This window comes from Harpia harpyja, chromosome 16 (assembly GCF_026419915.1).
Source record: "Harpia harpyja isolate bHarHar1 chromosome 16, bHarHar1 primary haplotype, whole genome shotgun sequence".
In the NCBI taxonomy this organism is placed as follows: Eukaryota; Metazoa; Chordata; class Aves; order Accipitriformes; family Accipitridae; genus Harpia; species Harpia harpyja.
The window spans coordinates 33784092-34048992 of record NC_068955.1 but is presented as its reverse complement, the minus strand read 5'-3'; the positions used below and the strand labels follow the sequence as shown (position 1 = coordinate 34048992).

The following is a 264901-nucleotide window of genomic DNA, read 5'->3' as shown; positions in this document are numbered from 1 at the left end:
CCAGGGACAAGGGACATTAGCTGGTCCCCTTCCCATGGCCATCAGGGGGGTGGTTGGGGGGGCACAAATCCCCCGTGCCAACCTCTCCCCCACAGGTGACTGTCCCCGACATCCCAGAAACCCTCAGGGCCATATGTGCCCCACCACCTTGGGAATCCCTCCACACCCCCACCACCCCGGCAACCTCCATGCCTGCTTGTTGCCCCCTGACCCCTGAATACCCCCTTTACCTGTCCAAGCCACCACCCTGGGGACCTCCCCACCTGCCTGTGCCTTCCCTGAGCATGCCCCCACCTGCCTGTGCCCTGACCCGGGGCAACCCTATGGGCTGCTGTGACCCAGGGCAGGATTTGGCCCCCAAGCACTGTACAGCACAGGGCCTTTGGGGTTGATGGTGACTCAGAGGTAGCACAGAGGGAGCTGGGCATGGTGAGGCAGGGCCCTGGGAAGGGTCTGCAGGGGACAGGCTCCGCACAACGAAGGGACTGCAGGCCAGGGGATGAAAATGCCATAGCATGCAACAGGGCCCAGGGAGGTGCAGCAGGGAGGAGGCCAGGCAGCACAACCCCATAAGGGACCAGGAACGTGTGAGCAGGGCCAGCCAGCATGGGACACGGCAAGCACCTGGGGACCAAGTAGGATGGCATAACGCAAGCTGGCAGCAGGCAACCCGCGGAAGCGTGGGCTTGGGCAGCAGCGGGCAGGGCTGGGCAGCAGCACGGGACCATGCACCAAGGAGCAGAGCTGTGCAATTCCAGGGCAGGCAGAGCAGGGCGGTGCAAGGCAAATCTAGATGCAGTATGGGACCAGGCAACGCAATCCAGGATCAGGCAGTATAACGCAGCACAGCGCCCAGCAGCACAGCACAGTACAGTACAGCCAGCAACGTGATGGCAGGGTGGGTGACAGGACGTAACGCGGGGCGAGGCAGCACAATGCAATATGGGCCTGGGGAAGGCAGCACGGTACAACCCAGCTCCAGATCAGGCAGTGCAATGCAGCATGGGACCCGGCAGCACAGCATTGTGCAACACCGTGCAATGCAATTCCAGGTCAGGCAGCGCTGTGCAATACCGGACCTGGCAGCAAAGCGCTGCACGGTGCAACTCTACACCAACCGGTGCAACGCAATAAGAGACCTGGAAACACAGCAAATCCAGATCAGTCGCGTCAGGCAGAAAAGCACCCGACCGGGCAGGGCAGCACGGGGCCCGGCAGCAAACCCCCTGCAGCGCGGTGCAGCGAGGGACCGGGACCGGGACCGTGCAGCGCCCCACGGCAGCGCGCAAGTGGTGCGAGACCAGGCAGGGCTGAGCGGCGCTGGAAGGCGCAGCGCGGTGCGAGGCGACCCGGAGCAGAGGGCACTGTGCGGTGCCAGGCCGGGGAGCCTCGGGCAGCGGGGGAGCGGGCAGCGCTCCGCGGCGCCGGGCGACGCAATCGCAGCCCGGGAAGCCCGGCGCAGAGGCCGGCCGGGCCGGGCCGGGCCGGGCCGGGCCGGGCCGGGCAGGACACCGCCGGGTCGGGGGGGGGGGGGGTCGGCCGCCCGGCGGCTACCCCCCGGGCTGACTCACCGGTGTCCTGGCGGAACTGGTGCATGGACTGCAGGTCGATGATGTAGGGCGCCAGGCGGCTGTCGGCCTGGCCCAGCACCACGCTGCCGCCCGCCCGCGGCCCGGCGCGGGCCACCGCCTCGATGTGGTGGCTGACGGCCGGGCTGTAGGGCCGCCACCGCCCGTGCTCGTTCAGCCATTCCCACACCACCACGGCCGAGGCCAGCAGCATGGCTGCTCCGCCGCCGCGGCCGGCCCCGGCCCGCCGCCTCCCCCGGCTCCGGCTGGCCGCCGCAGACGCCCCGCGGCCGCTGCAGCCCGCCCCGCCGGCACTCGCATGCTCGGCGCGGCGCAGGGCTCTGCCCGCCCCCGCCCCGGGGCTGGCCGCCGAGCGGGCGCGGAGGCGAGGCCGCCCCTCAGCGCCGCGGCGGACCGCAGCGCCGCTCCCCGGGCGGCGGCGGGAGGCGGCTCCGCCCCGCCCCGCCCGCCCCGCGAGCGCGGAGGGGCGGGGTCGCCCCGCCCCTGACGTCACCGCGCCCGGCCCCGGCCCCGGCCCGGCGGCACCGAGCCTCCCGCCGGGGGGCCGGGGGGGGGGGAGCGCGGCCGGGAGAAACCATTGCCGGCGGGGGGGGGGAGGCGCGGCTCGGTCCTGCGCACCCCGCGGACCCCGTACCCCACCCCAGGACCCCCCGGTGCCCCCCGCACCCCCACCCCGCACCCCTGACACCCCACTGTCCCTGTACCCCCACCCTACACCTTTGAGACCCCTTCCAGTGCCCCCTGCACCCCAGGACCCCCCCCAGTGCCCCCCGCCCCCGGACCCTGGACCCCTGAGACACCAGTGTCCCTGTACCCCCACCCTGCACCCAAGGACCCCCAGTGCTCCCCACGCCCCTAACCGAGACTGCAGCCCAGGCACTGCAGGGACATCCTGGTGTGCGCCCATCCCTGTGCGCCACCCTGGCCCCAAGCCCACCAGCAATGGGAATCAGGGTGCTGGGGGGGTCGCATGCCCGACCCAAGGCAGGGCGTCAGGGCCAGACCCCGCTCCAGGCGCCGTGACAGAGAAACATGGTCCGAGAGCTTCGACCATCCCCTTCCCCGGGCTGCAGTGCCTGCGGGGAGTGGCCTGGTGAGCTGCCCCTGGCCATGGCCTGTGACACACAAAAATGGGTTCAGAGCCCAAAATCGCCACGTGCCTTGAGGGCACCTGGGCTATAACCCCAGCTCCTGTACCCCAGCTCTCCCAGCTGCCTGTCACAGTTTAGTTCCCCTGGGAAGTGCTTTCTGGGGAGATTTCATGCAGCTTCAGCCTGGCATGAGGCTGCAAATCCTTCAGGATGCTCCTCCGACTTATGCATGCCTTGGTGGCCCAGTAGCTTTGCTGTGCAAACTGAAACCAGTGCAACCAAAACCCATGTGCTCCTGCTGGCGGTGCGACAGGGGCCCCTCTGCTTTATGGTGACTCCCTGGGACCGGAGCAGCTGGTGCTGGCCCTTCCTTGCAGCCCAAAAAAAAGTTCATCCTGAGCTTGTTCTTCCGCTGAGCCTCACGTGCGGCATCCCAGGACAGCCCTGAACTACAGGATGCTGGTGACAGACACAGTACGTTGATTTTCTTTGATATTAAACAAAATACCCATCATTGCCTGGTTTGGGGAGAACTATACAAATCACATTCGTGTCCCACACGCACGGGTTTCCCAGCACCAGCAAATCCCCTGGTCCATGGTCCATGCCAGCTCTGAAGGCGACTCATCCCCAGGACATGGGGACCCCCAGTGCTGCTGCAGGATGTTGCCAAGCTCCCGGCAGCCATTGCAGCTCCTCTCCTGACAAATCTGTTTCCCAGGCACTGCCCAGCCTGCTGAGCGTCCGCGGTGAGAAACCGTTAGGCAAGATCTGAATAGAGGAAAAAAAGAAGAGAGGGAAAAAAAAGGGGGGGGTGGGGAGAAACAGGTGGGGATGAGCTGCAGTGATGCCAGCTGGCGAGTGCCATGGTGAGAGGAGGACGTGAACTGCAGAAGTTCAAGCAAATCTCCCCTTCTTCCAGCTTGCCCTTGGAGACACACAGGGCCATGCTCGAAGTGCGTTTTCCTGCAAGAAGGGAGGGCTCCTGGCCCTTCCCAGGAAGGCAGCGTGGCAGCAGAGAGCTGCTCCTCTGGGTTTTCACCTGCTCCTTTGGGGCAGACGAGTGCAGCCAAGGCCATCACAGGGAAGCCCAGGGAAATCTTTTCCGCTGACTCAGGCGGGAGGAAAAGGTTTTCCTGCTATTAAAAAGGAAAGCATTGGTGAACATTCCCCCCCAACCCTGGCTCAGGATCAAAAAGTCAGGAGCCAGCGCTGCAATGCTGGCACGGGATGGTGCAAGGGGACAGGTGAGCCGGTGGGACTGGTACAGATGATCCCCACCTGCCTCTGGTGCACGGTGGGCAAGGGGTGAATTTATTCTCTCCCAGCACCCAGCGCTGATGCCAGCGCCCACATACAGGCATGCCTGAGGTCAGGGAGCAGCCTTGGTCAGCTTAAAACCTTTCCAACCCCACAAAGTGTGCCCAACCCAACCATGCGTTAAGCCCAAACATTTATTTTTTGAAATTAAACACATCCATGGGTTGGTTTTGGTGGCTCCTTCCCCGCTAAAACTTGGGAGCGCAGCTCACCTCCCCCTTCCCCATTCCCACCAGCACTGCAAATCCTTTTTCTCTCCCCAAAGCACAGCCTCGGACAGCTTTTGGTGGGTTTTTAGTTTGCAAGAGGCCATTCAGGGTCCTCAGCGGCATTAGCCATGTGGGCACGACTGTCCTCCTGATGCCGTGAAAAGCCAAAATCAGGACTCAGTAGTCAGAAGACTATTAAGCAGGTATCCTTTATTGCAGCGCTGGGCACACAGGGGATTTCTCCTCCTATTGTGTGCACCTGATCAGGTTAATTGCATAGTTTATATACAGGTTCTATATACATATTAATTTGATTTCTGATAAAAGTTTTGCATATTAATTAACTCATTATCATATGCAAATGTCCATTGCACAGATGTATTCCAGGTCTCTGGTGGTCTTCCGTAGTCTTCCTCACTTGTCCACTGTCTGACCCTTCTCGGCTGATTCTGCGTGGTGTGATCTTCTACATGTTTTGATACATCTTATCCTAAAGAATGCTCATTAGTGCCTCTATTATCTATGTCTACATTAATGACGCAGTTCTCCAGACACTGGAAGGCCATCTGAAAGCAGTTTTTTCTTTGGTGTCTTATACATTGTGCAGTGTACAGAACTCTTATCTACTATCGGCCAGCAAATAATTGGGTAAAAAAATAGCAAGACCATTGTGTTCAGAAAAACATCTTGTATCACTCCACTCAAGCTCTTCATTTCTGTCTCCAGAATCAACAGCTTCAGTCACCCCCATGAACTTAACTTCAGCCTATGGCAATGCAAGTCCAAAGGGCCTCCTAGCAGCAAAAGAGCTTGGCTGTTGGATGCCCCTGTCCTTGCCAAATCAGTTTACTAGTGATTCCCTTCGGGGTTGCAGCTGAAAAATAGCATTAAAACCCAGCAGGCTCAGACGTCACCACCTCTCTACTGCATGGTGGGGGCTTGCTGGCAGGGAAAGCTGGAGACCTGGAGCCTCTTGCTTAGCCAGACCACAGAGGTTTGGATTACCGTTTGCTTTTTTACGTTGTTTCTGGTTACAGTGGCCATTTCAAAGCATCGCGGGTGCTTTGCAAACACAGATGCACCCAGCGCTGCTGGCAAGGTAGCAAGGAAGGAAGAAGGAAGGTTGCAAAAGTGGCGATTCACGCTGCTGGGCACAGCCCAAGGAAGCCCCTGGAGCAACATCATTATCCACCTTCAATCCCCATTGCTGCTTCAACTCCCAAGTGCAATTGCAGCAGGCGAAGCTCAACTCGCAGCACCACCAACAGCTAATCTGGAAGGATCGAGCTGCACAGACCCATGCCAGGGCTGTGGCCGCCTTCCCGGGGATGTGAAGGTCACCTCACATCCAGGCTACTGTGGTGGGAGAAAAGGGGTCTGTTCCCGCCTGCTTGTGTCGTGAGATTCAGAGGCGGACGTGCGGTGTTTGAGATGTACGTACCCGCCTTCGGGAAGGTGAGTGGCAGCGGATGGGTGAAGATGCGAGCACCTGGCCACTGCTGAGCATGAGGGTGCAAGGGGAGAAAACCAAGATGGCTTCAAGTGCACAAAGCAGACAAGACTGGGAGAGAAAAGTACTTGCTGAGAAAGTGACTCACTTTGACTAATCCTGAAAAACATAAAGGCCAGAAATTGTTATTCTGAAGCGGAGGGAAGCAGAAACATTGCAAATAATCCGGTCTGAGCTGCAAAGCTGAGGTCAGGCAGTAAATGGTGATGAAAAAGGTGCACATTCTTCCTCCTGGGCGTCACCCACAAAAAAAAAAAAAAAAATGGGCACCACCAAGCCACCCTCACCCCGTCCCTGTGGGGCAGGGGCCCTGCCTCTGTGCAGCCCTTTGTCCTCCCGCAGCACCCAGACCCCCACATGCCTGTGCAGATGCTGCTGGTGGTGGGGCAGGCGCTGTGCCCGGTGCCACCTCCACCCACGGGGACAAAGCCGCTTTGTGCGGGGCCAGCCGGGCACGTCCCCAGCCTCCTCCCCACCCCGTGCCCCCAAGTGTTGCCTTCCCTCTCGCAGGTCAGGGAGGAAGGCAGGGCCACACCAGGACAGGGCACAACCTCAGCGACGGCCCCCCACCTCCTCCTCATCCTCCCGCCACCTCCATCTCCTCCAACCCCAGTTCCTTCATCTTCCCCATGGCCTCCCAGTGGGTCCCATCCCCCCCAAACCTCCCACCCCACTGGGACTGACCCTTCCCTGGGGTAAGAACGGGGTAGCCCAGGCTCTCCAGTGAGGTTGACTCCCACTGTCCCACCTCCCCCAAGAAGTCACGTCATCCCGGTAGATCTCTCAGCCCTTTTATTCGCTCGGCAGCCATCAGCCATCACATCCACTCAGCAAGAAAACCACGGCCCGGGGAGCTGTGAAACGTCGTGGCATTCCCCTTCACACGGTGAGCGATGTGGTTGGGGCTGTTTAATCCTCCGTGCCATTTCCAGTCCCGAAATAACCCCTGGAGGCAAAAACCTCCTTATGGAGGGTCTTCTGAATCACAGCCTTCAGTTAAAAGATCCTCTCCGTTACCTTGTCCAAGTGGTTAAGAAATCCCATCCTGATCACAACCCCACATCCCCCCTCCTGAAAAAGCCCCCAAGCAGTTAGAGCACAAATTCAATGTGCAGAAAATGCGAGCCGGGTGGGAGAAAAGCATCCACGTGAAGGCAGCAAAGCCTTGCATCTTGCAGCTGGGGGGCAGGTCCCAAGACTCCTTTTACCAGGCCATAGTTTTCTGTCCCTTTGCTCCTGCCTTGCCTCCGCGATAGTCCTGAGACAGCTACTGTCCGCCAGAGGTGGCACCTGGCCATGGCAAGCCGGGCAGCGACCTAATTTCAAAGAAAAGCCCAGCACCACTGCAGCTTGCTAAGGGTCACGGCCTCTGGGCCCCAGGGTGAGCGGCAAAGCTGCTTCCTGGGGGATAATTCCAACCCCCCAGCAGGCAGAGCCTGAGCCACCCCTGAGGCTCGCCCTGCCTGGGGATCCCCACTCCCTCCGGGGCGGAGTGCGGCCCGTGCCTCATTTTCCCCACAGGGAAAGGGGCCCACAGGGAGTGGTGGCACCAAAAGCATGGGGGACCCATGGGTTAATGATGTGGTCCCTCCTGTCCGCCCCCCTCCACGAACAACCCCCTTTGCTGTCAGCAGCCCTCCACAGGGGTGGGCAAGGGGCCCCTGCTATGCCCCAGCAGGGGCCAAGCCCCCCACCCCGTGCCTGCCTTCAAGGGTTCTCAGCTGGGCTGGGGGCCAAGCTGCTGCCCGGGCTGGGCTTAGTGAGCTGCCGCAGGTCCCGTGCAGACCTGACAGCCCACTGGGCCAGCTCCCGCAGCACCCCCAGGCCCCACAGCTTCCTCTCAAAGAGGCCGAGGTGGGAGGGGGGGGGGGGGCCCAGCTCCCTCCTCGCTGGGGGGCCCGCGGCTCTCCAGCCGCAGCAGCTCCTCAAGGTGGTAGGCGAAGGCTGAGACCTGGAGCAGCACGGCTGCCAGCGCCCGGCCCAGGACAGCGTCAGCCTCACCCAGCTGCTCCCGCTGCTCCTCCAGCATCTGGGCCAGCAGGGCCCGGAAGGTCCGGTATGCCGCCAGGTTCTCCAGCAGCCGCTGGGTCCCCGTCTGCTCATCCCAGCGCTCCACTGCTGCCACCGGCACCCCCTCCACCACCGCCACGCTGGCTGAGGCATCCAAGCCCTGCCGCTCCACCTGCAATAGTGACAGCAGCTGGGGATCAGCAGTGGCAGGAGAAACAGGGGGACCCCCACCAGCACGGGCTCCAGGGGGCCCCGATTCAGCTTCGGCACTGGCCAGGAGGCATTCGGGGCAGTGCAAGGCCAGGTGCTTGAGGTTTCCCCAAGCATTAGCCAGCAGCACACCAAGGCCCAGATACCGGCAGCATTTCATCTCCCATCTCTACCGTGGGCCAGATCCCTCGTGCCCCAGCACAGCTGCCAGGAGCCCCCCGGACCCCAGTAGTGGTGGCCACCCCACCGGTGCTCCCAGCCCCACAGGCAGCCGTAAGGAGCAGGGCAAACTTACATAGGTGTCCAGGAGGTCGACAACATCCGAGCGCATCTTCCCAGCCAGGCGGATGCCTCGGCTGCACAGGTCGTGGCGCCGGAGGGCGGCTGAGGAGCTGTCTGCTGCCGCCATGGCCTGGGCAGCTGTGACAGGCACCAGGCTCACGGCACAGCGCCTGCCTGGCCCAGCAAGGACAATCCCTTGCTGAGCTGGTGCATTCCAGCCGGCAGCTCTACTCACACGTCCGCTGGCCTGGCTCTCCCCCTCTTCCACGCCTGGGGCCTGGCACGACGCTGCAAATTCCCGCCTCTGGGATCAACAGCGACAGATTATTTCTCTAATTCCCCCGTGCATCGCTACTCCAAGCGCCTTGCCCAGAATGGTCTTGCCTGGCAGCAACAGGCGCCCAGCCCCAGCTCTGACCCATTCCTCCCTCCCAGCCACACAGTGAGATTAGCAGCATGCTAATCCCCCTGGCTCATGCCGGAGTGCGGGAAACCACTGCCGGGAAGAGGCGAGCAAAGCCCAGACATTGCTCAACACCTCAGCCCGGGCAGCACGCTGGGGCCTGAGCGGGGCAGAGCGCTGCAAGTTTGCCAGCAAGGGATTGAGGGTAGCCCCCAGGCTGGAGATCCAGCACTGGCTGCAGGCTGGGCTGCAACCCAAATGCCGACAGAAGGCTGCAGGGGCCTGTCCTGGCTGCCTCCAGCCCTCTTATTCCCCCCATGACTGCATGGGACTGGGTGCCCCAGGCCTAACTCCCCTTTCCCAGGAGTCCTGCCCCAAAGGGGGGCTGCAGACAGGGGAGGAGGTCCCAGCCACCCCAGGACAACACTGGCCACCCACCACAGGTGAGCTGCATGCACCAAGACAAAAACAGCCCTTTTGGTTGGTTTGGTTTTTCCTCAGTACGTTTATTTTGGTTATGTATTACCCAGATTAAGAGAAAAAACAGGAGTTGAAAAGCAGTTTCCCTTCAGTATCACAGTACACTGAGCCTTGCCCCAGCTTAGCTGGGGGACTGCCCCAGCCCCCCAGCCCGACCTCCCAGGGCCAGCGGCCAACCCAACAGTGTCGTTGCCACCTGGTGGCTACTGCAGAAAGCACTGCTGAGCTCCGGGAGCCCCCCAGCTCCAGCTGGCACAGCCCCCGGCCCAAACCCTGTGCACCCCAGGGCCCCTGCCTCCATGCCACTGCCCACACCAGGCACAGCACCCGCAAGCTCTCCGGGGCGTTGAGAGCAGGCAAAGGGCCCTGTGTCCCCTCTGTTCCCTCCCCAGGAGGACAAAAAAAAAAAAAAAAATAAATACAGGGAAAAAAATACAAAAAAGTTTATTGCAAACTACTACAATAATTTATTGAAGCAAACTGCATGCGAGTGAAGGAGAGACATTGAGGTGAGGAGGAGCTGCAGAAGGGCTGTGTCAGTTTTAGGGTTTCAAAGGGGAGTGGGAAAGGAGATGCTACACCAGTCTCTCCTGCATCAGGGGTTAGCAGGCTGTGGTTAGAGAACAGACAGGCAACTGGCCGAGACCAGAAAAAGAAAAAGGAGAGCTACAAGAGGTGTGCATGGAAGGACAAGGCAGGGAGTGGCAGGGATCAGAGGTGTCCAGGTCAGGAAGCAAATGAGCTGCTCGATTCTGTGTCCCAGAAATGAGGCCGATGGCTAACTCTTTGCCCCACTTGGGGCAGTTGGGGGAGACGCAGGACCAGGCAGCCTCCCTCGCCTCCCAGCCAGGTGCCAAGCATTGCGTCACCAGAGGTGAGCAAGCCCTTGGCCCAAAAGCATTTTAGTGCCATCCCTCAGAAAACAAAACCCCGAGCTCTCCGTTTAGTGTTCTGTGCAAGGCTCTGCCTGCTCTGCACCTCCCACGGGGCACAGGGCAGGGCACAAAAAGCAGCACCAGCAGCATGGTCTGCAGCAAGCGTGGGGATGACATGGCTGACCTGCACTACATGACGCATCAGCTACCCGTGGCCAGGATCCAGGCCAGGAGACATGCCACCAAACAACATGGCTCGGCCAGCCCCAAGTCTCCCCAGACAGAAGACTCACAGTGCTGGGGGTGAAACCATCAGAGTTGGGTTTGAACACATCTCATTGTGCTGCTTCTCTTTAGTTTGCAAGGGGAGGGGACCGGCTGGCCACCCAAAAGCTTCCTGCTGGAAATCACAATAGTTTGATCCAAGCAAGAAATTGGATCATCCCAACTGAAGAAACTGGCTTAGTTTAATGCCGTACCACCATGGACCTGACATGCACTGTCCCGCAAGACCCGCATTCAGGTATGCTGGGCTCTCATCCTTATCTCCAGGAAAGGCTCGTGGCCTGACGCATCTCCTGCAGGCATGGGAGCCATGCTGCTGCAAGAACATGGGGTGCCCACACCCAGGGCATAAGATACCAGGGTTGCAAACTGTTCAGCCACAAACCGTCCCAACACCAGAAGTGTTTCAACTTGCTCTGACAAAGATATCAGTGTAAGGGGTGGAAGGGAGGGGGCAAATCAGGACAAGTGGCCCAATAAAAGCTGTCAGGCTTTGGCCACAGCTGGATTTCCAGGCTGCACGGGGGACACAGTGGGTGTTCAGAGTCAGTTTCCTGTAAAAAGTTTCCAATTAAATTCCATGTTTTATTGCCATTCTCCAGAACCCAAGTAGCCCGATTTTGCCTAGCTGCTGTGTGCTACAGACCCTGATATTGTGCTCGGACAAGATACTTTAGCTCTGCTCCCAACAACATAAACCCAACCAAAAAAACAAGCAAACAAACAAAAAGTCCAGGTTATTCTTCACCTCTTCCAAAACCACTATGAATTCAAGGCCACTGAACCTCCACACAAAGTTTCAGATAAGAGCAAAAAGATCCAAGTCTCTGTAGCAGACACATCATATCCTGTGTAAACTTTTCCAAGGGCTCAGAGCTGTGCTAACTACACCGACAGGCAACACTTGAACCGCCACGTTTCATGGAAAGCAGGGGTGTTTGCGCAGAAGAGAGAAGCTTTGAAAACACAGCTGCACAACACCCTCCCCCCAAAATGGGGGCAGGGAGAAAAGCTGACACCCCCTTAGTCCCACATCAGTCTATTGCCTTGAATAAACAAGCCCGAGACAACCATATCCAGTCCCTGCTTCTGCATTTTTGTCTAGACCTGGAAAGGAGAGGCAGAATTGGATGAGGAGCACAACATCCCCCAGCAGCAAGCAGCTCACAACTGTCCTACGTCACGAGAACAATTTCTGGCTAATGATGTTCTTCCCTGAAAGGCTAGGGAGCAAGGGGGAGGCAAAAAGAGTATTTAATGCAAGGAGCTCACCCCAACCTGGGAGGGAGGGAGCCAACAGCCAGCTGCTCCATCACTCACCTCATCCTCCTGCTAAAACGCTGCTGCAGACACTCCCACTGCAAACAGGCTCTTCTCCAGGGGCTCTCCCTCTACTCTGGAAAAGCTGCAAAAGACATCTGACTCCAGAACGCTGCCTTCACCTCAGCTCTCCCATCTGCTGTTACAATAGCACGACGTGCTCCCTTGCAGCTCGTTAGTGTGAAGAGGCCTACTGGGAAATAGCCTGAACCCCTTCCATCCCCACCCCCTAAGAACATAACTAAAAAATACCGACCCTTTTTTAATCAATAAATAAGGAATCTTGTTACCACAACACAAAAACGAAGCATGTTCAAAGTGCAAATTACTGTCGTCAAACTGGGATGCTCCTCCTTGCCTCTCCCACGCAGGGCTCCCGTAGCCCCCGGGCCTCTCCAAGCAAACATGATCTATGAGCCAGGGCGTTCCCTCGACTTCCTGCCAGAGCTGGAGCAGAGGAGCACGGTGGGGAGAGGGACGTGCGCTGTTTCACAGCTCACCCTGCTGAGGGGGCCTAAAGTGCCAAGCCAAACTCCCAGCCCCAGGAGGAAGAATGAGACTGCAAGGACCAGAGTGCAGCGATGCATAGAAGTTGGGACCAGGGGCGAGAGGGAGTCCTAAGAAACTTGTCCAGAGCACATCAAATGCTTTCTAGTTTTGCAAGCGGAGCCACATCAAGGAACCAGAAAGGCATCTGCTTTGGGGTAGAGCGAAGGGTTTCAGCAGTCCCCCCTCCCTTGGGGAAATCCATCGCTCAATCCAACTTGCTCTGGTAATGGCACCATGTGCCCCTTTCTACAAAGGAGCAGTGGGAGAGAGAGAAGTGGTTGGGAGAAAGAGGATGTGCTGTGATCCACGCTGGAGGGGAGCAGACCCTTCGGTTATTTACTAGTATTGTAAGTTTTGTTTAACTTCTCTCTTTCAGTAAGCGTCTCTTTTTTTTTTTTTTTTTTCTCCTCCTTTTAAATACAGAGCCCAAACTGTCCCAGCACCCAAGTGCTCCCCACCCACTAGGGTCCAGCGGAGTCTGAATCTTCGATGAGCACCTCCGTAGTGGCTCCCAGGATCTCTGTGTTCATGACCAGCCCCTCCGGGTTTGTACTGCTGCCACTCCCCACAAAGAGCTTGCCATCAGCCACCAGGCTCACGCGCTCTGCCCCACCACAGTAGGTCTTCGGCATTCCGTCAGGGTTCAGCAGCAGGCAATCTGCTGGGGCAGTGCTTCCCAGCGGGTCAGGAAGAAGGGGGAGGCCCTGGCCATCGGTGGGCGGCGCAATGGCCTCGGGATTAGTGCCCAGGATGTCGGTGCTGGTGATGAGGGCACCCGCGTTGGCAGCCAGTGCTTCAGCAATAAGCACTTCGGGGTGACTCTTGGCTTTGTGGGCCACGACGCTGTCCTTCTTCTCAAATTTCTTGCCACAAATGTTGCAGGAGAACTGGTAGAAGGAGTCCGCATCATGCTTCTTCATGTGCCAGTTGAGGGAAGCCTTCTGCCGGCAGGTGAATCCACAGATCTCACACCTGGGAGGGGAGAAGGAGGTCGTCACAACAAAGGGACATCCCCACACACTTGTGGGGACAGCAGTACCAAAGAGGCAGCCCAGGAAAACAGCAGGGGCTCACTAAAATGGGATGTCACCATAGCTCCAGCTCTTCCAGTTTTATTTGCAGAGGGCTTATGTTCCTCAGATCTCTACTGAGACGCTGCCTCAAAGCAGTGAGACAGGCAAGACAAGTGGCAGCTCAAACACTCCTACAGGTGTGCGTTTAAAGAGAGCTGGGACACCAGGAACAGGTTCCAGCCCTGACTTCAGAGCTGTCCCTGCTCTTGGTGCAGTCCAAGAATGGGTGTATCCAAGGGTCCCTCAAAGCAGGAGAACAAGACAGGCAGAGGTACTCACTGCAAGGGCTTCTCGCCCGTATGGATCATTCGGTGCACAGCCAAGTTATGAGAACTCTTAAACGCCCGGGCACAGTACTCACAGATGTAATCCCTTTGATCTAAAAAGCAACACCAGTTGGAGCATTACTCTCTGGCAGACCTGCTCCCTTTCCCAGCTCTCACATGTTGCAGGTAAAGCTGCCCGAGAAGCAGCAGAACTAGAAGTGCTGGGAGGCCAGCAGGCATAGCAAAGGAGGAGGTGTCCCACAATACACCATAGCAGCTGATCTGGAGAGTTAAGGCATGATTAAGACTCTCCTAAGAGCTAATTATCCATTCTGACCAATACTGAAGGACTGGCAAATTAGGATAAAACTTTGCTTGGTTTATCCTCTACAGAACCCTTGAGTGACACTTGCCAGGGGGTGAATTAAAAACTCCATAGCCTATTTCTTTCATTTCCTTAAAAGATGGTAATCCAGAAGGAAATAATACCCTGCTGCTGCTGCAAATCTATGCCACCTGCCTTGGCTTCACTCTCCCCAGAAGTCCTAGAGGCTTTTCCATTTTTTTTTTCCCCTCTCTGTTCACTGACCTGAGGAGGAGTTTGTATCTATTTCCCACCTCCCTGTCTGTACCTGTGTGGTGTTTGGCATGCCGCAGGAGCTGCTTCTGAAGTCGGAAGAGCCGACCACAGGAGGGATGAGGACACACATATTTTTTCTTCAGCAAGTGCTGGTACTTTATGTGATGCTATAAAGGAAGAGTGAAAGGTTGTAGACTCTCTCTTTACATGGCTAAGAGAATAGCTGAGACACATCAATCTCAGATGGCCCCTCAGCAGGCCACCAGACTCCAATCTGTGACAAGACACCACGAACACAAAGACTTTGATCTCCATTGAGAGAAGCAAGCCAAACAAATGTGGACATCTAGGAACAGGACAGATACAGAGACCCACATGGCCACAATCGATTAAGTCTACCAAAAAGACAGCATTAGAAAGGAGTGCTTCTGTGCCAGTGGAGGACTAGCTGCCTGTTCTAAATGGCTTTTCCCTGCCCTCACACATGCCATTCAGGAAGTGAAAAATCTCAACCAACCTGCAGGTAACGCGGGTGAGCCAAGACTGTGCCACAGCCTTCCATCTCGCAGCGGACATACTGTATTGGAGGCTTCTTCCTAAGAAGTCAGTAAGTAAATGGCAGAATGGTTAGCTGATGCATCTGAAGCCAGGGCAGCAGCGAGATGAATGAGTGCGAGTGCAGCTCAGTGATGTGAGAGCAAAGGATTACTGCTCCAATATTCCTGTTTGGGCTATGCTGATAGAGACTCTGTCCAAGAGTTCCCTCCACTCCTAGCACTACTTAAGGGCTCTCCCCAGAGCTGAGAAAACCCCAGGAGACACAGAGTTCCCAGAACCTTATCACTGGGCAATGCCAGGCTAGGGATCAACTCAGAAGTGGGGAGGGGGCTGGTTCAGTTGGAAGAAATCAAACCCATATCTACAGGAAGAAAGGGGAAGGAAAGGAGGGAAGACAAGGCATGCTGCTATTTTCATTCCCCCCCCCCCTTTAACGCAGATTTCTATACTGTGCAAGAGAGACAACTTTGAGACAATCAACATCTCTGTGTAGGACACAAGGGAAGCAAGTCTTCAGAACGGAACTGAGTAGAGGGGATCACTTACCTTCTCTTGGGCAGCCTTGGGCTCTTGTCATCCTTTCTCCTCCTTCCCCTCCTGTGACAGGGTTACAGAAACAGAATTGAAAGAAGCTTCTTTACATTGGTAGTGGGCAGAGTTTTTGAATTGTATGCTACAAAGCAGGAGCATGCTGTAAGAAATACTACAGAACTCTTCCACGCTTTTAAGCTGAAAAGTAACACTGCACCCAGTAAGTCAGCTGCTCTGGCAAGTCAGCCACCTGCTCTGCGTCAAAACACCTGAAGAGTCTCTAAGGAAACACTCTTGTAATAGATGGGCAGGTTCCCTAAAGAAGTTAAGTAGCCAGGCCTCCATGCAAATTGTCCCTGCATTTTGCAGAACTGCCACATCACACAGAAGACTGCTCCCTGTGGAGCTGTGGTCCCCATGTTTCTGATACCTGGCTGACACTTTTTTCTGCATGACATTTGGTGGCATGTGGTAGGCCTCAAATCACCCTGCCTCTGCCAACATAGTCAGGCTGCAGCTGCATGACTACCTGCTAGGTCTAGCATACAACACATTTTTAAGCATGGTTGCCTGGCTCAAATGTGTCTCAGCTCACCATTCACGGCTATGCAGACATCAGTAAACAGGTATCAGATAGCCACAGCCCAACAGGCTGCGGTTAGAAATTACCGACTCTTCTGCCACAATGGAGTGAGGAAGGGCTATTTCAGAAAACCCTCAACCAGGCAATCACATGCTTCACATTTTTTCTTTTAAACCTGTAACTGTCCAAACAACTTGCGACCTTATAATTAAATTCATCCCTTTCCAGGCTGCATGTCAGCACACAAGATTCTGCTCTTGGAAGTTTCTGCTGGAGACAGTTAGCAAGCTATTGCGTCATTAACTGTAAGCTCTAGAAAAATCAATCGAGTACAAGTTGGAAGCAGATTGAGAGGGAGGCAACATTCTTGAGAAATAAATGTTTCATGTGGTTTGCTCTCACAACCCCTCCCATTTCCTAATGCATTTTTTATAAACATGTAATTTTGCCAACACAGTCCAGAATTGATGGTGCACCCTATTTCCTCTACTCTGTTGGGTAATGTTTCATACCACGTGAAAAACATCAATCTGCACGACTAGGAAGAACAGGATTAATGATCTAGCAGCTATTTTACAGTCCCCTGAATTAACTGTAGCAGTTTATACACTTGTCAAGACAAAAATCTATGCTCCATCGGAGCAGACCTATGCTTACATGTAAAATGCACCCTTCCAAGCAAGAGCTCTGCCCAGAACATCGTGCCTGCTTGATCATATTGCTGCAGAGATACTCACAGTAGATTGATGGAAGTCTTTTCCAGACTGTACTGAGACACCTTTATTGTTAGCAAGACCACACCAGTAACATGCTTAACAGGCACTCGGCATTCAAGCCAAGCCTTCAGAAAAGGCACAGGTTTTATTATGCACAAAAGTAGGGTCTGATCTAAATAACACAACCACAAGCCTCAGAAAGTTACCTCTAACAGAAAAAAAAAAAGTTCTCAAAACATCAGCATCCTTACTCCTCTCCAGTATAAGTGAGCTCTGCAGCAGCTTAGAAACAGCAAGAGAAATTAAAACAAAGGTGTGCAGAGCCCCATGCTGCAGACCAGCAGAGGGAGCCCCATTTGTTCCGACTGCTCAAAGAGGAGCTAAAGTGCAAAACCTGCTTTTTTACCTCACACTATCCCAAAGAATGGCTTTGACACAGGCACATAAATCCAATCTACCTCAGTTGCCAGAAGGAAAGCTTCAGTGTTGAGTTCCAGTGACAGCATACACAAAGGTTTTGAGTCTCCACTCAAAGCGCTAGTGCCTGACTAGGTAGCAAAAGTTTGGTTTTTTATTTCTCCAAAACGAGGGAGAACACAGCTGTTTTTCCTGAGCTCTCCTATGTTAGTCCCAAATGTACAAAGAGGTCACTTACCACACAACACATACAAAGTATTACCATGTCTGCCGCTAGGCACAAAACAGAAGAAATGTTGCCTTCTCACACTATCTTTCCAATACAGTCTAATCTACTTCAGACATCACAACAGAAACCAATTTCAAGAATACTCTGAAGTATTTCATGCTGTATGGCCATATCCAGGTAGGCTGACTAAACCACAGCATGGAGAAAAACCCCTCAACTTAAACTAAATGAAAACACCAACTCTTTTATTTCTGCTTGCTGAACGTGCACAAGATACTAGGAAGCAGAACTTCTATGAGAACAAAAGGTTCTGCCCTATTATCTTTCAGGCCCAGAGGAGGAGGGGGGAAGCCAACAATAACAAAACACTGTTGTACACTAGCAAGAATGCAAAATATACAATACACACTGCTACATATAACTGCAGAGTTTTACTTACTTCCTTGGTGGTTCTTCATCTTCCTGAAATTCACTCTCTTCTTTCACTTCTACTTTAATCTCTTTCTGTTTCTCTTTTTCCTCCTTCCCCTTGCTAGCTTTTCTCCTTTGCTTTGGCGCTTCCCTACAAAGATAAAAATACAACATATTACTCCAATATTCTTCCCGTTGTCTGCTTTTTACAAAGGTTTAAGCAGAAACTGGATTGAAGTTCAGGTCTATTTATCAAGTTCCACTTCTAAGCAGAAGTATGAACAAGGATCAAGGAAGAACCTGGCAGCCAGGAGGGCTCTAAAGGCTTTAGTCTGTCAGAGAAGAACAGTCCCAATAGCTGTAGGCAATATTTAGAAAACACTGTGTCCAATGGGAGTCATTCCACCTTAGCAACTAGCACAGGTTCTTTGGGTTGTATTAAGCTCATTCAACTAAGATGTCACAATTTTGGGGGGGTCTAAAACCACAGTAAGTACATAATCCAGTATACTTCTCTAGATGGGGCTTGTAGGTTTCATCTCTTGGATCATCTTTGAAGGGAACTTCTTCCTCGCTGATGAGCATCTCCTCATCATCACTGCTGGGAGAAAAGGAGAACAGAGGACTTTAGCAGCAACAGTTCAAGGACTACTGCAAGAATATTCATGCGTCATCCCCTAGGATGGGAAAGACACTATTACACAGCACTTTCTCATCCAGCATGACTGGGGAAAGCTAACAGCTTGCACTGACTAAGGAGCATGATGACAGCCAAAACAGACAGGCTAGGCAGAGCAGTTTCCTCTTGTGAACCCGCCTAACCACAGCATCTGCTCCTGAAGGAATAAAGCTACCAGGTGAAATGCCCAGATCAAATCTTACTGTCCATTTCTCCACAATATCTCCTGACACCTGCAGTCCATCTGCAATCCAGACTGAAAACACAAAGGTCCAGGACTGCATGAAAACAGAGCTACTATCCGTCCCATAGATCCTTTCACAGAAGCATTTCTTTTGAAAAAACCCAGGCCCTTATTTTCCCTTCTTGAGACACTATATAGGAAGAAACACCACAAAATAAAGAGTTTCCTACCTGATTCCAGCTGGAGACTGATGCTCTTCTGTGACCTCTGAAAGGAAAAGTCACCATTAGCTTTCAATCTGTGTTCGCTGCAGTGAGCTCATCTGTCTCAAGATACTTCCGTCGACATTCAGTGCCAGGAGTGCTGGTGGCAGAAGGTACTCATGACCAAGAAGCACCACGCCTGTACCAGCCAGTCTGCATACAGCTCACAAAGTTACGCCCACATCCAGCTCCCTTCAGAGGTTCCCAAGACCTGACTATCTCCAGGCACTTTCATGCCAGGGCTTCCCACGTACCATATTCAAGCTGGTCTGTGTTTGGCTCTGACTTGCAGACGAGCTGCAGGGAACCAGTCTTGGATCTGGAGGCACGCGAATTCTCAGTGTCACGCTGGCGGGCCGCAGTGGCTGACCTGCTGCTGCGCCAGCTTCTGCTAGGCCTGGCTGTGCTGACAGGAGAGCCACGGCTGAGGACACTGGACACTTCCTCCTCTTCCTTCTCTTCTTTGGGATCTGAAACACCCATTGCAATCTCTTTAATAACAATAAAAAGCATAAATCCCATCGCTAAATTCACATTCCTCTGTTGCACGATGTTGAATAGCATAACTGCCCCTGTCTACTCTGACAGAGAAACCACTACCTCTCACAGATTTGGAGTGTAGCTCTGCCAAGCCAGACAGGACACACCCCAGGGCCTTACCTCAGCAAGCCTTCATTTAAAACTCTCACCACATTTCCCACTGCCTCTAAGTAAAGACACAAATATTTAAAAACAGCTTACATTTCCCTCTGATACAGGCTTGTGATTATTTGCTGGCTCTGGTCTCCCCTAAGCACTGCAAGATAGACACTCGTAAACCTCAGCAACTGCTTTATGAAAGACTAGCTTCAAAATTGGACCATATTAAAAGTTGTGTTTGGAGAATCCCCCAAACACATATTTAATCAGAATTGTACACCTGGTAATAACCCTGAGGAATCTGAGCTGGATGGTTCTGGTCTTACGCTAGAGCAAAAAGCATCACAAGCACTGTTAGCCTGAGGTCTTTGCACTCATTTATAGCTTCTACAGGTGGTTTCTTTTTGGCTGATGGCTGATCTCCAGGTATGTTTTGGCAAGATAACAGAACTGGCTGAAATGTCTATGTGAGCAAGTTCATCCCTTAAAAACTAAAATTCCCAACTGCAGTTCACTTGATCTCACTTTTTGGTGCTTGCTGTGACACTGGGCCTTAATGAACTCAAATGCCTTTTAAAATTTCACAGATGATGTGCTGAAGAAATTAATTCCAAGTAGCTGGCTATGCTCAGTACTCCAGGTTTGCCACTGCTTTAGTACACAAAGCCACCTGCAGCGCTTCACAGGGCCTGTGTTCTAGGCTAAGCTCTGACCCACTCCTTTTCACCCAAATACATTTACACTGCTGTCTAGTTTCAGGTGGGTTTCTGCTGCCTAAGCACCAGCCAGCAGTACCACTGAGATGCCTGGGAGTTTATCAAGCATCTGCTGGCAAAGTCAGTGGACAGTCCTCTCAGGACTGGCGGGGGAGCAGCTCTGCTACGCCAGGAGCCCCAGCGAAGAGCAAACTGCACATCAAGAGCCAGGAGTGTGCCCTGGCAGCGAGGGAGGTCCACAGCATCCTGGGTGCCATTCACAGGGGCACAGTCAGGAAACAGAGGGACACTGTTAATCCCCTTTACTCAGCACTCGCTAGACCACATTTGGATTCCCCCTCCAGTTTTGGACTCCCACCACAAAAAGGCTGTCAACATGGTGATCCCCTCTGGACTTGCTCAAACAAGATGGTTGGGGGCTGAAACACACAACCTGTAAGAAGCAGCTGAGAGAAATGTGCTTGTTCAGCCTGGAGAACAGAAAACCCTGCAGGGACACAACAGCAGCCTTACAATGTACAGGCAGGTTATCAAGCAGCCCAAACCTCCCTGCTAAGATGCACAGCAGGGAGATGAGGGGCAGTGGTCATCAGCTGAAACAGAGAGATCTGACTGGATACAGGAAAAGCATTTCCCCCCCCCAAGAGGACAGTCAAGCACTGGAAGAGGGGCCCAGCAAGGCTGCACAGCCTCCACAGAAACATAGAACAGTCTGGGTTGGAAGGGACTTTTAAAGGTCATCTAGTCCAATCCCCTTGCAACGAGCAGGGACATCTTCAACTAGATCAGGTTGCTCAGAGCCCCGTCCAACCTGACCTTGAACGTTTCCAGGTACGGGGCATCTATAATCTCTCTGGGCAACCCATTCCAGAGTTTCACCACCCTCATTGTAATAAATTTCTTCCTTATATCTAGTTTGAATCTACTCTCTTTTAGTTTAAAACCATTACCCCTTGTCCTATCGCTACAGGCCCTACTAAAAAGTCTGTCCCCATCTTCCTTCTGAGCCCCCTTTAAGTACTGAAAGGCTGCAATAAGGTCTTCCTGGAGCCTTCTCTTCTCCAGGCTGAACAACCCCAACTCTCTCAGCCTTTCCTCACAGGAGAGGTGTTCCAGCCCTCTGACCATTTTTGTGTCCCCACTGTGGACCTGCTCCAGCAGGTCCATGTGCTGAGGACCCCAGAGCTGGACACAGTACTGCAGGTGGGGTCTCACCAGAGCAGAGCAGAGGGGCAGAATTACTTCCCTCAACCTGCTGGCCACGCTTCTTTTGGTGCAGCCCAGGATACAGCCCAGTCTCTGGGCTGCAAGCACACGTTGGCAGCTCACATCCAGCTTTTCATCCACCAGTACCCCCAAGTCCTTCTCGGCAGGGCTGCTCTCAATCCCTTCATGTCCCCCAGCCTATACTGATACCAGGAGCTGTCCTGACCCAGGTGCAGGACCTTGCACTTGGCCTTGTTGAACCTCATGAACCCACTTCCTGAGCTTGTCCAGACCTGACTGGAAAAAGGCCCTGATCAACATGACGTGAACGCTGTATTGTACCTGTGTTAAGCAGCAGGTGAGACCAGAGATATCCTGAGGTCCCTCCCAACCTGAAATCTCTAATTTTGCATCAAGCCTTTCGAACCAAATGATCCTTTTACTTCTAGCACGTAGTTTGCTTTGCGTGACTCATTCCCCAATCCTTGATTAACAGGGTGGGAATAATCAACATTTGACTGAAAAAATCTGACTGGAATACAGGATGTGAGGCATCACAGTTTTGTTGTAAAACAGCAACCAAGTCTGACATCTTGCATGTATAAAGCCCACTTCATCAACAGAACATGAACTACACCTTCTTTTTGGCTTCCTGGTTTAGCCGATCTCAGGTTGAACTATGACTGCTTTACATTCTTAATCCTAACTGTGAACATCTTCAGTTTTTTTGAATGCTAAATTGAATCCAAAGACACTTGAAACCATTCTCTAGGAATTTTCCCCTCAAACACTACCATGCTACCAGCGTTAGCACACAGCTGCTCTTGAAAGAGGTTTATTCCTTTGGAAGATGAGGCATTCAGCTGATTTCTTACCACAAGCTAGTATTTTAAAGATTAGACTTATGGATTTGAAACAGACCTCCCTCAGAATACATTTCTACAAAGTACACCACTCACCTAGCAATTTTGCTTCATTTCTCTGAAGTGAAGGTGTTTAATAAATCTTTCCCCACGATTTCTCCTTTTTACTGCTTCCTCTTATTTCAGCAAGCTTGTCTAACATATTCACTGCATTTTTACATGCTGTGAATACCTATGTACCTCCAAAAAACCCCATAGGTAGGAGAAATAAAGTATTTACTTTGCAGTAGAACTCGTAAAGCAATATAGAGCTATGTCATGGTTTAACCCTAGCCAGCAACTAAGCACCACACAGCTGGTCACTCACTTCCCCCCCACCCAGTGGGATGGGGGAGAGAATCGGAAAAAAAAGTAAAACTCGTGAGTTGAGGTAAGAACGGTTTAATAGAACAGAAAAGAAGAAACTAATAATGATAATGATAACACTAATAAAATGACAATAGTAATAATAAAAGGATTGGAATACACAAGTGACGCACAATGCGATTGCTCACCACTCACTGACAGATGCCCAGTTAGTTCCCGAGCAGCAATCCTCCCCAGGCCAGCTCACCCCAGTTTATATACTGGGCATGGCATCACATGGTATGGAATATCCCTTTGGCCAGTTTGGGTCAGCTGCCCTGGCTGTGTCCCCTCCCAACTTCTTGTGCCCCTCCAGCCTTCCTGCTGGCTGGGCATGAGAAGCTGAAAAATCCTTGACTTTAGACTAAACATTACTTAGCAACAACTGAAAACATCAGTGTGTTATCAACATTCTTCTCAGACAGAACCCAAAACATAGCACTATACCAGCTACTAGAAAGAAAATTAACTCTATCCCAGCTGAAACCAGAACAAGCTATTAGTTGAAAATCCTTGTAATTCTAGACCCTCCCAACAGGGGACACAGGTCCCTACATAAGGGTCAGAGCTGCACCAGGAAACTTGTATCTGCAGAGTATTCAGCTGCACTAGCAGCTGGAATCAGCACTCACCAAGGCTTTGCCTGAAATCTAAAATTGCAAAAGTACTAGATTTCTAATAAATTTTATGTCTCTTTCCCAGACCTAAATTTCCTTTCTCCTTCACAAAAACAGCTTTCTGATTAATCCAGCCTGCCTCCCAAAAAGCAAAACAAGAACAAAAGAAAAAAAACAACCACCACCAAAAAAACCCCAAACAAACCAAACCAGAACAAACACTAGATACAGAGACAGCAACTGGCTTAGAGAGGAAAAAAAAAGCACTTCCTACCCCTAATGCTTTCTTGTCTCACACACCTGACCTGGCATTAGAGGTAATCACAAGCCTGTCACTGGAGATATTGCAATTTTAATTGTGTTTGAGGATTCCTCCCCAAACTTCTGATGTTAGGCATGAAGTAATAGGACTCAAATCTGCATTTAGGTTAGGAACATGGCTGTCCTTGTCTCTCATCACCAGCAGAAGGAGTTAGGAGATGCCTACCTCTCTTAATTGACTACAAAGGGACCTTATGGTTATTTTCAGCCCTGTCTTGGGTACCACGCTTAGCCTGGTTAAATCCAGGCCCTGTGGAAGAACACAGCATTACCACTCTCCTCTCACAAATGTCTCTATACAGAAAGCCACACTCCTCAGTTAGCGGGATTTGGCTAATAGCACAAAGAAGCAAGAGAAACAAGATAGAGGGAATAAACATTGCTATTGCAGATAATCAGGCTCTGCTTGAATCTCTTGAGACTGAAATACAGGAAAAATTTAAATTAAAAGGCTGTAGTCAATTCTGCATTTAAAACTGTATAAACTTGTCAACACTACTAGCTCTGGCTAGCTGCAATTTCTCTGAAAGGTTCCTGTCCTCCCATAAGATGCACAGAAAATGGATTATAGGCCAGCATCCTGTTACTTAGTTGCAAGCGTCAACAGTGGTGACGGACACCAAGTCATAAGAACTCAGACTCCCAGAGGACAAAAGAATACATGAGACACAATAGGTATTGAGGCACCCCCAGTACAAAGCGAAAAGAAGCACCGAGCATTTGCTTTTCAGATCAGCTCCTGCAGAACGAATTACGTGCCTTCCTTTTGGCAGAGTCTGCCGGCCAGTTGGCACATGCGACCTCAGGTTAAGACCCAGCGCTGCTGTCTTTTGCCTGAATCACATTTCATGGAGAGGAGGCAACAGAAGCTACAACTTGGCAAAATGAGTCTGCCAAGAAATGCCCCCATGCTCGCACTCCCCTGCAGCTCTCCAGTACTTACATTAGTTATTACCCACCTCATCCTGTAGCCTCTGCAGAAGTCAGTTTCAGGAACTGTGTGGATGCCTGCATCTTTCAGGAAGTCATTCAAGAGAGATGGGGAAAATCCACGTTCTGAAGTCCTACCAATCCTTTTGATCTTTTGGCTCCTGGGGTTCTTCCTACCTTGAACTCCCCCTTTAAGTCAGTCACTTAATGATAAACCGCTTTCATTCTGAGGTACTCTCACCATTCTGCTGATTCTTCCCAACAGCCTTTAAACTTAACAGTGTCCAGGGCAGAAAACATGTACAGATTTGAGTGATGGTACACACAAGACGCATCAAACGTCCTTTAATCTTAAAATTTTGTGAAGAAAACACCAGTCACTGGGAGAACGGACAAGAAAAGGAAACCTGGGAGGAAACTAGCTACAAAGTTGTTGTACAAAGACAACCAAAAGACAAGACTCTGGGCACTGCTCTGCTTCTTAACAGAACTTACCCGAGTAATGCTCCATCTTTACTCAGCATGGTAGTCAGCACAGATTCCCATTTCAGATGTGCAGCAGAAATGTATTCTCATTCATACTCTAATTCTGCCCCTGGAGTGCTGCACACAGGGTTACCAAACCAAAGAAAGCATCTCTATCTCAGAACCGATACCATATTTTTCTACATATACCAGCGTTGCCACAAACTGAAACAAAAGGGATAAATACCAAAGTTTGTCCACTGCCTCCCAGACCAGGAGATAAACTCACCCTTATGAGTCTCAATTCCTCTCTCTATCATAAATCCACTTTGTAGGCAGGATACTCACAGGAAGCCACGGAGACTGGCACTCATGCTTTCTCATGCTTTCTTTCTTGTTTCATCTACAGCAGCACTGCTCCCCAGCCCCGCAGCATTTTCTTTATAGGAAACTGTTCCAAGAACAGGGTGCTTACTGCTTCTTTTTTACATCACTGGGTGCAGCAAGTGTTAAGAGCATGTCTGGGTAACTGACAGCAAGCCTACAAGGGCCAGAGCAGTAAATACATATATCCCACAGCCGACACCTCCACGACCTTCTTTCCAAGCACTGAAGGAAAACAAAGTTCCAGGCACATATCAATTACTCATTGCAAAGAGCAGAAAGGGAAAGTCCAAACCAACTGCATTTACTTCCTGAAGACGACGTAGTAGTTCCTTCATCACAGGACTTGCATGATCATGCTGTGCCTGTCCACCGCTCTCCTTCTACCCCTGTTCCCCTAATAGCTTGTGGATGCAGTGGCTATGTTGCTCTGTATTTTGGGAAAGGTAAGTAGGTAACCAGGGAATGGAGACCCGAATTACTGCTGCATGCAGGAAGGGTGCACAGAAGTTAACACTAGTACAGGTGCCACTTTGCAAAGTTGGCGGCACTGCTGGGAGATACTGTTGTCCTCAGACTTCACTGGGGATGAAGAATGGAAGCCCTCTGGAGCAGAGGTTCTTGCTTCTGCTGCTTACAGCACAACTTGTAGACTTGGCATAAACCAGCCTTTTACAGCTGGTGCATTGCTATGCACCAGTCCTGCTATACTGGCAGCTCGAAAATCCACTCAATTACTCTCAGAACTGGGGGTTGTTTGGTACTCCACATCTACTTTTACCAGCCACACTTGTTCAGATGTTCAAGCTTTTATTTACCAACCCCCTCTCAGCCTGCAGCTCAGAGGTAAGCTTGTTGCAAAATAATAGGTTCCTCTCTCTCTCTTTTTTTTTTTTGAGATCTCAACAGTAACAAATATCCATGCCACTCTATCAATCCTTGATGTATAGAAAAATGAAACTTTCGACTGTTACAAATTAACATTTTGTTGATTACTAACAAGAAATTTTCTAAACGTTGATTTATAAAGCATTTGAAAGAATCTTCCTAACCCTGTGAAGTAGGCAGTTTCAGAAAACTCCCACATACAATTAAGTGAAAGGAAAATAAACTATGAATTACTAAGTTACAGAACAACTATTACAAAAATAAATGCACCACAAAATATATACCTCTCAGACTGCGACTTAGATTTAACATAGTAACCAACCATACAACAGATAAAGCACTGAACATATAATTTTATAATGGCACAGACAAATACGAAACTCGGGGAAAAAATCTTAGTGTAAACCTCTATCCAAATGGCTCCCCGCCCCGCCGAAGAGCTGTGAAATTGTACGTATGGGACACAAGAAAATCCTTGTAGGAGCCAAAGTAGGTTTGGGCAATCTGAGTTATTTAAATTCAGCACATTTTTATAAGGTTTGATTTTAAGCAATGACAATTCTCCCTCAAAACACTGGCAAAGTCTTAAGGGAAAGCAGTCATTAACAAAGCAGCATGAAGCTTTAAGAATACAAATAATGCGGTATAATGCAAATTATCTATGCTACAAAACCATTTGGTACAACTAGACTCTTAAAGTTTTCCATCTTTTTTTAATCTGTGGAACCTTACAGTTTTTCTAGCAGTTAAAAGTGGACTGCTACAGAGTAAGCTTGTATTTCCCACTCATTTCCTTTCACAGACCTTGAAGAAATGGCTCGCTGACCTCCCCTCTCCCCAAGCCTTCAAATCACAGCTTGAAAGCCACTGTGGTGGGAGAACGGCTGCTATACCAGTCACCCACAAAGTACATTACAGTAGCCTCATATGGAAAGCCTCAGCGGGGAGGGAAATGTATCACGGAACAAATCACCAAGATAGTTCTCCACATCTGTGAATATCTAACAAAAAGAATTCCACACACGACTCCTTTTCTAACACACAGTTTCTATAACCATGTGCTGAAGCAGCCTGTAAATACTGCTGGTGTCATTCTTTAGCCCATGCTGTGCAAAAAAACTTTGATTTGAGAACGGACGTCCAAGGAGGTGACTCTCCCTGCACATGGCAATATATCTCTTTTGAGCACAGCTTTAAGTAAATAAAGGCTTCATGTGGCCCTGTTTTACCTCTCCGACAAACTCTTCTTTCCACCTTTTAATAGCAATACCACACAGCTGTGTACCTACATTCACTTAAAAGAAATACACTGGATCTTGTTCTTATCACTGCAAAAAAGCACCAATACCAATGTAAAGTTGCAAGATGAACACAGGCAAGAAAAATAACTTGCATAAACAAGGGTCCACATCAAGTACGTTTCAGCTGTGTGACACAAACAGAGCAACATTAGACATGGAGATTCAGTAATCTGAGTGTTCATTCATGGTATATTACATTTGTACAAATGCTTCCAACCCCACCCTCTTTCTTCTTGCTGCAGGAGAAGTAATCTTCTTGCAACCTGCAGCTCTAAAACCTCGAAGACAAAGCACATATGTTTTGGGAACACAGTAAGGCAGGGGGGCTCTACCACTAAGTACAAACCTCGCATCTTTATATTCAGCCACTACTATGACACTCCCTCCAGAATAGCTACACAGCCTGTTTTTTTCAACTGTAACTGATTGAAAGATTTCATTCAAACTCCTAAAAGTGGTTACTAAACAGCAGAGGCAAAATCTTACAAAAAGGTGGGTAGAGTCAGAAACTGGTTTGGGTGTAAAATTAAATTGGAGAAGCAGGTTTTGTTTGACTGCTAACATGACTTTAAGAATCACAGTAAGCACTGAATTTTCAATCCAGCAATGGAAGGACATGAAGTGTATTCATTAAATCTATATTCCAATAATTAAAATTATTCAGGCCTAACTAAAATGAAAATTATTTCCACAAGACTATACAGCATCACAGGAAGTCAAATGTGAATTACACTACACAGTCTGACTAGCTACATGAATTCATTTATAAGCTGAGACTAAATATTCTACTTACATAACTAATATTTCTACAGAAACACATTAGGATAATATTGCAATTGCATGACCAAGCAGACAAGACGGGAAATACAATTGGTATGGCTGACTTTGCAACTGCCTTCATGCAGACTAGTATGGTAACAATCACGTACTAATTCTGACACAATACGCACCTTCGACTTTAACCTTCCTGTAATCTTCCCATCAGACCTGCACAGTCAGACCTTTGAGCCTGTGCTCCCAAGTCGACAAGCAGAAAAGCCCTCTGATCCCATGGCACTACACAGAAGAATGTAAAACTTGGCGAGACACTTCCACTGTTATAGCATCTTGGTTATAATTGATAGCACAAATTTAGCTGTGATCACACCCATCACCTCTAAGCTTTCTTTACCAACAGCAACACTGGTGGTTTTACTTCAAAATATAATCCCAAACATAAGGCAACAAAACTTACTAAACAAACTTCGGTGCAGCAAGTTTTTCATTTGTCCAATAGATACACAGGATGTGTCACCAGGTATACCTCACTTCCATAGGCCATTTGCCCTGTATACAGAGGCTAACAGTTATGGCTGAGCTCACGCAAATTTAATATTCTAAACTGGATTTAATATTTTATAGTAAAAGGTAACAGCATAACGCAAATCACCATGCAGAATTAAATTCCATGCCAGAACTCACACCAGTAAATGCTAGCACTACATTCAAAGCCTTCACCAGAACCACTCCGCAGTTTTACTGGATTTCTTCCTCAACCCAGCTCCATCCAGGGGTGGAACAACAAATGGTATTTTACCTTCCAGAATTACAGAGGACTCCTAGCTACCAAAAACCGTGCCGTGCAGGGAAAGCTACAGTTTGCTTACACCTGACTAGGCCTCTTGAAACATTTTATGCTAAAGGCCAAAAAGGGGGGAGCGGGAGAGAAGTTTCTCTCCTGCATACTGCATGATCTGTCTGTCTGAGGAAGACACTTTATTCAGTCTGTTTCCATGTCTTCCCCAATAAGCACAAGCATGCAGCAAGGACTTCATCCAGTGTGCAGCTGGGACACAGAAGTGCAGCTTTCTCACTTCTGCATTTTTAAAGACTAAAAAACAAATGACAAACAAAAAAATCACCAAGGCAGATTTCCTTTGGACTAGAAGTAGTCATCATTTCTCAATGCCAATTTCCATGCAAACATTCACACCACCTATTTTGGCTGCAAGTGTAATCATAAAAAAAGAGTCCAAGAAATTTAATAAATACTCTTTCCACTCTCACATTCAAGGACAGCTGGACCTCTCAGAGCCTAAAGTTAAATGGCTAGAGTGCAAGAGCCACCAAACTTGGGAAATTTCAGACTGGCATTTGCCATTTCCAAGCATGTCCCAAGAAACTGGGGTAAAAATGGGACCATACATAAACATTTCTGCTTAAGGGTACCCAAAATACTGCGAATCACTATTAAAATGTGATGTTAACACTATATGCATATTAAGTGACAATGCCACGTCTTTTTACACATTTCAGCAACTTTGCCTTGACCTAAAAGGCTGAAGCTCTTACAATACCCTACCCACCCTTTACGCAGTAAGGGGTAAATGGACACAAGCGGGGTCTGTGCTAAACACACATCGGTTAATTCTGCTTTGGTCTGAAAAAACACACCTTGCCAGCTAGGACTGTGATGGATTTCAACACCCAAATGGAATAAAGCTATAGACTTGTAGGAATAAAGTTAAAGAGCTATATAATTACAAGACTAAAGGCAGCCTTCAAGACACAAATGCCTGCAAACAAGAACTGAACTTTCTGCTCCAGCAGAAAGGTGAATTCATTTGCACAGGTGTATGACCTTCTTTCCTCACTATTTCATTCTGTGACAATTCTCTAGCGCCAGATCAAAACCAACACTACGCAAAGCCTTTTACTTGGAACTGTTTCAGAAGTCATCACTGGGTAAGGAGCAAAGCCCTCTAACAATTTTTTTTTGGTATAAGAAGCTGTTAAATAGATGCACAGAGCTCACATAGTTCGCACTGGAAGAACAAAAGTTCTGCTCCTGGCTGCAGCTCCCCACATTTGGGGCTTTCTTGATTAGACCCATTAAGCTACTCTCGCCCCTTCAAAACTTTTCTCTTTCATCCCTGAAGACGTAAGCATAAAAAATTCACCATCCACTAAAGCTAGAAAAGTACAAGTGTAAATATTTGACTTCTCTTATTTCCACAGATCTTTCACAGACAGAGCTACCTGTATTTATGACAGTTTTTAAAGACTAAAAACCAAACAAGAAACAAACAAAAAAAATCACCAAGGCACATTTCCTTTGGATTAGAAGCAGACATCACTTCTCAGCGCCAATTTCCATGCAAAGGTTCATGCCATCCATTGGCATGATGCGAGCCCAGGTTTTGCCAGCTACTCGGGACCACCGTGTAACAAGAGCTGTCAAACTGCAGTGCAGCGTGCTCTCAACTTCTGATAGTGAAGTAATACCCTAGTGGTTATTTGGAAGAATAAGTTTTTGTACATTGGGCACGTGCGAACATCAGCAGCAGCTTATCACAGTTCCACAATCGTGAGAGAGACCATGGAAAGAAACTGCATGTCATCAAGCAACAAAACGATCTTTAAAAGGAAGATCCAACAGATGTTTGGCTACCTTCGTGGGAAAGCCCTAACTTTCTGGATGGAATACAACAGTAGGAGTAAGTAATTTAGCTCTTACCTTTACCAGCTGCTTTATCCGTGCACCTGAAAAAATACAAAAGGCGAGCATAAGAGACAGCTTCTGTGGTGTGGCAGCAGAACAAGAAACTGAATGATGTGGAGAATGAGCCCCAATTCCCAACTGTGGACAGACCCATTGGCTTGTTCTCAAATTGCTGGTTTCAACCCCTTATACCAACACAGATTATTTTATCCGGAGAAAGCTTAGGTGAACCATAATAATACATCAGCAAAAGCCCAGTCTTGCCCATAATTGTGACGTCTAAATCAGAGGGACTCTGTCCTTGGAACAAGGCAGATAAGCTACATTACCAAATGCTCCAAGCGCACATGTGCACGTGGCTAGTTTCCTACTCCAGAAATAAAGCAGCAGTGAGATATAATCGCCTCCTCACGAGAAAATAAATCCCGCCACCTCCTTCACGGAGACTTTTGGCACAGGGCACCAACAGAAGCTGGGGACCGAGGATCACCGAGGAAGGCGGCAGCTATCCCCGAGGACGCTGCGCAGCAGGCGGCTCACACAGGAGGCACGTACGGTTTTGCTTACAACCGAAGGCACGCCTGCTGCAATAGGCAGGGCGGCCGAGGGCAGGCAGCACTCGGGACACAGCCTTTCCTGGGAAGGGACCGGTGGGGCCGGCCCCGGCTCGGCCCGGAACAAAGAGGCGGAGGCGCGGGGCGCCCCGCGGCTGGAGGCGGGCCCCGGGGCCTAGGCGCCACTCGAGCGGGACGGGGGAGAGAGGCCCCCCTCCCCGGGCGGGGCCGCCAACCCCCCTCCCACCCCATTCCCGGCCCCCGACCCCGCGGCCGGCGGGGGCCAAGCGCGGCGCCGCAGGGCACTCACCCGGCCCGGGGGGCCTTCTTGGCCGCGGCCGGCGTCTCGGCGGCGGGCTGCTCGGCGGCGGGCCGGGACCCGGGGCTGCTCCGCCGGCGCCGGGGATACTCGGCCTTGCGGCGGCGAGAGGCAGCGGCGGCAGCGGCTCCCCCGGCGGCCGAGGCGGCCGCGGCCCGGCCCCGCTCGCGGCCGCCCCTCAGCACCCGGCTGCCGCCGGACTCCTCCCCCTGCTCGGCGGCGGGCAGCGGCGGACGGCGGCGGCCCGAGGACGGCGGCCTCTCTGCCGCCGCCGCCGGCGGGCCCTGAGCGGGCGGCTGCTCCTCGGCGCCCCCCGGCTGCTCGGTGCCCGCCGGCATCGGGGCGGCGAGCGGCAGGGCCGCGGCGGCGGCTGCTGCGCGCTCCTCCCGCCCGCCAAACCTTCCCCCGCCCGCCTCAGCCGCACCCAATCAGCACCCGCCGCCCACCTTCACGCGGGGCCGCGGGGCGACCCACCTCCTCCCCGCGCCCGCCAATCCGCGGGCGGGAGACGAGGGATGGCCCCGCCCCCAGCCCCGCCTCCCGCCTCCCGCTGCCCTCCCGCCTTTCTCCGCCGCTCGCGCGCCGCCCGGCCAATGGCCGGCCCGGCTGCGGCGGGGCCCGTCCCCCCGCTGCCGCGCGGCCAACCAGCGGACCCGCTCCCCGCGCGCCCCGGGCGTGCGCCACGCCGCGCAGGCGCCGCTGGGGCCGCCGCGCTCGCTCTCCCGCTCCCCCCCCCGCCCCGGCCGGCCCCGCCGCGGCGCCCACCCGAGCGCGGCCCCTTCGGCTGCCGCTCCGCAGGCTCACCGCCCGGCTCGCCCAGCCGCCGCGCGGCCGCCGCCCGGCCCTCGGCACTGCCGGGCTCCCTACCGCCGCCGCTGCCTGCGCCCCTCCGGCTGCCCCCGGGTCCCCTCGCCCTGCGGGCGAGGCCTGGCAGGGGAAGCCGCTCGCCCCCCGCCCCGCGCGGCTCGCTCCCTGCCGCGGGGCTGCGGCGCCGCTCGCGGTTCCGGCGAGGCCTGGCGGCGGGGCCTGCTTTTGGCTGTCGCTTCTCCTTTAAGAAAAAAAAAAAAAAAAAAAAGCCCCGTCGGGCGGCGGGTGAAAGTCGGTGACAAAATGGCGGCCGGCGCAAAGGGGGCGTGGTCTGCGGCGGCAGCCCCGCCCGCTTCCGTCCGGCTTCCGCGCATGCGCGCTTCCTGCCGGGAGATGTAGTTCCCGCAGGCGGCGGGACGGGCGCGGCCTGGCCGGAAGTGGCCGCGGGGCACGCTGGGAGCTGCGGGATCCGGCGGGGCGATGGCGGGGGGCCGGCCTGCCCAAGGGCCCAACCGCTGCCCCCCCGCGGCCGCAGGATCTTGGTGCCAGACGAGCTCGACCGTTGCGCCCTCTGCCTGGGAGCGGGGCCACGACCCGCAGGGCCGAGGGGCCTGTGCCGGCATGGCCCCCTGCGCTGCCCGCAGGTCCGGGCACTGCTGTGGGCCCGGCCCAGCGGTGGCACCGACCTACACCCTGAGCGGGTGAGCTGCGGGGCAGCAAAGGGGAGGTCCACTCAGCGCTGGCATGAGCTCGCCTTCTCTGCCAGTGGCCAGTGCTCCCTCCCAGCACTACAGCTGGTGACCCCGCTGTGCCTTCCAGCAGAGCATGGGAGAGTGGCTCTGCTGAAGGACATGCTGTTGTCATCTCCAAAAACTGAGTTACTTCCCCAAAGCAGAACTTTCACGGTACCCGACAACACATGCTCCCTGCAGAAGCAGCACTGTCATGTGAGAACCAAACGGAACCCAAAAGCTTCAGGTTCATGGACACCGAAGCCACCACCTTCCAGCAGTTTCATGTCCCAGTCTCCACTCCATCCTTTCTACCCGGTGTTGGGACTGGAACTGCAATCTGGGGAATCTTAGTGGCTGGGTATGCAATCAGACCTGAGCAGATCCATCCTCCTAATCGCTGAGGTTGCCTCAAGACCCAGAGAGCCACCTCCAGATGCTTTGGTGAGGTCCAGTGCAGCCGGAATGCTTTTGGAACCGAGGATATCCTCCACATCTCAAGAGCTGTATCTTTCACTGGATGAAGCAGTTACTGCAAGTCGAATGCCCCCTCTGCCAACAGTCTCAGAACAGCTGCTGTCATGCCCCTGTGAAAGACTGTCCCCTCCTCAACCCATGATGCCAACAGTGGATTGTGACTCAGCCAGCTGGAAGCCAGGTGTTGCTTTCAGGGACGAAGGTTGTTGCTGTGATTCTTCTGGAGAGGATGATTTGGCTGATCTTACCTACCATTTTAGAACAGAAGAACAAGAGGGTAATATTTCCACATTCAGAAAATCCATCTTTCCCCCAGTTCTTGAAAAGATTGGCCCAACTGGTTGGATTTAATTTAATTCCATTGCAGGAGTCAACAGGGTGTCTCATTGATAGGTATCTGGATCAAAAGCCCTCCTGCAATAGAGTTGCCATGCCCTTGCAGCCTATGGGACAAGCTGCTAAAGAAAGTATGGCAGACGCCCCACACTGCTCCTCCTGTGTCAAAGGAAATTGAGAGAAAATACATGCTCCCTGAGGATGCAGTCGGTTTTGTCTCTCAACCTGCACAGCAGAGCATGGTAGTTAAGGCAGCAATGATAAGGGAGAAGGCAGACTGGGAGTATGGTACTGCATCCCAAAACCTAGAACTGTGACACCTAGATTCATCTGGGCAGAGGATTTACCAGTCAGCAGCTGCAGCACTTCGTATCATGGACTATCAAGTCTACATGGCCAGAGGGCAAGCTGAGCTCTGGAAGAAAGTTTCTGCACTAGCAAAACATTTTCCACAGGACTAGCATCAGGCCTTCCAGGCCATCGTTCCTGAGAGCACAGACCCAGCCAGGCATCAGGTGCAAGCAGCCTTTAATGCAGGGGATACAGTGGCGAGAGCTGCTGTCTCGGGGGGGGTGGATGGATGGTGGTCTGCTTGGCTGCAAGCCTCCGGCTTCCACGAGGAGGTCCAAACAAAACTCAAGAACTTACCCTACACAGGGGAGAATTTATTGGGGAACAGGTGGAAGCTACTTTACAAAGAGCCAGAGAAAGGCAGGCTATGCTGTGCTTCCTGAGGTCGGTGTACTGCCCCTCAGCCTCCCCCAGCAGTGGGGTTGGGAAGAAGAAAGCTCCTCTACATAAGCTGGCTTTCATGTCCACTGTTTGTTTCAAGGGTGCTCAGTGCCCTTCTGGTAAGGGTGCCCCACTACAGTAGCAGAACGAGTGCTCTTCATCCCCTCTCTACAAATAGCAAAAATAAAAGGGAACTCAAAGAGCCGGAGGCATTTCACTGGTAAACTGATACCCATCAGTGAGATGACTCAGTTTCCCTTTTTCTTCCTCCCGCTTTTGAGTTTCAAGTCCTAAGCTTTATTATGTATGACTAGAAAACAAGAGTGTGTCCAAATCTCCATTCCTCAATTCCTAAGAGTGCTCTAATAAACCGTCTTATTGTGGAGGACCGCATATGGTCTGATTCCTCTTGGTGAAGACACCAGGCTGTGGGGAGGAGGAGTACATCCTAACGTGAAATTTAAAGAACCGGAAAAGTTTGACATACTTGCACAGGATTCCTTCTGTCCCTTCCAGACCAAGGCAAGGGGCTGCCAATTCAGCCTCCTGCAGAAGCTGTGACAGCATGCTTTTTCAGCAGTGGTGTTTTTTAAAGGCAATGTACAAACCACTTCTGGAGTTCGTTACCTGAGTAGTTTGAGGCTCATTTTCAGCACAGAGACAGTTTGGCTGGCTCTTGCTTTTTGTCAGTCCAATGTCAATCTGTTAGTTTTCTTCCAATTGAAAATTTTCTCTCTCTTCTCAAGAAGGAAATCTCAGCAAGAATTTAAGTAATGTCTGCTACTGCTGTTTGTATTGTAAAAGTGGCTGAAAATATTCTTTCTCTCCCCAAAGACTTGTCTAGCTGGAAAACTGATTGACATCACTTTCCAAACTAACTGTTCTGCTGCAGTTAACCCATACTCTCTGCAGTGAAATGACTTTGCATTTGTTCTTAAATAAAATCAATTTTATTTCAAACTAGAGCATCTCGATGTGGGAAGTTATTCTCAAGTCACTGTCATGATTGATTCCTCCTTTGTAGGCAAGGCATGGTGTCACTTAGTTGTGGTTAAAATAGGTTGGCTAAATCATTGCATGGAAATACAGCTCAGATCAGGACACAGCTCAGCCATTTGCATCTGTTGGGCATGTGTTTTGTAATGGCAAATTTTATAATATGACGTTACAGCTCCAGATAGTTGTTTACACTAGGGCTCACATTATCACTGGTGGGGGAGAGTAAATCACTGAGAAGTCTAAAAATAACCCGAAACCGTCCACAGACAGGAAGGTTCTGTTATTTGCAGAAGGGGAAGTGTCTGACGCAACGATCCTGCCTCAGAGTAGCCATAAGGGAGTGATACGAGCAGTACCTCTTCTTGTCTTTTGTTGGGTAGCTCTCAGTATTGCTTGTCCTGAAACGTATCGTGGACTCACAGTTCAGCGTCCCACGTGGCTTTTCCTGAGATGGTGCCCTGCTGGATGTCCCTACTGTGAGCAGATAACAAAAGAGGTCCCCTGCTATGTCATCCCAGATGTCTACACCTCAGATCTGGGGCATGTTTTGATTGTGGGCATCATTGCACTGCCATCTCCTGCCATTTCCCTGTCCACTGGTGCAATGAATATGCCAGTTCTTTACCTCTCTGCTGCAGCAGCCTCCACTTCATCCCCCCACTCCAGATTACTAACCAGTCCCTTGGAGCTGTTCCAACATCCACTGGCTGCTCTCAGCAGTGCCAAAAGATTTCTCTGCTAAAAAGGCAAGCCATAAACATCACTAGATCACCCTCATAAGAGTTGGGCATTGGTGGAGGCACCAGGGATAATGGCAGTACCTGTGGCGCTGTCTTCCCAAATGGTCCCAAACAGTGAGGGACCTGTGCCTGCATCTGGGGGGCAGGCAGACAGCCACCTCAACCTGTATGTCTGCCAGAAACACCTGCATTGCTCCTGCCTCAAGACACACATTCAGGTGCTCGTGGGCTTATCGCCTGAAATGGCTGCATGGGGTGCCCAGAGACTGAAGCTGTCTGGCTTGGGAGAAGCAGAAAAGTCCCAATGATGGGTAAATCGCTCAAATTACCGGCACAGATCACTGCTCAGGTCTGCTGCTGGGTGTTGTGCCTGGCTGGTGGTGACGTGCTCATGCCTGACAGGGCTGAGCTGTGCCCAGCAGCCACACACATGGCACCTCTGGGAAACTTTTAAGTGGCCCAAATCATTAACACAGGGAGAGTGTGGCACAGCCACCACCATCTGCATTGCTGCAGTGAGCCAAGTCCTTACGCTCACGCTGGCTCTAAGTGGCACAAAGGGATTTGCCATTACCTGGAAATCCGAGATGAGGCTCCAAAAGCATCCCCCCAAAAGGCAAGGCTGTGTTGGAGCATGCCGGCACTACAGGTCCTGTGCCTGCTTCCGTCAGAGTGTCACAAATGCATTTCCACCCAGTGCAGGAATGCCGTCCCTCATCACATGCGGCCGGTGGCTTCTGGAAAGGGCCTGGGTCTGCAGGACACATGCACTCTGGCTTTCAGCTGAGAAGCCCAAGGAGCTTGTATGTTTTTCTGAGTCAGGAGCTCCCTGGACAAGCCGCTGGCCAGTTTCTTCCCTCTCCAGCCCCAACCTCTGCCACCACTTTCTGCCTGCTACCCATCTCACGTGGTGGATAGTGCACAACCCACAAAGGAAAAACTCTGAGCAACAAACCCCAGCCCTGGGGCGGGTGGAGGCAAGGCTGGAGAGCGGAACTGAAAGCCTGCGCAGCCCAGCCTGCAAGCTCACTACCCTGAAGGCGCTGCACCAGCCCCAGCTCCCCAGCTGCCGGGACCCCATGCTGAGGCAGGATGGAGGATTTAGGTAAGCTGGGCCCCTCCAGAGCCAGTCCTGCGCCCAGGCATGGTGTGGGGTCGTTCCTTCAGCGGCTCGGGGGAGACTTGTCCTTCCTCTACCTCAGGGTCAGGTGGGGATGCTTCAGAGGGGGCAGCAATGGAGCTGCACTCCCTGCTGTGCCTCCCCCCATCTCAGGGGACGAATGGAGCCCAGGTAGCCAAGCGAGCACCTTGTTGAAAATAGAGAGCGTTTGAAGACAGGAAATGGGCTGCAGCAGCAATGCAATCCCGGCTGCACGCAATGGGGCTGAGCAGCCCGGTGTCCAAGGCTGCTGGGAATCATCCCTGGCCCTGGGTGGGGGACACGGGATCAGGGAAGCAACCGTGCTGTGCAGGACATCCCTTCCTGTTTCCCAACGTGAGGGCAGTGAGATTTCAAGGGATGGCCAACGTGGTGAAGTAAAAGTGGAAAGAGAAAGCGCTTTGCCCTCCCTGTAGGAAGCGCTGCTCTGGGCACGCAGAAAGCACAAAAGTTTAGCTCTCCCGTGCCAGGGCTTGTGCTGGCATGAATTTAAGAGCTGATGGATGTTTCTTTGTAAGCCAGAGATGGTGTGGGGGAGAGTTGCCAGCAGTCCTCCATGCTTCAGGAAGGCTGTGCAGTGGGGCCGGCACATCCTCTGTTGGGGATGGTGATCTATCTGGGTGAGGGTGCTCAGGGCCACCACAGCCCCTCAGTGCCCGGGCACCTGGCTGGCAGAAGCTACCGTGATGCTACTTTTGCTCCTGAGATTTCAGGAGTGGCACAAGACTGCTTGGGGGGGTGCACAGGCAGGGATGACAGCCAGTGGCTAGAGTGCCCAACCCAGGTCTCTCCGTGCAGATGCCTTGCTGGCAGAACTGGAGCAGAGCTCTCGCCCAGCCTCCAAGGACTGCGTGCTGCAGACGCCAAGTTCCTGCAAGCAGGATCCAGCCACAGCGGGGCCCCCAGCCCCACGTGGCCGTGAGCCACTTGCCTCGGTGGCCCTGAAGGTAACGCCCCAACATGGTGGGGCTGGCGGCCGAGATCCTGTTCAGCTTGTGACAGGGGTGGTGGTGTTGCCAGGCTGGCAGTGAAGGGTGCCAGGGGAGCATCCTGCAGGCTCAGGTGTGAGGGTTTGTCCTTCTAGGTGCAGCTGCCGCCTTGGGCTCAGCCTCCAGGAGAGGCTTTGGAGACAGTGTACAGGTAAAACATGACCATGGGAGGGCAAAGCCATCTGGGGCTATCCTTTCCATCAATGGGACACGTCCTCTGGGGTCACCTGGCCTCCTGCATATCTCCCTGAAAAATAGTCCCTCTGCAAGCTGGGGTGGGGGAGTTGTATCCTGCATCCTTGCAGCACTGCTGGGGTGAGGGCTGGGCTTCCAGCAGCCCCCTCCATGCTGCATGCAGCCACCCCCTGCCAGCATGTCCCTGGGCAGGCCCCCTATCCCCTGCTGTGGCCTGTGGGGAAAGGGCAACATCTCGTGGGGGGGAAGGTTCTCAATCCTGGGCACCCTCCAGCCTTGGGGCGGAAGCCACAGCATCCCTCACTCTCTGCCGTGCCCAGCAGTCCCATACCAGTCCCACAGCCACTGATCCCCTCGCCCCCACCCACGGCAGCCGCCCGGCAGCTGGACGAGCTTTTGGCCGACCTGGGCCACATGCAGAGTAAGGTGAGCCTTGGCCCTGGGGGAAAGGAGGTTGGGGGCCTGGCCCTCACCCAGCCCTCATCTGGCCCGCACCACCCTCCTTCCTGGCAGCTAGTGGCTGTGGGGCAGGGAGCCGGAGTGCCAGTGGAGCCCAAGCCCTCGCTGGACAACATGCTGGGCAGCCTCACCCGGGACCTGCAGGAGCTGGGCATCACAGCCACCCCCGCCAGCGTCTGCGCCACCTGCCACAAGCCCATCGCTGGCAAGGTGAGCCCCCCCGCCTCCATCCTGGTGCCCCTCTCCCCTTGGCTCACGGCATCCCCTGGGGCTGCTCTCACTGCCCCTGCCTCCTCACAGGTGTTCACAGCCCTGGGCAAAACCTGGCACCCTGAGCACTTCACCTGCGCCCGCTGTGGGCAGGAATTGGGCAGCCGGCCCTTCTTTGAGCGGGGCGGGCAGGCGTACTGCGAGGAGGACTATCACCAGGCCTTCTCGCCCCGCTGCGCCTACTGTGCTGGCCCCATCCGCGAGGTAAGCCCCCCCAGCCTCCCATGCCACCCCCCACCGCCACCAGCTGCCTCACCGTGCTGCTTCCTGCAGAAAGTCCTCACGGCCCTGGACCAGACCTGGCACCCCGAGCACTTCTTCTGTGCCCACTGTGGGAAGGTGTTCGGAGATGACGGTATGTCCCAGGGGATGGGTGTGGGGGTCCTGCCCCCATTGCCCCCACTCCAGGTATCCCACCCATAGCCCAGCCCTTGCACTCATCGCCCCATCCAGTAGCCCCCCCCAGTCTTTCTATTGCCTGCCTTACCTCCTATCCTGGGCATCCCCCATGGCCATGCCCCACTGCAAGCCTCCCCCCAGGTGGGTGCCCATCCCAACGCCCTCCCCGCAGGTTTCCATGAGCAGAGCGGGAAGCCGTACTGCCACCAGGACTTCCTGGCCATGTTTGCCCCGAAATGCCAGGGCTGCGACCGCCCCGTAACGGACAATTACCTGTCAGCTCTGCAGGGCGTCTGGCACCCCGAGTGCTTCGTGTGCACGGTAAGTGGGTGGTGGGCCAGCGGGGACTCCGGGCTGAGTGTGTCCCCGAGGTGGTGCCAGACTTCCCTGCCACCTTCCCTCCAGGAGTGCCTGAGCAGCTTCACCCGTGGCTCCTTCTTCGAGCTGCAGGGACGTCCCTACTGCGAGCTGCACTTCCACCAGCGGCAGGGCAACATCTGCCACGGCTGCGGCCATCCTGTGACCGGCCGCTGCATCACAGCTGCAGGGCGCAAGTACCACCCCGAGCACTTCATCTGCGCCTACTGCCTGGGCCAGCTGCAGAAAGGCACCTTCCGTGAGCACGGCGACAAGATGTACTGCCGGGCCTGCCATGACAAGCTCTTCCTCTGACCCCCAGCCCCCCAGCATACAGCCACCCTTCTTACCTGGCTGGATGTCCCTGGTATCATCGCCAACATCCCTGGCATATTCCCTGCCAGGCCAGGCATCCCTGGCATCATCCCTGCTGAGCCAAACATGCCTCGTATTCTCCCACCCATCAACAGCCCTTGCATTGGTCCTGCTGAGCCAAATGTCCCCAGCCTTGTCTCTGCCAAGCCAGACATCCCAGGCAATCATTCCTTGTTCCCCTACCCCCAAGACATTCCTGGCATTGCCCCTGCCAAGCCACACATCCTGGGCATTGTCCCCTCAACCTGAAGCAATAAAACACTTGGCCCTACCTTTGCTCTGCTCACTGGTGGCTTTGGGGACAAAGGTGCAAGGCAAGGCAAGAGGGTTGGAGCCCCCCATAGCCAGCTGCATCCCTCAGTGCTCCCCACTGCCCACAGGCGCATTGGGTCCCCATCTCCCAGGGTGCTGCAAGCCAGGGTTGACAGTGCCCCAGGTGGCTTTCCCCCATAACCAGCCCTGGCCTCCTTGGGGCAGCCGTTTAAGTTCAAGCTCCAGCTCCAGCCATGCTGCACCATGCAGGAAATCAGCACCACCCCAGCCCTGCATCACCACAGACCCACATCCCACTACCACAGGGCAAAACAGAAAAAGCTGGTTTGAAGCAGAAACCAGAAAACTGCTTCCAAAAAGGTATTCCTACAAATTTACAGAACTTCTTTCTGTATTTATTTTCGCATGCACACACAGGTGAAAGCAAAGTGAGTTAACACAGCATTTCAGCCTGGCTTTGGTATTCCCCAGGAAGGTACGAGCATGTTTGCAGCCTAGCCATGCTCTGCAGGGACAGCCCTTGCTCCAGAAGGCTGCCCCAGCCAAGGTTTTTAAGGATGCACTCAGCACTGGAGAAATTATAGTATTTCTTCACTTGCACAAAGTCTACCAGCTACCAGAGAGGAAAAATTAATGGAAAGGCTTCCCAGTAGGAAGCCCCAATGCTCTAGGGAGAGCTCTCAGCTACCTCCTGAGCAGCCCCAAGCACTCTGCAGAAATCATTGGGAGCTCAGTACAAAGTTTTGGTACTTTTTATTTTTCCTCCATTCTTTTGCTAGAAAGAGGAGGAAATGTCACTCCAGCCCAAGAAAAGGTTTGTCAAAGTGGCATCTTTCAGAGCCGCACACAGCCAAGCAAGCAACGCTCAAGAGCACAGCCCTGCCCCTGAAAAAGACACTTGGTCCCAACAGCAAAGCTAAAAACGCCAAGGTGGCAGCCTTAGGTGAAAGGCACACAGACACACTTTAAAAACTTTATTTATATAAAAAAATCATTTTGTTTTAAAAGCGTTACAAGAGTGTGCACAGGAATCAGACAAGGAACGGCTGGCTGCTCCCTGCTCCCCTCCTCCCTAGCCCCACTCCCTGCCAGGGCCAGGGGTGGCCCAGGAGAGCCAGGGCAGGGGAAAAGAGAAGAGGGAAGCTTTTTTTTTGGTTCATCTGGAATTAAAAATTAAAAAAGGAATTAGTGTTTTACATATTTAAAAGGAAAGAGAAGAGTTAGACCCCAGAACAAAACCAAACCGAGCTGAGGTGGGGCTGGAGCCAGGAAGGGCTCAGCCAGAGCTGGGAGGTGCTTCTGGGCAGAGGAGGCAGGAGCAAGGCACCAGTTCTGCCTGCTGCAGCCTCCCTGCTCCCCATGTGAGCCCACGCTTTGTGGGGAGCCCCAGGCTGGGGAAGGCTCCTGCTCCAGTTTGCAGCCTGCTACAGAGGCTTCCAGTTGCACAGAGAGCCCAAGGGCTCCCCAAAAGATCACAGCACTTAGATGTGCCCCCCACCACCACAGCAGAGAGGAGGAGCAGGATTTGTATTGTCCCAGCTCCTGTGGCAGCCCAATCTCCCCAGGACAGGATGCAGATGAGAGCCCTGCACCCCATCAGTGAGAGCAGGGGGGCTGGGATCCCCCCCAAAAAACAGGCTTCCAGCCCCACTGCAGACAGTTAAGGCTCCTGGAGGGGAAGGGAAGAGCTCAGCCCTGCTGGCAGCCCAGGAAACACCCCTTCCCCAGCTAAGAAGCCAGACAGTACAATTCAAAGAGCTATTTCACAGTGGCAAAAGAAAGGCACATGTCAAGAGAAAGTCAGAGGGGCACCGCTGCAGGCAGCTGGTGCACAGGGGTGAGGGGGGGGATCCTGGCTCTACCTACATACAGCCCTGCCAGTGCCTGCTCCTCACACCTGGCACACAGTGTGCCTCAAGAAGCCTGCCTCTCCCCAAAAGCCTTGCTGCATCTCCTCCTTCCACAGGGACCCATCGCCTCCCCCGAAGGGAGACCCAGTCCAAGCCCCCCGCACTGACCATCTTCCCCCACGTAAGGATCCCTCCTCACACAGTCACTGAGTGGGGGCCAGCAGCCCCATCCAGACCCCTCTGCAGGATCGAGAGCCAGATCCCCCTTCCCATGCCCCTGAAAGCCTCATCTAGAGCAAAGCAAGAGAAGTTATTGCTGTTTTTCCTTCCCCTCATCCCCCCCCATGACTCCAACCCCCCCTCACACTGGTCCCACCACCACCACGGAGGGATGCTCCCATTGTCCCCATGGCCCTGGTTGAGAGTGATCCCACACAAAAATATATCCTATAGGCAACAAAACAAAAAACCCAAAACAAAACAAAAAAGGCGGTGAGGTCCCAGTCTCTGTCCCTGCAGATGTCTCCAAGCAGAGGGAAGGTGTGGGAGAGAAGGCAGTTCCTGGTCAAGGCAGAGATCCAGAGTCCTTTTGCAGCATCCATGCCAGTCGATCTGGCAGACTCAGGCAGGAGGGTTTTACTCTCTGGAGGAAGGAGGTGGTGGAAGACAGGGAGGAAGAGTTATCGGTCGAGATGTCCCAGAATGGGGAGGTGCAGCGGTCTAGAGGAGGCAGAGTGGTCTGGGCTGCCCCTGGGGGACCAGGCCCAGTCATTTGGCTGGCTAGTTGGCACAAACAGTCCAGCAAAAAATCCAAAAATAAGACAAGGTAAAAGTCAGTCCATTCCACCACAAAGAGTTATATATATATATTTATATATATAATATATTATCAACCCAAACTGAGTGGAGGCAGGGACATCAAGCTAGATCTTCTGCTGTGGAGAGAGAGGGAGATATGTTAGCACGCCCAGAGAGCAAGCGAGCAGTGGAGGTGTGATCATGGCCCCAGTGGATCAGGCACCAATTGCAGGCAGCAGCAATCAGAGCAGAATTTGGATGGTTAAAGCACCCCTAACAGTGTAGCAGGATTTGTCACCGCTGTTCAGATTGGGCAGGACACTGCGGGACATACCGACATGGGGGAAAACACGGCAGCATCCTCCTCCGCTTCCTCTACCTCAGGCTGCGATTCCTGCCCCTCCTCCTGCTGCAGACACACGTGGGTTAGTAGGGGCGATGGAGTGGGGGGGTGTTAGTTGTGGGAGCCCTGTTCTCCCCTCCTCCTGCCAGCCAGGACAGTGATGTGTCATCTCCTGCACCCCAGTCCCACTCACTCTTCCCTCATTAGGAAGAGCTGCTCACCATCAATGGCGCTACCTTCACCGGCTCCATATCTCCAAGGTCACCAGATCGGTCCAGTGTCCTGCTGTGGTCCCTCTCATTGAGTGTGGAATAGTTGTCTGGAGCAGGAGAGGGGACAGTCAGTCATGTCACCTCCACAGGAGGCAGCAACATCCCCAAAGGAGATATGAGCTCTGCCCCCCTCTCAGCATACCAAGGAGGCAAGATGTCCCCACTCTAGTCCCTCTCCTACCTGGTGCCATGTTGCTCATCTGGATCTCCTCCCGGGAGGATTTCTTGTCTAGAAGCATGGGAGAACAGATGAGACACAGCCCCTGCAGCCATGAGCAGCAGCGGAACGACTGCCTACCCCAGCTAGAGGAACCCAGACCCAGCTGCAGCACTGTTGGCCCAAGGATGCTACAGGACCCAAGTTAACTGCATGCATCATTTCTAGCCCTGAGAAGCCATCTAGAGCCCAAATTGATGGCCTCATGTGAGCAGCTGTGGCTGCCAAGAAAGCTAGGGCTGAAGAGCAGGGAGGGGACAAAGGCCAACTGTTCCGGGTACCCACAAGGTGGAAGGATGACAGTGGGGATAGGTGCTAAAGGGAAGGCACCTACCTGTTTTCTGGTTCCTGTCGATGAGAGGCAAGGTGCTGTCATCAAATGAGTTGCCTCCCTGGGTCCGAGAGGCATTGCTCAGGTTCACCTGGAGCATCAGACAGTGACCACTCACACCTTGGCCCAGACATTCCTTCACCATCAGCACATCCCACCCCTCCAGCCCCTAAGACCAGGAGCCCTCCCCCACAGCCCTTGAGCAAGGGGCCTGAAGCAACCAGAGGGTGCTCCAGAGCCCATGGCTGCACCCACATTAGAGAGTAGAGGTGGCCAGCCTGAACTGGATCAGGGCAGCACCCAGCCTTTAAGAAGCAAGGACAGTTCCAGCTTTTGGGAAAGAAACCGAACCCTGGAGAACCTCGTTCTTCAGCACTGCCACAGCAGCTTTTAGTGCTGCAAACTTTCCTGCCTGCAGATCTGCACGCTTATGTGTGGGACACAGGGCTTAACACTTTACAGAGTGTTTCTTCCTTAGCAGAGACTTCCTGCTGGCTATCCACTAAGAAATGGCAGAGGGGACACCTTCAAGGGCCTCCAATCCCACCAGCAAGGTTAGAGCTGAAATTCAGTACTGCTGAGCTCCAGGAACACTTTTCTCCCTGCTGGAGGACCCTACCTAATACCCCAGCCATGACAGGACATCTCCATTCCCCCAACCCCATACCTGGAAATCTGACTTCTTCCAGCCTTCCTTCTCAAGGGGCTTCCGCAGCTCTTTATACCCCCAGACCGTCTGCAAGACAAGGGCAGCTGCTCGGACTTCTCTCTCTGAGCGGTTCCTAGAAAGAGGTGAAGGAAGAGATGTTTGGAAATACCCACGGCCTCAAGGAAGCTCCTGGAGAAGCCCCTCTCTGCCCCTTGCATTATCCTTCAAGCAGAGCCTACCCAGATTTGTTGATCAGCACCAACTTCTCAATCCCCTGCGTTTCCCGCAGCTTCTTGGCAGCCTCAAGGTTGTCTACAATTACTTCATTGATGGTGTTGAGGACTGACACCACTGTGTCCTCAGAGAGATTTTTGGCTGGGGTCTGCTGGCCTCCAGGCAGGTTCTTCACTAGGTTGGGGATGGCGTGTTTACCTGGGAAGGGGAAAGAGCTGGGCATGAGCAATTGAGGAAAAGGACTGCAAGGCAAAAATCACTGTAGAAGGATCAGGGACAGGTGACCAATTTTGATGTCCCTCTCAGCAGGGCTGAGCACATGCCACTCTGGGAGAGGAGTAGTAGACAGGCACGGGGCTGATGCCATGCCCACACACTTCCTCAGCTGCCAAGATCAGGAAGAAGTTCCTGGCTAACCCGGATGGCTATGGAGAGTATGACATCCTCTCCTCCACAGCCCTCACCTATCAGCTCTTTGTTACGCAAGTCGACAGCCAGGTTGCGCAGGGCTCCAGACGCTGCTTTCACCACTCGCTCGCTGTCGTGGGTCAGGAGGTCAGCAATGGCAGAGAGTCCCTTCTCCTGGCGCAGTGCTGAGCGGATGTACCGGCCATACTGCAGAGGAGAGGCAGAGCACCACAGTCTCTCCCTGCTCCTGGCGACACCACTGGGAGCCTTGCCACCCACCCTCATCTTGGGAATGGAAGGTCCTGGCTTCACCCACAGTGAGACAGACTGCAAAGGTCCCGTTCCTGTCCTGAAGCCCCCCCTGCAGGCCAGGCAAGCAAGATTTCCCTGACAGTCTTTCCATAAACACCAAGAGAATGCAGGTAAAGGGGCTGTAGAGCAGCCCCAAACCTTCATCCCCTGCCTCCAGCATACAGAAGGGAAGGACTGGCAGGGAGCCAGCTGCAGGCAGGGACACAGACAGGCAGCCCTTGGGAAGACACAGCTGGCAGGCAGCACAGAGCCCTTCAAGAGCACAGGAGATACCTGTTCCACACCTGAACTGGGCTGCTGAACGGTATCTTCTTGGGTAGTGAGCCATGCACAAAGTGAACAGTCTGAAACAGTAGAGCCTGGGCCATCTACAGCTCTGCTGGTACCCCAAAGGTGACGCTCCCTGTTCCCCAAGGCCCCCTTCCCTGCAACACAGATGAATGTGGACACGGCCAGCTCCACAAGGCACTCACCGTCCAACTGCCAGCGCACAGGTTCTGAATGGCTCCTGCCGAAGCCTCTAGGATGGCTGGAGTCTTGCTTTCCTTTAGAAGTGAGATGTATATCCGGACCACTTCTGGCTGGAAGAGGAGCTCGTAGCCTGCCAGAAGAACACAGGTAGGAAGGACTTAAGGGCTCTGCTAGCATTTGACTAATTCAAAGGAGCACTGCTGTGCAGATGAGGCTGGAAGATTTTACCCAGGCTCACTGCTCCCTGGAGGCTGCATCCTTGGTACAGAGTGGGTCAGGCTGTCCCACACCACCAGAAACCCCAGCCCCCAGCACCAGCCCTGATCAGGGATGCCATGGCTGCTGCCCACAGTCCCCAATGCACCGCTGCAGCTCAGGAGCAGTTTAGGCTGAGCCGCAGCACTGCTGTCATCAGCAAGGAGACCTCAATTTCAGTACAACACCTGCCTGAGAAGTACCCAACCCAGGTAATGGCACACGGTGGGGCAGCAAACTTGGCAGCCAGGCACTGTGGCAGCAAAAGACTCAGCCTGCAGTCTCAGCAGGAGGAAGGGGAAACACCCCAAGCAAGTGGCCACCAACGCCACATTGAAGAAGCTTGGGTTCAGCTCATCCTCAAAGACTGAAAGCACCAGGTCCCCAGCTCTCCAGTACCCTCGCAAGCAGGGCAGGGATCAGGCCTTCAAGCGTTAACTCTTTTCCATGGAAACATATGCCCAGAAGTGACTTGTAAAGCAGCAGTGAGACTGCAGTTTACAGTTGTGAGGCTGGGTTTTCCATCTTGTTCTCTGTCCTCAGCTGTGGTAAGGGATGTCCCCAGCCCCTAAAGACAGAGCAGGTGGCTTCTCGGGCTTCCACCAGAGACAGGTGCTGACTCTTCCCACAGCCCATGTCCGCCTGAGGAGCCACCACCACGTATTTGAGCTGCTCACAAGGTCAGGTCTGTCTTAAGTTTCCTTGTGATTCTTCTAGCTCAACTCTTCATGCCCCTGGGAGTGCCAGGGTCCTCCCAGGAACCACGGGGTGTTTTGGGGCAGAAGGAGCTTAACTCAAACCCTAGGCTAATGCCCACTGCTTGGCCAGCCAGAGAGGGGCTGTGATTCATAGCCCTCTAGGCAGCAAGACGCTGGTCCCCAGAGGCTTCTTGGAATGACCCTTCCTCATGCTCATGCTGGAGAACACTTTAAGGCAGATTTTTTTGGCTTTAAATCCTGCCTGTTCTTCATGCCCAGGAGAGAAAAGCAGGCAAGAGGGCAATTGTGCTGAGAAGTCTGAGACCACCATAGAAGGCTACCCTTCCTAGGGCTGTGTCACCATGCTGTCCCTCAGTCCCCAGGGCAATAGTTCCCTCTGCAGCCCTAGGAAGCCCATCTTGAGGCAGCGCTGACCTCCCCCAAGCACAACAAGCATCCTCACAGCTGTCTGTGGCAGAGCTAGTGTTTTAACAGGCAGCTGGGCAACCAGAAACATACCTCCTCCAAACCAAGCCTCTGCCCATTTGAGAGGCTCACTTCAATGGGATATCAACTCTGCTCACTCCTCTACTGGACTGCTTGTGGAAAAGCAGCCCTGCACACCCAAGCCCTGTGCAAACACAGAGGAACATACCTTTGGCTGGAGTTGTTCTTTTGGGAAAATCCACTGTATCGGCACCAGGGTCTTCTGGGAGCTTTTTACCTTTCAAAGGGCAAGCAGAGAGGCATAAGACACCTCGTCTCCCCACCCATCTCAGCCCAACAGCTCTTTGCCACTTGCTACAAGAACAAGCCCAGAGATGAGCTGAAGCTAAGCTACCAGCATGTCCCAGGAGGGGACATCAAGGGCATTAGCCACACTGCAGGCAATACATGCCCAGCTGAGGGCGGGACAAAGAGAGCTAGAGAAAGCACCCAGTCAAACCACAGAAAAATTAAAACCAAGAGCGCACTCACCTCTGGAGAACCATTCGTCTATTGGCGAAGCGGAGAGAAGGACAGGAGAGAGGGGAGGCAGGAGGAGAGAAGTGCCGACAGCATCATGGGGCAGATCATTTGGCAAGAAAGCAAAGAGAAGGGGAAGGGGCAACACAGGAAAAAAGGGAAGGTGTGGAGTTAGTGGACATCTATCCATCACCAACCCACCACCACAGAAACCCACCATTAGCTTGTGTCAAATGCTTTGGGTAAGCCAAGCAGTAGCTCCCAAAGCCAGGGGAGGCACAGACCAGTGCATCTCCAGAGAAAGCTGCAGTTTAACCTTCACACAAGAGATGCCAGAGTAGGAGCACAGAGACCCCAGACCACCCTCAAGCTTCAGTGTAGTAGATCTGTCTTCATTCCACCTCCCTCCATGCTGCTACCACCCAACGAACCTTTGCCCTTCTTGGCACCAAAGCAGCTCGCAGCATGGGGCCCAGCATTGTTGGCCGGGGCCAGAGGTGTCTCCTGGTAACGCTCAGCATGGGGGATCTCACGGTGGACTTGGTAGGACAAGTTTCTCAGCAGACACACACAGTTCTCCACCAGCTAGAGAGAAAGCCAGATAGTTTGACCTGGAGCAGCACATGCCCATCCTATGTCTCTGACCAAGGGCCCCATCACATCTTGCAACCCAGAGCCAGGTCAAGGGGGTCCGAACTGGGACCAGGGGATATGTAGCTCCATCTCAGATGGAGCTGGAGCATACCCCCATCCCAAAGCAGGCATGGCCAATTCTGCAGGCATGAGCTCATACTCTGCTGAGCCAAAAAAATATCTCTGCCATAAGCACGAAAGGTCCAAGGAAAGGCTCAAGGAAAATTGAAGCCAACGCCTCGTCAAGGCAGATCAGGGAGCCCTGAGTCAGCGGATACCAGCATGAGGACAAGCGACACCGCTAGACCCCTGTTGGGGGGCCAACATTCCTACTGCAAACTGCTGGCTGAGTGCTAGACACCTCCTGGTCAAACAGTACACAGGTCACACCCCACACAGGCGCTCTCTTCCCAAGCAGAGATCGTGGAAAGGCATGAGCCTGGACTGGATTTTCCCGACCCAGTCCCGTCAGACCAAATCCCTCCCTGGTGAAGATTCCCCCCGTCCATTCTTCACCCATCTTGGGATAAACCCAGTTTCAGCCACCACGAACAGCAGAGCACTGCTAGAGCTGGTTGACAAGGGCAGAACTCTACATGTGCCTGGACAACACCCCCACTGTGGTACCTTGCTGTCCGAGTCCTTCTGGCCGATCTCAGACTGGACTATGTAGATCAGGGCATCCACCAGCCCATCACATTCCCGCAGCTTCCGACGGGCCTCACTCCGCTCTGAGCTCACATTCCTGGCAGGCAGGAGAGAACCATCATGGGAGAGACAGTTGAGGGCAGGCAAGGAGCAGCCCACACCCAGCAGAGCTCAAACCAGAGAAAAGTTCCTGTAGCTCCCCTCCACTGAGAGAAACTCCTCCAAAATCAAGGACTGCATCACCAGTAGCTGTCCTAGGAAAGCAGCTCCTCCACAGACCTCCTTTGGCAGGTCTAGTCCCAGAAAGCTACCAGGAACAGCCAGGAAGGAGCATTACGGCAGCCCCAACCCACACCAGCTCTCTGCCAGCAGCTGGCAGCCCCCCTCCCATACCTAAGGCAGCCAGCGGTGTTGGTGAGCACCGACTCCCACTCGATATGGCGGGGTTTTGAGTCCTCATTGGGTTCCCGCTCCCAGCCTGAGCGGGGAATGACAACCTCATCAGTCAGAGCATGTAGTGCGTGATCCACAATGGCCATCTTGATGGAGTCATGCGAGGACAGGTTCCACAGTGTTCCTGCAATGCCACAAGCAGTAGGTGATCAGTCAGACCATGTGGGCTTAAAAACTCACTGTGCATCCCTCACCCAACAGACTAGCCCCTCCTCTCCTCCCTGGAGCCATTACCTGTGATGACCTCTGTGAGGTCCATGTCATGGGCCTTCCGCAACAGGCGCACCAGAGCAGGTACCCCATCGCAGTTCTTGATGGCAATCTTATTGTCTTGGTCCTTGCCGAAAGAGATGTTTTTGAGGGCTCCACAGGCACCATAGTGAACCTCTTTCTTGGGGTGGTCTAACAACCCCACCAGCACAGGAATGCCCTTCAGCTTGCGCACCTCTGTCTTCACCTTGTCGTTACGGTAGCACAGGTGCTGCAGGTAGGCAGCTGCATTGGACTTGACAGCATCCAGACGGAAGCTCAGCATGGCTATTACCTCCGGCAGCTCTGGCTGGCGCCAGTTACCCGGGGCCGGACCTCCCTTCCGCAGGCTGTCCAGACTAGCCAAGCTACCCCGCTCGTGCTGAGCCAGAGGGGCCCAGTAGTACCGGTCGGGGGCCACTTCATCCACCAGCATGTCTTCATAGCTCCTAGGAGAGAAGACAGCAGGTGTCAGTGCGAGCCCTAAACCTGGGGGGGATGCTGCACCCCCTCCAATTCAGCAGAAGACAGGCTGAAGCGCACACAGCGTCTAGTCACCACTACCCTGCTGGAGTGCATCGGGCAGACTCCCATCAAGGGCTGGGAGCCAGGCAGCAGAGCGGTGTGGGGGCACCTTCCTGCTCCCCACACAGGGTCCAGCTGGAGTCCGTAGCTGCAGAAGGCCACCCCCCATGCATCCCCAGGCCTGCTCCAGAAGCAGGCGGCTGTTCACCAGGAGAAGGCAGTCTCAACAACTATTCCAGTCCCTTCCCACTCACCCACTGGGTTTAGCTTTGGGTCAGAGGCTGGATAACCTCTGCATAACCTCCACGGAGGCAGAAGCCAGCCCCAGAGGCACAGAAAAACATTTGGGCTCGCAGCCACTAGAGGGCAAGTTAATACCACAACAGACTGCTGGGAGAGCAAGTCACCCAGGAGTTCCCCAGGCCCATTACACCAGCACTGCATGGGTACAGCAAGCACCCAGAGTCCAGCTTCAGGGCACCCAGTTCTCTGCTGCACTGTCTGGCTGTATCCAACACTGCACCCCCATTACCGCGGCTCTCCTGTAGTAGTCCAGGACACACGAGCTGCTGCCAGACCAAGCCACTGCCATTGTTTCAGAGCATCATGGATAGAGCAGGTTTTTACCCAAGATGGGGCTCAAACTCTTTTGCCTGCAGGTGCCCAGCGATACACACAAGTTGCACTGCTGCCCAGGGGACAGGCTTAGTCAGGCATCAAGAGACAGCCAGGCTCCAGGGATCAACCTCACTGCTCCCAGCTCAGACCCAGGGAAGAGCTGTGGTCCCACACCCCCTCTCCTGGTGAAGAGTGGTTCACCCACAGACCTAGCAGCACTGGGAATGAGCCCCACCAAGCACATGGAAGCTGAAAGAAAGTACAACTAGTCACCCATGCACCAAGGTGACATTTAACACAAAATCCCAGATTCTCACCCTATTTTTGTAGTCGCTGGCAATATAATCCTTCCCCCCACCCAAGCAGAAGAATCCAGTGATTTCCAACTGAAAGGGATGGGAGGGGACTTGGCACTTAAATGGAGGGGCCTGACTACTGCTGTCACCCCTGCCATGCCAGGGCATTAAGAACACACAACCAAGGACGCACAACCAAGGTCCAAGATGAGGTAGCATCCTCTGGCTCATATCTGCCACAGGGACTGCTCAGCCACCTTATGAGCTCCCAAATCTGGTGCAGGCAGCCCCCTGCCCCTGAGCAGGCAGGGAAAGTTGCAATGAAGGATGGCAGCAGGTTCTGCTCCCTACACCACCACTTCCCCTACAGCCTCTGGTACAGGACTCGCCAAAACCACCGGCTCTGGGTGGCAGCCACTTCCACAGCCACGTCCCCACCGGGTGCTGCTGCAGAGCTGCCCGCAGGGCACCACCGCGGGTGGTGGCAGTGGGCTTCGAAGCTGGCTTTCAGCATGTCCCAACAGGGAAATGCGCTGCTTGCCACATGGCCTGGCTACTAAGAGATGCCAAGGAGTCCGGCTGCTCCGGGGAGTCGCTCCGCGCTGCTGCAGGACACGGTGCTCAGTGCACCATGCCAACCACCACCACCATCCCCCACAGCAGGACAAGGCAGGAGCAAGACACAGGCGAGTGCCAGCACTGCAAACAAGCCACCCGAAGCTTGTCAACACAGCCAGCAGCTGACCTTGCTCCCATGCCAAGACTCACACGCCCCGAAAGGGAGCTTCTGCCCAGCCATGAGGGTCATTCAGTGCTGGATCCCACCCTGCCCTTCCAGGTGAGATGGGGCTGGGGAGACAGGGGGGGGGATCACAACCTGCACTGCCACTGAACCCCCCTTCCCTCTTCCCCTGCTGAGAGGGAGCTTTGAGAAGAGCCACAGGAGAGGGGACTCGCACGCTTTGTGGCCAATGGTAGCCAGCACTTGCTGCATGTCTCAGTTCAACGTGCTCCATCTCCTGTACGCCTGGCAAGCTGTCTCCCTGAAGGAAGTAATTAACAGGCAGGCCCCTGCTCAAGACAGACATCTGAGGTGGGGGGATGCTGATCTCACCTGTTCCCATTCCTGCAAGCCAGGTGGCTGAGTGCAGATGGTAACTGAGAAGGCAGGGGACAAGCCAAGCTCAACAGCGCCTGGATTCCACAGATTGCTGTGATCTTTATCCATCTTGCTGGGGAGGGAGAACCTGCTCACAGGCCACACGAACCCACCTTCCATACCCTGCACCTTCCCTGCAGGACAAGGTGACATCTCCACCAGGGCTGCCCCTTGGCCATGCTTGAAGTAGGACCTTCTCCCTCTGTTGCGACCCAAGTCCCCCAGTCTCCCACTTAGCTGCAGCTCTTGCACCTGGCTCCACACCTGGCTCCTGTAACTCCAGTTCTCCAAGATCTTGAGGGGCAGGAGGAGCACAGACACCATCCAGCCCAGCAGAGCAGACTCAGGGTCTCAAAGCCCAAGCAGTTCAGGCCATCCAGGGAGGGCTCCTGCCCCCCCATGCTGAGCAGGACATGAACCCAGGGAAGGTTTGCAAGCCAGAGGTTTCTGCCTTGGCTGGCATTCACTCCCTCTGCAGCCCCAGGCTGGAGCGAAGCAGCCACAGGTCAGACATGCCTGCTTAATCCTTTCTGCCCGAGGTGCTCACCATGACAGCCATGTGCTCAAAACTGCTAACACTGGCTTCTCACAGGCTGCTTGAGTCTGTGCAGGCAGCAGGGCCAGCAGCCTCGCCTGCCCTCCTCTAGCCGGCACAAACTTCACAAGGTGAGGCAGGCCAAGGAAATCATCTGGGTGAACAACCGCCCTGACTGGTTCAGCACAGTAACAGAAACACTTGTGCTGGCACAAGCCAAAAGGACAGACAAAGCTCCTCCTTCAGTCCCTTCAGCAGCCAGGGGCTACCATGGATTTACAGTACATGCCTCGAGATGGGCAGATCTCCAGCAGGGGCTGACAACAGCCTCCCTTCCCTCGGGTCTCTCCCTCCTGCCTCTGTTTTATGCCCTAGGAGCTTAAGCAGGCTGTGCTCAGCCTTACCCATCTTCCCCCACCCCGGGACACTCAGGAGATGTACATCCATCCTAGCTTGCCGACACAACCCCCTCCTCATCTCTGGAACCCAGGCTCAGCCCCTCGCTCTATTCCTACCTCACCACCCTCTGAGCCACCCTCTAGCACCTCCCCAAAACCCCGCTTGACAACCCAGGCAGCAAGCAGAGCAGGCTGAGAGGCGTAAGCAGGCAGCAGCAGTGTTTGTGCAAGAGACACAGCTGGCACAAGACACCAGTCTACAGGAGTCACAGCCTCAGGCACGTAACATCCCAAGATGCCTGGCCGCATGTCTGGCAGGGGAGTTAAAGGGCCACCAAGACCCTGCTCTGGCTGCCCAAGGGCAGCCGCAGCCTGGTGGGGCAGTTGCTCAGCAGTCAGGCTGGAGGAGCCGCAGATCACCCAGACAAATGAGGGGGAGAAGCTGCTACTGCCGAACAGGTTGAGCAGCTTCTCCCACCCTGCACAAGGGCCGGGCCGGGCTGCAGGAACGCTCCCCGGGGCACTCAGGGCTGAGCCTCGCTCACCCCAGCCCTGGGCTCAGCGCTGCTCCCCGGGGCCGCTCTCAGCTCAGCCACAGCACAATCACAGGGCTGCTGCTGCTTCTGATGCGGGGCTGTGCCACACAGCCCGCATCAGGCATGGTTCCCAGAAGGATACGCCAGGCTGGGGCAGCGCAGATGAGCCTGCCATCTCACTAGCAGAACGGGTGGCACAGAGAGGGAAGGGCCTGGAGCTACATCCAACCACCCAGTGGAACTCCTCGCTGCAGGACGACTGGCTCAATTAGCACTGAGTTTTAACCACCAATTAAGCAGACAATTAGAAGCGGATGCAAGTTTTCTCCTGCACGAGCCGCATGTGACTCAGCTCATGGTATTGTCTCTGCTGTTCTCCTTCCTCCAAAGAGGGTGAAGTCAAAGGGACCCCCATAGCATCCCCCACCCCAGTGCCTCCTGCCACATACCTGAGCCGTCGCCGAGGATCAGACGGGGTCCCTGCCCGCCTGGCTGTGCCGTAGTCCGACATAAGCCCGTAGTCCACATCTTCAAAGCCCACACTGCGTTGGTCATCCTCCAGGCCGTACGGCTCAGGGTGGAAATGGTTGAGGTCCATGTTGCTGCCCCCGACACGCACTTGAGGCTGGGGGCCATAGATGTCCTGACGGCTGGGGGCCCGGTAGGTGTCCATGGAGGGGCGGTAACGCTCATCAATGCGGGTGACACGGGACAGGCTGCCGTAGCTGTGATCACTGCCCGGGTAGCCGTCCTCATAGGGGCGGCTGTAGCCGTCGGGGTAGTGGTAGTTTCGAGGAAGGGTGGCTGTGCCTGGCTGGCTCAGATAGCCGCCGGGGCCCCCATTGCCATTCTTGCGGAAGTTCCTGTCCATGGTCTGGACGTAGTTGCTGGTGACGGGGGAGGTTTCCAACGGTAACCCATCAGGCCCCACTGGCACCTGCTGCACTGTCCGGGTGGTCACTGTCTTCACCACTTTCTTCACCTAGAGGAATGGATGCAGGACACACTCTCATGAGGAAATCCACCACACCTCTGCGTCCCTAGATTATCCTTCCAGCCTAGCACCTTACTCCAAGCAGATTTCACACCCCATTTCAGCTCACAGCACAGCACAGCTCCAAGCACCCCAGCCAACATGGTCCCTGGCCAGAGCCCTGTCCCTCCATGCTCTCCCCAGGCCTGTACCGTGGTCTCTGTACGCCGGGTTGTCCCATCGTCTGATGTCTCCACAGACACAACTGACATGGCCCCTTCTGGGTCCTCCTCCATGGTGTACGTCTCCTCCACGATCTGGCCCGGGTCCTGCATCCTGGGGATTGTGCTGTACAAGAGGTGGCTGTGGTCCTGAAGGGAGCAAGGGACAGGCAGTCAGCCCCCCCACCGCCAACAGGAGCCTCCCTGGAGTCAGCTAGTCCAGAGATCTCACCTCTCAGGGAGCCCTGACATCCTCTTGCACAGGAGGGGGTATCAACAACCCCACACCCAAAGCTCCTTCAAGCCAGAGAGGCCACATTAGAAACACAAGTTCCCCCCTCTCCCAGCTATGGTGGGGACACTGGAGCCTTGCCCCCTGCACACCCCACCAGGCAAGCAGGCTGCCCACAGCCAGAGGCCTCAGCTGCCCTTACCTGTGGCCCGTTGAGCTTCAGATCTGGGTATTTCTGCCTTTCCAGGTCAGCATCGCCCAAGAAACGGCCGTTCTGAAAGACACAGCATCACAGCAGGCCTGTTACTAGACTGATCTCCCACTGCTGGGATCCCATATAGCCATCCCCCCCTTCCCTGCCAGGCCCCAAGCAGGCCATCTCCTGCATCTGACAGAGGCACCCAATGTACACCCCATGTGTCACTCCCAGGAGAGCAGCACACTCCTCGGGGGTGTGACATGCAGCAAACCACCCCCCATTCCAGCCTGGGGAAGAGTTGGAGGACACACCATTCAGCCCCACTCCAGACATCCCAGCTCTCCCACAGTGCCCACACACTCTTGATGGAATGGCCGAGACCCCTCCCTGCTCCCCAGCACAGCCCTGGAGACCTTCCACATCTTCTGACACAGGAGCTACAACTGACATCCCAGAGGCCCCCCAGAACTGCAAGGGAACAGCGTGGATGCTCGGCGGCTGACTGCAGAGTGCTACCATTTGATTCTTGTGCTCCTCCCTCTCCCCACCCCTTCCTTCTCCCTGACCCACACATCTCTCCTAGCACCACCACCACCACCTTCCACAGCCAGAAAGGCACCTGCCTCCTGCACACCACCACACACCAGCCCTCTGAGCACCCCTCTCCAAAACAGAGCCTGGGAAAGCGAGAACAGGAGAGAGACCTCAAGCCAAGACAGACGAAACCACATTTCCAGCCCTGTAGAGAAAAGGGCTTTCTCCCAGCCCTGGTTTGGCTGTTTGGGTGATAGACCGAGACTCCAGGGACTTGCCCATTGTCACACAAGTGAGACACACACACTCCCCCACAGCTATAGACCAACCCCTGCACTTCGGCCACCTTCCAAGAAGCTGAGTGGAATGGGGAGCAAAGGTGCCCAGGTACTGAATACAGACAGCCTCCAACCTTCACAAAACCAAACCAGAGCTGACCTGGTAGCAAGACCCTCCATGCTGGCTCCTTCTCCCCAGAAGACTCTGGCTGCCGAAGTAGGTTTGCACATCCCCAGATCACTTTCAGCACCATCAGTGTTACAAGACTGGCCTAGCCCTGCTCCACCTCACATATCCAAGGAGAGCCAAAGGAAAGCCCCCGGGCCCGGGGCTGCCCCCACCGAGGCAGGACTGACACAGACAGGGGCTCTGGGAGCCTCCGCACCCACCTCTGCCAAGGGGGTTTTTTACCTGGTGCCGCCGGGTGAGCGTGCCGTTGGCCAAGCCCGGGCTGGCGTCCTGTGGGGAGACCCGGACTCGTTCCAGCTGGGCTGAGACATGGCGCCGTTCCTCCTCGAGCGCCCGGGTCAACTTCTCGAACTGTGCCTCCTGCTCCTTGACAGAGGCAAGGATGCTGGCGGTCGACTCCACTTCTGAGTCGTCCATGGGTGATGGGTGCCCAGGACGGGCAGGGCAGGGGCGGAGGGCACAGGGACGCACAAGCAGAGGCGGCTCGGTGTCAATGTGAGGGGAAGAAAACTGACCCAGAAGGGCAGGAGCCCTTCTCTTCACTGCACAAGATTTGGAGGAGGAAAGGAGGAGAGAAGAGCGGTCAGAAGAGACTGATTTCATTAAGACAGATTCTCAGAACAAGAAAAAAATTATCTTATGGCATTAGCGCCCATTCCCACCCACCACCAGAGAGCTGGCAAGAGGGTCTCAAGAGCAGCACAGCCCCAGGCATGACTCAGATGCTTCCTTGCCCCAGCATTTAAGCTTGGAGAAGTGGCACTTTGGGGGCAGAAGGTCCTTCCCCATCACACCAAACAGCTGGGGTTCAGCCAGGTTCAGAAGAGCTGCTGTGTGCTGAGGTTCCCTCTTCCCACAAGGGCCCCCCTCAGGCTGCAGGAAAACTTCCCCTACAAGGAAAAGCTGCCCGCAGGCAGTAGCAGGAGGGGAGGGCATGTCCCTGGGGCAGAAGAGGGGACACTCTCCCACAGAATAAGTGACCCACATCCCATTATTTCCTCCAGGGAAGGGCTGAGGGAGAGGGCTGTGTCACTTATCTGCTTCCTCCACCCCAGTGTGACAAGAGGTGGGGAGACAGCCCCAGCTCCACAGCTCCTTCCTACCCAGGAAAGGGGATTAAGTGGGACAGGATCCCCCTAAAGGGGGATGAGCGCTTTGACTGCTGCCAAAACTCACCACCCTCCAGGTTCTCACCAGGGCTCTCAAGGCTGCAGCAACCCCAGGAGATCCTCAGTTCACAGATCTAGGGACAGGCATTGGCTTGGACCCTTCTTCCAACATCCCCTCCCAAAGGAGAACAGTGATCAAGCACACCACAATCAACATATTTTGATAGAGAAAGGCAATATTCTTCCATACAGACCTGTTAGAGGAGGAAGTTCAGGTTTGATTGGCAAAGGCACGGGACAGCCACGTCTAGACGCAGAGAGTCATGGGAGAAATAGCCCAGCCACCACAGTGAGGAAGCAGGAGGGAAGAGAGCTGCAGGGACAGCAGGACAGGAGGTCAAAAATCACACAAGTAAACTCAAAATGGAAGGCAGGGCAGGCCACAGACTGGAGAAATGGGCTCCTCTCTCCCACCTCCTCTTCTCCAAGAGATGGAGCAGTGTCTGGAGAGGGCCAGTGGGGTGGCAAATGCAGCACTGTTCCCACAGCAGCCCCCAGCTCCACGGAGACCCCAGCATCTCCGACCGTTCCCCACTGACAGGGGAATGGCACAGGCAGAGAGGAGAGGCAAGGGCTCAGCCCTCCGCCCCCCTCCCAGCCCAGCCTAGTCCCAGCAAGCCCGTCAAAGGTTTTCCCAAACCTGTGCTGTCATGGCAGGCATGTGGGGACTCGTTCAAGCCAAGCAGCAGCACAGAAACTGCTTTCCCACGGTCTCCAGCATCAGCTCTGCCCACTCCCCCACTGCCACCGCCCCAGTGTGGCTGTAACAGCGACCTGGGACTGACAGCATGGGCAGCATCAGCCCTCCACAGAGCCCTGTCCCATCCACCTCCCACAGACAGCCCCACGCTCCCTGGCAGCCCTACCCCTCCAGTCCCAGCCTGCAGCAGATGCTGGTTCAGAGGAGCTCAGAGCAGGGCTTTTTGGTTTTTTTATTAATTTCCCACACTATCTCAAGTGTATCCAGATCAAACGCTTCCTGAAATGCCTCCCCCACTCCCAAGTCCACTCCTCCCTGTGACTCTGCCCCCCCAAAGCTTCCCTCGGACACAGGCAGCCCTGGCGCTTATCAGACACTGTGGCACCACCATGACTGAACCCAGCAAAGCAGGGTGGATTTTTTCCAAGTGCTTTGGAAGCCGCCTGCAGCACATTTGAACATCTGGTCACCACCACCCTGTAATCTGCCTTCATCAAAAAAAAAAAATCCAGTTCTTCTACTCGTGCCCATGTGGTGCCCAGCAAGAGATGAAGCCATGGCACGCACACACTCGCTCCAGCTCTCAGCACCCTACCCCAGCCCAACGTGGGCCGGGATGCTCGATGGCCAGTCCACACCCCAGGAGGAACACAGCCTACCACTCTTGGCTCAGGAGTCCAAGCAAGCTTTCAGAGGCTCCCAGACATGACTCCTGGCTCATGCATGCAGCTTTCCACTCCTCCCACCTTGCAACAGGTGTGCCCTAGGGCTTTTTTCAACAGATCGACTCCCCAATCCTTGTATGGAAATACAGGAAGGAACGGCGCTGACCCTTGCTGCTCCGAGGTCCCACCTGCCCCACAGATTTGCAACAGAGATCCTCTGAAGGAGAGACTTGGTGCCTCCCAGAATGGTGCTGACACATCCCAACTCTCACCCTTGAGTCAAACACTCCCCATCTTCGGTGGGCATCCACCCACTTCAAGCAGGGACACAGATCCTCCACCTTCTGTGACTCACTGAAGGCCACTGCCAGTCCACACTGACATGAAGCAGGTCTGCAGGACCCAGCTCCACAGAGTCCTATTGCAGGGAGGCTGCTGCGGCCAGCCAGGTGCTGGGGAAAAGCAGCCTGCACCACTGACCTAGTCCCTCTCCCCCAAGAAAGGAGGCACATCTCCTTGCCACATCCCAGACTTCTCCAGCAGGTCAGAGCATGGTCCTACCACTCAGATACCCCACACCACTGGAGCATCCAAAACCCCAGCCAGAAGCCCCACTGGCTTGTCGGAATTTGTTTCTAGAGCAGTATTTCACTAAGCCCTTCTAAAGAGAGGAACAGCCCCCCTACAGAGAAGGGATCCTCCATGACATGGCCTTGCCCAAGTAGCTGTGCTGCTGTGTAACAGCTCCCCAGCCTGCCCTCGATTATCTCTACACAGAAGAGGCAGACTTTTGGAGTGCACGAGGATGGAGCCAACATGCTGGCTTCAAGGAGGGATTTAGCTGAGACCCTGCTCTTGTGAACTGGCTCACTTGCTTGCAAGCAGCCTCAGTTCCGAGCAGCGAACACAGACCAGCAGGGTTACATAGAGGAGAGACAGCAAACCCAGCAGATTCCTCCAGCCCTACGTGGCTGCCAGGCAGGCCCCGCACAGCCAGCAACGCCTCCCCAGCCCCGGGTCCCCACCTCTGCACGTCCCCTGGGAACGCCGCCCAGAGAACATGGAAGCTAACAATGAAACTTGCAGGGCCTTCAAGGGCCTCAGATAAGGGGCCAGAGCAGCTGTGAGGCTGTTTCCTTCCCGTCCCTTCCACAGGGAGTAAACACAACGGCAGGGGGAAGGAACAGGACAGATCCCTCACCCACCAGCTCTCCTTGTGCCCTCGCACTCACAAATGCCCCTCCACCCCATGCAGGAGGAGGTATGGGGGGGGGGGGGACGGGGACGACACACAGTGTCGTGTGTGTGTGTGTCCCCCTTTCCCTTTTGGGCCACCAGGTCAGAGCAGAAAGCCTCAGGGAGAGGAAGCTGCCAAGGGGCTTTCAGGGAGCCCATCACATCAGGGCAGCTGGAGGAGGGGCTGGGCTGTGGTCCCAGCCTGGTTGGAGCCCATGGCTCTGCAGACCCATTGACACTGACCAGCTGATGTTCAGGAGTAGCCACCCGAGGGTCTCGCCACAGGATCAGGCGATGTTAAACAGTGGCGTGGTGACTCTTGAGCATCTGGAGCCTGCTCTGCATGCATGGTTGTCACTCCTGCCCTGAACAGCAGGCATGGCTCCATCATGGGCAAGAGGTGCCAGCAGAACAGGGTACCCGCTGCCTGAGTGGGCTATCCCAGCTCTCCTCCTGGGGTCTTCGCCATTAGGACACACCACCTCCCTCTGCTCTCATTCCAGCCATCTAGTCTTCATCGATCCAGGATTAAAGACATAATTACCAAGAGGCAGTGCCAGGTCCAGAGAGGTTAGCAAGCACTGTCCCCAGCTCTCCCCGCAGACACATGCTAGCGTCATCCCAGGTTGGAGCACAGCCCTTCCCTTACAGCTGGCTAACACACAAACCCCAAACAGCCACTCAGCCTTATGCCCTCCCAGCTGTGGAGAATCTGCCCCAGATCCCTCCCACAGTGGCTCACACACCAGCATTTCAGGGACAGGGGCTTCCTGGGCACTGCACAGCACCTCACCACCTCCTGATGCTAGCTCAGGGTGCCAGTCACCTTCAAAGCAAGACAGGGAGGGGAGGGAAGATGAGAGCCTCAGCTCCACAGCCTGATCGCACCAGCCAGCAAGCTGCTTGTGACAGCTCAGAGCCAAGTACGCAGGATCCCACAAGGGTGAAATTCTAGGGATCGCTTTGTGCCCATTCCCCCCTCCTCCCCAGCCTCTGAAGATACAACTACAGAGCATTTTTCCAAAGCCAGACCCTGACCATCTTTGAGGACGGCTGCATTAAAGCCTTTTCATCATGAGAGGCACTTGCTGACACACCCGTTACTTAAAAACCCCAGCAAGCCAAAAATATTTCGGCTGGCTCAGTACAGGGCAACACAAAAAGTCTAAAGACAAAATACACCCTAGAGCAACTTCTGCCCCAGGGCAAAAGAAGAACCAGAGCACTTCCCCTGTGGCTATCAGTAAGAGGGGACCCCCAGGGACCAAGGCAGCTTCGCAGAAAGCTTTACATCCCAATCCCTCTGGCCTTCTCTCTCAACTTCCTGGCACCAGCACATTCCTGTGCCACTGCACCCAGAGGTCCTGAAGCCAGAGCTGGTCCACCAGAGAGACATCCAACATGCAGTGCCTTCGGAGAAGAGCCTCCTTGCCGGCAGGGAGGCATCCACAAGCTAATTTGTATGCACAGAGCTTCCCCTTGGCAGGTACCCACCGCAACGTTCCTGGTTGGACTAAAGACTTGGTAGTAGCCAAAAGGACACCCTAAACCATGACCAAGCCCTCCAGAGCTCTTCCACTGGGGGCAGCTTTGACATGGCACGTTTTTCCAAAACCCCTTGCCCCTGTTTCTCTGCAGGACTGCCTTCCCCCAGAACAAATACTTTGCCTGGAAAAATAATTTCCAGGGCCAAACCACAGCCGTACCCACCTAGAGCTCACCTGCACTCACCTCTGCCAGAGCGATGGAGATCAAGCCTTGAAGGCTCCCCACAAGGAGTGCTTCCCTGTCAGCCACAGAAAGATTAACCCCGGGGCCCAGACCGAGCCAGCAGATGGGGAATTGTGCACCACAGGCCAGGGAGAATGGACAAGATCTAGCAGATAAGACACAGGCAGGAGGCTTGACAGGCAGCACCCACAGCAGTGCAGGGGATCTCGAGCACACAGCCCTCTTCTTGGGTCTTTCCAAGGACCTGCTCCAGCCCCCTGCTCTGCACCCCGAGACCCCAGAGAGCTACCACCCAATGGTCCTGGGTTCCCTAAAGCTAAGGCCACTCCCTCAGCATGGAGGATTTGGGGCAAAGTTCAACCCAAGCACCTACAAAGCCAGAAACCACCTCCGCCACATCAGCCCTGCCCCAGCTCCCTGCTAAGCAACACACCAGGTGCTCACTCCCAACAGCTCTCTGCCACCAGGAAGGGGGGGGGGGGGGGGGGGGACAGAGTCACATCAGCTCTGACTGCCAAGTCCCAGCCCTCCCCGCAGCTTTACTGCTTGTTTGTGTCCCCCAGGCACCTCTTAAGCAAGTGGCAAGGTTTGTCGCCACAGCTGGACACCCCTCGCAGCCCCCCTCGCTGCTGTGAGGCATGAGCAAAGCAGCCCTTCTCCTCCAGCTCATCACCACCAGCCATGATCAGAGGCAGGAAGGACGCAGCCCCTAACCCAGGCTGGCTGAGCCCCTGCAGGGACACCAGCAGCTCCAGGCTCCCAGGCCAGATCCACCTGCCAGACTGACAAGAAGGGATGCACTGCCTGAGGAACTTGCTCCTGCTCAACACAGTCCCCAGCACCGACTATACAAGAAAGCCAGCAACATCACTCAAATAATTCGCTTTGCCCTATCAATTTGAGGGACTCTGAGGAGAGCCAGCTGGCTGCCCACCCTTCAAAAGCAAACATCAACAGCTCTCAGCACCAGACCCCCCCCATCCTCGAGAGAGGAAGCAACAAATTCTCCTGGTTCCAGTTGCCTATCATGATGCACTCAGGAAAAACAGACCCCATCAATAATTCAAGCCTGCAATTGTCCAAGCATTTGCAGTGCATTACACTTGCTTGCTCTGCACAGGTTCACAGCCCTGCTAATTCACCACAGGCTTCTGGTCAGTCTCAATTAGCTAAAAAATAAATGAGCCAGCATTTCTGGCATCCTTCCACCCCCCCTGAGCGCAGGGTCCAGGCTCACACATCAGTCCTTAGACCTCAGCCTGCCCAAGGCAGCAAGCACTAACACTAGCCAAGGCACAGCAAACCAGCAAGGTACTGGGCAGAGACCCCATGGGCCCAAGCTCATCCCCATCTTGTCTGCTTCTGCGTTCAGTTCAGGAGGACACAACAGCCCTCAGGCCACTGGGGAAGCAGGACAGTTGATGGTGGGCAGTAGCTCGCACGTCCCTGTGTGGGTGATGGGAAGTTTTGGCACAGCTGTTTCTCTCCCACCACCCTAGAGGCAGCAACATGCCCACACCCCACGCTGCCAGCTCCCACCGCACCAGGGAGGGACCCACCTGCCTGGGCAGATGCGACCTCGCTTCCAGGTTGTGCAAGCCACCTTGCCCACGCTCCCCAGCCTGCTCTGCCCAAGCCCTGCCAGACCCCACTCTAGGGGAGAGGCTCTCCCATCTCCTGCAGACGGTTTCAGCTGCCTTCTCAGCCCCCAGCCCCGCTGCAAAGGGCTCTCCCCCGAGGCAGGTTACAGAGCGCAGGCACAATGGACTTTGGACGGGCGGGCGCCCAGCTGGCCCTCCCCGGGCAGGAAAGAGCTGCTCCCGCAGGCAGGTCAGACACCACCTTGGGGACCTACCTGCCCCAGCCCAGCCCCACCTTCCTCAGGGAAGCCATGCCCAAGGTGCCCGGCCCCAGCAAGAGCCGGGTGGGTGAACCACCAGGAGCAGCCGCCTCGGGCAGCAGCGGGAAGGTTGCCACTCGCCTCCGCCCGTCGTGCCCAACTGGTTGGACCAGCAGCAGGATCGCCACCTGGTCTACCTCGCCTGCCACCCCCAGCAGCAGGGACGAAGGCCCCGTAGCTCCATTGGAAAGCCTCCCTCCAGAAAAGGGAGTTACCTGTGGAGATGCAAGCAGGGACGCGGCACCGCACCTTATAAGGGAGCGGGCCCGCAGCCAGCAGAGGACGATAAGGAGAGAGAGATAAGGGGCAGGGTGGGGCCGCGCTGCCGGCCGGAGGGGAGGAAGCAGGCGTGTGTGTCGTTCCCCCCAGCAAGGGCAGGGGGCTCAAGAATGCATAATAGCAGACGGGTCTGGACACAGCTGGGGGTTGCGAAACACGGTGGGCGATCCCCTGGGGAAGGGGCCTGGCCCTGGCCTGGCTGAGGTCACCGGATCGGTGCTGTTTGCCACCCTGGCTGGATGAAGGGAGAGGCGGCCGAGCGGGGCCAGCAGGAGAAAGGAGCAGCGTGGGGTCGGCCACAGAGAGCAAGGCTTGTTCTGCTGGTATGCCAGCAATCCGGCTGCGGGGCAGCTGTCCTCCCGGGCATGCAAGGGGGACCACTGGCCCCTCTCCTGAGCACAGCCGGGACAGCACAGGAGGAGTTCCTTCCCTCCAGGCAGGCCGGGAGAGCTGCCGACCCTCTACGCCGGCCACAGAAGCGCTGGCTGCTCTGCTGGCTGGAGGGAGCAGCCGGCACCACAGCAAGTGGAAGGGAGACCGAGCTTCCCTCAGTGCTTTCAGAGAGCAGAGGACAAGCATCCCTCCCAGCAGGAAGGCAGCCAAGTCGCTGGGCTCCAGGCAGAGACACTGTCCACCCACAATCCCCAAGTGGGATGGCCACAGAGCTGGAGCCTTCTTGCCAGCAACATCCTGCCGCATCCAGCTGCCCTAGGATGCCCCAACAGCCCCGCTCCCACTGGGTACCGCTGCATGCATCCCCCCACCCTGGGGACAGCAGCAAGGCAAGGGTCCCTGCCACCCCTCCGCACCAAGCAAGGGCCAGCCCCACAGATCGCACCCCCAGCCCCCGGGCCCAGGAGATTCACATGTTGGGAGCCCTTCAGCAGCACAAAGGCGGCTCTCTCCTCTCTGTGGGAATTTGCAGCTGAGCGCTCGGCAGGGACAAAGGGATTTCACAGGCACATCCCCAGCCGGCCGGCCTCCCTCCCCCCGGCGTTCCCGCTTCCTGTCACAGTAGCACCAGACCTCAGGGGCGCAGCAGCAAACAAACACCCAGCGCCGGATTCTGGGAACCGGGCCAGAGCATTCCCGGGGCAGGCCGCGCTCCGGCAGCCAGCAGGCTCCTGCTTCACCCAGGCGGCTCCTGGGCCCCGCGGGGGGGGGGGGGGGGGGGGGGGGGAGGGAGCAGCCCCCCGGCTCTGCCACCCCGAGGAGCAGCAGGTGAGCCGCAGGATAGCAGGGCAGCTCCCCGGCTCCTTGCTGCGCCCACGGAATGGCAGCCACCCTGATGGGGGACATGAGATGTCCCTGCGCCTGCAGGGCTCGGCTGGAGCCCCGGCATTGTGCTGAAGGTCAGTGCTGCCCCCCGGCTCCAGCCACGCCAGCGTCCCTGCCCTTCACCCGTCTCTCCCCCCACCCACCACCGGGCTGAACTTTCCCATTCAGCTGCCTCTCTCCCACAGCGAAAACAAACACCAGCCCAGCTCTGCAGAGATAAGGGCTGTGCTAGCAGAGCCCAGAGAGCAAAGTCCCCCTCAATTAAATCCGAGGCTGCAGCACCACAGGAGCTGCCTCCCCCACCACCCCAAGCCCAAGCAGAGGGATGAGGGCATGGCAGATGGGGTGAAGCAGCTGCAGCACCCTGGCCCACGGGCACATTTGGCTCTTCAAGGGCTCACATCTGCTGCTGGCTGGCCCCAAGCAGAGGGGCCACAGCCCAGTGGCCAGCATTCCCAGTAAGGGCAGCCTCCCTCCATCAGGCCATGGGCATAAGTGTGCGCAGCTACCTGCCACCCTGAACAGCCCCTGCCGGCAGAGCCTGGGATGCAGAGCAGCAAGACGACTCAGTGCCAGCCCACCACCCAGACACATGGATTTGGGCCCCCTTCCCCAGCACAGAGCCCTCACCGCAGCCCCGCATCCCCCTTCCCAGAGAAGCCACTTGAGATCATTTCCTCTCCCGACACCTGCAGCCAGGCTGGGCCCCAGGGCCTAGCCCCAACGCCTAGCCCCAACTCGGCTGCAGTTACTCTGCTCCGACCAGTGCACAAAGGCACAAGGGACTGGAAGCATAGTGGGAATCACGCCACCAGCAGTATGGGAACCGCACCACTGGGCTCATCTGGAGAGCAGGGAGAGCACCCAACCCAGGAGGCCAGCCTGCGTTATCCACCCTCCCCGCAAGGAGCATTCAAGTCACCAAGGAACCACGACCAGGAATATGGAGAAGGGCAGGAGCCCAGGGCTGCCCACCCATCCCAGCAACCCCACGCAGGGTCTCCTTGCCCCCACTCCCCCCCAGCCCATGGGAGACCAGGACACCCCGGAGGCAGACAGGGTGCCCTTCCCTCTGCCAGACAAGCCACACACCCCTCCCCAGGCTGAGCAAACAGGCAGAGGGCAAAGTAGTCTTCAGTGCAGGAGCGGCAAGGAGGGAATTGCCGAGATTAAGCTAAACTGCCCTTGCAGGGGCTGCCCGAGGGAGCCGCCCAGAAGAAGCCGGACCCCCCCGCCCACCCCTTGCCCCGGCCACCCCAGACTCCCCAAGCAGGTAGGGCAGCCGGCAGGCTGAGTCACAGCGCGAAATCACCCAGCGGCCAGGCTGAAAACCCCAGCTCCATTCAGCATGACCTCATCAGGTGCCCTGCTCTCTAATTGCATGTGTGTCTGCACTCGGAGACAACTTCGAGGCCCCTGCCAAGAGGAGTAATGAGTGGGTGAAGGAAAGCCACCAGGGAAGCATCAGGAAGAGCCAGGGACTGAATCACGGCTGGGGGTGGGGAAGGGGGCTGCTTCCCTGCCGATGGGCTGTGGCAAGGTGACGGCGAGTCCCCCACAGTGCTCTAAGTCCCCTTAGTGCCCATGGCTGGGCAAGGTGCACAGACAGGCTGGCATGAGCCAGCGCTCACACACAGCAGCAAGGGACAAACAAGACAGCAGGCCAGGCCATGCTCAGAGAGGTGGCAAGACTTCATCCCACCCCTACCCCCTGCCCAAATTGTTTGCCGGTGCCAGATCTGTTTGCAAGTGCTCCCCCAACGTGCTTGCTGAGAAGCGCTTCCCAGGTTCCTGCGCAAGCCGAAGGGAAGGAAACCTGTGTTTCCTGGTCAGACGGGACATGACATCGTGACTTCCCTTTCCTGTAAGCTTCTAAACACGACGTCCTGCCAAGGGCCACTCCCCACCTCCCCCGGCCTGCATGCAGATGCCCTGGAACCAGGCTGGGAACACCAGGCACAGCCACCACCACCACCAGCCCAGCCTCGGCCAGCTATGCCAGCCAGGAGGCTGGCACAGTCCACCCAGGAGACCAGACACCCGGCCAGCTTGCTGAAAGCGTCCTGCCTCCGGGGAAGACATACGAGGGCTCCTTGTCCATGGTGGTATTGCATTTCTGTCCAGGGCTGGGAGTATCCTACAAGCAGAGGGTGGAAGATGCTGTTTTCCAACCCCATGAGGACATGGCTGTGCCCACCACGCCCTAGAGATGGGCTTGTTATCTGCAGAGCTGAGGAGGCACTAACACCATCACTCCAGCACAACAGCTGCTCGCCAAGACCGCAAGCGAGCACACACTGCCGCTCTCCAGCCTTCCCTCGCACACCTCGTCTGCTTGTCTGCGCAACTCCACCAGCCAGCGGGCACACACAAACAGGGCCACCCAATACTTTGTGGTGTTCCCAAGTCTCCCGGAGGCAGGATGGGGACATCCCTGGGAAGCCGAACCACGAGCCCCCCTCATGGCATAAGACTGCTGCCGCAGCTTTGTTCCCTGGGCCCATGTACCTGCCCTGCCCAGGGCAGCTCCTCTTGCTACCAAAGGAAGGAGAATAGAGAAGGGAAGTGGTTTTCCACCCAAGCCAGCTGCTGGAGACAGACACTGGGCAGAGATCAAGGGAGAGCAGGTTTCTCCATTTGCCACACCAGTGTGCTCTGGAGGGGAGCTGCAGGGCCCTGGGTGATCCCTCCTGCAGGTAAAAGTAGAGGGGGGGGGCGTGAGGGGGGGAAAGAGAGAGAAGCAGAGAGGAAGGAGGGCTACAAAGCCAGCCTGGAACAGGCACCCTCCCCACATCAGAGAGGATTTCTCCCAGAAGCACCCCCAGGCTGGCTGTCCCCCTCCTCCCCCATCAGACCCCGGTTAGCAGGAGGCAGGATGACATCTCTCTCCCCCCAGAGCGAGTCAGCCTGCCCGCAGCCGGAGCCAGGCATGGCAAGCAGCACTGCGTGCAGCAACACGCTCGCAAGAATGTGTTACTCCACTGGGCAAGGGGCCTGCCAGCAGCATGCAAACACGACCGGTGACCCACCCTTCCAGGTCGGAAAAACTCGTCTTTGCAGTTCGACACACTCCCTCCCACCCACTGCAGCTACCCACATGCGCAAGCTGCCCAGCACCACCATCTCCCCTTTCCTACTGGGCCAGGAGAGGAGCTGGGAGCACCAGTGGGGAAGCAGCTGAGGGGTCTGGGAGCTCTTCTCAGAAAAGACCAGCCTGAGCACCACGCAAGACAGAGGCGAGAGGAAAACACGTCAGCTGAGGACAGCAAGATGGCTTCCTCCTCCTGGCCAGGGTGGGAATCAGTTCTCCAAAGTCATCTACTCTGAGGCTATCCAACTCCCACACTGGTCCACCTGGCTCCCAGGAGGCAGCCCCAGGTTATCGCTCTCCTACCCAAGAGGGGCTTCTGCAACTGCAAAAGCTGCATGAAATGACAGACGAGAGCAACTCAAGGAGGTGCTTCTGCAGTTGCAAAAGCCTCGTGAGGTGAGAAGGGAGAGCGACTCCTCTTGCTGCCTACTCCCCCCCATGTCCCGGCTGCTTTCCACCCCCACACGGCACAAGCTGCCCTCCTCTGCACTGCCAGCTCTCAAGGAAGCAGCAGAGGCAGGTAAGGCTCACGCTGCTTCCAGGTTTCTCGCACCCAGGAGGGGCCGGCAGCAGGAAGCCGATGAACTTTGAGCAGCATTTGCTGTAATTGGGGCCAACGCCCAGAGGAACAGGAGCAGTCAGGGCTGGGATGGAGGCACAACAGCAGCTCCAGCCCTCACCCATGTGAACCCAGCACGCTGCTGCCACCAAAGCCAGCCCACCCAGGGCCAGGCCAGAAAGGGATGCCCTCATACCAACCCTGGAGCCCCAGATGTTTAAAAAGCGCTCCCAGGACTGCACCACCACCCCGGCCAGGCTATAGGAGAGTTGTTCCCAGGGCTCACCCCCCTACCCCGACTTGCCCAGACCCTTCCCTGCTTCTGTTGGAAAGCCAGTCACTCCTGGCCTGGTCGAGCACCCCACGAAGACTGTTTTGCTAAGCGTTGCAGCCAGCTGGGATGCCTATATGCCTACCGACACCCCAGCAGCTCCTCTACAGCCTCAGAGCCACCCCCACCTTCTGCCACACCAAAAGGCCAGGGCTATGGTTTCACAAAAGAAATCCTGCTCTCCCATCAGCACAAACATCTGGGCAATTAACTGTTAAAATTAAATGTATGGGTGAAGTGCTCAGCCTGGATCAGGTCCCCAGGCCCATGCTGGCACAAGCATTTTTGCAGTAAGAGCTCTGCAGCGCAAAGTCACCGTGGACCTGCAGCACAAGGTTAGGGACACTGGGACGAGCTCCCAGGCATCCACTGCTCCTCTGTCACTGCCGGGAAGCTCACCTTCCTGGAGGCAGAGGAAGCTGGCATGGAGGCTGCCTGCAGGGCAGCTGAGACTGTTCATTCCCACCTCAGTCCAAGGCCCGCGCACGCCAGGCATCCCACTGCCAACCTCTGACTTACAGCTGCTTGCTGCTCTGGGCTGGAAAAAGTGGATGAAAGCAAAGGTGACAGGCACCCCGGTTAAGGGTTCACCCATCCTGGCACCAGACCTCACAGCTTGTGCTCCTTAGTCACCGGTTTGCCCCCACACCCAGCAGCCACCGCATCTCACCCCTCCACATTGTGCGGTTTTCATATGGGCCACAATGAGGAAGCCGTATCCCTCGTGGGGAAAACTCCCACTTCCTCCACAGGGAAACGGGGACAGGGAGCAGTACTACAGGAGGATCACACAGCACCCACTGCCACCCCAAAGCCCACTCAAAAGGCTGAGGTCACACAGGAACATGACAGCAAATTAATTCACAGGTCAGCCCCTGTGTGTGCAGCAGCCACTGAACAGGGCAAGCTCGGGGACAGGCACGCCTGTGCTGAACCAGCAGCAGGCAACGCAACACCAGCAGCCTTCCTGGGTGGGAAGGAAGGCAGATTAGCAACAAGCACAAGACAGGCAGGAGCCAGACAGACTCATCAGCCTGCTTCTGGGAGTTTCCAGTACAAGAACTGGCTCCAACAAACAGTTTCCCCCCCACCAAACAGCCACCTCACTTGTTAAGAAGCAAAGAGAAGGTTGTGGCCATCTCGGGGAACTCAAGGACTTTGGTCCAGAGCCCGTAAATCCAGCCCCTTTCCAACAGCCTCACGCCGAGACACATTCCTGCACTCCGTGCCAGAGGACAACCTCCTCCACCGGCCAAGCCCTGTGTCACACACAGAAGAGCCGCCTGAATCACCCAACAGGTTTGGGTTTTGTCACTGCATCCAGGCAACACCTGTTTCCTTTTATGGACCCAAACCAGCTCCACAGTTCTGCTTCTCACTGTCAGCAAGGCAGGGATGGGGGAAAACAACCACACTGTAGAGACCTGGATTTTTAGAGCCAGGAGGAGAGCTCTGTACCTCCCTGGAGACAGTACCACCACAGTCTTGGGAAAGGGCTCCATCCTTGCCAGCAGTAAATAAGAGACAGTTACGACGGGTTCTTGGGAAGAGAAACCAATAGATTTAACCAGCGCTCTCCCCTAAGGTCACAGACACTGGTAAGCTATTTTGAGAAGCCAACAGCCTTCCAGGCATGGTCCAAGCTATGCTATTATTTTCTGGATGTCCTAAAGCCACCCCTAGTGTAGATACAATGGACCAATGTCTTATCTCCATGCCAGATGCTGGAGGAGGGAAGAGATGAGAGGCAATCCAGGGACAGAGATGCTGGCTGCATGGTCTGGGCTGGACCATTCATCTGACTCCCAGCCCATCTTTAGGGAAGGGATGGCCTCAAGGGTTCCTCAACCACAAAGATCGGGGCCTGACCTCCGAGTCAGAAGGGAGGAGGCTCACCCCTCTGCAGCAGCCCAGCACACTCCACTAAGCGAGCGCTTTCATCCTCCCACCCCTTCCAGGAAGGCTCCACGCAAGATTCCAGCGAATGCTGCACATCGTGAAGGACAGTTGTTTGCATGCAACAGAGTCCCAGCCAAGTTCAGTCAAGTAGAAGGAGAAAAGCTTTTTAAAAACTGCCTTTTTTTTTTTTCTTTAAAGTGCACAAGTAAACACCAACAGGTAAGAGAACCTGCCTCAAGAAAATGCTGGGAGCAGGATGGAGCAGGCAAGGTAACCATGGGGAAGGCTAACAATTCCCTGGCTCAGGCTCTTCCCAGCACAGGGCTTCCCACGGAGCTGGGGGACTCTGCCCCACTCCTCTGGCAGGAGCCCCAGCAGGCTCTGCAGATCCATCATGCACAGGAGCATGTGCTGCGGGCATCGGAGACAGGAGCCTGTGAGTTGCCAGCCAGTCGCTCACCCCCACCTCACCACATCCAGGAGAGCTTCTGAGAGGAGGAAGAGCAAGGCACAGAAATAGAAGCTTCAAACACAAGCTGCGACCACTGACTACAGGATTCCCAGCAGGCCTAGGTCCTGGAAGTGCTGCACTTTCCCTGTCCCTGCAAAGCTGAGGACAAGCCTGTTCTCAATTCCACACCAAGAACTGGGCAGCAGAGTCCAAAAGCATCCGCACAGCGCAGGGGGAACATCAGGCGGAACTGCAGGCAGCTGTAGTTAGATACCACCACAACACTCCACACGCCCAGGCAGTCCCACACGCACCCAGACGATCCTCCCCACCCAGCTCACCAGCAGCTGAGCAGAAGCCTGCGCAAGGCTGGGTGCCACAGCCCTGCGACAGGAACCTTCAGCCCTGCCACGGGTTCCTGGCTGGGGGAAGGACAGCCCAGGCGTCCCAGATAACGCCCCGTTACCCCCATTGTCACCAGCTCCATGGAAGAGCCTGGGCACCAAGCCCTTGCTGGAGAGGGAGGCACCTCTCTCTAACAATCAGAGGAAGCTTTGTTGTCCAGGCTCCCTCACTCAAAGCCCAGGGGCATAACGGAGGTGCCCCGCTTCCCTTCTGCGAGGCCGGCTGCGCCTCGCAGATGCCAGAAGCCCTCACAACAGAGGGCCAGCCACCCAAACTTCCACCCAAATTTACCCCAAGCTAAGCCTCCTCTCTCCAGCGCTCCAGGGAGGATCCGGAGCGCCCACGTTGCAAGAGAAGGCAACACCGCAGAAAGTCCCCGACTCCTCACACGAAAGGCGCTGGGCAGCCGAGCTGCTGCTAAATGACAGTGCGGCCAACGGGAGCTTAAGAACCAGCAGCCGGACGAGCCCGGAGCCCGCGGCCTGACGCGGCAGGGTCGTGCCTCCCCCGGGAGCGTTCCCGTGTCACTTGTTAGCTGCGACTCCGGCGGACGGGTCTGTCGGGTTGTTTTTGAGCTCAGAGCTTGTTCCGTGACAGGGACCTGCCGCGGGAGGAGGGGGAGCTGCCTGCTCCACCCGCACACTTGACCGGCCCCGGGCACACCGGCCCTTCCCCGCCAGAACAAAGGCGCAGGCAAATTAGACACCGGGGGGGGGGGGGGGGGGGGGGGTGTAAAAGCCTGTCCTCAGCCGGGCAGGGCCGAGACCGGGCGGCCGGGACGGGGCCGCCCCACAGCTGCCGCCGGGAGGCAGAGCCGGAGACCCGGGCCGCGGCCCGGCAGAGACCCCGCGGAGGGGCCGAGCGCCGCCCCCCCCCCCCCTCCCCGCACAAAGGGAGCGAGGGGAGCGGGGGGGGGCCCTGCCGGTGCCGGCCGCGGGAAGCTGGCACACGGGCTGCCTTTGTTCCGGGCGGGGAGAGCAGCGGAGGCGGCGGGCCGGCACCGGGCGGGGAGCGGGGCGGCCGTCCGGCCCAGCCGCCTTTGTGTAGCTCCCCGCGGGCTCCCGGAGGACCGGGCCCCGCCGGCGCCCCCCCCAGGGCCGGGCCCCGCCACCCCGGCCGGTCCCCGCGGGGCGCGGCCCCGCCTGGCACCCGGCTCCCGGGCAGCGACGGGCCGGCGGGGGCCCGGCACCAACCGGCCCCGCCGGGACAGCACAGCCGGGCCCCGGCCCCCCCCCCCGCCTCCCGCCGCGGGGGCGTGCGGCGCCCGGCAGGCGCCGGACCGCACCGGCTCCCCTCCCCCCCTCCCCCGAGCAGGCGGCGGCGGGGACGCCGAGAGCGGGACTCACCGTGGCCGGGATCCTCGGCGGGGGGGGGGGGGGGGGGGGGCGGCGAGGCGGCGGTCCCGCCCCGCGGCGGCGGCACGGCCGCCCGGCCCGCTCCGCGGGGAGCCGCGGCGGCGGCGAGGCGAGGCGCCCGGTAAGGGGCGTCAGCTGCGGGCGGCGGCCCGGGCCCCCGCCGGGCTGAGCGGTGCCGGTGCGGGTGGGAGCGGAGCAGTCCGGGAGGGTCGGGCCGGGCCTGGCCGCGCCGTGCGCCCCGCGCCGCTCCCGCACCTAAAATGGAAGTTGCTCCGGCGGGGCGGGGGCGGGGCGGGGCGGGGCGGGGGCTCCGCCCCCTGGCGTCAGCGCGACCGGCGCCAATGGCGGGCAGAGCTCAGCGGCGCCCGGCCCGCCAATGGCGCCCGACGCTGAGGGCGGGGGCGGGAGGAGGGAGCCGCGGAGAGGGGCCGTGCTGGTGGGGTCTGTGTCCCGTGGGGTCTGTGCCCTGTGGGGTCTGTCCCCGTGGCATCTGTCCTGTGGGGTCTCTCCCCCATGGGGTCTGTCCGGTGGGATCTGTCCCCCGTGGGGTCTATCCCGTGGGATCTGTCCCAGTAGGGTCTATCTCCTGTGGGCTCTGTCCCAGTGGAATCTGTCCCGATGGGATGTGTCCCGTGTGGGGTCTGTCCCCTGTGGGATCTGTCACTGGTGTGGTCTGTCCTGTGGGATCTGTCCCCCGTGGGGGCTGTCTCCGTGGTGTCTGTCCCAGTGGGCTCTGTCCCCTGTGGGCTCTGTCCCAGTGGGATCTGTCCCCTCTGGGGTCTCTCCTGTGGGGTGTGTCCCAGTGGGGTCTGTTTCCCGTGGGGTCTGTCCTGGTGGGATCTGTCCCCTGTGAGTTCTGTCCCCTGTGGGGTCTGTCACTGGTGGGGTCTGTCCCCGTGGGGGCTGCCCCAGGGGGTGCATGTTCCCCAAGCGGGGGTCTACCCTCAGGCGGGATCCACCTCGGGGGAGAGGATCTGCCGTGGGGGGATCCTGTCCCGGGAGGGGATGAGCTGCTCCCCAGAGAGCGGGGTGTGCCGCTGGGGGTGGTGGGGTGAGGGGCTCTCTGGGGACAGCACAGCCCCCCCCCCCCCCCGGCCTGTCCCCCTGGAGTGGGGGGAGATGTGTTACCCCCTCCAGGGTGAAATTTACCCAGAATCAGGACTCTGGGGCAGGACCCACCCGGGGGGTCACCTCGCCCCTCTGGCTCTAGGGAGCCGGTGCTGGTTGGAGCCCCCCAACACCCATCCTGGGGGAGCACCAGGAGCCCTGCAAGCCGGCCCTTGAAGCCCAGAGCTCATCCCTGGCGGATTCTGTCCTGGTGCCCCCACCACGTCCCATGGGCTCCTTCACCTGAGACCGCAGGTGGAGGGACACAGCCGGTGGCTGGGGTCAATCACACTGCCAGTCAGCCTAGCAGGGGGGTACCTGAAGGCCCTGTTGAGGAGAATGTGGCTGATTTTGGGAGACCCCTCACGTAGCCAAGGCTGCACAGACAGCTGAAGGACTGCGAACACAGGGGAGGGCTGGCACGAGCCTCCTGAAAGCGCAGATAAGATAAGCCGGGGGGAGGTGTGTGGTGGGTGTCGTGGTTTAACCCCAGCCAGCAACTAAGCACCATGCAGCTGCTCACTCACTCCCCCCCACCCAGTGGGATGGGGGAGAGAATTGGCGAAAAAAAAGTAAAACTTGTGGGATGAGATAAAGACAGTTTAATGGACGGAAATGAAAAAAATAATAATAGTTATAATAATAGTAATAAAATGACAATAATAATAAAAGGATTGGAATATACAAACCAAGTGCTGCACAATGCAATTGCTCACCACTCGCCCACAGATGCCCAGTTAGTTCCTGAGCAGCGATCCCCCCTGCAGGCCAATTCCCCCCAGTTTATATACTGGGCATGACGTCACATGGTATGGAATATCCCTTTGGCCAGTTTGGGTCAGCTGCCCTGGCTGTGTCCCCTCCCAACTTCTTGTGCCCCTCCAGCCTTCTTGCTGGCTGGGCATGAGGAGCTGAAAAATCCTTGACTTGGTATAAACATTACTTGGCAACAACTGGAAACATCCGTGTGTTATCAACATTCTTCTCATACAGAACCCAAAACATAACACTATACCAGCTACTAGAAAGAAAATTTACTCTATCCTAGCCGAAACCAGGAAAGGTAGGGAAGGTGTGGGGGCTCGGCGCGGCACTGTGTTAATGGTGCCTTTCGCAGCAGACAGGGAAAGAAATGCCAGCGCAAGCCAGCCGAGGCAATCCTGCTCTGCCTGACTTCCACGGCACCAAATTAAATGGTGCTGCCGTCCCTGCTGGTGTGGACAAATAGTAGAAGGGGACCTGGAGGGCTACATAGACCCAGGACAGGAAATTTAAATGTGAGGTTTAATAATTGAGACTAATCCGGCTGGAGAAATGTAACGCCAGAATGAGTAGCACTGCAAGGGAGCAGCGTCACGTTCCAGGGCCTGCCGCTGCTGCTCCACGGCTACGGGACCGGAGCTGAGCTCAGGTGGGAGGCTGCTGCGAGTGCTCCTGCACCCGCACCCGTGCCTTGGTGGTGGGGGATTTCCCCTTCCCTAGGGGGGCGAGGAAGTGATGCAGAGCGATGCAGAGCCTGCCCCGTCCCGCGTTCTGTGCCACTCACCCAGGAGAAGTCCGGATCCAGGTCTCTCTATGGTGACAGTTTTCTGCCTTGACTCTGGCCCTGGGCTGGCGGGATTCCGGTGCTGGGGAAAACCCTGCCTGCTCCTGACTGCCAAACTATCAGTAAGATAATGACAAGAGGAGAAGAGTTGAGGAAGGTTTTGGGTGGGGACAGGTGATTCCTGGGGTAAACAGGCATTGCTCGGTGAGGTGAGGAGGAGGTGGGGGAGATGCAACAGCAGCCTGTGAGTGCTTGAAGAAGGCAACCCCCCCGGCCAGGGTGGGGTTTGCTAAGGGTGGCACAAAAAGGTGTCATGAGGAGAAATGGGATTCGGTGCATGTGAAGGGCAATTATCGGGGCATGGGACCCCCAAACCCGCCCTGATGTTCAATTTGTAAAACAGATCATCCAACCTGCTGGCTGTGAAGAGCAGGGAGAGCTGGCCTCCGGTCCTCCTGGGCAGGAGGGATGTTTCTCCATCCCACAGCAGGGAACTGAGACCTTCTCCCCGTGTCCCTTTGTCCTCGTTGTCACCCCAAATGAGCAAGTCGGGGCCCCTCTCGGCCCTGTGCCTTAAGTGAGAACTGCTCCCAGATCACAAATAATCCTCGGCTGCCCTCCCCCTCGCCTTCACCCACACAAGGAGGAAGGTGGGTGCATCCCCTGAGTCCTGGCGACAAGGAGGGAGAAGAGGTGCTCTTGCAATTTGTTCTGGGAAGAAGAGTCCTCGCCTGCCTGTCCCAGGGATTTCTGATGCCTCCAGAGGGACAGGTATCCCTCAGGGAAAAAGCGTCAGGAACACGTTGCTCCTCCATTCCAGCACCTGTTGCCATGACACGTCCTTAAGGGGCCCTGCCCGGGTTGTTTGGACAACAGGCTGCCGGGGGGACAGACGCATGGGCCAGGCATGCTCGCACAAACCCTCTGCCCCTGGCAAAGCAGGGTTGAAACCAGCATGAAACCTCAGGCACTGGTATGGGGGAATCACCAGACGGAGCTGTTCCACATCAGCTCGCAAATTATTGCAGTCCGCAAGTGGCTTCCAAGCGTGGCCTCCGGTGCCCCTCCTTACCCTCCCCAATCACCGCCTGAGTTATCTGGTGCCCCTGCCCCACCCTGAGGAAGGTGGGTGGCCAAGAGCAGGGTGCACAAGTTGTGCTAAGGCTTCACCTGTGTGTAAAAGCGTGGGAGATGCAGGCAGCACCCCACAACGCGTGGTGGGGGAGAGCGCACGGCAGACGGTTGCCCCTGACATAGACAACAGGTAAGCAGCCGCTGATGCAGAAAAGCCCCGGGCAGCCTTCTGCTGTGCCTGGTACGCGGCCGCATTGTTGCTCTATCAATCAGCCCAGAAGTTTAACAGCCTTTAAAGTCTTTAGTTTCTTCAAAGATTAAACACGCTGCTGTGAACACGCCTCTGCTGGCTCCGAGTTGGAGCTGGAGTCAGATCTCTTTGAAGCCGGGTGAGTGCCTCTTGTCCCGAGGGCTGCAGGATGGAGCTGGACAGGGTCTATCAGCCCATTGTCAACTTGAACTCCTGGTTCAGCCATGCCCCGGCGGCTGCCAGGACACCCAGTAATGCGTGCTTACTTTTGAAGGCAGGCTGAACTCTGATCCTCTGGCTTCAGCAGCAGATCATGCTCTTGTTTGAATATAACTACTGTGGCAGAGGATTCCATCCCATTGCTTCCTGGGAAGAAGAGATGGGTTACTAGGATGGGAAAATTTGCCCTCTTTTACAGTAATTATGTGTAATAACATCTTGCACATCCCCTTTCATCCCATGGCGCTGCTGATGCCTTATCCAGATGAGACACGCAGAAAATGCAGCTACCACCGGAACAGAGCAAGACGACTTGTTTACAAGACAGATCAGTGCTCCTCAGCGGTGGAGGGCAGGAGGAAGGGGAGGCTGCCGTCTCCGGGTCCAGCGCAGGCGGTTCGGAGAGATGGCCTGCATTGTTCTAAATCAGGATAACAAGGCACTTCCGCAGCCCCTCTCCTATGGGAATCCCAACAGGTTGTTGTCTTCCCCCTGCACGAGGGGAAGTGTGGCCCCAGGGGGGGTGAAACAAGTTATGTGTCGGACACCAGTGTTAAAGGGGAGGAGGGAAGCTGGGGCTGCCGGAGCTTTTCAGCCCTAATTTGAAGATGCCAGGCAATAAAGCAAGTCCACAGTCCACCCTGACACCTTCACGGAGCAGGGTCTGGCAGCAATACATGTTCGGCATGGCACTGAGTCAGAGGAAAGCGTGGTACCTGCCTCCCACCTGCTTCCCGCTGTGCCTGGGCTCTCCCGTGCCTGCAAACTGGCCCGCTATTAACCTTTGACGTCTGACCTGGCTGCATCCCATCGTGCCCTTGGACTGTCAAATTCCTGTTGCATCTTTTGCTCAAATGTGCAAATTGAAGCGTGCATAGAAATCTCCTTCCCTCCCAGCCCCGCAATGACCTGTCGCTACTTACAGTCTCTTCTTCTTCCTCTCTCCACCTCCAGCTCTTTTCCCAGCCATGGACCCCTGCCTTCATCTTCCTGTTCGGTGGCAGCTGCAGCAAAGTATGAGGTACTTCCCAAGAGCGGGGAAACAGAAGCAGCTCCCACACTGCAGTGTAGCAATGAAAGCAAAAGGGGACATTGCTGGAAAACAATCATGGCTGTAAGTGAGACCCAAGATGAGAATTTCCTTTCTCTTGAAGAAACCACATCAGAATCTGCTGATTTGAGGGCTTGGGAGACACTGGGAAGACATGACTTGTCCTGTGGGGAGGCCTCTCTTCCTCTCAGCTGCAGAGGGAGCTTGGATAACCAGCGCATGTTTAGGCTACCGCCAGACTGAGCCACCTTCCCTTCCCCTCCCTGGTGAATCCCACCAGAGATAAACCCTGCTTGACATTCCGGATCCACTGAGTCACCCAGGGCTGCACCCAGCCACCCGCCAAGGACAGGCGCCTAAGTCCCGGCCTCAGCAAAGCAAGGGCTGTGCCTCAGGGAAACACCTGAAGGTGGAGAGAAAGATGCACAGTCTTAGACGTTTTGCTGGCGTGGTGGCGAGAGCTACAGCCGCATATTCTTAGCCAGCAAATTCAGGCAGCAAGTACGGACATCAGTGTTTAAAGAGAGGGGTCAATGGGACAAAAGGGTGTCGGTGCTTTTTCCGGTGTAGGTTATTTGGCTTTGGGTACTAGTAAAAGTTACACTTGTAAAAGGCCTCTTTTGTGTATCTGCAATGGGAGTGTTTGCTGGTATTGCCAGATGATATACCAGTAAATTATAAGGGCAGACAAGGCTATTGGCAAGGAGGGAGAGGCAGCACCACAGCCGCTGGGGGTGCAGCAGAGGAGTGGGCTTTGCGTGACAGGGATTAGTGCTGTCACCTCTGTGAAACACTAAAACCACCTAAAAGCAGAGGGCCCGTTGCCTGTGCTGGGCCTGGGGTCGCATGTCGCAGCCCAGAAGTGGCTCTGCCAGGACAGAGCACCCTCCAGGAGTGCTGAGCCTGGCTCAGAGGTGGCCTGTCCCGCTGGCAGGCCTGCAGACTTTTCCACCAGCCCGAGCCCACCGTGTGCTCTGCCCTGGTCACAGGGAACGTGACTGCCACCCTTTCCCACAGCCGCCGCTGGGCCTCCGGTCCCGCTCACAGTCACAGGACACACCAGGCTGCCCACGGGATGGCTCTGGTCCAGGCTGTAGGGCCGCCTCTGCAGGACATCGGGATCCCATTGTCCGTGGTGGACCCACGAGGCAGAGGAGTATCTGTGCCACGTTCCACCTCAAAAACACTTTCCGTAGGCCGGGGAGACTCATGCAGCAAGGGTGGACTCTACCCTTTCACGGGAGAACACGCGGGAGCTGTTTTGCACAGTGTGAGCGTAACTAATGCTCTGGAGCTGGGGGGCTTCGTCTCTCCTGTCATCTGCCAGCTCAAGAGCCTACGGGGCCTCCTAACCCCCTGTGCTCGCTGCCAGGGGTGCAGGGTGCGTGTTCACCCCCATCCAAGGAGGTGGCCGCAGCGACCCATGCTCTGCTCCTCCTGCGGACAGAGGAGCCGCTGGGAGCCTCGAGTGTGTCCCAGGACAGGGGCGGATACGGGTTGCTCGCCCTTTTATCACCCCTGCCTCTGGGACGGCCTCAGGAGTGGGAAGAGGGACACAGAGGGGCACAAAGGGGAGGGAAGAGCCCAGCCATGCCTCGGCATCCTCCCTGGGGTGGACAAGCAAATGCTGCTCATTCCTCCACAGCTGGAGCAAGGTGGCCAGGTGAACACCTCAGTCTCTGCTCCTAGCCTGGGAGGGGATTTCTCAAGTCCCATGAAAGGGAGGAGAGGAGGTGCTGGGCATTTCTCCCCTCCTGACGACTGGTGCTCTTGGTGAAGCGAGCAAAGTGAGGGCAGCCCTTCCATCTCCCTTTGCATCAGGGCTGTACAGGCACCAGGTGAGCTTGGATGAGCGGAATGAGTCCTGTCCCTGAGCGAACACCGAAGATTTGGGCTTCTCCAGTACTCAGGATGCTGCCTGACCTGCTGATGGCGAGGGGAAGTCCTCTGATACCAGCACCTTGGGATTTTGTTAATTTCTCTTCACCCTGGCTCTGTGTCTTTCCCTTGATGTCTCTGGCCTGGTTAGCCCACCTGGCAGGAAAGCAATATTTCCACTGCTGATGCCCCCCCTACTTGCAGGCTCCCCGTCAGAGCATCTGCTTGCACCTCAGCCTTGGCTGAGCTCTCAGCTTCGCTTCAGATCCCCACTCAATAAACTCCCCCTCTCCCTACTCTGCTGTCTCAGCGTGGTTGGGGCACGACACAAAATATTACACAGCGGTGGGGAAGTCCAGACGGCTCGCCATGTCCTAGGGCTGATCACGTCTCTTCTGTAGGGTTGCTGAGGTCTTCCCTGAAGGTGCTTCCCATGGGGCATTTTCCAGGGATGGGACCAAGGACATGGGGGCCGACGTGGACCCGCAGGCGGATTACCAGGCTGGGGACGGATTTAAAAACATGAGGCAGCAGGAGTCAGGCTCTGAAATCGGCAGTCAGGCCCCTTGATCGGCATCTGGATCCATCCGCTCCTGGTGAATTGAAGCTTTCCAAGTGACAGCTCCAGTCCTTGTAATTCCAAAAGATTTCAAGGGACAGGGGGAGGAAACATCTCTATTTTTCTTCTATTTTTATGAGCATATGATAGCACTTTGATATGAAATTACTTGTTTTGCTGTATCCCTTGGTATTTACGGCCAGGGTCCAAGCCACCCGAGGTCAGTGGAAAGACTGCCACTAACCTCAGCAGCCGCTGGCCCAGACCCATCATCAGGGACTTTCTTTCTTGGTTTGCGTCCATTTTGCATGCAGCAAAAACAGAGGAAAAAAGCCACCCTCACACGTCAAACCCGATGAAAATCCATCTGTGAAGCCACAGAAAATATCGGGGGATGATACCGCATTTGAAAACTTTGTAGGTTTAAAATCTACGGTGTCATTTAGACTCCTATTCTTCTGCAGCTCTTGAAATTTCCGCCCACTTTGGTTGTTTGTAAGAACAGCTAATATCTCCGGGCAATCGGGCTGGGATTATTATAATTGTTGTTCATGTGTGTGGAGTGACTGACGCAGATGTTTTTACAATGGATGCTTTATAAAATGACAAAATACTTTCAGACTAAGTAGGCAGCATCGTTTGCATGAAGGGCGGCTTCAAAAAACCCCCCCATCAATCTTCCCCTTCAGAAGCCCCGCTGTCTGTGTGCATGCCCCACTCCTCCCGAGAGGCGTCAGCGAGCCGTGAAAACGCCCTTTCTCACATACAAGGCCACAATAGATTTTGAAAATCCAAAACAAGGTCCGGCGCAGGGCTCTGAACTAATGAACCCCAGTGCCGCCCTGTCAGGAAGAGCTGCTCTGCAGACAGCACGCTCCCCAGTCATTCACCTTGCGTGCTTCAGCGCCATAGCGAGGGTGACCGCAAGCGGCACAGAGCTCTTTCCTCAAACCGTGGCTTGGCTGTCCTGTCTGCACCCCGGCAGAAGCGAGGGCGCAGGCCAGGCCAGGGTGGTACGCCCCCCTGCTCGCCTCCTTGCACCCCTGCCCCGCGGGGCGGTGGCGAGGAGGCCGCAGGCCAGCCAGCAGCAGGGCTTCCCTCCCGCAGCCTGCCACCCCGCGCGCTCCAGAGCCCAGGGGCTGCGGTCGGCAAAACCCCAGGTGGAACGCCATTTTTGCAGTAGCCCGTGAGCTCTTGCCTCCAGCCTTCCGGCCAGTGCAGAGGCAGCACGGCTGGAGGAGGGCTGAGGGAAACGACCAGGAGCGCACCGCGAAGGCCCCGGCGCCGGAGCTCTGCGAGGGGGCGCTGCCCCAGCGCCCAGCCCGCACCCCCACGGCGCCCGGGCCCCTCTGCCACCCGCAGCCTCCTGCCGCAAGGACACACACAGCCCGCCGCCCCGCCGGCTCCCTCCGGCCACGGCAGCGGGGCCTCTTCCCCGCTGCGGTGCCGCCGGGAGGGCTCGGGCCGCCCCCGCCATGGCGGCGGCCCCGGCCCCCGGCGCCTCCGCCGGCAGCCCCGCCCTCGCGCCCTTCCCGCCACAGCCCCTGCCGAGCCGCCATTGGCTGGCCGGGTGCGAGTGGCTGGCAGTGGGCCAATGGCGGGGCCGCTGCTGGGCGGGGCCAGCCGCCGGGCCACGCGAGGCTGCGGCCGCGAGGCGCGCGCGTGCTGTGGGGAGGCGGCGCGGCCGCGCGGCCGCCCGGTGCCGGTGCCCGTGCCCGTGCCCGTCCTCGTCCTGTCCTCGGCCTCGGCCCCCGGGACCTCGGCGGCAGCCTCCACCCCCCGCCGGCAGGTACGCGGCGGGCCCGGCCCTGCCCGCCCGGGGCGGGGGCCGAGGCCCTGCGGCCGCGCCTCAGACCGGAGGCAGGCCGAGGGGCAGGCGGCGGGCTCCAAACCCGCCCGTTTTCCCCCCCCAGAATCGCCGTGGCTCGCGCCCTCTGGTGGCCGAACGGAGCCCCGGGGCTTGGCGGGGGCACGTGGGGCGTTGCGCCGAGGCTGGACGGACCCGCCGGCCGCCCCACGGGCGTGCGGGGCTTTGCAGAGGTGTTGCACGGCTGCGTGGGCCGGTGCGCAGGTGCACGGGGCCTCTTCGGCGGCCGTGCCACTGCGCGGACGATTGCGTGGCCGCGCCCGTGCTCCCGCGCAGGCCCCGCTACGTCCCCGTCCCAAACCGTTCAGACCAGCCCGAAGGGGGGGAGGCGGGTGCTGATCCCCGTGTCCCCAGCGCTGCGCTGTCTCCGCAGGGTGCCCATGAGCTCTCCGTCGGCCCACCCCGAGGCTGCTCTACCGCAGCACCCGCCTGCTCCGCACGGCCTTCCAGCACCTCCACCAGCAGCAGCAGCGAGCGGATGTCTTCTGTGATGCTGTCCTGCAGGCTGAAGGTGAGCGGGCAGGGTGGCCCACGGAGGTGCCGGCGCCCTCAGGGGACCTGCAGCCCCCAAGGAGGATCAGGGAGAGCAGGGGGGCTGCAGGGTGGTGATGGCTGCTGTTGCTTTGCAGGCGAGGCGGTGGTGGCCCACTGCTGCGTCCTCTCTGTCTGCAGCCCCTTCTTCATGGAGCGGCTGGGCCGGGAGCTGCCCCCCCGGGGTCACAGGGTGGTGCTGGAGCTGGCGGGGCTGAAGATTGGGGCGCTGCGCAAGCTGGTGCGCTTCCTCTACACCGCCGAGCTGGAGGCCACGCGGGAGGAGGTGCAGGAGGTGCTGGCAGCTGCCCGCCGCCTCCGCGTCACGGAGCTCGAGTCACTGCAGCTCCAGGGGGGACGCCTGGTGAGGCCAGGACCCCAGCGGCAGCTCGACCGCTCCTGCCTGCGCCCTCCCCAGCGCGGCTCCCCCCCGGCAGTGGGTGGCAGGGCTGAGCCCGGCGGTGCCGGTGTCCCCCCTGGGAGCAGCGATGTCTCCCCGCGGGGGCGGCCATGCTCTCTGGGGACCCTGCGCCCCAGCCCTGGCCCTGTGGGGCGGGTGAAGCTGCGGAAGGTGGAGAGCGGGGGGTGCTGGGAGGTGGTACAGGAGAAGCAGCCCCCCACCGCGCCCAGCGCTCTGGCAGCAGGTGACATAGGGGCATTGGAATCACAGCCCCCCCCGGGTGCAGGTGCACTGGGGCGAGCGGGCAGGCGCTCCTCCCCCCGGCGGCCCCCCCGGGCAGCCTGGAGGAAGCAGGGCCGGGTGCCTCCCGCCCCCCAGCAGGGCTGCAGGCAGGTGATGTCGCTGGGGAACCCCCCAGGTGACCCCGAGGAGGAAGAGGTGGATGTGGGAACGGTGGAGCCGTGCCTGCCACCCGGCACCATCTGCATCTGGCCCTGCCCCTCATCCGACTCGGATGAGGAGGTGGACATCCTCACCTAGGGGGACCGGCTCTGCCCCCCCCACCGCTGCCTGCACTCAGGGCAACGCAGGCAGGGCTGCCCTCACCCCAGGCAAAGAGGCTGTGCGGTATTGAAATAAAGTGTTGGAGCTGGCAGAGTTGTGCTGTGGGGCTGCCGAGCTTTATTGGAGAATAGCAGGGGAACAAGGCGGGATGCAGGCGGAGCCGGCAGTGGCTGCTCACGGCGGAGCTGCGGCATCGGAGACGGGACTGGGACTGGCGGGTGCCCCCCACTTCATCTCGCCTCTTCATGGATGCTCGCGCCGTGGGTGCCGGTCCCGGCTTGCTGTGGGGAGAGGGCAGTCAGCATGCAGTCCCTGACCCATGCCCGTCCCCATCCCTGCTCACCTGCCCGCCACCTCTACGCCAAGCTGCTCTTCAGGGCTTCCACCATGGCCTCCGGCTGGGGGAACTTCAGCTTGCGGGGCGGCCCCTTTCTGATACCGCTCCACAGCTCCACGGCTGGGGAGGGCAAGGGGGGGCGGGTTAGGGGTGCCTGGGAGCCCCCCCACCGCCGTCACCGCCCGCCCATCCGCCGGCACTCACTGCTGCCGTCCTCCTTCACCAGGGACACCTCGAAGCTGTTCCTGCGCGGCTGCCGGGGGTTGATGTCCACGGGGAGGTGGGCCACGGCCCCCCGCAGGGCCGCGCTCACCGCCGCCGCCTCGCGACCGAACACCCGTCAGCTCTTGCTGGGGGGACACGGGGGGGGGGTCAGGGCCTCCGGGGGGGGACCCCAGGGACCCCCCCCCCCCCCGCCCCCCGTTGGCACTCGGGCCGGCTCACCAGTGCTCGATGACGACGCGGGGGCCGGTCCCCCCCGGGCTGCCCTCGCCCTGGGCGCGGGCCCGCTTCTGCGGGGCGCCCGCCTCCTCCGGTGCCTCGGCCGCCGCCGGTTGCTGGGCCCCGCGCTTCCTCCGTCGGGGAGCCATCCTGGGGAGAGCCGCCCGGCCTGGCAACGGCGGGGGAGAGGCTACTGCAGGGTCGCGCTGTGGGGAGCGGGAGGGTGGGGGGGCGGGGGTCCTGCCTCGGGATGGGACCCCAGAGATCCCGCGGTTGGGGGGGGGGGTGTGCCCACAGGGATCCCGCTTTGGGAGGGGGTCAGGAGGGGCGGGTCCCCGCGGATCCCCCACGGGGCGGGGAAAGGGGGGTCCCCACTGGCACCCTGCGATGGGGCGTGGGGGTCCCGGGGATGCCGCCGCGGGGAGAGGGCAAGGGCCGGGGCCGGTACGGGGCGGGAAGAGGGCCCGGGTCCCCCTCCCGGGGAACGGCGCGGCCGCGCCACCTCCTACCTGCTGCGCCGCGCCGACCACGTGCCGGGACCGCGAGGCGCCGCGCCGGCTTCCGCCACTCGGGCGAGCCTCCGGGGGGGGGGGGGGGGGGCGGTGAAGGAAGGGTGTCGGGGATGAACGGAGCTCCGGACCCCGCGGGCTGGGGGACAGGGCCGCCCACCCCCCTCCCCGTCGCCGAACGGCTTCGTGGGACCGCCTCGCTCTTCCCAGGCCAGCGGGCCAGCCCGGGCCGCTGTAACACAGCCCCCCTCTCGGGCAGGCTCGGTGGTTCCGCCCGCGCGCCCGCCGCTCCCCCTCCCCGCCGTGCAGCCAGCGCCGCGGCGCTAGCCAATCAGAGTACGGCGCCTTCGGTCCCGGCGGCAAGCCCCGCCCCCGACGGTCCAGGCGGCCCCGCCCCCGGGCACGGACACAGCGCGGACGCGGGCACAGACCCGGACCCGGACCGTTTATTGTCAGCGGTAAGGACGGGCAATAACCGAGGGCGGGGTCTGTCCTACTGCCCGGCCCGGGGGCTCCCCTCAGCCAGAGCGGCCCCAGCGGGGCCGGGGAGGGGGGCAGGGCCCCCGGGGCCGGTGCCACCAGGCTGAGGGTGAGGCGCTGATGGGCGACAGCACTGGGCAGCTTCTACTTCTCTTTCTTGGTCTCCCCATCAGGGTGTCCAGCGGCTGCCTGCGCTCCGGGGGGCTCCTCGGGCCCCTCCTCCCGCAGCTTCGACTGCTTCTTGGCCTTCTGGTAGAGCTCGTTCAGGTTGAACTCCCGGATCACGTTCTCCTGTGGCCGAGAGGCAGCGTCAGCACCCCTGGGGACCCCCGCAGCCCCCCCCGCCCCTTCCCAGGGCACGGGCCGGCTGCCGAGCCCCATCCTGCCCCAGAGGTGGGGGGGGGGCCACAGGGGGGCAGAACATCTCACCCACCTCGGAGAAGGTCCAGGACACAGCCCGGCCCTTCTTGTCGATCTGGGGCCGGCGCATGGTCTCTGTCCCGCCCTGGAAGAGGATGAGGGTGGGCAGCTGCTTGGTAAGGGGTGAGGTGCTGACCTTGTACCTGTGGTGGGAAGGGGAGAGGCCACGGGTGACCCCCAGGCAGCTGGAGGGGGGCTGGGGGGCTCCCAGGGACTCTGCCCCAGCCCAGGCCCTGCTGCCCGGGTCCTCTCGCCCCAGACCTGGTGCTGACATCCGTGTACCGGCCGACGTCCACCTTCCCAAAGTGCAGCCCTGAGCAGTTGTACCTGGGGAGGACAGGGACAGACGGCCGCGAGTGCTGCAGGTGACTGCAGAGGCTGGGCATGAGCCCTGGCCCCACGACTCGCCGAGGCCCCCGGCAGGCGCCGCTCACTTGAGAGAGAGGTCAGCGAAGATGGGCGCGAAGGACTGGCACTCGCTGGACCAGTTGGCGAAGAACTCAACGATCCAGGTCACCCGCTTGTCCCGGTCCAGCTCCTCCTGCCGCGAGGGTGGGGGGCTCAGTGGGGGGTGGCGGGCAGAGCCCCCCGGCACCCCCCCAGGGAGGGGATACTCACATCTATGGTCTTGTCGCTGAAATACTTGATGTATTCGGGGCCCATGTAGAGGGGGGGCTTGCAGGTCATCAGGAACACTGCAACGACAGCGCCCCTGAGCCCCCCCCCGTCCCCCCCAGCACCTGGAAGGCCCAGGCTGGGTTTGGGAGGAGGCTCCTCCTTCCCCAGAGCAGCCCGGGGGGGAACCAAGGTAGAGCGAGCCCTGGGACAGGCAGGCTTCCCCCCCAAGGTGCTTCCTGAGCCCCCCCCCCCCCTTCCACTGCTGCCCCTCGAGCCCATGGAGACTCCTTATAGCTGCAGCCTCGTCCAGCATCCAAGGCCTCAGCCCCACAGCAAGAGGGAGCTCTGGCCCTTCCAGCCAGCTGGCGCGGAGAACGGGAGGACAGCGGGTGCTGAGGGCAGGGGGGCACCGCTGCTACCCCCGGCGCTATGGGTTCCCCTCCGGCAGGTCTCACCTATGCAGAGTGTGAGGTAGAGCAGGCCCATGCGGATGTCGAGGCGGAAGAAGAGGATGGCATTTGCCACTTTGCTGAACATGAAGATGTTCCCGATGTGCTGCTCCACAGTGACTGGGGGAGGGAGAGAAGGATAGAAGACGGGGCCAGATCCTCCCAGAAGACCAGGGGGGATCTGGCAGGAGGGCCAGATCTGGCCCTCCGGATCCCAACCCACCTGGCTCCCTGGGGGAGGCCCCCCGAGCAGCCCCACGGCCCCCCACGCCCACCCCCCAGCACAGGCCCCAACTCACTGGAGCGTCGGTTCTTCATCATCACGATGGCGCTGAGGAACATGAGGATCTCCACCTCCCGCTGGGAGGACATGAGAGACGTTTTGAGCAGGAGGCACCCGTGGCACCCAGCCAGCGCCGGCTGCAGCCGCACTGCCCTCCCACAGCCAGGCTGCTCCTGGCCCAGCCTCGCACAGGGAAAACAGCGGCTGTGCCAGGCCTTGCTGGCCCCGAGTCCCTGCCGGTTCCCCGTCTCCTCCCGGAGCTCCTTTCCCTCCCTCCCGCATGCCGAGGGAGAGGTGGCAAGGGCGGCGGCTGCCCCTGCAACGACAGGCACGGCCCCCCCCACCCTCGCCGGTGCCCGGGGAGCCCCTCAGCAGCGGGACGGCGCCAGCGGAGCGATGCCAGCGGCTACTGGGCCTCCCCGCTCCCGCGGGTGGGCTAGGGGTGCAGGCCCGGAGGAGGGCCCGTCCCGGGGGCGCGGGGCCCAGGCCGGGCCGCCTCACCCAGTCGAAGTCGCAGGGGTTGCCGTCCTCCCGCTGGGAGGGCAGCCCTTGGCAGAGCGGCGGGACCTTGCGGACGAGCAGGAAGGCGGTGGCCAGCAGGGCGGAGAGCGGGTAGTAGGGCCGCGCCAGCCAGCGGCACAGCCCCGGCACCGAGTACAACAGCGCCAGCAGCGGCGCCACCACCGCCATCTTCCCCTCCGCTCTCCCGGCCGCCGTCCGTTCGGTTCGCTCCGCTCCGACTGGGCCGGCCGCCCGCCCGCGGGAGACGGGACTTCTTCCCCACTGGCCAGTAGCGAGCGGCGCTGTCAAGCACTTCCCGTGCCCCGACGGACCAATGAGGGGGGAAGAAAGAAGCGACCAATCGGAAGGCTGGGGCCGAGCCTCCCGTAGCAACCGGGGCAGCGGGCGGGGCGCGGGCAGCGCTCGGCCAATCGCAGCGGGGCGGGGCGGCGGGCCGGCCCCGCGCGGGGCACGCCGGGAAGATGGAGAACTTCTCGGCGCTGTTCGGCGGGGCCGAGCCGCCGCCCGCCGCCGCCGCCGCCGCCGCCCTGGGCTTCGGGCCCGCCAAGGCGCCGGGCGCCGGGGCCGCGCCGCCCCCCGCCGCCGCCGCCGCGCCGCCGCCGGGCGAGGACGCGGCCCGCAAGGCCGCCGCCGGCCCCTTCTACCTGCTTCGGGAGCTGCCAGGTGCGGGGCGGGGCCGCGGGGCGGGGGTGCGGCCGCCGCGCTCGGCCAATCGGCGCGGCGGAGCGGGGGCGCGGCGGTAACTGGCGGCGCGACGGGCCAATGAGGGGAGAGGGCGGGGGGCGGGGAGGTGCGAACTGACAGCGCGGCAGGCCAATGAGCGCGCAGGGGGAGGGAGCAAGCGGCTCGCTGTCGAGTGGGGAAATGGGGCCTTGGGCTGGGGGGGGAAACGACGAGGCCGGGCGGTCCCGGTGCTGGGCTGGGGAGGGCGATCGAGACGGGGGGGGGGCGGTCGCCGGGGCGGGGAGCAGGGCCAGGTGGTCCCGGGGCCTGGGCAGGGGAGCGGAGCGGGGCCGGGGGGGGCCCCAGCGGGGGGGGGGGGGCGGGGAAGGCGAGCGGGGCGGGGGGCCCGGCTGGGCGGCAGCAGCACCCCATCCCCTCCCCGCGGCGGGCGGCTGGCGCAGGCACCACGGAGCTGACGGGCAGCACCAACCTGATCACGCACTACAACCTGGAGCACGCCTACAACAAGTTCTGCGGCAAGAAGGTGAAGGAGAAGCTCAGCAACTTCCTCCCCGACCTGCCCGGCATGATCGACCTGCCCGGCTCCCACGACAACAGCAGCCTGCGCTCCCTCATCGAGAAGCCCCCCATCTGCGGCAGCTCCTTCACCCCCCTCACCGGCACCATGCTGACGGGCTTCCGCCTCCATGCTGGCCCGGTGAGCCCCGGGGGCTGAGAGCTGGGGGGCGGACGGCTGGGGCTGGAGGCGGTGGGGCTGGGGGTGCCCGGCCTGGCCTGACCAGCCCCATCTCCCCTCTCCAGCTGCCCGAGCAGTGCCGGCTGATGCACATCCAGCCGCCCAAGAAGAAGAACAAGCACAAGCACAAGCAGAGCCGCACCCAGGATCCTGTCCCCCCAGGTAAGGGGTTGCGCCACGCTGCCGCAGCCGCCCCCTCTTCCGTCCTGCCCTGGGGGATGCCCAGCTCATCCGGTGCTCTCGTGTCTCCAGAAACCCCCTCGGACTCCGACCACAAGAAGAAAAAGAAGAAAAAAGAGGAGGATCCAGAACGGAAGAGGAAAAAGAAAGAGAAGAAGAAAAAGAAGGTGGGTGGGGAGAGCCGGGGTCTGACTCCCAGCCTGTGCCCACCCCAGGGGCCATCGGGCAGCGAGCTTGGCCCAGGCAGCAGCAGCGCCCGGAGCCAGTGAGCGGCCGTCCCCAGGGGTGCTGCTGTCGAGCAGGAGGTCTCAAGGGATATGCGTCTTGTCCTTCCTCCGCAGAACCGGCACAGCCCGGAGCACCCGGGGGTGGGCAGCTCCCAGGCCAGCAGCAGCAGCAGCTTGCGGTGAGGCCGCACCGGCACCACCCCGGGGATCCCCCAGCCGACCGGAACGGCCCTGACTGACCTGGGAGGGACTCGTCCCTCCCGCAGTGCTCGGCAGGGGGGCTCGGGCTGGCCTGTTCCCCCCCACCCCCACCTCCGGCAGAGAGGACACCCCCGCAGCCCCCCACTTGCGTTGTGCAGCCAGCCGGGACCAGGGGACACGGACTCTGCTGGCACTGGGGTTGCCGACCTTGGCCTTTTTTACCAAAACAACCTGGTGCATTGGGGGGGGTCTCTCTTTTTTAGTCACCTTTTAATTAAAGTCTCTGCTCTGAGGAGGGGCTGGTGGCAGTGGCTGCTACAACCCTCGGCTGTCACGGCGAGGTGAGGAGCCAAGACTGGGGCAGTCTGGTGGGGCGTGTGGGATCAGCACTGTCCCGACACGCTGTGGCCTGGGATGGAGGATCGTGGCCGAGCTCCCACCCCAAGCAGGGGTGAGGTGGGCTCCTACCTTGGCTTTGGCTGCTGGGCTGGGTTGAGGGGCTCTGCGCTCCTCTGCCCTGCACCTCCCAGGCCTGGCGAGGACAGGAGTGACCCTGGAGAGGCACTGTGTCCCCGCACGGAGGTGGCTGCTGGCAGAGTGCCCAGGGCTGCTGTCACGGGCCCCGGGAGCTCCAGGAGCAGTCACAGCACAATGCCAAGGTCCTCCTTTGGTCCCAGCACGTTGCGCAGGATCCTGAGCCTCACCAGCCCCTGTGACACCTTCCCCAGAACGGCTTTCCTCACACCCTGAAAAAAAACGTACCTTCTTTAGGAGCAGAGTTTGCCCAAAAGCACCCTGAGGAGATTCCTCCCCGAAATGGGGCCAGGCTCAGCTCTGCTTGGGCCCCCTTTGCTCTCCCACTCGAGAGGAGGGAGGGAAGGCTGAGACCCTGAAGGACCAGAGCCCTTCAGGGGCTCCTCCGTCCCTGGACACTAAACAAAACACACGGATGCCTGCCGGGGTGGCTCATTAAATATCCTTTTATTCGTCATTTTTAAAATGGCTAATAATAATAAAAAAAACCAACGGTGTGGCTCTGCAGAGGCCACGGGAGAGATATTGCCGAAGAGAAAGAGTCAAGTAGTGCCTGAAGTTTTGTGGGCCCCCACGTGGGGTGGTTTGCCCGGGCAGGCGTGGGGGGACGGGGAGCACTGAGCTCCTTGGCTGCATTTATTTTTTTTTTTTGGCATGTGATGAGAAAATATTGCTTTATGGGGATGCACCCTGCTGGCCTTCCTCTTCCCCAAATGGAAATAAAACAACCACGTGACAGCGAGAAAACCTATCAGACCCATTTAAAAAAAAAAAAAAAAGCAACAAAAACAACAACCCCCCCCCCCCCCCGCCCCCAACCAACACAAACCCTGGGGAAACATAAAAAGAGCAAAAACTGCCAGTGGGGAAAGGCTGGAGCCCGTGAATGTTTCTCCGCGCCAGCCAGCGCCCGCATGTGCCAGCTTGCGGTTGGGTTTGGGGAGGTGTGTGGGGAGGGGGGGGCTACCCCTTGGCCCGTCCTCTTCCCTGGGTGGTAGCAGCCCCAGGAGGGAGGGCTGGAGGCTTCACAAGCGAGGAACCAGGGAGCAGAGCGTCCTCGGCTGAAAGCACCTTGGCCTTCGACAGGGCTTGGTGGGGGGACAGGGCACCCCAGTGGGGCACCTGCCATCCCATGGCCCTGCTGGCCTCGCTTTGGGTGGGAGGGCAACACCAGGCGCCTGCCACAGCTCGTTCCACGAACGCAGGAGGTGGTCCCAGCCCCACATCCCTCCTTTGGGGACCAGGATGAGGTGGGGGCCCAGACCCTGGGCAGGGAACGGGTAGTTTCTTCCTCTCTCTGGGTAAGATATATAATTTCTGCTTTTTTTTTTAATATTTATATTTATATATATAGATATTTATATATACACACACCTGGTAACTCAGAAAGAGAAAAAAAATAGAATCCGTAACAATAATAATAAAAAAAAGTATTCTGGTTTAAAAACAATCCATTCCTACCACGCTAGGCGAGCGATTGATTGCACAAGGCCCACAAGTGGCTGGCCCAGCCGAGATGGTGCCGGGGCACGAGGCTGCAGGATGCAGCCCCCCCCAACCCCCTGCACCCGGCTGGGGCGGCTGCCGGCAGCAGTCCTCGGCAGGCGGAGGAAGAGCAGCCCCGCTCGGGTGTGTGTCAGCCCCCCAAGTCCCGGGGAGGGGTGGAGAAAGAGAAAAGCAGTGGGGGCCGCTGGCCCGTCTCCCCCCGGTCCGGCTCTCCCTGGAGTCCGCAGAGTGTCTGGCCACAGAATGCCCCTCTGGGGCCGGCGGCTGCCAGCCGGGGAGGTGGTGAGGGGGCGAGCGGCTCTGCCCCTCATACCGAGATCTCATAGGTGGTCCCCCCCACGCCAGAGACCTTCTTGACTCCTCCACGGGTGGGACTGCTGAGGGGCACCTGCCCCGGGCCCGGGGGGGCCGAGCCCAGGCTCTTGGGCTGCCCATTGGACTTGCTGTAGGCTGTTCTCATCTGCACCTCGTCCCTGGGGAGGGAAGGAAGGACGGACACAGGGCGTGAGGAGGGAGAGGGAGCAGGGCACCGGGGGAGGGCGTGGGGTGGGGGGGAAGGACAGGGCTGTGGGGCTGCTGTCACCCCCAGGAGGGGTCCTGCATCCAGCACAGCCACAGCCCTGCCCCTCCCCGGGGACCTCCAGCACCCACACACTACTCCAGCTCCCAGAGAGGCCCATGGGGTGTCCCGGGGGGGCATGCGGGAGGGGGGGGCACCAGCTCTTTTCTGGGAGGAGGAGGAGGATCTCTCTCTCGCCCTTCTCCAGGCTAGGTGCAGCATCGCTGCCCAGCAAGGGGCGTTTCGCTGCCCCCAGGTGCTGGTGCAGAAGAAGGAGCGCTGGAGGGGGCAGCAAGCAGGGAGGGGAGGTTCGATGGGCGGCGGGGGCCCTCCAGGGCGAGGGCCCCCCTCTGCGCGAGGTGGCCAGCGCTAGTACTTACTTTGGTGCCAGTAAGGGCTGCAAGGCCACCTCCTCCATCTCGGGGACGCTGGCCTGAGACGCTGGTTTTTGGCTGCTGTAAGACACGGATTTGCCCAGGTGGGTGGCGGCAGGCTGGTCGGGTGAGCCCAGGGAGCGCACCCGGAGTGCCTGGGGGGGCTCAGGCTTGCCGAAGCGTGGCGGGGCCGGGCGGGGTGAGCGGGTTCTTGCCCAGGGGCGAGCGCTTCGAATCGTCCGAGGAAGAGCTGGTGCGGGGGGGCGTTGCTGGAGCCCGGTGTTGACTGGATGCCCGAGTCCGCCAGCCCCGCGTCCTCCTCCCTGCCCGGGGCCGGCGGCTGCTGCAGCAGCTTCTCCCGCTCCTGAATGGAGGCCACGATGTGGCGGGAGAGATTGTCATAGCGCACGGGCGAGGGCTCACGGGGCGGCGCGTGCTTGGGGGAGACGGCACCGGCAAAGCGGCCATGCAGGTCGGTCTCTCTCTGCTGGGCGATGCGGGCCGAGAGGAAGGGTGAGGTGTAACCCACCGGCGGGTCGGGCTCCGGGCCTGCCTGCACCGACTCGAAGTCAGGGCTGTCGGAGGGCGTGAGCAGGCTGTCGTACGACAGGCTGCCATTGCGCGTCTGGTTCACCAGGCTCTTGTAGGAGGTGGAGGTGGTGCCCTCCGAGCGGATGGACTGGAGGTGGCCCATCTCAAAGCCTGTGCCCTGGGCCGACTTGAGGCTGGAGGAGCGGGAGCCGCTGGAGAGAGGGTCAAAGTGAAAGCTCTTGCCGAAGGTGGGCGAGCGGAAGCTCTCGGGCTCCAGGCTTGGCTCCGAGCGGTAGCTGGGCTTGCGGCTGCTCTCACATATGGAGTTGGGCTCCTTCAGGCTGTTCACTCGGCTCAGCTGAGGGGCAGAGACACATCAGTCACCCATAGAAAAACGGGGACCCTGCAAAGCTCCCAATACCCACCCCAAACTCTTCCCCCCAGCCAGGAACGTGGTGGCATCCCCTCAAGGCTGGGTTCCCCCCTTGCCCGGCCTCGGGAAGGCGGCAGTGGGCACGGCCTTACCTTGGCGCTGGTGGAGTGGGGCAAGGCCGCTGAGCTGCTGCTGCTGCTGTAGCCGGGCCAGGTACTTGTACATGGTGGGAGTCGGGGGGCTGTCCTTGCCTAGCAAGCTGCTGTCTGCAGGTGGGGGAAGAGAGAAAGACGCTCAGACACATGGCGGCTCCCCAGGACTGGGGAGGGGAAGGAATGCCATGCAGAGCCCTGCCCTCCCTTCCCAAGAACCGGCTCTGAGCCTGGGGCAGACAGACCAGGGAGGCGGAGGTGGAGAGAGGGATGGGCTCAAGGAGAGGCGCACCAGGGGCGGATGAAACGGAGCGGGATGGAAAACGTGTCCCCGTGGCAATGTGTTTGGGGCTGGCACTTCCATGCCCCTGCAGTGGCCCCAGCTGGGAGACTTCTTTAGCAGCCCCGGGGTCAGCAGGGTGCACGCTGCATGGAGGGGTCAGTGGGTGCCCGGGCACTCCATGGACCTGCTGGCTGGTCCCCCCACTAACACAGACGCCACAGCCCTTCTCCAGGCAGCGGGGCCAGGCAGTGCTGTGCCCTGACTGGGGGCACGGGGAGAGCTGCAGAGGCCTCCAGCCTGCTGCGGGAAGCAGCTGCTTCCAAGCTCTGCCCTTCACATCCCACCTCTCTCGCCAAGCCCACGCAGGCAGCTCCGAGCACTGCTTCGCCGGTGCTCAGGGAAACGGGGGAAAGCGAGTCACGCAGGCTGCCTCAAACGTGCTCTCTGCTGCCAAACCAGGCCTGCCACTCTTTCGCCTCCTTCATCCTGGCGATGCTCCTGCGCCTGCCTGCAGCATGGCAGCCTGCAAGCCTGCCCGTCGCAGGCCACCGCGGCTCACAGGGGCTCTGGGCAAGCACCACGCTGTCTCGGCTCGGCCTCCTGCTCCTCTCCAATGGAGCAGAGCTGGCTGTAAGCATCCTGTAGGCTTCTCCAAGTGCAAGGGGCCACATACACCAGGCTGGAAACGTGGGCATGTCCTGCCCCACAATGTGGTGGTGCTGATGTGCTTCGGGTCTGCCCTGCAGCCTGTTCCGCCTATGGCCCTGGCTCCTGGTCTGCCTGGCACAGCCCTGGGCTCCCCTCCCAGCGGCTGCCTGGGACCCTGCGTGCCTTCCTTACCCTCGTTGGTGGCCAGGGTTAAGTGTGTCCTCAGGCCCGTGTAGCGGCTGAGGTCTGGCTTAGGTGGGGGTGGCGGTTCGGCGTCAGCAGACTGGCTCTCCGTCACCTCCAGGCTTCCTTTGGACTGCAGAGACAAAGCGCAGAGGGAGGATCAGAGGGGTGCCAAGGCCTCAGCCCTCCCCTCGGCAGGCAGGGAACGGGCAGCGGCATTAACGGGGCTCTCGCTGCCTCCTGGGCCATCCAACATACTGAGCGCTTGAAGGTGGTGCGTGCTGGGAAGTGCTGAGGAAGGGGGACCTCCAAAGGATGCTGAGAGGGGGAAGGACAGGATGGGGAAGGGCAATGGAGGGTGCAAAGCCTCATGTGGTCACTGCCGCATGGGAGGGACATGGTTTCCGTCCCGTGGGGACACAGAACAAGACGACACGGAGGGGGACGGGGAACGTGACAAGGCTCACTCGGTTCTTTACTCACGGATGCAGGCTTGCACCCCTGGGCTCCATGGAGGGCCCCAACGCAGGGAGCGCTAATCCCCACCTTCCTCACCTTCGTCCTCTTCAGCTCTGTCTGGATACCGTTGTCCATGATCTTGACAGTGATCTGACCGTCTGACACCTCGGGCCGCAAGAAGGGGGGTCTCACCAGCACCGTCTGCTCAGCCTTCGGGCGCCCGAGGTACCTAGGGAGAGGGGCAGGAGGAAGGTCAAGGGCTGGCGCTCGGGATGGGGCAGTTTGCCCAGGTATTGCAGGGCTGAGGGGGCACCGCCATGCTGTGCCAGGCTCACCTGGGGGCCGGGGAGCTGCAGAGGACCCGGCTGACGTTTTTACAGCAACCGTTGGTGAAGGGGTTGACGCCACCGCGGAACTTGCCCGTCACCTGTGGGATGAGGACCATCATAGCAGCGTACTGGGGTGGGCAGGGACCTCAGGGGGTCTCTGGTCCAGCCAGCTGGGTCAGGTTGCTCTGGGTTTGTCTAGCTCACTCATGACAATCTCCAAGGACGGAGATACTTGGAGATACTCCCCCTTTTCCAGGTCCCTGTCTCAGCATCCAACTACCCTCGACAGGTAAAAGTCTTTCCCTAGCATCTAACTGGAAGTTACCTTATTTCAAGTTGTGCCTGTCGCCTCTTGGCCTCCCGAGAAGAGCCTGCCCAGCTCCATCCTCTCTACAGCCACCCCTAACAGCAGCAGTAAAGATCCCCCATCTCCAGGCTGCACAGACGAGGTGTGCTCAGCCTCCCCTCACAGACATCTTGTGCTCTAGGCCCCGACCAGCTCAGTGGCCTTCCCTGGCCTCAATCCAGCCTGTCCATGTCTGTCTGGTCCCGGGGAGCCCCAAAACATATCCAGATGTGGCCTGGCAGGGGCCAGCAGCCCCACATCAGCCCTGCAGGCATACCTGTTCGTTGGTAGTACGGCCCCTTGCCACAAGCACCACATGGAACCCCGTAAGGCCAGCGACGGGAATGAAGAATAAGCCGGCCACACACATCACCACCATGCTATCAGCAGCCAGCTAAGGAAGAGCCACAGCCCTGCTCCACAGCACACTGTCCCCAGCCCCACCAACGCCCTCCCTCCTCGGCCCCGCTCCTGCAGCCTCACAGAGGATACGTGACTGCCATGCGGACGCCGGAGAGCTCCTCCACCTGGTAGAGGACGTACAGAAGGCCGAAGCCAAACACTCCCATGATGTGTGTGGTGAGCGACAGCAAGAAGAGGAAGAAGTAACGGTAATTGCGCCGCCCGATGCAGTTGTTGACCCAGGGGCAGTGATGGTCAAACTCCTGTCGGTGGGGAGAAGACACGGTGAGGGACTTGGCTGCCAGGGCTTCCTGCCTGCACTGTGTATTAAACTCTACGTGGAAATGAAGAGGCATCAAGACCCAGCAGTTCCTCACCTCCACACAGTTGTCGCAGACGCTGCAGTGGGAGCAGCGTGGCGGCCGGTAGAAGCGGCAGGTCGCACACCATTTCATGCGCACCTGAATGCCCTTGATCTCCACTGTCTTGTAAAGCGGAGCTCGGAAGTCGTCCTCCTTGTCCTCGTCCTCCTCAGCTGATGGGGAAACCCCAGCACAGCCACGTGTCAGGGCGTGGGGGAAGGCGACACCAGGGCCCAGCCAGCCTCCTGCCCTCCTGAGCTGGAGATGCCTAACATCGCCCTCCTCTATCACCAGGCCCATCTCACCTGGCACAGGGACCGGCCAAGGACCCCCAAATACAGGCAGAGGATGGGGGGCACTCCCAGGCCCTGCCCCAAAACCACAACACCCGCCTGAGCCCCAGGTACCCGATACGGGGTGCCAGGATTTACGCTGCTTCCACCACCTGGTCCTACAGGCTGGGTGTTGAACCCAGAGCTACCGTGCCTGTGGTGTGTGTCACCACCTGATCCCACCCAGGCAGGGCAAGGAGGGCTCTTCTCAAGCCTTCTGGGATCAGGTAATTCTCTTTACCTCAGAGGAAGGGCAGAAGGAGGTAGCTCTATCTGAGACACTTCCCCAAGCAGAGCCAGACTCACCTCGCGGGAATATGCCTGGGTCCATGAAGGTGGCCATACTGAAGTTGGCCAGCACGAAGAGGAAGACAACGGCATTGTAGACAGGAATGACTGGGGAGACGTACAGACTGAGCCCTGGGCACCTGCAGGCACAAAAGCAGTGAGACACCCAGGCCCTGTCCCACGGGTCACTCCTCTGGCGCTTCCCACCGCCCCTTGCATCGCCCCCCACAACCCACACAGCCCCAGGCAGGCATCGCTGAGCTCCGACGGTGCCCTCAGAGCAAGCGAGGGCTGAGCGGGCACTAACCGCCCCTTCCGAGCCCCACAGCTGTCCCTGTAAGCCATTCCTGCCATGCTCGGTGGTGGCCTGGCTGGGAAGTCCACGTTCCCTGCTCTTGGGCTGTATTTCCAGGCTCCTGCCCAGGCAGGCAGCTGGGGAGGTTCCCTGCCATCAACTCTTCCTTTTGCTCCCACCCAGGGCCCTCCACACCTAAACTGGAGCTGCACCCAGGCCAGCTTGACCGAGGGTGTGTTCGGGCACCCTCCACAGACTAGCCTAACCCCCAGCCCTGGGGGAGCACCTGTGGGGGGCTGGTGTGGGAATCACTCCAGTAAATCATCAGAGAGCAAAAAACACCCCTCTTGTGCCCACAGCCCCACGGGCGCTGCCAGCGCAGGACCCTGCTGCCACTGGGAGTGACTGCAGGCGGTGGTGAGAATGGGGTGAGCCAGGCCGACGGCACAAGGGATGCCCGGGACGGATCCGGCCACTAGGAACCTGAACGTCGTCCTCCATGCGTTATACCAGTGAGCATGGTGGGCACACAGGTGGGCAGAGGGGACCCTGCAAGGGGACGCAAAATGAGCAGCAGCTCCAGTGCCTCCAGAGCTGCTCCTGCTCCTCACATCCTGGAGTTGGAGCCCAGCCTGGAGACAACTCTGGTGGCACATGGGGACCCCATCACTGTGCCAGCCTGCCCCAGCCAGCACCCAGCTCCTCCGTGGGCCTGGCCGAGGGGCCCCGTGGCAGCACAGCGAGGGAATCACCACCGTTCCCCTCTGCCCCGGGCGGGCTGGGTTCAGGACAGCGGGCTTCCCCCTCAGAGGCGCCAGCGTAATACCCTAATCTGCTTTGCTGCTGGGAGTTTAATCCCGCACATCTAGGACAGCATCTGTCCCTCTCTTCCCCCCGCAGCGATAAGTGCAGATGGATTTAGGCAGCAGGAGCAGAGAGGGGCAGAGCGCAGGGCTCGACGGGCAGAGTGACATATGGTGCCTGCGCTGTAATCCCCCACAGCTCCCGAGCAGGTAGAGGTGAAGGGGCAGGCGCTGGTCCGTCCCCTCCTCCACCACCACCCACTGTGACTCAGCCGGGCGACGGGTCCCATCGCCAGCGAGGCAGCCCCTGTCCTTGTCACGGCAGCCCTGGGAGCCCCAGTGAGGCTCCAGCTGGGAATGAGCCCTTGGTCCAGGGCTCTGCCCCCAGTTCAGCCCAGTCCAGGGCACCCTCCCACACAGGGCAGCGTGTGAGGGGACAGGGGACGGTGCCAGGCGGAGGGCTGCCTCCAGGCAAGTAGCGGCCAGGAGATAAGACGGGTCAGGGCTGGAGGAGTGGGCACACCTGCCTTGGCACCCAGCTGGCAGCGGAGGAGGGAGAGGTGGGCAGGGCGTACCCAGGCACAGCTCCATGCCCTGGCCCTTCCCTGCACCCAGAGAGGGTGGGAAGCGGCAGCGGGACCTGCCCTCCGCTGGCCAAGGGCAAGGCAGTCCCCATCCAGGCACAGCAATGAGGGCAAGAAGAGAGCGGGAGGGCAAACCCTCTTGACTTTACAAGACATCTGGCTAGCAGGAGTGCACCGGGAGCCAAGCCCTGCTCTGCCAGCCAGCACACTCTTCCTCCTCCTCTCCTGAAGTGGGGCCTGGCACCTTCACCCTCAGCGGCACCTCCAGGCCCTGGCCCTGCACACCAGACCAGAGCTGCACCTGCAAGCTGTCTCCTCCAAAACTTCTTCCACACCCCCGCCACGCTGCTCAGGAGCCCCCGAGCACCTCGCTGGGGTGGGAGCCTCGCCCTCCTGGGCACCTTGGGCGATGCCTCCCCACCTCCACGTATCTGGGACAGCATCTCCCAGCATTTCACCAAGAGCTCTCCTCCAGGGTGGGGAGCGGCTCCTTTACAACCCGCACTGCACTGGCCATGCCAGCTCTGCCTCCCGAGAGCGCCGGCCCTGCTGTCTCCTTTGGAAGCTGGCCAGGCAGATTCTCCACAGAGCGGGTGGCACCAGTGCAGCTGGGACGGACGGGCTGGCGAGGAGGAGCCCTCTCCAATCTGTGTCCCAAAACCCTCGGAGAGTGACTCCGGAGAGGTACAGGATGTACACGACATCGCAAGGCCAAGACCTGAGCAAGGGAAGAACACGCTAGCCATGTCGAGCCCAGCTAGCCCAGTATGACCGGCATCGCCAGGAGCTGCCACGGGACTGGAAGCCACGCCAGGAGCAAGGAGCTCACACCTAGCTCAGCTTCCCCTTCCCCTCTGACGGGTGGGCTGTGCCCGGGGAGAGGGCTCATCCCACCCACCCCCAGCACCGAGCTGCTGCCAGGGCTGCCCCCGGCCACCCACCAAACAGCACCAGCAAGAAATGCTCAAGTGGTTTAAGTGGTTTGCAGAAAATGAAGGCGAGAAAGTCTCCCAGTCTCGCAGAGGGGAAACTGGTATTTGCGGCGGGGCAGGCTGGCAAGGCAGGGAGCCAGCACGGAGCTGACAGCCCCCAGGTACTCGCCCAGCAGCTGACGGAGAGCTGGGCAAGGGGCAAACAGCCCATTCCCCACAGCTTCCAGGGCCAGAGGCCTTGCTGGTGGTGCGGTTTCAAGGAGATGAGTGGCTTCATTAGCCCCCAACTCTCTTCATCACCACTGCTGTCCTGGTCTTTGAGGTACCCGAGAGGGCTGCTCTCTGCCCTCGTACGGCAGCAGCCCCTTTGGAGGGGTGTTTCTCTCCTCTCCTGCCCTGGGCACCAGACACAGTGCCAAGGGGAAGGTGGCCACTTGCGATGTCACTTCGCCTCAAGGGCGGGCAGAGCCAAGCACCCCACATCACTGAGCTGAGCCCCCTAACTCCAGAGGAGCCTCCCCAGCTCTGCCCTCTGCTGAGCTGCAGAGCTAAGAGCAGCAGAGGAGAGACTGCTGGAGGAAGAGGGGCAGGGGGGCTCAGATGAGCCTTAAAGGTAGGAAAAGCCCTTCCAGAAACCCTGAGCAAGGAGCTCATCTCTCTAGGAAGGGAAATCCCAGCCCAAATCTTTGCTTGAAAGGGATGGAGGGGAGCCAGGGAGACCCACTGCATGCCAGCCATCCCTGCACAAGGGAAATGCCAACAGCAAGGCTGAGCCAAACATGCAGCCCAGATCCTCGAAAGACAGACCCTGGCAAGGCAGGGAAAGGACTGAGCTGCCTCAGCGAGGGCTGGCACAGAGGAAAAGCTCTGGGGCAGGCAGAGATGGAAGGATTGGCCTTCCAGGGGGAAGGGAATACCTCTCCCATCAGCTCCTGCACTGTCTGGGCACTGAGCCCTTCCCAGGAGGGAGAAGCATGGCTCCCAGGGGACAGGACAGCGGGTCCCCAGGCGTGAGAAAGACCGACCCTTTAGCTAAGGGAGCACCAGCAGACTCCAGACACCATGGCACTGAGGAGGATGCAGCCACAGGTTTAGAAGGGCGACCAAAGCCAATGGATCAAACAGAGGAGACCTGCCTGAGGACATCAATCCCTCCCGTCTCTCCAGCTCTGCTCTGGGGGCTGCGTGTTCCGCTGCAGACAGAGCGGAGGGCTCGCTGCAGCATGTCTTCCAAACCCAGCCTCCAGTCTCCATTTTCAGTGGCCATGAGCCCTAAGGCAGGACCCTGATTACTGCGAGAGCCAACCTGCCAGCGAGGTGCTGCAGGTGGATGAAAGATTGATCTTCAGCCTTCAGAAAAGAAAATCAATCAGAGAAGCTGGTGTGGTGCCCCAGGGCCAGCTTACAACCCCTGTCCTTATCAGGTCTTGCCAGCTGCGTGCAACTGGGCAGGCAAGCTGCCTGGGGCTGCTCTGCACAGAGTGAACTTTACATGTTGAACAACCAGCCAGGGATGCAAAGCCACCCCGGGGTGGGATTTCACAGGCCAGGAGCAAGCAGAAGACCCTCCCCAGGGACCACGAGGACCCGCAGCTTACGAGGGTAGCCTCAGGTTGAGCACTCCTGGGTTGCAAGCGCAATGCTACGGGTCTCCTCCCTGGTGCTCCCAAGCACGGCAGCCTACTGCCTGCCACCCTTCCAGCTCTCTCCACACCCACAGACCCCACCACACCATGGGAGGGAAGCAGGAATCCTCACAATACACAGACCACACGTTACTCGAGCCAAACTACCCACTGGCATCCATGCTCGTGGGCCCCAACACAGGGGAGTCACCACCCCGAGATCAACCCCACCCCACGGGAGGGAACACGGTCCTCTGCAGTGCAGGGAGCAAGGGTGGCTGCTGATCCCCAAGGAGAAACCTTGTTATCAGAAGCACTGACGTGTTCCTGCCTTTTGCTCTCCCAGACGGAGAACACGGGGCTGCAGACCTTGCCTTGACACCAGGAGCAGCCGGAGAGTGTGGGCTCCAGCTCCGCAGAGGAGGAGGAGGGAGGCTGCTCGCCACCGAGGCCACACAGGTCCCAAGGAACTCGTCAAGTTCCCTCTCCAGATTGGGATGCGAAGCACACCCATCGCTAGAAGAGCTGTCGAGACTTGTCTCTGGCAGCACACAAGAGAAATCGGGGAACCTCAGGCAAACTGAGTCACATCTGGATCCGAGACAGGCTTTTTGCCACTAGTCATACCAGGAGAAGCCTGTCACTCCCCAGCCTGGCTTCTCCTCCCCTCTGCAGGCTCAGAGTCACCCTGCAGCCCCTCGTCCCCTGCCCTCTCCTGGAAGAAAGCCGTCCCCGAGGACACCTTCCCCACCCTGCCTGCACCCCCGGACTCTGACCCGCCACCGAGTGAGGAGGGGCCGGCGCTGTGCCAGGGCTGGGCTCACCTCGCCGACCTGCCGCAGGAGGGCGGGACTCGTGGCCTCTCTCTCCAGCTCTCTTGAAGGCCTTGCTACAAACACAACCCCTGCTTGCTGCGACCGTCACACAAGTTTGGGTCCAACTAGGAGCGTGCATGCCACCCTGTACCGGAGGCACCGCCGGCTCCAGGGACTGCCGCATCCTACCCCGGCATCCCCATCCTCACGCCTCTCCTTCCTCTCTCCTCCACTAACGCTGGAAGAGGCGAGACCTCCTTTCCCAAACAGGCACAGTTCCCTCGCAGACTTCCCAGCTGCAAGGATGGGAGGAAAAGTCGGGGTCAGAGGTTTTGTGGACAGATTCACCTAACTGCAAGAAACACTTCATACTTTGCAGGCTTTTATACAGCCCCAAAAGCCACGCTGAGCCATGGCCATGAGCAAGAGTCGAGGCGAATGGAAGGAAGAGGCCAGCTGATGGCACGCTATCCAGAGAGCCCCTGCTAAGGGCAGCTCGGAGGTGCTCCCTGCCTCCGGAGGGGAAGGAGAGGCTGAGCACCAACTGCACGAGGAGCAGGGACCAGTATAGGCCAGGGGAGAGATGCAGAAAGGGACAAACTGACCCCAAGGGGGAATTTCGGTCCTAAAGCAGCACCTCTTTGAGACCCCAGCAAGTCAGAGACCCCCACTCCTTCCAGAGGGAGGACGGGAACATCCCCTCTTCCTGATGCCCACTCCCTCCAGCACAATCGGCCTCAGCTCATTTCAACTGCCACATGTTCTGCAGCATCTCCTCATGAAATTAATCAATTAAATAGAGTTCTTGGCCCAGAGATACAAATCCTGAGCCAGTGTGGATGGACCAAAAGGTGTCCGGTGGATACATTAGAAATAACACAATCAGAGCCTTTCAAGAGAGCTGTGCCGAGCCCCGGCTGTTCTCTGCCTGGGAGGAGGCCCCACGGGAGGTGTCCCAGAGCCCCCTCACCTCACAACTTCCATTGCACCTCCCAAAGTACGAGCTTCAGGTCCGATGCTGACAGCGTAACCCTCCCGAGCATGTCTGTGGCAAGCACGCCAGAGATGGCAAGTGCTGCGGAGGGGGACCCTGCTGCCGCGTCAGGCAGTGGCCAGCATCGAGCGTGGCCAGGCAGCAGGCTTGCAGCTGCGTTGCCTGTCTTTCTCCAGGTGCGGAAGGGGGGCAAAGTGATCCACAGGAAACAATCCTACAGCAGTAATCACGCAGGAGGCAAACCTTGCTGTGGGTCTGTATGTCCCTTCCACCCCACCCCAGCAGCCAAATTGAAACTGCCCCAAGAGAACCGTAATGCCAGGGAGTAACGCCATTCCCTCCCCGCCAAATAACCCGTGTGAAAGTGCGCTGTGCTTTGCCGCTCTGCTTGAGATTTAATTTGATGTTTTAAAGTAGGTTAAATAACATCCACTGACCTACAATTAAAGCGACCCTGCCCAGGTGTTCCTGTTCTGAACAAACCTGCTCCGCGGCACCGGCGCCTGCTCCCGGCAATGCCTCGCACCATGCCGCTCGCTGATAAGCGGCTGCTACCAGCTGCTGCGATAGCTCACAGCCAGGTACTGCGGGCGTGGCCGCAGCAGCAGGGACTGTGTTTGGGGGGTAGGGCTGCCCTGCTATTCCCCCCCAAAGTGCAGCGTGCAGCCCCCCGTGACAAAGCAGAGGCACGCCTGTCCCCCCAAATCACGGTGTGTCATGCCCAGCTGCTCAGAGGACATCGCCCACTCCCTCCTCTTCTCCTTCATCCCCCTGAAGCGGTAGCACAGGGTCAGCCACATCCTGCGAGTGTTTGACAGCCTGAAGCAGCAAAACTTCGAGCCTCAGAGCTGTCAGCAAGGCCGGCCTGATAAACGTTGTGTCTCAGTGGGGGGACTGCTGCTCACTGCTGAGCGACACCACCAGCTGCCTCCCATCGCTGGAAGGAGTGAATCAAACTGGCTCTGTCCTTTAGTCGTCAAATTACTCTTTTATTGCCCGGTTGTTGCCAGGCGTTAAAGCCGCGGTGACCTTCCAGCCACCGATGGCTCCATCCCAGGGAGCGGCAGGAGCCCTCACGTCTGGCCCTTCTGCCTCCGAGGAGGAGCTGCCTCCCGCAGCTCTGGCTAATCCCCACGACCCCGCCGGCCCAGCGCCAGCAGTAAAACCCCTCAGCGGGGAAAGCTCTCACCAGGGCGCAATGAAAGGTGCCCCGCAAGAGCAAGCCACCCCAGGGAGCGGGAGAGGCTCCCTGGGAGCAGGGAGTGCACCTCCCTCTCTGCCCAGGCAGGACCCTGCCAGGGGCAGCTGGCAGTGAAGAGGAACAGTCAATTACGCAGGGAGGAAAAAGGGAACTGGGCTCATCTGCCTCCCTGGAGAGAGCTGGAAGGACAGAGCACACTGCTGAGGCTGTGGGCCACCCGCCTTCAGACCAGCGCGTGCTCTGCCCCTCTGCTGTGCTGGGGCAGGAGGAGGAAAGGAGGGATGCTCAAGAGGCAAAGCAGAGCTGAGGGCAGCCGGCTGGCTGGAGGGAGCCGCTCAACAGGCACCCTGCTTGAGGGGATGCAGGCAGCAGTCACCCACTGCCTTCCTCTCCCCTGCCTGGGAGAGCGGCTGCCTGCACCCCCCAGGCCAGCAGCTGGCACATCTCCGGATTGCCAGAACAATCCCAAACCCTTTGCATAGAGACACCATCAAGGCCTCCAAGGTATGAGCACAAAGAAACACCTGTCTTATTTACAGATCTCTCTGCTGTCCCCCCAAAACACATCTCCTCTCAGACCCCAATCCCAGGAACACACTGCAGGATTTGGCAGCCAGTCCCAGTTGCTGTGCTCCAGCATTCCTGGCCAGCACACACTCCCTTGGCACAGGCAGCTCCCTGCCAGGGGCTCAGTGCCGGCACAGCAGCTCGGCAGCCGCCTCGGCACCCTGAGGTCCTGCCTCCCCACCTGCCACCGACCCAGAACTGGCTCAGCTCGGCCCCGAGCGAGTGTTAATAAGCTGTTTGTCACCCAGGAAGGGAAAATGTTAACGTGAGCAGCAGCCCTACCCCTCTCCCAGCCCAGGGAGATCCCTCTGGTATGGTCTGGCACTCTGCAGCAACTGGTACCATTTTACACCCTGGCTTTTCCCCACCGGCTCCAAGGCCAACACAGGTGTCTGCCTCAGGCCCCAATGACCTGCTGGCAGGCCACCTCCTTCAGGTCCTCTCCAGAGATACCAAACCCTCGTTTCCTCAGGGAAAGGCTGACATCAACAGCAGCGAGAGATCCATGCAGGGGTCAGAGTACTTCTCCTTGAACTTTCCTTTGTGGCTCACAAATCAGTTACAAAACTCTAAAAATAACAGGGAGCCTGCCCCAGTCCACAAAACCACTTCACGTAGCTCCAAAGGAGAAAATTAGCTCTGCCATTTTCCACCTACAGGTCACAAACTAATTCCCAGCCTGGCTGACCTGTGAGAGAGCTGCCAGCGAGACAAGCGAGTTGTGCAAAGACCCGAAGACAAGAGAGGAGTGGCTGCCAGGAACTGGAGCCGAGCAGTGGCAAGGTGCCTCGCTGGGATCCACCGCGCCCCGCTTCCTCTCGCTCACCTCACAGGAAAACTGAGTGAAATGGGTCTGGCTGAGGCTGAACTGCAGTGCTGCTCCATCATCCATCCTTTAGCACCCGGAGCACTATATCCCCCCTTTAGTCCAGCAAGAAGTCACAGCTCCTCTCCCAGATAACCCCCGTGCAGTCTCTGCCCCCTCAACCTCATGGCACCGCACAGAGGGGGCTGGGTCCCCGGGTCTCCCTTCACCCTCCCCACTCTTTGGTTGAGTAGCTGGGACTCACGTGAAGGCAAAGAAGAGGGTGGTGGCTCCCACTAGGAAGATGGCAGCAGCTGAGACCGGGACGTATTTGCTGGGTTTGAATCTCTTTCCAGATGCTGCTGGCATGTTGGAGCTGTGGTGGGGGATCCGCCCCGCAGCATAGCCCAGGCCCAGCAGGAGTCAGAGCAAGACGAGAAGGGGAGGGGAGAGGGACGGGGGCAAACCGCTACCCAGTCTCTGCGCTTGCTCCCAGGGCGAGCTCTGACCGGAGTGGACAGTCCGGAGAAGTCCACGGCGGTCTCTGGAGTGCGAGGCCCAGGAGAGGAGTCCCCGCTACGCTCTGCCCTGCAAGAGTTCGTGGGCGCAGGGAAGGAGGTTTAAAAACATTAAAAATTCAGAACCGAGAACTGGATTTGGATTTGAAACAGCCGCTAGGGCAGGAATGCCGAGAGCCCTTACAAGCTTCCCTGTCGCGCAACAGCCTGCAGAAAGGAGGTCCCCACACAGCTGACACTGGCAACCAGGATCCAAGGGAAAGGGAAGCCTTCCAGGTTCAGGCAAGGGGATGAGCACGATGTGCGAGGTGAGGAGCTGAGCGCACCTTCCCACTCAGCGAGCACCCTGGGAAAGAGCAAGATATTGGTAAACTTCTTGCAAAAAAGCCACTCCGGGAGTCTCGAGGAAGCCACTTCTCCTTTTTAGCCTGCCCTCTGATATGCTGCAGCCCCCTCCGGTTGCTGCACGGGAGGAGGGGGTTGTCTCGCAAGCAATCTGCCCAGCTTCCTCACAGCACTGCTGTGCCACTGCCCCTGCTGCTGCCTCCTCCCTCTCGCTGGAGGGGGTCACAGAAACACTCTCCCTGATTTCACCAGGATCCGGGACTGGCTGGCTGGTGGTGGCCGTTTAATTTTATTTATTTCTCTCTTGACTGTTAAAGCCGAGGAACAGCTGGCGCAAGGTTGAGCTGTAAATCCTTTCTTTGCAAGGGGGGCAGGAGGGGAAGGTTCAGCAGATTGTGTGTTTTCGTCCTCTTCCTACTTGTTCCTTTCTCCTGAGCCCCCAGGCCTTTCCACGGGCTTAGTATCCACTCGGTGGTTGGGAATTGACAGGAATTTCATTAAATCTTTTCTGTGGCAACCATTTCCAAGTAGCACAGGGTAGGATAACGGAGAGATCTGGAGGGGAGCTTTCAGGGAGCGCTTTTACAACCCCAGAAGACAACTGATGGTGAAAACGGTGCTGAATAGGTCTGTCTCAGCCATGGCCCAAGCTGTGCGGGGGAAGATCTCAGTTTGTTCCAAACTGTTCCATTTTTTTCCTCCCCTTTCTTCACTAAAATTCTTCTTCATTAATCCTTTCGTCTTTTAAAAAAACTACATAAAATCATTAAAACTTGGCACCTGGTACGCCACGCCACACCTAGGAAAAAAAAAAAAATTAACAAGGCAAGAGAAGAGACACAGTCATATAAAAACACTCACTTAAAGTAACACCGAGCTTCCCAGGACAGGGAGCAGGCATTTAGCGGAAGATGGAAACAGTGCCTGGTAGATTTAAAACCCTGTTGGCAAGTCCCAATCGGCAAGTAAGATGCCGATCTCCAAGCCCAGCTCTGACACAGATTGACGCTGTAGTCCCAGGTCTATCACCTAACATCAGCGTCCCTTTCCACATCTGCAAAACTGGAGTAATGACCACCCCGTGCAGCCTGTGATTAGCCAAGGGAGCCCGGCCACAGCCTCCTATCTCCCTTCCCACCCTGAGGCCCTGCGGCATTTGCTGCAGAGAAAGCCGAGTCACCTAACCCATCTGAAAACACCTGAGAAATCCAAGCTGAACCCTGAATAAGATGAGGGACCCTACAACTTCTTGCCCAACGCCCTTCTGCAGTTATAGCTCGAGTCCGAAATGCTAGAGAATGCCTTCTCCCCTGAGGTGAGGGGGCTGATCAGAGGCTTGGAGACTTAATATGAGGGTGGAGACCGCAGGAGGAAAAGACAGCCAGGAATCTTGTCCCCTTCCCCCGGAGGGTAGGAGACGGGAGAGGCCTGTGGAAAACACTAGTGCCTCGACTGGAGGAGGTACTCGTAGCTCTGGACGAAGGAGAGCTGGGTTCTCACTAGGTAGCCCCGATTGTTTTAGGGTGCCCTTGGGAACATGCCACCCTTGGCTGATCATGAGGATGCAGGAGGGCACGCCACAGAAAATACGGAAAACCAAACCTTTCTGGAAATGGAAGCAGGAGGCACCAACCTGTCCCAAACTCCAAACACCCAAGAGCCCGTCGCAGCTCAGGGACAAGCTAGACACTGATTATATTGCACCGATTGTTACTGCCACAGCAACCGCTCCTCGATTTGTCACCCATTCTCCACTTTGCTGCCTCCTTGTTTCGTCGCGAGGCCTCCCTTGCACTGCAGGTCCAAGTACAGAGCCCTAATGACTTGTTTGCTTTCTCTTTCCAGTTTTGTCCTCTTCTGCCTCTCAAAGTTTTTTTTTCTTCAGGGTGGACAGGAAAATATCTAGTGCTGACTAAACACTTGTGAAGGTTGAGAGAACTGCAGCAGAAAATTAAAGGCACATTTAATGACAAGAATGTATTACAATTAAATCGGTTCAGTCACAAAACAAGGCGTCAGTCACTTTGGCTGACTAATGAAGAAACCGCTCCCACTGCAGAGCGGCTCTTCCTTTCCAGAAACGAAGCTCAACCTTCTCAAACCAAGTTTTTTTGCCCTTGCGACCAAGAGGAAATGCTGGACTGATGCTTGTGAGCCGGCTGGGGAAAGCTCTGGTTTCACCTGGTAGCAGCTCTCGACCGCGGCGAGTTTTAAGAGTAACGACAGAGAAAACAGTTGCTTTCCCCAGCAGGCGCAGAGCTCCCTGGAGAGCAGCAACTCCCCGGCCTCGCTCTACCCCCCCACCAAATACAATACCGAGCTTTGAGCACAAGCCCCAACACACACGATTCGGGGAAAAGCCTGACACCCCACAAAGATAAGCCCTGCTGTACTATCACCCAGGGAGGGAAGTGCTTGTCATCTGAGCTAGCTGCTGCCATACAGGCGGACAGCAATTCTAGGGATAGGTTATTCGGAAGTTTAAAGATGACATCACTGCTAATTACTTTAGCAGAAGCAATCTGCTAACACGCTCCTCTGCTGTAACAGAACACTCCAGCCCTTTGAAAGGCTCTGCCATGAAAACAAAGCCACACCTTGAACTCAAACAGATACTGCCAAATGAAGGAGTTTTTTTCCTGTGATGTTCCTCCTCCAGAGATCATCTTCACCCCTGTCCTCGCACAGCGCAATCAGTGTCCTGCTTGATCAGGGCAAGGTGCTTCCCTCAAAGGTTGGAGTCCAAGCAACCGCCCCGAGCAGGTCCTGCTCGGTTCCACCTCAGCTGTTCCACTTGAAGATGGGAACACGAATTTAAGTGCTCCAACCCTTCACGTGGGTTGATGTGGCACACTGTGCCTTTGCAAAGGTCTGCATGCCACCTCAGCGCAGTATGGAAATGAACACCAGGCAGCACAGGAGCGAGCTCCTCATCAAATAAAGAATGTACGAGTTGAGATAATTGCTCATGGGACAGTCTACCTGAACAAGCACTACGCGTGGGGGAGAAATCCCAAGCGCTGTCATTAGCGACACCCAAGCGAGATGCAATGCAAATATAATCCCCAGCTCTTTGCTGCCTTTGCCTAAGAATAACTCCACAACTCATCAAACCTGCAAAAGGCTGCTGAGCCCATCCTGCCTGAATCCCAGAGCCACCACGCAGCTCAGAGAGTCCCTCCTTGAGCCCCATGGCGTGCTGAGCCCCTCTGGAGCCCGTCGGCCCCAGCCCTGCTGCAGAGGCCACCCTCATGGAAAGGCCCAGGCAGACTGGCACTGTGGAAGCACAGCCTGCTGCCTGCTGAGCGCCTGAGCCAAGAGAGGGAAGCCCAGGCCAGGATGCCTGCATGCCCTGACCACGAGGGAACCAGTCCCATCCTCCCACAGTTGGGAACATCCAGGTTGCTGAAGCCATTGAGGGTGCAGCATGGCACGGTGTGCCAGGATCTCTGCTGTGCAAACTTCAAGGTATCTTTTTCTCTTTTCTTTGGGCTAAACTACGTGGCTTACCTCACCCTGACTATCCGTGTTGTTTACCCTGGCGTCCAGGAGAAACAAGCAAAATCCACCCAGACTTCCTCCAGATTATGCTGATTCAGGCCACATTCACACCAATTCTTCCAAATATCACACCGATTCTTCCCTAGCCTTCCCCTTCTGCAGCCCTGCAACCTGTCCACCTCCAGTCTATCAACCCCTCCTTTCCCTCTACCTTCTTTCCAAACCCTTTGTCTCTCTGGCCACTTTGTCCCCATCCACAAAGGCCGCTCACAGACTTCCCTGCTCGAAAGAGTCCCCAGCTCGTCTCGCTTACCTGAGGCACATACAGGCTCCACTCCTGCCTCCAATTCCTTTCCCTCTGCCACTTCCAGCCCAGCAACTCCTCCTTTCCAGCTTCTCTGGACCTGCCCTCAACTCAGCCCTACTCCTTCCTCCCCAATCAAACTCTACTGAGCATGTGTGTCACCAGTGACTCTCCTTTCCCTCTCCCTTGGGAATTCCACCTGTTTTTCCAACCCTAGCACCCCCTTTTCAGAGTATTTTCCCAGCTCTGCTCTCCTCAGTCACCTCCAGAGCACACTTCCCCAGTCTCAAGGGTTTCCCTCCACTCACACGAGAGGCTGCTTCTATTTTCCCTCATCTCCATTTCTGGGGACTTCCTTTAATTTTCAATTCCTCCCCTCAGGACGTTTGCAAGTGCGACTGTTGCCACCTTCCATTTCTTTCAGCCTAAGTCTCCTTTTCTTCGGTTAAGGCCCTGTAAAGTCTCACTCTAATTTCCTCTTCTTCCAGCACTTGCTTCTTGAAACCCTGTCCTCCTCCTTTCCTTCCTACCATGCTTTCCACCCTGCCTTACGTGGTCTGCTACAAGCCCTCTTCTCACTGCCTTCTCTAGCAATCTACCCAGACACAGCCTGAAGAGCTGGGTGCTTTGTGGCTCAATCTTTCTGAAGCATCAGGCAGGACATGAAAACATGCTTCACCGGGCTCTCCCCACCTTTGCTGGGTTGGGGAAAACACGTGTAACCAGCTCACAGCACTCCCTTCCTTATTTCAATCGCTGTCGATAACCACTGCAGCTCCTCAACCCCTGGAAGGAGGAAACACACACATCAACATTACAAGCTTCCCTTAAACACGCCGCCTTTCACCACCGCCCAGGGACAGGAGCGTAATGGCACAGGGAGGAGAGAGTTCACTCTCAGTTAGTGGTTCCTAAACGTGCGTCACTTCACGGCGATCCACAGCTACCTACCTACCTACCCCAAACCAGCCGAGTTTCCATGGTGCAGGTCAAACAGACAAACAATTCCTTCCATGTGAGGCAACTCCCAGACAGGGCAGATCCAGGATCGTACAAGACAGGATGTGCTTTACCTGTTCCCACTTTGTTTTGATTAACTACACCCCAGAGTTACATGGAGAAGCCTGTTCCAAAGCTTGCTGCTGTCCTCAGCCTCAGCACCCCTGACCTCTCACTGCTGAGCCCAAGCAAGAAGGCCAGCCAGAGATCAAGAACCCCCCTTTTCTCCCTCCACAGGCTCTCTCTGCTAATTTTGACATTGCACATCATCTACTGCTGAGACTTAAGACTCTAAATCAGCAGAGAGAGCAAAAGTGTTCTTGAACCTGCCAGCCAGCAACACAACTGAACCGGACCAAGCGTCTCACGCTGCAGACCACCAACACGAGAACACCACTTCTCTCTGCCACCCCCACCGTCCTCCAGCATGGAGAGGTACCGATGAAATCAGAAACAAGCTCCAGCCAGCCACCCTCTGCTGCTGGGGGTCCTGGACAGAACCCGGACAGTGAGAAGTCAAAGGAGGATTTTTTCAGCCCAGACAACAGGACTGGACATCGACTGCTGAGATGCAGACTACAAACTAAAAGGCAAAGCCGTCAGCGTCAGACGGCTGGACGTCATGGGGAAACGTAAATGCTGAGACTCCTGCTGCAACATGAAGCCGCAGGGCCTCCCCATAGGAGACGATTTTCTTATTACCCGCACCACAGTAACAAAGAATTCAGGCCTTACTGCACTCAGCGCTCTATGTAACGAGGAGTCCCTGCCTCAAGGAGATGATTTGGTGACACTTTCCTGCTTTTAATTCAAAAGGAGGATGCACAGCAACGTGTATCAGACACTTCTGCTCTGCAGAGAAGTTTGTAAACCTGGCCAGAGTTAGGCTTCCACGGCCGTCCTCCTGGCTTCAGGTGAAATGGCCCACATCTCACATAACTGCACTTCTCTCCACAGTTTTTTCAAGGAGAATAAGATACAGAAAATGAACAAATATTTTATTGCAGATAACAGCGAGAAGGCTGGCATCCACACAGTGCTTATCTCCTGGCCTGGCTCACACCACTCCTGTCCTCCTTCCTCTGCCCGTCTCACTGGTTTACATGGGATTAGCCCCATTTTATAGACAAAGCAGGGAAGAACAACATCTCATCCATCGGAGCCATGTCTCACTCTATGGACCACAGCACGGGAGGAACAAGTCCACCCTCTTGCCATTGCGTTATGAGATGCAACAGTCGGTGATGGAAACAACGGGCACAGTGACAGACGTAAATGTCCCCAAACGAGCCTCTAAAACAGGAGTCAAAAGGTCTTCCATTGGACGCCGTCAGCTCCACCTAATTACCACCTTCTCCAGCTCCAGTTGGGGCTCGTACCTCAGAAACCAACAGGAATAAAGCGCTCTGCTAAAGAACAACCAACCGCTGCCTCAACCGGAGGTAGCGAAGGTGATAATTAGATTAAGCCCACTAAGACGCTCTAAGATCAACTCTCTTCGTTTTGATCCAGACAAGGCTCTAGTCGTATTTTATACCCCCCCCCCCAAAATCAGTACAGAAAAACCTGCCTCGCTAAACACCCAAATTCAGATCCGTGCTGGAGAAAAAGCCGGCAGATCGTGGGGAAACTGCTTCCCAGGGAGGCCACACAAGGAATGCAAGAGCAGCTGATCAACTCCCAAATCAGGGAGATGAAGGGGGGTGGAACGCCGGGGTTTTCATCTCATCTTGGGGAGATGCGACCAAATACAGAGGTTCAATAATTTGGGATTATTTAGAATTTGGGACTTCTGAGGAGAGGTCAGCTGAACAGCTGCCAATGCAACCCACGACACTGCCAAAAGCAGGGAACACAATGCGGAAACACACATTGAGGAGGAATTACGCTTTGGAGGTGTAGGACAGGACTCTGTGGCCGGAAAGCAGGGTTTTAACTTCTGGTCCTCGGCAGGCCATGAGAGTCAAAGCGCGTGCATTCAGACAGCAGGCTTTCAAAAAACAAAATTATTAAGATTTTTCTCAGCGGCACTGGGGACAGTCCCAGGTACAGGAGAGCAAATGTGTCCACATGAAAGTTCCCTGCTGCAGGCCACCGCTGTTCCACCCACCCAGGCAGGAGGGAGCCGCACACTGCCAGCTGGGGCACGGGAGGCAGAGCGCTGCAAAGCAAAAGCAACGCATGCCGAGGCCGAACGAGCACGGCTGCACCCTCCGCCTGTCTCGGGGGGCGCGCCTGATGCAGACCACCGTGGAGATGAGCCCCGTTTAGGCATGCTCGTGCCCCACGCCTGTGCGGGAGCAGCCGTAATCCTCGGGGCCCTTCTCCCCTCCCAGCCCCGCACCATGACTCCCGCCGCCCGGACGCTTGCCCCCAGCTCCCCCCGGCCTAGGGCAACCCCCACCCTCCCAGGACAGGCTTCCCCGAAGGGACGGGCGCAGGGACGCGGGGCTTCAGGCGAGGAGCCGGGACCGGGGCTGGCGGGGCCCAGAGGAAGCGGCGCTCCCGTCCAGGCGGTAACCGGGGCCGTCAGGCAGGGGCGGCCGTGCGGAACGGCGCTGCGGGGGGGGGGGCGGGCACCCTCACCGGGGACGCCCGAGGGGCGGCCGGAGGGACAGGCCAGCGGGGGTGCTCGGCAGCTGAGCCCTCCCTCCGCGGGGCGGGCCGGGAAGGGGCCGGTCCCCGCGACCGCGGCCCCGCCGGGGCGCCGGAGGCGGGCGGGGTGGGGGGGGGGGGCCGAGCAGGAGGCTGGCCGCCGGGGTCCCCGGGCGAGCACGGCGCGGGGGAAACCGGGGCACGGCCCGAGCCGCGCACAGGGGCGGCGGCACACGGGAGGGAGCCGCGGGGGCTGGCTAGGCCGACGGCGAGCAGGCGGCCAGGGGCGGCCGGCAGCCCCGGGAGGGGCGCGGGAGACCGGCCGGTGGAGGGGGGTGGGGGGGGGGGCCGGGCCTGCGCGGCGGAGCCGGTGCCCGCGGGAGGGGGAGGAGGAGGGGGGGGGGCGGCGGGCCGGCCGGGGGGCGGCGGGCCGGCCGAGGGGCGACGGCGGGAGGGGCGGGGCGGGAGGACCGGGGAGGGCTCGCGGCCCACGTGACTCACCGGCGGCGGGCGGGAGGCCGCGAGCGCACGACCAACGCTCCCAGGCACCAACCGTCGCCGCGCTCGGCGGCTCGGCACGACGTCACGGCCGCGCCTGCGCACCGCCCGCCGGCCGCGCGCGCCCCCGCCGCCGCTCCTCATTGGCCGCCGCGCGGGGAACCGCCCGGAAAGGCCGACGCGCATGCGCCTGAGGAGGAAGGGGGAGGCCGGGGGCGCGCATGCGTCACGGAGGGGCGTGTGCACAGGCGGCTCTCGGCCTGAAAGGACGCATGCGCGGAGCGTGCCACCCCGCGATGGGATGGGGGGGGAGAAACGCACACACGACTCGGCGCTGCGCACTGTGGGGCGACGGGGGGGGGGGGGCCGCGGGACCGGGACCGGGACCGGGACCGGGACCGGGACCGGGACCCCCACGCTCCCCCGGCACAGCCCTGCTCTGGGGCAGAGCCCCTTCGCCCGGGGCCTGGCTTCTGCCGCCCCCTCCCTAGCAGGTGGCCCCGCCCAGCCTCGGCCCCCCCCCCCCCCCCGGTGCGCCCCCCCCCGGCCGGGCAGACATGCACCAACCAGCGAAAAGCTTCGAGATTTAATAACAAAAGTTATAAAAGGCATAAAACCGAGGAGGGTCCCGCCAGGCTGGCGGGCGAGAGGGGGCAAGGCCAGCGGGCGCGGGGCAGCCCGCTGCCTAGGAAGAGGAGGGAAGGGGCACGGGCAGCTGCCCCCCACCGAGGAAAAGGAGGGAGGGGTCGCGGGCAGCTGCCCACCGCTGCTGCAGAGGATGCCCGGCTCTGGCTCCTCCTCTACTTGAGGTCCATGAAGCGGATGTCCATGATGAGGAGGAAGTTCTTGGGCAGGGGCCGAGGGGCGGGGGAGAGGACGGTGAAGACCTGGCGCTCCAGGTCAATGCCGGTGACAACGATGAAGCCGGCCACGCTGGTCTCGGAGATGTTGTCGTCGGGGCTGTCGGCGGTGCTGACACTCAGCAGGTGGTGCACCATGTCCCGCCCTGGCGTCACCGGCACCAGCTTCAGCTGGTTGTCCTCCTGCGACATGCCCAGGGGCAGGCAGGAGTCCGGGATGGTGGGAGCCCCCACCTTGTAGATCTTGACATCGGAGAACTTGACGTCAAAGGCATGAGGGTAGAAGCAGCCCCGGAAGCCGTAGAAATACTCGCGGATGCGGTCGTCTCGGCATTCCCGCCGGAAGTCCTTGGAGCGCTCCACCACCCCGCCGGACTTGGGGAGCAGGACGGTGCGCACAAAGTGGGGCAGGTCCCTCTTCAACTCGTTGTAGAGCCGCTCCTGGTCCAGCACCACCACCACGTCCACCTCGAAGGCGGAGGCGGCATGCACCAGCGCCTGGTAACCCGAGCCCTTCACCCAGCCGCAGGTGTTGATGACGCAGCCGCTCACCGAGGCACGGCGGTTCACTTCGCAGCGCTGGTTGAAGACGTCGGCCAGGCGGGATGTGATCTGCGGGGGAGACGGGGCAGAAGTATCAGGACGGAGCGGCCTTTTTGGGGCAGCCGCATCCCCAAACCTCAGCTGGGTCTCTCCAATGCCATCCCCACCTCCTTCAATATCCCCAAAGCCTCGATTCCCGCAGTGGCACCACGCTGGCTGTGACTGGACGAGAAGCTCGGGGGGGCGAAAACGGGCAGCCACCAAACAGCATCGGAAGGGCAGGAGGCCGGCGTGCCAGGCCCTGCCCGACTCCTCGGGGACACAGCGATCCTCTGCACTGTCCCTAATGTGCTCGGTTGCTTACTGCTAAAGCGCAGGAGCAATGCCTGGTTCCTGGGCAGCCACCTGGGATGAAACCCTTTCCTCCCCTCCCCACCCTCAAGCGATAGCTGCAAAGGGGCGATTTGCCGTGCAGGAGGCCAAAGCCATTCCTAAAATGTGTTACAAGCACTTAAGGGTGCTCAGCTGCAGCAGGAGAGTCGCTTTTCTGTCCCGAGGGCTGACAGGGCAAGGGCAGTGCAGGGCTGCAGCGGCCTTCAGCCAAGCAGGGGCCTCTGCCACCAAACAGCAGTGGTGGGAAGACCCTGGGGATTTAGGTCAGCTTTTTGGGCATCTTCAGGTTTTTCTTGGGCTTCTTTCCACCTGGGTTTCCATAAACAGAGAGCCAGGCTGCAGGCAGCAGGAAGCAGGGGGTCCCTGCAGGGGAGGGATGCCGTGCGGTGACAGCCACCGTGCTCTGGCTAACGCCGGCTCCACATGAGAGTGATCAGACTGTGCCCGTGGCTGCGCTCTGCTCCCCTCTCAGCTAGGGAGCCCCGCGGGCTGAGCTCGCTCGGTGTGACCTGCGGCTCTGGCTTCGCCCTCTGCAGCCAGCCACAACTCGCAGCCTGCGAAGGGCCTCGGTCACGGTCCCTCCACTCCTCCTCTCCAGGCTGAAGAGCTTCTCCCATCCTCAGGGGGCTCCTCCAGCCCCTCCACCGTCACCCATATGCCTCTCCCCTCACCGCCTGGGCCCTCCCTACGTCTCTGTTGAGCTGCAGTGCCCAGAATCGGGCACAGCACTCGGGGCAGGGACACGCCCCAGTCTTCTATGCTGGCAAAAGCAGTGGGACGATCCCAGGCAGGCCAGGAGCTCTGGAGCCTGGCTCTAAACTGGGCCTGTCCCCGGGGTGAGACGCCCCCCTCCACCAGGGGCTCCCTGCGCTCACCTTGTTGTAGAGCTTGATGTTGGTGCCAGGTGTGGTGGAGCCGAAGTGGTAGACGAGCGGGGCCTGGAGGGAGAAGCCCTCCTCCACGTCGGCGGGCCGCTCAATGTAGAGAGCGCCCATAGTGCCGGGGATGGAGACGGAGCCCTGGCCCACGTCCAGCTCCACGAAGGTGGGCCGGCGCCCCAGGCGCACGGCGTAGTTCAGCAGCAAGCGGCACACGGTTGACTTACCCACGTCGGTGGGTCCCACCACCATGACGCGGGGCCCCCGCTCGTCCTCCCGCTCCGCCTGCCGCCGCATCTGCTCCAGGGCCGTGTGGGTGTTGAGGTAGAGCAGCATGGGGGTGTCCTTGGAGACATAGGCCACCTCGGTGCGGCCGCTGAGCTGGACGGTGCAGCCGTGCCAGGTGAAGACGGCCACCTTAGCGCCGGCATCGAAGGTGAACTTCTTGTTGCGGGTGAGCTCGGTGCCGAAGACCTCGGCCATGCCGGTGAGCAGCTCCAGCTGCACCGTCTGCGAGGCCTCCACCTCGAAGCGCAGCTCCGTCTCCCGCTCCAGCTCGAACTTGGCCACCTGCTTCTTCTCCTCCCCGCCGTCGTCCGCCATGACGCGCCACCGGGCCTCGCCTGCCCGCTGCGGGGAGGGCGGCGGGTGGGCGGCGGGGCCGGGCCCGTCCCCCGAGGCCGCCGGGCTCTGCCCCCGCTCTGCCCCCGCCCGGTACGGGGGTCCCGGCCCCTCCCCGCCCTCAGGCCGTTGCCATGGCACCCGCCAGTAACTCCCCCCCCGCCCAGCCCTCACCCACCTACTTACCGGGGCCGGCGACGCTGCGCCGGAAGTGAAGTCAGAGAGGCGCGCCCGGCCCGTTGGGCGGGGGGAGCTGCGGCGGCGGTTGCCGTGGCAGCCGCGCGGGGCCGCCGGGGTGACGTGATGACGTACGGGGGGCGGAGTCCGGGCCTGCCGCCGCTCCCCGGGGCTCATTTACATCTCATCTGCATACCGCCGCGGGACCGCGCCCCGCATCCCTTCGTCTCGTTTGCATCTCATTAGACCGGGCCCCCCACCGCATCCGTCGGCAGGGGTCTCGGGGTCATTTGCATCAAATTTGCATCCCCCACTCCCTCCCCCCGCCTGATTTGCATCTCATTTGCGTGCGCCCCGGGGGTGACTGCGGGGCGGGGCGGGGCGGGGGGGGGACACGGGGGGGCCCGGGGGTGCCGAGGGGCGCCGGCGCCCGCAGCGCGTCCCCGGCGGCGCGGCTGACGTCGGAGGTGCCGGGCGGTGACGTCACGGCAGCGGGGTGCGGGCGGTGACGTCGCGGCGGCGCGGGATGAGTCACGGTGCCGTGATGCAGTCCCCGGGCACGCAGGGCCCCCCCCGCCCCCGCCCCCCCCGCGGCCGCCCGGTGCCCCCGCCCGGCGCCCGCCCCGGGGACAGCGGCAGCGGCGGCGGCAGCGGGGACAGCGGCAGGCGGTGAGCGGCTCCTGGAGCCCCCCGGCACCCGGTACCCCGCCTCGGGACCCCATCGTGCCTGTCGGCACCCCTAACAGTGCCCCCCCTCCCCCGGCGCCCCGTCCTCCCGTCCCGGGACCCCCAATATCGCCCCCCGGGACCCCCGTTGTCCCCCCCGGGACCCCCAATATCCTCCCGGGACCGCCACGCCCCCGGGACCCCCATTGTCCCCCCCGGGACCCCCAATATCTCCCCCGGGATCTCCATTGTCCCCCCGGCACCCCCATGCCCCCCGGGACCCCCAAGATCCTCCCCGGGACCCCCATTTTCCCCCCCCGGGACTCCCCCCAGACTCCCAGACCCTTTTAGGAGGAGCCCCAGATCCCGCTTAGGAGGACACCCCCCTCATCCTCTCTCCAGACCCTCGGGCCCCCTCTGCCCCCCCTTTCTCTGAGGGGCCCCCCCCGGGTCTCCCTGGGGACAGCAGGGATGGGGTGGTGCCACCCCCATGCTGCCCTTCACTCCTGCGATGAGCTGGCCTGGTCTCAGCTGGCAGCGGGGGGGGGGGGCGGGGTGGAGAGCTGGGGGTATTGGGGAGGGGGGCCCAGGCAGTGCCCCCCCCCCTCACTGCCCCCTTTAATCCTTTGCAGGCCGCCCCCCTTTTCCACCTCCTTCTCACCTGGGGGGGCCCGGGGCACCGGTGCCCCCCCGACCTCTGCGCGGGAGGAACGACGGCTCTCGGCACTCTGCTGCGCTGCTTCCCCTGCGAGCGGCTCTGCGGGGGGTGCACGGTGCCCCCTGCCCCCCCGCGCCCTCCCGGGGCCCTGCCACCTGCCATGCCCCCCCCCCGGCGCCGCCTGCCCCCCGCCGCCCACCTGCCCCCCAGGACCTTCCACAGCTACCTGCCCCGCTCCCACCGCACCTACAGCTGCGTCCACTGCCGGGCCCACCTGGCCAGGCACGAGGAGCTCATCTCCAAGGTGCCCCCCCCCACCGCCCCCCCAGCCGGCCAGCTGTCCCCCACGGGGCGGCTGGGACAGCCAGCGTCCATTCCCCCCCCCGCGGTGGCCCCGGGGTGGCCCCGGGTCAGCGACCATCGCCCTGTGGTGTCCCCAGGGCAGTCAGCTTCCTCCCAAGGTGGCCCTGGGACAGTGACCACGTGTCGTGTCCCCCCCCATGATGTCCCAGAGGCTGTGAGCTTCTTCCCACGGTGGCACTGGGACAGCCAGTGTCTCCCCTGTGGTGCCCCTGGCGTGGCAAGTGTCCCCCCGTGGTGTCCCCAGGGTGGTGAGCATCCCCCCACGGTGTCCCCGGGCTGGCGTGTTGCATGGTGGCAATGCAGCGGGGCGGGGGGACGCGGGTGGCCCAGGGGACGCAGAGCCGAGCTGGTGACTCGTGCCGTGTCCCCACAGTCCTTCCAGGGCAGCCATGGCCGTGCCTACCTGTTCAACTCCGTGTGAGTACTGCCGGGCACCCCGGGGACGGTGGCCATGGGCCGAGGGTGGGGGGACAGCGGGGGGTCCTGGGCTGTGGGCACCAGGGAGTCACCCAGGGCCGCTGTCCTGGCGGTGCCGGGCTGTGCCATGCCGGGCTGCGCCATGCCGGTGGCAGACCCCCCCCCCGCTCTGCGGGCGCAGGGTGAACGTGGGCTGTGGCCCGGCGGAGCAGCGGCTGCTGCTGACGGGGCTGCACTCGGTGGCCGACATCTTCTGCCAGAGCTGCAAGACCACCCTGGGCTGGAAATACGTGAGTGCCCCCGCGCCCAGCACCCCTACCCCGCTGCGGGCGCTGCCTTGGGCACCCTAACCCCTACCGTGGGCACCACCCGGGGCACCCTGAGCCCACCCTGTGGGTGCTGCCCCAGGCACCCCAAATCCCTGGTCTGGGCACCCCAAACCTGTAATGTGGGCACTACCCTGGGCACCCCAAACCTTTGCTGTGGGCACCAGCCTGGGCACCCCAAAGCCATGGTGAAGCCAGGACCCCTGGGCACCCCAACCCCACGGCCTGGGCAGCGGCGTGGCACCCCATCGGGGGGGGGGGGGGTCTCACGCTGCCTCCCACCAGGAGCAGGCCTTCGAGAGCAGCCAGAAGTACAAGGAGGGGAAGTTCATCATCGAGATGTCGCACATGGTGAAGGAGAACGGCTGGGACTGAGGGGCACGGCGGGGGCACCCCCACCCAGCAGCACCCCTGCCCCGGCGGGCACCTGTGCTGGGGTGCTGGCGGTGGGTGCCCCCCCACCTTCGCGCCTCCCCAGTGCCCTGAGGGCACCTGGTGCCAGCCGGTGCCCCCCCTGTGGGGGCCGGTGCCCGTCACCAGCACGCGGGGGCTGTGGGGGCTTTTCTAGGGCAATAAAGGCTTTTTTATTTTAGGAAGGTGCTGGGTGTCACCTGCCCCCAGCGCTGCCACCTCCCCTGGCTCAGCCCTGGCACCCTGGGGTGATGCCTGGCATGCAGCCGGGGCCCCTGTGGGCGCCCTGGCGTGGATGGGGCCATCCCCGATAGTCCCCAACTTGCCCCCCTAGCGCCTGGGCTGTCCCGTCCCCTCCCCGCATGCAGGAGCCGTGCAGTGGTCAGTGCATTTATTGGGGCCTCAGGCCCCGAGCTGATGGGGAAACTGAGGCACAGGGGGGGGGGGTCAGGGACCCCATCCTGCCCTGTGGGGTGGGGTGGGGAGTGAAGGGTGGGGAGATGGGGGAGGGAAAGGGAGGCAGGTGGGGGAGGAAGGGGTGAGGAGATGGGGAGGAGGTGGGGAAGGAGGGAGGGAGAGAGGGAGAACTGGAGGGAGGGATGGGAGGGGAGGTAGAAGAGGAAGCAGGGAGGGACGAGGGAGGATGGAGGGAGGGAAAAGAGGGGGAAGGATGGGGGCTGGAGGGTGGTTGGAAGGGGGGGTAAGAAGGGAGGGAGGAGAGGAAGGAGGGAGGGACAAGGGAAGGAGGGAGGGAAAAGAAGGAGGGATGGAGGGCCAAGGGAAGGAGGGATGGGAGGTGGGAGGGCAGGAGAGACCAGGGAGAGAGGGAAGAAGGGCTGGAGGGAAGGAGGGAGAAGAGGAAGCAGGGGGGCAGGGGGGGCAGCAGGCAGGCAGGCAGGGGCTGGGGTGCGGGCAGGGGTCAGGGCTGGGGGTCGCTGAGGCGGCCCATGAAGAGAGGGACAGCGCCGGCATCATGCCAGAGGACGAAGAGGAAGGGGCGCAGGGCATCCAGCAACAGGACTGTGCGCGCCACCGAGGTGGCCATGGCGCCCGCCGCCTCCACACCGGCCTCGTCCAGCACCAGCACCGCCCGGTGCCTCGCCGCATCCACCGCCACCGCCGGGCCCCGTGCCAGCCCGCACAGCTCCGCGTCCAGGAACAGCCCGTAGTCTGCGGCATCCGTCCTCAGCGCCAACCCCGCAGGGACACGGGGGACGCCGGGGGCACAGGGACACCGAGGGGTGCACGGGGGAAACTGGGGGGCTTCGGTGACACGTGGGATGTGGGGGATGACAGGGGCACACCAGGGACATCGGGGCAAGGGGGCAATGGGGGGTACTGGGGAACATGAAGGGACACAGGGGACACTGGGGAGATGGGCGATATCGGGGACACCAGAGACAGCAGGGGTAATATGGGGACCCTGGGGGCGTGGGGGGCACCAGGGACACAGGGGTACTGGGGGACCCTGGGGACGTTAGGGCCCCTGGGGAAAGGGACCTGCATAGGGACTGGGGAGGGGCCAGTGACGTCCTGCAGGGAGTGATGTCATTGCACATCACCTCCCGTGCAGGAAGTGACAGCATGCCAAGCCCACCCAGCCCAAGCAGTGATGTCACGCGCAGGCCCCGGGGTGGGGAGGGTGTCGGTGGCCTTACCCATGTCGTGGACCATGGCCACCACGTCCAGGGCGAGGTCGAGGCGCAGGCGAGGCAGGGCTAGGGCGGTGGCCTGAAGCGGGGTGCGGGCTGCCCGCCGCAGCAGCCCCAGGAAGGCGGGGGGGTCCAGCGCCTGCTCCAGGGTCCCCAGCGCCCCCGGGGGCCCCCGTGGCACCAGCACCATCAGGCTCAGGCCCTTGCTCAGCTCCAGCCGCCCCACCTGCAGGACGGTCCCCGGTGCTCAGTGCCACCGCAGTGACATCAGAGCCCGGCACCCCCCAGTGCCACCGCAGTGACGTCAGAGCCGGGCAACCCCCCCAGTGCCACAGCAGTGACCTCACAGCCTGGCATCCCTCCTGGTGCCACCAGAGTGACATCACAGCCTGGCATCCCTCCCATTCCCAGGGGACTGAGGTCACAGACTGCGCCCCCCTCAGTGCCAGGGGAGTGACATCATAGCCTGGCATCCTCCCCAGGTGCCACGGGACTGATGTTACAGCCTCCCCCCACCCAGTGCTAGGGGAGTGCTATCACAGACTGGCATCCCCTCCAGTGCCACCTGAGTGACATCACACCCTGTTATACCACCCCCTCCATGTGCCAAGGGAGCGATTGTCACAGCCCACCCTCCCAGTGCCAGGCAGCGAGGTCCGGGCTGGCGGGGGGGTACCTGGACCTGCAGGTGGGGGTCAATGAAGGAGGCCACCGGGTACTTCTTGCTGGTCATGGTGGGCACCAGGCGGGGGGGGCGCCCAGGGCGCAGGAAGGGCAGTGGCACCGTCTGCTTGACCTCCAGCGGCGTGCGCCAGGCGGCTGCGGGGACACGGCACCGGGGCTGCAGGGGACAGGGGGGACCCGGGGGGCCACGCGGGGCGACCTTGGGCTCAGCCCCATGCCAGATCCCAGGCGGATCCCAGGGCAGGTCCCTGAGCCAAGCCCTGGGGCAGATCCCGTCGCCGGGGCCGTACCCTGGAGGTGGACGGCGCTGAGCAGCAGCAGGCGGGGCTGGGGGGGCAGCGTGGGCAGGAGGCTGGGCAGCAGCCCCCGGCTGGCCTCGCGCACCCACTCGTTGATGTGCAGCAGGTCCAGGCTCTCGTTGCCACTCAGTGTCCGTGGGCGGACGTGGTAGAAGTGCCACGACTCATTGAGGAAGCGTGGCTGGAGGCGCAGCTCTGCCCGGCGGCACGGCTGGCGTCAGCCCTGTGCCTGCCTGGTGTCGGTGGCCCTGCCAGTGCCCGGGCGCCTGCCTCACCTGGGTCATGGAAGATCTGCACGGCGGAGAAGAGGCCGGGTGCGTCAGCGAGCTGCTGCAGGGCGCCGTGCACGCAGGCCAGCTCTGGTGGGTATGCCAGGATGGCGCCCAGGCGCTCACGGGTCTCGCCGCGGGCGCCTGCGGGCACAGGGGAAGCTCAGCAAGGTGCCCGAGGGTGCACCTGCTGCTCCAGGCTGAGACAACCTGGGGGCACAGATGGTGCCCACAGCGGTGCCCGTAGCGATGACGAGTGCAGCGCCCACGGCAGTGCCAATAGCAGAACCCATGGTAGTGCCCACAGCAGTGCCCACAGCAGTGCCGATAGCAGAGCCCACGGCAGAGCCAATAGCACAGCCCACAGTGATGCCCACAGCAGAGCCCATGGTGGTGTCCACGACAATACCAATAGCAGCGCCGATAGCAATGCCAATAGCAGAGCCCATGGCAGAGCCCACAGCGATGCCCACAGCAGTGCCCACAGGAGTGCCGGTGCCCGCAGGCAGCCCCTCACCCAGCAGGAGGTGTGAGAGCCCCATGGCGATGTTGATGGGGGAGAAGAGCAGGTTGGCATCGGGCTGGGCAGCCTCCGCCATGTGCTGGTAGAAGCGGAGGGCGAAGGTGCCCAGCGCCTCGGCCACGGCTGCCTGCTGCTCCCCCGTGGGCACCCCGCAGACCTCGGCGGGCTCCTCGTCCCCGGGGCACGGCAGGGCGCTGGTGCCTGGGGTGCTAGGGGGGCCCTGGGTGGTGCTGGGTGTGGGTGCTGTCGTGCTCCTGTTGGCCAAGGTGCCCGGCTCCTCGGGTGCTCCCTCAGGCGCGTTGGGGCTCGGGGGGTCTGCAGCCTTGAGGGGGGCATCCGAGCTGGGCAGCTCCTCGGGGTGGGCATGGGTGGTGGGCGCAGGCAGGACGGGTGACCCCACATCCCCCAGCGGGCCTGGGGCAGGATGGGGGGACACCAGCATCAGGTGCTGTCTGTGCAGCTGCAGCAACCTGGAAGAGGCCTCTGCCGTGGGCACCTGGGCACGGGGACCTGGGTGAGGGGGGGGCACAGGGGTGCCCAGGTGGGGGACTCAGGTGAGGGTGGGCATGGGGGCACCCGGGTGCAGGAAGCCCACATCCCTGGGCCACACTTACCGGGGTGACAGTGGCTGTGGCCGCGGCCACCAGCCACACTAGGGGCAGCCAGAGCGTCATGGTGGGCATCCTGGTGGGCAAGCACGGGTCAAGGGCTTGACGGGCACCGAGCAGCCCCACCCCAGCTCCCAGCACCCCACCTTGGCACCCAACACCCTCCCACCCCACCCTGGCACCCTGCACCCCCATTCCCTGCATCGCCTGTACCCCCCTGCCCTGTGCACCCCCACCCAGGGGTGCCCCCAGTCTGACACCCCCCCCGGGGAGCCGGTGGTGGGAGGAGGCAGCACCCTGGGCCCACCTGGGTGCCTGGCAGGTCGGGTGCCTGCGTGTCCAGCCGGGTGCGGGGGGGATCTGGCCGGATCCGGCCCTGCATGGTTAAAGATTAAGGAGGGAGGCGGGCGGCTGCAGAGGCTTCCCGTAAATCAGCCGGGCTGGTGGATGGGGGGGCCCAGGGCAGCCGGGAGGGGCGGGCTGGGCGCAGGCGCCCACGGCAGGATGAGGCCCCCCCGCCCCCTCCAGCCCGGCATCCCGCTCTGCTCCTGGCACTGGAGGACCAACCCGCTGGGACAGGGACCCTTGGGGAGGTGGGGTGGGGTGCTCTAGCCACTCAACCGCCCCCCCCCCCCCATGGCCCCTGTGGTGACAAGGGCAGTCTCGCCACTCAAGCTCCAGCTCAAGTGCCTGGTCCTTGTCTCTCTGATCCCCCAGTGACCTGCGGGGAGGCCCAGGTGGGGTGACCCCTCCCAGGTCCCTCCCTCCACATTTCTCCACTGCCTGAGGTGGGGTAGGGACCACCCAGTCCCTCGGCCCTCCAGCGCCAGCCAAGGGAGGTCCTCGGTACACCCCCGCCCCGACAGCATGGGGATGACCTGGGAGCCTGCCTGCCCCACACCTCTCCAGCCCCTTGGGCTGCTCCAGGAGAGTCTGGCCCCTCTTACATCAACTCCGTGATCTCCTCTGCCTGGTGCCAGGCTTGAGATTTGGGGGGTGGAGTCCCCAAGGAGCCCTCCCACCCCAGAAGTAGGAAGGACCAACCTACTGCCTCTGGGCAGCCAGCTGTGGGGCAGGCTGCCCTTGCCCCTCCTCTCAGCAAGCCCCGGGGCAGGGACAGCTCTGGGCCTCCCACCCCAGCAGAGCTGCCCTGCCCAGCGCCGCATGGGGCACTCACTGCCAACTTCTGTGGCCCCAGGCCACCCAAGGCCTGTCTGGCCCCTCATCCCCACCCATCTCTATGGCCCTATGCCACCCAAGGCCTGTCTGGCCCCTCATCCCCACCCATCTCTATGGCCCCAGGCCACCCAAGGCCTGTCTGGTCCCTCATCCCACCCCATCTCCATGGCCCCAGGCCACCCAAGGCCTGTCTGGTCCCTCATCCCACCCCATCTCCATGGCCCCAGGCCACCCAAGGCCTGTCTGGTCCCTCATCCCACCCCATCTCTATGGCCCCAGGCCGCCCAAGGCCTGTCTGGCCCCTCATCTCCCCCTTCCCCCCATCTCTATGGCCCCAGGCCGCCCAAGGCCTGTCTGGCCCCTCATCCCTCCCATCTCTATGGCCCCAGGCCGCCCAAGGCCTGTGTGGCCCGACCCCCGAACCCCGCCCTTGGGGCGGGGCTGGAGCATCTTGCCCCGCCTCCCGGGGGCGTGGCCTGGTAGAGCCCCGCCTAGCGGCAGCGGGCATTGGGGGCCATGGCCGCCAGGATCGCCAAGGTGGGCGGGGCACCGGGGGCACCGGGGGCTCAGGGGGGGGCAGGGCCGTACCCCCGTATCGGCACCGGCACCGGGGGTCCGGACCGGGGGCGCGGGGCAGTGGCGGTACCGGGGGGGGGGTCCTGGTGTCAGCACCGAGCGATGCCAGCCCCGGGGTGTGGGTGGGGGGCGGCCGAGGGGTTCTGGTACTGGGGTGCGGGGGGTGCCGGGGGGGGGGTGCGGGGAGGGGGGGGCGGTGCCGGGGCGGGGGTCGGCGGCACCGGTGCGGAGGGTGTCCGCTGCCGGGGTGCGGGGGGGTGCCGGGGCTGCACTCCGGTTTCGTTTCCCCGGCGGGGACGGCTCCGCCACGGGGCGTGGCTGGGAGGCGGCCCCGCCCGTGGGGAGTGTCCCGACCCGGCCCCGCCCCCTGACTCGCCCCTGTGCAGGAGCTGGCGGAGGCGCGGCAGTATGGGGCGGCGCGCGCGAGCTGCGGCCGCTGGAGGGGGACCTGCGGCGGTGGGGGGGGCTGCTGCTGCCCGTGCGTGGGGCGGGGGGCGCGGGGGGTCTGGGGGGGTCCCCGGGAGCGGGGGGGCTGGGGGGGTCCCGGGAGCGGGGGGCACGGGCGGGTCCCCGGGAGCGGGGGGGGCGGGCCTCGGAGCGGGGGATCTGGGGGTCCCCGGGAGCGGGAGGGACCCTGGGGAGCCGGGGGCTGGGGATGCAGGGAGGTCCCCTGGGCACGGGCGGCTGGGGACGCGGGGGACCTGGGGGCGAGGGGGGGGCCCTGGGGGACTACGGGGGCACAGGGAACCTGGAGGGGAAATGGGCCCCTGGGAGCACGGGGGGGGGGGGGCCTGGGGAGTCGCCTGGGGGGCACTGAGTGGGTGCCCCTATCAGGGCAACATGGGGGAGGGTCCCACTGGGGACACGGTGTGGGGACCTTGGGGTCCTGGGGTGGGGGCACTGGGTGGGGATTCCCCTCCTGGGGGGGCTCAGGCTGGGGGGCGGACTCCACGGGGGGCACTGGGGATCAAGGCTGGGACAGGGGTGTCCCCCCCCTACAATGGACGCTGCGGCAGGGAGTGTCTGAAGTGCCCCCCCTTACCACGGCAGAACAACCCCCCATACAACGCAGGCGCTTTCCGCTTCGAGCTGACCTTCTCCCCCCACCACCCGCTGGCCCCCCCCCGCGCCACCCTGCGCACCAGCATCTATCACCCCGGCGTGGACCCCGACGGCCGTGTCTGCCAGCCCCTCACCTCCACCCAGCACTGGGTGCCCACCACCCGTGCCGTCCAAGGTGGGCATCTCGGCAGGGGGACACAAGGCGGAAGGGGGTGCCCGCCCTGACACCCCCCCTCTCCTGGTGCCTGCAGTGCTGCAGGACCTGCTGCTGCTGCTGGACAGCCCAGACCCCCAGCGGGTGCTGCGGCAGGATCTGGCCCGTGAGCTCCAGGACCAGCCCCAGGTTTTCTGGCACCAGGCGGAGGAACACACCCGACGCCACGCTGAGCGGCGGCCCGACCCCCCTGGCCCCTGAGCCCCCTGCACCTGGGGGCACCTGGGGGCTCCCAGGCGCACCCCAGCTTCCCCCCTGCCTCTCTGCGCCAGCCGGAGCTGGCCCTGGCATTGCCCCCACCGTGGTGCTGGAGCCTGGGCATGGGGGTCCCGGCACCCTACAGGGGTCACCCCACCCTGAACCGAGTTAAATAAACCGACTCCCGCTCCCGCTTTGGCCCCGTGACGCCTCACTGGGATGGGGGGGGGGCAGCGGGGAGGTGCAGCCCTGGGGGGGTGCCGCCACGCCTGCCTGTCCCCTCTGCGGTGGCGGTGGGACAGTGCCAGGGCTGCGCCCACCCCACTGCCAGCTCACGCCAATCCCCCGGACACCCGCTCGGTGCCAGCGTCCCTGTGCCCACGCGTCGTGTGTGTCCCCTCCACCGAGATGCGAGGCCGCCGCAGCCTGGCACCGCAAGCCTTTACTGCTGGGGGATGAAGCCCGGGGGGATGGCACGGGTGGGGGTCCGTGGGGGACCCCCCCCTCAGCGCTTCTTGGTCTTCACCAGGCCCTTGGCCACCAGGCAGCGGTACAGCTCCTGCAGGTAGGTGTAGACGCACTTGGCGTCCGGCACCGGCAGCCGCACCATGTCCTCCACCTCCAGCAGCGGGGCGCAGCCTGCCCGCTCCCTGCGGGGACACCACCGTCACCTGGGGCCGCCCACCCGGGGACAGGGTCCCAGGGGAGGGGGGGCCGGGGGGTGCTCTCACTCGGCAGTGGCGAAGGCCAAGGCAAAGTTGTGCCGGCGGGCACCGGGCTCCAGGCTGCCGTAGTCGAAGGCGTCGGGGAAGAAGCTGTGCAGGAGGGCGCAGAAGGCCAGGCCGCTGCCCCAGCTCCCCGAGAAGTTCTGCACGTCCACGTGCTGCCGCGGAGGGAGGGGGGTCAGGCCGCCCCACGGCATCTGCCCCACGGCGTCCGTCTGCGCCACGGCGGCCGCCCCCGCCTTCTCACCTGGTAGCCGCGAGTCCTGGCGCGGCACCACTCCAGCAGCATGGCCTTCACCGCGGCGGTGCCCCCCGTCCTCTTCAGGTGTGGGGCCGGCCCCGTGGCTGCCCTGCAGGCGATGCTGGGTACCGTGGGGCACCCCACACATCCCACACACCCCCCCCCGGCCCTTTGCTGCCCCCCAAGTGGCCCCCCCCTTGGCCCCCCCTCCCGGTGGCTCCCCATTGGCCACTGTCTGCCCCAACGGGACCCCCCCCATTGACCAGTCCCTGCCCCTGGGGGCACCCCCCATTGGCCCATCCTTGCCCCAGCATGCCCCACTGGCCCATTTCCCCCATGGCATCTGCCCCAGGGGCTCCCCATTGGCCAGTGGCCCCGACGCCCCCCCAGAGCCCCCCATTGCCCCATGCCCCCCCCCAATACCCCCAATGCCCTGTGCCACCCATTGCCCCATGGCCCCCATCCCTCCGCGCCCTCCGTGGGACCAGGCCCCCCAGTCCCTCCGTGTCCCCTATTGCCCCATGGCCCCCCACTGCCCCATGGCCCAGCCATACCCCCACTGCCCCATGCCCCCCGCATTGTCCCATTGCCCCATGGCCCCCCCGTGCCCCCCCCCGTGGGGCCAGGCCCCTCTCACCCTCCGAACTTCTCCAGGATGGCGCTGCGCCCCTGTGCCCGGGCACTCGCACGTGGCCGCCCCCCGGCCCCCTCTGGCCTCGGCCTCGGCCTCAGCCCCGTCGTCCCGGGGGGTGCCCGGCCCCGCGGCCCCTCCGCCGGCGCACCGCTGCGGGCACCGGGGTGGCCCCGTGGGTGGGGGTGAGGGCACTGCCGTGGGTGCCACTCACGGGCACAAACGGGTGGGCCAGCCCGGGGCTGTGGGGTGCTGCCCGTGGGGACACAGGGCTGTGGGGTGCCCGCGGTGGGGCAGGGCTATGGGCAGCCCTGATGCCGGCCGGCCGTGGGGCACCCATGGGGCCGTGCCCCCCCCACACACACACTCACCTCTTGCTGCCCCCTGAGCCCTCGGTGGTGCCAGCTGCAAGGGAGAGAGGAGGGGTCAGCGGGGTGGAAGGGGGCACCCCGGGGTGGGGGCACCCACGTCCCCTCCAGGCGCCGGTGGTGTCCCAAATGGGGGAGGGCATCCCCAGGGCACGGGGCTGGAGGTCGTGTGTCCCCCCACCCGGGAGGGGACATGGGGCACCTGCAGGGGACCCCATGGGGGGGGACGGGCACTGCGTGGGGCAGCGGTGACCCGCAGGCGGCCCTTACCTGCAGGGGAGGTGGGAGACGTGGGGGATGCTGGGGACGTGGGGGACATGGGGGATGTGGGGGACGTGGGGGATGCGGGGGACATGGGGCTGGTGGCCCCTCCTGGGGATGAGCAGGAGGGGAACTCGGGCCACGGCTCGTCCTCCTCGTCCTGCAGCCAGGTGGGCTCCTGCGGGCGCAGCCGGGGTGGCACTGCCAGCACGGGCACCGTCACCCTGCCCTGGCACCGTCACCCTGCTCCTGGCACTGCCAGCACGGGCACCGGGCACCGTCACCCTGCCCTGCCACCGTCACCCCTGTCCCCAGCCCTACCACACCTGCCCCCCTTGCCCTGGCTGTGCCACCCCCCCGTGCCCCCTCTCACCTGCCGGCCCTGGGTGCCGCCCGCTGCTGCCAGCCCCGTCCTGGCCTCCTCCTGGGGCTCCTTCACAGCACCCCCCCCGGCACCCTCCTCGGCACCCCCCGCAGCATCCCCCCCGACACCCTCCTCGGTACTCCCCCCGACACCCCCCCCGGCGCCCTCCTCGGCACCCCGTCTGCCGCTGCCGCTGCCTTGGCATTGCTCCCGGCATCCTCCGGTGCTTTGGCCCTGGCCCCCCCACCGGCACCCCCGGCTGCCTCTGCCCCGGCATCGCACCCCACATCCTGAGCCACCTCAGTGTCCCCCCCCACGTCCCCTGCTGCCCCTGTCCCCTGGCCATCGCCTCCATCAGCCCCCTGCTTCCCTGCTGCCCTCCCCTGACCCCCCATCCCCTGGCCCCGCGGGGGGGCGAGGGGGGGTGCCTGGGCTGGGGGTGCTGGGGTGGGGGTGTCCGGGGTGGGGGTGTCTGAGGTGGGGGTGTCCGAGGTGGGGGTGTCCGGGGTGGGGGTGTCCGAGGTGGGGGTGTCTGAGGTGGGGGTGTCCGGGGTGGGGGTGTTGGTGTCTCCCTGGGGCTCCATGCTGCTGCGGGTCACTGCTGCAGGGGCAGAGGGCTGTCACTGGGGTGCCCCCCACAGCTTGCCTGTGCCCCCCCCCAGCCCCACTACCCCCCACCTTGACCTGTCCCCATGCCCCCCCAGCCCTGGCACCCCCGTTGCCCCTGCCCAGCCCCCATTCCCCACCCAGGCTCCCCCATGCCCTGCCGCGACACCCAATACCCCAGCCTGCCCCCCCACCTCCTCCAGCTCCCCCATGCCCCTACACCAACCCTCCCATTCCTCTCCTGCCCTCCCATCCCAGTCCCCCCATTACCCCATTGAGGCCCCTATGTATCCTTCCTGCCCCCCTCATAACCCCTCCCGACCTCCCATGCCCCCCTCCTGACACCCCATTCACCCTCCCACCCCCATCTCCCATCCCGGCCCCCCCATGTCCCATCCCGACCCCCTCAATTCCTCCTTCCCACCCCCAAGCGCCATCCCGACCCCCCCCTTCTGCCTCTCAACCCCCCGCGTCCCATCCACTGCCCTCCACCCCCTCCCGGCCCCCATTATTCCGCCTGCCGCCCCCCCCATATCCCATTCCACCCCCCCCGTGTCTCCTCCCGACACCCCATATCCCATTCCGTCCCCACCATATCCACTCCCGACCCCCCCATATCCCATTCCGGCCCCCCCACGTCCCCTCCCGACCCACCTATATCCAATTACGACCCCCCCCATGTCCCCTCCCGACCCCCCATATCCCTTCTCGGACCCCCCATGTCCCATCCCGACCTCCCATATTCCATCCCGGCCACCGCCGTGTCCCCTCCCGACCCCCTATATCCCATTCCGCCCCCTCTATCCACTCCCGATCCCCCCATATCCCGTTCTGACTCTCCCATGTCCCCTCCCGGCCCCCCCCTTGTCCCATCGTGCCGCCCCCGACCCCCCCGACTCCCATTATTCCCCCTCCCGACCTCCCGGCCCCCCTCCCGGTCCCCCCCCCCCCGTGCCGACCCCCGTTATTCCCCTCCCGGCCCCCGGCTCCCGCACCCTCCCGGCCGCTCCCCGCTCCCTCCGCCCCGCCCCCCCCGCGGCTATTTTTACCCGGCGGGGGCAGGTGCCGCCTTCACTCACCGCCCACCCGTGGGCCACGCGTGGGGGACGCGGACGGGGACCCCGCTGGGCAGGGGCACACGGCGACGCTCCCCCCGGACACCGGGGACAACCCCACGGGAGCCCGCGGGGCCCCGGGGGGGCACAAGGGGACGCGGACACCTCCCCCCGACAGCGACAGGGAGACCTGGGGGCACAGGCACGCGGGGGGGCATCAGGGGACACGGGGGGACATCAGGGGACGGGGGGGCACAGGCACACGAGGGGGCATCAGGGGACACGGGGGGGCACAGGCACGCGGGGGGGCATCAGGGGACATGGGGGGACATCAGGGGACACGGGGGGGCACAGGCACACGAGGGGACATGGGGGCTACAGACACGTGGGGGACACGGGGAGCAGGGGGTCACAGAGTCACGGGGGGACATGGGGGACACAGACACACGGGGCGACATGGGTCACAGGGGGGCAGGCCGGGCAGGGGACACGGGGGGGGACGGGGGGGGGGGACACGGGGGGGTCACGGAGCCCGCGGTGCCCCCCAGACTGGCCCGGGGGCGGTGCCCGGTGCCGACCCCGCCCCCTACGGGGCAAAGCGCTGGCAAAGCGCGCGCCTTCCCCTCCCACCGCCTCCCCTCCTCTTCCTTGACTGTTGGCCCCTCCCACCCCTCCCGCGGCGCCCTATCAGACGTTGGGGACGCCCTCCTCTTCCCCCCCTCCTGGCTTCTATTGGCCGAAGCCGGAGGCGGGGCGGGGCGGGTCTGCGTCTGGGCGGAAGCGGGGCGCCCACGTGGTTCCTGCCGGGAGCCGCCGCGGGATCCCCGGCCCGAACCGAACCGAACCGTGCCGAGCCGGGCGGAGCCGAGCGGGTCCGGGCCGGGCCGCCATGGACCCGCTGCGGGCCCAGCAGCTGGCGGCCGAGCTGGAGGTTGACATGATGGCCGACATGTACAACCGGTGCGGCCGGCCGGGGAGAGCGGCGGCACCTGCAGCGGGGTCCGGGGCGGGGGGCACTGAGGGTGCTGGGGGTGCCTGGGGATGGGGGGGGCACTGGGGCGTATCGGAGGCGCTGGGGGACCCTGGGGGTGGGGGGGGTGCCGGGGATGCCCGAGGGTGGGGGACACCGGGGGCTTCTGGGGGCGGCGGTGACCCGGGGGGTTAGGAGGGCTCGGGGGTGCCCGGGGTTGCGCGTGGCAGGGCCGGCGAGGGGCTGACGGTGCCGGTGTCGTGCAGGATGACGCAGGCGTGCCACCGAAAGTGCGTCCCCCCCCACTACAAGGACGCGGAGCTGTCGAAGGGGGAGAGTGTGTGCCTGGACCGCTGCGTGGCCAAGTACCTGGAAGTCCACGAGAGGATGGGCAAGAAGCTGACGGAGCTGTCGCTGCAGGACGAGGAGCTCCTCAAGCGCGTGCAGCAGGGCACTGGCACCGCCTGACCCCCCCGCTCCCCGTCACCCCAATAAACTGGAGGCTTTGGGCCAGCTGGTTTGCTTCCCTTGCCCCCCCCCAAAGCCACCCCGTGGCCATGTGGGGGGGTACACGTTGAACCCGGTGCTGCTGGTGGATGCTGCTGGGGAGCCCCACCCTTGCTGTCCCCAGCTGCCACGTGCAATGTCCTTGAGGGGGGCACCCCTGGGTGCCCCCCCCCGGTCTCCTGGCCAGGCCCAGCCCATGTAATCCCTGGGATTAGGCAGAGCCGGGCTGAGCCCCTTGTAATCCCCTGCGGGGTGGGGACGGGGCTCTGCCCCTCCCTGTCTGCCTGTCGGCCAGGGGACACCCGGGGGGACGGCTGGGGGAACCCCCCCAGAGTCACACAGCCCTGGAGCAGCTGGAGAGGGACAGGCACACAGGGACACCCACGCAGGGACATCCCCGAGCCCCCCAGCCCTGGTCGGGGACGCACAGACAGGGACCACGCAGGGATACCCCAGGGACACCCGCATGGGGACAGCCCAGACACCCACGCCTGGACAAGGACAAGGACCACACGGGGACATCTAGAGACACTGGGGGAGGGACAACCAGGACACGCACAGGCATAACCAGGCACCCACAGGGACAGTCGGAGAGGACAAGGGACACCCACACAGGGACACCCAGAGAGCTGCACCAGCTCTCCTGCAGATGTCCCCTGCAGGGACACCCTGACCCTGGGTGAAGAACACCTGCAGAGGGGCACCCCTGGGGTGACACCCACCCAAAGGGACCCAGGCCACGGCTGGGCAGCATCCACGTATCCGTCTGCCTGTCTGCAGCCCGGCGGTGCGGCACTGCCTGCGCATCAGCGCCTGCTGGCAAGTGGGTCAGGCTGTGCAGGGTGCGGGTGACAGTGTGGGCGGTGGCTCCGTGCCCCGCGGCTCCCGTTACACCCGCTGGCCGCCTGCGCTGCCAGCACCCTGCGAAGGGTGCGGGGTGCCAGCGGCACGGGTGTCACCAGCCGGGGCGACGGCGGTCGTGTCACCGGGCCCTGCGGTGGCGAGTGCTGCACGGCAGCGGGTGTGCGATGCACAGCGAGGGGCGCGCAGTGCACGGTGGCGGGCGCTTGTGCGCGCACACCCTGCGGCTCAGGGTGCGGCAATGTGGGGGGGTTGTCTGTCCATCCCCCCCCCCCCGTCCGTCCCCGCAGCAAGCCATGCACGCCTCGCTGCTCTCCAGCCGCCTGGGCGCAGTGGCGGCGGTGCCATCAATATTTCAGGAGGAGCAGGCGGTGACCTGGAAAAGCAGCAGCCCCCCCTGCCCCCACCCCCCGCAGCAGCCAGGCCCCGCTCTCCCAAAATAAGACCATTTTTAATAAATAATTTCCCACCTTTTGGTTCCTGTTGGGGGTTTTTCCCACTCAGGATCGGGGGGACGCCCCTGCATCCTGCCCACCCCCCCCGGCCACCCCCCACAGTTCTAGGGGCCTCCCCTGGGAAGAAGGGGGGCACAGGTACCCCGAGGAGCCGGGACCCCCCTGGGGCGCCGGGGGGTGGGGGCTCAGAGCTGGGGCAGGAGCAGACCCAGGAGGGGCAGGAGGACGTGGGGCTGGCGGGGGGCGGCGGCGGCCATGGGGGCGCAGGGCGCCTGGGGGCAGCGGGCATCCCCGGGGGGGCCGCGGGAGTCGCGGGAAGGAGGGGGCGGCCGGGGCTGGGGTCCCCGCAGGTCGTGGGGGGGCAGGCCGTCGCGGTAGAAGGCAGAGGGCGGCGCGGCCGGGAGGGTGCCGGGGCGACCCAGCGCCCGTCCGGGGGTGCCCATCACCGCCACCCCACCGCCGCCATCTTCCTCCTCCTCCTCCTCCTCCTCCTCGGGGCAGGCGTCGAAGTCGCGGGGGCGGAGGTGGCGCAGGTCGGTGCCACGGCGGTGCGGGGGGCTGGCGCAGGGGACGGGGGAGCTGGAGACGCGGGTGCGCCGGAACCAAGCCCAGAGCGGGCGAGCGCGGCAGTCGCAGGCCCAGGGGTTGGCGTTGAGGCGCAGGAACTGGAGGGCGGGCAGGGCGGCCAGCGGGTCCCCGGGCAGCGCCGCCAGGCTGTTGTTGAACAGGTAGAGGATGGTGAGGCGGGCCAGGCCCCGGAAGGCGCGGCGGTGGATGGCGACCAGGCGGTTGGCGTGCAGCAGCAGGCGGTCCAGGCTGGGCAACCCTCGGAAGACGCCCTCCGATAGCGCCCGCACCCGGTTCCCGTGTAGGAAGAGGTGGCTCAGGTTGGCCAGGTCGGCAAAGAGGTCGTCCTGCAGTGGAAGGGGGGAGAGGTGGGGTGGGTGCGGGGCATGCAGCCCCACCGGGGAGCCCCCAGCACTGCCCCGTGTCCCTGCATGGTGGGCATCACCCGGAGAGCTGCCTGTGACTGTCCCGCAGAGCCTTGCTCCGTGGGCTGTGCCCGGAGCCTTGCCCCGTGTCCTTGTCCTGCAGGCATCACCCTTCCCCATGGGCATCACCCAGCACCTTGTCCCATGCATATTGCCAAGAGCCCTCTCCAGTGTCCAGGCCCTGCTGGCATCACCCATGACACTGCCCCGTGGCCATTGCTCTGTCCCTGCTCTGTGAGCATCCCCTGTCACTCTGCCCCACGTGCTGGCTCCGTGAGCATCACCTTGTCCCACACCCTGGCTCCACGGATGTCACCCCTCACCCTGCCCTGTGTCCCCGCTCCATGGGTGTCACCCCTCACCTTGCCCTGTGGGTCTCCCGCAGAGCCTGGTCCCCTGCCCATGCCCTGAAGGCATCACCCACCACCCTGCTTCAACCGCCTCCCCCATCCCCTGCCCCGTGGGCATCACCCGCCACCCCCCTGCCCCTCGGGCACCCCCAGAGCCCTGCCCCACGTGCACCCCACAGCTGCGCCGGGGCAGCCCCGGGGCCGTGGCGGACCTGCAGGTAGAGCAGCCCGTTCTCCTGCAGGTAGAGGTACTGGAGGCTGTGGAGGCCGCGGAAGATGGCGCTGGGCAGGCTGGCCAGCTGGCACCGGTAGAGGTGCAGGGCCTGGAGGCGCCGGAGGCCGTGGAAGGTGTCGGGGGCCAGGACGCGGAGGTGGGGGTTGTCACCCAGGTCGAGCTCCTCCAGGGCGGGCAGGTGGCGGAAGGTGCCCGGCTGGATGGAGGAGATGTTGTTGGAGTAGAGCCAGAGGGTGACGGTGCTGGGCCCGAAGGTGCCCGCCCGCAGCGCCCCGATGACGTTGTTCTGCAGGAAGAGGCGGCGGGCGCCGGGCGGGAGCCCCGCGGGCACCGAGGAGAAGTTGTTGGCCTGGCAGCTGACGGTGGGCGGCGAGACGTAGCAGGTGCAGAGCGCGGGGCAGGCGGGCGCCCCGCCGGGCACCCACGCCAGCGCCGCCAGCAGCAGGGCCGCCAGGCGCCCGCCTGCGGGCACAGCGGGGCATCAGCGCGGGGCACCGTCTGGGGCGCTGCCCCGGCCCGGCCCCGCGCACCCACCGCCCCGGCAGGGTCCTACCCAGGCAGCCCCCCCCCCCCGCCACGGGCACGGGGCGCCCTGGGATCTGCACCCCACGGAGCCTCCCACGCGGCCACGGCGGCCCAGGAACCCCCCCGGGGCCGTGCCCGCACCTATGGCCGCGGTCCCCCAGGAGAACCCCAAGGCCATGCCCACCCCATCAGGGCCAGGCGCCCCTCGGAGCCCCCCAGGACCACGACCAGCCCATAGGGCCACGGTGCCCCAGGAGCCCCCCGGGGCCGTGCCCACCCCGCGGGGCCATGCCCATCCTTCACGCCCGTGCCCCCCAGGCCTGTGTCAGCCCCATAGGGCTGTGCTCCCCAAAGACGCCCCCCCAGGGCCATGCTGGCCCATAGGACCATATCCGCCCCACAGGGCTGGGCACCCCAAAAACCGACCACCTCCTTGCACCGTCCTCCCCGGGACCCCCGGGGCCGTGCCTTGACCCACCCGGGCCCCACGGTCCCTGGCCACCCCACACCCCCCATACACTCGGGGGAGGGGGGTATGCCTCCTCCCCCCCCGCCCCCCGGTGAGCCCCCCCGCCAACGGGGCGGCGCCACGTGCGCGCGTGCCGCGGCCACGTGCGGGGCGGGGCGCGCGTGGGCGCGCGGGCTGACGCTCTCGCCGGTGACACGCGCCGCCGCCGCTCCGGGTGTTCAGCGCCGCCGCTCCCCCCCCCCCCCCCCCCCGTGTCCATCCCCCCCCTCCCACCCCACCCCCCCCGCGGCTGCAACCCGAGAGCTTCATCCATAATTCAACCCGGCCGCCTGGCCCCACGCCCGGGGATGCGTGGATGCTCCAGCCGCCGGTACCGGGGGAGGGGAGAGGGGAGTTGGCCCCCCGGTGCACCGGAGGTGCACCGGAGGTGCACCGGGGGGGCCACCCCCCCCTCCCCTCCCCTCCCCCGGTGCGCCTCGGTGGGGGGGGGACACCCCCCCCACCCACCCACGGAGGCGTCCGGCGCAGCTGCTCAGCGCCGCCCCCCTCCCCCGGCGCCCCGTGCCGGCGTGCGCCCCCCACCCGCGTCCCATCTGTCACTCCCCCTCGCCGCGGGCTGACTCAGTTGGGAGCTGAAGTCACCGGTTCCTGGGCATCGTTTTCCCCCCCCCGTGCCAACCCCGCCCCCCAGGTCCTGGTACGGAACCGGCGCGCTGCTCGTGGGTACTGCACGGACTGGGGGTCCTAGGGTGGCACCGGGTACCCCGTGGGTCGCGGGGCACCCCCACGTCGGGTTATGCACCCCGGTGCCGCACAGAGTGCGCCGAGGGGGGCACCCGCACCCCGGGCTGACGCCGGGGCTCCCCGTGGGTCCCGGGGCACCCCCACGGCGGGCGGCGAGTCCTAGAGCTGCACCGAGTCCCCCGTGGGTCGCGGGGCACCCCCACGCCGGGCTGCGCGCCGCCGGAGCTGCACCGGGCAGCCCGCGGGCGGCGAGGGGGGGGGAGCACCCTGAGGTGCCCCGGGTCCGTGCCCCCACGCCGGGCCGGGCGCCCTCGGGCGGCCCCAGGCTCCCCACGCACCCCGGGGCACCCACGGCCCGCGCTGCCGCGGGCACCCCAAGAGCCCCCGGGGCACCCCGAGGCGGGACCGTGCTCTCCAGGGTGGCACCCCGGGGCTCCTCCCCCCCCCCCCGGGGCTCTCCCGACACCCGTGGGTCCCCCCGCCCGTCCCCACGCCTACCTTGGGGCAGGTCCCCAGCCGTGGGGGACCGCATGGCGGGGCCGCCGCTCAGGCGCTGCCCGCTGCCCGGGGGCTCATGGCCGGTGCCGCGGGGGCTTGCTCGCCCCCTTCACCCCCGCCGCGCCGCCGGGAGGAGCAGCAGCAGCAGCAGCCGCCGCCGCCGCCCCGGGGCATGGCACGGGTGGGCTGCGGGCACGGGTGGGCTCGGGCTGGGCTCGGCACGGCTCTGCCCGCGGCTCCGGTGGGGCTGAGCCCTGCCCCGCGCCGCGCCTTATCCCGGGGCGGCCGCGCTCCGCCCCCCGCCGCCGGCCCCGCCGCTTAACCCTTCCCGGGCCGGCCCGCCCCGCTCCACGCGGGGAGGGGGGGGGCAGTCCACGGGGGACCCTCGGCGGGGAGAGGGGGGACGCGCTGCGGGACCCACAGAGGGGAGCCCCGCCGGGAGGGGGCTCGGCGGCGGGTGCCCCCACCGGGCGGGCGGGACTCGCGGGGGGGGGGGGCGCGGGGGGGCCGCCAGCGCGGGACGGGGCGCGTGCCGCCCGCCCCTCCCTGCCCCGCTCCCACGGTCTCGCGGCTCGCGCCAGGCCGCGGCGCCCGCACGGACCCCGGGACCCCGGCGGGGGCTGCCGGCGGGGGGGGGGGCCGCGGGGCCGCCGGGAGGGCGCCGGGCGGGGGGGCGGGGGGGTGAGGGAGGGTGGGCCGCGTCGCTCGCCCCGCGCCCACGCGGGACGGCGGCGCTGTCCGTGGGGCCGAGCGCGCCGCTCCCACCCGGGGCAGCGGCGAACTCCCCCCCCGTGGGGCCGCGCCGGCGGGGGCTGGCAGCGCCCCCCCCCCCCGCCGTTGCCCGCCTGGGGCGGGAGGGGGGCACACGCGTGGCCGCGCCGGGCTGCGGCGGCACAAGCTGGCACCGGCGGCGCGTTTGCGGGCGCCGTCTCCGGCGCGGCTCCCGGCGAGCGAAATACCACAAGCTGGCGCGGCAGGCGCGGCGGGCACCCGTGGGTGGGGGCGTGGGCGGTGCGGGGCTGACTCAGGGGGCCGCCGTCCGCTCCCCCCACCCCCACCCCCTGCCGCTGCCCGCGGGCACCCCGACAGGGGCACGCCCCGGCAGCCGTGCCGGGGGAGGGGGGGTGCGCCCCAGCCCATAGGGTCTGCAGGGTGTCCCAGAGGGATGCACCCACCAGTGGGTGCTGGCGCCCACCCGCCTGGGGGGACCTGGGGACGGGGCGGGCAGAGGGACACGTCCTGATGCCACCGGCCAGGCCCGGGGCTGGCAGAGATGGATGGTGGGGGTCCATGAAGGATGGGTGGAAGGAGGGCCGGGTGGAGGACAGCCGCAGAGGACAGACAGCTGGACAGCCAGGTGGAGGACAGATAGAGAGGGCAGCCAGATGGACAGGTGGATGGAGGACAGCTGGAGAGGAGAACAGCTAGAGAGGAGGACAGAGAGCTGCTGGACAGCCAGGTGGAGGACAGCTGGAGAGATGGACAGCCGGACAGACAGCTGGGTGGAGGACAGCTGGAGAGGAGGACAGATGGATGGACAGTTGGGTGGAGGACAGCTAGAGAGGAGGACAGCTGGACAGACAGCTGGGTGGAGAACAGCTGGAGAGGACAGCCGGAGAGGAGAACAGCTGGACAGCCACCCAGGTGGAGGACAGCTGGAAGGGAGGAGGACAGACAGACAGTCGGGTGGAGGACAGCTAGAGAGAAGGACAGATGGATGGACAGCCAGGTGGAGGACAGCTGGGGTGGAGGACAGCTGGAGAGGAGGACAGCCAGACAGACAGCCGGGTGGAGGACAGCTGGAGAGGACAGCCGGACAGACAGCTGGAGAGGAGGACAGCTGGACAGACAGCCGGGTGGAGGGCAGCTAGAGAGAAGGACAGATGGATGGACAGCCAGGTGAAGGACAGCTGGAGAGGATAGACAGCTGGACAGACAGGTGGAGGACAGATAGAGAGGGCAGCCAGATGGGCAGGTGGATGGAGGACAGCTGGAGAGGAGAACAGCTAGAGAGGAGGACAGAGAGCTGCTGGACAGCCAGGTGGAGGACAGCTGGAGAGATGGACAGCCGGACAGACAGCTGGGTGGAGGACAGCTGGAGAGGAGGACAGATGGATGGACAGTTGGGTGGAGGACAGCTAGAGAGGAGGACAGCTGGACAGACAGCTGGGTGGAGAACAGCTGGAGAGGACAGCCGGAGAGGAGAACAGCTGGACAGCCACCCAGGTGGAGGACAGCTGGAAGGGAGGAGGACAGACAGACAGTCGGGTGGAGGACAGCTAGAGAGAAGGACAGATGGATGGACAGCCAGGTGGAGGACAGCTGGGGTGGAGGACAGCTGGAGAGGAGGACAGCCAGACAGACAGCTGGATGGTGGAGGGAAAGGCAGGTGAGGGCAGGAGGGCTGGCAGGACGCAGGCAGGGCAGGTGATGGGCAGCTGGATGGGCAGCGGGACAGACGGCCGGCCGAACAGGCGTGAGGATGGATAGAGTTGTGGTTTTAGGGGGACAGATGGTTGGGTGACAGACAGACGGGTGGATGATGGGCAGAGGGATGGGTGACGGACAGATGGGTGGATGGGTGATGGACAGATGGATGGGTGATGGACAGACAGATGGGTGGCTGGCTGAGCAGATGAACGGCTGGCTGGAGGGGTGGGGACGGGTGGGGACAGGACAGGTGGCTGGAAGCACCGAGGGATGGACGGGTGGACGGATGGCGGGAGGACAGATGGATGGAGGAGCAGACATGGCGTGGGCGGCCAAGGGGAGGGTGGTGACAGGGATGTGGGGGGTGCCCCAGGTAGGGCACAGGGCCAGGCAGGCTGCGGGGTGGGTGCCAGGGACGGGCAGGGACAGCAGTGGCCATGAGCAGCCAGAGACACGGGCAGAGCCTGGCACAGCACAGGCAGGATGGCACGCTGGGGGATGGCACGGGGGGGGTGGCGGCCCGGAGGTGGCACGGGGGGGGCCGGCCCGGGGATGGCTTTGGGGTGGCACAGCTGGGGGTGGCCCGGGGGTGGCCTAAGGGTGGCCCAGGGGTGGCCCAGCGTGGCCCAAGGGTGGCCCAAGGGTGGCCCAAGGGTGGCCGCAGCTGGAGGACATCTCAGGGACACCAGGTAAGAGGGTGGCACACCCGGAGGTGACATGGGGGGGGCAGAGGGATGACACGGGGGGCACACACAAGGGGATTGGGGGGGGCGGCAGAGGGGTGACACACCCACGGGTGGCACAGGGATGGCTCCGGCGGGGGGCGGACACTGGGGGGGGGTGGGCAGCGCCGTGGCACGCCGTGGGGAGGGGTCTCAGCCGGGACAGCCCCTCCCGGGGCGGACCCACGGCGTGCCCCCCCTCCCGGGGCCGCCGCACCGGGGCCGCCTCCCGCACCCCCCCACCGCCGCGCCCGGGGGGGGCGGGGCCGCTCCGCCCCGCCGCCGGGAAAGGGCGGGCAGCACCGGGACCCGGCGGGCAGCATCGGTAGCACCGGGACCCGGCGGGCAGAAACGGCAGCACCGGGCCGGGCCGGGCCGGGCAGCTGCGCCGGCCCCGCTACGCCACGCCGGACCGCGGGTCGCGGGTGAGCAGCGCCGGGGATGCCGCGGGGCGGCGGGAGGAGCCGAGCGGGAGCGGAGGGGCCCGGATGGTTTCAGCCCCCCCCCGGGGGGCGGCAGCGGACTGTCCCGCTGGGGGGGGCCGTGGGGGTGGGGGGGTCCTGTGGACGCAACGGGGGGTGATGGGGGGCGGCGGTGGGGGTGGGTGGCAGGCCGTCCCCCCCCCATCCCGGCTAGCCTACCTGCCACCATGTGCCCTACACTCCCCCCCCCCCCCCCCGAGCACCCTCGGGCCTCGCAGGGTGCCCCGGTGCCCCCCGTGGCGTGGGGCAGGCTCTGGGCGCTGGCACGGCCGTGCCCCACGGCTGCCCACCCCCAGGGGCACGTGCGCCCCCCCCGCCACACGTGTCCCCCCGCCACACGTGCACGGGCAAAGTCCCCACGGCCGGGGCTGCCGCCGCTGCCCGCCTGCCCCACACCGCTGCCCCTGCCCCTGCTCCGTGGGGCGCTGGCGGTGCCCACAGCGGGGACACCCCGCGCGGGAGGGCAGCGGGGTGGGGGGGGCACCCGCGGCCCAGCCCCACGGCAGCCTTCAGGGAAGCCACGTGCTCGCTGTTGGGGACGGGGAAGTCCCCGCAGTGAAGAACTGCTCTTCCTCGCCATTCATCACCGAAATGAGGAAGGCTGGAGGAGCTGGAGCGAGGCCCGAGCCAGCCCTGCGCCCTGCCGGACTCGGGGGTCCCTTGCTGCTGGGGTGGGGGGGTGGGGGGGTCGTGCCCTGCCCCCTGGTCAGGGCTCGGGGTGAGCTGGGGAGGACACGGCAGGGCCAGCGCAGCTGGGGTCACCGGTGCCAGGGGTCCCGGACCCTCCTGCTCCCCCACAGAGGGCTCACCAGTATGGGGGGCTCGCCATTGAGGGGGGGCTCACCAGTAGGGGGGGCTCTCCAGTCTGGCCGGGAGACACCAGTGTGGCTAGGACACGCCGGTATGGCTTAGGGTGGCCGGTATGGCTAGGACACGCCGGTATGGCTTGGGGAGACCGGTATGGCTGGGACACACCAGTACGGCTTGGTGGCAAATGACACCCACAGCGGGTGTCTGGAGGTGCCCCAGGCAGTGACACCCATGACGTGGTGTCTCAGGGTGTCCCTGGCAGCTGCCCGCCGCGGCAGCAGGGTGTCACCGGCAGCGCCGGGAAGGCGACGGCCCCCGGCTCCCCACGGCCCCCCCGGTGCCCCCCCCAGTGGGTGCCCTGGCCCCTGCCCCCCCGCGGGGTGGCTAAAGATAGCGCAGCCCCCCCCGGGCCGCGGGGTCCGGCACCAGCTGGCTGAGGTGCCGGGTTAATCTTTAGCCGCCCGACCGCTGTAATGAGGCCTCATTAACGGCCATTACACCGGCCAGAGCGGACCGGCTGTGGGACGGTGACACAGTGACACGCTGACGGGGGGCTTGGTGCAGCGAGAGAGCCTGCGGGTGAGTGGGACGGGGGGATGTGGGTGACAGTGACGGGCCAGGGGACGTGGCCTTGGTGCCTGCAGCACCTGGCTGTGGGTCGTGCCGGTGACACCGAGGGGGTCCCAGCCACGTGGGTCAGGGGTTGAAGGGACGGACGGGGTGACAGGGTGCCCGGGCGTCCCCTGGGTGCATCAGCTCGCCAGGAGGGTGACGGGCCCCCGGCAGTGTAGTAACAGTGTCCCCAGTGTAGTGGTGGGGTCTCCAGGGGGTGACAGTGTCCCCAGGGGACATGTCAGGGTCCCCATGGGGTGTGCTGGGACCCCAGGGGTGTGTCGCTGTCCCCGGGGGTTGTGTCAGCCCGCCTGGCAGTGTGCCAGCATCCCCAGGGAGCCTGCCAGGTTCCCAAGGGGTGTGCTAGGGCCCCCGGCGGTGCGTGCCAGGTTCCCAGTGACTGTGCCAGGTCCCCAGGGGGGTGCCAGTGTCCTCAGGGGGGGTGTGCCAGGCTCCCAGCGACTGTGCCAGTGTCCCCGGGGGGGTGTGTGCCAGTGTCCTCAACGTGCATACCAGGGCGCCCGGCAGCACGCCATCGTCCCCAGGGGCTGTGCCAGGGACAGGCTGGAGTGGGGAGATAAGGAGGCCGTGGAGGGGGGAGTCCTGGTGCAGCAGGGGGGAACCGAGCCACTATCCGGTGCCGGCAGCCCCAAGGGGCCCATCGGTGCTCCCAGGAGGTTAGTGCGGGGGGCCGTGCCGGTGGTGGGGTGCGGGTGTGCACGGTGCGGGTGTGCACCGCTTGCCCCAGGCACCCCTTGCCAGGGTCCAAACTCCGCTGCGGCGGCAGCGACGGTGACAGTGACAGCCGGAGAGACTGGCCTCGTGCAGGTGGGTGAGGGTGTGCTGGGGCGCAGGAGGGGTCCCAGCACATGTGCACGCGTGTGCATGCATGCGCATGCATGCGCATGCGCGGTGAACACACGTGCACGCATGTAAGCACGTGTGCATGGGTGTGCAACACCCCAGCTGCAAGCAGGGTCCTTGCCTGTGCCCTGGCACGCGCAGGGGATCGGTGCCAGCCGCCGGCAGACGGGGACAAGGGGCAGAGCTGGGACCACGGTGGCCTTTGCCCGGGTGGCCACGTGCAGCCACGTGCCCCCGAGCCCCCCACTCTGGGTGCTGGGTGAGTGCAGGGGGGTGTCACCACTTGAGTGCCAGGCGGGGTGTGACGCCCTGGTGTTTGTCACCCCACAGGCGCAGCGGGGACGCCCCAGGCCAGTGCCATGGCGGGGGGTGGCGCGGGGCTGGCCAAGCGCCTGGGGACCCTCCTCTCGGGGCTGCTGGAGTGCGGGGCCTTCTGCGGTGTCATCTTTGGCTGGGCCTCCCTCGTCTTCGTCCTCAAGGACCTGGGCTACTTCGAGGACCTGTGCCAGCCCACCGCCACCCCCAGCCCCAACCGGACCCTGCTGCCCGGTAGGGTCCCTGTCCCCTGGCCACCGCTGGCCACCAGCCCCGTGCCTGCGGTGGCGTGGCCTCGCTTTTGTCCTGCCTCATGTCCCCCATGTGCCTGTGTCCTGGGGTGCTGCTGGCCCATGTCCACGTGGTGCCGGTGGCCCGAGGTGCCACATGTCCCCATTGCCTGGTGCCCTGTGGTGCCCCAGGTTCCCACTGTCCTTGTCCCTGGGTCCCCACTGTCCCCACGCCCTGTGGTGCCCCATGTCCCCACTACTTGGTGACCTATAGTGGCCCATGTCCCCACAGTCCTGGTGACCTGTGGTGCCCTGTGTCCCTGCAGTCCCGGTGCCCCAGGTCCCTATTTTTCCCATCCCCTGCAGCACCCCGTGCCCCTGCTGTCCTGGTGCCCTGTGGTGCCCCACGTCCCCGCTATCCCTGTGCCCACGTCTCCCCTGTCCCCATGCCTGTGTCCCTGCTGTCCCTGCTGTCCTGATGCCCTGCGGGACCCCATGTCCCCACTGTCCCTGTGCCCGCATCCCCGCTGACGGCCGCCCCGCAGACTGCAGCTGGCAGGATGAGCAGTTCTCCCTGGTCTTCACCATCGGCTCCTTCATGAACAACTTCGTGACCTTCCCCATGGGCTTCATCTTCGACCGCTTCGGCACCACCGTCGCCCGCCTCATCGCCATGTGAGTGGGCGTGGGGAGGGGGGGGCAGTGCTGGCAGGCGGGGCTGGGGCTCCCATGGGTGCCCGGGGGGGTGAGGGCTTGTTGTTAGGGTGCTGGTGGCGGAGGCTGGGCTGGGGGATGTTATCGAGAGTGGGGTGGTTATCAAGGCAGCCAGGCAGGGTGGGGCAGGCAGGGCCCTGCCTGCACTGGGGGGGGGCACCCATGCTGGCTGGGGGGGCACCCATGCCAGCCCAGGGTGCTGCCTTCAGGGCACTGGGGGGTCACAGCCCATCCTGGCAGCTGTCCCCCAGTGCCACCAAATGTCCCCAGCGTGTCCCATGCCCCCCACAGTCCCAGGGGCCCCCCATTGCCCCCAGCCCCCCCCAAATGCCCTCAGGTGTCCCTGATGTCCCCAGGGCACCCCCATAACCGTAGGGGCCCCCCATGTCCCCCTGTCCCTTGGCCCCAGGGTGCCAGGCGGTGGTGGGGTGCCCACGAAGTGTTGGGGTGCTGGGTGCCAATGCGACAGTAGCGCCGGGGCGCGGGGGTGCCAGCTGCCCCCCAGGGTCCCGTCCCCATGTGTCACCGCTGTCCCCACGTCTCAGCTCCCTCTACACTGGCGGGACCCTGCTCGTCGCCTTCTCCACCCCAGGTGAGACCCTGTGGGCACTGGTGCTCCAGCGCTGGGGGGGCACCCGGTGGGGACCCCCCCTTGTCCCTGCTGACCCCTGTGTCCCCAGAGCTGGCGGTGCTGCTCTTCCCGGCCATGTCGATGCTGTCGGTGGGCGGCATCCTCCTCCTCCTCACCAACATGCAGGTGAGTCCTGCCAGCACCCTGACCCCCACCTGGGGGCTGGGGCACCCTGCCCAGTGCTGGGGGGTTCCTAATGGTGCGGGGGGGGTGTGTCTTTCTGCGCCAGGTGGGCAACCTCTTTGGGAAGTACCGCTCCATCATCATCACGCTCTACAACGGAGCCTTCGACTCCTCGTCCGCCATCTTCCTCATCATCAAGGTGGGGGTCGGGGGGCAGATGTGGTGGTGCCAGGGGGGTGGTGCTGGGTGCCCCCAGGGGCCTGTCCCTGGCTCAGGCACCGCGGGGAGGGCTGGGGACAGAGTGGGGAACATTTGGGTCACAGCTGGAGACACAGCTGGGACAGCTGGGGCCACAGCCAGGGACACACTTGGGGCCACAGTCGAGCCACCACTGGGGCCACACGTGGGGACACAGCCGTGGCCCCGGGGCGGTGGCGTGTGGCCGGCGTGGGCCGGTGGCTCAGCCTGTCGCCGTGCCCGTCCGCAGGTGCTGTACGAGCACGGGCTGTCCCTGCGGGCCATGTTCCTCTTCATGGCGGCCTGCAGCGGCTGGCACCTGCTGCGCACCCTCTTCCTCATGCCCCGCACCCACATCCCCTACCCGCTGCCCCCTGCCTACGACTACGGGTAGGGGGGCCCAGCCTGCGCCCCGCGGGGCAGCGGTGCCCGTCCCCTGGGGGGGTGGCGGTGGTGGTGCCTGTCCCGCGGGTGGTGGCGGTGCTGTCCTGTGGGTGGTGGCAATGCCTGTCCCATGGGTGGTGGCAGTGTCCATCCTGTGGATGGTGGGTGGCGGGTCCCATCCTATGGGTGGTGGTGGTGGGTCCCATCCCGTGGGTGGTGGTGGGTCCCATCCCATGGGTGGTGGTGGGTCCCGTCCCGTGGGTGGTGGCAGTTCCCGTCCCATGGGTGGTGGTGGCAGTTCCCGTCCCATGGGTGGTGGTGGCGGTTCCCGTCCCATGGGTGGTGGTGGCGGGTCCCGTCCCGTGGGTGGTGGCAGGTCCCGTCCCGTGGGTGGTGGCGGGTCCCATGCCGTGGGTGGTGGAGGATCCCGTCCCATGGGTGGTGGCGGGTCCCATCCTGTGGGTGGCGAGTCCCATCCTGTGGGTGGTGGGTCCCACCCCATGGGTGGTGGTGGTGGGTCCCATCCTGTGGGTGGTGGGTCCTGTCCTGCTGGTGGTAGCGGGTCCCATCCCGTGGGTGGCGGTGGGTCCCATCCCATGTGTGGTGGTGGGTACTGTCCTGCTGGCGGTGGGGTGCGGGGGGTGACGGGGTGGGTGGTGCCGCAGGCTGCGGTGCCCGGGGCGGTCCCAGTCGTACCGCACCTACGAGGAGAAGCGCCCGCCAGGGGAGGCCGGCCCCGAGGAGACCCCCCTGGAGCCCAGCGCCCCCAGAGGTGCCAGAGGTGGGGCTTGTCGGGGGGGGGGGGGGCGCGGGAGGGGAGGGGCTCATCTGGGGTGGGCGTGGGCGTGTTGGTGACTGGCATGTATGTGAGGTGGGTGTGGCTGCAAGGGTGAGCTGTGGGCTTGGCTATGCAGATGAAGGGGGTGTGGCCCGGGGGTGGGCAGGTGTGGCTGTGCATGGGTGTGGTCAAAGGGTGGGCGTGGCTACGCAGATGAAGGGGGTTTGCCCAGGCTGGGTGTGGTCAAAGGGTGGGGTGTGGCTATGCAGATGAAGGGGATTTGCCCAGGCTGGGTGTGGCTATGCACAGGTGTGGTCATGCATGGGTGTGGCTGGAGGGTGGGCGTGGCTATGCAGACGAAGGGGTGTGGCCGTGTAGGTGGATGTGGGGGGAGCCTCCAGTGGGTGGGCCCGGGGGCGGGGCCTGGGCGGGCGTGTCTGGGCGTGTCCCCACCCCTGACCCCTGGGGCGCAGGCGACGGGGACCCCCCCGGGGTGTCCTTCAGGGCCTGTGTGTGCTCGAGGGTCTTCGCCTGGCACGTGGCCTGGCTCTCCGTCATGCAGCTGCGCCACTACCTCTTCATCGGCACCCTCAACCCCCTCCTCGACCACCTGGCCCGCGGAGACTCCCACCTGGGTAGGGCACGGCCGCTGGGACGGGACAGGGGGGCAGGACCGGGGACACCCCGGTGGGGTCTGGCCCCCGCCTGCCCTGACACCATCTCCCCACAGTGAGCACCTACACCAATGCCTTTGCCTTCACCCAGCTCTGCGGGGTGCTCTGCGCCCCATGGAACGGCCTCATCCTCGACCGACACAAGCGGGGCAAGACCCGCCGCCCCGAGGGTAACCAGCCCCAGCCCCCCCGGGTCCCTGGGGAGCGTCCGTCCTGCCGATGTCCCCCCCACGCCCTCAGCAGGGCTCGTGGCTGGGTGCCACCGCTGCAATGCCCTGACCCCGCTGTGCCCACAGGAGCCCTCGGGGCGCTGGCTGACCTGCGGGCGTCCGTGCTGTCGCTGGTGGTGACGGCGACGCTGTGCATGCTCTTCTCGGTCTGCGCGGCAGTGCCCATGCTGCCCGTCCAGTTCTCCACCTTCGTGCTGCAGGTGCTCAGCCGCTCCTTCCTCTACGGGGGCAATGCCGCCTTCCTGGCCATCGCGTGAGTCCTGCGGCCACTGCCGCCGCGGTGGCGGGGGACGGGGCGGTGGGGTCAGGGGGGTGGTGGCGGGGGTCAAGGTGGTGGGGTCAGGATGGCAGGGGATGGTGGCAGGGTCATCATGGGGGTGGCAGGGGACAGGTTGGGGGGGGGTCAGGGCAGGGGACAGAGTGGTGGGGCCAGGGGGGTGGTGGCAGGGGATGGGGCAGGGTCATCATGGGGGTGGCAGGGGACAGGTCAGAGGTGTCAGGGGATGGTGGCAGGGTTGGGGGGTGGCAGGGGACAGGGTGGCAGGGTGGGGGTGTCAGGGTGTGGAGGTGACGTGTTGGTGGCCGGGCAGGTTCCCCCCGCAGCACTTTGGGAAGCTGTACGGGCTGGCCATGGCGCTGTCAGCGCTGGTGGCCCTGCTGCAGTACCCCTGCGTCGCCCTGGTGCGCGGGCCGCTCGGCGGGGACCCCTTCTACGTGAGTGTCTGCCCCACGGCTGCCCCCTGGAGGGACGGGGGTCCTGCCCTGTGGTGGGATGGGGGTCCCGGCCCTGGTCTATGGCAGGTTCAGGGTGCTGGCCCATCGTAGGGTGGGGGTCCTGCTCCTTGGGGAATGGGGGTCCTGCACCTAGCACAGGGGGCCTGGAGGGGCTGTGGGGCTGGCCTGGGGCACCCCCTTGGGTGGCGTCAGGCCCCTGGCCCCATGCCCTGACACGCCCCCCCCCCCCCCCCCCCCCCCAGATGAACTTGGGGCTCATCGCCGTGGTGCTGGTGGCCTTCATCAGTCCCGTGGTGGTGGCCTGCGAGTGCCAGCGGCGAGCCAAGGAGCTGGGAGCTGCTGGCACCCCCCCTCACAGCGCCCCCAGGTGCCGAGACCCCCGCCGAGATGCCCCAATGAGCCCCATGCCTGCGAGCTGCCGGCGCAGCACCCAGCACCCGCTGCACCCCATTTTTCTATTGGACTTGGGGGGTGGTGGTGCTGTGCCAGCGGGACAGGGTGTGTTTGCGGGGGGGGGAAATAAATATTGATGACCCCTCTGCTCACTGTGCTCCTCCCTCCCAGCGCCCCCAGCCACTGGGGCTTCTCCAGCGTCTGCTATGGGGTTGGGCACCCAGCCTGCCTCCCAGGGCTGGGGGGCACAGACCCCTCCCTGTGGAGCCCCAGCACACATGGACACACAGCCTCAGGGCATCTCTGGTTTACTGGATCAGGCATAGGGGCCACTGTGGGTCCCCAGTCCCTAGTGGTGCCATAGCAGCACCCCTGGGTGCCCTCAGTACTGGCAGATGAAGGGGTGCAGCTGGGAGCAGAGCTTGCTTCTCCAGAGCCCATCTGGGGACAGGGGCCAGCGTCAGTGTCATGGGGTGGCAGTGCACCCCAGTGCCCTGTACTCCCTCTCAGTGCCCCCTCCTGTTGCCCTCAGTAGCCTTGTGCCCCCTCCCACTGCCCCCTCCTATTGCCACCAATGGCCTGTGCCCCCCCCAGTGCCCTTCCCAGTGCCCCCAGTAGTCCTGTGCCCCCTCCCACTGCCACCAGTGGCCTGTGCCCCCAGTAGCCCAGTGCCCCCTCCTACTGCCACCAATGGCCTGTGCCCCCCCAGTGCCCTTCCCAGAGCCCCCAGTAGTCCTGTGCCCCCTCCCACTGCCCCCTCCCATTGCCACCAGTGGCCTGTGCCTCCTCCCAGCACCCCCTTCCCGTTGCCCCCAGTAGCCGTGTGCTCCCCACCCAGTGCCCAGGTGCCCTGGCACAGTGGGTGGGGGGTGCGGGTGCCCTCACCGCGGGCGCTGAGAGTGGTGCAGGTGGTGAAGAGGCGGTGGGGGTAGGTGGGCGCCCAGTTGGCGTAGTTCCAGGGGCTGGCATCCTCCCAATGTGACCCCCACTTCCCCCCCTGCCACAGAACCTCCTCAGCACCCAGCGCCTGGCACACAGCACCCCGCCCCAGCACCCCATACACAGCCCCTCACCCCCAAAAACCAGCCCAGCACCCATACCCAGCCCCAGCACTCCAGCCCCAGGGCTGCATACCCAGTTCCAGCCCCAGCCCTGACACCCATTCCCCTCACTGGCTCCGGCACCCAGCTGCAGCACTTCTTAGCCAGTCCTAACACCAGCCCCAGCACCCCATAACCCCACCCAGCTCCTGCACCCATACCCAGCCCCAGCAGCCCACACTCAGCCCCAACCCCATTCCCAGCCCCAGCCCCCACATCGAGCCCCAGCCCCACTCCCAACACCCCGGGTGGGGGCTGGACCCCCCTCACCCAGCGGCCGGTGACAGCCCCGATCCAGAGCTTGCGGTGGTGGGTGTAGGTGCGCGCCAGGTTCAGCAGCTGCTGGTTGCGTGCGGCGCTGTGCACCGAGGCCAGCTGCCCCCGCAGCACCTCCCGGCAGTGCCACTGCAGGACAGGGCATGGCTCAGCACCCCGCTGCACCCACCGGGCACCCGCCAGCACCCCAAGTCCCCCCTCACCTGGGCGCCAGCGTAGGTGTGGGCTGTGGTCACCACCGCGTAGCGAAACCGGCGGCCCTCCTCGGCCATGCCGGGGACCTCCTGGGAGTGGTGGGGGGCTGGCACGGGGGGACAGGGTGAGGGCTGGCACCGGGAGGGTCCCTCTGCCGCCCACCGCGAGCCCTGGGGCACATGGCACCGGCCGGTGTGGTGGGCACGGCACTTCTGCCGGGTGCCTGGGGTGTCCAGGGGACCCGGGGGGGGCAGGGGATGTCCCCGCAGGGTGGGCAGCGTGGCGGGCACTCACCGGGATGGCTGGCGGAGGTCGTGCCCAGCAGGGCCAGGACGAGGAGCAGGCAGGGCTGCATGGCGGGGCTGGGGACACCGGCACCCTCGGGCACTCTCGGGAGATGCCGTGTCCCCGGTCACTCTCTGCCACCCCTGGGGCCACCTCCACGTGCCTTGTGCCCCTCTGCCACCCCCAGCGTCACCCCATTCTCCCCACATCCCCTGTGCCACCCCCCCCACGCCCCAGTGTCGCTCTGCCACCCCCCGGTGCCATCCCCGTGGCCCCGGCACCCTCGTGCCACTCCAAGTCCCCCTTGTCCCTCTGCCACCCCCGGTGCCACACTGGGTTTCTCAACCCCATCCTGCCCCTCTGCCCCCCCCATGTCCCCACTGTCCCTCTGCCATCCCCAGTGCCACTGCGTGCCCCAGCCTCTCTGCCCCTGGTGCCGCCCCCACAGCCCCTAGCCCCCCTGTGCCCCCCCAAGTCCCTGGTTCCCCACTGCCATCCCCAGGCCACCCTGTCCCCCCCCCCACATCCCCCCCCGGCACACTGAAGCCACCCATTCCAGCCTCAGGGACACCCAGCCTGGTCCCCAGCCCCAGCAGCTTGGGACAGCCCACCCCGCTGTCCCTGTCCCTGTCCCCGCTCCTCACCTGGGACTTGGGGGGCTCTGCCCACGGTCACCCTTATAGCGGTGAGGGGGCCACATGTCCCCAACCACAGCCTTGCGCCACACCAGCCTCAGCCCTGCTGTGGCCCCCACCCGCCAACCTCTGGGCAGGAGGGGGGGGGGGCACCCTGGGGGGCCCTGTCTGCACCCTGCCTGGCCGGTGCGCAGGGTGCATTTGGTCCAGGGGAGGGGGCTGCTGGGGTGGGGGGGGTGCACAGGCGTGGGGTGCAGGGGGTACGGGCATGGGGGGTACAGGGGTTTGGGGGGCATGGGGCACAGGGTGGGAGTTGCTGGGGTGGGGGGCACACAGGGGAGGGGGCTGTTGGGGTGGGGGGGTGCACAGGGCATGGGGTGCGGGGGTTTGGGGGGCATGGGGCACAGGGTGGGAGTTGCTGGAGTGGGGGGCACACAGGGGAGGGTGCTGCTGGAGTGGGGGGTGCACAGGGCATGGGGATGGGGGCTGTGGGGCACACGGGAGAGGGGTGCAGGGGGCCCAGGGGAAGGGCTGTGGGGTGCTGAGTCATGAGCCCCACGGGGCCGGAGGGCAGGGGCCACCCCGGGGGGGGCAGGCCGGGGGGGCTGTGGGCCAACGGCCGGACCGGACCCTGGGGGCCGCAGCCGTTGGGGAGGAAATGGCCCTTGGGCAAGTGCTGCCTGGCGGGAGATGGTATCAGCACCCCAACCCCCCCATCACCCCCCCATCACCCCCCCCACCCCCGGGACTCGCTGCGCACCGCGTGCCCACCCCCACAGCCCCCACCCCTGGGCCCTGCACCCCTCAAACTTGAGCAGCCCCCACCCCGTGCACCCCACAGCCCTGCAGCCCCCACCCCAGGTGCCCTGTACCCCCCAAACATCCACGGCACCCACTCCCGTGCCCTGTGCACCCACATCCCCACAGCACCCCCCCCTTCTGCCCCATGCAACTCCCCCAGCAGCCCCCACCCTTGTGCCGTGTGCCCCCCACCCCGCAGACCCCTGTCCCCATTCCCCAGGTGCCCGGTGGGTGCCCCACGTGCCAGGCAGGACCAGGCAGGGTCCCCCCCCCGGGGTCCCTCCCGCCGTCCCCAGCAGTTGGGGGGGGGGGGGCCAGGCCGGGGTGGCGTAAGGCTGCGGTGGGGACGTGTGGCCCCATCACCCATATAAGGGTGACAGCGGGCAGAGCCACCCAGCCCGCAGAGGACAGAGACCCCCAAGTCCCAGGTGAGGAGCGGGGGACGGGGACAGCGGGGTGGGCTCAGTCTCCAGCTGCCGGGGCTGGGGACCGGGGTGGGTGTCCCTGGAGCTGGAACGGGTGGCTCTGGGGTGCCAGGAGGACATGGGGGGGGACAGGGTGGCACAGGGTGCCCAGGGGACAGGGTGGCCTGGGGATGGCAGTGGGGAACCATGGACATGGGGGGTACGGCGGGGCTAGGGGCTGTGGGGACGGCCCCAGGGGTGGCAGAGAGTGACCGGGGACACGGCATCTCCCGAGAGTGCCCGAGGGTGCCGGTGTCCCCAGCCCCGCCATGCAGCCCTGCCTGCTCCTCGTCCTGGCCCTGCTGGGCACGACCTCCGCCAGCCATCCCGGTGAGTGCCCGCCATGCTGCCCACCCCGCGGGGACACCGTGGGGACACTGTGGGGTCCCCCGCACCCTGTGTGCCCTGGGGTGACGCCCGCCGGTGCCCCCAGCCCCTGAGAGCCCCGAGGTGGATGAGGCGGCGTTGGAGGTGCCGGAGGAGGATGCCCGGTGCCCGCTGCAGAGCGAGACGCGGGCGTTGAGCGTCGCCAACCCGCTGGGCGCCAGCACCTTCCGCTACGTCATCGTCACCCGTTGCCAGAATTTCCACAGCGCCCAGGTGGGCAGAGGATGGGCGGGGGGGGGGTTGGGGTGACGGGGCACCGCGTGCCACCCGGGTGTCCCCATAACCGGTGTGTGTCCCTCTCCACAGCACATCTGTGCCCGGTGCTACCGCGGGCACCTGGCCTCCATCCATAGCTACAGAACCAACAGCCTCCTGCGGCACCAGGCACGGCTCAGCACCAACCATGGGCAGGTCTGGATCGGGGCCATCACCCAGCCCGTGGTAAGGCACCCCCCCTCACCCACCGCCCCACCCTGTGCCCCTTTCCCCAGTGCCCACCCTGGGTGCCCCAGCCCTGTCCCCAATGCCCAACTTTGGGTGCCCCAGCCCTGTGCCCCTGTCCCCCATGCCCACCCTGGGTGTCCCAGCCCTGTTGCCTGTCCCCAGTGCCCACCCTGGGTGCCCTAGCCCTGTCCCCAGTGCCCACCCTGGGTGCCCCAGCCCTGTCCCCGGTGCCCAACTTTGGGTGCCCCAGCCCTGTCCCCTGTGCCCACCCTGGGTGCCCCAGCCCTGTCCCCGGTGCCCAACTTTGGGTGCCCCAGCCCTGTGCCCCTGTCCCCCGTGCCCACCCTGGGTGTCCCAGCCCTGTTGCCTGTCCCCAGTGCCCACCCTGGGTGCCCCAGCTCTGTTGCCTGTCCCCAGTGCCCACCCTGGGTGCCCCAGCCCTGTCCCCCTGCCCCTGGTGCCCAACTTTGCGTGCCCCAGCCCTGTCCCCCATGCCCCCCCGGGTGCTCCTAGCCCATCCCCTACCCTGTTGTCCCCCAGGCCCCCCATGCCCGGTGCCGGGGAGTGTCCCCACGCCCTTGACCCCCTCTGTGCAGGGCAGGACCGTGCGCTGCTGGTGGGCCGACCAGACCCGCTGGAACTACTCGCACTGGCTGCACGGCTACCCGCTGGGCTCCCACCGCTACTGCACCTCCCTCTGCACCAACAGTCAGTGGGGCGGGGGGGGCACCCGGGGCCTTGGGGGGGGCTGTGCTGGGAGCCTCTGCCTGTGGGTGGGTGGGTGCAGAGGATGCTGGGGGAGCCTCGGGGTGGGGAGGTGGTACCCCGGGGGGGCTGGTGGCTGGTACAGGGTAGTTTGGGGGAGCTGGCACCAGGGGGGTTTAGGGTTGGGTCCCTGTGGGTTTGGGTCTGGTCCCCGGGGCAGCGGGTGCTGTCGGGTTCCAGGGCTGACCCCCCTCTTCCCCCCCCCCAGATGGGCGCTGGAGAAGCGTGCGCTGCCAGGTGAGGCTGCCCTTCATCTGCGAGTACTGAGGGGCTCAGCCCCCGCAATGGTGCCCCCCAGCCCTGTGGTCCCCCCAGGCACCCCCCCTGCTGCCGCCCCCCCCACTGGCCCCACGGCGGGGGGGCTGCACCCCCACCCTGGATCTCAATAAAGTATCAGCTTTCAGCACCCATCTCTGTGTTTGGGCCCTGGGCAGGTGCGTGGGGGGTCCTGGGGGGCCCCAGTGTGGGTGCTGGGTGCTGGGGCTGTCACAGGAGCAGTGGGAAGCACCCTGGGGTACACAGTGGGGGGGATGTTTGGGGACAGGGGTGTCCCTTGTATCCTGCACAGCCCCTGCGTGGGCAATGGGGGGGCACAGGGGCCCCTCCCCGGGGGCTGTGGTGGCACCCTGACAGCAGATGGCCACCCCCAAATCGGTGGTGTCACTCTGTCCTCCCCTTACTCTGCCCCTGCACCCCAACCCTTCCCATCAGACCCCCCCATAACCGCCTCTCTCCCCCCCCCCCCCCCCCGCACAGGCTGGAGATGGATGGGTGCTGCAAGCCAAAGGTTTATTGGGGTGGGGGGTGCAGCCCCCCCACCATGGGGCCGGCTGGGAGCAGGGCGGTCCTGGGGGGGTCGCAGAGGCCCCGGCAGCCCACATGTCCCCAGCACCCATCTTGGGGGGGGGCGGGGGGTGTCACCCCTGACACCCAACAGCACCCACTGCCCTGGTGCCCACCCCAGCCCCCCCCCCCCCCACTGGAGGTGTGGGAGCTGCGGGGACACAGGGGAAATGGGGTGGGACCCCCCCAGCCCCCCCCAGCCAGGTGGCACCTGGTGAGGGGAGCACTGGGGACCTGCGTCAGGGGGGGACAATGGGGCTGGGGCACCCTGGGGACGGGGCTGGGGCACCCAGGGTGGGCACTGGGGACAGGGTGGGCAGGAGGAGCCCGGCGGGGGTCCCGGCGAGCCCCTCACCCGGCTGCGGGCGCTGGCCCCGGTGCAGATGAGCGGGCTGCGGATGGGGGCCAGGTTCCCGTGGTGGCACTGGGCACACATGCACTGGGGGTCACGGCGTGTGGGGGGTCAGCAGAGCGGCACCCAGAGGGCTGTGTCCCCCGTCCCCACTCCCCAGGCATCCCAGCCCGGGTGCCCACCTGGGCAGCCCTTGTGGGACATCCCTGGAGCCCTGTGCCCTGCTGCCACCCCTGGGACCACCCCATTCTCCCCACATCCCCCGTGTCCCTCTGCCACCCCCGGGGCCACCCTATGTTCCTCACCTCCATCCTCCCCCCTCAGCCACCCTGTGCCCCCACTGTCCCGCCGCCATCCCCAGTGCCACCCTGTGCCCTGTCCCCTGTGCTCCTGCTGCCACCACCGCAGCCCCGATGTCGTCCCCACGGCCCCCCCCTGCCCCACGGGCACCAGCGTCACCCACTGCCCCGTATGCCCCCTGTGCCCTGTCCCACTGCCAGTGTGGGAAAGGCTGTGCCAGCCATTGGGGGGGCTGGGGCGGGGAGGGTGCGGGGGCCCCCCCGGCCGGGTGCAGGCAGGGGGCTGTCCCACAGTGGGGGGCAGGTGGGGGGCTGCCCCATGGCGCCCAGAGCTAGAGGCCGAGGGAGAAGGTGCCCGAGTCGGTGGACTGCTTGTCTCGACTGCAGCCCCCCAGCGCCCCGGGGGGACACGCCATGGGGCTGGTGGGGGGCACGGGCACGCCAGCCTCTGGCACCTGTGGGGCAGGGGATGGGCGCCAGGTTAGTCGCTGCCCCATAGCCAGGGCAGCTGGGGGGGCTCAGGGGCACTGCCTGCACGTCCCCCCCCGGCCAGCCCCACACATCTTCCAGTGTGGCTTGATCCAGCCCCCACCCCGAGGTGACCCCGCTCTGGCCCCAGCCCCACAGCTGACCTCCTCGAACTTGCGGGCCTTGTAGTGCTCGGCTCCCTTCAGGAAGTTGAGCAGGATGATATCGCACAGCACTGTGCCCTGGGGGCGGCAGCATTGGGGTGGGGGGGTCCCACGTTATGGGGCACCCCCCTGACACCCCACAGCCCACCACGGAGCCAGGCTGCCATCACCCTGGCGCTTTGCTGTGTCCCCATGCCCCACGGCTATGAGGTTTTCCTCCATCCCCCTCCCAATCGCTATGGGGCATCACCGCCCTCCCTGCCCCACATCTGTGGGGCGCACAGGGCCTCTCCCAAGCCCCCCACCCCCAGGGAGATGCTGTCACACAGGGGCTGAGAACGGCCACAACTCACCACGCCGATAGAGGTGAAAGCTGCCACCGTGTTGATGAGGGTGGGGACGATGCCAAACTTCCCAGCCTGGGGGTGCAGAGACCCCTGTTGGTGGGGGGGTCCCCACCCCCCATGGCCCCCATAGGGTCCCCAGGGAGGCCCCGAGCGCCGCACGTACATTGCCGTACACCAGGACGTCAAAGCGGATGCCGAAGGCCTTGGTGAGGGTGCGGCGCTCGGTGCCGTCCGGCCAGCGGTAGTACCTGGCGTGCCTGCGCGGGGACGCGGGGGACAGGGGCCGTGCCAGGCTGCGCACACGCATGTGACACGCGTGTCCCTGTGCGGCGGCGTGTGCCATACCTGAAGTTGTAGCCGGGGGCTGGGGCGGGGGGTCGGGCAAGGCCATCCAGGCGGGTGAAGGAGTAGCGGGGCAGGCAGCGCTCCCAGGCGCGGTCCAGGTCGCACACCCACCCGATCTTGATGCCCAGCACCCCCCCCTGCCGCGGCCCTCAGGGTCAGCCGCGAGCCGTGGCCCCGGACCCGCGTCCCCACATCCCCACGTCCCCGTGCCCTGCATCCCACGTCCCCGTGTCCCCATGTCCCACATACCGGCGTCCCCACATCCCCATGCCTGCATCCCACATCCCTGCAGCCCCACATCCCCATGTCCCCACACCCCCTGTTCCATGTCCCCATACCTGTACGTCCCACGTCCCCGCACCTGTACGTCCCATGTCCCCGCATCCCAAACCCCATTCGCCCACATCCCCACCCCTGAGTCCCCACATCCCCACACCCCATGTCCCCGTGTCCCCACATCCTGCACCCTCATGTCCTCATGTCCCCACGTCCCACATCCCCACGTCCCATGTCTCTGCCCCCGTGTCCCACGTCCCCACGTCCCCTGTCTCACGTCCCCATGTCCCCACACCCCCACATCCCACGTCCCCCTGTCCCAACACCCCACAGCCCCGTGTCCCCACGTCCCACACCCCACCCGCCGTGTCCCCGCGCCCCACGGCTCACGGTGGAGGCCAGCGTGGGGAAGTCCTGCCCGGCGAGGCGCACCACGTCCCCCAGCCGCAGGATGGGGCAGAGGGGCTGCTGCTCGGGGTGGAACCGGCAGCGCCCCAGCTCCCCCCCGCTGCCGGGGGGCGGCAGGTTGGCCCTGGGGGGACACAGGGGGGACACGGCCATCAGCCAGCCGGGCTGGGGGGGGATGCGGCCCCCCCGCCTGTCCCCGGTGCCACTCACTTCTCAAAGCCAAAGAGCGGGAAGCGGATGCTGTTCTTGATGAAGAGGGTAAAGTTTTCGGCCTCCAGCATGACGGGTCTGGGGGGGAGAAGAGGGTGTCCCTGGGGTGCGGGGGCACAGACCCCTGCCCCCCCCCATGTCCCCCCCCCCGGTCACACTCACACATCGACGGTGTCCACCTCCGGCGGGCACCAGCCCTGGATCTCGCAGGTGCGCAGGGTCCCGTTGTAGGGGACGCAGCGCCCCGTCAGCAGCCCTGCCAGAGCCCCCATCAGTGTGGCGAGCAGGCAGGCCTCAGCCCCCCCAGCCCCCACCCCCGGGGCGGGGGTCCCCCTCACCGCTGCCCGTGGTGGGGCTCTTCCCCTGGCAGTCGCGGTCAGCCGTGCAGCGGTACTCGGCTTCGCTCTGGGGGGGGGGGGTGGTGAGCCTGGGCGGGGGGGTGCAGGGGGGGACACACCCTGATGTGCCCCCCTGCCCACCGCCCCCCAGCCCCGTCCGTACCTCCGGGCAGACGCCCTGCGCCTGGTTCTCCGTCAGGATCTGCTTGGTGACCACCACGAACACCGAGGTGCCCTGGGGAGGGGATGTCACCGTCGCCCTGCCCGTCACCCTGACCACCCTCTGCTCCATCCGAGAGGGAAAACTGAGGCAGGGGAGGGGCCCGGCGCCCCCTCACCTGGTGGGGGGTGACATAGTCGGCCGTATCCAGCACCCGGCCGGCATAGCGCCCGATGCCCTTGACCTTGGTCACCACCGAGGACTCGATGACGGTGTCCCGCACCTGGTAGGCTTTCTCATGGAGGAAGACCCAGCTGGGACAACAGCCGCAGGGGGTGACGGGGACAGCCACCCCCACGGGACCTGCCTGCGCCCCGCCGTCACCCCCAGCCCACCCAGAGCTGCCGGAGCCCTGGGGCACCCGGGGCTGCCAGCCGAGCGGCTGCCGGGCCTCCGACAGGCGCCTGTCACCTGCCCGTGCCCCGCCGGTGGCTGCTGTCACCCCTCCAGGAGCACCCGGGGTCAGAGACCCCCTCCGTCACCCTCTGTGGCAATGCTGCTGCTCCCGCCCCTTTTGTCACCCTCACTGATGCTGTCCCCATCGTGTCACCCGCACCGACACGCTCTCCCGGCTGTCCCCACCGTGTCACCCGTGCCGGGTGTGCCTGACGTTCCCGGCACTGACACACTTGTCACCCTCTCGCCTGTCCCTCCTCCGCCCCATCACCCGGCTGTCACCCGCCGCTCCTGCCCCAGCCACCCCCCCCTCCCCGCACCACCGCCCAGGCTGTCCCCTCGCCGTCACCCCCCCATCCCCCTCGTCACCCGCCGGGTGACACCGGCAGCAGCCCCCCCCGTCACCTGGCTGACACCCGCTCGTCACCGCCAAGGGATGCCCTGGGCGAGGCGGGGTGACGGCGGGGAGGGGGGGTCCCGGGGGGGGGGTCTCACCCGATGAAGTAAGCGAGGATGAGGAGCTGCACGCCGCGGTTGACGGCCCCCACCACCCAGCTCTTCACCACCACCGACTTGGTGGTCTCGTAGGAGAAGAAGTCGGTCACCCAGCGGGTGCCGGGGCGCGGGGGGGGCATGGGCAGGGCAGGGCAGGAGCGGGCAGGGTACCGGCAGCGAGGGGCGATGCGGGCAGGGCGGGAGCGGGCAGGGTACCGGCAGCAAAGGCTGGGGTGGGCAGGGCGGGCAGGAGCAGGCAGGGGTCCAGGCAGGGCGGGAGGCGGGCGGGGGCAGGGCGGGGGGCGGAGGCTCAGCCCGGGGGGGGGATGGAGGGGGCGGGGGGGTGCAGGGGGAGGGAGGGAGCAGCTGGGGACGGGCTGGGACAGGGTGTCGTGTCCCGTCCCCCACCCCGGTCCGGGGGTCCCCTGCGATGCCCCCCTCCCCTTTGGGGGTCCCCGACGCAGGGGCGGGGCCGGGGGCAGCCCCTCGTTGGGGCGCACGGGGGGCCCCCCGCGTTTGGGGGGGGTCTGGTTGGGGGGGGAGTCCCCTCTCATGCGGGGGGTGCCCCGTCTGTGCGGGCCCCCGGCTTTGGGGGTGCCCCCCCCCCACCGGGGGGGCCTCCTATTTGGGGTGCTCCCACTCTCTGGGTGTCCCCATTTTGGGGGTGCCCCGGTTTTGGGGGGGGTGCCCCCCCCGGCCGTCGCGGTGACGTCACGGGGATCACCCAGCGCTGACCAATGGGGGTCGCGGCGCGGGGGGGCCGGCGGGGAGACCTCCCGCCGCTCTATGGTGCCCGGCGAGGCAGCGCGGCAGGTGAGGCCTGGAGGGGGCGGCCTCTCTAGCCGCCCATCCCCCACCTCTATGGCGGGGGGCGGGGGGCGCGCGGGACGCCGCGTTCACTCTAGCCGGGAGTCCTCCGAGCGCTCTATGGGCCCCGCCCGCGCCCTTGCCGCTCGGTCCTCCCGCGGTGGCGCCCAGAGCGGCTCCTCTCTGTGGCGGAAGTGGGGGCGGGTTCCGGCGGCGGCGGCGGCGGCGGCAACGGCGGCGGCGGCGGCGGCGGGGGGGGAGGCTCCGCGCGAGGTTCGTGTTGCGCAGGCGGGAAAAGTGTCGGCGGTGCGGGGGGGGGGCCGGGCCCAGCCCAGCCGGGCCGGGGGGGCCGCACCGGGGGGGGGGGGGGAGCGGGGCCGGGACTGAGGGGGGGTGGGGCGGGGAGGCGGTTGGGCCTTGGCGGGGAGCTCAGGCCGGGGGGGATTTGGGGGCTGGGAGCGGGGGGGGGGGGGGATTTGGGGGGGGGGGGTGGGAGCACCAGGGAGGGGAAGGGCAGGGCTGGAGGGACCGAGGGTGGGGGGGGGCGCGGGGGAAGGCCGTGGGGCCGTGGTGCATCTGGGGCAGGGGGAGAGGGGGGGGTCTGGGTCTCCCCCCGCGAGTGGGTCGGTGCCAGCCCGAGAGGCAACGTCCCGGGGGGGGCAAGGAAAGCGGGGCTAGGGGCGGGAGAGAGGTTTGGTTTTGGGGGTGCCGGCGTGGCTGTGCTCGCAGAGCCTGCCCCTGCGGGAGGGCCGGGAGCCATCTTCCCCCCGGGGAGCCGCCTGGCTGAGCTCCGCTCACCCTCCTCTCCCCCCGCAGCTGCTCTGTCTCTGTCCCCATCCCCACCTGCCGCTGACCCGGGGCATGCCGGGCTGGGGGGGGAACTGAACCACTCGCTGCGCTCAGCCTCCCTCCCCTCCCAAAGCCCGGGTGCCTCCCCCAGCCGCCATGGCCGACACGCTGGAGTTCAACGAGATATACCAGGAGGTGAAGGGATCCATGGTGAGCGAGCCGGGGGGGGGGAGGGGGACGGTCCCTGGGGAGCCCCGCTTGGGCCCCAGCAGGTGACACATCGAGTCGAGACCTGCTCTCCCAGCCGAAACGCTGCAGGGCGCTTCCCCCACCCCGGCGTCTCTTCCGCCGCCTCGTCCTGGCAGAGGGTGTTTTGCTGATCTCGCCTGGAAGCAGGGTGCGGAGGCGCCTTGTTTCCGGAGCTGAAGCATTTTGGAGCATCAATGGGGGCTTTTAGTGCCAGCCCGTTGCGGAGCGAGCGAGGTTGTGGTTGGGAACGCTTCCAGGACGAGGCAGAAGGGATGCCAGCTCTGTGCATCCACTGTGGCTGCTGCGAGAGGGTTGCCTGTCGGCTGTCAGCCTGTTCCAGCGCAGGGGAGCGGGCAGGGACGGCTTGGGGGAGTGTTGAGTGTTTCTGGGTCACCCTCAATCCTCTGGCTTTTGGAACATTGTCCCTAAAAGCCTGATGGAGCTACAGCACTGTAGCGGCACCGAGGGTGCTCGTGACTGTCTTGTGGCCACTTGAATCCCCAATTGAGGTGGTATGGAGCGTGTGACAACTGAAACTGGTGGGCGTTTGGGGAAGCCACCTTGTTTCACCTGGAAGGGTCATGCAGCTGCCGGTTGTGCCTGAAAGGCAGCACTTCCCTGCTCTGGGGGCTGGTGGTGTCGTTGGGCTGTTCCCCTGCATGTGGGGCGAGCCGCCCCCGCCTCACACCTACCTGCCTCTCCCACCAGAATGACGGGCGGCTGCGGCTGAGCCGCCAAGGTGTGATCTTCAAGAACAGCAAGACGGGGAAAGTGGACAACATCCAGGCCTCGGAGCTGGCTGAGGGCGTGTGGCGACGCGTGGCGCTCGGTCACGGCCTCAAGCTGCTCACCAAGAACGGCCACGTCTACAAATACGATGGTTTCCGGGAATCAGTGAGTCCCCCGGCCCCTGCGTGCCTGGCCCATCCTTGTCCCTGGCTGGTGTCTCTTCTCTTGCTGGCTTGTGCTTGTCCTGTGTTGAGCTGTGCTCCCTGCGAGTCTCGCAGCGCTGACCCCCCAAGAACAGCTCTGACCCCTATTTTTCTTGCTGCTTCTTTTGTGCCGGGGGGGCTGCATCCCAGTTACGGGCTCTGGGCAGTGCCTGCCCGTACGTGGCGGTTTCTAATGGACGTTCCCTCCTTCTCGCCCCGGCCCAGGAGTTTGATAAGCTCTCAGATTTCTTCAAGGCCCACTATCGCCTGGAGCTGGCAGAGAAGGATCTGTGTGTGAAGGGTTGGAACTGGGGGACGGTGAGGTTTGGAGGTGAGTCGTGGTGATGCTGTTACTGGGGGAAGGGAACCTCTGTGCTGGCTGCAGCCCGAGGTGGTGGGGCTGGTCTGGTGGCTGGGAGAGTTTCCCACCACCATGGCTGTTCCTGCAGCACCCAGCCGATCCCCTGAGCAGCGGCCTGCTTTCTAGTGGTGTCCTCGGGGACAGTGAGGACGTTAGCCATCCCAGGAAAGCAGGAGATACCTGCGGGCCCCAAATCCAGGGCGGAGGTTTTGCAGGCAGGGAATGCTCAATGTAAAAGAAAGGTCGGGCTGGGAGCTGCGAGCGTCTGGCAGAGCCTGCCGGAGCCAGGGGAGCTGGTGGATGCTCCTCCCTGGTCTGAGAGCAGGGGAACATGGGAACAGACAATTCCCTCCTGTTCATTTCTGATCAGCGTCGATCTCTGGGGCCATAGCCAGAAGGAGAAAGCCTGGAGATTTGGGAGGGAGCATGGGAATGCAGGGGGGGAGAGGAGAGGCATCGCTGGACTTTGGGAGAAGACTAAGGCTGCTGCTGGAGATGGGATATAGGAGGATGCTGTGGGCCTGCCCCGCAGGGTGGACCCTATCCCCACCTCGTGGTGCGGTAGTTCTGATCCTGCAGTGACAGGCTGAGTCTCCCCTCCCGCCCCTGCAGGGCAGCTGCTCTCCTTTGACATCGGGGAGCAGCCGGTGTTCGAGATCCCCCTCAGCAACGTCTCCCAGTGCACGACGGGCAAGAACGAGGTGACGCTGGAGTTCCACCAGAATGATGATGCCGAGGTCTCGCTCATGGAGGTTCGTTTCTACGTGCCGCCGACCCAGGAGGACGGCGTGGATCCCGTGGAGGTGAGTGGGGGGCCGCGGGGATGGCGGGTCGGGCAGAGGTGGTAGCTGGGTACCCTCACCTGGCCGTAACTCCCTTCCCTTGCAGGCCTTTGCTCAGAACGTCCTCTCCAAGGCGGACGTGATCCAGGCCACCGGAGATGCCATCTGCATCTTCCGGGAACTGCAGTGTCTGACGCCTCGTGGGCGATACGACATCCGCATCTACCCCACCTTCCTGCACCTCCATGGCAAGACCTTCGACTACAAGATCCCCTACACGACCGTGCTGCGCCTCTTCCTGCTCCCGCACAAGGACCAGCGACAGATGTTTTTTGTGGTGAGGAGGGGACGAGGGGTCTTCCCTCCCCCAGGGAAGGGTGAGAAGCGATGGGTGATTTCAGGTCCTCACCTCCTCTTCTCTTTTCAGATCAGCCTGGATCCCCCGATAAAGCAAGGCCAGACCCGCTACCACTTCCTTATCCTGCTCTTCTCCAAGGATGAGGACATCTCCCTGACGCTCAACATGAATGAGTGAGTTCTGCTCCTGCCAGGCCACTTCCTGGATCCCCTCCCTGGATCTGTGGGCTGCGGGGAGCTGGGAGGGAGGTAACGAACCTCCTGACTTCCCATTCTCACCGTTGCCCTCTCTTTTGGCCGTGCAGGGAGGAGGTGGAGAAACGCTTTGAGGGGCGGCTCACCAAGAACATGTCGGGCTCTCTCTACGAGATGGTCAGCCGGGTCATGAAGGCGCTGGTGAATCGCAAGATCACCGTGCCTGGCAACTTCCAGGGGTGAGGCGTGCTGCTGCCGGCTGAGGGGGGTGTGAGTGGTGAAACATGGGATCTTCCTCCTGCCGGAAAAGACGCGGAGATGGGGAGGGATGCAAAGCGTTCCTTGTCCTCCCTAGGGCAGGAGAAGCTGTTGGTTTGGTAGTCTGAGGCCAGGGGCTTGAGATCCTCCCTGACTCTGGCAGCAGGACCGGCCCCTCTCTTTCTCATTTGTTCCTGTTGACAGTGGGAAGGGGCTCTGTGAGATTCGTGCGTCGTGCCGGGGCAGCAGCCGACAGGCTCGTCCAGGCTGCTGTGGTCCTCTGTCTCACTGTGGGGATGGGCACGGGGAGAGCGTTTGCTCCCTGCGGGTGTAAGACAGCTGCATTTGCCCTCGCAGACACTCTGGAGCCCAGTGCATCACCTGCTCCTACAAGGCCAGCTCGGGGCTTCTCTACCCGCTGGAGCGGGGCTTCATCTATGTGCACAAGCCACCCGTGCACATCCGCTTTGACGAGATCTCCTTCGTCAACTTTGCCCGCGGGACCACCACCACCCGCTCCTTCGACTTCGAGATTGAGACCAAGCAGGGCACGCAGTACACCTTCAGCAGCATAGAGAGGTGGGCACGGGGCAGGGTCTCGCTGTGCCTGCCGGGCTTCTCTTCACGGCAAGACGGGTGCCTTGCCGGGACCCCAATAGCTGCCCTGACTGCCCTGCCTGTCCCGCAGGGAGGAGTACGGGAAGCTCTTTGACTTCGTCAATGCCAAGAAGCTGAACATCAAGAACAGAGGCCTCAAGGAGGTACCTGCTGAGCAGGGCTGGTTCCCTGCACCCTGCTGGAACCGCTGCCCCGCCGGCTGGGGTGGGGAGAGGGCTGGGGGCTGTCTTCTCTCCAAAATTTTGCGGCTTTTCCCTTTTTTTTCACCTCTCTTTTCTCTCCTTGCCCTTGTAGAGGAAAAAGGTCCGTGCGATATCCCTTCCTCTTTCTCCTCTTCCTCCTCCTGGTGCAGGTTTCCTCTGCATGGCCGTGGTGGTCCCTGACTAAACCCAGTAACCCTGGCATGATTTGCAAGGGGCCTCCCCCCCTAACTCAGATAACTTTTCTGCCCCTCTCTCTGGAGCCCTGACAGGGAGAAGGAGGGGACATGGCGGGTGTCCTGTCCTCCCTGCCCTGTGCATGTGTCTGGGGCCTGCTTGGGGGCCGTGCCCACCCAGGAGCATGCCAGGAGTTGCAGTTTCCAGAGGCCGGGTGTGTGCAGGTTGGGGGAGCGTGGGGAGCGGCTCTCACACCGTCTCTCCTGCAGGGCATGAAGCAGAGCTACGACGAATATGCTGACTCCGATGAGGACCAGCACGACGCCTACTTGGAGAGGATGAAGGAGGAGGGCAAGATCCGGGAGGAGAACGCCAACGACAGCAGCGACGGCTCTGGAGAGGAGACAGGTGAGGGCTGAGGCTGGGGGGCATGAGGGACTGCTGGGGGGGCTGTCTTCGATGCTCAGGCTTCTTCCCCCCTGCCCCTCCCCGGTGAAGTCCTGTCCATCCTCGCCTCGCTATAAGCTGACCCCTGCGCTCTCTCCTTCCAGATGAGTCCTTCAACCCTGGAGAAGAGGATGATGACGTGGCTGAAGAGTGAGTGGAGGCTGGGGAGGGGTCTGTCCGGGGGGGCTTTTGGAAGGTGCTGTTTGGGGGTGTCTTGTGGTGGCAGCAGCTGCGTGGGGCTGTGTGAACATTGGGGAATGCTACAGGCACAACCAGTATCACTTTATAGATCCTTGGGCTTAAAAATCTTCGAGAAGCAGGTGCAGTCCTGGGCTCGCTCTATTATGATGACATGATACAACTCGAAAGGGTTAGAGAGGGGCAGTCAGGGGGATCAGACGGCTCCTGGATGAGGCCTTGGCTGTTCATGCTGGAAAAGAGAACAGCGGGAGGAGGATGGGACGCAGCTCCATAAAATCCAGAGCTGGGGGAGAAGGTGGGCGAGAATCACAGTGTCTGCACCAGCATGATGGGCTATCGTGTGTGCTGGTGGGAGCTGGGTTCAGCCTGACAGGAGGAGGTGGGTCTTGGTGGATTTGAGCTGTGTGGCGTTGTGAGCGCCTAAAATTTACAGGAAGTCAGAAAACGATGAGCTGTGTTCGTGGAAGGAAAATCCCCTGAGAGCTGTTAAGCACGAACACAAGAGCTTCAGCTCAGGAAGCCTCCGAATTATGGGTTGCTGGAGGCTGGGAGAGTTCAGGGGCATGTCTTGCTGGCTGCTTGTCGCTGCTACGTCTCCTCCACCTTGTGCTTCATCTTTCTGGGGTGGGGGTCTTGAGCTGTTGCTGAAGCCAAGTACCTCCACACAGGTTTGACAGCAACGCCTCGGCCAGCTCCTCCAGCGGTGACGGCGACAGCGACCGGGATGAGAAGAAGCCGGCTAAGAAGGCCAAGATTGTCAAAGACCGCAAGCCTCGCAAGAAGCAGCTGGAGGTGAGAGGTTGCTGCTGACGGGTTGTGGAGAGCAGGACCTGCTCCTGGAGCATGGGTTGCTGTTCCCTGTTGGGAGCAACACTGGGGAGATGCAGGTCACAGCCCATCAGCTGAGCTGCTTCACCTCAACCTTCTGCCGTGGTCCGATCTGGTGGCACCACCTCGCTGTGCTTTGCCCTGGGTGGGTCAGTTGTCCAAGCCTGACTTCGCTGCCTCCTGCGGATGAGTCTAGGTGGAGTCTCTTCCAAAGGGTGCATTGTACCCGCACCTAGCCAGTCCTTTCGGTTGTTAGGGGGTTGTCTCCAGCAACCTGCCCTTCCAGCTTCCGTGGGTGTGACCTGACAACCCGTCTCCCCTGACGGTGTAGCTGAATTGCTGGTGGGATGTAGGAGGCAAGCTGAGACCCAGCCCTTCGTCTTGGGGCAGCCCCAGGTCTCGAGGTCTTCAGCGAGTGGTGCTGTTCGAGGCTTTCATCCTTGTTCTCTCCGCTCCCTGCCTTCTAGAGCAAGAAAGGGAAAGATCCCAATGCTCCTAAGCGGCCGATGTCAGCTTACATGCTCTGGCTGAATGCCAACCGTGAGAAGATCAAGTCAGACCATCCTGGCATCAGCATCACAGACTTGTCCAAGAAGGCCGGGGAGCTCTGGAAAGCCATGTCCAAGGAGAAGAAAGAGGTGAGGGACGGGGCATCTGGGTTGCTCTGCTGGTGGGGAGAGCCGAGCCTGGTCTCGGAGGGGGAGGCTGGAGCTGAGGAGGCCTGGCTGGCTCTTGCTTGGTCTCCGGAACCTGGTGCTTCATAGGTGGGAGGTCGGGAGGGGAGTGTGGCAGTGGGGAGGTGATGTCTTTGGGCTGGTGAGCTCTTGGGTGAGCGTAGGCATGATCCAAGGTGGCGAGGGCCGTGGTGGGAGTGCTGGCTTGGTGTGAGTGGGGATGGTGTTGGGCTCTGGTGGTGCAGGTGGTGGAGGAGGAGGAGGGGAAGGCCCTGCTAACCTTGTGCTCTTGCTGCAGGAATGGGATCGCAAGGCAGAAGATGCCAGGAGGGACTACGAGAAGGCCATGAAGGAGTACAGCGTGGGCAGCAAGTCAGAGAGCTCCAAGACGTAAGTGCGCCGAGCAGGGAGGGCTGGTGGGGAGGGTGGCAGGGCTTCTCCCCTCTGAAATTGGGCTGTTGCCCGGCCATCATGGTGCCTGAGCCTCTCCAGGGCTGGGGGGTGTGTGAAGAGCATCCTTGGCTCTGCGGTGCCAGAGACGGGGCCGGTGGGCTGTCAGCAGGGTAACACTTCTCCTCTCTCTTCCACCCTCCCAACACACGCACAGGGAGAGGTCTAAAAAGAAGAAGAAGAAGCAGGAGAAGCAGATGAAGGGGAAAGTGGAGAAGAAAGGTGCCGCCTCCAAGTCTTTGTCCTCCACCAAGTCCCCTGCCAAGAACATGAGCGAGAGCTTCAAGAGCAAGGAATTTGTCTCCAGCGATGAGAGCTCCTCCGCAGAGAGCAAGAAGGAGGTAGGGCTCTCACCTGGCCGGGGGGGTTCTACTGGCCCGTCTTCCCCATGCTCCGTTTGTCTTTCTGGGAGCCAGCCCACTCCTCCCATCCCGGTAGGGGCTCTGGGACCCTCTGGTACCTCTTGTCTGCGGTATGCTGGTCGCATCCCTCTGCTGTGGGTGGCCTGTCTGTGCAACACACATCCCTGTGTCACCACTGTCACCCCGTCCCCGCGGTGGGGCACAGGAGAGGCGGGGGAATGGGAGCTGCTGCCCTGACCTCATCCCCTGCCGCCCTGACCTCATCCCCTGCCCACAGGACTCGGAGGAGGAGGGAGTCGCCAGCTTGCCCCCCAGCTCGGAAGAATCCGCATCCGGCTCGGATTAGCCCTGTCCCCAGCTGGCTCCAGGCCGGTTCCCAGATCGGCGAGAGGACTGGGCGGGCCGGCCCCGCGGCAGGGACCTGGGTCTTGGGCTCCGGCCGGCTCCCGGCCCGCCTTGCCACGACTTCGCATCCTCCTGCCCCTGATGCCGAGGGCAGGGAGACACGGGAGCGGGATAGGAGGGTCCCCGGCCCCCCTCGCCTGACCCCTCGGTGCCTGGCTGGGGGAGCGAGACCCCGTGGAGGAGGGAGGCCCTGGAGGGGCCTCAGTCCCACCTCAGCCCTGTTTGCATCAATTTATTTTTTTTAAATACTCGGGTTTGTTTCTGTCTTTTCTTTCCTTGGATTTTTTCGTCGTTGGTTTTTTGTTTTTTTTTTTTTTTTTTGTATTTTGGGTCCGTTCACATGGCAACTCGGATTGAATAAAAAAAAAAAAACCCACCGAGGGCGTGAGTGTGGGTGCAGAGCCAGGGAGGGAGCGGGGCCGGCTCCCCCCTTCCTTCCTTCCCCGCAGCCGGCCTGGAGCTTCGCTCCCCCCCTTGAACCGGGGCCAGCGGCTGAGCTCACTCCCTGCCCATCCATTAGCGGCCCCCGGCCCCTCCTCGGCCTCCCCCATCCCGCTGAGGAGCCATCAGGCTCCTAATGGAGGCCCCTCGGTCGATCCTGATGCGATCGGGGTTTTCTACACCTCCCCGATGAGCCGCCGCGGCGGGGGGAAACTGGCGGCCGGGGGGGGCCTGATCCTATTAACGCCGCTTCCCCTCCGCTGGTGATTGTGGCCACTTCCCGGCCTGGCTGCGGGGCAGTGGCCCCTCGGGGACAGGGCGAGGCCCTGGCTGCCCCCGCCACCGCGTTTACCGGCACCGCTGGCCCTGCGCCGGGGGTTGGGGGGGGATGACATGGGGGTTGCAGCGGGGTGTTGTCAGCCCAGGGGTGTTGTCAGCTGGCCGCGTGTTGCAGCTGGGTGTCAGGTGGGGAGGAGCGGGGGTGGTCGGAGGGAGCTGGGGTGTCACTTGGGGAGGGTCTGGGTGTTGCGAGCCGGTTGTGCCCTGTGGCAGGGTGACAGGCACCCCGGGGGTGGGTGACGGGGTGCGCTGCAGCGGGGTGGGGGTCTGGGAAGACCTGGGGTGCTGCCGGCCGGCTGTGCGCCCCAGCGGGGTGTTAAGCAGGGAGGTGACGGGGTGTCGTGAGAGGCTGGGGTGTGTGGGGGTCGGGCGGGGAGAGCCCAGGGTGTTGTGAGCCAGCTGTGCGCCCCGGCGGGGTGTTAAGTGGGAAGGTGAGGGGGTGTCGCGAGAGGCTGTGCGCTGGGGTGTGGGGGGTCGGGCGGGGAGGCCCTGGCGTGCTGTAGCCGGTTGTGCCGGGCCCAGGGCCAGGGGGTGTCCATGGGCCTGTTCCATCGGCGGGGCCGCACCGCCAGCACCCCAACAGTCAGGCAGCGGTGGGTGCCCCTCTAGCGCCCTCTCTATGGTAAACCCAACAGCGCCTCTCTAGCCGCGCCCCCCCACCCCCTCCCCTCCGTCTCCTCTCCCTGCTCCGCCCGGCCACGCGGCGCCGGGGCCGCTCTGGCCCGCCGCTCTCGCTGGTTGGCGGAGGGGGTGGGGCGGAGTGGGGCGTGGCCAGAGGTGGGAGGTGGGGCGGGCGCGCGCTCATGAATATGCAGCAGCGGCGGCGGCGGCGGCGGCGGGTGAGCGGGGGTCGCTCCGTTGGGCCGGGCTCTACGGGGAACCGGGATCCCGCCCCTCCCCGGGCCCGTTGTGCCCGCCGAAGCCGCGGGACCCCGCGGCTTCGGCTTCGGCGGGCACAACGGGCCCGGTACCTCCTTCCCTTCCCCCAAAAATCGAATGGGGGGCTCCGTTGCCACGGCGACGGGCCTAGGCCCGTTGGTTGCGGCCTACCCAGCTACTCGAGCGGGGGCTCCGTTGCCGCGGTAACGGGAGTAGGCCCCGCCGGAGGAGGAGGACTTGGGCGGGGGACGACGACGACGACGACGACGGACGGGACGGACCCGCATCCCGGGGCGGGGAGCGGGGCCTCGTCACCGTCCCGGGGCTGCCAAGGGGTTGGGAAACGGGCCCGATGGCTTCCAGATGTGGGTTGGGGCGGCCGTGACGCCGGTTCCCCCGTGGGAAGGTGGGGGGGGGGTCTGGAGCGGGGGGGGTGGACCCCGGCGGGGCAGGAGGGAGCGAGGCGGGGAGAGGAGGGGAGGGCCGGGCCGGGAGGAGGCACCGAGCGGGTTTTTCCTGTCCCCGCAGCCCCGGTGAGTCACGGGAGCGGCGGCGGCGTGAAACCCGTGGGGACGGCAACCCCCCCCCTCCCCGCCCGCCCTGCGCCCCCCACCCGTGTCCCCGACCCACCCCGGACATGAAGCCGCTGTGGGGAAGGTGAGCGGGGCAGCCCACGGCCCCTACTGCGGGGCGGCGGAGGCGGGGTGCGCGTCGGGGGGTGCTCCCGGCCCCGCGGGGGTCGTGGGGGGGGGGGCCGGGCGGCACCTCCGGGGCTGCTGGGGGCTGGCATAGCCCACGGGGCTCGGCGTGGTGCCCGGGGTGGGCACAGGCCGACCGAGGGCCAGCGTGTGGGGGAGAGGGCTGATGTGGTTACTGGGGCAAACAGGGGGCCGGCCCAGTGTTTGGGGGGGGGTTGGCACAGAACGGTGGGGGTGCCGTGTCTGTGTTGGGGTGCTGGGACAGGCTAATGCAGGGCTGGTACGGGTAAACGAGGAACCACACGGTGTTTGGGGGATTCGCAGCGTGGGGGAGCTGGTCCGCGGTATATGCGATTACTGCCGTGTACGAGGGGGGCACAGGCAGAGAGGGGGTTTGACGTGGTGTTTGGGGTTACCGCACTGTGCCTGGCTGGTGCAGGTGAGCCAGGGACGATGTACAAAGGGTGGTACTGGCGAAGAGAGGGTTGGCAGTGCGATAGTGGTTTGGCACGCTGTCTGGGTGCCAGCACAGGTGGACGCGAGGGTTTGGCACGGGGCTGGGAGGTTGGTACCGTGGTGCTGCGTGGCTGGAGAAGGTGGCTGCCTGCCGCTGGGTCCCACTGGCCCCAGGGCCCGGGCAAAGGCACACTGAAACGCTTCTCTCTCCTTTCTTTCTCCCCAGGGGCTGACCCTGCACCGCGTCCACCGAGCCCTGGCCTCAGTTTCACTATGGCCTCCCAGCCGCAGCCCCTGCGCCCCGCCTTGCCCTGCGCTTCTGCCACAGGCACTGGTGGGGCTGGGCTGGTGGCCGGCAGCCCTGAGAAAGGTCTGTCCCCAGGGGGGGCGGGAGAAATTGGGGTTGGGGGGTTTTCCAGTCTGGTCTGTGCTGGGAAAGCCCCCCTGGGGATGCCAGGCTGGCACCCAAGATTGGCTCTGGGCCCACTGTGCTCCACTGGCCTTCCCTGGGGAGCTTGGTGGGGCTGTGGTGCTCCTCCAACATGGCGTTTCTCCTCTCCTTGCTTCTCTTGCAGGCAATGCTCGCCCCAAGCCGCCCGTCCGGCCCCAAACCCCGGGTGCTGCCCAAGCCGGCCGTGCCCGCCAAGCCCTCCCTGCCACACCCCCCTCCAGGGCCACGGCACCCTCGCCCGGAGCTGCCCTCTGCCGAGAAGATGAACCGCCTGGCAGGGCCGCAGCCCTACAGTGGGGGCAGCTCGGGGGGGCCCCTCAGGCGCCCCTCCTTCACCCTCAAGTCACCCGAGACCCCCAACGGGAAGGGGCTCCCGTCCCTTCCGCTTGCAGCCACTGAGGACCCGGGTTCGACCGCTGGGGAGGAGGTGCCCCCCGCCCTGCTGACCCCCTCTCGCAAAGGCCCGGCTCCCTTCAAGGTGACGCCAGTGCCGGTGGCGACCAAACCAGAGCGATTTCCAGGCACCACCGTGGAGGAGATTCTGGCCAAAATGGACAGCAGGGAGGGCCCGGGGAGCCCGGACCGAGCCCGGCTCTCGCCCTTTTGCCCTGATTCCTCCTCTCGCTTTGGCTCCAAGACCTTCACTGCCTTCCGGAGGCGCCCCAGCGGGGAGGCGGACGGAGCCCCCCCCGGCGAAGCCCGCCAGACACCCCAACCCGCGGCGGGCGAGCTGGGGACGGGGGATGACGGACGCCCGATTGCCGAGACGAGGTGAGGGGCCAGGGACCGACCCCGGCGGGGCGGCAAGAGGCTGCGGGGCCGGGGAACATTGCTCTGAGCTGTCCCGGGGATGGGAATAACGGAGCTGAGGTCTGGTTGCCGGCACGAGGCCGGTGTTCCTCCTAAGCAGGCAGTGCCTTGAGCTGCCTCCGTGGGAAGGCCAGGGCAGCCACTGCAGCGCCGGGTGGTTTGTTCAGACCGCAGGAACGGGCTGTCCCGGTTGAGGAGCTGCCTCCGCGCCTGCAGCCCCCGAGGGCTGGGAGGCGAGCCAGCCGGCCATCCCGCTGCCCGGACAGGGGCTGCCCCAAGGCCGGGAATAACGGGGAGGGGGTTGCTCCCCCTGGGAAATGCTCCCTTTTTCCCACCCTTGCTATTTTTTTTTCCTGCCGGGCTGTGCCAAGGCAGAGGGAGCGGGCAGATCTGTGGGACTCCTGGCTGCAGGATGTCCTGGGTGAGAGCCAGCACTTGGCCACGCTCCCGAAAGCTGGGCACCTCCGGGAGAGAGAGACGGGGGCTATTTTAAACCAGAGTGTGAGAAACTCGCTCTCCAAAGGGCTGAAAACTTTCCGGAAAGGGGATTGCAGCTGATTTGCCTCCCTCCCCTCTGCAGTCAAAACCTTGCTAGATAATTTGGTGCCGGTTTTGAGTAAGGCTTGCAGTGATTGACGGGCCTCTTGCGGTTCGCCCGACCCCATCCTCCTGTGGCCAGAGCGGGTGGTTTGGGGCCAGGAGGTGCCTTGGCGGGTGGTGGGAGGGGAGAGCAGAGCCGCACAGGGGGAATTCACCCTCCTTCCCTGTTTCTCTCCGGCAGCGGCTCCCCCCCAGCCGGCCTGAGCTGTGCCGGGGACCCCCGCGGACGCCGGAGGCCGCCTTCCCCCCCTGACGTGAGTTCTCGCCTCGCCCTCCCGTGCCACGGCAGCTCCGCTCCTGGGCTCTCTCCTTCGGGGCTCTCCTGTCTCCTCCGGGGCTCCCTCTCTGCGGGGTGCGTGTCTCTCCTTTTTCCTCGGGGTGCCGACCGCCCTTTCCTCCACGGAAGCCTGGTGCCCCCCACGCTGGGTGCCTGGGCGCGGGGCCACGTTATTTTGGAGGGGGTGGCGTGTGCCAGCACCGCTGCCGAGGTGTGGGCAGGGAGCAGCCGTGAGTCACCAGGCAGGGTTTGGTGACCCGGCAGGTATGTGGCAGGGCAGGCCCTTTCGGGCTCCCTGCCAACCCCCCTCCCCCCCCCCCCCCCCCCCCGTGCTCGGGGCGGTGACCGGGACACCAGGCCGTGACACCGGGGGCGGCAGCCCGGGCAGTGGCACCGGGTCACCCCGGCGAGGGGGACTAACTCTGACGGTGCTGGGCTGGGTGACGCTGGCAAGGGAGTGCCCGGCCCCACGGCGGGGTGGGGGGTCCGGGCTGGGGGTGTTTTTACTTCCTCCTGCTTCATTTCTTCCTCTCCATCTGTCTCTGCGCTGCCGGAGGGTGGGTGCTCGAGGCGGGCAGCGGTGGGGGGCTCGGGACAGTGCCGTGCCCTGCCTGGCGGGGTACGGAGTGGGGCCGGGGGCCGCTGGGAGCCGCCCGGGCTGAGTCACGCAGGAAGCAGCAGCCTGGCGCTGGCAGGAGGCGTGGGCACCTCCTGCCTCGGGTTTGGGGAGGGGAGGGGGTGCCGGCGGGAGGGACCCTCACTGGAGATCGGGGCTGGGAGGGGGGGCTGTGATTTGGGGGCGGGTGACGCCTGGGAGGTTCCTCTCGAGTGACATGACGCACGCTTCCCCCCCCCCCCCCCCCCCGACTCTTTCCACAGCTCTCCTCTCTCCGGCCGGGTGCCCTCGGACCCCCTGGCTCCCCAAGGCCCCCCGTCTGCCCGGCCCCGGGAGCTCCTTTCCAGCCCACAGAGCCCTCCGCCTCGGCCCCTGGCTCTCCCGATGCCCCCCTGGAGCTCCCGGCCCCCGGCTCCCCCACCCTGGCCCCCGGCTCACCCGAATCCCCCGCCCGGCCTCCAGCCGAGGTCTCGGCCACCTCGATCCAGGCTCCGGGCGCTCCCTCCTCCGCAGCCGAACCCCGGCTCGGCATCTCCCGCTCCCCCGGCTCCCCCCACACTCCTGGCGAGGGATCCCCCGATACTGCCAGCCCCCCTGGCACTCCCGAACTGCCCCCCAGAGTCACCTGCCCCCCCGGCTCTCCTGAGGCTGCCGCTGAGTACCCGGGCCCCCCCAGCCCACTCCCTGAGGCCCCTGCTAAAGCCTCCCGTCCCCCAGGCTCCCCAGAGGGACCAGATGACTCCCCAGTGTCCCCACAGTCCCCCGAGGGTCCTGATTTCAGCCCCCCTCCCACTTCCAGGGACTCAGGGCTCCGGCGCTCTTCGGAGGGGGTGTTGCAGCCCCCGACCACAGGGCAGGGCATGGGGGAGCTGGGGGGTTCGCTGAGCGCCCTGCCCCGTCCTGGGGACCCGCTGTCAGAGCCCTCCCTGGGCAGCGAGTCCAGCTGGAGCCTTTCCCGGTCCTTTGAGTGGACGTTCCCCTCGCGGGGGGCACGGCGGCTAGCATCCCCGCCCCGTTCCCCCATCCGGGAGACGGTTGACTCGGGGGTCTCCGAAGAGGGCGAGTCGGACGGGGAAGATCCGGACCCCTGTCCCCCACGCTCGGGGGGGGACAGCGGATCTGAAGAGCCGGGCCCTGTGGTGGCCGGCAGCCGGGGAGCAGAGGGGGCTCCGTGTCCAGGGGGTCCCGTGGCCCAGCGAGAGGCCGAAGGCTCAGCAGAGGAGGAGGAGGAGGAGGAAGGGGAGGCAGAGCGGGGTGCCACCGTGCCCCGCTCCCCTCTCTGCGTGACAGAGCCCGCCCGGGACCCAGCTGAGCCTGAGCCCCCCACCCAGCCCGGCCTCCTCATCGAGGCCACCCCACCGGACCCGGCCACTGCAGCCAACTCGGCCTGGGCGCCGGCGGGCGACTCCCCCGTAAGCCTGCAGGGCCCCGGCGGGCCAGGCCGGGCCGAAGGATCCTCGAGGGGCCCCGATCCCCACACCGACCCGGGCTGGCTGACCGAGCTGCTGGCGTCGCCCGGGGCCCGCGCCGCGGGCCGCGGCTCTCCGGACGCGGAGGGGCCGGAGGTAAGGGGGCGCGGGGAGCCGGGCGGCTCCGCGGTGGCAAGGGTTAACGCCGGGCCACGGTGTCGGTGTGGCGCTGGGCTCCTCTCCGACAGGGCCGGGCCTCGCCGGGTGTACGTAGGGCGGTGGGACGGGTTGGGTGGAGGCTGAGCGGGAGCGTGCCGTGCCGGCAGGGAGAGCCGGGGTGCGGCCGCCGCCGCGTGCGGGCACGGGGCCCGATGGGGAGCCATGGCCGGCGAGTCGGGGACCACGGCCATCCTCCGGCGGCTGCTGGCCAACCTGGAGCTGCGGGACGAGCTGGGGAGGGCTCGGCAGGCTGCGGGCCGGGAAGGGCCCTGGGCAGGCGCGGCGGCTGTGAGTACCCTGGGCAGCCAGCAAGCTCCTGGCGTGGGAGCTGGGGGCCCCGTGGGGTGGGAAGGGCAGGCAGCAGGATCTGGCCTCCCCTCTGGACAGGACCCTGCTTGTGCTGTGTGCCTCGGGGTATTTCCCCCCTGCTTTTCCTCTCCAACTCTCCTCTCTGCTGCATGAGCCAGGACCGTGACCCCCTTTAACCCCTGTCCCCCCCCTTCTCACCCTCTTCCCCCAGGACCTGCTCGGCTGGTCACGGAAGGACCTATGCAGTGAATTCGGCATTGGCAGACCTCACCAGGCCGGCACCTTTGACTGGACCCGTGAGGCTGTGGCCAGGGAGAGCGACTGGCCTGGTGAGACGGAGCGGGACCGGGAATTTGGGACCAAATTGAGCTGGGACAGCACCTGCAGCCTCAGGGATGGGGACCGGCAGGACGGGCCCTTCGGCACTGCCAGGAGGGACTGGGGCAGCGATTACAAAGGGACGGAGTTGATGGGGGAAACGAGACTGGGCTGCAGCGACTGGTCCAAATCCCACGGCGCAGGGGAAGGCTGCCTGCAGGATCAAGACTTTGGTGCCGGCAAAGCCAAGTGGGGCACGGGCTATGGCTTGGACAGCGTGGGCAGCAGGGAGGAGATCGGCTCCGGGAAGGCTGACTGGAGCAGCAGCTACGGCCTGGGACACGGCCAGCAGCAGGACGAGGAGCCGAGCTCCAGGCAGCCCAGCTGGGCTGGCAGGTACGGCTCCGGGGACGTGGACAGCCAGGATAGGGAGATCACACCCGCGTGGGCTGGTGAATACGGCACCAGTGATGTGGAGATGAAGGACAGGGAGCTTACCCCAAACTGGGCCAGTAAATACAGCAGCAGGGATGCTGAGACCAAGGACAAGGACTTTACGCTGGGCTGGGCTGGCAGATCCAGCACTGGGGATGCTGGGACCCCCCACAAGGAGTTCAGTCCCAGCAGGCCGGCCTGGGACAGCAAATACAGCACCAGGGACATGGAGAGCCAGGACCGGGAGTTCAGCCCCAGCAGGCCAGCTTGGGCTGGTGAGTACAGCACCCGAGACATGGAGAGCCAGGACCGGGAGTTCAGCCCCAGCAGGCCAGCCGAGGCCGGTGAGTACACCACCAGGGACATGGAGAGTCAGGACCAGGAGTTCAGCCCCAGCAGGTCGGCCTGGGATAGCAAGTACCGCAGCAGGGACATGGAGAGCCAGGACCAGGAGTTCAGCCCCAGCAGACCGGCCTGGGAAGACGAGCACAGCACCAGGGATATGGAGAGTCAGGACCAGGAGTTCAGCCCCAGCAGACCGGCCTGGGATAGCGAGTACTGCAGCAGAGACATGGAGAGCCAGGACCGGGAGTTCAGCCCCAGCAGACCGGCCTGGGAAGATGAGCACAGCACCAGGGACATGGAGAGTCAGGACCAGGAGTTCAGCCCCAGCAGGTCAGCCTGGGATAGCGAGTACCGCAGCAGGGACATGGAGACCCGGGATGGGGAGTTCAAACCCAGCAGACCAGCCTGGGATGATGAGCACAGCACCAGGGACGTGGAGACCCAGGACAGTGGGTTCAGCCCCAGCAGACCAGCCTGGGCCAGCGAGTACAGCTCTGCAAACACTGAAAAGGAAGAAAGAGAGTTTAGTCCTGGCCGGCTGAGCTGGGCTGGTGAGCACAGCATTGGCCAAACCGAGCTGGTTGATGCTTTTGGTGTCAGGAAAGACGACTTGCCTGGCTCCCATGCCTCTGATCCCCCGGCCCAGGAGCCCGGCTGGGGCAGCACCGACCGGCAGGAGCACGGTACCACTGACAGCAGGGACTGGGCTGAAGAGCTTGGAGGAGCCAGGTGCCAGAACCAATTTGGTGTCATTGGGACAGACCGGGTGCCAGATCCCTCCAGCGCTGGAGCGTCACCAGATGGCTCGATGTCCTGGGCTGGTGGAATGAGGTCCGGGGGCCTGCGGGAGCCCGTGGGAGACTGGCACAGGGATCTCTGCTTCGGCAGCTCGGATGCCACCAGCTGCCTGGGCACTGGTGATGCTGGCAGGGTTGGACTGGGCCAGATGGCCTGGGGTCAGAGCCTGGGCAGCCTGCCTGCCCCAGGCAGCTCTGCCCAGCCCCGGGAGGCCGGGGTGGAAAAGCCAGGCTGGAGCCAGCACCTCGACGCAGCCGGCTGGAGTGTGGAGCCGCACGATGCCGAGGCCAAGCGCCGGGAGTGGGCTAGCGCGTTCGGCGCCCGCTGTGCAGCCCGGAGCCGGGACTTCGGCGCTGGGGAGCAGAGCCCGGGAGATGACGCCGGCTCGGCGGATGGGTAAGGAGGGCGCTGGCGGTGGCACTGTGGCACCCCAGGGAGGGATCCATCCCTCTCGGGTGCCTGTGGCATCCTGTGTTGGGGACTTCTGATGCTGTGGGCCTCGTGCTGGTGTCCTACCGTGCCTCACTTGTAGCTGGGGGACCTGCTGCCTCCAGCCCTGGGCTGCCAGAGCTCCTCTTCCCCAGCCTCCACGTTTCCCTGTGTAGCCTCCGGCCCCACAACTGAGCGGGAACTTTTTGAGGGACTGGGTTTCAAATTGTCCCAGCAGGATCTGCCATCTTGAGCTGATCCAGGAGGGGACGATGCCTTTGGGGCTTCGTGTACCTGTCTCCCACCAACATGGGGAGCCATGTGCCAAGTTTGGAGGGTGCTGTGTTCCCTCAGCCACCCAGAAAAGTGGCAGAATTAGCCCTGTGCTGTTACCGCTTTGCCAGGATGTGGGAACCCTGATTTCAGCCAAACTTACAGAGCTCGGGATTCCCAAAATGATAAATTCCCTCGAGCTGCCTGAAAACAAGGATCCCAGGAGGAGGGAAGCAAAAGCCCCATGGGCCTTGGGAAGGCCCCAGCCTGGGTGACCTGTGTGGGGCAGCGGGGAGCCCCCAGCCCCAGGAGCTGTGTGATTTCCTGCTGCCAGTGCCTTCCCGCACCCCGGGTGGCCCTGATCCTCCTCCTGCCCCTTGGGGCCCCTTGGTCACCTGGTGTCCCCCTGGCCACCTCCTGGGGGCTGGTGACCCTACTGGGGGGCTCTGACCCCTTTCTCTGCCCCAAGGGGGAGAGTTGGCCTGAGTCGCCTATGAGTCTGGCAGCCTCCTTGCCCTCCCCAGACCCCAAATTCTGCCCCAGCCTTTGGGAAGGGGCTTTGGGGGAGCTTCCTAGAGGTGCCACCCTCTTGGTGTGACGTCCCGGGAGAGTGGGGAGAGTCCTGGACACCTGGGTCCTGACTTCACAGGAGCAGTGTCTGGCCCTCCCCATGCCTCAGTTTCCCCTGGAGGCTGACGGAGGCGAGGTTTGGGGCAGGGGAAGGGCTTGTGTTAGCTGGAGCTGGAGGAACTCTGGGATCTCTTCCTGTCTCCCTGAGCAGAAGCATCCATCTCTCAGACCCCAGCCCACCGATGGGTGACGCTCCGGCTGACCCCGCAGCTGCGGAGTCCCCCCAGAGCGAGCCCCCCAGCCCCACCGAGGAGGAGAGGGACCTCTCCGCACCGGCCGCTGCCCCGCAGAGCCCCAGGGCCTCCCCTCTGCCACCAGAGGCTGCCGGTGGGACCCTGCCGGACACGGAGAGTGAAGAAGCCCCCTTGGACCACCTGGATGGGAAGAGACCACCAAGCTGGGAGGAGAAGCGGCTCTCCCTGGGTGCCCCTCAGCCCGAGGGACCCACGGACCACGCTGGGCAGGAATTCACCTTCCTGGAGGTGAGTGGGGAGGGGGCTCTGGGGATGCCCAGCCATCACAGAGGCGCTTCTCTGGGGACCCTGTTCCTGTCCCGCTCTGAGGATGGGGGCTTTGCCCTCTGGCCCCAACCTCCCCTGAGGGGCAGGCTGTGGATTCAGGGCCCCCCAGTGCTGTTGTGGGGGTCTGTGGGCACGCTGGCTGGGGGTCCTGGGGCTCCCCGATGCTGGGCACTGACCTGTCCCTGTGGGCTCTGCAGGACACAGAGATCCTGGACAGCAGCGTGTACCGCAGCAAAGCCAACCTGGGCCGCAAGCGCAGGCACCGGGCGCCGGCCCTCCGCCCCGGGGCCACCTCGGATGGGGAGAGCTGGATCTTCCGGGACTCCACAGGTGAGAGCCCGTGCGACGGTGACAACAGGAGAGGGACTGCGGGGCCATCCGTCCTTGGCAGAGGTGTCTCGTGGTGACGCTGTCCCCCGTGTCCTCCCTGCAGAGCCCCGTCCAGCCTGCCCTGCAGCGTCCTCCGACGAGGAGGCGGCGGAAGAACCCAAGAGCCGGCGGGTGCGAGCGTCCCCATCGGGCAAGGGGGTCAAGGTGCCGCTCTTCCCCGGCCTCAACACGTCCGCCCTCAAGGTGGGGCCCGCCGCGACCCCGAGCGAGTGGGGTGATGCCTCCTGGGCAGGTGGAAGGGAGGGTTTAATGAGGGGAGGGGAAACTGAGGCAGGTTGGGACTGGGGGTTTGGCCGAAGGTGGGCAGTGTGGGGAGGGGTGGGGAGGAGGCAGTGGGAGTATTTGGGAGGGGGCAAAGCACGGTGCATCCCCTTGACTTCACTCCTCTGCCCCCAGGCCAAGCTGAGGGGCCGAAACCGCTCGGCTGAGGAGGGGGCACCGCCGGGGGACAGCAAGGCAACCCCCCCCAAGGAACCCCACGTGCAGCGCTCCAAGTCCTGTAAGATCCCTGGCTTGAGTGGGAAACCCCTGGCGCTGCCCCCCAAGCCAGAGAAGTCCTCAGGGTGAGTGTTGGGGGGCATGAGACCCTCGTGGGGAGGTGAGGGCTGTGCCTCAGGGGTGGGAGAAGGGTGCTTGGGGGGGCATGCGTGCAGGTTTGGGGACGGGTGAGGCCGATGCTGCGGGTGTGGGGAGGATGCTGAAGGGCAGGGAAGTGTTGTGGGGGCTGTTACCCGCTTCTGTGCCCCACCAAAGCAGTACTGAGGGTGGGCTTTTCCAGAGGCATGAGGGTTTTGGGGGTGCTTTAGAGGTGTAAAGGGATCCTGAGGGCTGCTGTGGCTCTTGGGGCTGGTACCTCTGGCCTTCACAGGCATCAGGAGGCTGGGCTGGGCCCAGCTGGAGCTGGGAGCTGGGCGCGGGGGGAGGCTTCGCTGGGCCCAGCTTTCCCAGGGCCCGTTGCCTGGAGAGCTGGGCTGCTCCACCCTAAACAGTGCTTGGGTCCGAGCCCTTAAAGCCCCAGCTGGCGCGGCAGCTCCCTCCCTGCCTGCCCTCCCTGCCTGCCCTCCCTGCCTGCCCTCCCTGCCTGCCCTCCCTGCCTGGCCGTGGTCCCTGGGGGGTCAGTCTGGGTCCTGGGTGTGTTTTTGGGGCGCTCGTGCTGATGCTGTGCCAACGCTTCCCAGGTCTGATGCCTCCCCCCCGCACTGGCTGCAAGCGCTGAAGCTGAAAAAGAAGAAGCCTTGAGCGGGGTGAGTGTAGGAGTTGGGGGACACACGGGGGGCCGGACCCCTCCCAGTGCCCAGCGCAGGGCATAGCTGGGGCCTCCCCCTCCCCACATTCCCTGGGTCGGGGCTGTGTGTCCCGGAGGGGCTGGAGGGGGGGACATGTAGGCAGAGAGGTGGCCGTGGCACAGGGTGGCCTGGGCGGGAGCGTGTCCCCATGTCCCTGGGCTCTGTGCAGCCAGGAGTGGCAGCACCCTCCCTCCTGCCTGCTCCGGCCAGGGGCCCCCCTGGGCCTGGGGGTCCCCGCGGGGTCCTCACCCCCCTCTCCCCGCTGTGTCTCTTCCAGGCTCCATCTCCTGCCACCGTGTCCCCGAGGCTGACGGCCGCTGTCCCCAGGATCAGGCCTGCCCCTCCACGTGGGGACACACACACACACATCTATGCACTTTGTACGATGCTCGCAGGGTCCCCGTCCCCCTCCACGACAATTCTTCCCCCTCCTTGGCCCACGGGCCTCCCCCAGCCTTCCCCTTCCCCTCGCTCCCTGGGGGCTGGAGGGGTGGGCAGCAAGCCCCCTCCCTGCCCCTCGCCCCCTGCTCTTGTATCACCCTCAGACAAAGAGCAACAGTTCAGGATTTTGGTGCCACTTTGACAGGACAATAAAACTTCGTTGGTTGGTTTGGGGCGGGCCCTGGCTCTTCTTGCAGCCCCCCGGCCCGCTGGATGTCCCCTGGCCCGGGGGTGTCCCCGTGGGGCTGGGGGGGGGACATGCTGCCGTGGGGACTGCCACCAGGAGGAGCTCTCTGCCCGCCACCAGGGCCGGGTGCCCGGTGCCCCCACCTCGGTCTGGTGGGGCGCGGGGCACCCGTGGGTGCTGCCTGGCTGGGGCGGGGTGGGCAGAAATGACACCCACCCTGGGTGCACCCCAATCCCCCGTGGGTACCTGCAGAGAGGCAGCATGCGTGGCCACGGGTGTGCAGCAATTGCAGAGCCCCTTGCAGGGGCCGATGCAGGCCTCCACCCACCCCACTGGTGACGCACCCATGCTCCTCCCCACGGCGCTGTGCCCCATGTGTACCCGCACTGTCCCGCACCCCCTCGCACCCCCGCACGCACACAGCATCCCTCTGCAGAAGCAGCCACTTGCACAGTTGCCTTGCACGCGCGCCAACTCCTGCGCACGCGGCTGAGCGCATGCGTGGGTACATGTCTCTGCCCACGTGTGCAAACCAGCCGCGCACGCCCACCCTGGCACCAAACGGTGCCGTCCTGCCTATTCCCTGTCCGCCAGCTTGCTGGGGTGGTGGGTGCTGGGTGCCGGGGTCACCCTGAGGAAGAGTGGGGAGAGATGCCCCCCCAGCCCCAAACCTTCCGGCACCCCGAGCATCCCCACCTCCCTCCAGCTGAAGTGAAGCTGGCAAAGGGAGGATTGCCGTGGGCCCACTGGCATGGCACTGGCTGCAGTGTGACTGCGAGGTTGGGCCATGGAGGAAGGGGGGATACCCCGTCCCTGCGGCTGGGCTGGAGCTGAAACCTCCGAAGGAGACGTGCTGCTGGCGGGTGCCCCCCACGTCCCTCCCGCCCTTGGTTTTTGGCTGGGTCGGTGAGCCGAGCTGCCACCGCGGCCACTCTTTGGGCACGTGCCCCTCAGAGACCTAGCTCTGCCCCCGCCCCCCCCCCCCCGGGGATGGGAACCCCCAGGCTGTTTTTTCCTGGCAGAGCCTGACGGAAAGAGGGAGATCCAGAGGGAGAGATGCAGCCAAGGAGTTGTTGCTTCCCTGGTAGGATGTGAGTAACTCCAACCGGCTTCAGAGGAAGTTGCCAAATCCCACCTCATGGCACAGCCGACTGCTGCCCTTCCTGGCAAGGGGTGCCCAGGTGGTGCCAGGAGCTCGGCCCCATGTCCCGACCCCCTGCGGGGGGGGGCTCCCACCCCACCAGCACCCAGGAGGCTGCTGGGACCAGGGGACACTTGGGGACAGTCACCGCACCTGGGAGATGGCCGCTCTTCCCTGTCCCCGGTGGGGCAGCCCCCTGCCACATGTCTGGGTGGTGGCTTTTGTGCCGGGCCTGGCGTGTGTGGCATGGATCCACGCCAAGGAACTGGCTTTTTCCCGGCAAAGCTTCACGCCATGAGCTGGTCGGAGGGCTCCTGCTTGCCCCCAAGCCCTTGGCTTCGTCCTGGCGCTGCAGCAAAAACTCAGCCTCTTCCCTCCGAGCTTGTCTGACGGACGCTGATCCCTCCTGGCTGCCCCATGCAGAGCTGGCAGGGATGGACATGGGCTTGGCTCTGCGCCACCATCCAGATGGAGCTACTGGGCCCTGGGATTTATTCCCTGGGAATTAGGAGTGAAGGTTCCTGCAGCCTCTTGCTCCTGTCGGGGATGGGGCTGCAGGGACCGAGGGCAGCCCGTCACCCTGCAGGGGAAAACAGCTCCTTGCGGAGCCCTCGCTGCTGGGCTCAGTGCCCCAAGCCCCCTTAACCCCTGGCCACATTCCTGCTGCCCAACAGCGCTAAGATAACGGAGTTCATTATCAGCCCCGCCACCCCCACCGGTGATAATGCCCTGCCACTGCTCCCCATGGCTTCAGGGCCCTTTGCCCAGCTGTGGCCACCAACTCACCGCCCGCGGCTACAACAAACCCTACCCGGGGTGTCTCCAGCCGGCTGGTGCAGTCCTTCCCACTGGAGGAGGCTGCACGTGGGTCAGCCCAGAGCCAGGGACTGCGCTGGGACCCCAGGGTGGCACCAAGGACTGTGCATGAGTGGAGCCGTCCCCACTGCCAGGGCACTGAGGGGGTGACCGGGGACCCTTCAGCCCCTCTGGCATCGCTGGCGGCTTTTTGGCAAGGCATTGCCTTGGCAGGGCTGGAAAGGGTTACCTGTTCTCCTGTGCTACCCACAGAAGACAAAAATAGCCAAGATCGTTATTAATAGTGATCTTCGTTACCTGGGCTGGAACATCTCCCTTTGTAGCAGTTTCTGGTGATACCAAGGGTCTAATTAGCATTTCTTTTATTTCCCTATTTTATTCCATTTATTAGCTAATAGGCTTAAGTAACGTCTTCATCAGGCTTGGTTTGTGTGGGGCTCCATCCCTTCTTCAAACAAACTTCGGGTTTTAACTTAAATCAGCAGCCATCACATTTATGCATCAATTTTTAGCAGCTTTTTATTTTAATTCTTCAAAGACCTGCCGGCCCTAGCACCTTACCCTGCAGGGTTAATGTGCGCCTTTCCAAGGGACTGTCCCAGGTCATTAGAATATTTTATTATTCATTATCTCCAGCCCAATTAAGCCCTGGTTTGTTCTCCCAGGCTGATGGCTTTGGGTCTCCTTTGGGCGGCTGGTTTAGTGGCCACTGTGCCCACCCCTCTGGGGCTCTCGCGCTCCCCCACCTGCACCCCCATTTCCCAGCCCCTCTCCCTCCTGTACCCCTCGTTTTTTCTAATTTTGGAGATCCCTTCGAGCTTCCCCCCTGTTTCAGCCACCGAATTACGCCACCGCCCCCTTTCTTTACACCACTCTGCTGGGAAAAGGGACCCGCTGTGCCGCTGGGGGGGTCACTGGGGGCTTTGCCCTCACAGTGGCTGCGACCCCCCCTGCCAGCTCCATCCCCGTGGTTCCTCCACTGCCCCGGTGCTTGGGTTTTAACCTTGCCATTTCCACCGCCCGTTCCTCTCTTAATTTACCTATTCTGACAGCGAAAGGCACCTGCACTCCTCTGGCTCCTTGGCTCAGCCCAAGCCCCCCTGCCGCGCTTTTCCTGGCCTCCCAGGGGACTTGTGGCTTTTCCGTTTGCAAAGTCCTGCTCGCCTTCACCAGTGCTTTTCCCCAAAGCTGTAAGTGTGAGAGTTCAGCCCTGGTGGGATGACCCCATCCCACGGCTCTGCTGCTTCCCTCCTCCTCCTGCTCCTTCCAAATATTTTATTTTTGGGGGGGGGGGGGGTGGGTGGGTGATTTTTCATCTTTCTTGGCTCAGCTGAAGGCATTGCTGCTTTCAGCTCCTTTACCAGACAGCAGAGCCTGCACAGAACTGGGATGCAGCAAGGGCTCCCCATTGCTGTCTGGTCCTTCAGCAAAAGATGCCTTAAAATGGTCTTTTTGTGGGCTGGGGGGGGGGAATCTCAGAGCTCCCGCTCCGCAGATTTTTGGAAAACACATAAAGGTCTCTCCAGCATGTCTTACTCACAATAGGGCACCGGCAATTTGGGACCCTCCTGCTGCCATGACTGTTTGCAAATGCGAAACCCTGGAAGCAAAATGTAAAAGCCCAAGTGCAACATGCCAAATGCAAAGTCCCAAATGCCAAACGCCAGACGCAACCCCCACCCAAGTGCAACACCCTGCTGCAAAACGCCCAATGCAACACGCCAAATGCGAAATGCGAAATGCGAAATGCAAAACCCGAACTGCAGCACCCCAATGCAAAATGCTGAATGCAGCACCCCAAAGGTGAAATCCCAAATGCAAATTCGGACCTGCAGGGTGGTGGACCCGTGCCTGGCTCTTCAGCCCCCCTGTCCCGCCGAGGCTGCTTCCCCGAGCCGCAGCACCAAACCTGGCTGCTGGTGGGGTGACCGCAATGCCCCAGGAGGCAGCTGCTCTGCGGTGGGGGGACGGGGCTTATCTCGGGGGTTGACGCTTTGACACTTGGGTGAGAGCTTGGTAAACCCCCAGGAAGGAGCCAGATGGAGGGTGGAGGGGGAGCTGCGAAATTTCCCACGGGGGCTCCCCCCCGTCCATCCATCCTGTCCGTCCCATCAAGGAGGAGGGCGGAGGAGGAGGAGGAAGGGGAGGTAACGCGGTGGGATTTGTTGGGCTGGGCTCAGAGGGCCGGAGGAGCTCGGTGAGCCCGGGATGAGCTGAGCTGAGCTAAGCCCAGCGGCCGGCGGCATGGAGGAGGCGATGGACGCCTATGCCTATGGGGACAACGAGACGGAGTGCGAGTACGCCGAGTGGGGCCCCTCGCTGGCCCTGCTGCCCACCATCTACCTGCTGGTCTTCCTGCTGGGCACGGCGGGCAATGGGCTGGTCCTCTGGACCGTCTTCAAGGGCGGCCGGGACCGCCGGCGCTCGGCCGACACCTTCATCGCCAACCTGGCTGCTGCCGACCTCACCTTCGTGGCCACTCTGCCGCTGTGGGCTGCCTACGCCTGGCTGGGCTACCACTGGCCCTTCGGCACGGCCGCCTGCAAGGTCAGCAGCTACCTGGTCTTTGTCAACATGTACGCCAGTGTCTTCTGCCTGACGGGGCTGAGCTTCGACCGCTACCTGGCCATCGTCCGGCCCCTGGCCACTGCCAAGCTGCGCTCGCGGGTCAGCGGGCTGGTGGCCACGGTGGCCCTGTGGGCACTGGCGGCTCTGCTGGCCCTGCCAGCCCTGGTGCTGCGGCGGGCGGCTGCCCTGGGGGGGGACAGCAAGATCACCTGCTACATGGACTACGGGGGCCTGGCCGCCCCGGGGACGGAGGGCGCCTGGGAGGTGGGGCTGGGGCTCTCCTCCACCGCCCTGGGCTTCGTGGCCCCCTTCGCTGTCATGCTGACCTGCTACTTCTTCATCGCCCGCACCGTAGCCAGCCATTTCCGCCGGGAGCGGGCCGAGGGGCCCCGCAAGCGCAAGCGCCTCCTCACCATCATCACGGTGCTGGTGGCCGCCTTTGGGGGCTGCTGGTTGCCCTTCCACCTGGTCAAGACCCTCTACGTCCTGATGGACCTGGAGGTGCTGCCGTGGTCCTGCAGCCTCCACACCTTCCTCAACAACCTCCACCCCTACTGCACCAGCATCGCCTACATCAACAGCTGCCTCAACCCCTTCCTCTACGCCTTCTTCGACCCCCGCTTCCGCCATGCCTGCGCCGCCCTCCTCTGCTGCCGGACCCCCGGTCCCGGGACCGAGCGCTCCGCCAGCTACTCCTCAGGGCACAGCCACCCCCCCGGAGGCAAGGGGGGGCCGGTCCCGGGGGGCAAGCTGGACCCCGCCACCCAGGAGACGCTCTTCCGTGCCTAACCCCTCCCCGCTCCACCCCCGGTGCCCCCCGAGCTGGTCTCCTTGGGGGGACCCCACCACCTCCTCCTCACCCCAGAGCCTGGCTTGCTTTGGGGACCCTCCCTCTGGAAAGCCCTGCTCGCGGGAAGGGGAAACTGAGGCAGGGGCTGGGCAGACCCTGGGAGGAGCCCCTGGGGGGCTCAGGCAGGGGTGGCTCCCCCCAGCACCCGCAGGGCTTTGTAATTTGTGAGAAATAAATGAATTTTGGTTAAAAAAAAGAGCAGGGTGTGTGCAGTTCCCTCTGGGGGGATGGGGAGGGATGTGGTGTGGGTCGGCAGGGAGGGGTGGGGGGGATATGGTTGGGTTTTAGGGTGTGTGTGAGCTGAGGGTGTTGTGTGTATGTGTGCGTGCGCATGCACTACGGGGTGTCCCTGCAACCTGCAGCTACCGGCATCCCCTCCTGGGTACCCCCCAGCCCCCCCCGGCCCCCGGTGGGGCTCAAGCCTGGGGCAAACTCTCCCTGGTCTCTTCCCCAGCACACACTTTGGGAAATGCAAAAATTCCTATTCCAACACATCCAAGCATCGCAGTGCGCCGGAATGTGGCTATTTTAACACCAAAAAAAGCACAACCCCACCAAGTGTCCCGCTGTGGGGTGGGCATCCGCCCCCCCCCCCCCCTTCCCCAGCAGCTCTGATTGCATCAGGCAGCCGCCCTGTCCCACCAAATCCCATTTTCGGGCTTTTCTCCTCCTTATCTGAGGGCAGAACAAGCCCTGGGTGACTCACGCCTGTGGTGTGAAAATGGGACGCTGATGCTATTAAATACTCAAAACCTGAGGGATGGGGAAAGGGGACCATTTGGGTTTGGACGGGGGGTTTTTGGGTGCTGGGCAGGCCAACAGCCCACACTAACCCGGGATTTTGATGAGCCACCAAATGGCTCCTCTCCCATTTCCCTCCCTGGCCCCGCAGCTTCCTGAGGCTTCGCTCTAAATAAATCTTCCCCCTATTTGTTATTTACATCCTTCATTTACTCGTGATGAACTATCCTGTCTCCTCAGCCTTTGTTCCCGCTTGGAAAGGATACGGGATCATTACTGGGTTCCTTGGGAAGCTTCCCGTCGGGGGGGGGGGGCTGCGTTAACCTTCCTGCTTGCCACCACCTGATTTTGGGAGCCAGCCCAGCCAGAGCCATCCCTCCTCTGGGATGGTTCTTTGTCTTAATGAAGTAAATGAAGGAGGTGGCCGGTGGGGGCTGTGGTTTGGGTAAACCACCCGACACAGAGGGGTGGGAGCCTACAGTGGCTCTTTTCACCCTGGTTGGGGATTTTTGGGGAGGTTTCCCCATGGCTCTGGTTTTGTCTAAGAGCCAGGGGAGGTCGGGGGGTGGGTGGGGGTGGAAATGCTGCGTCTGGGGCCATGGCCCGAAGGGAAATTTGGGGGAGAAGCGTGTTTACATTCAAGGTGCCTTCCAGGCTCACTTGCCCTGGAGAGACCCCTTGATACAGCTCATCCGTCTGTCCATCTGTCAATCCATCTGTCAATCCATCTCTCCATCCATCAATCCATCCATCCCTCCCTCCATCCCTCCCTCCTTCTCTTCTTCCATCTATCCATCCTTCCCTGTCTCCATAACTCCCTCCCTTCTCTCCCTCCCTTTCTCTATCCCTCCATCCCCCCTTCCCTCCCTCCCTCTATCCTTCCATCCCTTCATCTCTCTATCCCTCTCTCCGTCCCACCACCAACCCCAAATAACCCAGCACTAAAGGGGGTGACAGGGCCCCCGTTTTTCGGCAAGGAGCCGGTGAAGGCACGGAAATGGCTGCAGGGCGCCCTGCCAGCAGAGACGGGAGCCGCCGACTTTCTATCCGCCTCTTGGAGATTTCCCTTTCCCTTCCAGGAGGGAAATGTTTAGCTGAGGAGTCTCTGGGGGGAAATGCAGGGACACTTCAGAAAAAAAACAAGGCCGGAGCCGGGAGGGGGAAGGGGCAGCGGGGGCCCGGACCACCCGTCGGAAGGAGATAAGGAAGGTGTTGCCTTCCTGCGGCAGCGCGGCGGAGGAAAGATGAGGAGGGAAGATAGAGGGGGGACAGCCGAGGACCGTGGGATGGGGGGATGGGGAGCGGGACCCTGCTGAAACTGGGACCATCCTCGGAAAACCCTGGGAAGGCTGGGGAGCTGGGGGTGTGCTCCCCTGGGGTGAATTTGGGGACCCCCAATCCCGAGAAAGCGATGCTTTGGCTTACTGCAGCCCGCTGCGGGTTCAAGCTTCGGTGGGGTCTGTGGGGCACGACCAGATGTCCCCAAATTGTGTGCCGCAGGGACGTGGTGCTGGAAAAACAGGAGGTTATTCGGCATGGGGACCTTTGGTTGGAGCTAAAAGTGTGTGTGGGCTGCGGCGGGGAGATATGGGTTGATGGATGAACCAGCACGGCCCACGGGGACGGGGACAGGGATGGGGACAGGAGCCAGCTGCCCCCACGCCCCAGGGAGCCTCCCAGCCCCGAGCTGCTTTTTCAAGCTACCAAACGGCCAAGCAGGAGGTTCAACACCCCCCCCCGCCCCATCCCAGCTGGGGGGGGTGCTGAAATAATTTGGTGGTGTGCTAAGCCGGCCGATGTCCCCAGGCATCCCCTTTGAAGTGACCTCCTTGTTTACAGCCCGCTCTGGGCTGCCTTCACACGTCCCACCCCAAAGCAAACGGAGGGGGGACCCCGCACCCCTGCGCTGTGGTGGAGAGGGGGTTCCCGCTCCGATTTGTGCTGGGAAACCATGGATTTGCTGAAGCCGTGCTTCCTTGCTGCGCAGAGGTACTTTTGACAGACCTCATGGCTCAGAAATAGCCGAGAAAATAACTATGGGGTGAGAGCTGTCGGCTTCTGGAGAAGGCAGAGGGGGTGTGTGTGTCATTTTGGGTGGTCCCTGCCCTGGTGTGTCCCCCCCACACCAAGCCCTGAGCAACCCACCCAAAATATGGTCCCTGACACCTCTTGAGCAGCTGATTCTCCCTGTGTTAGGTGAAGAAAACGCTTCAGGTGGCTGTGGCAAGCGCTGGGGGGCTTTGGGGAGGCAGAGCTTAGGCTATAAATAATGAGGCAGGGGGTAAAAGAGAGAAAATTGGGTGAAATGGAAGGAGAGAGTTTGTTGGGGTTTTTTTCTCTCCTGTGTTTCCAGAGGTTCAAGCGCCTTCAGCTGGCCAAGGGGTGAAAGGTTTGGGAAGAGCTGTGGCATGGGACTCCCAAGGGTCCGGTTGTCCCCGCACCCCTGTGTGACCCTCCTGGGTTGGGGAGGGGCTGGAGAGAGGAGAAAGGACGGAGAAAGAGGGGTGGATGGAGAAGATGGGTGGAGAGAAAATTCGGGTGGCTGAGGGAGGTTTGGGAAGGGAGGTGGGGATGGAGTATGTGGAAGGATGGATGGATGGATGGATGGACGGACAGAGGTGTTCAGAGGGAGGGAGAGAAAGATGGGTGCATGGATAGAGGGTTGAGAGGTGTTGAGGGATGGATGAGAGAATGGACGGAAAGACGGATAGACAGGTGTTGGGAGGAAGGGACAGATGGGTGCATGTACAGAGGGATGACTGGATGGTGGGATGTCTGGAAGGATGGATGGAGGGATGGGCGAGTGGATGGTGGATGGATGGGTAGAAGGACACATGGACGGCTGGAGGGATGGGTGGGTGGATGGATGGGTGGAAGGACACACGGACAGATGGACAGCTGGAGGGACGGGTGGATCGACATCAGACTGGGGGGGTGACGTTTGTGGTGGGCCGGCCGGCTGCAGCAGTACAGGAGAACATGCAGGGGAGTGCCGGGAGGGGTGCAGGGGGGCACCGGCCGCCCCGCAGCCGCGGCGGCGGGTGGTGCCAACAGCCGGTGAGCAGGACGGTGCTGAGCAGGCTCACCCTCCGACGTGTGGGCAACGGGGGCTGCCACCCTCTGGCAGCTGCCCCCAACCCGCTCCCCCGGGGCCGGCTGTGCCGGTCGGATGCGGCACAGCTGCTGCCCGACCTCTCGGCTCGGGCGAGTCGAAATGGCCCCCGCGTTCCCCCCCTGCCTGCATGGCCCTGGGGCGGGAGGGGGGTCCCGGGGAGCGAGGTGACACGGAGGTGACCCGGCTGCCGGCAGCTGGGCCCCGCCGGGGCCAGGAGATGCTGCCGGAGGAATAACAGGAAGCGCCAGGAGGGGAAAAACACGGCTGATGCCTTCTGCAGGTTGTGGGCCATCGCCTTCCCAGCCCCGCACATGCGTGTCTCCACCACACACGCGTGGCCCTGCCGCACACGCGTGTCCCCGGCCCTGAGCCGGGCTGCGCTGATGCTCTTTATTGTCGAGGTTCGGCTCTGAAAAAGTGCTCGCTGTTTTACAAAAGTCCGCGGTTATAAAATGTGCTCCGTACAAAGACTGGGGAGGGGGGATTCAGCTTTTCCCCCTTCGCCTTCCCCACCCACCCATGCTGGGTGTAGTGTGGAAAGGGGAAGGAGGGAAGGAGAGAGAAGAGAAGAGAAGAGAAGAGAAGAGAAGAGAAGAGAAGAGAAGAGAAGAGAAGAGAAGAGAAGAGAAGAGAAGAGAAGAGAAGAGAAGAGAGAAGAAAAGAAAAAAGAAAAGAAAAAAGAAAAACAGTCAATAAGATGGAAAGAAAGGAAAGGAAAGGAAAAGGAAAGGATAAAGAGATATAGAAGCAATAAAATAAAAAGACAAAGAAAGAGAAGCAATAAAATAAAAAGACAAAGAGAAACAAAAGAAAAAAGAAAAAGAAAAGGAAAAAGAGGGTGAAGGTGAGGCAAATGGAAGGAGAAGCCAGGAGGAGGGCAGGGCGGCTGCCTCCATGCCCAGGTGCTCCCCAGCTGGCTGCAGGACAGGAGATGGCCATGCTGCGGGGACACCCATCGTGGGCCCTGGCACCCCCGTGGCCTGGCACGGGCGCCTGCCCGGCAGACGCTGGCAGAATCTGGCACCCAAAGGCAGGTCCCTGCCCTCCCCGCAGCGGGACAGGGAGAAGCGCGAGGGCCCGGCCATTTTTGCTTCGGAAAGAGAGAAAATGGGTCTGGCTGGAGAGCCGGGCGCTGGGGAGGTGTGTTTGCTCTTCCTCCGCTGTCGCCCCTCAGCGAGGCCAGGAACTGCCGGTGGAGGGACGCGTCTTGTCCTCGGTGTCCAGAGGGTGTTTGGGGGGGGATGTCTCAGACTTACCAAAAAGAAAAAAAAAAAAGAAAATAAAGAAAAAAGAGCCCAAATGCCCCTTCCCAGGACACAGTGCTAGGGGCTGCTGCCCTCCTGTGGGCGAGGGGCTTTGGGGTGCAGCCACGATGGGGGTGCAACCTTGCCATGGGAGCAGCCTTGCCTTCGGTGCAAGCTCGCCGTGGGTGCAACCTTGCTGCGGGTTCCACCTCACCGTGGGTGCAGCCCTGCCTCACCGCAGCTCAGGGTGGCCCATGACAGGACACCCGCCTCCCCCCAGGTCAGCACAGGATCTGGCGAGGGGCCTGGGAGCCTGAGCAAAGCCACAGCCCCATGCGGTCTTACCACTGGCACGGCACCGGGGTGATGCTGAGCTGGGCACCCAGCCTTCTGCCTCCACGCTGCTACCAGGGGTCCCAGCCCTGGGAGATGTTCGGTGGTGGGGGTGGCATCACCGAGCCAGCACATTGCCTCATTTTTCCCTGTTTTCTCCTCGGTTTTTGGTTGGTTTGGTTTTAAACTGCACCCACATCTACACTCTGCCTCCACACAGGGGGGGACATGGTAAGAAAATAAAACAACTCATGGGTAGACCCTTCTTGGGAGGTGCTGAGCCCCCCTCAGCCCCACTCCCATGCCTGACGCGCGCTGGCCGCAGGACCGGCCACAAAGATGGTGTAAAACACGCACACGGGGATGGCGGCCACCCCAGCCAGACAGAGGGGTCATTGGCTTGCTTTTTTTTTTTTTTTTTTGCTTTTTTTTTTCTTTTTTGTCTTTTTTTTTTTGGCGTTCCTTTTGCCTCCCAACCTTCCCACATCGGCAAGCAGGGACGAGGCGATGGGGTCCCCCAGCCACCGGGCGATGCTCAGTGCCCGGTTTGGCCCTGAACCTGTGTGAGACTTTGGAAGAGAAAGGCAAGGACCGAAACGTGGCTGGGAAAGCTGTCCCCGGCAGATGCTCACAGCTTGGCCCGCTGCCAGGCACGACGGCCCTGGTGCTGTCCCAGCACAGCCCGGTGTCACCGGCAAGGCGCAGGCATCCCCTGGGTCCCTCCCACAGGAGCGGTGGTGCTGAGCTGGGTGCTGGCACGGGGTCCTGGGCTTGGCTCCCCCCCCCCGGCTTTTCGGGGAGGCTGAAGAGTGTGGGCAGGATTCGGGGAGGGGCTCCACCGATGCTGCTTTCGGGCTGAAAGCGGGGATTTCCTTGGTTTTCCCCCAGGGCTGGCATCCCCCAAGGCACACGCATGCCGCTTTTGGGGGGGTCTCTCTCTCTCTCTCTCTCCCCCAAGCTGGGGGGGCTGCTCCCCAGCTGGAGCCCCCGGCCTCCACCGACTGGCACTGCGCAGAGGCTCCCGTGGGACCCCGTGCCGCTGCCTCCACCGACCCTGGGTAGCAGGAACCGGGGGGGGGGGTGGTCCAAGCTCATGGTGCTGGGGAGGGGCAATCCTGGAGGGTGCTTGCTGGGGCAAAACCTCCCCGTTTTGGGGCTAAACCTCCCTGTTCTGGGGCAAAAGGAAGAGGATCCGTCTCCCGGTCTCCCCCACCGCAGCTGGGCCGGCGTCTCCTCTCGAGGGCCACCCTGGCACAGGGGAGCGGCGGGAGGGGACGAGGACAAGGCACAGTCAGGCGTCCCTGCCGGGGCGGCCGGGCTGGGGGGACGTCGGCAACGGTGGCGGCGGTACCTAAATGTCCTCGTCCTCGCTGGCCTTGCTCCAGCGGTGGCAGCAGTTGGCGGTGATGCCCAGCAGGAAGTTGGTGGCCACCGAGGCGATGGAGACGACGAAGCCGACGAAGGCGATGAAGAGATAGTCGTCCAGCGTCAGCGTGAGGTGGCAGGCCTGGAAGCTCTCCTCCGTCAGGGAGAGCAGGGGGGCTCCCGCCACCTCGGGGGGGGCCCGGCACTCAGCCAGCTGCGAATCTGGCAGGGCGGGGGGGGGGGGGGGAACGGTGTCAGGGATGGCCGCCGGGACCCCGAAACGTGGGGCGGGCGGCGGGGTCTGGGGGGGGGGACGGGACAGGCGGCACCTACCCGACGCGCAGCGCTGGATGCGTCCCCGCAGCCATTTGAGGAAGGGCTCCATGGCGCAGCCGCACACCCAGGGGTTGCCTCCCAGGCGGAGGCCCACCAGCCCCGGCAGCCCCTCCAGGGCGTCGAGGCTGATGGCCGACAGCCCCCCGTAGCTGAGATCCAGCTCCCGCAGCTGGGCCAGCCCCCGAAAAGCTTGGGGGTGCACCCGCCGCAGGCCGGGGTTGTGGCTGAGGTCGAGGCGCAGCAGCCCGCTGGCCTCCAGGAACATGTCGGCCGCCACCAGGCTGAAGTTGTTGTAGCTGAGGTCGAGGTGGGCCAGCCGGCGAGCCCCCAGAAAGAGCCCGGCCGGCAGGGCCGCCAGCGAGTTGTTGCGCAGGTCGAGGGCCCGCAGCTGGCCGTAGCAGGCCAGGTATCCCGGCGGGATGCTGGCGATGCGGTTGTGGGCCAGGCTGAGGTTGCCGGTGTCCAGCGGCAGCTCGGGGGGCACCGAGAAGAGCCGCTGCCCGCTGCAGTCCACCGCCTGCCCGCGGCACGTGCACAGCACCGGGCAGCCCGCCCCGGCGCCCGCCGCTACCGCCGCCGCCGCCGCCGCCGCCACCAGCCAGGGGCCCAGCAGCATGGCGGGGAGGCGGCGGCGAAGCCCCACCCGGCGGGCGCCGGCGGGGAGGCCTGGACCCTCACGGGGCGGCGGGGGCCATCCCGCCGCGGGGAAAGGGCCGCCCGCCCGCTCACGCCGAGGGCTGCCGGCGGCGGCGTTCGGGAGCGGGGCCGGGCTCCGAGCTAGCAACGAGATGCTCCGGGCTTCCCGGTGGCATTCGGGGGGCGCGCTAAATTCCCCCCCCCGGGGGCACGGTGGTCTGCGAGCCCCGGGGCACCGGTGGGGCCGGCGTCCGGCCGTTTTCAGCTGCCTGCGAGGGAGAGGGGCAGGAGAAAGCCGTGCTAGCCACACGCCCTGCTGGGGGGGGCCGCGGCTCCTGCAGCCCAGGGCGGCCGTGTGGGGCACCCGCACCCTCCCCGTGCCCCCCCGTGCCAGGGGCCACTCCACTCCTCCAAGCCCCCCCCACCCGGGGATTTCGGCCAAGAAAGAGCCCCCCCTACCCTACTGACCTTGGTCAGCTCATCCTGGCTGGTGCTGGCCGGAGCCGGGGGGTGCCCGCTCCCCGGCCTCCCTGCCGGCCCCCCGCCGCCACCCGCCTCAGCCTGGTGCCAGGGATGCCCTCCCCACCCGTCTCCTGTGGGGATAACCCCCTCCCCGGCACCCACGGGGGCCCCCCCCCCGGCCTGCTCTCGCCCCCCGCCGCCTGGCCATCCTTCCTCCCTCACCCGTGCCCTCCTCGGCTCCATCCTCTCCCCACCGCCCCATCTTACTGGGGGGGAATGACGGACACCGCCACCCTGGCCACCCCCCTTCTCCACAGGCCCCCCGATCCCTCCGGCGGTGCCGGGGGTCCCCCGGGGTACTCACGCCGGCCAGGGGATGAGCAGCGGCTCGGATCCCCACGGCCGCTGGGCCTGGGCGGTGAGGCGGGGGTCCCCGGGCGGCCGCCCTCGCCCCCGTGGCCACCAAGTTGGGAGAGCGGCTCCCGCAGCCGCGGCCAAGGCTGCTGCCGAGCCTGGCAATGGGAGCAGGTCTTTCCCCACCTCCTTCCTCCCCTCCTCCTCCTCGTCCTCCCTTGTCTCTCTCTTTCTCTGTCTCTCTTTTTTTTTTTTTCTCTTTTTTTCCTTGAGGGCCAGATACTGACGTTTCGGTGTCTCTTAGCAACTGCCTCCACATCTCTGAGCAACAGGAGAGCGGGATGCAGAGCCGCCGGAGCGATGGAGACAGCGGAGGGTAGAAATGCCCCCGCCCCGGGGACACCCCAGCCGGGGGTGGGGGGGACCTGCACCCAAATGGCCGAGGCATCCAGGCGGGATGGAGCGGGAAGAGGGGTGGCCTCCTGCTCCCCCGCCACAGGCTCAGCTGGTCCCCAGCCCTCCCCGCACCCCCCCAGCCCTGGGAAGCATCCCCCATGGGATAGGGTGAATCAGGGTTTCCCGGCCTCTGAAAACAGAAACAAATTACGTATCGGCAGAGGGAAAAAATAAGGCATCCTGGATCAAACCAGGAGTGACGTTACCCGACTGTTGTCACCCCAATGCACTCAGGCCGCAGGGACCCACTGGCCCGGGGGGTTGCAGCGGTGGTGGCTGCAGCAGGGATGGCTGCATTTCCATTTAAAAGCCTACCTAACCCGGCACACAACTCCCCCTCCAGCCTGCTATAAGCTGAAACGTGGTGGGTTTGTTTTTTTTTTTTCCTGCTCGCAGACCTGGAAAATGCCTCAGGTTGATGCTGATTGTTTTGCTCCACGCGAGCTGAAAAATTCTGTTTCCCTTCTCCTTTTGGATGGGGCGGGGACAAAGCGGGTTTTAGCGAGCTGCCTTCCTCCCGGTGGCTGGCTTTTTACCATGAAAACGGCCGTTTCAGATCACAAGGGTGCCCGTGTTTTGCTCTGGAAACATTGCAACACCACAGCTATGGCATTTTTGGGAAGGAGGCACTTTCAAAACCCAACCTGCCTGGATTCGGGGCAGGGGGTTTCCTTGTTTTAATTTTCTCCTGCTGTTTTCATGGAGTTGCTCCTTTTCCCATCTGAAACCACCGGCCCGATCCCAGTATTTCAGCGGCATCGCCTGGGGGCTGTTTGCTCCCCACGTCCCGCAGGACGGCTCCTCCTCGTCACGGCGGCTTGCAGCCGCTTCTCCCCGTGGTGGGTATTAATTGGCGCTGCTTGTAGCCCGGGCTCCCAGCAGGCTTCAAGGGAAACTCCGGGAGCCAAATACACCCAGACATCCCAGGAGCCAGCTGCAGCTTAGACAGACACATAATTAGAGATAAGACCCAAGCCTGGCTGCAGATCTCTTCCCAGCATCTATTAGCGCCAAGTTCCCCCCCCCCCCAGTGTTTTGGGCTACGTTGGCAGCAAATAAACGAGCAAATTACCCCAACCGGGGCTGGTTCGCAACGGCCCTCGGGGCCAAGCGGCACAGCAGAGCTCGGCTCGCGGCCCCCTCGCCGAACCCCCTGTGGTCACAGCCACGGGGACACCGCCACGGCGGCTGGGCAGCGTCCATGACGGAGCTGCCACCCGCTCCCCTGGAGCCAGGGTTAGGATGCTCGCCTTCGGGGTGGGAAGGCTGCCCGCCACCAGCTCACCCACGGAGCCCGCCCTGTGAGAGCCCAGCCCCGTCGAAACAGCGTTTCTGGGACAAAACCACAGGCGGGAGAGCACTAGCTTTTTGGATGATCGCTCCCAGCTTGCTAGCCCCCCTTTTCAATCCCCCCCCCCTCCCCTTTTTGGGGAAGGCGTTGGCAGTAAGGCAGCCCCCTCTCCTGCAGCCAGCTCTCCGAGGCTTGGCCCCGCTTGCCCACAGCTGGGGTCACCCCAGTCCCCAGGAGCCTGGGATGGCTCCAGGGAGCCTGGCTCGATAAATCTGCCTTATATTCAGGGCTTTATCTCTGTCAGGGCAGGCAGCATCTGATAGCCCCCTTTGTTTAATCCGTATGCATTCAAGCTTTGGAGAGGAGGAGAGGAATGGTTACATCTCTTCTTTTGAAGGGTGGTCAAAGCTGTCAGTCACAAACAGGAGCTCGCCCAGCCTCCTCGGCATGTCAACAGGCAGCACAGCTCTTGGTTTGCAGCCTGAGACGGTGGCAGGACACATGGCCCAGCTGTGGGGCTCGCCGCAGCATCCTCCCGGCTCCTGGCGTGGGCTCTCACAGCACCTCTGGCCCCCCAAAAGTAAATAAGGTTTACCGTGTCCGCCTCCACTGCCACCACGGGGCCATGAAAGGGGGCTGCGGGTGATGCTGGTGGCCATACATCTTCCCATGCCAGGGAGCAACCGGGAGAGCTGGAGGAGGAGGGCTTGGGCACATCACGAGTCCTCTCCTGGCCCCCACTGCCGAGCGTGCCCACGGGTTTCACCAGCCACAAGCTTTTGCCAGAGGACCAAGGTCGGCTGGCGGCACGGCTGGGGGTTGCAGCGAGGGATGAAGCGGTTTCATTTCAGGCTGCCAGCCAGGCCCCATCCCCACACCGGTGGGAGCGGCACCCGTCAAACCACAGCCATTTCCCCCAGAGAGGCAGGAAGTTCACAGGAAGGGCAGGCGGTGAGAGCCACGAGCCGTGGCTGCGCCAAGGAGCCGGTGAAACACCGCGTGGCCCCGCATCCGCGTGCTGCTGCAGCCTGGGTCGGGGGGCAAAAAGGCCCTCGTAGGTGCTGCCGGGCAGAGCACTAAGCAGGGCGAGCACCCGTCCACCCCGAGAAAACTTGCTGCACCCACGATGTGTCTAGCTGCTGCGCCACTGATATTTAAGCAGTAAAGGTCGAGCAGACTGGCTTTCAGTTTCCCCAGCATCACTCTCAATATATTAGACCAGTTCTTAACTTTTTTTTTAGGAAAAAAAAACCCCAAACTCCACAACCATTAATGAGTTTGCACTAATTTAACCCAGCCTGAATGCCATCGCTGTAAGATGGGTAAAACTCAGGGAAATGGGAATGCGCCAGGATCCTGGCAGCAACAGGGCTTGGTTTGAGTTCAATTTGGGTCTCTCTCCATCCAATAGACACATTTTTCCTTTGGCTGACACTCTTTGTAATCACAAGCTGGAGGCAGAAATCCGAAACCCAAAGTGGCTTTTGGAGTTGAGCATGGTGCATCCATGCCAAGGTGGGGGTCTTACAACTTCAAAATGCTTTGCAATCGGCTAAGCAGGTTTTGCTCTTGTGTGATTTGTCTTCATGTTGCACAGGACGTGGCTGCAGTAAGGGTAGTTGGAGCTTTCCCTCTGAGATACTTCAGTTTTTCTCTGCAAACACTATTAACATCAGCGCCGTTGTGCAGGCAGGGGTTGTAGGTGGGGCAGCACCTTCTCTCGGTTTCTTTTCTCACCCTACACGTTGTTATCTCCTGCAAAGTTGCTTCGGAGACATTTTTGCAGTTTCAGTCTCAGAGTTGGGTTTTTGTTTTTTTTTTTGCTTCACTCCTGTGTATTTTTGCCTGCACCTAGCTCGGGGCCACAGAAGTGTTTCCTGGGGGGGGCTCAGCCACCTCACCCCCACCCACCTGCTGTCCCTGCAGTGCCAGCCACTTTTGCCCAAGAAGGTTTTGGCACTCTGACCTGCCGGCTGGCTCCCTGCAAATGGGCCGTGTTCTGACAAAGCCACTCATGGCTGTTAGCTTACAGCTCATTTTCATTGCCAGGAGCGTGCACATGGCTGGCAGGGGGGGATTGCAACTCCAATTCAGCCCGAATTTCACCCTCAGGGCTGCTCCTCAGCCTGCCCCTTCCCCTGGCAGCAGCTCTGGTGGATCCCACTAGATTTTTTGGTCTGTTACCCGTATGGCAGCCTGAGTTTTTGAAGCGTTTTGCTTGACCAAAAAGCCCGTGGTGTGACTTGGTCCTATGGCAGGACCCCGCTGCCTGTTTAAGTCCCCAGCAGAGAGCAGAGCCACCTCCACCATCTGGTGATGGGCCAGCCGACCAGAGCCTTCCCTGGAGTTGGGACACCAGGACTGATGTTCAGCTCCGTGGCGGGATGAATTCCAGGAAGTGGCAAAGCCACCGCCAACCCTCCAGCTGGCCCAGCCCCGGCTGTTTTGGCTCACTGGCATGTCCCAGGCTGTGCAGGACTTGACAGCAGCCGAGCTGCCGCAGCTGGCTGCCGAGGTCTGCATGCTTTCAGCGCAACCCTCTGCTGCAGCGCGAGAAGGAAGGAGCTGGTGCTAAGAAGAAAAGAGAAGAAAAGGGGAAAATAGATGAGGTGCAGAAAGGTCATGAAGTGTGAGAACCTTGACCTGAGAGGGAAGGAACTGTGGCACCCTTTGAAAGTGAAACTGTGCCCATACAGGAAATCGGAGCGCTTGCACGGCTCACCGGCTTGGTTTTGTCGGTACAGTGAAGGACTCCAGCCATCCCATCCTGATGGCATGATGGCACTGCACAGCGGGTCCCACACAAGCTGAAGCAGCCTTGTTCCAGAGCAGGGACAGCTGCCCGGCTGTGACCCTGGTGGGACAGTGGTTCTTCTGGTGGGGACATGGATGTCCTTGTGGGGATATGCCTCTCCTGGTGAGGACACCAATCTCCTGGTAGGGACGCGGCTCTCCTGGTGGGGACATGGCTCTATTGGTGAGGATGATACTCTCCTGGTGAGGACATTGCTCTTCTGGTGGGGACACTGCTCTGCTGGTAGGTCCACTGCTTTCCTGGTGAGGACGTTGCTCTGCTGGTGGGGACACCGCTTTACTGCTAGTTCCACTGCTTTCCTGGTGGGGACGTCGCTCTGCTGGTGGGGACACCGCTTTACTGCTAGTTCCACTGCTTTCCTGGTAGGGATATCGCTCTGCTGGTGGGGACACTGCTTTCCTGCTAGTTCCACTGCTTTCCTGGTGGGGACGTCGCTCTGCTGGTGGGGACACCGCTTTACTGCTAGTTCCACTGCTTTCCTGGTGGGGACGTCGCTCTGCTGGTGGGGACACCGCTTTACTGCTAGTTCCACTGCTTTCCTGGTAGGGATATCGCTCTGCTGGTGGGGACACTGCTCTGCTGGTGGGGACACTGCTTTCTTGGTGGAGTATGGCTCTCCTGGCAGGGACATTTTTCTCCTGGTGCGGACATAGCTCTCCCAGCAGGGACACTGCTCACGTGGTGGGACATGGCTCTAGTGAGGCTTTGGTGGCAAGCCCCTGGACTGCTGCCCCGCTGCTCCTCATGCTCATGCTGGCGGGGATGGTTTGGGCTGGGGAAGCAGGCAGGGGTACAGCAGGCAGGACCGTGGTGCCTGGTTGGGGACAGCCAGCTCCACAGCCCTGGCCCCTGGGGAGCAGAGCAGGGAGGATGAGGCTGCGGGGGAGCAGGGGGCACAGCTCCCCTAGGGCAGAGACAGCATGACTGGGATGGGGCTGGGCCGTGGGGCTGGGGTGGCTTCTGACAGAATGGTTCCCCAAACCTTGTCCCCCCATCACAGGCACAGGGCCACGTGTTAGCCGGGTGTGGGGGCTCTCCCCATGGGGTTGCGTGGCAGCAGGAACTGCGCCCCAAGCAGAGACAGCCCCCAGGGCACTGCTGGGGAGCTGCTGCTCCGGGCCCTGGAAGAGCTCTCTGAGCTGGACTTTAAAAAATTTCGGGATGCGCTGGCACATGGAGACCTGCGGGGCAGGACCTGCATTCCCTGGGGGCGGCTGGAGAAGGCTGACTGGACGGATACAAAGAACCTCATGTTGGATTTCTACGGCGGGGAGGACGCCCTGGATGTGGCGATAGCCGTCTTTGAGCGCATCCAGCTCCGCAACGCTGCCGCCCTGCTCCGGGAAAGCAGAGAGAAAGGTGGGAAGGCTGAGCGGCTCCCCAGTGAGTACAGCATCCTGTCGGGTCCCAGGCACCATGTCCTGGGGGCTGTGTCTGCAAGAGCCCATGTTTGGGGCCATGAGGATGCTACGGAAAGGGTGGTGGGTTGGGGGTCCCTGTGGTAGGGTGCAGGGGGCTCCTCCAGGGATGAAGTGATGGAAGAGGCTTTGGGGGTGTTGGGTGCTCAGTGATGCTGCCCACTAACACCACTTTCTCTTCCAGCCCTGGGGCCTGCTCCTCTGTGGGGTTCATCGTCATCAGGTAGGCGCCAGCAGGGAGAAGCGTGGGGGGCTCTGCCGCCGCTCGCCCCACACTCCGCAGACGTGTGAGGTGGCCTCCCGCCCTTCCAGATTACCAGAGGAATTACAAAAAAGCCATATGCCAGGCATACAGCCGCATAAAGGACCAAAATGCCCGGATGGGTGATGACGTAAGCCTGAACGCCAGGTACTCAAAGCTGGTGATCGTCAACAAGCACCGTGACGAAGAGCAACGGGAGCACGAGATCATGGCCATGGGACGGAGGCACGCAGAGATCATGAAGGAGCAAGCCAGTTCCTCCATCGCTGTCAGCGACCTCTTCAAGCCTGGCCCCGATGGCTGGACCCCCAAGGTGGTTGTGCTCCTGGGAGCTGCAGGTGTGGGCAAGACGATGACAGCCAGGAAGATCATGCTGGACTGGGCGTCCAACAAGATGTTTGTGGAGTTTGACTACGTCTTCTACATCCACTGCCGGGAGGGCAATCTCCTCACCAGCCCAGCCAGTGTGGCCAACCTCATCACCCAGTGCTATCCTGGCAGCTCTCCACCACTTGGCGAGATGCTGAGGCAGCCGGAGAGGCTCCTCTTTGTGATCGATGGCTTTGACGAGTTCCGCTTTTCCTTTGACCTGCCCCAGTCCGAGCTGTGCTTCAAGCCCTGGGAGGAGAGGCCAGTGGAAATCATCCTGAGCAGCCTTTTCCGCAGGATGCTCCTGCCCGAATGCTCCCTGCTCATCACCACAAGGCCAGCTGCCCTGCAGAAACTGGGCAAGTGCCTGGAGTGTGAGCGCTATGCTGAAATCCTGGGGTTTTCGGAGGCGGAGAGGAAGGAGTATTTCCACAAGTTTTTTGATAATGCGGAGCAGGCAGCTGCCGCCTTCCAGTTCGTCAGAGGGAACGAGACACTCTTCACCATGTGCCTGGTGCCCATCGTGTGCTGGATCGTCTGCACTGTCATGAAGCAGCAGCTCGGCCGCACCGGGGGTCTCGCCCAAAGCCTGAAGACAACGACAAGGATCTACATCCTTTACCTTTCTGCCCTGCTCCGGTCTCTGAGCAGCCAGCTGAAGCAAGGCATGCCCAGGGTGCTCAGAAAGCTGTGTTGCCTGGCAGCTGATGGCATCTGGAAGCAGAAGGTCCTCTTTGAGGAGAAGGAGGTGCAGGGCTATGCACTGGACCAGCTAGAAGCCCTCCCGCTCCTCCTCAACGAGCACCTCTTCCAGAAGGACATCTCCTGCGTCAGCACCTACAGCTTCATCCACCTCAGCTTCCAGGAGTTTTTTGCGGCGCTGTTCTACCTGCTAGAAGATGAAGGGGAGGCACAGGACCTCCCCGCCGGTCCCAGCAGGGACGTGAAGGAGCTGCTGGAGAGCTACGGCAACTCCAGGAACTACTTCATGCTAACCGTGCGGTTCCTCTTCGGGCTCTTAAATGAGGAACACAGGAGGGAGCTGGAGGAGGAGATGGGGTGTAAAATCGCACCCAGGATTACACAGGAATTACTGGCATGGCTTCAAACCAGCCAGAAAACAGCCCTAGCTCTTCTGATGCAGGAGACGGCGGTGATCCGTGAGCTGGAGGTCTGCCACTGTCTGTACGAGCTCCAGGACAAGCGTTTTGTGGCGGCTGCCTTGGATCCTTTCACAGGCGTGTACCTACGAGGGCTCAACCTTAACCGCTTTGATCAGCTGGTCCTTTCCTTCAGCATAAAACACTTCCCCAAGCTGGAGTCGCTTGACCTGGGGCACTGCTCCTTTCTGTGGGATGACCCCGAGGACTCTGCGGGCCCGCAGCCGGCCAAGCAGGCGTATCGGTGCGTAAGGTCCCAAGCCGCAAAGTGGCGAATCCCTTAGAGCCCAAAGAGCTGTGATGACTCTGCGGAGGAGCCTACAGCAAGGCTGGTCCTCCCGCCACGCCAGGCACATCGGCAAGGGGCTACAGGTGTGACCTAGGGACACAGCCGGCGGCCAAGGAGCATACTGGAATAGGGATAGAAATAGGAATAGTTTAGGAATAGGGCTAGGACTAGGAGTAGGATAGAATAGAATAGAATAGAATAGAATAGAATAGAATAGAACAGAACAGGAATAGAATAGGATAGGATAGGAACAGGGGTAGGATAGGAATGGGAATAGAATAGGAAAGGAATTGACTAGGATAGGAACAGACTAGGAGTAGGAGTAGGAATAGGAATAGGATGCATCTCTTCTTTCTTTTCAGGGAAAAACAGCAAGAGGAGGGGAAGCAGTCACCCATCCACCTGCTTTGTCAAGCATTGGAAAAATCAGGCTGTAAATTAAAGATGTTAAGGTACATTGCTCTTCTCAGCTGGGTGAAATGGGAAAACAAGTAAACCCCAGACAGCCCTGCTGGGTCTCCTTGCTGCACGGGGAGGATGACCACGTGCCGCCACAGCTTGCTGCATGGTGGGATGGGCTGCTGTCCTGCTCCTGGGAGGCCATCCGTGAAGACCAGTCCAGTTTGTGGATGTCATCAGTGGTGGCTATCTCGGCGAGGGGTTTGTTGGTGTGTCCATGTGGCAGGGCAGCTGTGCCGAGCCCCGTGGCTCCTCTCTGCGTCTCTCTTGCAGGTTTGATCGGTGTCAGCTCACAAGCGCCTGCTGCGCGTCTCTGGCCTCCGTTCTCAGTGTAAATCCCACCCTGACGGAGCTGGACCTGGCTGGGAATGAAGACCTGAGGGACAGTGGCGTGAAGCTGCTGTGTGAGGGGCTGAGGTGCGGCGCCTGCCAGCTGCAGACAATGCGGTAAGGGACGTTGTGAGCTCCAGGAGGCTGCAGGACCATTTGTCTCTTCTCTTTGTGAGCCTGCAAGAGGGAGAAAAAAAGAAAAAAGAAATGAGAAAGGCCCATTTACTGATGCTGCTGTTGCCAAAGATAGCTTGAGGCATCGCAGACCTACTTGTTGCAGGGGCCTGACCTTTATTATTGCCTTTTCCATCAATATAATTTAGTTCCGCATTTTTAAATGAATGAGTCTCTGCTAGGACGCTGCAGGAAAATAAGGGAGAGAACTGATTTTCAGTGCCGAGGCCAGATGGAGAAGTTAGAGGAGAGCTCTGTGCTACTGTGCCTGCTGTTTGTTTGTCTGTGGATGTCTGTGCACCCCAGACACCTTCTCCCTGGGCTCTTGACCTGCAGCTGCAGGTGTTTTCGGGTCCCTGTGTGCCTGGGCACGGACAGGGCTGGCCATGCACCATGCAGAAACATGTAATTGCAGAAGTGGATTCACCTCAGAGACCGTTTCTGGGAAGGGGATGAACCATCCCTTAGTGGTATCTGCATTTTCCCCTCCTTTTTTTTTTTTTTTTTTTGGTGTTTCCATTGCCCCCTGGTATAGATTCAGCCTGGACAATAAGATTTGAAAGAGGGAATCTCTCTGAAACTTCAAAAGTGAGGCAGGTTAATCTCACCCATTCAAGCAATATTAATTGTTTGCCCCCCAGACCTTTACTCCCTGGTCGAGCAGACACTGTGTGGTTGCCTTACCTGTCCATTCCCACACTCTGGCACAGCAGCATCGCTGCCGGGTACTGTCTTGCGGCTGCACTTTGGCATTTTGTCCCTTAGCGTCTGCAGATTTGGGTTCTGTTTTGCACTCTGGAGAATGTTTGAGCTGCTCTCAGCCTCACTGTGCCCAGGGATGCCAAACAAGGAAACACCAGTGAACACCAGTACAGGCATACCAGCTTTGGGAGAGGGATGGGGAGAGGGCAGTGAGATGCTCTCCTCTCTTTTCCAACACAGTGTCCCCAGAGCCGCTGCAGGAGCTATGTCCATGCCTGGACCAAGGCAGGGGACACTGGCCAGGTCTCCTCTGACCTGGGGCGATGGAAAGGCGGGCCGAAGCGCTGGCGGGCGGGCAGCCTCACCGCCGTCTCTCCCTCAGGTTGGGCTGCTGCAACCTCACGGCCACCGGCTGCAAGGACCTCGCCGCCGTGCTGGGCACCATGCCCAGCCTGGCGCAGCTGGACCTGAGCGACAATCCCTTGGAGGACAGCGGCATGCGGGAGCTGTGCAGGGCACTAGCAGGACCCGGCTGCAGCATGCAAAAGCTCTGGTAATGGGCGTCGGGCTGGTGGGTCCTGCTTTGTTCCCGGCGGACGCCTTTTGGGGGGTCACTGCGGCCGGGTGTGCAGGGTGCTGCTCTGCCCCTGCTGCGCCACGTCGCTCCCCCTGAGCGCTGCTAATTAAACAGCCTGACCACAACCCCGGGCTCAAAAAGCAGTGGGTGATTTTCAGAGAGAAGTGGCTGCCAGGGGGTCGAGACCAGCTTAGCCACGGTACTGTCCCCCGCGCAGGCTGTGGCAGTGCCGGCTGACGGAGGCGAGCTGCGGGGCTCTCGCTGCGGTGCTCGCCGCCAGCCCCAGCCTGACGGAGCTGCACCTGGGGGACAACGAGCTGGGGGACGGAGGTGTGCGGCGGCTGTGCGAGGGCCTGCGGGATCCTGCCTGCCGGCTGCAGATGCTGAGGTGAGGGGTTCCCGGGGGGGGACATCGCTGGGTGGGCACCAGGACCCTCTACAAGCGGGATGTCTGCAAGTCAAAAATAGAAAGCAATTGCTGTCTAGCGCTCAGAGGACGTAATGCGCTCCTGGGCTGTGCAGCACCGCGCTGGCTGCCCTCCTAAGACCTGCAGGGCAAAGGTGACGTGCCATCTTTCACCAGGGCCACCACCACTGAGACAGCTCTGTTTTTCCCATCTGCTTTTAAACTTGAGCTTCTTACCCTCTTTTCCCCTGGAGCTACAAATGAGCTGCATCTCAGCCATCCTGTGAGCACAGGTAGCAGAAAGCCAGGCAGGAGAACAGGCTGCAGAGGGGCCGCACAGCAAGAGTGGTAAAATTGGAGTCGGTGGCATTTCCCAGGGCTCAGGCAACGTCTCCCCACCTGCACAGACCCCCTGGGAAAAGGAGTCTGACCTGGCCTGGTGGAGGCACTGAAGGCAGGGTAGCTAACTGGGGGTGGTGAGCAGCACCTTTGCTTTGAACTGTGTTGGGGCCAGAGAGGAGGGAGATGGGTGATGCAGCTCTTCAGTCTGGCAGCGGTTTTAAGCTCCTGAGCTCCAGTAGTGATGCTGAGCCAAGGGGAGGGGGGCTGTAGTGCCCCTGGATAGGAGATGCGGCTCTGCTGGGGCAGGTGGCAGCTTCTAGGTCCTGAAGGACCTGAGAAACCCCTCGCCACTAGCCAGTGCCTTCAGGGTGCTGCTCACACCTGTAAGTACAGGAGTCAAAGAGGAAAAACCTACAAGATTTGGGAGGAAATGTAGAAGCAAGGTACCTTGCAAGCGGGGCCAGTTTCTCTCTGTTGAGATATTCTCCTCCCTGTTGGCCCCGGGGCAAAGGTGCCATCAGTGCGGATGGGTGCTGTGAGCACTGTCCCCACAGATCAGCGGGCAGCGGGGCTGATGGGCTGCCACAGCAGCCATGACAATGCCCCTCTCCTCTGCCTGTGCCCCGCGCAGGCTGTGGCAGTGCCGGTTGACGGAGGCGAGCTGCGGGACTCTCGCTGCGGTGCTCACCACCAGCCGCAGCCTGACGGAGCTGCACCTGGGGGACAACGAGCTGGGGGACGGAGGTGTGCGGCGGCTGTGCGAGGGCCTGCGGGATCCTGCCTGCCAGCTGCAGATGCTGAGGTGAGGGGCTCCTGGGGGCTGCTGGGGCTGGGAAGATTCTCTCTGCAGGGATCTGCCAGTCACCTGTGCTCCCCTGATGAGTCTCCCTGTGGCTGGTCACCATCCCTTGCCAGGGCAGTTTGAACACGTTCAGGTGAGTGCCAAGAGCTTCAATAGGCAGGGTGCTAACAGCTTAAAAATATAAAATTATTTCTCTATTACCTATATGAGATTATTTATCATCACCCAGATGAGATAACTAGGATTTAAAGCTCTCCCAGGCAAAGCAGCAGTATGCTCACTGCCCCAGCTGCAGCTATTCCACCCAGCAGCAGATTTCAGGTGCACGTATATAGTCGTTTCCTCCTTAAAGACCACCCCAATCCTATTTTGTGTTGTGAGAAGCAATCAAAGGGTACCCCAGTCAAGAGGAAGCCCAGTCCTGCCTGTGCCCATCTGAAGGGATGTTCCCAGACACCTCACAAGATGCCCAGAGGAAGGCTTTGGAAAAAGTCCTCCCTGGAAGCTATTTCCAGGCATCCAGAGGACCTGGGCTGGCTGAGTAGGTAGCACAGGCAAGGTTTCTGGCTGTGAAGGACTGTGCATGAAATGTCCAAATGTCTCCTTTCTCCAAACACCTCCCTGGCAGTCTGTGGCAGTGCCGACTCACCGGCGCCTGCTGCGAGGACCTCTGCGCCGTGCTCAGCACCAGCCGGAGCTTGGAGCATCTGGACCTGAGTGAGAACGACCTGGGAGATGGCTGTGTGCAGCTCCTGTGCGAGACGCTCAGGCATCCCACCAGCTTCTTGCAGAGACTTTGGTAAGGGACTTTTGGCTCCTTTGGGCATTGCCCTGGCTGCAGTGCTCCTCCGGCCACGGGGCTGCTCCCCGTGGGAACTAGGACAGACCAAGCATGACGTGAGCCTCCTCACGCCACAGCTCCCAGCCTGCCCTGCGAGGTGGGAGAGTGTTTTCTGTGAAGCTATGGCTGCTCCCGGTGCCCTTCTCTGAAGGCGTCCTGGGACGGCGAGGTGCTGGGCGGCTCAATCTGGAGAGCACCGCATGGCAGCCAGAGCTGGCTCTGCCTCCTGACAGCTAGCAGGCAGCTGCCCTGCCACTCCCCCCAGCTCTGCCAACTGCTCACTTCTGGAATTAGCGTGATGAGACCTACTGCCTTCCTAAAGCAGCTGGTGATGTCTCAAGACACGCTGCTAATGCACAAAACTGGGGGGGATGACATGTTTCATCAGCCCCAAAGCAGGCAGCAGAGATGGGTGCTCCATGTGATGGCACCTTTCCTGCCCTGAGACTGGCCCTGCTGATGCCAAGTCCTTGCCCAGTGTGGTGGGCAGAGGCAAGGCAGGGGTTGCCTTCACCCAGCCAAGTGAATGCTGCGACCATGGACCCCAACTCTGGCTGCCAGGGCAGGACCCTGTGGGGTGCCCAGTGCCTCGCTGGAGCTGTGGTTACCCAATGGAGAGAGCTCCATGGACCAGCCCTAGCCTCAGTCTCCCCCAGGCTCTCTGCTTGCTGAAGCAGAAAAAGCTGGCTAGGACAGGGGCCAGACAACACCAGAACCCCCCCCCACGCTGGCTGCTTTTTGTCCTTTTTTTTGGCTGTGCAATATCATGGCCAACAGTCAATAGCTTGGGTGGATTTAACCTCTTTCCTTCTCCTCTCCAAAGGTTGAAGAAATCTGGATTAAACGAAGAGACGTTACAGAAGCTGGCTGCTCTCAAAGACGTAAACCCCAACCTGAATATACAATACATCTGACAAACAGGACTTGTTCCAGCAAGGGGCTCTGGCCTGGCAGCTCACTGACAGAGCTTGCACATGCGTTGTTAAGAGGGGATGAGGGGTCTGGGAGACGTTTCCTCTATTTATGAGAGGTCAGTTTAGTGCTGAAAGCACCTTCCAACAGGAATGGCTGGGCTCTGGTTGATCCTCCTGAGGAGTGCAGGAATTGCCACCTGGAGCTGAGATGTGTTCGTGCATTACAGGTCCAGAGAGAACCTGCTCCAAGGTCCTGGGTGGGTGGGAAGGAGCAGGGCTGAGGCTGTGGGAAACCGGCATGAGGCAATGGATGAGTCTGAAACTTCAGTGTTTGGTCCCCACTGCTGGGAGTGCCCAAAACACACCTTGGCTGCAGAGATTTTTATTCACTACCCATGGTTCATTCACTGTGATTTGTATATTGATGAGGGTTTCTGTATTTCTGCCTGATCCTGTACTTTCTAAGAAGGTCTTCTCCCTCTCCTTTTTGGCCATGTACTTATTATGAAGAATGCTTGTGTTATACCCATGTGAAATAAAGATCACCTCCCAGAAATCTCTTCATGCTGTGACGTTTCCATTTGTTCCTGTGTCAGCAGCAATGCCCCAGGACCTCTCCCAGGGTCCAGGCAGTCCCCAGGGATGCTGTCCAGGCCCATGGTCTGTTTTCTCTCCCGTTATTGGGAGCACCACTATGCAACCGAACAGAGAGTTGGATTAACGAAGCACAAATCTGTTTAAACTTCCCGGTCACTCTGAGGACCAGCACAGCTCTCACCATGGGTAAGAACGATGCTTCTTTTCCTCCCCCGTGACCGAGTTCTGGCTCTCAGCCCCAATCCTGAGCTCCAGATCCCTGTGTCTGCTGAGGTGACACCTGGGACCACACTCTGTCCCCAGAGCCTGGTCCTGCTCAGCCCTCGTCAGAGCCCTGCAGGCAGTGGGACCAGCAGCTCTCCTCCCCAGGCACCAGGAATACAGAGAAGGAGAGGTGACAGTGCCAGCTCCCACCCTCCAGCCAGTGGCACCAGCCCGATGCCCGAACTGGGGCTGCACAGGGGACCAGACCTCCCAGGTCCCTTCACAGCCTGGCAGGGCTCCGCCGACTTCTCGGCCCAGCCAATTTCACATCCTCCAAAATTGCTTCGTGGCTTTTGTTGATTGCCTGTCCTGGAAACGCTCTGGCAATAGCTGGCGGTTTCAGCAGGGGCCCTCCTGGGAACTTCCTGCTCATCACCAGAACATCAAGCCTGTGGTTGATGGGTGCTGCTTGCACCAGCGCGGGGCTGAAACAAAGCCTGTTCATCCCCAAGCGTGATGCTGACTGACCACCCCCGTTGCCTCCTGTCAGTAAAACCTTGATCCTCCTGCAGCCAGGCACCTCTAGCCAGCTCCAGATGAGAGCCTGACCTCCACCTCCCATCCTCTGCCAGGTCCAGAAATCATCGCCTCCTTCCTTGGCGACGTCTAACAAGGTAATTTGAGGACTATCATGAGGGACAGAAGCCAGCTGGCAGGGAACAGCTGGAGTCTGTGCTCAGGGGAGCCTGAGAACACCAGGGGAGCCTGAAATAGCCCAAGAGAACCTGGAGAAATGGGCAACACAAGAGCATCCCAGTCTGCAGAGATTAAGAAAGCTCAGAGGTACCACAGCCACCCTGAAAGCACCTGAAAAAGCCACTAGTGAGAAAAGTCAAGAGAGTCCAAGAAAACTCAGAGAAACTGGGCAAAAAACCTCCAGGGAGATTCCAAGAGAGCTCAAGTGATGGTAAGAGAGCCCCAGAGAGACCAGGAAAGCCCAGGTGAATCCAAGAGCCCCAGAGAGCCAAACCAAGGACCCCAGAGCACCCAGGAAAGTGCAGAGCATCCCAGGAGGGCTGGACAGCAAAAACCCCCAGCAAATCCGAGAAAGACAAAGTGAGGGTGTTGCTGCATAGGCTGAAATCAGCTCTGCAGCACCCTGTGTGAGAGGAAGGAGTGGGGTGCGGCTGGGCTGGGCTGGACGCGGCATGGAGCAGGAGAGAGGTGGGAATGCACCGAGGTGACCACCAGAGCTGTGGGACCAGCAGGACCCTTTGAGTGCGGCTGCCCTGGGGAGAGCATTGCCAGTGCCCTCAAAATGTAGTGCACTGATGAGGAGGTAGCAGGAGCACTCCCCATGGGTACAGCGGTGATTGCATCTGAGCATGTCTCCCCTCCAACAGGCTCAGCCTCCTTCAGTAAAAACCAAGCCGAATGTGTCTTATACCTTCTGAGTTATTCCTTTGGGTAACACCACTGAGAGAGGCTGCAAGACCCAAGGGACACTGAAATCCTGGAAGAACCTGAGAGCCCAAAAGACACAGCGATAAACCCAGAGAGATCAGGGGGATCCAAGAGAGATGATCCAGAAGAGCAACAGTCAGCGAGAGCCCCGCAGACATCCAGTGGGACAATGAGGGAGCCCAGGATGAACAGAAAAGCTGGGGGGACCCAGGAGCTGGGAGGCAATCCAGCAGCCGAGACAGAGCTCCTGGTGAGCAGCTTTAAACAGCATTCAGCTGCTGTAGAGCTCTGCTCACACACTCTGAGCTGCTCTGTGCCTCTGCAAAGCTGATCTCAACTACTGTTACCAGCTCTAAAGACCCATCAAAAGCTCTAACTGCTTGCAAGACTTTTCGACCGAGATACTTGCAGACTCTTCTAAACTACTCAAAACTCTCCAAGCCTGTCATAAAGCTTCATAAAACCACTCTGACCAGCTTGAAACCTCCTCTGAATGGAGGCAAGCAGCCCTAGAGAGCTCTGAACGGGTCCATGGCCACATTTCTGTATTTGCTCTTGGCAGCCTGCACCTGAAGGTCAGGGGGAAGGAGACCTTATGGCACAAGCCCAGTGCCGGGGACAGCGTAAGGCTGCACCAGCTAGGGACAGGGACCCTCCTCCTCATCGCAGCAGGCTCACAGCTCTGCTCATGCAGAGAAAGTGAATAGCCCCAGCCCTGTACCTGCACAAGGGATCCCACTGCAACACATCCCATCACCTAAGGTGGGACAGAGTCCCTCTGCTGTGTTTGCATTTATACTAGACAGCGCAGCCTGAGAGGGGAGAAGTGAAGAAAGAGGAAGGAAAGGTTATTATGGCAAGTGTGGGACTTGGCTTCGGCTCGGGGACTTTCCCTTTTCATCTAAGCATCTTCCTCATTGCTACTGTCAGCAGGGTTTAGTTAGCTGAATCGCTCTCGGAATGCCGCTGGCTGCACCGGCTAGTCCTCGAGGGCAGCAGAGGCACAGCATGGATGCACAGCTGTCCCCACGCAGCTCTGCAGGGCCCTGGGACCCTCCACGGCATCTCAGCGTGCCATACCAGTCCCCAGGCAACCACTGCCCAGGGTGCAGGATGCGCTGCAAGAGCCAGGAGCTGCCTGCTGCCCCTAAGCACGCCCCAGGGAGCGCACGGGCAGGGGAGCACTCAGCAGGTCCTAAGGAAATCATCTTACCGCTTACCCTTTCCAAGCCACAACTTCCAAATAAATCTGCCTCCTGACCAAGCAAGACTGTACACTAAAGTCTCCTAGAAAACAGGACCAAGAACTTAGCCTGGGCTTCATTTTTCCATCAGAAAAGAACAGTGACAAGACATTTAGACATTGCTTAAACTGTCCAAGCACATTTTTCTAACTGCAGGAAAAAAGATTCTGGCTCCAAGTAACAAGAGGTCACAAGAATTCTTGAAGGAAAACTACTTGCAGATAGAAGCATTGTTAAATAAATAAATATAGTACAGAAAAGGTTATGAAAACATTACCCTCTCAGGTTGAGTAAAAATTTTTATCTTCCCTACAGCAATTTCATAGCTTCCTTGTGTAAGGTTGTGCAAGCAATCCGAGGGAACATGTAACGGTGCAGTATCATATCTTCAAACATCTGCATTTTCACTTGCAGAAACCACAGCCATCGACCTCAAATCAGCCATCCAGAAGCATCATCCCACCATGGTGGGGGAAAGGAGAGAGACAAACACTGACAGAGTGTTTATTGCAACAGGATTTTATTCAATATTATTAATTTTTGTACAAAAAAAAAAGCTTAAAATTGTAAATACACTGCATGCTAAGAAAACAAACTGATACACCATATTGTCATAAAACACATTTCTTTGCATTTTCTCAGTTTTTGAAGTTGCAAGATGGGCCACAGGTAGATTTGGTCCCAGGCGGGGAATGCCAAACTGCTGAGCTTGTGCGCTTGAAGTATCGAGGTTTGCTCTTGCCAAAAATATCTTCCAGCTTAGGGCTTGGAATTAGCCCAAAGAGTTGGTCAACATTCACTGGGTGATAGTATTGATGTAAAATGGCTTGATTAAGCTGAGACCCTGTGGAAACAACCATATCAGAGAAGCAGACTCATAAATAAGTTTTCAGTGCTCTGTTTAAGGTGCCCTTTCCCTTAGAGCCTGCAGGACAGCTACTATTCTTTCACACCTGAAAAACTATTACTGTACGGTGAGTGTGATTACCAGTTTTCCTGTTCATTGCAAAGCTTTGAACCCCACACTTATCTTCAGGTTGCCAGCAGTGCTTGTTTCAAGTTACTCAGCACACTAGACATATCCCAAACCCACCACACCTTGGTTTCTCTCAGGAGGACAGGCTGCCTCATCACTAGCGAGCCCCCACCATTCGTTTCACACCCTCAGATCCAAACACATGCATGGAGGACTTTGGTTTAACTTCAGCATAACAGCACTTGCAGGAAAGCAGCTCCAGTCCCCCTCACCACTCAGAGCCAGCAGCTGCCAGCACTGCTGAAGTCTCACACACTCCTGGACTGCACTTTGGAGAAGCCGAGATTGCACCATGTGAATCTGGAAAGCTCCAGCTTCCCAGGGAAGGAATTAAAGGAATCCGAACCAAACTTGGCACCTACCATCAGCCCAGGCAGGGACAGGCTTCCGAGGTTCATTCTCATCATCTGTGGAGTCATCACTGTTCAGATCCATCCCGTAGTTATTTTCATTTACCTTTGGGGATCTGGATTCCTTTGTGCCCTTCGGGCGCTCTAAGTAGGATGTGGAGATAGATTTCTGAAACCACAGAGACAGCATTGATTAGAGCAGGAAGCAAACCTTCCAGTCTGGCAGGAGAGCTTGCCTCGCCAGGGCAGGCTGACTACCAGACCCATGCAGCCTGACCCATTGCAGGCACCTCAAAGCTCTGGCACCAGCGAGACAAAGAGACTGTGCTAAGGTCCCAGCTTAGATCCCACAGCAAGATGCTGTTAAGGTATTTAGGCAGTACCCTCACACTGAGCATAAGCCATGAGTGAGTTCCCAATGCCACAAGCTGGGCAAGGAACTTCACTGTAAAGGGAAGGTAGCCAGAAACAAGACCTGACAGCTGACTTCCTAGAGCAGATGCATCATTCACACTCATTTTCATCCCTAGTTCAAAAAACAGGAGCACCAAAATGGTCACCTACCTGTGTATGGGAAGCCTTTGATCTACATGTTAACTGGAACCTCTATAATATTCCTACCTGACAAGTAACTTGGGTTGAGATTTTCAGTAAAACCCAGAAGTGCTCAAATCCTTTTGGCTTTTTTTTTTACTGGACTTTGCTTTGAAACCATGGCCCGCTGAAAGCCAGGCTGTAGCATGGGACTGTGTACTGCAGCAGGGACTGCAAACCACAGAGCTGAAACAGCTGCTTGCCTATCCTGCAGCTTCCAAGCTGCCAGGAAGAGCCTGCCAGTACCTGGCCAGGAAAAAGCCAGGGCTCCGTTTCACATTGAAGCTGCAGGTCGGAATAGCACAAGCCAAAGCTCAGAGATACCTCCTGACTTTGGGGTGAGGAACTGGGATGACTAGCAGACCTGACAGTCATATGTAGTACAGGAGTGCCTAGAGGTGCTGACCAGAGAATAAACCAGGAAGGAAACCCTAATTCTGCAGGACTCTGCCTTAAGGAAATGCAGAAGTATATACATGTCTGTACAAATGCACAAACTGCCACTGTGCTCAGTGACTTGATAACTACTTTTAACCCTGTTTCCCTCCTGTTTTTTGTAGAAAGGCCTTAGAAGAACATACCATGTATGTCTAAGGACTTGGCTTTTGCACACATGGCTCTACCACTCAAACCCCTTCACAGTTTTCACAGCAGATCTGGTTTTCATTCTCCAGAGCTCTGACATGAGTCGCAACACGAAGAAGTTGAGCAGAAGAGGAGCCAGTCAGCCGCAAGACAAGAGAGTTTACCGGCAGAGGCAGTACTCCAGTCCGACTCTTTGAGCAGCTTTCCACCTCTTCAGTTGCCAGGTTCAAGCAGCTCCAGCTCAAACAGGCTTCTGGAGAGCAAACCGCCTGACAGCGGGCCGGGCTGCAGCGACACTGACGCCTCGTGACGTGCTGCCATCCTGTGGCCATTTCCAACATCTTTTCCAAGATAAAACACTTGGTTTTCCGGCAGGTTGCCCCTGTGCTGAGCTCTCAGCCAAGCACCCAAGGCAGACATCCCCATCCTCTGCACAGATGCCTGTTAAACCCCAACAGCCTACACTTGAGGATTTAATTTCCTGCTCCACCACTGATAGATAATAAATCTGCAGGCTGGCTCCAAACCACAGGAGCCGATTAGACACCACCAACTCATTTTATTTGCAAGCTCTGCTGGAACCAGGATTCACCTTTACAGTTTTGCTCAGCCATGTGCCAGAGGCAGCAGTCAATGCTTCTGGTCGCTTGATTTTTTTCTCCTCTCCCAGCTGCTGCTGGGGCTCCTGCAGACCATCTTCCTTCTGTTAAGATGCAAGAATTAAGTCATTCTTCATTCATGTTCACCCAAGCAAAACTACCAGACCATCTCTGGAACTGAGCCATATTTTCTGAGGCCCTTGCAAAAAAATCCTCAGTCCCTCCGTGTCTTCGTCTGCAGAAGAAAAACCAACCCCAAGACTCAAAGATAAAGCAACTCCTGTCTTTGCTCAGATCCAGATCAACAAGGTCTCTACAGCCCATGCTCACCTTTACCGCTTTGAGCCAGGGATTAGAAGCCATGGCAATGGATTCTGGTTGCTTGGCTCTCTTCTCCTGCCCAGGCAGCTGGTGCAGCTCTTTTGGGCTCTCTTCCTCCTAATAAAGAGAAAAAAATTTCACTGCTTAAGCTCCTTTTCAACCAAACCCACTTTTTCCAGGAGTTTCTTCTCCCATACTACTCAGTAGGGAAGAGCTAATAGGAGGGCAAGAGCTGCAGGCACTTTGAATTATATTCAACTTCTCTCCTATCTGGAGGAGCTTTGCTATGGCTCACTCCAGCCCAGTTGCTGGCAACATATGAAGAATTTAGACCTTAATTAAAATTATATAGCACAAATAGGAGTTTGAATGTCATGGACCTGGTAAGAGCAGCAAGAGCAAATACAGAAGGAGGAATTTATCCTTAAGAGGAGTAGCATTTGAGGGGTTGATTTTTTACTAATGAAGAAAGCAGAAGAGAGAGTGATGTTAAGGGTAGAAAGAGAGCAGAAAGAAAATGTTACTGTGATATTTTGAGACAACCAGCCTTGACTTTAAGCCATAACATTCTTTGTGTAAGTGCAAATGAAGTTACATGAAGCCATGATACCTGAAGTTTGTTATGGGGATCACATCCTCCAAATACACTGAGTGAATGTAGTAGGGAAAAAAAAAAATCTCTTGCTGAATATTTTCATATTCAGTATCAGTGAATGCTATTTGGAGGTGTTCTTCAAAGTGCCATTGTATGGCTGCCATCCATCTTGTGATGGGGCTGAGAAGGCTCACCTGTTAACAAGAAAAGACTCAACCCCAACTTTATCAACAGAGTTGGTTTATTCTTGCACAAACCCCAACTCCTTACAATAACATGTTTGGCTTATCATCAGTTTCACTATATTTGTTCCTCTAAACATAATAGTGAATGTGAAAACCTTAAATAGCAACACAGCACTTGGAAAACAAGTCTGATCTTAAAATAAGTCTGTGTATCCTATGCCTTCCTAGTTTACAACAGAGAAGTTGTTCCAAGACCACTTCAACTCCCCACCTTTATGTTCTTCTCAGTGAACAGTGCTGACTCCAGCTGTGGTTGGGGGGCCTTCTCTTTCCCTTGCTGTCTGTGATCCCTGGGGAAAAAACCCTATAATTTAGTTATAGAGGAAAGCATGTCTGCCTACCCTCCCAAGTGTTCTTATAGCCTCTTGCTTCAGCACCCCAAACCTTGGGACAGCCTGACATTCACACCAGTCTCCCAATTTCAGCAATACTATTTATGTTTACTGCTTCACCATGCCTGTTGCCAAGTCCCCTCCTCCAGGACAGAAACAAGCTAATACCTCTCCTTCACTTGTTCCACCTGTTGCTGCCCTACAAGATTTTTCAGTTCCAAGACTTTCCTCCCTTTTTCTTTCACTTCATCCTCTTTCCTTTTCTGCAGTGGTTTTTGCTGCTCAAATTCATCTTCCTCCTGAAGAAGAAAGAAGAAAACCCTTGTAACCCTCCAGCTCAAGTGGGGAAAGATGGGAGGATATGAAGTGAATGCTTTTACACAACCTGTGCTAGTTACACCTCATTCTGACCTTCCATGGCCTGCCTACCAGTTGGGCAGTCTCTCCCTTCTGTCCCCACAGGTACCCTTGGGTTCAAACCCAACATCAACTGTCTAGACAGAAATCTTGCAGCATGGACCCTAAAATCCCTGCAGCAGGAGAGGCAGTAACCTTTCCCTCTCCCACCATTCAGAACAGTGCATGGGTTCCCTGCTACTCCTTTCCTTTTCCACATGCAGGAGGGACCTAGAGTTGCTCTTACCACACTCGGCACTTTCTGCTTCCTTGCATCAGCTTCCCCATGCTTCTTCAACAGTTTTTTCTTGCTCCACTCCTCTGCCACTTTCTCTTCCCGCACTTGTGAGAGGCGCACCTGAGAAAGCCACACGTCTGCTCCACCGCCCCCGAGGACACACCTCATAGCCTTGTCCAAATGGAAGACAGGGACTGCTTCTGAAGTCTGAAGCCTGTGATATTCCAGGTCCCAATACCCAGCCAGTGGCACATATGCATTGGATTTAGCACCAACCTCATGCAGCAAGTCCACCACTTACTACAGGCCATGTGAAGAGACACCCATTGCATGGAGTGACAGGAGAAAGGAGCACAGAGACCATTACACAACCCCAAAATAGATGCCTCCATCTTGTAAGTAGTTCTCTACTGAACAAGGGGATGTAGCATCTGGTTTCTGCTTTGCCTGCAGTGCTGCTGTCGACTAACTGAACTGCAGAATGAACTGGGGATGTGAAAGCTGACTGAGCCCCAGAGACACGGACTCCTCACCTGAGCTGTCTGTCCCAGTAAAAGCACTAGTGTGTCTGCAGCAGCAGACTAGTCAGGGCTGGGTGTACTTTTGGCTGCTCAGGTTTTGGGAAAGGCTGAAAGGAACATGATTCCTATGTTTTCTGTGGCTGACCCCTTCCAAAGGTCACTTTAGTCCACTCCCCAAAATGAGCAACCATCCTTCTCCCAAATGCTGCTAGGGCTCTGGGTCAGTGAGGCACAGCATCCCTCAATCCTGCAGAACCTGCATGGTTGTACAAAAGCAGCAACACTGTCTGCACGCAGCCATCAACAACCCACCCTAGCATGCTCTTTGTCTTCTACCTGTCCTCAAAAGAGGGCCAGACAAGGCTTTAAAAAACAAACACGATACAAATACACACACAGCCAAGGCTAGTCACAAGCATCTCTTGCATGCTTGGTAGCTATTCTTTCCCACCACATCTTTGCAACCCCCTGCAAGCACCATGGCTTCACTGTCTGTAATGTTTTGTGCAAACAGCTCACTCGGGGTACACTGTAAGCTGAGTAAGGCTGTCTCATCTGCAGAGCCTGTTCACAGGACAGTCAAGGGGTGCTGCCACATTCCTTAAATGCAAGGCACCATAAACACTGCATGTCAGAACAGGAATGTTTAGAACCGCTGCGGAGGTATGGAGAACAAAAGCCTCCTCTTGTTAGAGAATTTCAATGTCTCTGATGCAGACTTACCCACCACCCGATTAGTCACCATCAGCAGCAACCCTGTGCTTGCACATATCATGCCAGCGGCCTGTTGCACCCTCCCCCTCCTGGTCTCACAGCTCACCGAGATAATGTCACTGTACTGAGTGGTCCAAAGCTCGGTCAGACTTCTTACCTTCTCTTCATTCTGTAAAATCTTCTGCTCCATCCGCCTTTTTTTTTCTTCTTCCATTTGTTCCACCCGCTCCCGAGCCTGCAGTGCCTTCCTCAGACGCTCTTCCCTCTTCCTGGGCAGTGTGTGTGCAAGAGAGGCTTGTTAGCTTTGTCTGCTCTAGTACAGAGGACGATGGGGAAACCGGGACTTGTCACGGTAATTGGGGAAAACAGTTATTTTGCTTGACTTGCTTTGGCTGAGCTTAGCCTCAGCTCACTTCTGGATTAATTTCAGACATTAGCCAGTGCTTTGCATCAATGCAGTTCTTACTGCCATGAGCCATGAACAGCTGGGCTCAGGGTGCCCAGTCAGCATACCTTGCAAAATGCCCCTTCCAAGTGGGAGGCACAAAGCACAGTCCAGCAGTGCTGTCTGCCTGGCAGGAAAGGCCTCCAAGGCAATTCTGTGCTGAACCAGGAAGGAGCAGAAGGTTAGGGACCCAACTCACTGTTTCATTTCTGCCTGCCGCCGTTTCCTTTCCTCCTCCACTTTCTTTTTCCTCTGTTCCTCAGCCTCCTGCTTCTTCCTGAGGCTTTCCAGTCTCTGCCGCTCCTTCTCCTAAAGGGAGATGAGTTCAGACTGTACCAATTGCTGGGGCCTGTTTCTACCCTCAGGGTGCTTGTGCACAGGCAGCTAGAGGCTAGGCAGCCTGCTAAACAAAGAAGTCACTGTCAGAGTCATATTCACCCACACACTCGGATGGGAAGTGAATAGCAGGGAAGAAACAATGCAGGTTTGGCAATAGTGCTTATTCAACTAATAAGAGCAGAAAAGTCACAGGTATAGGAGGGAAACACCTCAGTCCTTCAGCTGTAGAGAATAGGTTTAGGCAAGGAACAGCACACTCCTGCTGTAGGTGACCACCTGTAGCAAATGCTTGCCTGGGACAGCATTACCTACACCAGCAGCTGGGAGAATGGGGGAGAAGGAGCACAGCGCAAGTAGTCTTGCTTAGAGGCCAGAAGGTTTCCTAGCAGTTCCCAGCCCCAGCAGAACACACCGGCAAAGAGATCCTGACACCTCACCACTGGTGTGGCCAGTTTACTTATTTGGACAGAGAGCTGCACGGATGCCAGTGTGAGGGGAAAGAGCTATCAGTGCCCATGTGGCAAGCAGCACAGCTGTTACAATCGTCCAGCCCCCACAGTTAAGGGTGTCATTACTTACAACAAAGTCTCCCTGTAGAGAAGAGACATAAAAAAATGAATAAGGATTTGGAATTAACACTAGAACCCCCCTTCACAGCACACCCCCCCCATTCTTAGCTGCACCGCCTTACCAGCCTGTGGTAGAGAACCCATTGCCTGACCCCACACTGCCTGTCTTTCAGCCCCACAGCAGCCAATTACACAAGACAAGGGCAGATTCCCACTGCAAAGATAAGAGCTTCCCACTTTCTTACAGTTCAACAGTCCCAGAATATAAAATGTTTCTGCGGACTACAGATAGAGCAGCTGAGATATTTCTGCATATGAGGAAGGTTTGAGAATTGGTGCTAAAGTGCCCTGGCCAATAACAGTGTGTGGACAGGTGATGCAAGGTGACACCAACCAGTGTCCCTTCCCTGGGGAGGCTGAAGTAGAATTGTGAGGCCAGTTTGCTATGAGGACCTGCACTGATCCATGGTAGCAGACAGAACTAGGAATATGTTTATGCTTTTCTAAGTAAACAGTCCCTCCTGCCACTCCCCCGAACTTGATCCCCTCCTCCAGCCCCACGAAGGAAGGTGGGACTCTGATGCACCTTAAGATCAGGTCGGGTAGGAGTATTGCGTTTGATGAAGTTCTTTATGACACCCCCACGTCCTGTGCGCCCCGGGCTCGTGAGCAGATGGTTTTGCTGCACAGCCTGCAGGAAGTTTTTCAATGGTCTAACAACCTAAGAGAAGATGTAGGGAAGTCAGTACCTGCCAGGGAAAGGGAGGCAAAGGGCCATGCCACCCACTCACCTTGCTAGCTGGAGAGGAAGAAGGTGCAGCCTGGTTTGCTGAATTCTTGTGCTTGTCATTCCAAGGGGAAAGGGTATGACCCCCTGGCTGCTGCCCATTCCATATAACTCCCATTGCTTGTTTACAGCTTCTTGTCCTGATGGCATTAGCAAGAGGAACATTAGGTGACCATCACGCTCCCCAATCTTGCCAGAAGCATGTACTTGCTGTTACACACTTCCCTCTGCCTGCTCGCTGCTACCAGAGGACATGGGCCTCCCATGAACTCAGTCAGCCCTGTGGCAGGCACACCATCCAGTCCTGAATGAGGACAGGAAAGGCACACGACAACTTGGTAGGGGAATATCCAGGTTCCAGAGCAGTGATGTACAACATAACACTCCCTCTCATTCTCCACTTTGAGTCCCACCAAGCAAGGAATCTTTGTTCTATCTGGTATTAACAGCACAAGATAGACATAATCCCTGCGTGTCTGCAACTAGCCAGCCCAGCTCACCTCACTGGCAGGGTTTCACACACTTTATAAATACTTTGGATGCTTGCAGATTTACCTGTGTCAGAAAAGACTGCACTTGCCTCCCCTAATTCCAGGGAAGAACAGGGGGAACTGCTTCACTGCACAATCAGTCCAATCCAGTAGCAGCCCTGAGGAAGGCTGCAGATCCTGACCCATCACGCGGTGCTAAGCATCCACATGAGAACAGAGGTTATGGTTATTCCCCTTCCCATCCACTACCCACAGCAAATTCACCCCAGAAAAATCAGGACAGGAGACTGAGGGCCAAGGCTAAAAGCAGCTGAAATCTCACGTGAAACACCAGTAATACAAGCAGTGAGGAAACAAGTCAGGTATTCCAGACACTTGCACAAGATAAAAATAAAGAGGTCTGTCACCAACTTGCGTTGCCTTCCGAAACTACTCCCGGACCACCCCCTTATGAGCCACTCAGACTCACATCTAAGCTGTGAGTTATCTGTGCTATCTTAGTCACCTTTCCTCGTTTGTGCATGAAGTCATGTGTCTGCTTCCCAAGCCAGACCTGGGTCCCAGACCCAAACACGGCTCAAGAAGTCACAAGGAACTCCCAGGAGACAGGATTTGGCCAAAGAAGATTTCAAAACTACATCGGAAGCGGGGGGAAAGGTAGGGAAACAAACACCCAAAGCTTTTTAAAACAGATTACTTAAAAGACCAGGCCTGAGTCCTTCCAGACCACTGGCTCATTCCTCCTCCTTCGAAATGTCTCATACCAGATGCATGAGGGATCCTCCTGGGACTTGGCACAATGGCGTTGTTCCTGGTTCTCATTCTGGGGTTCACTGTTTGGATTTACACAGCTTCCTGTGAAGAAACCTGTAATTAGGACCACGTGCAAGGCATCCTGCAGGGCTCCGGTTCTTGTCTCCAGCTCTTGTGTGCTCAGAGCCCCATGGCATGTAACCAAAGTGAGGAACCAGAACGCTGGATGGCTACCTGGAACATCATTGTTGTAGACGTACACTGTGAAGCATGCTATAGTATGCATCCTGTACAGACCCTTCTGAACAGGCACAACCTGTCTCACCAAAAGGCCTCCATCTATTTTTCCCTCTACTCCAGCTACAGCTGCTTATCAGATCCTGCAGTTCCCATAGGGGATAAACAAAAAGCCTGAATCAATCCCTCTCCTTGCTTTGAGGCACAATAAATAAATGGGACCTGTAAATCCTCACAAAATGTAAACCCAGAGGAAAGGGATGTCAAGGTGCTTTAAAAGAACATTACACTAGGTGGAAGATACCAGGTCTAAGAGCAATCTCCTTTCAAAGTGTCCCCACTCATTCATTATGCAGACTGAAGTTGGACAGGACAGCATTTGTCTCAAGGCTTCGACACATTTACAAGATGTCCTTGCTTATCTAATTGCATGTCTCACCTCTTCAGGAGATCAAAAGCTTATCTGAAAAATTACCTTGACTGGTCAGAGGTGGTTTTGTTTCAACACAAGTCCCAGATTTTCCACAAACCCTCATGCTGACTTCCTGGTCTGTGTGTCTTTAGGGCTTCATGCAAGAAAAGCAAGACCAACTCAAAGTTACCTTCATTGTTCCCTGTCTGCTGCTCAGGAGGAGATAAGTGCTGTGCTGGAGGGCTGGCAGCTTGTATATTTTTGCTTGAAATGAGGACGTCTTCAGGAGTCTGCAGGAAAAGGAAACAAGCATTCTCTTAGCACAGTTGCTCCAAAGAACAAGGCTACCATGGGCCTGCTGCCCTGAAAAAGCCAGTCACTTCCAACTGCAATCCAACTGCTAGGTTAGGGTCTGCTTCTCTATCAACTAGAGCTGTGCTGCAAGGACACCGACTGGCTCGTTTCAGTAACAAGGGGTCTCCTCATGAAACACCAGCCTCTGCAGGAAGGACAGTTGCCCAGCACTTCTCAACCAGAGCAGGAGCTTTACTGAACCTGGACTCCAAAGTCAAAGTGCCTTGAGAATGACAGGCATCTTCTACACACCTTGGAGACACCAATTTTCAAACTACAGATACTCCAGTCCTGAAAGACAAGTCCCTGTAAAGTGTTTCAGGTTACAAGGTCATTAGGCACTTTAAGTACCATTATGGTATATTCACAGAAGGACAAGCAAAAAAGTTGCTGCAGCACAGCATCCTAGCTGCCTGCACACAGGCCGTGCTTTCCCCCACCTGCTAAGCTACCACCACCACGACCCCGAGCAGAGCCACCTGCCCATTCCCGCTGCTGCTTCCCAACAGCACCAGGAAGCTGTTCTGAAGCAGAGCCCACCCCTCTCTCTGCTGGGCTAGTTTTCACCTCAGCTCATTCACAGAACAACCACACAAGATATTTTTGCCAGCTCAAAGGAAGGGGTGGGTTTCTTTGTCCTGCTAGCACTGCAGGCTAACACTAGCTTGTCGCATACGTAGCCTCAGTGGCCAAGGAAAGCACATTAATGTGAACTGCCCTCCTGATTTTTGTAGCTCAAACCAGCCATGCAACAGAGACAGGCTAAGAATACACACAGTCAATTATCATGCCCAGCTGCCAGGCAAAAGCTTGCTGACTCCTGGGAACCTGGCCAAGCACCTCCAAAAACTCCATCTTGAAGAGGCCTTATCAAGGCACAAAATGTCTCTGGAGCCAGAGAGCCAACCGGCTTAACTAGCTGCCTAAGCATTAGAAGGGCAGCACTGTCCAACTCAGCAGCGCCTTCGCTGAGCTGGAAGGGATGTGACAGAATGATCCTTGGCCACATTCCCGGCTTCCAGTGGCAACATTCAGCAAAAGGTATCAATTCAGGCAAGAAGATGTCTGGACAGATAGTTTGTAGGTTGTTCTTTAGAACTTACCTTTTCACTTGGGGGATTCAGTTCCAGTCCAGGTCTGTTAAAGAAAAGCTATTTTAATTATTTCCACTCCCTGAAGGGTGAGTTACAGGTGATAAAAGTATGATGGAGCCAGCATATGGGACCCCAAGGGAAGTGCAGATAAATCTAAGCTCATCCAGAGGCACAAGCCTGTTTTAGCCAGGACACACAGAGGCGGAGCTGTAAATTCTTCCAATAGACCATTCCATTGCATTACTGAACAACACACTGACAAACTTCGTCCCCTTCTGCAGAACTTCCACGCAGCAGGTAAAGAGGAAGCTCTGTGAGCCTTAGGCTGAGTCTTACCTGTCCACCTTTTAGGTCAGACCACAGCTGACACCTCCAGCACCACCAGGCATTTGGAGGCTGGTTACAGCCAGGAGTCCCAGGACATAATTGACATGATGTCAGCCAACACCAGGCAGAGCAATGGCTGGCAGCCTCTCAAGCCTTATGGCATAGGCTGGACACCCCCCCAATGCAGTGCTTAACCTCACTGTACCCTGAACATACTTCTGAAAAGAAAGGGCTGTGCCTGAACAGCATAAACTTTGAAGTATCAACCAGCCCCAGGTGACATCATCACCTAAACAGTCTGTTACAAAACCAGTCCTATATCTCTAAGACAAAAGTGACCCATATAGCTTCCTTGCAGGGTTTTCTGGGGTTTCCTCCCACCTGCTTTACATGGTAGCCTCACCTCATGCTGCTGGTCACATCTTCTTCCACAAAAACCTCCAAAGAGCTTTGACCTGGAGGAGAAAAAACATAAGCTAGCTTGGGGATTTCATTCTGAGGCTTCCCAACAGCAGCAATGTGTGTGTGGTAGAGCTCAGGTCTCTGTGCAGGTTTTCCTCCCAGGGAACACGCCGACTGCTCATCTCAGCTTTCCACACCAGCACTACCACCTCCCTCAAGTGTCACTGACAAACTGGTGTAGGCTGGGAAGGCAGAGAACTGAAGCAGCAGCTCCTCTGCCTGCAGACTGCTCCAGCTGCACAAACATGCTCTTGCCTGTGTCAGAGATAGCATTTCCCAGTCAATTGACTTCAGCTCCTGCCTCCCTACATGGTTTTATGCAGAGATTTGCTGGATTTAGGCTGATTTCATTCCCCCCATAACACCACTTAGCTGAAAGTGTTATAACAAATGCCTAGCTACAGCGTGACTCAAAGCTGACAAAACTAAATACCAAAGGCCTCGGTGCTTTATTAGAAGCCAATCTGACTTCAGAAGCAATGATTTTTAGAAAGTCCAAATAGCAAAACCTTCCCAGGAGTAGTGAGAACAGAGGATATGAAGAGTTTAGTGCTACCAGGAATAGCCTGGATTTCTGAATCTTGTTTCCTCCAATGACTGTGCTATTTGATTCTCAATCCATCCACTCTATCTTCACCCAAAAAGCATTTAAGTTCCTCTGCCAGTTTCGGCCAAATTTCAGGGGGTGGAGACATTCAGTTCCTATAGATTTTTTGGAGAGTTTTGGATACACACAACTTAAAGCCCCTCCCCAGGGAACACGACAGCCTCTTCTGATCGGCCAAACCGCACCCATGGCTAGAACCAGCCAGACCGCATTTTCCTTTTCACTCTTTCTTTTTTTAGCCCATCCACAACCTATGTAACCCAACCTCCAATCCCCGTGCCTATGCCCCAGCAGACACTTCCTTCACCTGCTGCAGCAAAACGTGGCCTGAGACTTGGTCCGACAGCAGATGAGGACCCGAAGATTGGTCCCCAAATGGGTGGAAGCCACAAGGCCCATCGACAAGGAGACTAAGAGGAGTCAGAGGCAGAGTTAATACAGATGAGCAGCTCCACAGCTACTTACTCCCCAAACCAAAGCCAAGAAGATGATTTAGCCAAATGAATGCACTCGACAACTGAAAGAAACTTACAGCTCACTCTGCTGGAGGCAGAGGATGATTCTCGCGCTGCTGCCTTCTTCGAAATGGCCCTGCTGATAGACCTCCGGATCATGCTCTCTCTTTTGCTGGCCAGTGAATATTTTTCTGCCAAGGAGGCCCTACGGCTCTTGTGGGGGCCACCCACAAAGCTTCGGCGTCCAGAGCAACGGCGCGTTTTGGATCTCACTGTAGTCATTTTGCTGTCAGAGTCCTGGAAAAGCACCTTTTCAAGGCCTTGAGGACACTGATCTCCTTGGAGCATGGCAGGATCTCCACCTCTAGCAGCCTTGGGAGTGGATGTACTTGCTCTTCTCTTGGGGGCCTCCTCCCCCTCCCTTGCTGTCTGGCCAGCAGGGATCACAGCGACAGAAGACACATCATGCAGCTCAGTGGCTGCACCCCCCTTGGGCAGCTGCTCCCCTGTAACAGCCTTACAGGCTGCATCACTGCTATCGGCACCCTGAGGGCAGTCCTGACAATCCGTCTTCGCCACAGGACCTTGTGCTTCTGCCGGCCATTTCCCAGTCAGTGCTGGGAGCTTGGTTTCAACACTGGCCTGAGACCTCACCGCACAGTTGGGCATAGACACGTCTCCCCCCTGACAGCCAGGGTTCCGGGGTTGCTCTTTGCTGTAGCGCCTTTGGGAACTTGGCTTGATGCTGCTTCTCCTTCTGGACAACCTTAAATAAAAGCAATTTTAAATGAAGTGATGAGGAAGTCTCCCACTCCCAAATGATTTTTAGAGGAAAAAAAAGCAGACAACAACTTTTGAAGTGAACCTGCAGGCTTCTTCCCTCCACCAGTCCCCCTTGCAACCCAACTCTTATCACTGCTGAAATGCAGGAGCTGAACCTTGCAAGCTCGCAGATGCGCTCTGGCAGATTTAGCTGGAACAATTTAGAAATTACTGCTTACTGCTCTCTGCTGCTGCAGGATGTTTTTTTGCTGGATGTTATCACTCTCTACAATAGGCAGGAATGCAGGGCACATACCCCCCACTGCAACCCTCCCAGCTATCAGCCTGGCATACTGGGTTGACTCACAAATAAAGGTTGTATTGTATGGACACAAACTGCAGCAGCTGAGGTACCAGGACACTCGTTGCTGTTTGCAGACAGTAACCCACAGCCCCAGGCAGAGCTGACACCAGGGGACAGTAAAGTCATACTGGTACAACCAACTCTAGTCTGCCTTGAGCAAAGTACAGACATCCACACAGGGAGGGATTTTGGATCGAAGATATTGCAGTCTCCCATGATCAACTCCATATCGAAGTCTCCCCTGTAGAGATGTACAAGATCCCAGCTAGAAACAGAAGGCTCTGCTGCTCTCTGGCAGGCTACTCAGATAAAACACATCCTGAGCACTGGGGAGGCAGAGACCCAAGCACTGAAAAACATCCACAGCTCTAAACACAGAGTTTGTGAACAGGCTGGGAAACACAGCAATGCCACCACACACATGGTACCTGACAGCATAATCCTGAGGAAGGCAACAAAAAAATACCTGTACAGTTAGGACTCACAAATTCTTTGAATTACTGTTATTTAAGAGAAAGATTATCCGGTACAGTAACTGTGTCTAGCTCTATTGCTTCAGTTAAACCTGACCCACTATGCAGAGGCTTGCAGAACTCTGGCAGTGAAATCCTCTTTTCTGCATTAGGTAACCTGGCATGAGAGGATGGAGCCACGCACTTGATCAGCAAGTTGAGGTGGACGAATCCAAAACCAAAGGACAACTTTGGTTGTCCAAAGAAAGGCAGCTTCCGATGCCAAAGTGACCCAGAGGTAGCCAGGTAAAGGGTGGAGATTGGAGACAAAGATGAAATGGAAAGCTAACATGGAAGCGCGCAACAGCTAAAGGCAGCTAAGAAAACCCACCGCGGTGTAAGAACAAGGTTTTACAGCCCCTGGTGCATGACCACCAGCAAGCAGTGACTTGTCCTAGTGCCAGTATTCCAAGTTGATACCCTCTGCCCTCCTTCCAGCCTTGTTCTCTTAATTTCTCATTCTGATGTCTAGCAAGAACGGGGACTTTTTGCTAGAATTAGCAAAAAAGACTACTATTTGGGAAATGTGTAACTAACAATACACTAAGAAATGGGTTTTAAAATACACACTGAGAAAAACAGAGCAAGGAAAACAATGGCCTGACCCTGCAGGATGGAGCACAACGTGCTGAACTGCAGCGTGAACTTCCTGTTCACAAATGACCGCCTGCCCACGCATTTTGTCACATCAGCAGATCTTTCTCAAAACTAGGTTTAAATGAGGAAAAATACATGCAAGACCAGTCTTCTTCAGGGGAGCAATCCAGCTGCTACCTGAAAACTAACAGCATGTCTTAAGAGCTCTCCTGTTTAGATCTGCAACATTTTCTTCTCCTGCCCTCCTTCACCACACACACGCATGAACTTCCCACGCTTCCTTACTATTCTTGCTGTTCTCTCCATCCTCCATGTCTGGTTTCTGACAGTCTTTTAGCTCTACCTCTTCCTGTCCAACTTCTGTGGGTTTTTCACCATGGTTATCAAAATTTAAGTGCCTCAACGCATAAACAGTTTACTACTGCATGCCCAGTGACGAGGTCTGGGTCACACTACAGCAACTGTCAGTGTGAGCTCACAGCATATGCTTCTCTGAAGGGAAGGTTACCTTAACCACCTTGCCACTGAGCACCAGCTGAGAGCAGATACAGTCAGCTACCATGAAGCAGTGACATCAAGGAAGTTAATTAGCATCACAGCCATCCCTGACTACACATGCAATTAAATCATGCCCTACACCATCCTGCCTCGGCATCTGTTTGCAGGCAACTGTTGTCTATTTAGGACTGGTTTTAAAAACCTCAAGTACAGTCAGTTCTAAGCAAATCACTTGGAATTTCCACTTCAGTTTCACCACTAATCCCTTTGAGCCTTTCTGCCTGCCAGTTCAAACAACAACCGTGGATGTGCCATTTCTGCACATCACTGGTAGCAAGTTCCATTCTCAGGTTCTCTCAGGCACCAGCACAAAGGTTTAGGGAGTGAACACTGGTAGCAACCTCAGGCCAAAAATCATGCTGAAACAAAACCAAAACCAAGCAGACAAGAAAATAGAACATTTATTATTCTGTGTTTCTAACCAGAAAAAAGAAAAAACAAAAATTAAAGTGAAGGAAGCCAGCCAACTCTATCCCAAACTTTCACAAGAATCAGAACATTGATTGATCCTGACATGCCCTTTTAAATGTATTTGCTAACTCAGGGAATAAAGCAGCTATTTTATGTTCTTGTGTATGTGGAAACAGTTACTATTTTGTTTCATTCTTAAACACTGTGCGGCAGAGCCAGAACAAACCGGCTCACCTACCTCCTCCTGTTTGGCTCCTTATGCTCATCTTTCAGGCAGGAGGACTGCCTTTTCTTGGGGCGCCTCCTCTGTGAAGGTGTTTTGGGCATTAATTCAGGTTCAGCCCCAAAGTTGCTGTTGAGCAGACAAATGTGGAAGGCAGAGATTGCTTCCCCCCCACTGCCTAAAACAATACTACCCACAAAACAAGGGTTGCTCAATGAAAAGGATGAGTGCTCGGTGAGAAACAAGGGAGTGAAGCATGCCAGCCACCTGGCACCAAGGCCCAAATGGAGCTGCCAAAGCCACAGCTACATCAAATCACAGTCACACAGCTGCAAAACCCAAGTCCCACCAGGCCTGGCACCGGGCCTGGCCCCCAAGCAGCTGGGAGCTCACCCGGCCTTAGGCTCACAGGGGCTGGAGGCATTTTGAGACCAGCCAGCTCCCTGGGGGATGGAGAGGTCCCCCTGAGGGCAGCCCCTACCTATCCAGCATCCTCATGCCCTGCTCCTCCACCTCCCGCAGCCAGGCCAAGTGCTTGTGCTCGGCATCATGGAGGAACCGCGAGAGCCTCTGCCCGCACACCTCCAGCAGCTGTATGGGACCGCCAGTCTCTGCCATGGCCCTGCCTGAAACACAAAGGGAGCGGCGAAGGCTGGCAGGCACCCGGGGAGGCCCCGCCGGCAGGAGGGGAGGCACCAGGCCCGCCTCCGGCCTCAGAGCGGGGTGCGAGGGCGGGCCAGGCCTCAGCGCTGCGCCCCGGGCAGGCGCAAGGCCAGAGCTGAGGCGCGGAAGGACCCCCAGGCCTCTCCACCCGCCTCCCCTAGGGCAGAGCGAGCCCGCGGGCCCCGGACCCGCTCCGGTACCGGTACCGGCACCGGCACCGACCGAGCGCCCGCCGCGCCCCCGCGAACACGGCTTCCCTCTCCCGCCCCACCATCATCCCGGCCTCTACCAATCACGGCGCGCGCGCCCCAAGGCGGGGTCTCTTATTGGCCACTACCCACGTCCATCACTCCCCCGCCGTTAAAGCCCCGCAGCCTATTTGCCTGCCCCCTTCAAGCCCCGCCTTCCAAGCCGAGTCCTCCGCGGCCACAGAGGCCGGCAAGCAGAGGGGAGCCGATTTTGAGTGCTCCCGTGGTCGTCTCGCAGCCAATGGGGAAGGGCGGGCTGGGGGGCGGCGCGGCGGTGATAGGCTGACGGGGTGGTGACGTCAGCGGGGCGGAAGGCGGGCGCTAGGTTTGAATTCCAGGCGGGCGGTGGGGCTGGGCCGGGGGCGTGCGCGCGCGCGGGCGGGCAGTTGGGGCAGGGGCGGCTGAGGCGATGATGGCGGCGGCGGGCCCGGCGCAGCTGCCGGCGGTATGCAACCGGCGGCTAGCGGAGTTCCTGCGGCAGGTGGACGAGACCGACCTGGTGTGGCTGAATGAGATCCGTGAGGAGGCGGCCAGGATGTTCAGCAGGTACCGACCCCCGCTGCTCCCACACCGGGCCGGTACCGGCCGCTCCCCGCGCTGACACCCCCTCCCCCCCCCCCTTCGCCTCTCTTCTTCCTCTCGCAGCCACTACAGCGACGAGCCGGAGCTGATGCCCAAGACGCCGTCGCAGAAGAACCGGCAGCGGAGGAAGCGCCTTTCCGCCCTGCAGGAGGAGAACCAGGAGCCGAGCAGGAAGAGGTAGGCCCGCCGGGGCCCTCCCGGGGTGGACGGCGGGGGGGGCCGGAGCCCGGACAGCGCCGTGTTGGGGAGAGGCCGGGCCGGCGGCTGGTGGAGTCGAGCGGTCCCCTCAGCGCCTGGAGGAAGGGAGGGAGCTGGCGGGAGGCTGAAAAGCCCGCTCCAGGAGGCCGCAGGGTGATTCCCCCCCCCGCGAAGCCTGTGCCCTGGCGTTCCCTCCTCCAGCCTGGTTAAAGGCCCAGCCCAGGGGGCCTCTTGAAAGGCACTGCTCTTCCTCACTCGGTTCCCTTTTATGTCTCTGTTTCCTTTCTTTCATTATCTCTTCCGCTCTAAAGCGATGATGTACACTTGCTACTGTCTGCGTGAGCCGCTTTGTGCAGCTCTCCGAGTGTTGAGCTCTTAGAGGGGCTCGTCCCACGTGTTTTAGCTTTGTCTGTTTGTGAGTTCTCGTTTGTGGGCAGAAGGGCTTCGGTCTATCCCCGAATCCAGTTCCAGTCTAACATGCTGTTCCTGTTGTTAGATTATCTAGAAGGAGGAATAGCAGTCTCAAGGTGGTACCCTCCATACGATACTCTCAAAGACTCCGGAATAAAGAAAACCTGGAACTAATCAGGGCTGAGGCCAAAGAAATCTGTCCACCTCAACGTGTGACAAGATCCCAGGCTGCAACATCTGCTAAAAGCTCCCAGGTCCTTCCTGAGACGCCTCCTGTCCAGCAAGTAGAAGGGAAGGTTCCCTTAGTAGAAGCTGATGTCAGTGATCACATTACCACTGAGCTACACGTCCAGAAGAGTGCATCTAAAGCAGCAGAGAAGCTCTCCACGACCTTTGTCTTGAGTTCAGATGATGGTTCTCCCAGAGAAAGCAGTGTTGCCAAATTGGTGCCTGTGCCCACAGCCTTTGAGCTGATGATCCCTCATACCCCCGAGGCAAACGATGCCGGAGAAAGCGAGGCTGTGTCCGAGCTGAAGACAGCAAAGGCAGCTGACACTACAGTTGTTTTAAGTGAAGGGCCTAGGCTGGAGGAGGTAGATGACTCTGCTGAGGTACAAGAGGGGTCTGATAAGGAGCCTTCCCAGCACATAAGGGATAGCCCAGGGACTCCGACAGGCTCCAGGCTGAGCCGTCGTTCAGTGCGCAGGAGTCTGATGGGTAAAACTTCCATGGCTCACAGAACCTCCTTGGCAGAGAAATACTCACTAGCCAGCAAGAGGGAAAGTATGATGCGGAAATCTATCGCCAGGGCAATGGTCAAGAGGAAGGCAGCTCAGAAGTCATCTGTGTCCTCCAGTCGCATGGATGGTAAGATTGGATGTCACCAGATGAGTTTGCTTTGCACCTTTCCTGCTCTTTTTGTTGATATACTGCTTTTTGCTGCTGAAGGAAAACAATGTTATGGAGCTAGTTCTTCACTTTGGGTGTAGCAGCTGATCCTCCTAGGCTAGACAAGCTGCAATTAAGTGTGGATGTTCTAACTGGCTTTCTAGAGACCTACGTGAGTAGAGAAACCCAGGTAACTGCTAGTTTGTGGCCTGTGAATTCAGCCTTGTAAATCATCTGGGAGAACAACCTTAATGTCTCTGAGTTTCGTGGTGTAGCTTGCAAAGCTAAGGAGGAAGCTGGCAAACAGGGTTTGTTTTTGCTGGTGGCTGCTTAAGAGGGGTATGGGCTCTCACAAAGGCCTGCATGTTTTCTGGGAAATGAGGTAGCTATCACAGATGCACTGCCCTAAGAAGAATCTGGCTGCTAGTTCTAGAACTCCTCTTTTGAGAAGGGAATTTTGAGGCTGAACTTTTTGTAAATTTATTAAAAGTCTTCTAAACTTTCACAGTTTGTAATAGAGTCGGGTTTCAGTGAAGGATAAACTGATTTAAATATTCTTCTGTGCTACTGGAATGCAAGCATTGGATTTGGTGCAGAACAGTGATGGATATAGCATCACTTTTTTTCAAGTTGAGGGAAAGAAGTGGCTAGTAAATGGTGGACTAGTAAAGGGCTCCTGAAATGCAGATGATGCAAGAGAACCTCTTCCACACAATTTGATGTTGAGGAGAGATTGGCTCTTTTGCACAGCATACTTTTTTGTTTGAAGGAGAACTAGTACAGCTGAAATAACATTACTGTAATGTGTTCATCTGCAGTGTTCTAGCTTTGTGGGATTTGTGCTGTATAAAACTGACTTTTCTTGAAGAGTTATCCTATTTTTGCTGTAGAAGGATATGTTTGGACAAGCACTGTAGTATTTTTTTCCGTACCAACTTAACTGTTCTAGTTGAATGTTTTTCCAGAACCAGAGCACTGCAGTACCCAGTAGAGGATTTCCTGTGCCGGTAACAGGGTAGTGTGGAGTGCTGTGTAAGTTTCTAAGTGCAGTGTTGAGAGCTCCCTCAGTAAAAAATGAAACTGTAGGGAAGTCTCCTCATCTGTAACTTTGAAGAGGCACTGAAGTAGCTTTATCTACTTAGTTTAAATGATCAGTCCGTATTGTCCGGATCTGGGTTACTTGGGAGGTTTAAGGAAGGCTTTATTTCTTCCCTCTACGCTACTTGACATGACTGTTTTTCTACCTAGTCAAAATTTCCAGGTATAAGGAGAGGAACTGAGATGTTTCAGGCAGCTCCAGTTGAGCTGGTGAATGTCCAAAAGCCCAAAGCATGTTAATTGACTGCAGAGTGTATCTGCTGTGTCTCTGATGCAGCAGATCTTGCACTGGATATGTGTACACAGCATGTGTGTTTGTGCTTTCCTCGATAACACCTGCGATGGAAGTACGGGAGCAGACTGCATGCTTCGCCTGTGCAAAGTCTGCCCTTGTGTACTCCACCCAGGCTGAAGCTGCATTGCTGCCTTAATTATTAACAGCAGTTCCCGGCTGTGATGGTACTTAAAAGCTAGCTACCATTCAGCCAGCTGGAATGCTTAGCAGGAAGCAGCACTGGGACTGTAAATAATGCTGGTTTTAAATACTGCTAATACTTGGATGTGGCCCTGCAAAATGAGTCTGAGCCCAAACATAGTCACTCTTAATGTAAGCTCATTGAATATCACTTAGAACTCATCTATAATTGAAAACATCTGTTTTCTTATATTAAATTGCAGGCAGCATTTTCTCTAGTGCTACTTAGGTATATTCAGCTGCCCTTACTTGTAGCGGCATGCATTTGAATTGTAGGCAGTAACCCAGGAGGCAGAGCAAATGCCTCTATAAGAGTCATGAGCGAACTTCGCTCCTACAAAGAGTCTTGGCCTGCACCTGTATGTTATAGCTCTGGCATTTTTTTCTTTTCCTGCAGTCTCCAGCTCTGGAGAGGTGCCAGAGGATGAAGAAACAGTTGTCAAAACTGGGTGAGACTACTTTAAGATCTTTCTTTATCCTTAATATCCTGCTTGGAGGACTTTTTTACAGTGACATTCTTGGTATAAAATGCACTGCTTACAGATAACAAGTGGCTTCCCAGTTTCCTTGATGTTATTAAACATGGCTGCCTTTTTTCTTTATTTTTTTTTCTAGGCCTCCTCCTGGACCTTGTACCCCCTCCAAGTTGGTAAGATTTGAGCAGAGATTTAAAAGCATTTCTGTTTGTATGGACTTGTAAGCAAAATGTGTTGAAAACACCTCTCATTTGTTATTGGGGAGTTAAGGAGCTCTGGCCACAGATCACTGGATTTGGTCAACGGGCTGCATAGCACTTGAATAGAGAAGGCATAGAGCACTTGGCTCGCATGCATGCATGAGCTTATACATAGCCTCCCTAGTTCTGATACCCAGACTAGAGAAATTCTAGATTGTCAAGTCTGTTTTAATCACAATGTTCCAAAATTGGCAAAACAAAACCCAGTAAAGTTTTCTTTGGAAAATAAGCACATGTGACCCAAGGCTTATTTTGGATGCAAGTAGAGGTATTCTGTCAGTATGGTGTTACAATCTCAGGTGCTTTCAAAGCCAAGGCCAGCTTTGACTACATTCTCTCTGTCATTTTGCATAAATAGATGTAAATGTAAATGATGGGTTGACGCGCACCAGCACTGAATACCGACCTTGGTATCACTGGCATTGAGTGAAGTCCTGCTTTCTGGCTCTTGCTTCTTAGCTTCTGGCTAGAGATCAGTTGTATGAAAATTCAATCCTGAATCTATACAGATAAATAACCTTCTTACAGTTCAGGGAAGTTTTTTCAGTTGGACGCAGTTTGTACACTATTACTATTTCTGTATTTTTAAAGCTTCTTTTGACCTTTTCGTTAGTCCTGCAGATTATTCAAAGCGTGTCAGTTTGTCTTAAGACAACCACAGAAATTTGTAAATATCATTAAGGTCAAAACATATCCCTCCACAATTCTCACTGCCCTCCTGAGAAAGAAATCCCAGGATTATGTCAGTGTTTTGTCCAGAATAATTTTCAATAAGCAAAGACTGAATTAATGGAGCAGAGTTCTGTGGCCTTAAGCACTTCTGTAAACAAGGACAGGTTTATACATGCTTTTATGGCTGTGCTTGTCACTAGATCTGCCAAAGTCCAAATAAACTCAGTTTTTCTAGTGCCTTTGGATTTTTAGCTGCCTGAGTCACAATTGTAGAAAAGCTTAAAGGGAAAATGGCAAGAAGAGGAAAAATTGACAGACTGCTTTGCAGATCTGTGAATAGAGGACTCTTATCTTTTGTTTCTGTACCCTGATGAATTTATAAATACAGTCTAGTTCATGTAGTGTATTTGATCTACCCTTGATCCTCATCTTTTATTTCTATACTGCTGCTGTTGGGAGTGGGACCTTGTAGCCTGTCCCATTCTTAGCCTATGTCACCAGGTTACCGCCCCCTTTCTTGCTTTCTGTTTGTATGTCTGTCTGTCTGTCTGTCTATCTGTCTTTCTATCTATCAGCAGTTTTCTTGGCAAACCAAACGTGGTTTGGTTTCTGCCAGAGACTTCCTTTGGGAGCTGTGAGCAGCATGAAAATGTGACTCAGCAACCTTCTCAAACCAGAAAACATCTTTGTCTATGGGAACATGTAAAGACAGTACCTGTATGCATGCTGTTACTTAAAGGTCAGATTCTTCTCAGGCCTGATCTCGAATGAATTAGATCTATGTCCTTCTGCTGCGCTACAAGATGCTTCCTATACCTAGCCTTAGGATAAGACCCTACAGAAGCATTTGGGGAGGATAAAGTTTCCATACTTCTTTTTTATTCTCTTCCCAACTCCTTTGTGTCTGCCAGCCTACATGCTGGCCAACATGGGTTTGGGGAGTGGAGTTAATGCTTGCATTGCTAGCAGAGTGCAGATCTCAAAAGCCATTGCCAGCTCTCTTGCAGGCATATAAAACCATTATCACAACAGAAGTAATTTTGTATCGGTCTAAGTGCAAAGGCGGCAAATAGCAATGCGTATCACATTCATAACAGAAACAGATAAATCAAGGCAATGAGCTGTTTGCTGTGTCTCTGTCCATTCATCACTGCTAAGTAAAATGAGTGCTGCCTGACTCTTGCCAAAAGTCCAGCAAGCATAAACAGATTTCCAACTTGAAATGCTTTTGTCCTTAATAGTTTATGAGTTCAGTTTAAGCAGTGCATCCCTTATTGCAGATACTTGTGTTCTGTTAACATCCCTGCTTCTAGTGATGACATGACATCAAGGAATTTACCAAGATGGTGTCCTGAGGTATTTTTCACAGCTGGAGGTTAGGACTTCACTCTGGGTACTGCCACCAATACTTTATACTATGTATATGGTTTTCCATTCTCTGGTAATATTGCAGAGAGTGTCCTTGTCAGAATGACATTATGATTTGAAACAGTAATTGGCTGTTTCTGTGTGAGAATCATGCTGAAACCCATTTGCTTTTCCTACAGAGTCCTCAAAGTCCACAAATGTCCCTTCGCTCTCGAACCATCAGCAGAAATGAACAGCCGCAGGAGACGAGCAACAACGGTAGCTTCCAGAGAATTTTTGTGGCAGAATTTTAAAAAGTTGTCACTTTGTTGGGAGGCTGACTGGGAGGTTTGAAAGATTGGCTAGTTAATTTGACAGCCCAGTTTGAAAAACTAACCTTTGACAAGCAAGGATTTGTTTGAAGAGATTAACAGTTAGGAAATTCTGTGCTGGAGTTATTTTCCACCCTGGGAAGCACATGGAAACAGATGTAATGAAGATGGAGGGATGCATGTTCTCCATGGGAGACCTAGCTGAACCCCGTTTCTGAAGCAAGCAGTTGCTCTGTATCTGTGCAGAACACAATAGCATTGCATTAGTGCAAACTGCATACCACAGATTACTTTAGACAGCTTTGCTTTATTTTGTATTTCTAGGTTTGAATGGCACTGTGCAGTTGCTTGCTGAAAGCAAGAAAGGTCCTGCTGTGCATAATTCATGGCAGGTTTTTTTGCTATTTAGTGAGCTGCTAAATCTGTTGTCTGCTTTCAAAGCTGGGTTGGAAGGGATTCTTTTTTCTGCTAGAATTAACTGTGTAACTGTTGGTTTTTTTTTGTTTTTTTTTTTTTTTTTTCTTCCAGAAAGCAACTTAAATAAGAATGGGGAGACCCAGGAACCACCCCAGAGTGCCAGGTATGTTTGTAGAATCATTCTGGTTGGAAGGTGCCTCTGGAGATCTGTAGTTCAGTTGAAAGCAGGTTTAATGCTGAACATTGTTAAATGGCTTCAGTGTTTCGTGACTGTGAAACTTTTGTGGTAAGTTTCCTCTGCCTCTATGAAAAGAGGATTTAATCTGTATCTTCTATCACATTAGAAATTTTTTATTTAATACCTACTTGTGTATACACAATGAAATATCTTTTAAGCTAGGATAGTTTTATGACCTTTTTTTAAACCTGACTTTGAGACAATCAGGAGGATTTGCCATGTGTGATGGACTGCATTTTTCTCACAGGAGAAAGCCAAGTTACAAAAGAGCTGTGGATGAACGCTATGACAATCAGCAAGCAGAAGATGGAGGGCTTTCTCCTCCAAGAAGAAAAACCCCATCCCCTACCTTTCCAGCCAGTAAAGTAAGATCCTTGTAACCCTGATGTACTTCACCAAGACCTGTTTCCTACTCACGCTCCTGACGATCGTTTTTGGCTTTGCTCTCATAGGTTGTACGTCCTTTCAAAACGTTTTTGCACACTGTGCAGAAGAACCAGCTCCTCATGACGCCAAGCTCTGTGGGGAGAAATGGAGTAATAAAATCTTTTATCAGGTACAACACTCCTCTTCAATCTAATCCCAAGGTAAGACGAGACTGTTTTAAGCTAGTACATGATGGTCTGATGAGCATCTAAGTTAAAGCACAGACATGAAAGAAACTTTTCAACCCATACAAAACTAAGAAGTAACTTTAAGCAGTCTGTTTACACTTATATAAACTAAATAAAATTGTGATTAGTCAGCTTCCTAAAGAAGCTGACTAATTAGTCTGACTGATTAGTCTTCCTAATTAGAACTTCCTAAAGAGTTCTAATTTGGACTCTAAGGTTTATTACTGTAGCATTCCCCTGTGGTATTAGCAAGTAACAGTCGGGAATGAAAACTGAGAAATGAAAATCATGGGGATTTTGAATACTGCAGTTGAGGTGTATATATAAACTGAAGTCTGCACATCCACAGTCTCCTTTCTAGGACTTCTTTCTAATGAGTGAGATCTGAGCAAATGCCTCTTAAATCCAAGCTTCTGGTGTTCTGAGTTTTTTCAGACCTTTGAAGCAGGAAGAAACATGAGACTGTCCTGAATAGGAGACTGCTGGGTCAGTGAGACAAGTATGCCAGTATCCAAATCTAATAGGCATCAATATCAGTGTAGTATAATTGTTGCAACCAGCAAAGACAAACAACGCACCTTTGCTGTTTGCAGGCAGATGCCTCTACCTATGCAATACCACAGCGAAGTTGACAGCATCACTGGGGAAGCACCTGTACCCAAACAGACTAGTGCTTTGGGTGGATGGGATTTGAGATCTGGTTCTAGATTTCCAAAGGGAGTTGGTTTTCCCTGTGTTCTGCTTACACAGGTCATAAATCATGATAATTTAATTATATGGGCTGGACTTGCAGTAGGAATACTACCTGCATCACTGATGGGCAGCCCTCACTCTTACCTGATCTGCATTTAGATTTGGTATTTAACTCGGAAGAGAAGTCAGTGTTCAAGGAAAAGCAGGTTTCAATCAGTGTGCTGTAGTTCCTATTCCAGAACAGCTCTCTGACAGCATCAGGCAAGTACAAGGGTGTAGCTTCACAGATGCACTTGGGGACATGCTAGAAGCTGGCATGCTGAGCATAGATCGCTCGTACTTCTAATACCCAACAACTTGCCTGCAAAATAAGGTTAGTTCTAGGGCTTGTTTTCACTTGTAGGAGAGTTGGGGACAGAGAGGAGGGCATACTGCAGAAACTGGTTTTACTGCATGTTGCTTCTATCTGGCAACTTAGTATCAGAACTTCTTTGTATTGCTTAAAGCTGTCATGGTTGCTGCTGTACTCCAGCAGATAAGAGAAGTCTATCATGAGGAAGTAGTGAAGGATTCGAGCTTCAATCTCACTGGTGTTCCTGTTGATGTTAGTGTCTGTATTGGCAAAGGAGCTAATATGATGAGAAAAGAGTCTTCTGACTAGTGCATCCTTTGTTGCTGTCAGTTCATCGAATGTTACATTTTAGGTTTTATTTTAGTGTGGGCAACCTCCTCTCAGGATTTTTATTGTGTGGGGGCTAAATGTAACTAAATAGCACTGGAGCAATAAGATATAATTGTTAGTTTCAAATTAGCCAGTTTAGATACTAATAACACCAATCATTTACAACATGGAGCCCAGCATAAGGTAATCGCTTGAATAGTTCACCATGCTTATCAGTGGGTTTGTACTAAAACCAGGCAGGCCTGTCATAATTAGGCATCTGCAGTATCAAATCTGGCATTAATTTATCTTAATCTGTTTGCTCTGACTGTAGTGATGGCTGGATCTTGCTTTTCTAATTGGCAGTACACTTAGGCTGAGTTAGCTGGACTGTTTGGAAAAAATGGGACAAATGTCCTGCATTTCTGCCTGAATGACATATGGGGCTGACTGTGTGCTTGAAACAAGCTGTAAGCACTCTGTCTAAATGGTGGTGGTTTACCATGAGATGAAGCTTTGTGGGAAGCAAAGATGCCAGTGGGAGCTCTGAGTTAAGTATGCAAGGTGTTTCCTAGAGCACCATCTGTCCCCTACGCTCGCTGCAGGATGTCAGTATCGTTGCCAAGCATTAGCACTGCTTTTTTGGTTCTTTTTACCAACATAAATCACAGTGCTGTCTGTCTGCAATCTCTGCGGAAGCTGCCTGGACTTCAGGAGCTGATGCTTCTGTTTCAGCTGCCTAGCTTCTCTCGCTCTCTAAGATTAATACCACTGCCTTGTTTTCTATCGCATCTGTTCCCAAACATCCATGACCACATCACAGGCTACCTGAGCTCTGTTTCAGGCTTGTTACCATCCTTTGGTTCTGGCTGCAGTTCCTTGGTGTTACCTCCGGGCCCTTAACCTGAGCAAGTTGAGGTAGAAGGAAGCCCTGGCAGGTAGGTGTAATCACATTTCAATCCACCTAGGAAAAGGAGAGACAGAAGCTAGAGACTCTGAGAAAAAAGCAAGAAGCTGAGCAGCTGAGAAAACAAAAACTGGAGGAAGAAAAGAAACGGCGACTAGAAGAGGCAAGGCTGTGAGTATATGCTTTCTCCCTTGTCTGGACTGCTCTCTCTGCACCTGTAGGTCCCTATATCTAGGTCTTTTATCTTGCAGTGTTCTTACCTGCAGCAAAAATTCTTGTTGGCCTGCTCTCATGCTGCAAAGACAGTATTTGTTCTCATAGTATCTGTCTGGAATGCTAATAAAAAGTTAACTATCCTAGCTGACTGCTTCTTCAGCTTTTTGTCTTAAGTCCTCTGCCTCAGGTGGATCTTAAAAATATTGCTAATGTTTAAATGAATGGTGTATTTCGTTCATTGAATTTCATGCTGCCCAAGAGCTGTGTCTGTTGGCCTTGTATTTGAGTTGTAAAGAACTCATCTAGCTGGACTACAATGATGAAGTTGGGCTGTGTCCTATAGGAAGCGCGAGGAGCGCCTGCGCAAAGTGTTGCAAGCTCGGGAACGGGCAGAGCAAATAGAGGAAGAGAGGAAAAGGCGCATTGAGCAGAAGATAGCTCTGTTTGATGAGAAGACTGAGAAGGTAAGGCCTAATATACCTATAGAGTTTATTTGGGAGAATAAAGTCTGTTGAGGTAGATGGTGCCACATGACCGTGCCTTCCAGAAAGAGAGGAACTGAGGCTGTTGAAATCTAGAGAATGAACTGGAGAATGGTTGAATGAAGATCTTTCCAGAAACTTGGTGATTCTGAGTGACTGCCTTTCTGTGGTTACAGCAAATGGCAGATGAAAACCCTTATTTTCCAGAATTATGAATCTAAATGGGCTTTAGCAAGGCTCTGTTAGACAAATGGGAGAAGAACTTCAAGTAGATAAAGCCAGCCTAATGGCCCTGAGGCTTTATCTACTTGAAGTTGTTCTCCCATCTGACTAATAGATGAAAAGGTGAAAATAAACATACTCCCTCCAGACCCTTTCTTGTATATGAGATTTTCAGACAATTTGCACATGGGACCATAGCAGTAATTTCTCTGCTTTAATTATCTCCATCTGCTTTTCTTATTTCATGGTTCTGAGAACATATTCTGATGGTTTTTTGTGGTATTAGGTGTATAAATACGAGAATAGGATCAGCTCTTCCTATGGAGATGTAAAAGAAGGTCATTTCCCTAAATACTACCTTTTTAAAAAAAAGCACAGATCCCATTGGCTCGTGGTGGCAAAAAAGGAAGCTTTTGCTTTGTGAGAGGGTGGGAGCTCTGCATCTTTGAGACTTGCTGCTATGGTATTTCACATGCACAGAGAACTGTCCTGTCTGAGATTTAGGTATTCAGCTAGCTACATGTGTGTCTTAGGTGCGGGAAGAAAGGTTGGCAGAAGAGAAGATGAAAAAGAAAGCAGCTGCCAAGAAAATGGAAGAAGCAGAGGCCCGGCGCAGGCATGATGAAGAGGCCAGAAAACAAAAAGCACTGCAGCAGGTCTGTGCTGGAGCCCATCCTGTCATCCTGCATGCAATTAGAATGGCCACAGTCTGCCACAGTCTTTGTAAGCAAGGAATCCAGCGGGAGTACTAACACAAAACAACTGAGTGAAATTAGTGTAGTGGAGAGACTTTGTCCTTAAAGCTCTCTGCAGTGTTGTGCTCTCTGCAGTGTTGTGCTTCCTGCTTCCTCTTGCAATATGCTGTAAGCTGTTAGTGGTGATTGTGACCCACATTTCTTCTGCAGTTCTGGACAGATTCTTACTAAAGACCTTAATTTGTGGATTGGCAAGTATTAAAATCTTTCAGTCAAACCTGTCTCTCAGAGATCCAAAGCATGGTGGCCATTAGGCCCTTTGGGGTACATTGTGGGCAGGGGAAGGCCAGCATTGAAATAGCTGGAGAGATGATGCACCTACCTTGAAAGCACTGGGACTTAAGCCCTGAGTTGCTTCCCTGCTGCGTACCGATAGGTGCTGGAGACTTGAGTCAAATAAGGTGTTCCTGCTCCTTTATTCTGGAGCTTGTTCCTCTACAACGTAAGGTGTGTAATTGCCTTGTTGGGCTTACCAGGAGGAGGAGGAACGTCGGCACAAAGAGCTAATGCAGAAGAGGAAGGAAGAGGAGCAGGAACGTGCCAGGAAGATTGCTGAACAGAGACAGGCAGAACAGGAGAGAGAGAAACAACTGGCTGCAGAGAGAGAGCTGGAGAAGAAGAAGGAACAGGAGAGGATCCAGGCAGAAAAGTAAGACAATATCCATTTATGTACTAAATTCCGTGCTGGGACTTTGAAAAGAAGCAGTAACTGAGGGCACTATTGAAACGCCCAAGCAGTGAAGAGCTACTTTGTGCTGTTGGTGCAACTCTGGACCATTATGTGTACTGAGATGCCAAGAAGAAATTCTGGGCTCAATAACATAGGAAGTATGGTGGGATGTGCCCTGAAAAGCTGTGAGAAAAAGAGGGGTTTGCAGCAGGCACTGGATGGGAGGGTACCCCTGCATAGTTTTGAGAGTAATGGTCTGTTGCTTTGGTTCTCAGGCTACATGAACAGCAGGAGAAAGCTGCTCGCCTGCAGAAGGAATTGTTGTCTGCTAAAGAACAGCTCCACAAAGAGACGGAAAAGAAAGAAGTAAGTACTCACTACTTGTAGATGAGTAGAGCCATGTGGATCTGACTTCAGTAGCCGTTACTCTTAGGAGCAGCTGAGCTGTGAAGCCATCAAGAACCCTGATGACTGAGTTGTTGCACTTCTGAACTTGAGCCAACCAAAGGTGCTTTTACCCAGAGTCTGTTCTCTGTCCATTTCAGAAGGTACGCTTGCTCTCTTTAGATGGGAGCAGTGCAAGAAGAAAGAACAGAAAACACACATGTTGAATTGAAGCGAGGTTTTCAGCTTTTCCCCCTTTCTGTGCCCAGGTGTATCCGCACCTCTCTTGATATCAATAATTTATTCCAGACTTTTCAGAATAACATCTTAATTTTACATTTGTGCCACCTTCAACAGAACCACAAGTACAGACTTGTAGGTTTTTTCTGCAACAGTCATGCAGCATAGATAAACTAAGCAGGTGTTTTTGCTTGTGGTGTTGAAGAGGGAACTTTTGATGCCTTGGCAGTTCATGCTATTTGAATAAAGCAATTGCAGCTGGATAGGCTCAGGTTTTTGCTTAACTTGCAGCATACATTTTCACCAGAGCAGAGGTAAAGCCCACAGGTGTTGTTCAGGTAGCTTTTGGAATGTCCCTTCTGAAGTATTTGCACAGAGTAATTGCTGGGAATTGGTAGCAAACCTTTTGCTATTGGGACTGTTGCTTTTTGGTTTATATAAGATCTGGGAGAACTTGCGCTTTCAAGATGATTTGTGAGAAAGAACAGAAGGTTGGAATAGTTGGTTGGAAATTTTCCAACATTTGCCTGAAATTATTGTCACTCCACTTAGCAGAGCTGTGGTATTAGCACACTGACAGCAGTTGTCCAGCTGCCTTCAGGGAGCTGAATTCCTTGGTGGGGATCCCTCCATGCCCAGCAAGCCCCTCGCTCTCATTTAGCTTTGTGAAGTTGACAGGCAGCTGGTGGTAGACCTCAGTACAACTTGTCCTGCCGTTAAGACTGGGTGGGATTTATTTCACTTGATTTTAGATGTCTACGGTTTTGAGTTAGCAGCCTCTTGGTTTCCTTTAGATTCAGTAGGAAAAACTAAGCATTCATAGGGTGAGATTCTTTTGACCTGTTTGGGATGGTTACTGTACAATAGGATGACTTGGTCTATAAAAATACTGTTTATTAGTCTAAGAAGAGGCTAAGATCAGTAGCATAGACTTTTCCATCTGCAGATGGTCAGCTGGATTCTGATGTCTATATCCTGAAGATAAAGTCAGTAGCAAGTTTTTCAAAGCCTGAGGTCATTGCATTATCAGAGGACAGGAACTAATGCTCTTAAATGGGAAGGTCAGTTTGTGCCACTTCATGAGGAAAGCTAACTGTTGCATTGCATTTGTTCAAAGTGCTCCTTAGCATCACAAGCAACCAAGACTTGCAATTAGGTGCTTAGATTTTTTTTTTTTTTTTTGCATATAAAAAAAATGGATCCCTGGGTTAACAGCATAGCTTAGTTCATAAGATTAATTAATTTGTGGCGTTGGCTTGCCAGCAGGAGGAGCAGAGACTAGCAGAGACGAAGAGTCAGGAGCAAGAACAGAAGAAACTACCAGAGGAACAAAAGGCTAAAGATATAGCCCAAACACAGCACCTAGGAAACAAAGAGGTAATTCTGCTCTCTCTGGTGAAATTTCTTTAAGGGATGACATCAGAGAACTTTGATTCCAGCATTGACATGCTGTTACAATGGGCAGTTTTACCCTCTGCTTTTTATATTCCCTTTCAGTAATGAAGGGATTCTGTAAACGTTTTTCCTGGTTATCTGAGGTTGACTCCTGGTGGCCTTGAGTATGTAAATAACTTTTGGGGAGTCAAAAGGAGGGAAGAGAAGCAGCAAGTATTTGCTAGGGTTTTCTTGTTGTCAGGATAAGGCAGTAGCTGTTACAGTTACCTTGCCTTTTTAAGCTCCTCTTTAAATACTGGATGAACCTCACGGGCGGAAGAGATGCTGCAATAGTGTTATTTAAGTTCAAAGCTGGAAACAGCCACAGGATGGCAGCAGAGTCTGTGCAAGAGTATTGCATTTGGGCCTCACTGCTGATGGAACTTGAGAAAAACCTGCAGGTGAATGTACAGGTCTTGAACATTGAAAACAAATATATGGATCTTTATCTCCTTGCAAAGCTATATATTTTAATCTTTAAGTGCAAAACTAGTGAAATATGAGTTAATGTTAATGGACACAAAGCCATGAAGGCAGCGTCTTATGAGGAAGAAAAACTTTCCAACTCTCTAGATATATTTCATGGTTGGTGAAATTTGCAGTTTTAGATTTTTCTTCATCACTTGCATTTCTCTGTCATGCTGTTCCCATAAAAATTGTAATACAGTTTGTCCTGAGCTGTGTATATTCTCTACGTGGTAATAATCAGTTTAATATTATTAAGCCCAGAAGTTTGGTTGCAGACTATTTAAAGTACATTACTCAGCTCCAGCTTTGAGGATGTAACAACTCCATTCAAGCCTTGCTTGAATCGAATGGAACTGCTGTATGTATATTAGATGCATCTATTGCTGGCTTGTTCATGTCATACATATCCAGTTAGTTAAGCAGCCTAATTAAACAGGAGAAGGCAATGCAAAGTCATAATTGGCTCAAAACTTTGGAACTCGGGTCAAGTTCTTGGATCAAAACTTTAGAACTGCCAAACTTCAGGTTTTGCAATTATGCAATAAAGCAAAGATGGAATATTGAGGTACGCTAGTCGACAAGCATCTTGCTGCAGCTCGGAAGCGTAGCAGTGCTATTGCATCTAGTGCCTGTGGAATATATTTGTCTTCTAGAATTCACCTGCCTGCAATTCATACCAGATGACTCCACAGGCCCAGAAAGATCCAAAGGCCCCCACGGTAAATCCAAACAACTATGGAATGGATCTGAATAGCGATGACTCTACTGATGACGAAAGCCAGCCTCGCAAGCCCATCCCTGCCTGGGCCACTGGTATGTGTTAGCAGGAAGATATCTGTGCTGAGATCCCCTGACAAACCCTACTACAGCTTTGCTCCAATGGATAGTAAGACCTGGTGTAAAATTTTTGCCCAGTTCCTCCTACTTGCACACTGTAGTTAAAAGTACTAATCTCCAGCAGCGTGGCTGGAGTGCTGAGTTAAGGGCTCCTCTACCACTTGGGGATCTTCTTGCAACAATGTTGGGGAAAAAATACTCTGTTAAACTGCCTTAACAGAGCTTCTAGTGTCATTTTGCCAATGTGAAAGGAATAATTATGAATTAGTGCTGTGGCCTTGAGCCTGCTTGACATTGATTTGGCTTTAAAAAGCAAAGTAATGCCAGATGTCATGGACGAGGTTTCAGACTGGCTGTTCTGGTTCTGAAATACTCATTTCCATGATTTCATATTCCACCTACCCCAGGGGAGCTAAGACATTGTGGAGAAACTAATGGTATCTGCAGGAAGAAAAGCTGAGAAACCTTGCCTCTTGCAAACTTATTCTAGTTCCCGGACAGAATTCAGCACATGCGATATTTGCCCTCCAAGTGAACTGTGGTGAATCTTTAGGCTTAAACAGGGTGCTTTAAAACATCAAATACTGCAGGATTTCTCCCATTTGTGATCTCTGATTAGAGACGAGGAGAGCAGGGACACATTGCATACAAGCAGCCTGCACAGCAATTTCAATTAAAAAAATTAATGAAAATTTAATCTTTTGTTTCTCTAGGGAATCAGCTTAGCCAAGCTGTAATCCGCCAGTACTACAACCCTCCCAATGTTGATGCACTCTTTGGGGTGATTGCAAGCCCCAAGCTGGAGGACATCTTTTACAAAAGCAAACCACGCTACTTCAAGCGCACAAGCTCTGCTGTGTGGAGTTCCCCACCATTTCCAGGTGCCAAATCGGTTCTAGGTCTGCCATACAGCCTAAAAAAGTACTGACGTGGGCAGTGGCTGTTTCTTGTGGACCAGTGCGTATGCATTTCTTTCTCTCTAGGTGAGAAAAGAGTTACTGTTCAGTATCTGTAAATCTTTAGGTATTAGCATTGAATAAATGTCAGCTCTTACTGGGCCTCTTGCATTTTCAGTTTTTGGGGCTTATTTTCTCACTGTTAGGCAAAACAGCAAGCTTTTGGGAGATACCGCCTTGGAAAGATGCATCTCCTTTTTACGCTTAGCTTTACGCTGGCAAAGATTTAGACCTTTAGGTCATGAGAGTGCATCACCTAAAGCTGTGTGATCCTGTCCTGTTCAGCCAAGGAGGCCTGGTAGTAGCTGCCAGCAGTAGACAAAAGTTGTATGTCTGTACTGTCCCTGCCCACCTCATGGCTGAAGCCAGAGTACTTGTACAGCTAAGGACCACTGCACGCATCTTGGGTAAAATCCAAATATGCACTACTGATGTTCTGCAGAAGCAAGGTGTTAGCAGCTGTGGTCTTCATCATCTCCTGCAAATTGCAAAATGATTTCATTGTTTCATTTTTCAGCAGTACACTTTATGCCAACACCAAGTGCAATTATGTGCATAAGCTAGATTGATGCCAATGTTACTACAGCTCGGGCTGAAATACCCAGAGGATTTTATTGCCCTTCCTTCAGATGTTGAAGAGAGATGTGACCCTCAGTGTAATCATGTCTCCAGGAATACCCAGAGTAGTGTAAGCAGGCTTTGTTGATCTAGGCTTTGTTGTTCTAGGCTTTGTTAAGAGAAATTGTACAAAGGTTCTGATAGAATTTTGTTTCTCTAATTTAAATTCCATGTCTGTGGCATAGATTGGATTGAAAGAATGAGTTTAACCTATCTTTCTCTTTTCTCCCCTTGGGTCTTTCATTTGTTCAGCATCGGTTTTATTTCTAGGCCTGTTTTGCACTTCATGTTCAATCAGACAGTGTCAAATGGACTGTTATCAAGACAATTTCCTCCTAACAGCAAAATATCAGCTCAGAATTTCAGTTCCAAGAGCACTTGGTGTTTTAGTCATTCTTTCTACACCTAACTTGCAAATGGCACAGGCACTTGTGTTTTCTCTGCAACAAGCTCCTGTACAGAGTAGAGGTCTCAGTAGAACAGTGCTTACTGGAAGATTTTAAGGGAAACAGTTACCTTAGTTTCTGTAGGTTGTTGTGGAACTCTGTCTTCTGCAAATTAGGCAACCTATATTGTTCTTACCTCAGATTCATCTTTTTCTTGTGGCTTGATTTGTTTTAAAGATGGGTGAGCATTCATGGCTGCAATTTCAGTAAGCAAAAGGCTGAAGAACACTGTTTCTCCTTAGATACAACTCAGTCCTTTAAACAAAACATTGTACGGAGATTATACAATGTGTAAGGAGACTTCTACCTTGTGCATATAATTAATGAACTGTTTGCAAGCAAATGTCTTTAAAATGATGTGGGGTTTTATATTTAAATACATCAACTGCTAGATGCTACGCTATTGATCAGTGTTTATATCTGTGAGATGATTGTACTTTGATAGAAGCGAGTAGATTGAATTTTGTATCTTAGAATGAACATAACCTTTTTGTAAGAAAGCTTGCTGAAATGGTGAAATCTTTAAAGTTGAATGCTGTTTGAATGTCTGACAGTTTGATAAAAGTGAGTTAAATCATCTCCTCTGGGCTTCTCTTCTGGACTCATTATAGCTTTTTATTAGAAAAATCTACAGTATTTTGGAATCTGTCCTTTTGGGTTGCTTTTTGCACTGTTTCCTTAAGATAGGAATGTTCTGTCTAGGAAGAACTTCATAATTCCTGCTACAGCGGAAAATATTTGTCCTTTGGTAACCCTGCAGAATTTGCTGACTAGTTTTACTTTCTTCTTTTGTTTCTGAGGGTCAGTTTGGCATGATGATATATTCCCAGGAATCTTTGCTAAGGAATACATGACTTGAATTCATCTTGAACTAACCTACATCCCTGTAATTCACTACTTATATAACTTCAGGAAATTTTCAGAATTGCTACCACCAGCTGGAGCAAGAACTTCACTCACAGTATACAACTGGAGCTCTGGTATTTAAAAACACACAAACAAAAAACCACAAGTAGAAATTCCAGGAAATTACAACCTCAAGACTTTAAGAAAGAGATTTTCACTCTTGATTTCAGGTATTTATCTTAATTTTTATTCCTGCCCAGGCAGCCTTTCCTAAGCTCTAAGTGCATGTGCTTTCTGGTACAGCCTGACTAGGTTTGTGCCTGACCCTGAGCTGGGCCTCCCTGGAGATACTGCTCTAGATGACTGTCCTGCCTGTGGGCTGAATTTCAGTAAGTATTGCACAGGCAGATTTTAGAAGCTGCTCCTGAGTGAAGACAGTCTTAATCATAAAACCCCAGTTATTTTGCTGTTCTCCAAGACAGATTCCTGGCTGCATGCTGAGATTATTCTGCCCCTGCCCCTGGCTCTGAATCAGCTGTATTCTGTTGCCTGTTCTGACTTACAGAAAAGTTTGATAAAAGCATAGGTGACAGAATGGCAAGATCCACCTAACCTGTCACTGCAGCTAGTGCCCAGCAGATACCTAGAAAAATATAATGGGGCAAGCATAAAGCAGTATTTCCTGAGTGAGTAAACTTGGCCATCAGTTAGTTGAGGTCTCAAACCTAAAACTGCTCCAAGAAAGAACAAGTAAAAGCAAAGATGTTTCTTGATGAGAATATTAAAGACCACATTGTGCCTGGCTTTGGCTTGATGAACAAAACACTCTCCTGTACCTGAGGCTTTCCAGACACCACATGTGCAGATGACCTCCATTCTCACAGGTACCTGTGGGCAGGGAACTAGCAGTAATGTGGCTGTGGTGCCTTTTCCAGCATGCTGGTTATCAGAGTATGGACTGGGAAGACAGCAGTTCTGCAGGTCTGTACAAATCCAGGGCCTCCAAGGACATACTGAGTGGGTGCCAATACATCAGTCTGGCTGTAACAACCTGACCAGCTTCCTAGTCCACGTGGCTTTAGGACACTGATCTACAGATCTGGGAAGCAACAGCCCTCATTGAACAGCCTTGTCTGAACAGCTGTTGACAAAAAGCACTCTCTGGTTAGCCCCGGGGGCCTACAGGGCAGGGAGGTCACATCTGCAGAGAAGACTGCACAGAAAGTGTAGTACAGGCAGGGTGACTGGTACCCCCCTTCACAGAACTGGGGAACAGGCTCAGGGTTTTATGACAATCTGTCCTCACCATAGACCTCCTAGGGTCTAAGGAATGTAAGTGCCCTTGGGATATTAGAATCTTTTCCAGTACCTACCAGTTTATTGCAAGTTACTGAGAAGTCTAAAAAAAAAAAAAAAAAAAAAAAAGGTGGTGGTGGTGGTAGGCTGGTTAATATTGTCTTTTTAATGATGATGAGTGTTAGATACCTTGTGAAAAAGAAATACTGGGAATTCAAACAGCCAAACAAAAGGTTGAGAGGGCAGATTCTTGGCCAAGAGAAAAGCTATTTCCAGTCTTCAAGGACCACTTAAGCTTCATAACAATGGTAAATCTATAACTGTGACTTTTGCCATCAGGTATTATTTGCAATGATGAGACAGATTCTGGCCTCAAGAAGGCCTCAAAGCAAATGCTCGTAGTATTACTTCTGAGCCATTTAACTCTTATTTTATACCACTGATCTCAACAAAATTACCTAAGATTTTTGCTTCTGTGAGATGCTTCAGACTCATCCTTGAAGGTAAGCAGAGTGGGATGATGTCTTGCAAACTTCAGCAGGTATGTAGAAAAAGCAGCTAGCCCCTCTGAGCTAAGCTGTCATGGTTCAGCTTTGTTTAGAACAATTAAAAAAAAAAAAAAAAAAAAAGACAGGGATTTTTCTTACCAGGTCTTCTCAGTAGTACGTGATCAGGACTAGGAACATGAACTAGGGCCTCTCAACACATCCCTCGGGATCACTGACATTTCAAAGCATTTCCTTCAGGTTTGTTTTCAGGTGGGATCCCAATCTTCTCTGGGTTCAGGGGTGCTGAAAATCTAGCAAGAAAAGCTGATTTCAAGTAAATAGAACTATTAAAAATCACGTTTAAGCATGTATGAGAGCTTGGCATCCCAGACAAAGCCTTGCTGAGGTTCGGTTCCCATTGCCTCTGCCCATTTACACTTACAACTTACTCTGGCATTCCCTTTCCTATATTAAACATCTGAGTATCCTTTATTCTTTGAATTAAATCTAGCATATGTGGCTGTTCTGCAGCTGGAGCACAGCAACTGTGTTCTTTGTGGCTAATGCCTTTCTTGGAGGATATAGCTGTGTCCAAGGAGAACAACCCTGTCCAAGGTAGCCTGCTGCTTGCTCAGCACTAAACCATGAGCTGGCAGCCAAAAAAACATGAAAAGATTGCAGTTGTGATTGGAAACAGGCTCAGAGGAGGAAGTTTTGAAGAAAATGGAGCCATGTTGGAAGCTGTTCCGGTGTAAAACTGAGCTGAAGCACACAGACCTTGGGAAGAGAGAGCATTGCTGCAGGCCTGGTTCAGGGGCTGCACCCCTCAGGGGGGCTGGCAGAGATTTGGGGAGAGGGCTCTCCACAAAGACCTGAATGCGGGTTTGTCATCTCCCCCCATTGAAATGACAGTGGGAAGAAACTGCATGCCCCGGTGAAATCAGCTTCTCTGATTTCTATTTGTAACTTTCCGTTTCCCAGTGCCAAGAGTACTTTCTCTACCTCACCTGCTACTGCCTTTGAGTCCAGGTGGCTGCCTGTCCTCCAAGGCGCTTGTTTGCACTGCACAAAACACTGACTCCTGGAACAACAAACAAATGAACAATCCCCCTGTGGCAGGTCAAGCCAAATTCTGCTGCTTCTTGCTGTGAGAACACTGTGTTTATTAAGCCTTTTTCTGTGCACCTTTAGCCCAAAATGCTCACAAGTAAGGTGGTTGTAGGTCTTTGCTTACGTCCTGTAGGAAGGTTAAGCTATGTGTTCTCATGAAGGGATGTGGCTTCAGTTACCTTCTAGATGCAGCCTCAAACCCACAGCTAATGTTCTCTCTACCTGTAGCCCTGCCTTGTATCCAGGACTAGTGTTTCGCAGCCTATGAGCTGTGGATGGTGAGTAGCTTGCAGGATACCAGAAAACAGCATGCAAAATGGTTGCAAAAGAGTAAAAGTTGCATACACCTGGAAACAAAATAAGAAATAAAAGGAAAACGAAATTAAGTTTAGCCTAATGTTTGTTTGGTACAAAGTGAGATCCACATAGGCAACACTGCCAGAAATACTCCTTGGGGCTGGGGGAGAAGGAGTAGTATGTGCATGTACGTTTTCCCTTCCCAGATAGGTGGTTCTGGAACCACAGAGCATGTGGAAATAAGTGCATGAGGCTTGGGACTGCTCTGACCGGCCTCACCGTCATGAAAATGAACTGCTTACCTGGCTAAGTTTGGAGCTGTGCCCCTCTCCTGACCTCTTCAATGCCGTCACTGAAACACAACAGCTTTATTTACAGGGTCCCTTCCACAAAGTAGAAGCAGGAAGGATTCCTAGAAATGAAAATAAATGCCCTAGAGATGTGTTGACAGAGGGTCTCACACTGCATTTTCTCCAACCCATGCTGCTGGATCAGCCCTGAGGTGCGAGATCACTGCAGAAATCAGGACTTGGCCCAACCACCTGACACAAACTCTCCCACTAGTCTTTGCCCTAGCACCCTAAAGACAAAAAAGGAAAACCCACAAAGAGTAGCTGCAGAAGTCACTGCACAAGCAAATTCACTTCTGTACTGATCTGCTGTAAGACAAGCTAACAGTTAGATCTTTCCAATGTTTGGATTATAAATGAGAATTAAGCCGTTAAGATTTTTATCTGCTGCTTTCTAGATTATCCAACCTGCACCAGCCAAGAGACACAACCCAACAAAGTATCATTCATCACCTACTTTCATGAACGACAGTGTTTTCAACAGCAAATTTGTTAAAACTTACCTGTGTCTTAACACTAGGAACATGTGAAAATAACTCTCGGTTGCATCCAGCCGTAATCCTTTCATGCTGCCCCCTCTTTCTACCAGACACAGAAGGAGAGCCATTACTAAACTCTCCAAGTCACCCCTGATTCAGAAATGAGATCTGGCTTCTCTGTGGGCAGGCTCTTGCATGCGCAGCATCGACACCACCTGCAAATGGATGTAGTGGAGTTGGAATGACCGGCACAATGGCTTTGCAAGTAGGGAAGGGAAACGGATAGATGGCGGAGAAGCTGGCAGGTGGATGTGAAGGTATCACATGTATCCCAAGAGATCCATACCTACATCCTTACTAAATCTCAAGACTTATTCATGGTGGAAAGACTAAAACCAAGGCTACAGCAATGTCAAAACAGCACAAGGTGCTGCTCATGATTTATAGCCCTGCCAAGCCTTTCTCTTCGCTGTCATCATCCCCTTCTCCCTTGTACAGGGAGCAGCAGAGCCTGCGTGTCCCAGACAGGATACTGCTCCCTGGGGAATGTGGCATTGGCCTGGAGTGGCACTGGACAGACTTCAGCAGTGGCCGAGAAGCAAGTAGGTGGTATGGCTGCAATGTTACTCAGGCAAGAAAACCCCGCTGTCTTTAAAAGGGCTTTGCTGGGTCAGAGGAAAGGCTGTATGATGAAACAGATGCTAAATCCTATCATTTTCACATCCTCCCCTTCTCATGGTCCCCGATCTGTCACCTCCTCTGTGCACACAGGGAGAGACACCAGCTTTCCCTGAGCTGGCACGCTACGGGACATGCTCCAAAGTACACGGGGGTCTTTCCAGTAAAGTTTGGACCCACACTTTATCTTTTGATTGTTCAGGGATTAGCCTGAAAATATTATTATCAATTAAAATGGATTCTAGTGACCTGATTGCTGACTATTGCCAGCAGTAGGAAAACAAGAAAAACACACTTTTAGACAAATCCCCAAATGACATTAAGTAGCTTACAATGAAAACCCAGATTAGCAGTCCTTGCCAAGGGATACATATTTCCAAATACTGTTTCTTGCCTCCAAGGCCATCATGGGTCTTTTCAGGGACTCTAGAAGCTTGTTTTCATCCAAATACATCTTTTAGGGGGAGTTTTCTTCTTTTTGGGGGCTAATGGGGAATAGGACAGCTGATTTTTTGCAGTCCCCCCTTTTGAGAGCACAGAGCCCTTCAGGAACAGAAGCACTCAGCACTTACACACCTGGCACAGGAATAGTTCATGGAATCACAGACTGGTTGAGGTGGGAAGGGACCTCCGGAGGTTGGCTGGCCCAACCCTCCCTGCTCAAGCAGGGCCACCTAGAACCGTTTGCCCAGGACCACAGCCAGGCAGCTTCTGAATATGTCCAAGGAAGGAGACTCCAAAAGCTCTCTGGGCAACCTGTGCCGGTGCTCGGTCACCCTCACAGTGAAAAAGAGTTTTCCGACGCTCAGAGGGAACCCCCTGTGTTTCAATTTGTGCCCATTGTCACTGAGCATCCCTGAAAAGAGCTTGGCTCCATCTTCTTTGCACCCTCCCTTCAGGTATTGAGATACGTTGTGAAAGATCCCCCTGGAGCCTTCTCCAGGCTGAACAGTCACATCTGGCTGGATTAGATCTTTACTTTAGGATTAGATCTTTGCTTCCTCGTGTTCTCTCAGTATTTCCTGAAAACCCACCCAAATCATCTTTCCTTTCCTAACAAGACACAGGACCAGCCTGGGGTTTTGCTAGTGCTTCCACCATCTCTTTCCTCTCAATTCAACAAGTTCAGATGTGCTCAGCTTCTTGCCACTTTAGGACCTTACAGATCAGCTTCCGAAAAGAGCAGACACCAGCCATAAAGATGTGAGCATGTTCCTGATATGCTCCAGTCCGTGTTTAACATGCATGAATGTGTCATGAAACAGATGCTGTCACACACAGTGTAGAGATGCAGGGAATCTTTTATTGCATCCAGCCTGCAGTATCTGATTCACTCGCAAGCAGCTCGGACCTGTGACTTGGCTCCAGTCATAGCAATGAAGCAGTAAGCAAGCTCTTTATATACTTTCATCACTTCTCCCAAAGCTGCACAGAGAACCTTGAGCTTTTTTTCAGACTAAACAATATCTGCCACCAAAAAAAAAAAGTGCTAGACTGTATGCAAAAAAGCCATCATTTTTGCCATGCTAACAATGAATTTTCAGCTCCATGTTCACTAAGGTACTGTATTTTCAGGTACTCTGTTTCAAAATAATTTAGGTTTCTTATTACAATACGATAAAACAAATAATTGTCTTTGTTAATCTTATTAAAAACTAGGATTTGATAATTCATTTTGAGATCATCCTTACCAGATGTCTAACTCGTGAGACAAGCAGTTGCTGAAACATATATACATTAACATCTATAGTTACGAGGTGAACAAGTTCAATACCACTGCAGTTGTCATTCAATTATATTGTTATGCACAATGAAGAGAAAACAGAAATCATTCTCGAAGAAAAATGTGATGGATTTTTACAAAGCAATGCAAAGCACTCTCTTTTCTTAGATCATTTGTAATATGAGAGAGCATTGTTGGTAACATCAGGAGTATCTCCAAGGAAGGAGACTCCAAAAGCTCTCTGGGCAGCCTGTGCCCAGCGAATTGCCTATGCTCAGAATAAGAACATATTCAAAGCAAGAAAACCAGGCGGGCTGAGTGCAGTGCCATCACCCCCCAGCACTGATGTGTCCCTGTAATGGGAAGGGGGTGTTTAGTGTCATAGTTCCAGCATGGAGATAATAATAGGATGCATATGCCATGAAAGGATGTACTCCCCTCCCATTCATCACAGACCTTGTTAAGCTGCTTGTCACTAATTGATGCAAATCTGAAATTCACACTCTTTTAAAATAAAATTATATACATTCTTTGTTTAAAACCAGAAGAACATGAAAAAAACCCCTCATTTTCAAGGGCACCCTTGTTCACTCCCAGTGGGATCAGCTCCAGGGATGCAAAAACCAGGACAAGCTCCTGCCAGGACAGCTGGTGGTGAAACTTCCCTGGAGCTTTTCAAACTGAATTCCTTAAACTTGCAGCTTAGAAACTGAACAGCCACAATACAAAGCACTGACTTAGCCTGTCCTGGGAATCCTGCAATACTTTTCTGTCATTTTGCTTTCAGGTGGCCACATCTCCGAAGTGAAATGAGATCAAGAGCTTGGCTGGGTGGGGGGTCGTTGCAGCGCAGCGTCCCTGCTCAGGCTGCCTCCAGCAGTGATGCTGTGAGGGGAGCAAAGCCAGAGGTACAAGGGTACCACAGATGCCTTCTGAGACCGTGTTTATTATTTCAACAATCAAACACTTCTTTCTTTTAAAGCATGATGAATAAGCAAGAGCATTGAAGCCAAGTGGCTAATAAGATCCCTTGGAGCTCCCAGCACAGTTCTTGCATCTCTCCTGTGGTCCTGCCATACACAGTCTGATGGTTGCTGCCAGGCTCTGCTTGCTAAACATCACAGCTTGCTCCTAGCTAAACAGAATCAATTTTTTAGGCAAATAGGAAAATGAAACCCCTTTCCCCTTCTCTGGAATTCTCTGCCAAGAATTTCCACGTATACAACAAATAAAAACATCTTGAGGACTGTGTGGCTTCCACTTGTGCTGCAGAGAAATGCTTTAGTGTATTATCCAGAACACACAGTACACAGCCTGCCCCAAATGGCACTTTGCTCGTTTGTTTCTGTGAACATCCTCAAAAACTGGTGAAGGAGCTTTTCTGTACCCTAAGAATTTCTGACTGCTATATAGACATGTTGGAGCATAAAATAGAGAAACCCCTGGTGTCCTGATTTAAACTGGAAAAATAACCCTAAGCAAATAGACCCAGCACTGAGGGGAAGAGTACAAAAACAGTATTTGCAAACCCCTTCTGAGCTAAGCATCTAAGCAAGGACAGTGAAGAAGTCTCCAGCACCCAATGCTTCATACCTGAAGTCCAGGTAAGCAACAGCTGATCACGTTTGTCCAAATCATAGGACCGGTCCCTAAATTTAGTACATCCTGCAGGTACTGCTTATTTGCTAGCTCCCATGGCCACCACATTTTCTCACAGTCCACGGCGCTTTGATTCCAGGTCCTGAGACATCCACACTGTATCTATCTCTTTGTGTGCATTAACTATAAACCCAAGGGAGTTCAGGCACTCCTCTGTGCTTTTCCTTTGTGGCCAGGTCATGTTTGGGGAACAGCCTCCCACCGAATCTCAGGAGAGGGAAAACCCACCTGGAGAATGACTCTCAAGACTTTGCTAATGCACTTTAAGCCACTTTACAACTTGAAGTCCTTTACTGCCAACCTGTCCCAAAAATGGCATGAAAAACTAATGAGAACATTTTCAGGAAGGAATTCTATGTTATAATTTCATATTTCAGTACTGTAGTCACCTAGACAATGAACTTCACATCATAAAAAGATTAAAATAATATATTTTTACAGTCCTATATGAAGGTCACCAGGTATTCACAGTTTATGTAGTTCTTCACACCCATCTAAAAATAAACTGTATCCTCCAACAATCCCTTGAGGCTCTGGACACCCCTCCACAACCACATAACATTTTAAGAGGGAAGTGGTGGACCTGTTATCCTTCAGGCCCCCCACTACTTCATCACGTTTTACTTGAATGCTGATGGACTTTGAAACCCTCTGCTAAAAATCATAGAATCATAGAATCAGGGGTAATGAATGACAAAGGAACAACCTGAGATGTAAAAGATCTCAGAAGACCTATTCAGCACAGATACTAAAAGGGATCGGGTAGTATAGCAGGAAAATAAGTGTTTCTTTCAAATGCTGTTCGTTGCACATGGACTACGTAAGATCTCAGAGATAAAGCATACTTTTCTTATGCTTGGGGGGGGAAGAAGATAGGGGAGAGAAGAAGATAGGGGAAAATTTTTAGTCTTCGCAATACCATGGTCATATCATTTTACAGTCGTAGCTTGTATGTGTGATAGCTGAATCATTCAAAAAAGCCCCCCCCCCCTTTTATTTACTGCAATACACTATTTTTTCAGCTGAAGATGTGGCCCTGTAAAATCTACTGCCTCTTTCTTTCTCACAGAGGGGATATGCTGAGTGTGCAGCATTTCCTATTACCTGAGAGCCAAAAAATGAAATCCTAGCCACAGGAAGTGTTGATCATGACATGTTTCCCCCCCTCAATGTGTTAATCATGCAGAGCACTTTATTTTGCAGAAAGCATCTCCTGACATTTCCAGGGGAGGTTCTCATGCTTCCTTCTTTCCTAGAGGAGGAGTTAGAAGGGAGGATACCCCATGTCCACAGAAAGACCCTTCCTTTCTCCTATCTCATTTTTTCCCAAGACATACACTGCCATTACGGCTTCCCTTCTGCCAGGGTAATTTTAGATTTTAGTAGGTTAGCAGAACACAGCGCCATGTAGTCAGTAATAGCTCGCATCTTACTAGGAACGTCCATGGATCTGATCTTCACTCTCCCAACCTCCTTACCCCATCCACCTTTGGGCTCTAGTGGGGTCCACATGTGCACCAGGAGCTCTTCCAGTCATGCGTAGCACAGGGCTGAATGAAAATCGGTTGGGCTTTCCCCACGTGGGAGGAAAGGAGAGGGGGGCTACCAATCCTTCCTGGCTGCCAGCTAGCAGAATTAGGTCTGTAACTCAAGAATTAGCCATCTGTGCTGAACGTTGCTTCAGCTGGCCAACAGTCCATTAATTTTGACCTTAAAAATGTGCTTCACTTTTTTTAAGTTCAGGAGTGACACTGTGATATTATTCCAAAGATTATCAACATATCTGATTCAGCTGCCAGTTCAGAGTTTATTGGAGGCAATTTCTCCATGTCTCAACAATGCACACTTGGCTAAGAGCAGCTGAAAAGCTCTATAGAAGCAGCTATTAAAGATGTTCTTCTTTAATGTGTGGTTATTTCATTCACGCATCAGCCTACTCTTTTATATAGATATATCTTTTTTATATATATCTCTATATCTTTTTTATATATATATATTTCTGGGTCACAGATCATGATGCTTATAAAGACATTAGTCCCTGCAGAACTGGAATTACAGCAGAGAAGCAGGAAAAACAATAGAAGAATAATTATGCAAGAAAAGTGGCAGCAGTTCTGCATGAAATCACATCAGAAGCCTGGAATAAATGAGCTTGAAAGTGCTTTGGATAAAATGGCTTGATGCAGTTTATTGGCTGCTGATTTTGGAGCTCTGCATCTTACAGGGACAGAGCAATCTCAGTCCTCGTGCTGAGCTTCAAAACCCATACATCCCACACATAATGTCAGCGCGAACTCTCACTAACAAAGCACCATGTTCACTGTTCCAGGTCCAATGACAGCAGTTGATGAAAGCAGAGGTCACCCACATTTTTCATCTGTCCACTTCATAAACAAGCATGACCTGGATCCAATTTTAGTACAGCTGTGTGACCTGTTGGGCCCATTCCTTCCATCGCATTGCATAATTCCCCACATATATATCCCAGGTCTTTTGTGTTCAGTTGCAAAGGACGCTCACTGGCCTTCACAGCTTAACACACAACATGCAGAAAATGGCACTCTCTGCTATGAAGCTGACTGTTACTCTGCTCATCACCGTGGTGCTCTACAGCTCCCTTGGTAAGTTTCACGAATTAAAAAAATAGGATTTTAAATTTTTTTTTTTTTTTTTATAACCTTGAACTTACTGGACTTCTGCACAAAGTATTCAAACTATTCAGAGTACCATTAAAACACCTGGTGGAAACTACTCTAGGAAGCAAATGAAAGGCATCTTGATGCCTTGTTTAAAATTTGCAGAGAAAGCATACTGTGTCCCTGCTGACAGAAATGATGTCCCTTTGATTCCCACTGAAGACTTATGGTGATGACAGGGAAATTTAGGTACCTGGCCTCCAAGAAAATAGTAATCACAGCAGCTTGTGTAAGGTCTCTGAGATTTTTTTCACTTGGATACGTACAGTAAGGTTCATCTGACTAAATTTCATCTCTGCAATGTGATGGCTGGTGTTCAAGTACTCACCCTGGC

General features: G+C 59.0%; 29 protein-coding genes across 55 annotated transcripts in view; 14 read left to right on the top strand and 15 right to left on the bottom strand.

The window, feature by feature from the left end:
- DTX4 (deltex E3 ubiquitin ligase 4) overlaps window positions 1–1986 on the bottom strand; it is an 8731-nt gene extending 6745 nt beyond the window's left edge. The window contains exon 1 of the mRNA XM_052811825.1: window positions 1572–1986. Coding sequence (XP_052667785.1) covers window positions 1572–1782 — 211 coding nt within the window. The 5' untranslated portion in view covers window positions 1783–1986. The remainder of the gene's footprint in view (window positions 1–1571) is intronic.
- Window positions 1987–6494: 4508 nt separating this feature from the next.
- CNTF (ciliary neurotrophic factor) lies at window positions 6495–8650 on the bottom strand. Its single transcript, XM_052811835.1, is given in 3 exon segments — window positions 6495–7594; window positions 7596–7901; window positions 8235–8650. Coding segments are annotated over 3 exon segments (588 nt in total). The 5' UTR covers window positions 8349–8650; the 3' UTR covers window positions 6495–7426.
- Window positions 8651–9532: 882 nt separating this feature from the next.
- On the bottom strand, window positions 9533–32097 carry ZFP91 (ZFP91 zinc finger protein, atypical E3 ubiquitin ligase). 3 transcript variants are annotated; one of them, XM_052811826.1, is made up of 11 exons: window positions 31704–32097; window positions 30855–30880; window positions 18878–19093; window positions 18591–18627; window positions 18009–18098; window positions 17526–17648; window positions 15157–15207; window positions 14570–14648; window positions 14105–14219; window positions 13486–13585; window positions 9533–13105 (listed from the first exon to the last, which is right to left on the bottom strand). In XM_052811826.1, the coding sequence occupies exons 1-11, from the start codon at window positions 32048–32050 to the stop codon at window positions 12595–12597; spliced, it is 1695 nt and encodes a 564-aa protein (XP_052667786.1). In that variant the 5' UTR covers window positions 32051–32097; the 3' UTR covers window positions 9533–12594. The 3 variants fall into 3 exon arrangements, with proteins under 3 accessions (XP_052667786.1, XP_052667787.1, XP_052667789.1); XM_052811827.1 differs by having other exon boundaries at window positions 18009–18095; XM_052811829.1 differs by lacking the exon at window positions 31704–32097 and adding an exon at window positions 31169–31572.
- A 5413-nt stretch (window positions 32098–37510) lies between these two features.
- On the top strand, window positions 37511–41008 carry LPXN (leupaxin). Of its 5 annotated transcripts, XM_052811833.1 has the most exons (9): window positions 37511–37639; window positions 38492–38640; window positions 38778–38833; window positions 39198–39303; window positions 39391–39546; window positions 39637–39810; window positions 39880–39961; window positions 40178–40326; window positions 40411–41008. In XM_052811833.1, the coding sequence occupies exons 1-9, from the start codon at window positions 37627–37629 to the stop codon at window positions 40675–40677; spliced, it is 1152 nt and encodes a 383-aa protein (XP_052667793.1). In that variant the 5' UTR covers window positions 37511–37626; the 3' UTR covers window positions 40678–41008. The 5 variants fall into 5 exon arrangements, with proteins under 5 accessions (XP_052667793.1, XP_052667790.1, XP_052667794.1 ...); XM_052811830.1 differs by having other exon boundaries at window positions 39198–39546; XM_052811834.1 differs by lacking the exon at window positions 40178–40326 and having other exon boundaries at window positions 39198–39546.
- Window positions 41009–41969: 961 nt separating this feature from the next.
- Window positions 41970–74802, bottom strand: CTNND1 (catenin delta 1). 8 transcript variants are annotated; one of them, XM_052810795.1, is made up of 21 exons: window positions 74532–74802; window positions 58855–58973; window positions 58668–58734; window positions 57714–58033; window positions 56493–56564; window positions 56050–56208; window positions 55314–55846; window positions 50783–51246; window positions 50489–50672; window positions 50075–50192; window positions 49246–49399; window positions 48827–48844; window positions 48504–48572; window positions 46898–47025; window positions 46169–46319; window positions 45710–45902; window positions 45489–45603; window positions 44825–44912; window positions 44455–44502; window positions 44223–44320; window positions 43803–44067 (listed from the first exon to the last, which is right to left on the bottom strand). In XM_052810795.1, exons 4-21 carry the CDS (start codon window positions 57906–57908, stop codon window positions 43963–43965), a joined length of 2892 nt encoding a protein of 963 aa, XP_052666755.1. In that variant the 5' UTR covers window positions 57909–58033; window positions 58668–58734; window positions 58855–58973; window positions 74532–74802; the 3' UTR covers window positions 43803–43962. The 8 variants fall into 8 exon arrangements, with proteins under 8 accessions (XP_052666758.1, XP_052666759.1, XP_052666755.1 ...); XM_052810794.1 differs by having other exon boundaries at window positions 58686–58734; XM_052810798.1 differs by lacking the exons at window positions 43803–44067; window positions 58668–58734 and adding an exon at window positions 41970–43795 and having other exon boundaries at window positions 74532–74801.
- Window positions 74803–83931: 9129 nt separating this feature from the next.
- Window positions 83932–85673, top strand: BTBD18 (BTB domain containing 18). The gene is made up of 3 exons (XM_052810885.1): window positions 83932–84013; window positions 84465–84602; window positions 84721–85673. Exon 3 carries the CDS (start codon window positions 84774–84776, stop codon window positions 85560–85562), a length of 789 nt encoding a protein of 262 aa, XP_052666845.1. The 5' UTR covers window positions 83932–84013; window positions 84465–84602; window positions 84721–84773; the 3' UTR covers window positions 85563–85673.
- Window positions 85674–85680: 7 nt separating this feature from the next.
- Window positions 85681–86890, bottom strand: SELENOH (selenoprotein H). Of its 2 annotated transcripts, XM_052810889.1 has the most exons (5): window positions 86874–86890; window positions 86368–86533; window positions 86128–86273; window positions 85930–86043; window positions 85681–85867 (listed from the first exon to the last, which is right to left on the bottom strand). In XM_052810889.1, exons 2-4 carry the CDS (start codon window positions 86511–86513, stop codon window positions 85943–85945), a joined length of 393 nt encoding a protein of 130 aa, XP_052666849.1. In that variant the 5' UTR covers window positions 86514–86533; window positions 86874–86890; the 3' UTR covers window positions 85681–85867; window positions 85930–85942. The 2 variants fall into 2 exon arrangements, with proteins under 2 accessions (XP_052666849.1, XP_052666850.1); XM_052810890.1 differs by lacking the exon at window positions 86874–86890 and having other exon boundaries at window positions 85681–85863; window positions 86368–86590.
- A 411-nt stretch (window positions 86891–87301) lies between these two features.
- TMX2 (thioredoxin related transmembrane protein 2) lies at window positions 87302–89875 on the bottom strand. The gene is made up of 8 exons (XM_052810879.1): window positions 89625–89875; window positions 89140–89200; window positions 88847–88960; window positions 88392–88468; window positions 88208–88314; window positions 88035–88100; window positions 87787–87916; window positions 87302–87644 (listed from the first exon to the last, which is right to left on the bottom strand). Exons 1-8 carry the CDS (start codon window positions 89811–89813, stop codon window positions 87498–87500), a joined length of 891 nt encoding a protein of 296 aa, XP_052666839.1. The 5' UTR covers window positions 89814–89875; the 3' UTR covers window positions 87302–87497.
- Window positions 89876–90085: 210 nt separating this feature from the next.
- MED19 (mediator complex subunit 19) lies at window positions 90086–91965 on the top strand. Its single transcript, XM_052810886.1, has 5 exons — window positions 90086–90308; window positions 90770–91026; window positions 91131–91227; window positions 91318–91412; window positions 91587–91965. The coding sequence occupies exons 1-5, from the start codon at window positions 90107–90109 to the stop codon at window positions 91653–91655; spliced, it is 720 nt and encodes a 239-aa protein (XP_052666846.1). The 5' UTR covers window positions 90086–90106; the 3' UTR covers window positions 91656–91965.
- Window positions 91966–92842: 877 nt separating this feature from the next.
- ZDHHC5 (zinc finger DHHC-type palmitoyltransferase 5) lies at window positions 92843–116844 on the bottom strand. The gene is given in 15 exon segments (XM_052810866.1): window positions 92843–94186; window positions 94653–94846; window positions 94848–94907; window positions 94909–95535; window positions 95703–95759; window positions 95761–95816; window positions 96826–96949; window positions 97372–97504; window positions 97611–97702; window positions 98228–98330; window positions 98443–98615; window positions 98730–98887; window positions 99353–99474; window positions 108221–109617; window positions 116719–116844. Coding segments are annotated over 14 exon segments (2169 nt in total). The 5' UTR covers window positions 108325–109617; window positions 116719–116844; the 3' UTR covers window positions 92843–94020.
- Window positions 116845–117396: 552 nt separating this feature from the next.
- CLP1 (cleavage factor polyribonucleotide kinase subunit 1) lies at window positions 117397–120160 on the bottom strand. Its single transcript, XM_052810873.1, has 2 exons — window positions 119387–120160; window positions 117397–118187 (listed from the first exon to the last, which is right to left on the bottom strand). The coding sequence occupies exons 1-2, from the start codon at window positions 119990–119992 to the stop codon at window positions 117516–117518; spliced, it is 1278 nt and encodes a 425-aa protein (XP_052666833.1). The 5' UTR covers window positions 119993–120160; the 3' UTR covers window positions 117397–117515.
- A 425-nt stretch (window positions 120161–120585) lies between these two features.
- YPEL4 (yippee like 4) lies at window positions 120586–123398 on the top strand. 3 transcript variants are annotated; one of them, XM_052810882.1, is made up of 5 exons: window positions 120778–120887; window positions 121486–121815; window positions 122248–122291; window positions 122473–122581; window positions 122903–123398. In XM_052810882.1, exons 2-5 carry the CDS (start codon window positions 121672–121674, stop codon window positions 122990–122992), a joined length of 387 nt encoding a protein of 128 aa, XP_052666842.1. In that variant the 5' UTR covers window positions 120778–120887; window positions 121486–121671; the 3' UTR covers window positions 122993–123398. The 3 variants fall into 3 exon arrangements, with proteins under 3 accessions (XP_052666841.1, XP_052666842.1, XP_052666840.1); XM_052810881.1 differs by lacking the exons at window positions 120778–120887; window positions 121486–121815 and adding an exon at window positions 120586–120723 and having other exon boundaries at window positions 122473–123398; XM_052810880.1 differs by lacking the exons at window positions 120778–120887; window positions 121486–121815 and having other exon boundaries at window positions 121830–122291; window positions 122473–123398.
- A 21-nt stretch (window positions 123399–123419) lies between these two features.
- Window positions 123420–129198, bottom strand: SERPING1 (serpin family G member 1). 2 transcript variants are annotated; one of them, XM_052810871.1, is made up of 8 exons: window positions 129040–129198; window positions 127070–127139; window positions 126450–126951; window positions 125939–126076; window positions 125655–125858; window positions 125357–125499; window positions 124687–124906; window positions 123420–124198 (listed from the first exon to the last, which is right to left on the bottom strand). In XM_052810871.1, the coding sequence occupies exons 2-8, from the start codon at window positions 127136–127138 to the stop codon at window positions 123948–123950; spliced, it is 1527 nt and encodes a 508-aa protein (XP_052666831.1). In that variant the 5' UTR covers window position 127139; window positions 129040–129198; the 3' UTR covers window positions 123420–123947. The 2 variants fall into 2 exon arrangements, with proteins under 2 accessions (XP_052666831.1, XP_052666832.1); XM_052810872.1 differs by lacking the exon at window positions 129040–129198 and adding an exon at window positions 127371–127422.
- LOC128152532 (ubiquitin-conjugating enzyme E2 L5-like) lies at window positions 128744–130484 on the top strand. The gene is given in 5 exon segments (XM_052810888.1): window positions 128744–128779; window positions 129205–129225; window positions 129228–129296; window positions 129869–130055; window positions 130132–130484. Coding segments are annotated over 5 exon segments (462 nt in total). The 5' UTR covers window positions 128744–128758; the 3' UTR covers window positions 130296–130484.
- Window positions 130485–130714: 230 nt separating this feature from the next.
- On the bottom strand, window positions 130715–135434 carry SMTNL1 (smoothelin like 1). Its single transcript, XM_052810653.1, has 10 exons — window positions 135384–135434; window positions 134568–134733; window positions 133326–133483; window positions 132892–133116; window positions 132528–132696; window positions 132261–132294; window positions 131896–132042; window positions 131265–131367; window positions 131024–131175; window positions 130715–130942 (listed from the first exon to the last, which is right to left on the bottom strand). The coding sequence occupies exons 1-10, from the start codon at window positions 135432–135434 to the stop codon at window positions 130798–130800; spliced, it is 1350 nt and encodes a 449-aa protein (XP_052666613.1). The 3' UTR covers window positions 130715–130797.
- Window positions 135312–136026, top strand: TIMM10 (translocase of inner mitochondrial membrane 10). Its single transcript, XM_052810891.1, has 2 exons — window positions 135312–135503; window positions 135780–136026. The coding sequence occupies exons 1-2, from the start codon at window positions 135433–135435 to the stop codon at window positions 135979–135981; spliced, it is 273 nt and encodes a 90-aa protein (XP_052666851.1). The 5' UTR covers window positions 135312–135432; the 3' UTR covers window positions 135982–136026.
- Window positions 136027–137313: 1287 nt separating this feature from the next.
- Window positions 137314–141486, bottom strand: RTN4RL2 (reticulon 4 receptor like 2). The gene is made up of 3 exons (XM_052810874.1): window positions 141150–141486; window positions 138891–139375; window positions 137314–138250 (listed from the first exon to the last, which is right to left on the bottom strand). The coding sequence occupies exons 1-3, from the start codon at window positions 141181–141183 to the stop codon at window positions 137522–137524; spliced, it is 1248 nt and encodes a 415-aa protein (XP_052666834.1). The 5' UTR covers window positions 141184–141486; the 3' UTR covers window positions 137314–137521.
- Window positions 141487–146851: 5365 nt separating this feature from the next.
- SLC43A3 (solute carrier family 43 member 3) lies at window positions 146852–152661 on the top strand. Its single transcript, XM_052810870.1, is given in 14 exon segments — window positions 146852–147033; window positions 147400–147618; window positions 148160–148289; window positions 148874–148920; window positions 149009–149085; window positions 149189–149281; window positions 149570–149709; window positions 150369–150484; window positions 150955–151116; window positions 151212–151325; window positions 151452–151638; window positions 151976–152099; window positions 152363–152467; window positions 152469–152661. Coding segments are annotated over 13 exon segments (1536 nt in total). The 5' UTR covers window positions 146852–147033; window positions 147400–147428; the 3' UTR covers window positions 152520–152661.
- A 234-nt stretch (window positions 152662–152895) lies between these two features.
- On the bottom strand, window positions 152896–154439 carry LOC128152435 (fibroin heavy chain-like). The gene is given in 5 exon segments (XM_052810652.1): window positions 152896–152954; window positions 153150–153593; window positions 153595–154018; window positions 154093–154190; window positions 154379–154439. Coding segments are annotated over 5 exon segments (1086 nt in total).
- A 2025-nt stretch (window positions 154440–156464) lies between these two features.
- PRG2 (proteoglycan 2, pro eosinophil major basic protein) lies at window positions 156465–158290 on the top strand. Its single transcript, XM_052810887.1, has 5 exons — window positions 156465–156599; window positions 156703–156869; window positions 156963–157097; window positions 157697–157808; window positions 158074–158290. Exons 1-5 carry the CDS (start codon window positions 156539–156541, stop codon window positions 158130–158132), a joined length of 534 nt encoding a protein of 177 aa, XP_052666847.1. The 5' UTR covers window positions 156465–156538; the 3' UTR covers window positions 158133–158290.
- A 1044-nt stretch (window positions 158291–159334) lies between these two features.
- P2RX3 (purinergic receptor P2X 3) lies at window positions 159335–163232 on the bottom strand. Of its 2 annotated transcripts, XM_052810875.1 has the most exons (12): window positions 163027–163232; window positions 162254–162389; window positions 162079–162150; window positions 161916–161982; window positions 161740–161833; window positions 161578–161655; window positions 161350–161491; window positions 160684–160820; window positions 160502–160595; window positions 160345–160410; window positions 159992–160069; window positions 159338–159814 (listed from the first exon to the last, which is right to left on the bottom strand). In XM_052810875.1, exons 1-12 carry the CDS (start codon window positions 163164–163166, stop codon window positions 159692–159694), a joined length of 1227 nt encoding a protein of 408 aa, XP_052666835.1. In that variant the 5' UTR covers window positions 163167–163232; the 3' UTR covers window positions 159338–159691. The 2 variants fall into 2 exon arrangements, with proteins under 2 accessions (XP_052666836.1, XP_052666835.1); XM_052810876.1 differs by lacking the exon at window positions 159992–160069 and having other exon boundaries at window positions 159335–159814.
- A 764-nt stretch (window positions 163233–163996) lies between these two features.
- On the top strand, window positions 163997–172368 carry SSRP1 (structure specific recognition protein 1). Of its 3 annotated transcripts, none has more exons than XM_052810867.1 (17): window positions 163997–164106; window positions 164650–164832; window positions 165580–165765; window positions 166029–166134; window positions 166777–166967; window positions 167053–167283; window positions 167374–167477; window positions 167609–167737; window positions 168114–168335; window positions 168445–168517; window positions 169021–169159; window positions 169303–169348; window positions 170068–170191; window positions 170695–170865; window positions 171200–171291; window positions 171509–171692; window positions 171991–172368. In XM_052810867.1, exons 2-17 carry the CDS (start codon window positions 164779–164781, stop codon window positions 172057–172059), a joined length of 2121 nt encoding a protein of 706 aa, XP_052666827.1. In that variant the 5' UTR covers window positions 163997–164106; window positions 164650–164778; the 3' UTR covers window positions 172060–172368. The 3 variants fall into 3 exon arrangements, with proteins under 3 accessions (XP_052666827.1, XP_052666829.1, XP_052666828.1); XM_052810869.1 differs by lacking the exon at window positions 163997–164106 and adding an exon at window positions 164121–164139; XM_052810868.1 differs by lacking the exon at window positions 163997–164106 and having other exon boundaries at window positions 164507–164832.
- Window positions 172369–173847: 1479 nt separating this feature from the next.
- TNKS1BP1 (tankyrase 1 binding protein 1) lies at window positions 173848–185658 on the top strand. The gene is given in 14 exon segments (XM_052810865.1): window positions 173848–174142; window positions 174306–174434; window positions 175158–175301; window positions 175507–175535; window positions 175537–176153; window positions 176974–177046; window positions 177949–179250; window positions 179834–181914; window positions 183002–183332; window positions 183569–183701; window positions 183805–183944; window positions 184158–184324; window positions 184940–185005; window positions 185325–185658. Coding segments are annotated over 11 exon segments (5031 nt in total). The 5' UTR covers window positions 173848–174142; window positions 174306–174434; window positions 175158–175204; the 3' UTR covers window positions 185001–185005; window positions 185325–185658.
- Window positions 185659–189771: 4113 nt separating this feature from the next.
- APLNR (apelin receptor) lies at window positions 189772–191212 on the top strand. The gene has a single exon (XM_052810878.1). The coding sequence runs from the start codon at window positions 189877–189879 to the stop codon at window positions 190987–190989; it is 1113 nt and encodes a 370-aa protein (XP_052666838.1). The 5' UTR covers window positions 189772–189876; the 3' UTR covers window positions 190990–191212.
- A 4401-nt stretch (window positions 191213–195613) lies between these two features.
- LRRC55 (leucine rich repeat containing 55) lies at window positions 195614–199853 on the bottom strand. Of its 2 annotated transcripts, none has more exons than XM_052810883.1 (3): window positions 198182–198920; window positions 197835–198070; window positions 195614–196157 (listed from the first exon to the last, which is right to left on the bottom strand). In XM_052810883.1, exons 1-2 carry the CDS (start codon window positions 198798–198800, stop codon window positions 197835–197837), a joined length of 855 nt encoding a protein of 284 aa, XP_052666843.1. In that variant the 5' UTR covers window positions 198801–198920; the 3' UTR covers window positions 195614–196157. The 2 variants fall into 2 exon arrangements, with proteins under 2 accessions (XP_052666843.1, XP_052666844.1); XM_052810884.1 differs by lacking the exon at window positions 195614–196157 and adding an exon at window positions 199647–199853 and having other exon boundaries at window positions 196925–198070; window positions 198182–199089.
- Window positions 199854–205214: 5361 nt separating this feature from the next.
- NLRP6 (NLR family pyrin domain containing 6) lies at window positions 205215–213780 on the top strand. The gene is made up of 9 exons (XM_052811913.1): window positions 205215–205557; window positions 205801–205839; window positions 205929–207651; window positions 208059–208148; window positions 208429–208602; window positions 209744–209914; window positions 210156–210326; window positions 212117–212287; window positions 213153–213780. The coding sequence occupies exons 1-9, from the start codon at window positions 205239–205241 to the stop codon at window positions 213241–213243; spliced, it is 2949 nt and encodes a 982-aa protein (XP_052667873.1). The 5' UTR covers window positions 205215–205238; the 3' UTR covers window positions 213244–213780.
- Window positions 213781–217255: 3475 nt separating this feature from the next.
- LOC128152888 (inner centromere protein A-like) lies at window positions 217256–234897 on the bottom strand. Of its 4 annotated transcripts, none has more exons than XM_052811596.1 (19): window positions 234519–234897; window positions 234053–234166; window positions 230688–231376; window positions 229490–229541; window positions 228769–228802; window positions 227502–227601; window positions 226674–226764; window positions 225423–225558; window positions 225218–225352; window positions 224642–224653; window positions 223923–224032; window positions 223436–223547; window positions 222053–222163; window positions 221578–221708; window positions 221289–221367; window positions 220247–220354; window positions 219910–220020; window positions 218151–218307; window positions 217256–217596 (listed from the first exon to the last, which is right to left on the bottom strand). In XM_052811596.1, exons 1-19 carry the CDS (start codon window positions 234653–234655, stop codon window positions 217391–217393), a joined length of 2625 nt encoding a protein of 874 aa, XP_052667556.1. In that variant the 5' UTR covers window positions 234656–234897; the 3' UTR covers window positions 217256–217390. The 4 variants fall into 4 exon arrangements, 3 of the variants coding, with proteins under 3 accessions (XP_052667556.1, XP_052667558.1, XP_052667557.1); XR_008238784.1 differs by lacking the exon at window positions 217256–217596 and adding an exon at window positions 220848–221026 and having other exon boundaries at window positions 218195–218307; XM_052811598.1 differs by lacking the exon at window positions 222053–222163.
- A 425-nt stretch (window positions 234898–235322) lies between these two features.
- Window positions 235323–253524, top strand: INCENP (inner centromere protein). 2 transcript variants are annotated; one of them, XM_052811550.1, is made up of 17 exons: window positions 235323–235494; window positions 235594–235707; window positions 236225–237006; window positions 238998–239049; window positions 239216–239249; window positions 241556–241634; window positions 242216–242267; window positions 242590–242707; window positions 242795–242929; window positions 245279–245388; window positions 245777–245897; window positions 246671–246793; window positions 247369–247541; window positions 247838–247928; window positions 249450–249563; window positions 250742–250901; window positions 251639–253524. In XM_052811550.1, the coding sequence occupies exons 1-17, from the start codon at window positions 235358–235360 to the stop codon at window positions 251851–251853; spliced, it is 2610 nt and encodes an 869-aa protein (XP_052667510.1). In that variant the 5' UTR covers window positions 235323–235357; the 3' UTR covers window positions 251854–253524. The 2 variants fall into 2 exon arrangements, with proteins under 2 accessions (XP_052667510.1, XP_052667511.1); XM_052811551.1 differs by lacking the exon at window positions 249450–249563 and having other exon boundaries at window positions 235324–235494.
- A 10761-nt stretch (window positions 253525–264285) lies between these two features.
- Window positions 264286–264901, top strand: part of SCGB1C1 (secretoglobin family 1C member 1) — a 2967-nt gene continuing 2351 nt past the window's right edge. For both annotated transcript variants that reach the window (XM_052811376.1, XM_052811375.1), the window contains exon 1: window positions 264286–264492. In XM_052811376.1, coding sequence (XP_052667336.1) covers window positions 264417–264492 — 76 coding nt within the window. In that variant the 5' untranslated portion in view covers window positions 264286–264416. The remainder of the gene's footprint in view (window positions 264493–264901) is intronic.

Excerpts from the sequence above, each read along its gene's own strand:
- ZFP91 (XM_052811826.1), bottom strand. The coding sequence starts at position 32,050 with ATGCCGGCGGGCACCGAGCAGCCGGGGGGCGCCGAGGAGCAGCCGCCC. Across the intron at positions 18,628-18,877 it reads CACAGACCAGCTTGAATATG|AGGTCACAGAAGAGCATCAG; the intron begins GTACGTGGGAAG and ends TTTTCCTTTCAG. Across the intron at positions 17,649-18,008 it reads TACAAGCCCCATCTAGAGAA|GGAAGCGCCAAAGCAAAGGA; the intron begins GTATACTGGATT and ends TTATCTTTGTAG.
- LPXN (XM_052811830.1), top strand. Across the intron at positions 39,962-40,177 it reads GAAGGTGTTCGGAGATGACG|GTTTCCATGAGCAGAGCGGG; the intron begins GTATGTCCCAGG and ends CCCTCCCCGCAG. Across the intron at positions 40,327-40,410 it reads CCGAGTGCTTCGTGTGCACG|GAGTGCCTGAGCAGCTTCAC; the intron begins GTAAGTGGGTGG and ends CCTTCCCTCCAG.
- CTNND1 (XM_052810795.1), bottom strand. The coding sequence starts at position 57,908 with ATGGACGACTCAGAAGTGGAGTCGACCGCCAGCATCCTTGCCTCTGTC. Across the intron at positions 49,400-50,074 it reads AGAAGGACTCGGACAGCAAG|CTGGTGGAGAACTGTGTGTG; the intron begins GTACCACAGTGG and ends CTTTCTCTCTAG. Across the intron at positions 44,503-44,824 it reads CGACAGGAACCAGAAAACAG|ACAAGAAATCCTCCCGGGAG; the intron begins GTAGGTGCCTTC and ends CCATGCTTCTAG.
- BTBD18 (XM_052810885.1), top strand. The coding sequence starts at position 84,774 with ATGGAGCGGCTGGGCCGGGAGCTGCCCCCCCGGGGTCACAGGGTGGTG.
- TMX2 (XM_052810879.1), bottom strand. The coding sequence starts at position 89,813 with ATGGCGGTGGTGGCGCCGCTGCTGGCGCTGTTGTACTCGGTGCCGGGG. Across the intron at positions 89,201-89,624 it reads ACCCCTGCGACTTCGACTGG|CGGGAGGTGGAGATCCTCAT; the intron begins GTGAGGCGGCCC and ends ATGTCCTCCCAG. Across the intron at positions 87,645-87,786 it reads TGTCCTGGACCTTCTCCGAG|GAGAACGTGATCCGGGAGTT; the intron begins GTGGGTGAGATG and ends TCTCGGCCACAG.
- MED19 (XM_052810886.1), top strand. The coding sequence starts at position 90,107 with ATGGAGAACTTCTCGGCGCTGTTCGGCGGGGCCGAGCCGCCGCCCGCC. Across the intron at positions 91,228-91,317 it reads CCAGGATCCTGTCCCCCCAG|AAACCCCCTCGGACTCCGAC; the intron begins GTAAGGGGTTGC and ends TCGTGTCTCCAG. Across the intron at positions 91,413-91,586 it reads AAGAGAAGAAGAAAAAGAAG|AACCGGCACAGCCCGGAGCA; the intron begins GTGGGTGGGGAG and ends CTTCCTCCGCAG.
- CLP1 (XM_052810873.1), bottom strand. The coding sequence starts at position 119,992 with ATGGCGGACGACGGCGGGGAGGAGAAGAAGCAGGTGGCCAAGTTCGAG. Across the intron at positions 118,188-119,386 it reads ACATCAAGCTCTACAACAAG|ATCACATCCCGCCTGGCCGA; the intron begins GTGAGCGCAGGG and ends TCTCCCCCGCAG.
- YPEL4 (XM_052810880.1), top strand. The coding sequence starts at position 122,163 with ATGGTGGCAATGCAGCGGGGCGGGGGGACGCGGGTGGCCCAGGGGACG. Across the intron at positions 122,292-122,472 it reads GCCTACCTGTTCAACTCCGT|GGTGAACGTGGGCTGTGGCC; the intron begins GTGAGTACTGCC and ends CTGCGGGCGCAG.
- SERPING1 (XM_052810871.1), bottom strand. The coding sequence starts at position 127,138 with ATGCCCACCATGACGCTCTGGCTGCCCCTAGTGTGGCTGGTGGCCGCG. Across the intron at positions 125,500-125,654 it reads CAGCGCCGTCCACCTCCAGG|CCGCCTGGCGCACGCCGCTG; the intron begins GTACGGCCCCGG and ends GTGTCCCCGCAG. Across the intron at positions 124,199-124,686 it reads GGCCATGGTCCACGACATGG|ACTACGGGCTGTTCCTGGAC; the intron begins GTAAGGCCACCG and ends CGGATGCCGCAG.
- TIMM10 (XM_052810891.1), top strand. The coding sequence starts at position 135,433 with ATGGACCCGCTGCGGGCCCAGCAGCTGGCGGCCGAGCTGGAGGTTGAC. Across the intron at positions 135,504-135,779 it reads ATGGCCGACATGTACAACCG|GATGACGCAGGCGTGCCACC; the intron begins GTGCGGCCGGCC and ends GGTGTCGTGCAG.
- SMTNL1 (XM_052810653.1), bottom strand. The coding sequence starts at position 135,434 with ATGGCGGCCCGGCCCGGACCCGCTCGGCTCCGCCCGGCTCGGCACGGT. Across the intron at positions 134,734-135,383 it reads GCCCGGCTCGGCACGGTTCG|GTCTCCCTGTCGCTGTCGGG; the intron begins GTTCGGTTCGGG and ends CTGTGCCCCCAG. Across the intron at positions 131,368-131,895 it reads ATCCTGGAGAAGTTCGGAGG|GGCAGCCACGGGGCCGGCCC; the intron begins GTGAGAGGGGCC and ends CATCGCCTGCAG.
- RTN4RL2 (XM_052810874.1), bottom strand. The coding sequence starts at position 141,183 with ATGCGGTCCCCCACGGCTGGGGACCTGCCCCAAG. Across the intron at positions 139,376-141,149 it reads GGCTGGGGACCTGCCCCAAG|GCGGGCGCCTGGCGGCCCTG; the intron begins GTAGGCGTGGGG and ends CTGTGCCCGCAG. Across the intron at positions 138,251-138,890 it reads ACGGGCTGCTCTACCTGCAG|GACGACCTCTTTGCCGACCT; the intron begins GTCCGCCACGGC and ends CTTCCACTGCAG.
- PRG2 (XM_052810887.1), top strand. The coding sequence starts at position 156,539 with ATGCAGCCCTGCCTGCTCCTCGTCCTGGCCCTGCTGGGCACGACCTCC. Across the intron at positions 156,870-156,962 it reads AGAATTTCCACAGCGCCCAG|CACATCTGTGCCCGGTGCTA; the intron begins GTGGGCAGAGGA and ends CCCTCTCCACAG. Across the intron at positions 157,809-158,073 it reads CACCTCCCTCTGCACCAACA|ATGGGCGCTGGAGAAGCGTG; the intron begins GTCAGTGGGGCG and ends CCCCCCCCCCAG.
- P2RX3 (XM_052810875.1), bottom strand. The coding sequence starts at position 163,166 with ATGCCCCCCCCGCGCCCCGGCACCCGCTGGGTGACCGACTTCTTCTCC. Across the intron at positions 161,492-161,577 it reads CCGCTCTTTGGCTTTGAGAA|GGCCAACCTGCCGCCCCCCG; the intron begins GTGAGTGGCACC and ends GTGTCCCCCCAG. Across the intron at positions 159,815-159,991 it reads AGGCCCGCAAGTTCGAGGAG|GTGCCAGAGGCTGGCGTGCC; the intron begins GTCAGCTGTGGG and ends CCTGCCCCACAG.
- SSRP1 (XM_052810867.1), top strand. The coding sequence starts at position 164,779 with ATGGCCGACACGCTGGAGTTCAACGAGATATACCAGGAGGTGAAGGGA. Across the intron at positions 165,766-166,028 it reads ACGATGGTTTCCGGGAATCA|GAGTTTGATAAGCTCTCAGA; the intron begins GTGAGTCCCCCG and ends GCCCCGGCCCAG. Across the intron at positions 171,292-171,508 it reads AAGTCAGAGAGCTCCAAGAC|GGAGAGGTCTAAAAAGAAGA; the intron begins GTAAGTGCGCCG and ends ACACACGCACAG.
- APLNR (XM_052810878.1), top strand. The coding sequence starts at position 189,877 with ATGGAGGAGGCGATGGACGCCTATGCCTATGGGGACAACGAGACGGAG.
- LRRC55 (XM_052810884.1), bottom strand. The coding sequence starts at position 198,800 with ATGCTGCTGGGCCCCTGGCTGGTGGCGGCGGCGGCGGCGGCGGCGGTA. Across the intron at positions 198,071-198,181 it reads CATCCAGCGCTGCGCGTCGG|ATTCGCAGCTGGCTGAGTGC; the intron begins GTAGGTGCCGCC and ends CCGCCCTGCCAG.
- NLRP6 (XM_052811913.1), top strand. The coding sequence starts at position 205,239 with ATGGGGTTGCGTGGCAGCAGGAACTGCGCCCCAAGCAGAGACAGCCCC. Across the intron at positions 205,558-205,800 it reads CCGGGAAAGCAGAGAGAAAG|CCCTGGGGCCTGCTCCTCTG; the intron begins GTGGGAAGGCTG and ends TTTCTCTTCCAG. Across the intron at positions 208,149-208,428 it reads TGTAAATTAAAGATGTTAAG|GTTTGATCGGTGTCAGCTCA; the intron begins GTACATTGCTCT and ends TCTCTCTTGCAG.
- LOC128152888 (XM_052811596.1), bottom strand. The coding sequence starts at position 234,655 with ATGGCAGAGACTGGCGGTCCCATACAGCTGCTGGAGGTGTGCGGGCAG. Across the intron at positions 234,167-234,518 it reads GGCATGAGGATGCTGGATAG|CAACTTTGGGGCTGAACCTG; the intron begins GTAGGGGCTGCC and ends TCTGCTCAACAG. Across the intron at positions 218,308-219,909 it reads GGCTGAGCAAAACTGTAAAG|AAATCTATCTCCACATCCTA; the intron begins GTGAATCCTGGT and ends CTGTGGTTTCAG.
- INCENP (XM_052811550.1), top strand. The coding sequence starts at position 235,358 with ATGATGGCGGCGGCGGGCCCGGCGCAGCTGCCGGCGGTATGCAACCGG. Across the intron at positions 242,708-242,794 it reads CTACCTTTCCAGCCAGTAAA|GTTGTACGTCCTTTCAAAAC; the intron begins GTAAGATCCTTG and ends TTGCTCTCATAG. Across the intron at positions 247,929-249,449 it reads AAGAGACGGAAAAGAAAGAA|CAGGAGGAGCAGAGACTAGC; the intron begins GTAAGTACTCAC and ends TTGGCTTGCCAG.